This window comes from Lygodium microphyllum, chromosome 24 (assembly GCF_053477565.2).
Source record: "Lygodium microphyllum isolate KBCC chromosome 24, Lygodium_microphyllum_v1.1.10, whole genome shotgun sequence".
NCBI lineage: Eukaryota > Viridiplantae > Streptophyta > Polypodiopsida > Schizaeales > Lygodiaceae > Lygodium > Lygodium microphyllum.
The window spans coordinates 132996352-133284709 of record NC_141158.1 but is presented as its reverse complement, the minus strand read 5'-3'; the positions used below and the strand labels follow the sequence as shown (position 1 = coordinate 133284709).

Genomic DNA, 288358 nt, shown 5'->3' with positions numbered 1-288358 from the left:
TATTCACGGATCAAACTATAGACACAGAAGTCATCCAAATATATTTCAATGAAATCGTGCAGATGATTTTAAAATGCGGCCATCATGACTCGCTGAAAAGTAGCAGGGGCATTGCAGAGTCCAAATGGCATCACTCGGTAAGCATAGGTCCCCCATTCTGTGGGGAAGGTTGTTTTAGACTGGTCTTCTTCTACGATCTGCACTTGGTTGTATCCGCTGAATCCATCCAAAAGGGAATAAAGCTCATGTCCTGCCACTGTGTCCAACAGTTGGTCTGTGAAAGGGATAGGAAAGTGATCCTTCTTCGTCTTGGAATTAAGCTTTCGGAAATCCACACATATTCGCAATTTGCCATTCTTCTTGGGTACAACCACGATGGGTGAAACCCATTCACTATTTGCCACTGGATAGATGAACTCGGCTTCCAGAAGCTTCAGCAGCTCTGCTTTCACCAATGTGGAATAATTCGGGTTCATTCGCCTCTGTCGTTGCCGTACTGGCTTGGCATCAGGCTCCAAGTCAATATGATGTTGACATATTGTGGGATCAATCCCCTTTAGGTCTTTGTAGGACCATGCAAACACGTCCAAATTTTCTTTCAACAAGTTGTACAAGGTTGACAACTCCTCTTCTGGGAGACTGCTACCCACCTTCAAATGGCGTTCAGTGCCATCTGCATCCACAAAGGTTAACTACCTTTCACCTTCTACTTTACGGATGAAGGTCCCACGGACTGCTTCTGGGTACAGATCCGACTCCTTCAAGGGAGTGGTGTCCTCTTCTGATGTCCCACTAGAACCAACTTCTTCTTTTGGTGGAGACTTAGGTTGCTCCTTAAGATGTTGAAATGGGATTAGAGCTGTTTCGGGTTTGGTTTCAAGATTAATTACCTCTTGGCTTGAAGGCTCATCTTCTGATGACACATCCAAGAACGTCACATAACAGGGACCCTCTGATGCCTGTTGGGTTTGTGGGACTGGCGCTCGTTGGCACAGTGCATTATCATCATCTTTCTTTGGCAAGGATGGGTTAGGACGGCATGAGCCATTGCTGAAAGACGGCTTGTTCTTCTTAAACCATGTCTTATAAGAATTTTGCATATGAGAAGATCCATTTACCAGACCAAATGGTATCATCACCATTCTGTCCCATAGCATGAGCTCATCTGCTTCTGAAACTTCTTCTCCATATATATCCTCTTCAGGTGGGATAGGTTCTTCTGTTTTACTTTCATAATCTTCTTCGTCCATATCATATCCATCCTCTTCTGTCTCTGTCTCTGCTTCTGCTTCTGTCTCTGTTTCTACTTCTATTTCTGTCTCTGCTTCTGTCTCTGTAGGCGCTTTGTAACAGAAGAACAGATTCTCTGTTTCATCTTCTACCTCTGTCTCTGCCTCTGCTATGGCCATGTAACAGGGAGAGCAGTACATCCATGCTTCTATCTCACTGTCAGAAGTGATTTCAGAAGTCATTCCCAGTTCAGGCAGGAAGTATTCACCCATTGATAATGGCTTTGCATCTTTTGGAAGTCGGCTTACAGTATCCACTGTTAAGGAATGTGCCACTGTTTTCTTGGGAAGGATCTGTTTGACAGCATCTTCGTCTGCTGATGTTCCATCTATAGCCTCATTAGGGGAGTCAGAAGATAATTCCAAGGAGGTGGATCCATGTCCTTTTTGAGAACCATACAGTTTCAGCACCACTTTGTTGGGTCCTCTACCCAAGGTCAATGTTCCTTTGAACCAATCCGTCCTTGCTCTGGCTTCAAAAAGCCATGGTCTGCCCAGTAACAGAGGGTAGGATGTACCATAAGAGTTTGGCTTCACCACCAGATAGGTCAGCCAATAATCTTTTCCAGCCACTGTCGTCTTCACATATGGGAGAATGCCCAAAGGCTTGATTCTACTCTGATCCGCCAGTCTGATGAGCCATTGGGTGGGTTGCACACCTTGTAGGCCTAGATCCTTCATTGTCACATCCGTCATAATGTTCACTGATGAACCACCATCAATCAGTGCATTTGCAATGAAGCAGCCTTCTATCCACACGCCAATCTCTGGAGTACCCGATCTAGGAAGGCGTTAGCTACATCCACTTCTTTCACAGGCTCTGGAGCCTTGTTGGACTTTGTCACTGTTGAGGGAGCAATCCTTAAACCACGTCTTCTTGTCAGTATACTTTTGAACCGTTTTCGGCAACTGGGAGACAACATCAATAATTGTCGGAATGTGAGGTTTGGTTTAAAGGTATCTAGATCTCTGACGAGATCGTATTCCTTAATAGGATCCACTGGCTTCTCTAACCGGTTAGGGAATGGGGCAACACCCATTTTCATCTTCCCTCTTTCTTCCAACAGAGGAATTACAGGAACTTCTTCTGCCACTTGTGGCACGTCCTCCTCTTCTGTATCCTGGACCTCTGGTCCTATCTCTGTAACTGTCTCTGTAACTCTCTGTGGCACTGTAGGGCTTTGTACGGCACTGTCAGGCTCTGTTCTGTTCTGTTCTTCTGGTGGAAGATTGAACTTCACTGTTCTAGCATGAGGGTTATTTTCTTTCTGGACAGGTGGTTCCTTTTGCTTTGCATGAGTGATGGCAGCAACTTCCAATTCCACTAAATTGGAGGTAGGCTCTTGAGCCTTGGCCGGACTGTCAGTAGCACTGTTTTTCACTGGGGCTGGGCTTGGACAGTCTTTTGCAATGTGGCCTTCTCCTTTGCATCGACTCTATAAGGGCTTGTAATCCACTGACCTTCTGGGATTTTGACAATTTGGTGAGATGTGTCTCTTTTCTCCACATCTATAACACTCCACTTCTGTCCTCTGACCACCGCCAGACTGTCTTCCTCTGTAACTTTGGGAAGGAAATCTTCTGGGTCCGAAATTAGGACCAAACTCTCTAGGCTTGGGTCCAATATCCTGTGTTGTCATTTTGGATTCCAGCAAGTTGAATCTTGCGTCTTCTTCCTTCCTTCTCCTATCATGCATCTCCTTCAGAGAGCAAATGTCCTCTTTATGGTTCTTCCGCAAACAATAGGAACATAAAGCTCCAGGAATGGTTGGTTTGCGTATACATTCAGTGGCTAAAAGGCCTGCTTGATAACACTTACCACACCAAGTATTTGACCGCATCACATCTCTTCTTGCTCCTGCAACATTGGATATGCTCGCGGTATTCACTTTCAGCGTCTGTAGCTGCTCTGTAATCACATCCATCAACTCCTTTTTGATGTTTGCAACTGAGTTGGATAAGTAGTCCTTCAAGCTTTCACCTCCTGAGCCACTGACAATAGGGTTTTGAGGAGTCTCTGTAATCACTGCATAAACCGGTTGGGCTGGTACAGAGGGATCTCTGTTCTGGTTCTAATTCAGAGCTCCTGTTTGAACTGTTGGCTATTGGTTCCAGTTGGTAGAGTTCCACTGTTGCTGCTGACTTGGCATTGAGGAAATTGGTTGGGACCATTGTTGTTGTGGTTGAACCATCATTTGAGGCATGGATTGTGGCCACTGTGGATTTGGTGCATTGTACTGTGATACCGGGGGCATCTGTTGGTAGGGATAGGGAACAGTCCTTGGAACTACATTTGGTGGATACATCATTCTTGGCATCAGAGGAGGTAGGACTCCTCTTCCTGTATTCATCGCTAATCTAGCTTCCACCTCATCGTACAGTCTTGCACCTTCCGTTGCAGCTTGCAAGGTGGCTGGTCTTTGCAGCCCCACAAACTTATGGACTTCTGGTTGTAATCCTCTGAGAAACACCTCCTTCTGAATGCCATCATCTAGATTATGGTTAGTCCATCTCTTCAGGATGGATTCCATTCGTGAGACATAAGCTTCTACTCTTTCTCCAGAGGACTGACTTAGGTTCATGAATTCCTCTCTCATCCGCTCTTCAAAACCTTCACACGTGAATTTAGTGAGGAAGGCCAACTTCAGGTCATCCCATGTGCCAAAAGTTCCTGCTGCTTGTCTCTCATACCACTGAAACGCCGCGCCCTTAAAAGTGGCGGGGAATATTGCCAACCAATCCTCAGGGGTTCTGGCATTGTTAGCCACACATGCTACCATAAACTCTGCTACATGAAGATTAGGGTCTTCATTGTACTCTCCCTTAAAAACTGGCAATGGGACTACATTCGCTGGCCTGTCATCAATATTTCCAGGACGGATCTGGACCTCCAGCAAGAGGAGGAAGGGCTTGATGTGCCATTGGGACTTCTGTAAACAGTTTCGTAAGGGCGTCAAAGGCAGCTTCTGCTGCGAGCTCGTTCTCAGCCTTGATTTTTGCTTTCTCTCTTTTCACGTACCTCTGGACTCGTTCTAACGCTTGCCTCTTTATTGCGTCATTCATCAGGGGGTTGGCTCCACTATGTTGTTAGTGCTCCACAGAGGGTTAACAGAAGGCTTCAGTCTCTGGAGGACTCTCTCGCCAACATTTCTTCTACTTCTTTCTTTTCAACGTCCCTGAATTCTGCTTTCATGCCACTGCTCAGAGGAAGGTATTCGATTCTGAAGGTGTCAAAATGCATCCGTCTAAGCATTGTGGTGGTGCCATCATCATAGTAATGCCAGCTTCTGATGGTTTCAACAGTGTATGTTGTGAAAAACACTCTGTCTACCAACTTCCAGTGGGTTTCTAATTGAACAAACAGAAGATTATCAGTACACCAAGCATCCCATGTATCTTGCTGTTGAGCATCCACGAACAAATTCCAACTCTTTTCCTTCTTGTCTTTGTGAACCTCTACAGACCAATACTCCTGAAGTTTCTTCACAATCTCCCACTTGATGTTGTCTGGAAACTTCTCAATGAATGCCAAATCTTCCATGGATGGTCATTCTCTCTGTTTCTGCTCTTCAGTTTATTCCCAAACAGTTTGCCACCAAGATGCAAGTTTCTGCTGCTTCAACAGGAAGAGGAAACTGTCCACCACATAGAGCATGCATCATGATGGTGATGTGTTTCCACCATTGTGGGATGAACTTCTTGTGGAAAGTGGCTTTGATTATGAGAAATTCCAACTCTTCAGTGGAAGAAGGAGCTTTACAAACATCCATTGAATTCTTCTCTTCTTGGCAATGCCATTTTCTTCATTTTCAGCCTCTTATGGTGCTTGTTGATGGCAAGTTTCCCCGGCTGCACACCAAAAACATGGAGCCCCAACAGGAACACCAAGGAAAAGGGAATTCTCTTGCAAGAAAATCTATCTTGTAACATCAACAAGCTTGTTTATCATGTTTCATATGATCACAATGAAGAAAAGAACACCAGGTACAACAAATCTTCATGCAGCATCATGTAGATCTCCCACGGATTTGATAGAATCAACCATATTCTTCAATATCTTCACAAAATCCATCAATGGAACAAAGAAAGCAAAGGAATACACCATCTTTGAATGGAAATACATCACATAGTATTCATCTTCAATATCTTCATAGTCTTCTCTCTCAATCTCTCATATACAATCACTCTGTTTCAGTAGAATTGACTATCTCTGACTCTCTCTCTCTCTCTCCATCAGTAATACATCATATCCTCACTACAATCTCTCAAAATCACACTCAATAATCCTTCTTAGGTCGTGGATATCCCTCCCAAGAGGTATGTCTGATATGAAGAGTCACCAGAGCCACTACAGTGTCTTTTCATAGCTCACTACTGTCACTTCACTCTAGTCTTCACTTGAATCTTCAGCAGCTACTTCTTTCACTTCTTTCAGCTCTTTTGCACTTGTATTCACCTCTTTCCAAGGCTAGAAAACTTTTCCAAGCTACACTCTCATCTATCAGAACACATACAGAAGCATACAGAACAGTCACAGAACAGTACCAGAACAGCTACAGTACAGAACAGAACAGAACAGAATAGAAACAGAGGCTCTACAGAAGACCTACAGAAGGTTACAGAAGGTCATCAAAACCACATAACTCACTCTCAAACCATTCCAAACTTTCACAAACCATTCAATAAGCTTTCACAATATCTCATTCTTCATCAATCAATACTCCATCCCTCCTTACAGAAGTCAATCAGAACAAAACAGACCAAAATAGAGCAAAACAAAACAAAACAGAAGGTATACAGAACCAATCAGAACCTATCAAAACATCAAGAACCACCAATAAACATCATGAACTTCCAAAACACTATCAATATCATCCAAAACACTCTCAAACCACTTCCAAATCAATCAATCATCTCATAAAATCAACCATTCAGCTCTCAAAAACAACAAAAAACAGCCAAAAAACAAGTCATTTCAACACTCAACAACTTGACATAGAAAAACAATGTCAAACAAGTTCCTTGTTCAGAGGTTATCATATTTATCTTTGAAATATATAAAATTCAGCCCGTAGGCTTATCCACAATCCGCTCGAAGGCTATCCAGCAATCCACAGGGATCACTAATCCAAGTTTTCTCCCATAGACTAGTATGCGGGCCTCGAGATCAAATCCCGAGTCACGTTAGCCTCTTGTGTAGGGCCCGGAAGGCGAGGGATTTACGGCCAGAGCCCCCCTGGCACCCAAGCATTCTCCTGCTCCAAGTAGCACTTAACAGAGAGACCTCTCGCGATGGGTTCGGTCCACCTTCCCGGCGCGGTAAACAACCCCCTTGGTTAGGGTCAGGCAGGCAGTCGAGGATAACTGAAGCTGCCTCTCCCTTCAAGCCTTCAACCTGAAGCATTAGATATCCGTTTATCCTTTAATTCTTTGATCAAACAAAGCAAAACAATGCTCTTAAATTTGTAACAAGCACAATCATTTCCATTGGTCGTATTGTTGGCCAACTACTAAGGAGTGAATCCTTCTTTTCGAATGCATCCAACACTCGATCCAGGATGACTTGCGACTTGGCAAGATCCCCTATATCCTGGGTTAGGGCCGTACCCTATTAACTCGACTTGGTCAATACCTTAAGTTCATATGTTATTCCAATTTATTGGTTTGTCCTTTGCTCCAAGCAATTATCTTTACCCCAGAAAGATACTATATTAGGACGATTATTCATCCTCTTGCAAGATAACTTGCGTAAGAATCTGCCAACCTCATTCTGAGAATTGGCCATTCCCTTGTGATCCAATCACAAGATCATACGACTCTGCACTTGTTGCACAAGTGTCGCATCGAACTATGGGACTATTCTACCCATCAAATGGAGTCACGAAACAATCTGTTCCTGATTACATTAGGCTGACGTTGTGAGTCCTAGGGTTCCAAGTTCCATCTTTTTAGCGTAAGATTCTTAGGGACAAACCCTAGATCACTTCTCAAGTATGTTCCGTTGTCCCTACATTCGGTGAATGTGGGCAAGTATTTAGGGTATAGGAGTTTCAGTTTTAGCAATACGTGCGACTAGGTCACGTATTAAATCCTAGTGAGTTCTTTGGAATTGAATTAACTCTTTCTAAAATGAGTACTCCACGGGTTTAAGTGTTTAGGTTTATGCCAATTTAATCTATCTATTTTTGGCGATAGTTACGCTATCGTTTCCGTAACCACATGACTCATTGTCTATGCGTAAGTTGATTTTCAACCCTAACTTTTCGATTTAATATCAAGCATAGGTTAGGTTATAACCTATTTCTAATTAATCATCCTATAACTTGCGAACAAGATTCATGCTAAGACAAGCAGTCTTTTACTAATAATTATGTAGTTGAAAAACGATAATTGACTAGAGTTATGCAATGTAAGAATCATTTCATGATGCCTTGCAACTTCCTATGGGTTATTAGCACTTTCCATAATGACTCATTTGCGAAGAAGGTATGTCCTAATAATGTGACATGCAAATTATACTCCCATGCCTAAACAGAGTGCACTATCTTAATTCCATTTTGTAAATTAGTCTAAGTTCAATTCGTTGAAATGCACAAAACTTCTTGCTAGAAACGCATATCAATTTTCTACTTACTTTATTTGTTCGTTTTATTAAAAATACTAATGACCGAATTTTTTGTCTCGCAAGCTAATTCTCTCAGAGTTAACCTAAGTATTTAAGACGAAAAATGCACCCTGCCTCCAACAATTATCCTCGCACGATTGAATTATAACAATACCCAATAAAACTTAGGAAGGAAAACCTGGACTTGGGGTGAGGTGTCCACGTGGATGTTAGGAGACGATCCTCCTGCGGCGACTACGCCTTGGGCTTTTTTAGGAGCCATCGCGAATGTAGCCTTTCTATCTTGGATGCGGCTTTGCGAACTCCTTTTTGAAATTCCACCGTAGCTCCCTTTGTGATAACTTGCACCGTCCGTCGGAAACGGTGCTAGAAGGCTTCCTCCTTGAAGTAAGGATTTTACGAAAAAGGGGGTGCTTAAACCTCGGGGGGGTTTTAAACAGTCTTAGTGGATCGGAAAAGGAAGGAAGGAGAATGTATAACCCGCTAGTGAGGGGTTAAATCACGGAGTAACTGGGTTTTCAACCCACTTGAAAGGTATTACGAATGGGCACGAGAAGGGGCTTGAATCTCAGGGGGGAAGAAAAGGAAAATAACTCTTGGCTGAAAGGAAAAAGAGGGGAAACAAAGGTATAAAAGGGCTAAGAAGGAATCTTTTCCATGGGGGGGAAAGGGCTTAAGGACCACTTAAAGGTCCTTCAATGGCAAATCCAGGGGGAAAGGGCCTAAGGGGCCCTTAGGAGGGATTTTTTTTTTTTGGGGGGGGGGGGGGGGGGGGGGGGGGGGGGGGTTTATATGAAAGGGTTAATAGGCCACATGAAGGGGGGCTTAGGAAGGGCTTTAGAAGCTTCCCCAAGAAGCTTCCAAAGCTTCTAGGGAGTACTATGGAGCCACGTGGAGGGAGCCCAAGGCAACTCAATCGACAGCAACGATGACGTGTCGAATGGTTGGTGGCAGGGCGGCTCCCCCTCGACAATAGCTCACTGGGGCACCCCTTCTTGCTCTACAGCAGCACATGGCATTGCAATGGCAGCGTGGCAACGTCTTCAATCTCTCCCTCCCTCACGATTTTTGCACACAGAGCCTCCTTACTCAGCCTGCACACCTTGAATTTTTATAGGTGAGGGGAGGGGGATCCTCCCTCCCCTGCGTGGCATCACGCATGAGCCTCCTCCCTCCAGAGCATCCAACAAGGATGCTTAGTCATCCACCCTTCCCTCCCTCTCCCCCAACACTATAGTCGGCTGGGGGAAGGAGGAAATTAAAAAAAATTGCCTAATTCAAAAAATATTATCCCTAATAATTATCCTAACCTAAGACGGCATTCATATGCGAAATGCATATTTTTATTTCGGAGTTGTTACACCTAGAAGGAGACTTAACACTGAGCGAGATTCTCATGAAGCGACTACTAGACAACACCGCAGCAAAGCAAAGTGCCGCAGCATTGGCGACATCACTGTTGGCAGGATTAGGAGCAACCCAAGGCTCTAAGAGCCACTCTAAAATCCCAATAGTCGCTAAGCAGCTCGACAGGTACCAACCCCATGATGATCCATACAGCTTTGTAGAGCAGTTCAAGCAAGTTTGCAAAGCCAACGGCCTCAGTGACGTGACTCAGCACTCTCAAGAGTTCGGACTCTGCTTAGGTTACAAGGGTAGGACTTGGTATGCGAGCTTAGATGCTGCAGAGCGAGCCAACTTCAATGGCCTCAAGATTCTCTTCATCAAGAGATTTGCCGAGCCTGGATACTTCGACAATCTACTAGTACGACTGATGAATGTCAAGCAGAAAGAGAAGGAGGACATTCGTGATTACGTATCCCACGTGAGGAGTCTCTTCTAGAGAATCCCTACGGACTAAAAGAGCAGTTTCAACTGTATTCATCATCGGAATTTTAAACGAGGAACTGTATAAGGCTTTGTCAAGCAACTCGAGCTTGCAACGAGACATGCTAGCTAGGGTTTTTTAGGAAGCCATCAGAGTTTACAATTAGTTGAAAGAGCAGAGATCCAAGAGCTCAAACTTAGAAGAAACCAACTCGCAAAGTTCAGAGAGAGCGTCATCCTCTAGTGAACGATCAATTCAATCATCCCAAGATAAGGGGAGCCATGCTAGTGACTACCCCTGTGATGTTAAGCCTGGAAGACCTGCTTAAGCAGCATCCCACCATATGGCAAGACCTAAAGCAGTGGGTTGAGGGGTCACGAGAACAAGCTACTAATCTGCACGACCATGATGCAGAAATACAAATACTGAGTCTAACGCTGCACTCTATGCCAAAATCCTTGCATGTTAATGCTTTTTGGGAAGGCACCAAGATGCATGCAATATTACCGGTCCTAGCCCTAGGAGACACGACGAGAAAGGGGATCATAGACACGGGAGCTGGGATTAGTGTGCTGAGCCATGCAATACTTCAAACTTGGAAAAACCCACTTGTCAAGACCACTTGGTTTAATGTCACATTAGGAAATGGCATGAGAGTGAAGCCATTCAGGGTACTTAAAAATTGGCCAGTGAAAATCGCAGGTGTCCAATTCTCTGTGGACTTTATAGTCATGAAGGAAGTAGACTGCAATATCCTATTAGACCGACCCTGGATGCGCAATGCTAGAGTTATCAAAGATTGGGGTAACGGCTTGATCTTCCTAGGTAACAAAATGAAAGCTGTGAGGGTAGAGATTGACACTTGGAAGACCTCACCTGGAGCCTCGAGAGGAACACCAAGGAAAAGGGAATTCTCTTGCAAGAAAATCTATCTTGTAACATCAACACGCTTGTTTATCATATTTCATATGATCACAATGAAGAAAAGAACACCAGGCACAACAAATCTTCATACAGCATCATGTAGATCTCCCACGGATTTTAATAGAATCAACCATATTCTTCAACATCTTCACAAAATCCATCAATGGAACAAAGAAAGCAAAGAAATACACCATCTTTGAATGGAAATACATCACATAGTATTCATCTTCAATATCTTCATAGTCTTTTCTCTCAATCTCTCATATACAATCACTCTGTTTGAGTAGAATTGGCTATCTCTGACTCTCTCTCTCTCTCTCCATCAATAATACATCATATCCTCACTACAATCTCTCAAAATCACACTCAATAATCACTCTTAGGTCGTGGATACCCCTCCCAAGAGGTATGTCTGATATGAAGGGTCACCAGAGCCACTACAGTGTCTCTTCATAGCTCACTACTATCACTTCACTCTAGCCTTCTCTTGAGTCTTCAGCAGCTACTTCTTCCACTTCCTCCAGCTCTTTTGCACTTGTATTCACCTCTTTCCAAGGCTAGAAAACTTTCCCAAAGTCACACATACATTCCACAGAACACTTATAGAAGTATACAGAACAGTCTACAGAACAGTACCAGAACAGAACAGAATAGAAGCAGAACAGAAGCAGAAGCTCTACAGAAGACCTACAGAAGGTTACAGAAGGTCATCAAAACCTCATAACTCACTCTCAAACCATTTCAAACTCTCACAAAACATTCAATAAGCTTTCACAATATCTCATTCTTCATCAATCAATACTTCATCCCTCCTTACAGAAGACAATCAGAACAAAACAGACCAAAATAGAGCAAAACAGAAGGTATACAGAACCAATCAGAACCTATCAGAACATCACAGAACCATTAACAAACATCATGAACTTCCAAAACACAATCAATATCATCCAAAACACTCTCAATCCACTTCCAAATCAACCAATCATCCCATAAAATCAACCATTCAGCTCTCAAAAACAACAAAAATCAGCCAAAAAACAAGTCATTTCAACACTCAACATATCCTCACACTTAATAAGGAAGCGTCCTCGCGACCCAGGAAAAAGGGAATACAAGTTCAGGGAAAAGCTCAACTTTGATCTTCAATATCTTTTCACAAAGAATCCATCCAACACGACCCCAACTTATAACCTGTTTCTGATATAAAAATACAAAGAAAGGAAAACTCTTTATACATTAACACCCCTTAGCAAACTAAAAATCATCACAAATTTGTAAAGGATATAAGAGTTTGCTTCTTCTTCTTCAGCATCAGCTTCAACTCTCCAACCACGACCCCATCTTTACAAATCTCCAAAACATAGCTCGTACACGAAATCCAATAGGAAACCACCACGTTCGTTTGACATAAAGGAACTCACAACACAAACACTAATACACAACACAACCATCTGAATGACTCCTTCAAAAAGAAAGTTGTTCATTAAAAGCTTCCACCATACATTGGAAAGGTATCAATGAAGATGATCCCTCTTAAAAGATTGATGTTGTCGGAATCGATCCATAGATAAGGATTCATCTACAAAGTTTTTGGGAGGATTTTGGAAAAATTGGAGACAGCACATCCTTTCCAACAGGACCAAGTATCTGCTAGGCAAACAGAGGGCATGAAAATACAATATCTCCAACTGCTGGGAATCAATGCTAACATTGACATTCATGCACAGCTTTGGAATAGGCTTTGAATCAGTATGAGAGTGCCTATGCATATACTCCAGGTACCAAGCAAAGTGAGTAGTAATCTCACTGAGGGATCTGCAGACTGTGAATACTGCTGGGCAAAATGAACATAGTTTTGATAAGCTTGACTGGAAGCTGTCCATTCTCCTGGAATTACTGGCCAATTAATCTGCGGTCCTGTAAGGCAATCATCCGAACTCCATCCCCTTCTTCTGGAAATATGATTATCAAAACTGTCACAGTCACTAACCAACTGAGGTGGTTGAGATATGGAAGTGTTAGGAGAGGATAATGGAATAAGAGAAAGTGGATGTAGGGAAGGATAGGAAAAATCATAAAATGAAGAAAAGGTTAAAGAAGGAGTGGCAGAAATTTGTAAGGAATCACTAAGGAACGGTGTTAACTGATAAATAGGAAATGTGGAGGGTACATTTATGAGGGGTGAAGGACAAGGTGGAGAAGGGGAAAATACCCTATCCTCAATAAAGGAACAGTAAGTGAAAATAGGAATTTGAGGAAAATTTGAAGGTTGGAAAAGAAGGGGTAAAATTATTGTGGAATTAGATTGACAAAGGGAAATATATATAGCATAGCGGTGAGCCAATTGTTGATAATAGAGGAGGGTAGGAACAGAAGGTCCCAAGAGAGATCGTCTATGATAGGCATCAAAGAAGGTAGCATCAAATGGATTATGTTTGGAAAGATAGGTTAAGAGATCCATCCTCAGTTGGTTAGTACTCTGTACAAAGGTAGGAGCTGTGTTTTGTCTTTGATTGAGGACCACCGAATCAATCATGGGATGCCACGAATTATCCTGACAATCAGCTACTTTGGAGGAATAACTTTGAAACATGTCAGCTATGCGCAACTCCAAATGATTGACATATAAAACAGCCTGTAAGACCACATCCCCCACATACCATGCCATATCTACCTCATCTGGAATAAACAAATCTCCTCGTAGATACATGTATGACATCAACATGGTGTCTGGCGTGACAGAATCTTCAAAGACCATCCTGACTACCTCTGTCAACAACTCAGCAGACCAAACCCCACTCCAACCATCCTCTGGAAAAGGTAAATCCATCATGGAAAGCTTCATATAGAAGACCAACTTCTGTAAGTGGTAGTGGACAAAGAAAGAATGGTCTGGTAGGACAAAGTCCTGAAACTGTTCAAAGGTAGACCATAACAAGTCCATTCTGGACTGCAATCTTTCCACTTTATCTTGGAATAGAGGGCACAAAGTAGCCTGTCTCTGAAGAGCAGCCAAGTCCTGCTGTGAAAGAGAAGGAATTAATGGAACAGGAGGGCTTGGAGGAACAGAGCGGGACTTTGCAAGCTGATCTTGCAACTGCTGGATTTGGGAGGCTTGGTTGGCCACTGTGTCATTAGCCATCTGTAAAGCTGAAAGCTTGTCATCTAAAAGAACTTGGAATTCTTTCGCTTCGCTGGACATCCTCTCCTTCTCTGCTGAAAGGCTAGTAACATGTGACTGAGCCTCGAATAACTGGGTCTTCAATGAAGAAATCTCATCGCTTTGGGTGGCAACCAGTTGGGTTTGTTGTTCCATTTGCTTAAATAGATCTGCTAGGGTATCCTTAGCAGAAGCTAACTCAGATGTTGCCTTATGCAACTGGTCTTTGGACTGCATGAGCTCTTCATAGAAAGATGCGTACAGCTGTTGAACACAAGCTGTCACTGACAACTCAATGGAACTTTGAATATCCTTGCAGAGGAAAGGAATGGCATCTCCTGAAACGAGACTGTTCAGGGAGGGAACTGAGATCTCCAAAGATCCTTCTCTATGTGCTCGGAACAGGTTATTGCAAGTGAGATACCCAGGGAGTTCACTGCCAGAAGTAGCAGGGATAGGCACTGAGGGAAGTACAGCAGGGGCTTTATCCGCTACCCTCTTCAAGCGTTTGCGCTGTATGACCAAGGGAGGCGGAGAATCATCATCCTCAATGTCAATAGGTGCTGACTCTTCTGAAGGTGGAGGAGGAGGTACTGGATCTGATGGAGGAGGTGGAGGTACAGTCTTCTGTAAACCTGAATAGGTCAAGAAGGCAGACAAATATGATCCGTAGGTAACATTGGTAACATTACCCCTGGTGACTTTAACAAAATGCTGATCCATTTTAGTAAGGAGGTAAGTGATCCAATCAATAGCAACTCCTTTCAGCACCATCCTAGAAGCTGTGAAAAGCTCTTTTGACAAATAGTGGGATGGCGTTTTGGCAGGCATAAACCTGTCCTGAAGGAACTGACACATCGTCTTCCATACGGGATCAGTAATCATAGAAAACGAAACTCCTGAAGAGTTTATCACTTTCTTAACATCAAGGACTTCCCTTGTCTGCTTCTGCAACAGCTTGAGAATCTCTTCATTAGAAAAGAGCTGACGAGTGGTCACAAAAGGTTCTCCTTTGAAGGGTAAAGATAGAGCCTTCCCTAAGCCTCGAGATGTCAAAGTCATAGACATGCCTTGGACTACACCTGTCTTCTTGCTGTAAGAGGCCAGGAACTCATCACATAACGACGGATCCTCTGGAAGCAATGGAAAAGGAGTGGCCACAAAAGCAGCAAGTCCCACCTTCGTGAGGGGCTCAAAAGTAAGTAGGGACGAGTAATCCCTACTAACTAATGGGACGTACTGGATAGGGGGAGGAGCATGAGAAGGCGCCATTCAGATGGTTACACACACACCACAAACACAGACAATCAAGGAGAATGTCTGCAAAGCAACAGACAAAAAACCAAGGATAAGAGAATTACCAATCAAACGTGACACGACCTACTAACCCCAAGCAAACCACATCCTAGAAAAAAATTGACATGACCTTGAGACAAATGCGACCGAAAGCTTCATGCGATGCATCAGACAAACACCCTGAACCCCATATCAGGTAACAAAAGAAAAAAAAACTACATACCGCACCCGTAACCGTAACTAAGACATGAAACCAAAACCATACCATATCCGACACATATCAATACGACATCTGTGATAGAACCAAGACTGGACCATGGAAAATAATACTAATGACTGCGCATACCCATCCCACGAAACGGTTCATTAAAAAGGGGAATTAAGTGTAGTGAGGGGGGAATTAATTTAATGAAGGGTTGATTTTAATCAATTATTAAAAATGGGTAAATTTTTATTAGGTGATAAATCTTAGCAAGAAAACGACGGTTCCTTATTATAAATTAAATTACCAATTATTAGGTGAAAACGGTGCAGTTATTCGATTCCCGGACTTCGATTCCCGACTGGGTCTCTAAATGCAATTCATTGATTACAAATTAAGGTGATGTGGAGCGCTTTTTTGCCAGCGCGTGCTCATGTGACGGCTGGTTCATTTTAATTTAAAAAGTATGTGTGTTTTAGCACGAATGCGCGTGGAAACTGTGGGTGAATTAAAGGATTCATTTTATAAATTAATTTGTGATTAAGGGAAAAAATAAAAATAAATAAAGCATATAAAATAAATACCTGGAAGGGGTGTGTATGTAATGCAGGAATGCGCACGGAAGAGTTCCAGTAAAGGAAAAGTAAAGATCACTGATGAAACAACAATGACAACACCTTAGCAGATGTGTTGATTTGGTTTGTGTTGGTTTTTTATTTTTATTTATGTTTTTTTATTTTTAGTTGTGATTATTTATGGTTGAATAAATGGAAAATGAGCAAGGGAGGTGAGGGGAATTTTTTAGAATTTTTTTAGAAATTTTTACAATTTTTTAAATGAATTTTCTACATTTATTTGCAATTTAGGGGTAAATTTAGGAAATGTGGAATTTTCAGAAATTATAGGGTAGGCAATTTCCAGCAGACAAATTCCCAAAAATTGGCAAAAGGCAAAAGGAATTTTTAAAAAAAATTTCTGAAAATTTTTTTATGGAAAAATTAATGTAGTGATTAATTAAGTCACCTAAATCACATTAATCAAATAAGTCAGTTAGGCATAAGTCAATTAAGTTTGGTTAGTGGGATAAGTCATGTTAGTCTACCTAAAGCAAGGCAGGTTAGTCTAGGTTGCTTAGGTTAGTCAACTAGGCTAGGTTAGTCAACTAGGTAGGTTAATCAACTAAGTTAGGTTAATTAGGTAGGGGTTAGTAAAGTAAGTTGACTATGGTTAGGTTAGTCTAGGTTAACTATAGTTAGGTTAGTGTAGGGTAACTATAGTTAGATTAATCTAGGGTAACTATAGTTAGGTTAGTCTAGGTTAACTATAGTTAGGTTAGTGTAGGGTAACTATAGTTAGATTAATCTAGGGTAACTATAGTTAGGTTAGTCTAGGTTAACTATAGTTAGGTTAGTCAACTAACTAGGGGAGGGTTAGTAAACTAACTAGGGTTAGTGGAGAGTAGGTTAGGTTAGAGTGACTAGGGGGTTAGGTCAACCTAGGGGGTTAATGGAACCTAACTAGGGTTAGTAGGTGAGTAAATTAGAGTTAGTTGAACTGCATTAGGGTTAGTGTAAGTAAATTAGAGTTAGTTGAACTAACCTAGGGTTAGAGAGGGGTTAGAGAGAAGGAGGTGGTGGTGGCAAATTTGGCGGTGGCGAGTCGGTCCTGTGGCGGCGGCGAGTCGGTCCTGTGGCAGCGGGCGTCTGGTGCGGCTTCGACGGCGGCGACGAGAGGCGGATGACGGGCAGCCAGGGCAGGGGATGGGGGAGGGAGAGAATGGGGAGGGAGAGGCGGGGGGAGAGGCGGGCGGAGGTTGGGGGGAGGTGCAGGAGCACGGCGGGAGGGCTGGCGGCAGACGGGGGGCTGGGGGAAGGCGCTGGAGGGAAGGGGAGAAGCAGGCGGCGGGCGGGAGTAGGAGAGGCGGACGGGGGGCGAAGGGCAGAAGGGCGGGGGGGAGTACGGGGAGGAGCGGAATGGCGGGGGGGGCGCTGCCGTGGGAGGAGGTGCCGTGGGAGAAGGCGAGGAGGCGAGGGAGGCGCTGGGGGGGCAAGGGAGGCGCTGGGGGGGGGAGGCGCTGGGGGAGGGGGCGAAGAGGCGCTGGGGGAGGCGACGAAGGAGTGGGGAAGGGAGGCGCTGGGGGAGGGAGCGAAGGACAGAAGGGCGGGGGAAGAAAGCACACACTGCCGGGGGGGCGCTGGCAGGTGGAGGAGGGGAAAAATAGAGAAGAAAGGAGGGAAAAGGTGGAGAAAGAGGGGGCACGCAGGAGGAGAGAGAGAAAGAAAGGAAGAGAGAAAGAAAGAAAGAGAGAGAGAGAAAGAGAGGGAGAGAGACGGGCGGTTGGGGGGAAGGGGTAGGCAGTTAGGGGAAAGGGGTGGGGGCCCATGGGGGGGCCATGGGGTGGGCAGGTGGGGGGAAGGGGTGGGGGGCAAGGGCGCGTACCCCCGTCCCGCGCGCGTGCGCGGGGCGGGGTAAAAAAATTTGCCGTGACGGGATTGAAATGGCGCGGGGAAGACGATACGGGTTACGCGGACACGACCGGGGCGAGTGGAGACGCGTAAAATCGAAAAAAGGCGCGTTCACGCGCAAAACGGGCGTGAGAAAAAACGTAAAAATAAAGAAAAATTAATAACTCCCAATCCGGACGTCTAAACGAAATAGCGTAAAGACGAAAAGTGGGCAGGACGACAGGGGGAAAACAAGGGAAATACGGGACGGGGGTTCCGGGAGGGGTAAAGGGTGGTCACGTGCAAAAAACACAAAAAACGAACCAAAAACGCAATTTAAAAATTAATATCAAAAGATCCGTGCATCGGAATGAGGTGCAGAAAAAAGGAAAACTGTGCAGAAAGATGTGCCCGACAATCCTATCACATCAAAACATAATTCCGACTGAGATAAGACGCGTTCACATGGGAAAAAAACCCAAAAAGTAAACCCGAAAATGGGATCGGAAATTAATATCGAACAAACCATTCACCGGAATGACATGCAATAAGAAGGAAAAATGTCCGCAGTAAGGGTTGGCAGAGGGTTATCACGTTAAACCGCAGTTCCGGCGGAAATAGGAGGGTTGCACATGTGAAAAACTCCAAAAATACTCCCAAAAACTCATTTAAAATTTAATAAGTAAAAATCCGGAAGTCGAAAAAGGGTGGAGAAAAAAGGAAAAAGGTGGGGGAAGGCACAGGGGACACGGCTATCAAATCAAATTGGAATTCTGATGCAAATAGGGCAGGTTCACATGGAAAAATGTCAAAAATACACACGAAAAAGTCTTAAAAAACCGGAAAATTAATAACGGGCAAACCATGTATCGAAATGATGTGGAACAAAAAGGAAAAATGTCAGGGGAAAAGTGGTGGTCAGGGCTATGACATCAGATCACGGTTCCGAAGCAAGAAAAGCGCATTCACATGGAAAACCGTCTAAATTGCGTAAAATGCTTCAAAAATTAATAACTCAAAAACCGTGCACCGGAACAGGGGTAGGTAAAAGGGAAAAATGGACCGTTCAATGGGAGGAATAGGGCTATAAGGTTGGATGGGGACTTTGGTGAACGTAGGGTGCATTCACATGGAAAGACCTCAAAATCAAAGAATGAAGGAAAACTGCAAGGAAACAGCCCCAAGGGTGGGTGAAACATAACCGGATGGGTGGAAAGGGATCCCATTAGGGTAAAAGCAAGGCAAGGCATTCATGCATGAACAAGTTAAGGCATATGCAAAAAAGTATGCACGGGAGACGCGCAGGGACGCGTCCCCACACTTAAGACCTTAACGGATAGGGTTAACCGAACAACAGGGACCTAGGACCACGCCACAGATCATCCACTAACTTCCCCACACTTAAAACATGACCATCACTAAGAAACAGAAGTTGTAGGATTAGAAAAACTTGGCCCGTTTCGTCAAGAATCAAGGTTGAGTATCGATGGCACGTCCAGTGTTGTTGTCGGCGCTGGAGGGACCAAGGCATCTTTACAGCACACGTTCGTCATGGCAGGGACCACGTGGCAGCACCCAGGGAGGTAGCTGATGGAAGGAATCGCAGGAAATTCGTCGATGATGAAGGATATTGCACTCAACTCACAGTCACTCAATTGGAATGAAAGAACAGTCATTCGCCCCATGACTAATATCACTCGAGGAAGAATGATTAAAACCCATATCTCATACCCGGTTGAGGAATCGACAAGGGGGAATGGTGCACAAGGAGTATGCCAGGGTGCACAGTTGATGGTGCAGTAGTGCGTCCAACCCGTCTGGCATAGGTGCAAGGAGGAAGGCAAGGGAGCCTTACAGTGCAGTGTACAGAACAGGGTGACGTGTCTTGTGATGACGGCAAAGACCCATCTCGTGGGTACACAGGGAAACAGGAACATACCTGACTCCAAGTGTCGTAACGTCCCTCAATCTCACCTCTCGGTAAATGATTGAAGAAACTCCAGTCACACTCAACCCACCCTCTGTCTCACGCTCTGTGGATAGATACAGGAGGGCAGCCTTTTCCTGAAACCCATTGATGTAATCCTCACAGTCACTTGTGCAAAGGGTGTATGCCTTGTGCACATTTGATGGTGCAACTGTGCATCCCGCCCTGTGCCGGCATACGGTGCAAGAAGGAAGGCAAGGGAGCCTTATAGTGTAGTGCACAGAAACAAATTGTGCTTTGTGCTTTGAGAGGCCCATCCCGTGCATGCAACACTTCATTCACACTTCTCACCTCTCATTCGATTTAAAAGGAAAAGACTGGTCTCTCACCCCACCCTCTGTCTCACTCTTTGTTGATAGATACAGAGGGCAACCATACTCACTTCCCCATCCGGTTAGGATGAAAGCTCACAGCACTCTGTTGTTTGTCGATGAAGATCGCGTCATCAGTTGTTGAAGAGGCGCACCCCGGGAGATAGCCATCAAATCGAACGTTGTATTGGACAGGAACATAGCGTCTGCTATAGGACAGGTAGTCGCTTTGCAGAGAGACCCAGGACACAGCGTACCAAGGGAGGTAGCGTCGGAATTGGATCCTAGGGATATCAATTAATGAATCCACTTTCTGGAGTGCTGGGTGTTACCACCTTTTCCACAGCCAGCTTCTCGCCCAAGGGTGTTTATCACCTTTTCTTGGAACGAGGCCTGTTATGACAGGGAATTGCTTCATTTTCTCTCATAACACATTTGTTTTGTTTTCTTTTTCTTTTTCTTCTTTTTTTTTTTTTCTCTTATTTTCCCCTATTCCCGAGGGTGTTTCCACCTTTTCTCGAAGAAGAGGTCGGCATGACAGGGACCTAAGTCCTTTTCTCCCATAACCGATATATTTTGTTTTGTTTTGTTGTTCTCTCTTTTTTTTTCTCTCTTCCAGTTGAGCAAGGGAATGGTAGAAAAACCATGTCTCAAGACCAACCTCGCCACTGTCGCTGGTGGAAAATAGAGGATAAGAAATCAAGACTGGAAGGGGGTTTGGAGGGGACAGAGGGTTGCACCCTCTTCATCAGAAGTGATTGAAGAACGGCTATCAAAAGTAGCATCATAAGAAGTACAGTGCCGTGCCAACGAGGGGAAGGATCAAGTGTCCGTAATTGTCAAGATCCCCAAGGAGGGAAGTACTTCTTCAGGCGATATCCATTGATCAGAAAGGGATCATCAGAGGCATCAACGGTCTGCACTTGAACAGAACCATTAGGGTCGATTGCAAGTACCTTATAGGGGCCCATCCACCGCTGCTGGAGCTTGCCAGGAAACTTGCCAAAGCGTGAATCATAAGCTAGGACCAAATCACCTTCTTTGAACTCTTTGTGCTTGATGAAACTGTCATGGTAAGCCTTGTGTCGAGCTTGCGTGGCTTCCATGCACTGTAGAGCCATCCGACGAATTTCGTCCAAACATTCCAAGTGCAGGAGATGGCATTGCAGTGAATCATCATCCCCCAAACGCTCTTTGATAGCCACTCTCAGAGAGGGTAGTTCCAGTTCAACAGGAAAAACAGCTTCTGTACCATACACCAACTGGAAAGGTGTCTGTCCCGTTGCTGCTTTATGGGAGGTTCTGTACGCCCAGAGGGCCTCTGTAAGTCGATTGTCCCAATCACGACGATGTGCGGCAATTGTTCTTGTCAGAATCGAGCAGAGGATGCGATTGGTGACTTCGACTTGGCCGTTGGCTCTGGGGTAATAAGGAGTGGACTTGCAATGGCGGATCTTATACAACTCTGTCAAATCTTCCATGACTTTGTTAAGGAAATGAGTGCCTCTGTCACTTACCAGCTCTAAGGTACTGCCAAAACGGGTGATGATATTCTCATACATGAACAGGGCCACGCTGTTACCATCGTCCCGCTTTAGGGCTTTAGCTTCACACCACTTTGTGACATAATCCGTACATACGAGGATGTATCTGTTCTGTTTCCTTCTGGTGGGAGGGTCGATCGGACCTACGAAGTCGATACCCCACTTCTCAAACGGCTTCAAAGGAAGGATAGGTTGCAATGGCATGGCACTTGTCTTCGTGGGTTTCCCCATTCTTTGACAAGCATCACATCTTTTACAGTAATCATAGGAATCTTTGTGGATGGTAGGCCACCAATATCCCGCTAGCAGAGCCTTCCTGGCTGTAGCTTCTCCTGCAAAGTGACCTCCACATGGCTCGTCATGGCAAGCCTTCAGAACAATCCCAATCTCATCCCCTGCAACACATCTTCTGAGCATTTCATCTTTGCCTTTCTTGTACAGTGCACCGCGTAGCAGGGTGTATGGGGCTGATTCTAGCATGAGCTTCTTCCTTTCTCTACTAGAGATACCAGGAGGGTACTGTTGGGTTGCCAGCAGATTGGCAATGTCCGCATACCAGGGAGTGACAGTTTCTACCAAGAATAGGGAAGCATCAGGGAGGTCTGGATCATCTCGTTCCTCGTCTGCAGTTTGTGGGATACGCGACAGATGATCAGCCAGAACATGGGAACGACCAGGCTTAGTAATCACCTCAAAGTCGAACTCCTGGAATAAAAGGAGCCATCTCATCATTCGTCCTTTCACATCTGCTTTGTTCATCAAGAAGGACAGGTCCTCATGATCCACATAAAATTTAAAGTGGATAGATAGGAGGTAATGGCGAAACTTCTCCAGGGCAAACACCATTGCCAAGCACTCCAGCTCGGTCACTGTATAGTTCCGTTCCCTATCAATGACTTTTCGGCTTGCATAATAGATCGGTTGATCCAACTTCGAGGAGCCCTTCTGGCAGAGGACAGCACCTAAGCCTTCAATTGATGCATCAGTGTGTACATGGAACTCTTTCGTCCAATCAGGAGGTTGCAGAATGGGTGCCTCTATCAGACACTGCTTCAGAGTGTGGAAGGCTTTGTCACATTCTTCTGTCGAAGTAAACTCTGCATCTTTCCTCAGAAGCTTGTGCAAGGAAGTTGCCTTTGTTGCAAAATGAGCTATGAACCTTCTGTAGTAACCCACATGGCCTAGGAATCCCCTCAATTGTTTGAGGTTGGTGGGTGCTGCCAGAGCTGCGATCTTTTCGATCTTTGCAGGGTCTGTTGATATCCCTTGTGCAGAGACAATGTGGCCTAACAGAACTCCAGAAGAAACCCCAAAGATGCATTTGTCGGGGTTGAGGGAAATCCCATACTCCCGGCATCGGTCAAAGCATTGTTCCAGGTGTTCCTAATGTTCACGGATCAAACTATAGACACAGAAGTCATCCAAATATACCTCAATAAAGTCGTGCAGATGATTTTGAAATGCGGCCATCATGACTCGTTGGAAAGTAGCAGGGGCATTGCAGAGCCCAAATGGCATCACTCGGTAAGCGTAGGTCCCCCATTCTGTGGTGAAGGTTGTTTTGGATTGGTCTTCTTCTGCGATTTGGACTTGGTTGTATCCGCTGAATCCATCCAGAAGAGAATAAAGTTCATGTCCTGCCACTGTGTCCAACAGTTGGTCTGTGAAAGGGATAGGAAAGTGATCCTTCTTTGTCTTGGAATTAAGCTTTCGGAAATCCACACATATTCGCAATTTGCCATTCTTCTTGGGTACAAGCACGATGGGTGAAACCCATTCACTATTTGCCACTGGATAGATGAACTCGGCTTCCAGAAGCTTCAGCAGCTCTGCTTTCACCAATGTGGAATAATTCGGGTTCATTCGCCTCTGTCGTTGCCGTACTAGCTTGGCATCAGGCTCCAAGTCAATATGATGTTGACATATTGTGGGATCAATCCCCTTTAGGTCTTTGTAAGACCATGCAAACACGTCCAAATTTTCTTTCAACAAGTTGTACAAGGTTAACAACTCTCTTCTGGGAGACTGCTACCCACCTTCAAGTGGCGTTCAGTGCCATCTGCATCCACAAAGGTTAACTGCCTTTCACCTTCTACTTCCCGGATGAAGGTCCCGCGGACTGCTTCTGGGTAGAGATCCGACTCCTTCAAGGGAGTGGTGTCCTCTTCTGATGTCCCACTAGAACCCACTTCTTCTTTTGGTAGAGACTTAGGTTGCTCCTTAAGACATTGGAATGGGATTAGAGCTGTTTCGGGTTTGGTTTCAAAATTAATTACCTCTTGGCTTGAAGACTCATCTTCTGATGATACATCCAGGAACGTCACATAACAGGGACCCTCTGATGCCTGTTGGGTTGGTGGGACTGGTGCTTGTTGGCACGGTGCATCATCATCATCTTTCTTTGGCAAGGATGGGTTAGGACGGCAGGAGCCACACTTAAAAGACGGCTTGCTCTTCTTAATCCATTTCTTATAAAGGTTTTGCATATGAGAAGATCCATTTACCAGACCAAATGGTATCATCACCATTCTGTCCCATAGCATGAGCTCATCGGTTTCTAATGCTTCTGGAACTTCTTCCTCAAATGTATCCTCTTCAGGTGGAATAGATTCTTCCGGATCACTTTCATAACCTTCTTCGTCCATATCATATCCATCCTCTTCTGTCTCTGTCTCCGTCTCTGGGTCTGCTTCTGTCTCTGCTTCTGCTTCTGCTTCTGCTTCTATAGGAGCTCTGTAATAGAAGAACAGATTCTCTGTTTCCTCTCCTGCCTCTGTCTCTACTTCTGCTTCTGCTTCTGCTTCTGCTGTGACCATATAACAGGGAGAGTAGTACATCCATGCTTCTATCTCACTGTCAGAAGTGATTTCCGAAGTCATTTCTGATTTAGGCAGGAAGTATTCACCCATTGATAATGGCTTTGCATCTTTTGGAAGTCGGCTTACAGTATCCACTGTTAAGGAATGTGCCACTGTTTTCTTGGGAAGGATCTGTTTGACAGCATCTTCGTCTGCTGACGTTCCATCTGTAGCCTCGTTAGGGGAATCAGAAGATAATTCCAAGGAGGTGGATCCATGTCCTTTTTGAGAACCATACAGTTTCAGCACCACTTTATTGGGTCCTCTACCCAAGGTCAAAGTTCCTTTGAACCAATCCGTCCTTGCTCGGGCTTCAAAAAGCCATGGTCTGCCCAGTAACAGAGGATAGGATGTACCATAAGAGTTTGGCTTCACCACCAAATAGGTCAACCAATAATCTTTTCCAGCCACTGTAGACTTCACATATGGGAGAATGCCCAAAGGCTTGATTCTACTCTGATCCGCCAGTCTGATGAGCCATTGGGTTGGTTGCACACCTTGTAAGCCTAGATCCTTCATCGTCACATCCGTCATAATGTTTATTGATGAACCTCCATCAATCAGTGCATTTGCAATGAAGCAGCCTTCTATCCACACACCAGTCTCTGGAGTACCCGGATCTAGAAAAGCATTAGCCACATCCACTTCTTTTACAGGCTCTGGAGCCTTGTTGGACTTTGTCACTGTTGAGGGAGCAATCCTTAAACCACGTCTTTTTGTCAGTATACTTTTGAATCTTTTCCGGCAACTGGGAGACAACATCAATAATTGTCGGAATGTGAGGTTTGGTCTAAAGGTATCTAGATCTCTGACCAGATCGTATTCCTTAATAGGATCCACTGGCTTCTCTAACCGATTAGGGAATGGGATAACACCCATTTTCATTTTCCCTCTTTCTTCCATCAGAGGAATTACAGGAGCTTCTTCTGCCACTTGTAGCACTTCCTCCTCTTCTGTATCCTGGACCTCTGGTCGTGTCTCTGTAACTATCTCTGTAACTCTCTGTGGCACTGTAGGCCTCTGTACGGCACTGTTAGGCTCTATTCTGATCTGTTCTTCTGATGGAAGATTGAACTTCACTGTTCTGGCAGGGGGGTTATTTTCTTTCTGGATAGGTGGTTCCTTCTGCTTTACACGCGTGATGGCAGCAACTTCCAATTCCACCAAATTAGAGGTAGACTCTTGGGCCTTGGCTGGACTATCAGTAGCACTGTTTTTCACTGGGGCTGGGCTTGGACAGTCTTTTGCAGTGTGGCCTTCTCCTTTGCATCGACTGCATAAGGGCTTGTAATCCACTAACCTTCTGGGATTTGGACAATTTGGTGAGATGTGTCCCTTTTCTCCGCATCTGTAACACTCCACTTCTGATCTCTGACCACTGCCAGACAGTCTTCCTCTGTAACTTTGAGAGGGAAATTTTCTGGGTCCGAAATTAGGACCAAACTCTCTAGGCTTGGGTCCAATATCTTGTGTTGTCATTTTGGATTCCAACAAGTTGAATCTTGCGTCTTCTTCCTTCCTTCTCCTATCATGCATCTCTTTCAAAGAGCAAATGTCCTCTGTATGATTCTTCCGCAAACAATAGGAACAGAAGGCTCCAGGGATGGTTGGTTTCCGTGTACATTCAGTGGCTAAATGGCCTGCTTGATGACACTTACCACACCAAGTATTTGACCGCATCACATCTCTTCCTGCTCCTGCAACGTTGGATATGCTAGCGGTATTCACTTTCAACGTCTGTAGTTGTTCTGTAATCACATCCATCAACTCCTTTTTTATATTTGCAACTGAGTTGGATAAGTAGTCCTTCAAGCTTTCACCTCCTGAGGCACTGGCAGGAGGATTTTGAGGAGTCTCTGCAATCACTGCATAAACGGGTTGGGCTGGTACAGAGGGATCTCTGTTCTGGTTCTGATTCAGTGCTCCTGTTTGAACGGTTGGCTGTTGACTCCAGTTGGTAGGGTTCCACTGTTGCTACTGATTTGGCATTGAGGAAATTGGTTGAGACCATGGTTGTTGTGGTTGAACCACCATTTGAGGCATGGATTGTGGCCACTGTGGATTTGGTGCACTGTACTGTGATACCGAGGGCATCTGTTGGTAGGGGTAGGGAACAGTCCCAGGGACTGCATTAGGTGGGTACATCATTCCTGGCATCAGAGGAGGTAGGACTCCTCTTCCTGTATTCATCGCTAATCGAGCTTCCACTTCATCGTACAGTCTTGCTCCTTCTGTTGCAGCTTGCAGGGTGGTTGGTCTTTGCAGCTCCACAAACTTACGGACTTCTGGTTGTAATCCTCTGAGAAACACCCCCTTCTGAATGCCACCATCTAGATTATGGTTAGTCCATCTCTTCAGGATGGATTCCATTCGTGAGACATAGGCTTCCACTCTTTCTCCAGAGGACTGACTTAGGTTCATAAATTCCTCTCTCATCTGCTCTTCAAAACCTTCACGCCTGAATTTAGTGAGGAAGGCCAACTTCAGGTCGTCCCATGTGCCAAAAGTCCCTGCTGCTTGTCTCTCATACCACTGAAACGCCGCGCCCTTGAAAGTGGCGGGGAATATTGCTAACCAATGCTCAGGGGTTCTGGCATTGTTAGCCACACATGCTACCATAAACTCTGCTACATGAAGATCGGGGTCTTCATTGTACTCTCCCTTAAAAATTGGCAATGGGACTACATTCGCTGGCCTGTCATCAATATTTCCAGGACGGATCTGGCTTGGAAGTGGACCTCCAACAGGAGGAGGAAGGGCTTGATGTGCCATTGGGACTTCTGTAAAGAGTTCCGCAAGGGCGTCAAAGGTGGCTTCTGCTGCTAGCTCGTTCTCAGCCTTGATTTTTACTTTCTCTCTTCTCACGTACCTCTGGACTCGTTCTAACGCTTGCCTCTTTATTGCGTCATTCATCAGGGGGTTGGCTCCACTATGTTGTTAGTGCTCCACAGAGGGTTAACAGAAGGCTTCAGTCTCTGGAGGACTCTCTGGCCAACATTTCTTCTACTTCTTTCTTTTCAACGTCCCTAAATTCTGCTTTCATGCCACGGCTCAGAGGAAGGTATTCGGTTCTGAAGGTGTCAAAATGCATACGTCTGAGCATTGTGGTGGTGCCATCATCATAGTAATGCCAACTTCTGATGGTTTCAATAGTGTATGTTGTGAAAAACACTCTGTCTACCAACTTCCAGTGGGTTGCTAATTGAACAAACAGAAGATTATCAGTACACCAAGCATCCCATGTATCTTGCTGTTGAGCATCCACGAACAAATTCCAACTCTTTTCCTTCTTGTCCCTGTGAACCTCTACAGACCAAGACTCCTGAAGCTTCTTCACAATCTCCCACTTGATGTTGTCTGGAAACTTCTCAATGAATGCCAAATCTTCCATGGATGGTCATTCTCTCTGTTTCTGCTCTTCAGTTTTTTCCCAAACAGTTTGCTACCAAGATGCAAGTTTCTGCTGCTTCAATAGGAAGAGGAAGCTGTCCACCACATAAAGCATGCATCATGATGGTGATGTGTTTCTTCCATTGTGGGATGAACTTCTTGTGGAAAGTGGCTTTGATTATGAGGAATTCCAACTCTTCAGTGGAAGAAGGAACTTTACAAACATCCATTGAATTCTTCTCTTCTTGGCAATGCCATTTCCTTCATTTTCAGCCTCTTCTGGTGCTTGTTGATGGCAAGTTTCCCCGGCTGCGCACCAAAAACATGGAGCCCCGAGAGGAACACCAAGGAAAAGGGAATTCTCTTGCAAGAAAATCTATCTTGTAACATCAACACGCTTGTTTATCATATTTCATATGATCACAATGAAGAAAAGAACACCAGGCACAACAAATCTTCATACAGCATCATGTAGATCTCCCATGGATTTTAATAGAATCAACCATATTCTTCAACATCTTCACAAAATCCATCAATGGAACAAAGAAAGCAAAGAAATACACCATCTTTGAATGGAAATACATCACATAGTATTCATCTTCAATATCTTCATAGTCTTTTCTCTCAATCTCTCATATACAATCACTCTGTTTGAGTAGAATTGGCTATCTCTGACTCTCTCTCTCTCTCTCCATCAATAATACATCATATCCTCACTACAATCTCTCAAAATCACACTCAATAATCACTCTTAGGTCGTGGATACCCCTCCCAAGAGGTATGTCTGATATGAAGGGTCACCAGAGCCACTACAGTGTCTCTTCATAGCTCACTACTATCACTTCACTCTAGCCTTCTCTTGAGTCTTCAGCAGCTACTTCTTCCACTTCCTCCAGCTCTTTTGCACTTGTATTCACCTCTTTCCAAGGCTAGAAAACTTTCCCAAAGTCACACATACATTCCACAGAACACTTACAGAAGTATACAGAACAGTCTACAGAACAGTACCAGAACAGAACAGAACAGAAGCAGAACAGAAGCAGAAGCTCTACAGAAGACCTACAGAAGGTTACAGAAGGTCATCAAAACCTCATAACTCACTCTCAAACCATTTCAAACTCTCACAAAACATTCAATAAGCTTTCACAATATCTCATTCTTCATCAATCAATACTTCATCCCTCCTTACAGAAGACAATCAGAACAAAACAGACCAAAATAGAGCAAAACAGAAGGTATACAAAACCAATCAGAACCTATCAGAACATCACAGAACCATTAACAAACATCATGAACTTCCAAAACACAATCAATATCATCCAAAACACTCTCAATCCACTTCCAAATCAACCAATCATCCCATAAAATCAACCATTCAGCTCTCAAAAACAACAAAAATCAGCCAAAAAACAAGTCATTTCAACACTCAACATCACCAGTCAACTTGGATGCCATCTCCGCAATGCTCAAAGGTAACGCTCAAGTCAAGAAGTCTTATGGGTCCTTGACCAAGTATATCCCATGCCCAGAGGATGAGCGAGATTGAATGCATGTCCTTGCTACAATCAGACTGCTATTCTTGGATCATGAGGCATATGACCAAGCCATCAAGGTGATGGGCAAGTCTAACGGCATGCCCTCCGTACCAGTTTGCATGATGGCAGGAACCCTTCGTGGGAGACCTAAGCATGTCACCTTCCAAGTGCCAAACAACAAAAGAGAACTCGAGGAGTTTCTGGAATACTTAATGGACAAGCTAGCTGACAATCCAGCAGCATACTTCAAACCACTCCAGGATCTCTTAGAAGAATCCAAGTGGCAATGGAACAAGGTGCATGACTTAAACCTCATGTACATATGGGCCCTACTCTCCAATCAATGATAAGAGATATACCAAGCCCTAAGAGACAACGAGCAGTCTAACACAGAGGACTCTAATGACGAGTATGAAAACTGCCAATCCTTCAATGACAAAAGTGAGGGTGAGATAGATACCGTAGAATAGACACTGAGGGACATGAAATAGAACAAATATGGGCAGACTCCAAGCCACAAAAAAAGAGTGTCTTCAGGATAGAGTGAGGGGTCATGCGCATGGATTGTGATCACGCCTAGTTAGAACACATAGGAGCCATAGACTTTGAGCAAGCAGGCCTAGCCCAACCAGGAATGACACCAATGCTTAGGACAGAATCACCATCTGAAATGCGACCACCAGGAGAGACTACCTCTTCTAGCGAAGACAGGGAGTTCGACTCCAAGTCAGAGGTAAGTTCGGATAGCGACCCAGAAATACCTAGGCCGCCCAAGACCCAATGCACCAAGGGGGACTACCCATCCACCTAAGGTGCAGACGATTGAAGCAGGAAAGGGGGAAACAATCCAGGGACACATGAATAGACGAACAGCAAAAACCGTGGAACCTCCCTAAAAGATTTACAAAATTCAAGAAATGAGATAGGGTAGTGATCTTGTTGGGTGCCAAACGGCAAGGGCAAACAAGCGAACCAATCGAGGGACTAGCCAAGGTCAAGTAGGTGAACCTAGCCTAAGAAAAGGAGACACCCCGACTAGCCTTCATTGCCGATGACTTGACTAAGGAAGAAGAAAGGAGTTTTGTCGCTCTCTTACGAGAGTAGGTAGACATATTCACTTGGTCCTTGGAAGAGCTCAAAGGGGTAGATCTGAGTGTAGTGACTCATAATATACCCATGACACCAGACACAATGCCAGTGAAGCAGCAACCGTACCCTATGAATCCAAAACACGCTCATGCTATCAAGGAAGATATTGATAAGCTGATGAGAGTGGGATTCATTTACGAAATTGAGCACATGGACTGGGTATCACCCATAGTCATCGTGATGAAGAAAAACAGAAAAATCAAAGTGTCTGTCAATTACAAGAAGGTGAACGCTGCTACTAAGAGGGAAAATTACCATTCCCATACACCAAGCACATACTTGAAAGAGTGGTGGGCAAGGAGGCCTACAGTTTTGTGGATGGCTTCTCAGGATACAATCAGGTGCAAGTGCATCTTGCCGACATGCATAAGATTGCATTCGCCACTGAGTGGGGCGTCTTTGCTTACATGGTCATGCCTTTCGGGTTGACTAATGCCCCTGCCACTTTCCAACGCCTCATATGCACCATATTTAAAGACATGCTTCACAAAGAGTTGGAAGTCTTTGTCAATGACCTCTGCGTTCACTCGACCTAGATGGAACACTTTAAAATGCAACTTTTGGGTGAAGCATGGATGCATCGTAGGTACTATCGGTGGTTTGTGCTGAATTACGCGTTGATGGTCAAACCTTTATACAAGTTGCTGATTGTCTTTGAATGGACTGAAGCATGCCAACAAGCATATGAAGAGTTGAAGAAGGCTCTAACCACAGCACCAATCCTACGAGCCCCAGATTGGACCATTACCTTCCATGTGCATATCGATGCTTCTAAATTTGCTGTGGGGGTAGTGTTGTGCCAACCTGGTGAACACAACCTAGACTATCCAGTGAGCTTTGCTAGCAAACAACTCACTGAGATGGAAATAAACTACTCGACGACAGAAAGAGAGGGCTTGGCCGTGGTGTTTGCTGTGAAGAAGTTCCGGCATTATCTATTGGCTACACCCTTTACCTTTTTCGTGGACCATCAAGCCTTGCTATATCTAGTGAATAAACCTTGCGCTACAAGATGCATTGCTCGGTGGCTCCTTTTGCTTTTGGAGTTTGACTTCTCCGTGGTTGTACGGAAGGGAAAACAACACTACATGGCTAACCATATGTCACGCATCCCCACAGGAGAAGCCACTGGAGAAGGCATTGCCGATGAATTGCCAGACGCCCATCTCTTTAACCTTTCCAGTGAGAGAGATTTATTCAAGGCCGATCTAACGCCATATTGGGCAGATGACATAGTCCAAGTTTGCTTGAGCATAGACTACTTGAGCGACCGATAGAGAAGGCAAGACTTAGGTGACTCATTCTCAAGATCCAACCCTACCAGTTGATAGCAGACCAGCTGTATCGCCTAGGGCAAGATGGATTGATGCGCAGATGTGTGTGCGAGCATGAGATGCACGGCATTCTCTCAGAGGCACACAACAGAATTACTGGTGGACACTTTAGCGGAGACACGACGGCCCGCAAGGTGCTGCAGTCTCAACTATGGTGGCCAATGTTGTTTCGTGATGCAGCATGATTTGTTAAGCATTGTGATGAGTATCAGCAGGACAAAGGTCACGATTCGCAAGGATCAAATGGATTTGACATGAATCATTGCACGACAACCCTTAGAAAAATGGAAAATCGACTTCATAGGACCCATCAGCCCCACTGCATAGTATTCGCAGGCCAAATACATCATTGTGGCCACAGACTACCTGACGAAATGGACAGAGGCGAGAGCAACACAAAAGAACGATGCTCGAACGATTGCCAAGTTCTTGTGGGAGCAGGTAATCTCACAATTCGGCTGCCCCATCGAACTAGTCAATGACCAGGGCACACACTTCATCAATGAAGTGATAGCGCATCTCCTATCCACCTTCCTAATTATCCATCGGAAATCCTCTCCATACTACCCTCAAGAAAATGGCCAAGCAAAATCCACGAATAAGATTCTTGTCAATGTCCTAACCAAGGTAGTCTTTGCCTCGCGCAAGCGACTGGGATAACAAGCTGATGGTAGCCTTGTGGGCTTACCGCACAGCTTATAAAACGGCTGTCAGCTAGACCCCCTTTAGGTTGACCTACAAAACAGAAGCAATTCTCCCTGTAGAATTCTTCATGCCTAGCCTGAGAATAGCACTTCAAGAACGATGGGAAAGAAATGAGGCATGGATGCAATGCCTAGTTGAACTCGAATGCCTCTCGGAGACTCACCTTCTAGCCACTCATGCGCTCATATGTGAGAAGGCACGACGCAAGAGCTAGTTTGACAAGCACGTCAAGCAGCGTGACTTCGAACAGGGCGACTTAGTGCTCCTATACTCAATTAAGGGGCATAAGCAAAAAATGAAGTTTAGATGTCTTGGACCTTTCAAAGTTCGTGTAATCAACCAAACGGGCAATGTCGAGCTCGAGACTCTAGACGGCAAGGGAATAGGCTTCTTCAATGGCAGTCACGTCAAGAAGTACTACCCTCCCACGCATCCTTTGCATGAGCCACCAATGTTGGAACCGCCTGACAAAGTATGAGTAGCCACAATCACTAAAATCGATGATAAGGATGAGGAAGCCGTAGAGCCCGCATACCTACACATCACGGTCACTGCCAAGCGAACATGCACCTTCAATGCCTTGATCGATGAGGAAGCAGACTTTAATGTCTTGACTCACGATCATTGGACCCAACTTGGCAAACCACCATTATAACCCACTAATGCCAAATTAAACCCATATGGGGGCCACTCATATACACTTCTCGGCAAGTGTAGAGCCGCATTTCTATCGAATCTAAGACTGTACCAATGATCTTCTACGTGTTGCAAAATGCCAAAGATGCAGGTACGGAGTCGCTGCTAGAGCAAACCTTCAAAAAGTAGACTCATTGCAATGTTGATTATGAGTTGCAGTGCATCCACCTCGCCATAGGCAACGTTCGCATTGTTAGAGCTTTCAGCAAGGGCTGCGTGACCTCATCACAGTCTGCAAGGCCACCGATAGAAGTATTAGCAGCCAAATCTAAGGAGGGGATAGTGCTCGGCCACCACCCACCAATTCTCAAGAACCGCTACTCATAGTAGCAAAAGCTAAGGCCCCACAGTCTAGGTTTCAATGGAAGCCTAAACAACCACAACTGCCGCCTAGGAGTTGACGCACACATCCTCATTAGACCCGAAACTCTAAACCTAGGAAACCAAGGTGCGATCACAGAAATTGACACATGATCAGACAAAGATGGATCCCTAAATCCCTCTTGCACGTACAAGGCTACTATGAGGGAAATGCTTGGATATGGATCCCTAAAGCCCACATGGCCAAAGGCACCACTCGTATGCTGCCCTCAAGCTGTCCCATAGAACCTCAAAACCATAAGCCCCAGCACTTTCCAGACCCACATCCATCAAGCTCATCTATGCACATGCCCAAGAGAGTTGAACAAGCCTATCGGCCCAAACGACAGACATCATCACATGAGTCATCACCCGCTAGAGCCAATCCGACTACCCTAATCCATTCTGAAGGCAGTAGTCCACTAGACGTCACTACTACTTCCCTATCCCTAATCCAAGAGGTCCAACCACAATCTCAAGAACACCCGCAATGGCAACTATTCATTGTCAAAGGCTCTAGTGCTATCAAATCCCAACCATCAGCACGTCTTAAACCCTCCTATGAGTAAAAATCATTTTTGACATTCGCCTCAGATCTAGCCGAAGATACGGGGGATGATGTGTTGATTGCATTAGACAACTAGATGCCACTTTCAGAGAGCTAGCTCTGAGCTATGACCACTTGGACTTAGGCCTGTTGCTCAAACCCTTTGCAACCGAAGTTCGTACGATGCCTTGTTCTTGGGAGACGTTTGAACTTTCCTTCGCAAAAGCAGCTAACTCCGCTACTGAATTGCTCAACAGCAAGATCTCCAAAGAGCAAGCCCTCAAACAGTGCCTCATCATGTCATATGATCAGCGAACCACTTCTGCCATCACTGACCAAGAAATTGCAGAATTATCAAAACTTGTTGATACTGAATTCTCGTTCTTGAGGCACTGGTATACTCTTAGGTTGCAATGGGAAGTTGAAGGGTGCCAAGTCATGACAAACGCTAAGCAACGCCACGCAATCAAAACAGCGGAGTACGACCCCACTTACGTCGTGCCAACCTCGTATAGAGTGTTAACCACTCTTTGTGGCCGACCCATGGAAGAGCACATCAAAGGACACCCTTACCTCGATCACCTATTGACTAAGGAAGAGTTACATATTGCTAGCCACGTCGCTTCCAGTGAGTTTCTAATAGATGTTCTCACTTACATCACACACGTGGGCATTCAACCTTTTGATCTAGATCGCGAAGCTCAGTTAGAGTACAACCCCGATTTTTACACTTGGTTCCTACGTCAGTAACTCCTAGACCCATTGTAGAATGCCCTTGACCTCCTAACCTTCAATCCTAGGAAGGATTCTTCTCGAGTTGGAAGGGGAGGGAGGTGAGGTGAATCAAATTAAAACCAAGGAAAATCAAGCAAAACACATAAACACGTAAATAATGAGCGAGGTAGGAAAAATGACACGAGAACTTTGAAATAAAGGGCAAAAAGTTAAAGTTTGAAGAGAAGATTCTATATTGGATTGGATTTCAATGCTTTCATTCAATAAACATATAGAGTCTTTCTTTTCTAGTAAATTATGACTTTTCTAACAAATTATTATTTTGAAAGCACTAATGGAAACTTGGGATCATGACAGGAACAAAAGATATCGCAGCAAGACCGTGCCCACTGACTTCCGTTCACGAAGGAGGAAAGAATGCAATACCGCATCGCCCTTGAAAACCGCGCCTACAATGAGCTCAAGTTCCAAACCATTCATAACATAGAGGGTGTGGTGGCCAAGGAGAAAGCGGCCAAGAGAGTCATCGAGCAGTGCAACCTCACCAAGTACCTTGAGAAATTTGCACAAGAGCCTGACCGCACGAAGTGTGTGGAGTTTCTCAGGACATACGACCCTGACCAGGAGTGCGGCACCGTGACGGTGGGAAGAGGAGAAAATGCTACACAAGTGCAGGTTCACTTAAACCCATCCTTGGTGGAGAAGGCATTGGGATTGGAGCCGAAGATAGAGAAAAAGCATAAGAGGGATGTTTATGCCGCCATGCTGAAAATGAAAACGGAGGATGTGCTAACTAATGACAGCATCAGCATCCAGGACATTCCTGATGTGGAAGCCAGACTACAAGCGAAGCTAGTGCACGCGCTCTTCTCCAGCCAGCGCTACAACTCCTTAATGCATCGAATCAGCATGCCTATACTAGAGAATGTAGCTGCTCACACCTTGCATGAAGTCGACTGGAACGGATATGTACGCAAAACCATTGACCATGTGGCTAAAGTACTAGCTTTAGGAAGTACACCAGCAGGTGGGGAGTCCCCAGCTTCCAAGGCCACAGAAAGAAAGAAGGCCTCGTCCAAGGCCTCACTCATTAGCTATGGAAGCATTTTAACTGCGCTCATCTGGGAGGCAGTGAAGGAGACACAAGGTGTAGAAGAAGGAGAAGGAGAAACGCCTGACAAATCACCCCCTCACCAGGACCAAGAGAGGTCCAGTGACAGGACCGAGAATGATGAGGAAGGGCAAGAACAAGAAGAACAATCGAGCAAAAAGCAGGCCAAGAAACCCAAGAAGAAGACGTCACAAAAGAAAAAGAAGCAGGATGAAGGCCGCAAGAAGGAGAAAGAAGGAGAAAGCAGGATGAAGGCCACAAGAAGGAGAAAGAGAATTTGGAGATGGCAAAAAGAGAATCCCTCAAGAAGGCAAAGGAGAGGGAGAAGAAGAAGAAACAGGAAGAAGAAAAGGCAAAGGAAGAAGTCAACAAGGCTAAAAAGGTGTCAAAACAGGAGGTCGAGGAGAGAAAAAGGAAAGAAAAGGAAGAAAAAGAGAAATTGGAGGAAGAGTGCAAGAAAACTGAAGAAGAAAGGCAAAGAAGAGCTACTGAGGAAGAAGAGGAACTGAGAAGGGAGGAGGAGGAGGACTTGGCCGAAGCTACATGCCAGTCAATCGAGCAGCAGATTAGGGCCAATGATCTGGGAGCCTTGAGCCCGTTGAGGGAAGAAGGGCCTGGTTCCAGCACGCAAGTACAAGAAATCACACCGCCCGATGTCCTTGAAGGCAAAGGCAAGGCCCTTATCCACCCTATCCCTACCCTCATGGTGCCTCCCACCGAACCAACCACCCTCACCCCTAGCATCCCCACCAGCGCAGATGTCTCCAACTTCGTGGCATGGATGCAGTATTTTACCAATAAAGAAATGGCCCAGGGAAAGAGCACGGAGACCACGGCCACGGGGCAAAAGAGACCAGCCACCACAGATGCTGAGTCGAGACAGGACCAAAAACGTCAGAAAGTGGAGGCTTTGACCACTCCAATCCACACAATAGTGACGCCACCAACCAATTATGACAAGTACGCTGCTGAGCTGCTCTCCCAACTAGAGAAGGCTAAGGAGGAAAAGAAGATAGTTGTGGCTGAGTTGGTGGCGAAAAAGGAGTCGGTAGCTGCATTCTAGCTCGAAAAGACCCTCATAATCCATACAGCAAAGAGAGATCTCTGATCTCAAAGAGGGATTGAAGGCCAAGGAGGACATGGAGGAGAGCTATAAGCAGCGGCTGGAGGATGAAAATCAGGAATTGGTGCAGATGTAAAGGGAGTATAAGCTCCTCCTGATGCAACATGGGGAATTGGAGGCGAAAACTGTCAACATCGAGCAAATGATGGAGGAATTGAATGCCAAAGAAGAAGAGAGAAAGTAAGAGATGGAGCAGCAGCAAAAGAAGATCGAGTCTATGACCGCGATCAGCTATACTTGGGAAAGAAAGAGCAAGAGAACATGAGCAGGGAACTGAAAGACCAAGAGCAGAAGCTCGTAACCCTGGTACACAGGCAGGGAGAGAGCATGGAAGAGATGAACAAGAGAGCAGAGAAATAGGCAGTGCAGAATGAAAAAAGGGTGAAGACATTGGCAGGGCGCCTCGCTCTGGTAGAGAAAGAAAAGATCCTCACAGAGAGCAAAGCAAAAGCCGCCCAGACAGCATTCAGTGCCCAGCAAAAGGCCTTCATTAACACACTAATGGACACCACCCACCTAGAAGAAGGAAAGTCATTGGAGGTGGTACAGAAAAAACTCAATATCGGTAGGGCTGCAAATGCCACCCCAACCTGTGGAGATTAGGTTGAGCCTAGAAGAGCAACGAAAGTATCTGCTATTAGTTGGCCTAACCCCCTAGGAAATTGATGCAATGGGCTTTGAAGAAGGAGAACAACAAGGAGACCGGTAGGGGGAGGAGGCTGAGCTTGAATTCGACATGGGGAGATTCAGAGAAGAGGTGATCCCACAAACCCCCTCACCGCATTCCCAAGAGCAACAACAGGTTGATCCATCTGTGGAGAGACAAGTTGCGCTCAAGGAAAGACGGAGAAAGTTAGTCGAAGAAACCAAGAAGCAATTAAGGGCCAAGCCAGTTATGCAGCCGTCTACACCCCTCCCACCATGCCCTGATGACATTCCCGCTGGATTCCATGTAGAGCTAGTAGTTTGGAAGCGGCAAGAAAGAGAAAAAGACCCATTCAGCTTCAGCTTTCTCATGCCCAACAGCCTGCGGAGGGTTTTACCACTCAAGATGATGGAGGAGGTGATCGCGATTAGTAGCTGAAGTAGTTGGAGGAAAGAGAGAAGACCCCCACTCTTTGGGGAAATGAAGAAGCTGAGTTTTGGCAAAACAAAGTGTTTGAAGTACCACATACCGTACATGAATATAATTGCCAACCCCTATGGAGGAGGTGGGTGTGCGACATCAGCATGCTCGCCTGGATGGCTTTTTGCAACACCCTGTCCTATGAGAGGAACAACCCCACGTTCATGGCATACCCTTGTAAGGTAGGTGTGGATTTTGATGCCACCCTCCATGGGCGTTATGATTTTCCTATCATCTACAACTCTAATGTTGTCTCCTTTGAGCATGCCCTTCTCTTCAACTCGAAATGCTTGGATGACTCCATGACGCATTTCCTCGCTGATTTCTCTTCATGTCCCGATCTAGCTTTCGTAACTACATGCAATTATCTTAGGTTACTTAAATTATTACTTAAGCAGAACCTGGCTCCACAAGAATGTGGCCTACCTCCCCTCTTCTTTGACCCTAACGCCATCGATAGTAGTTGTGCCATGGCGCATCTAATGATGAGGGCTACCTCCTCCCCTCTTTTTGCCTAGCTCTCCTAGAAGACATGAACGATAGCCAGTTCACTAGATGCAATCATCCTTTCCTCTCCACCGCCTCCCTCCACGTCCGCATGAATTTGAAAGGAAACATGCAAAGCTATCAAATTTTGAGCAAATCCATCCGATCCCCTTCTCTGCCTAATTCAAACGATGAGAATTAGGCACTAGTTGTCATTCTACTAGTGTAATACTTTTTTTTTAAAGAAAGAAAAAGAAAAGCATGAAAGGAAAAGCAAGAAGAACATTACATACGGAATGGATAAAACAACTCACTTGCAGAAGCACTTAGCACCACATAAAGCACGATCACTGTATCTAGGGGTCCTCAAGTTAGGCATGCCCGATGGCTTCAGTCAGTTGGCTCCGCTCCTAACCCCCTAGCCCTTTTTGCTCCCCCCACTTCACGCTTAGGATCCATCAAGGGTAGGACATACCTAGGGAGATAACACTCACCTATGGTTAGACCTATCACCCTAAGCTACTTGCACCGCACCTCCCTTTGCACGAATGGGGTCCTCAAGTGTGGGACATCACCCAAGCTAGCATGTGGTTAGACCCAATTCCCCATTCCACCAACACAAGCACAATGCACTACCCCATAAGGTAGACACCCCCCTTAGGTAGAGCACCGCACCTTTTTCTTTCAGGCATCACAAAGGCGACAAACCACCGACTTCGAAGGCCCCCGTCATCCACTTACTATCCATTTGGCTTCTCCAACAAACATCATTACCAAGCTTCCACAAGCACCCAAGTTTACATGTGGCCCTACCCTCGCACGACTACTTTGCCAACTGCCTATTAAACCCCAATGGCCATGTAAAAAAGGGATGGGTGCCTATGGGATTTTAGGGCTTATATATAAAGTTCAAAAAGTGAATGGAAGCTCATTCTTTGGTGTGTGGCTAACAAGAGTTCTCTTCTTCTTCTCTTCTCCTTGCTTGTGTGTGCTCTTGAGAGAGGGAGTGTGAGAGAGTGAGTGTGTGGGAGTGAGGGATCAAGAGGGTGAAGCTCTTCACCATCTCCTCTTCTCTTCTTCTCTTCTCTTCTCTTCTCTTTTCTCGTGCGCATGGCTATGGTGGATGGAGCTTGGAGATGGAGGAGGCTTGAGGATGCTTGAGCTAGCATCTAGGATCATGGAGCTACCGATATGTGCGAGAGAGGAGGCAACTCATAGCGGCATCAAGGTAAGCTCACTACACTCGTAGGATCGACTAGGTGAGAGATAGCCATTAGAGCTTGCTTGAAACGCTTGAAACAATAAGTGGTCCGTGGGTCTTGGTGGTTGAGCATGAGCTCCCTCTACATCTTCACTTGTAATGCTACAATGATGCATCTTTCTTTCTTATAGTTAGGAAGATATACTTATATTAGGAAAAATGAGCATTAAGATCTAGATTTCTCTCTTCATTAGATACTATGTTGTTGTCCAAACAATCCTAGAAAAGGAGGAGGAGGGATCAATACCCTTCGATAAATGATTGAAAGAAAGCTCAATCAAACTCAACTTTGTAAATAACTTGACAACTTCATCCACATTAAAACTATCATCTTCTTCTTAAGAAGGTATTGTTGCTAAAGGAAGAAGCTCGAGTGGAAGCATGAGCAAATGGAAGCAAGAGAGATGTGAGCTTTGGAGGATGGAGCAAGAAAACAATAGATAAAGACATAAGATGTGGGAACTCCAATAGTCACAATGTGTGACCAACCTTCCCTTATTCAATAGTCACTGAAAGAATAAAGAATAAAGTGTGTGGTCACGATGTGCATTATTTAGGCTGTCATATACAGGGTGAAGTAAATGAAAATCTTCATTTGTTGATACTCAAGTTGAAACAGAAGAAATGGAGGTGGACTTATCAAGATCAATAGTGTCTTGAACATCATAATCAGATTTTACAATGTTATCATCAAAAGTTGGATGATGAAAATAAAAATAAGCATATAAGTATACAATATGGATTTAAGGATCGGCAGTTATCCATGGGGGACCATTATATGGTTGAGATTATTGAGTTTTCACAATGGGAAGAGTCTTCCAAAGCACTAGTGTGTATCAAACATCTTTTAAACCTCCATCTCAGAACTTATCATGTGATATTAATGATGGAAAACCTATAGTAGTGAGTAATTGATTAGGTCATGTATCTATGAAGAAATCCATTGAGGTACCACTCATTAAACCTAACAAGTTTCAAACAGCTTGTGTGCGCAATTCTGAAATTGAAACAACCCGTTTTGAAGTGGCACCAAAATAAGTTTCTCTTATTGGGTAGTCAGTTGCAAGGTGCTTCTTTGGAGAAATTACCGAATGTTCTTAAGAAATATGCACATGTGTTTACTTGGAGCTACGCGGATTTGAAAGGTATGAAACCTGAATTGTGTCAACATTATATTGATATTGAACTAGGTGTCAGACCTATACATCAACATCAACGGTGCACAAATCCTAACTATGCAGATAAGGTGAATACTGAAATTTCTAAATTATTAGATGTGGGTTTTATCTATCCTATTGCATACAGTGATTGGGTTTCATCTATAGTCATTGTTCCCAAAAACAATTCTAATAAAAATGGCATCTGTGTGGATTATCGTGCATTGAATAAGCACACTTGTACGGATCATTTTCCTTTACCTTTCTCTGATCAATTATTAGATAGAGTATCAACTATATTCTTTTATGGATGGGTTTAGTGGTTATAATCAAATTTTGATTAACCTTGAAGATTAGCCCAAAACTACTTTTACTACTAAATGAGAGACTTTTGCATATAAAGTAATGCCATTTGGGTTGTGTAATGCACCTGCTGCTTTTCAGAGAGCAATGATGGCAATTTTTCAAGATTTTCTAATTAAGTGGATGGAAGTCTTTTTGGATGAATTTTGTATGCATGGCAATGACAAAAATATGGCTGATCGATTGGAAGGGGTATTCCAACATTGTAAAAGTACAAGAGTTTCCATAAATCCAAAAAATTGTGTTTTTGGAGTATCACGGGGTATATTATTAGGTCATAGTTTTGAGTGATGGTATTGCAATGGATATGGCTAAAGTACAAAAAATTATTGATTTACCTGCACCCCAAAATTTGGAACAATTACGTGGGTTTCTGGGTCATTTAAATTTATATCAGCACTTTATTAAATCATTTGCAGCGGTGGCTTCTCCCTCGACTGCTTTACTTAAGAAAAATCAACCTTATGATTGGGATTCAGTATACCAAGCTGCATTTGAGAAATTAAAATTTCGGTTGGTGGAAGGACCAATTTTGGTTTCACCAGATTGGTCTAAAGAGTTTTATATTCATGCCAATGCTTCTATGGATACAGTGGAAGTGGTTCTATGATAAGAACATTGATCATCCAATTTGTAATGCTAGTCATAATTTAAGTGACATCAAGAAAAACTATACCACAATTGAGAAAGAGTGTTTATCGATGGTGTTTGTTATTACCAAGTTTAGGCATTATTTGTTGGGCAATAAGTTTATTTTTTATGTGGATCATGAGGCACTAAAATACTTATTGAATAAAGCCAAGCTTAGTGGTTGAGTTACTCAGTGGTATGTTGCTTTTTTAAGAATTTGATTTTGAAGTTATTACTCGTGCAAGCCAATCCCATGTTCTTGCAGACCATATGTCTTGATTAATTACAGATGATACAGAGAAAGGTATAGATGATAACTTGCTTAATGCTCAATTATTTGACATCTCTACTACATTACCTTGGTATGCGGATATTGCTAATTTTGTTAGTACGGCTAAGTATCCACCAACTGCACCTAAGCATGAACGCCATTGTATTTTTTTGCAGTCACACTCCTATGTTTTAATGTCAGGTTATTTATATAAATATTTTCCTCATAAGGAGATTTATCAAAGGTGTGTTCATAAAGATGAGGTACCACGAATTTTAACTACATTACATGATGAACCTTGTGGGGGTCATTTTGCAAGAGATATGACAACATGGAAAGTCTTATTTGCTAGTTATTGGTGGCCTACCTTATACAAAGATGCATATGAACATTGTCGCACATGTGATTAATGCCAACATACTGGGTGAATGATTAAGCGCTCTGCCATGCCATTGACTCTTGTATTGACCTTGGCACCTTTTGAAAAATGGGGTATAGATTTTGTTGGTCCCATTGATCCACCTACATGATATTGTTCTAATCATTATATTTTGGTGTGTACGGACTATGTCACCAAATAGGTGGAGGCGAAATCACTCAAAACTAATCGAGGCAAGGATATTGCTCTCTTCCTTTATGAGAACATTATTACTCGTTTTGGCTGCCCACTAGAATTAGTCAATGATCGTGGATCTCATTTTTTGAATAATTTAACTTTGAAATTGATGGATCTTTATAAGATTAAGCATCGTAAGTCTACCCCGTATTATCTACGTACTAATGGTGCTATAGAGGTTACCAATCATGTTGTGATGGCAATTTTAACCAAAACAGTCACCGAGAATAGACGGGATTGGGACGAGGGATTGGGACGAGTGCTTACCAGAAGCACTTTGGGTGTATCGGACTGCTTATGAAGTCACAATTAATAACACACATTTTAGTTTGGTTTGCGAGATTGAAGCTGTATTTCCTATCGAATTGGAGGTTCCTACTTTACGCCTAGCATTGTCTAATCATCTTGGTGAGCGAGAAACTCTTACTAATTGTCTGTGCAAGTTAGTTAAATTGGATGAGGATCCTATGTTCACTTTACAACGTATTGAAGCTTGTTATAAACAAAGGAAACCTTTGCATGATAGACGTTTAAAGCTTAAGGATTTTGAGCAGAATGATTTAGTTCTATTGTATGATAGTCGTTATTATAAATTTCCATGTAAACTTCGCATACTAGATCCCTTTCAAGTCAAAGAAGTGTATGATAATGGTTCAGTGTGGATATTCAAGATTTAAAGGCAGTTCATGCACCTTTTCATGTTAATGGTCTTCATTTGAAACCTTTTCTAACTTAGTTGAATCGTTTGACTATGGGTAGATGGTTTCTTAAATTTCTTTCTTGCTTATTTTGTTTTGTTTGGATGGGGGAAATAATTTTTTATGGCATGCAAGTATGGATATTTTATGGATGGATGCTCTGTGTCCTCGTCTTGGTGATGATAGTCCTGACCCTGCTCATGCAGGCCCTTATAGTATTCCACGATTTCAGATGCATGACATGTTCTTATATGCTTCCCGAGGTGAGGCCTGTTGTGGTACATCTTTTGTAGTTGTCTTTTGCTTGCAGCATCACTTGCCATTTGGTTGTAGATCTTGTTAGAGGCATATGTTTCTGCGCGCTCAGTTACTGTGTTGGTAGTGTCGCACATATTTTCAACACTATGGTACCACTGCAATGCAAGATATGATAGGTTACACTTACTAGCGTCATGATTTTACTAGTGTCTTTTCTCCTAAGCGTGGTGTTGGTCAGTCTAGGGTGGGTAGAGAGCACTAGGAATTTGCTCGATATCAATCTACTGTCTACCACCTTACTCCATCTTACCATGATCTGCAAACTAGTGTTCCATGTCCATGTTGGGATTATATTTGTTGGTATATGGATGCGACCGAGGGGCATTCATTAGATGCTTTACCAGTGGCACTTATGCCTTACTATGATGATGATGCCTTAGTTCCACTCCATGACATATTGGAGACTTCTAGTGATGCGCCTGACAGTGATTCTATGATCTCTGATGTTCCTATATTAGAGGCCATTTAAGAGCATCCTATAGATGGTAGTTTAGGTGATGTGTTTGGTTTTGATAGTGTTACTGGTTTTGGATTAGGGCTCTTGTTTACATTAGAGGATCTTAGGGAGTTTGACGATTTTAGTTTAGGGTTGTTGTTTTCTTAGATTTTTTTGTGTTTTTATCTTTTTTCCCTTTCGAAAATTTTTTATAAAAAAAACTAAAAATATCCACATTTGAAAAAAGCAGGCTTTCTGATGTTTTTGGCGTTTTAATTCTTAGCACACTTTAGGTTAGTTAGTCTTCACAACGTTGGGTAGTTAGTTACACGCACGGTTGGGGACATTCCTTCAGTGCTTCAAGTTTATGTTTTGGTTATTTGGCTAAGTGCTTGGTCTGAAATGCACGGGCTTTCTTTATTTTTTTGATTGAGCTAATTTGTTAACGAGTTAGTTGTTAGTGCTGGAGTTTTGGGCAGCTTGCGTATGTATTTCGCTTCGAAGACCACTACCTACTTATGTTAGATCTCTTTTGGCGCTTCATTGTTTGATTGTTATGCTAGGTGGTTTCATTAATTTTTTCTTTATTTATCCTCTTCTATAACACAGTGCTTTATGGAGTTATATCGTTTGAATGGCATGATTTCTTGTTTTGAACTAATTAATTTAGGACTAGGAAATTAAAAACTAGGGTATTTGTATTCATAGTGTTTTAATAAGGGGAGTGATGTTTGTGCATTACTGAGTTAATTTCATAATATATGGTGGACTGATTAGGAATCTACTAGAGTATGTTCCCTTTCTTTATCGCTCTCTGTAGCGATGTAGAGTAGCTAAGTAACAAGGTTCTCTCCACGAAATTTTGACTAGGAGTAGTGTGGAAGAGAGATGTTGAGCTGATGAGTCTCTTTGCTTATCATTTGCCCCAGCAATGTGACTAGTATTATGCGCTAGATTAGATTCCTCAAGTAAAGTTGTTGAGCTGAATTGTTTGACCATTCAATTGAATGATGTAGTCCTAGTTTTCTAGTTGATCCTTACTACAAAAAAAAAACCCTATGATTTGATTAGTGGGCGTTTGGGAGAGTCTGTATATTTATTCTTCTGAAAAGAAAAGGAAAATTTAAAAAAAACACACCCTGAGACTATAGGGTTCACGAAAAAAAAAACACCAAAAGAAGATAACCATCACCTCTGGGGTCGTGGTAGGCTGTAGGGATTTCCTTGATGGGTGCCCTGTGTCTGATGCCTTGCATCTCTTTGGGGTGGGACCTTTTGGGCTGTCGGAAAATCAATCTATATACTCTTCTAACTTTGAGAGAGAGAAAAAAAAAACATTTAAAAAAAAACCAAAAACCACACCCACTTAGGACACTTGAAAGTTAGGGACCATTGGTTGGTTGTTCTAGTAAATCATGGAGGACTAGCAACTAAACCCTAGGAGTCCTATTTGTTGTTGTAGTGTTAGTTTTCCTTGTTTGGGTTCTTTGTTGGGCCTAGACCTTATCTGTAAGGCTATTTCTGAAGCCATATTTTTAGTAGGAAAGTAGTGTTTCGAGGGATTATTGTTGCTCAATGGCTCTAGCCTGTTTCTTAGTTGGTTTGGTATATGTTTTGGATGCAACTCAGTTATACACTTTAATGAGATACGTGAGTTAGCGAGGGCCGGTTCCATTATTTGTCATCTTTATCTTTTTAACGAGCATATTTTATTCTCTTTTCGATGTCTACTAGTCTTTTGTGTCTATTTTGCAGAGTTTGTAGCAGTGTTCATGGTCGCCAATGTTCGTGATCCTTGTTGTAGCTGTGCTCGTGGGAACGCTTACGGCTTGGAGGGGGAGAGTATCAATTGGAAGATCAACGCCAAGGTCATCATCACCAATAATAGGTGATGGTTGTGAATCCTGATATGTTGAGTCAATATTATCTCGTGAAGGAGGTTCATTATCATTTATAAAAGAAAAAGAAGTGAATAATGACTTTGTATCATCAACGTCCTCTATTGACCATGTCTCTTCTCTCTAAAGGTACATGGGTTCTAATTGAGTTACCATGCGAACGTATTGCTATTAGATGCAAGTGGGTTTATAAAACTAAAACAAACGTAGATGGAACATTTAAAAAAGTCAAAGCAAGGCATCTCTGGATATAAATTTTTAAAATAACCACAATTTTTTAGTAATCATGGCTCCCATCTTTCTAGACCAAGGTCTTTCTTAAACTAGAGGAAGCGTTTCCAACCTAAATAGCATTGTACATGACAAGTGAATTTCATTAACATTCTATATACTTCTCCCTCCATTTCTTGCATAATTCGTAACGATTATACTTTGGTGTGGTTTGTTAGTAGAAACTGGACCTAGTGATTATTCTAAGGGGGTGCACCTTATAGAACATGGTGAGAAACAAAATGGAAAAGGTAGATCTATGAGAGGCATGTGACCCCAAGCAATCCCATGCATACACTAAGGATAAATTTCAGAGAGAATTAGGGCATTCACTTACTATGCACTCTTAGAAAAAATACATGTTTAACGGTGTGATTAGTAAAAGCTACCATTACATAAAGATCAAGAAATGCTCCAATATGAGGAATAATAGAGACGATGGAATAGGAATGATAACTCCTTATTTTGTGCCATTTTTACACTATTTTTTGGCAAAACTAAAGAGTTTCAACTATGTATTGTGTATTATTTTTCATAAATTTCAATTAAAAATAGGGATGTAAAGCCGTATTTGAGCAGTGCTGGGGGAGGATTTAGAAGTTGAGAGTTAAAATATTTTTTAGTGGAAATTTTAGGGAATGGAAAAAAATTAAGTGGTAGAAGACGAATGCGGGAAATTTTTAAGTGAAAAGCGTAGACAAATTGGAGACAGGTAGAAAGACGAGTATAATTTAGCATATACACAAATATCGGGTTAAGAAGCTATGGGCGAGGATAAATTAGGTCCAGAGATGTGAAGAGATGCAAAAAGAAACCGGTTCAAGTGGGGTCAATTTTTGAAAAGAGGTTAATCAAGAAGTTATGTGGAGAGTGTCTTGTGAAGAGAGAGGTTGAAGGAAGGGAGAAGAAGACACAAAAAAATGAGTGCCATCATGCAAGAGTATATTGATGATTTCTCTGATTTCTCTACCTCATTTCTAGCAATGGAAGGCTGCATTTGATCCCCTCTTGTATCTCCTTCAGCCTCATTCCATTCTTGGCAACCATTCTTGGGTATTGAGAGAGAGAATTTCTACAAGATTTAGAGAGGATTAGTGAATATTAGTGAGAGGAGTGGAAGATTAAGAAGTTTGTTGATTTCTAGAAGTGAAGGGAGTGGAGGAGCAAGTAGCAACACTCTCGAATACGGTGGAACGACTCTAATTACTTAGTTAATCAGGTATGTTGATTTTCATTGAAATTTGATCAAGAAATGGAAAGAATTGATGTTTTGTGATCATATGCATTCAGTTTCTGATTTTTGAAGGTGAAATGGAACAAAAGAAACAAAGTTCTTGCATTGAATGCATTAAAATGATAAACAAATGGCCAAAATTAGAGTAAAACTGTATTTTTTTACCATAATTAGTGAAAATTAAGGATTCTGCATGATGTTACAAGAGAGATGAGTAAAAATAGAGTAAGAAAACATTAAGAAGGACCTAAAGAGAAAATTTCATAACCTGAAAATGATCTTAATGAGAGATATATGCATTTTAGTGTTAAAAATGGTTGTTTTTTACCCTAATTAGTGATACTTAAGAGTATTAATGGAATATTGGGGTTAAGAACTTTAAAAAAAGTTGATTTATGTGGTAATGCATTCATTCATGAAATATTAGGTGGAATGGATGTCTATAATTTAAGTTGTTGAAATTTTAAGTGTGGAAATGGCAACTTTTTTGTATTTTTTAGTAATGATTAGTGAATATTAAGAGGAAATGGAGAAATTTATGGTTGTAAACTGGTATATCAACTACATGTATCATGTTGGATGTATGGTTAATTGGGTTTGATGATTTATGGTTAGATATAATTTTTAAGAGTATTTTTATTTTTTTAGATTGTAATAATAGAAAATTAATAACTCTTGATCATGAAGAAATTAAGAGATGAAGTGAAAAGAGACTACAGTTTATTTTTTGTGTAGAACGTGCTCTTAGACTTTTATTAAGAATGGATTCTGTTTGTAGGTACCTCTTTTGTAAAATGATGTTCATAGTTGAAATGATAATTAATGGATATTAAGGTTTATATTAAAATATTAATAGAGATTATGGATGAAATAATATTTTTAAAGTAATATCTTTCTCTTATTTAATTCTTGAGTTTATTGAAGTTTATAATCTATGAGTTGTAGTTCAAATTGAGAGGTTAGATGGTAATGATAAAAGGATAGTAAATAAGTAAATAAAGTTTTTATTGGTTGATAGTTGGACTATAGAGATAAATGAAATGATAATTTTATGTGGATAATTTAGAAGTAAAGAAAACATAGTTGTCCATCCTAAAACCTTAATTAATACAATGGCTTCACACATAGTCATTTTGCCCACGTATCTGGGGTCTTCTTAGGGGGCCATCAAAGTTCTAGGCATTATCCTCAGGTGCAACAACATTGAAATAAACCTATTTATACAATGACAAGATAAGGGTGGATTTACATAGCTCATCCAACTCATCCTAATCATATTGACCCATGCCTTTTGGCTTCACACTCTTTATTTTCAATAGTCTAATCTGCTTATTTTGAACCAATACTTGCTATATTTGCATCTTCCAATAGGTGAAACTTGTGCCATTAAGCTTTTCAATATTGAAAATAACATTAACATTTGAAAAACCAATCATAATGACAATATACCGTGGAAAAATCAAGAGAATGGCTTGCTTTAAATAACTACAAAGCAGCCCCAAAACTCAACAAAAACAAGGAAAAAACATGAGGGAATGCCAAAGTATAGAGTTATCCACCAATTGCAAGCAATAGATCATTAAAGTGTAATGTTTGCTCTCTAAGATAATCCTAAAAGTTGTAATTACAACATTGTTATATTTATTGTAGCAATATGACCAAGATCCCTATGAGCAAAGAATCAGGAAATACCAAGCTTCCACTACCAAGAATATCCAAGTAATAACCAGGATATGTAAAAGCAACTAGTGAATAGGCATATAACCAATACTAAAGTTTGTTATAAACTCAAGGGATTCAATAACCAATATATCACATAGGCATAGACATCGTGTATGTAAGAGATCTCAAGATTAGAGATAGAGATCTATCAAATATACAACTAACTGAGCAAAGAGTAATGAAGCTCAATATATAATCAAGAAGCATGTACATATCATTGAATCTTGTTGGCAAAGGTAAGTGTCAATGTCCAAAGCATATAATTTAAATTAGCCCATTAGTAGATATAACTGCATCCAACAATATCCAAAATAGCATGTATATAAGGCAATAATTCCATTATCTTAGTAAACCAAGTTCAACTGCATAGAAAATTCAAAATTCTAATGCAATATATCCAAGTAAATGCAAATATCTGAAAAATTCATCCATTGAAGCTTATCCAGAATGTAAAAGAGAAATACGAGGCTTAATACATCAAGTACATAGCATACAGGTGTCCATAGACATCAATTGATACATTCAGGAGTATAATGCCCAAATAAAGCTTCAAACACGTAATGTCAATCACTAAAGTAACTTGAGTATATAGGCCAAGACATCAAGTGTAGCTTAAAATGGAGTGCTAAAACATTCCATGTTCATATCCAAGCTCATACATCAATATTAGACGTCATCAAGCTAGCATCCCAAAGCATAACCATAACATTCGAGTATCAAAATAGCATCATTGAAGTATTAAACTTACTTTATAAAGCTCACTATTTATTGTCCACATGGTAGCAAGTCTGTACTAAATTGTGAGTCAATAGCAAGAAATATTCAAGCAATAACAAGGGCAAAGCCAAAGGATGCCAAAAGGACCCCAAACAATAGGCAAAGCATCGAGTAAGAGGAGAGAAACAAAAGGCAGGAAGGGGAGCAGGGGGGTAGCCCTCCAAAAATGCACCAAAAAATGTGGGGGGCTATCTTGGGGCTCTAACTATTGTGATTGCGCACAAGGCTCACTTCTTTGGAGCTCAAATGATTGGGAAGAAGGCCAATAATACTACTAGAATAAGCTTGAATAAGCTAAAGATCAATAAGATCAAAACTCAGGGTGTGGCTCCCATGAAAGCTTGAAGTTGAAGCTTTGAATCTAGGTTGAAGTAAATGGTAAAGAAGCTCCTCAAATGGTTAGCTTTGATACCAATTGAAGCGAGAAGTCCAAGTGGAAGCAGAAGCAAGCGAAAGCAAGAGATATGCAAGCTATGGAGGACACAGAGAGAGAGAGAGAGAGAGAGAGAGAGAGAGAGAGAGAGAGAGAGAGAGAGAGAGAGAGAGAGAGAGAGAGAGAGAGAGAGAGAGAGAGAGAGAGAGAGAGAGAGAGAGAGAGGACATGAGAACTCCCACAATCATAATGTGTGACCGGCCTTCCCTTATTCAATAGTTATTGAAAGAATAAAAAATAAAGTGACAGTGATGGGTTCCCGTCACCTGCATGTACAAGTGTGCGGTCATGGTATGTGTAGTAAATATAGAGTGGCTTAGGCAGAGGCACCTTTACCCCTAACATTTTCTCATTCAAAATAATACTTAGATAAAGTATTGAAAGCAAGCTCTACCAAACTCGATTTTGTAATCAACTTGACAACTTCATCCACACCAAAAGCTCATCTTCTTTTCAACAAGGTGTTGTTGGTGATTTAAAATAATACTTGGACAAAGCATTGAAAGGAAGCTCAATCAAACTTAAATTTTGAAACAACTTGACAACTTCATATGCACCTAAAAGCTTATATTTTCAACAAGGTATTGTTGCCTATTTAAAATAATATACATCAATGCTAAAATTTCCATATAGTTCAAGTACTAGATTGAATTGAAGGGTATCTCATTAGAGAAAAGAAAAAGGATATTGGTGGCATGCCTCCCCAAGAAGATAACTTGGACATGTGGTTCTATTTATAATGTTTGAGAGTCATTTGACCTCTTAGCATCATTGATAATGAGAACACCCCCGTACAGGAACTCAACTCATCATGTGGAATAAACCTTAATATGATTTCAAGATTATTAACATTGAATTTTTGTTTGTAATTTTCACCAACATGTGATGATGCAAATATGTGGAATCGAACAAAAGTTGATTGGATATATCTATTGTATACAAATACATCCAACCATCAATTCATGGGATTGTGAGACTTAACCACTACTATATAGGACTCTTGTAGTGTAGAAACTTTTAATGACACATGCCTCTAAAGGTACCTAGAAAATTATGTGTCCTAGGAGTTTCTATAATAGATAGAACTTAAACAGTATTCAATAACTTTTCAATTTTCCTATTACTTGTATCTAAAACGTATATATACTACACTATGCCACACTAAAAGGGTGAGTAGGAATGAGAAAGAGAAGAGCACAACCAAAAGCAAGAGCAAGAGCTATGGAGGTTTGAACAAGAGAGAGAAAGACTAATGTGTGGGAAATCCAATAGTTACAAAGTGTGACTTGCCTTCCCTTTATTACATTCTATCATAGTAAAGAATAAGGAATAAAGATAACAATGATGGCAAGCCACCACTTATAGTGTATAGGTGTATGGGCACTAATGACTACAAGGTAAATATAAGCACCTAGGCACAGATGGCCTTTAACCTCCCAACAACCTCCCACTTAAACGAAAAAGTGCTTAGAGTGAGGAGAAAAGTAGAATATATTCACATTAGTACAATAGGTATCATCTCATCCTACGTCCATCAACTTCATGAGGAAGGCATAAGGTTCTCAACTGGGAGACTCTTAGTGGATAAATCAATAAGATATTCATCTATAGATATCTTGACAAGCTTTATATGCTTATCCTTAATCCCCTCTTTGATGAAGCTATAACACACCTCAATGTGCTTGGTTTGTGCATGAAAGATCGGATTATAGGCCATCTAGATGGCACTCTTAGAATTTGAATACAAGGTAGGAGTCATAGAAGTAATAGCAAGGTCTGCAAACTAGACGAACTAACCATAGGGCCTCCTTGTAAGCCTCATTGACTGTAATCTACTTAGCCTTTGTAGTAGACAAGGCAACACATTTCTACACCCTAGACATCCAAGAAATATCCCCTCTAGCAAAGGTGAAGACATGACCAGAGTTGGGGGACTTCGTACTATTTGTATATTCTACATAATTTGAGTTAGTGTAACCCATGACTCTAATATCTTGTCTTCCATAGCAAAGGCCCTTGAGGTATCATATGATACCTTCATATTGTTCCAATGTTGTCAGCGAGGTGTTACCATGTAACAAGCTACAACTTCCACTACAAATGTTATGTCAAGTCTAGTGGCTATCATGGCATAATCAAACTAACTACTATAAATATATATATCAGTCATTTTGACATTCTTATCATCTGATTAGTAACAATGTGCTTGACTAACCTTCGTATGAGAAGTTAAAGGGGTGATAATGATCTTACCACCCTACATATGTAATCGCTCAAGTATCATACAAATATACTCCTTCTATGACAAGTATAGTCCCTTAGAGGAATTGCATATAATATGCATATCATGTATTTGAGAAACATGCCCTATTTCTTCACCTCAAAGCTCTTGTTGAGCCAAGTCTTTAAAGCATCCATATCATCATGAGCACTCCCAACAATCAGCATATCATCAACATAGAGTATTAGAATAATAAGACAACCATCATAGGTCTTCTTCATGTAGAGACATGAATTCATAGTACTGCAGGAGTAAGATTGTGAATGCATAAAAGCATCAAACTTATGATACCATTCCCTAGGTGTTTACTTAAGTCCATAGAGACCCTTCACTAATTTGCACACTAGATATTCCCAAACCCTTTTTCACAAAATCCACAAGCTACTATGTATAAATGTCCTCATGCAAGTCTCTATGTAGAAATGTCATATTAACATCCCTTTAATACAAATCTAGATCTAACTATGTAATCAAGGCCAAAACCAAGCAACGGGTAGTCGTTTTGACCATGGGAGAGAATATCTCATCAAAATTAACTCCCTTTTCATGTTTATAACCCTTTGCAACTAAATGTGCTTTACATGTTAACTTAGGATAACCGAGGGTTCTCTTTAGCTTATGCATCCTTGCATGGCGATGCATATTTTTCACTAGGCAAGGGAACAAATCCCATGAATGGTTTTTCTCTTACTTGCATCACCATATTCAATAAAGATGCATTTGATAGACTTCAAATGTAACTTATTACACTTGTCTTTGGGAATATGGCAACATACCTATATCAAAACTCTAGAGTGTACATATGAACTAGGTTTACCAGACCATACCTCCTCTACAACTCTACCACTAAGAATAGTGTATGGGGAACTACTAATCAAATGAACTATGGTATTGTCTGCCTCAATCTAAAACATATGGGGTAAGTCTATATGACTGAGCATATTGTAGACCATATCATGAATGGTATTATTCATGTGCCCAATACCATTCTATAGTGGGATATAGGGAGAAATAAATTGTCACTTAATACCCTAATCATCACAAAGCTACTCAAAAGCACATGATGTATACTCACCCCCATTATTTGATCTTAGGCATTTCATCCTATGTCGAGGTTGTTTCCCAACCAAATAAATAAAGTTTTGAAACATAGCTCAAACATTTGAATTCTACTTTATAGGATAGGCCCAGACCTTATGTAAAAAATCATCAATGAATTTAACAAAATACTTAGCATTACCCAAATATTAACAAGCAATGGGACCACAAACATCAATATAAACAATAACCAATAGTCTCCATGAGTGGAAGATACTACAAAAACGAGTTCTACTAGGAGCCTACCCATGAGACTAACGGCTACCTCTCACATAGCCGATGCGCTATCCCTCTCTACGAGCGTAGTGAGCTTACCTTGATGCCCGATTGAGTTGCTTCCTCTCTCAAGCACTCCGATAGCTTCACGATTTGTGATGCAAGCTCAAGCATCCTCAAGCCTCTTCCTCCAAGCTCCATCCACCATAGCAATGTGCGAGACAAGAGAAGAGAAGAGAAGAAGAAGAGAGGAGATGGTGGAGGGCTTCACCTCCAAGATCCCTCACACTCACTCCCTCACTCACTCACACTCCCTCCCTCAAGCACTCACAAGCAAGCAAGCAAGAAAAGAGAAGAAGATAAGAAGAAGAGTCCACTTTGCCACACACCAAAGAATGAGGTCTCATTCACTTTTTGAACTTTATATACATGCCCTAAAATTCCATGGGCATCCATCCCCTTTTTACATGGCCTAGGTCATTTTTTTCATTGTCCTCCTATCTTTCTAGCTTCCTTCCTACCACCCATCTACCTTTACAATTTGCAACACTCTTTAAAATAAATCATGATGCGCCTTGTGCTCTTTTACAAAAGTATTGACTTGTGCTTTTTCTTGTGTGCCTTTCTCCTTGATTTAGGACTTTTCTACGCTTCTTGTGTTTTCATATTTTTCTTGGTGTGCATTTGTCTTATGTTTCACTTTTGCTTGGCCTTGTCTTCTGCTTTAGATTTTCTAGATTTTTCACCTTGTTCGTCTGAGGGATTAACATTATTCCCCTCCTAGATGAGTGCCAGTCCCATGGCACTAATGTGGAGTGGTTGGAAGGGGTGATGGGTATAGCCAAATGGCTTTTTAAAGTTTGTATACAAGCCTTGGTTGAGGATGTATTGGAGGGATTCATGCCTTTGAAATTGAATATCATGTTGGATGGATCCCTATGTAGAGAGAGGTGGATGTGCAGATCCATCTTTGAAATCGATGTTAAAGTTGGACAGATCCTTGCATGGAGAGAGGCGGACATGCGGATCCATCTTTGAAATTGAAGATAAAGTTGGACGGATCCTCCGTTTGACCCTCCATGACTGCCTTCTCCTATGTTGTTCCAAATGGGCTTCTTCATTCACTTTTTGACTGGGGCTGCCTCGATCTGCTTCTACCTTGGTTTGGGGAATGTTGTCACATAAAATGGCCCCTCTTGCAGGTGGTTGCTGGTCCCGAGACATTGCGGTTTTGAGCCGATGAGGATTCATTGAGAAAGGGCAGACATGTGAATCAATGATGACAAGACTGCAAAGGAATTAAGCTTGGGAAGAAACAAATCACCTGGTTAAGCTGGTGGGGGCCAAGGGTGTATTGCATGGATGATGGGGCCACCGAAGTTGGTGGTTGAGGCCTTTGTTTGTACCTAGAAAGAAAAGAAGGTGCACTACCTCGAGGTGTTTCTGCCTTACTATGGAGTGGATGGTGCACATGCTTGTGAAACGGGGAGGTGGGTCTTAACCTTGGGTAGCCCTCATTGGTGTTCCACACTTAAGGACCCAATTTATGCATAAGGGAGGTGCGATGCAGGGGGCTTAGGGTGACGAGTCTAATCATAGGCAAGAATTACCTTCCTAGGTATGTCTTACCCTTGATGTGCCCTAAGCATGTGTAGTGGGGAATCAAAAAGGGCTAGGGGGTTAGACAAAGGCTAGTGGTTGGCCGACCAAGGCCACCAAATGCACCTAACTTGAGAATCCCTAGGTGCAATGACTGTGACCCTTGTACATCTTGTTGTGTCCACGTGTGATATCTCTTTTCGTTTCCATGTTCTATGATTACCTTCTTCGCTTTGTACCTCTTTGTCTTTCTTCTTCTTCTTCTTCTTTTCTTTCTCTTTCTCTTTTTCTTTTTCTTTTCTTTTTTTTTCTCTCTTTTTTTTAATCCAAGTTACATGGTCTTGACAGAAGTTAGTCTTTGTCATCAAAGTGGGGTAGAGAAGGGGGCCTAATGGATTTGTTAAGTAATTGGCGGCTTTGGAGGTACCCCTTGAGGTTTAGGTGGACCCAAAGAGTGGTGGTGGAGAGGAATGGATGATTGCAGCGAGTGAAGTGGCTATCATTCATATCCTCTAGAAGAGCTAAGCAAAATGAAGGTAATAGAGCAGCTTGCATCATTAGTCGAGCCATCGCACAACTATCTATAGCGTTCGGATCAAAATGGAGTACTAGGAGGCCATGCTCTTGCGGGGTGGGATCTTGCCTAAGGAGTACCCTAAGTAATCTAAGGTAATTACAAGTAGTAATAAAGGCAGGATCAGAGCATGAAGATAATTCGTTGGTGAAGTGGATTAGGGTATCATACAAGTTCTTTGATGTGAAGATGAGGGCATCTTCATATGTAGTACAATGAGGATTATAAATTATAGAGAAATCATAGCGGCCTTGGACATTGGAGTCAAAATCCACTCCTAGCCTTCAAGGGTAGGGCATAAAGGTTGGGTCATTCCGCTCAAAGGGTTGGGTATTCCAAAAGGCCATCCAAGTGTCCATGTTGGTGTTGCAGACCCTTCTTCTCCATGTAGGTTGGCATTCGTAGCCAAGTACAGACCTTGGCACTTTAAAAACTTTATTCTACCAAAATTCAGCATCTTCAGTGGCCCATAATATGGGGTTCTACTCTCTCTCCTCCAACCATTTCTATTCAAGCTTGCCTCAGATGTTAATCACCTCCTCCACAACCTTAATGGGCAAAACCCTATGCAAGGTAGTGGGGAATCGGAAGTAAAAGTCGAAGGGGCTCCTGGACATTTTTTGCCTCTCCCAGATTACAAGGTTGGGGTGAAAGCTTGCTAGGGCATCGTCCTCACATGGTGGGATAGGTTCTGGGGGTGCCCTCACTCCCTTGGTATTCCATTTTCTTATTGTTTCCTCCGCCATTTTTTTCTTCCTTTCATCAATGCTGCCTTTCTTTCTACGAAGCTGTCTGTGTGTTGTTGCTCTTCAGGCTATGGGAAAGGAGGTGGTGAGACAAGCTCTTTCTCGTATGGTCCCATTTCAAAGTTCATATCCACCTCCCTCTCCTGCCTTGGCTCCTACTCTTCTTCTTTGATGAATCCAAGTGTGTCCACTTCCTGTGGTTTTAGGCCTACAATAGGAGATAGTGGCATTGCTCTTTCAGCAGGCTTGGGGACCAAAGGCTTGGGCCAACTCCCCTAGGTTGAAACGACATTTGCAGGCCTGCTCTCAAGGCTCTATGACCCATTCCTAGTTTCTTCTTCATGGCCTCTATGGACTCTCCCTCCTCTACCTAAGTGATGTCTAGTAGGGTATTCAAGAAGGCGCGTTGCTGCGTTTGGAAGCTCACTCGGGCAGCCTCTGCTCTGCTTTCCGCAAGTATTTTGTATTTCTCTACTTTAGTATCTCTTATTTGCAAGCTTGAATACTTATGCTATTTACATGGTCTCAAATGTATTATTCGGTATCTTTGGGCTTTCAGATTTTTTTGGCATACATGTATTGAGCTTGCTTTGCTCTTAGATACTTTAGTTTGCTTCTAATGGGAGAACTTTTAGATTTTATTGCAAAGCTTGGCTTTTAGAGACAGTAAGAGTCTCTCATATATGCTCATTGGTTTATGCAGATATTGTCTCTGCAGTTACTTATCCCTATGTGCTTATTTTCATTTGATTTTTGGATACCCAATACTTTCTCTTATCAAATGGATTGTCAATTATGAATACATACATTTGTTATGAACTTAGCTTTACTATTCATGAGCAGTGAGTTGTCTGTAACTTGGTATATCTCATTATTTATTAGAGACCTTTTATGCATAGATAGCTTATGTACTTGGCTACCCCTTGGTTTGAGATGCATCCATGTATTTGACACTCTTGGTTCTCTAACAATATTTGGTACTTGGAGTTGTATGCTCTTCATTAGTCATTTTTTAGTTGCCCTATAAGTTTAGTTGTTGAGATCTAGATTTCCCTCACAGTGCAAGTATTTTATCTTGGACATTTTCCTGCAATTGAGTTCTCATTTACTACGGCTTTATGGATAGCATTGTTATACTTCATCTTTGAGCTATTTTGTGGACAATATTATATTGATTTATACTTCTCCTTTTGAATATACCTTTGGCTTAGTTTTGAGGCTTTTTTTTAAAATTACAATAGTCTCTACTCTTTTTATTTTGCAATCATCATGGCAAATACTAGTGCTTCTAAAAATAGTGCTATCTTTAAAATTAACAAATTGGATGGCAATAATTTTAACTATTGGAAGACATGGATTTGGTAAGTCTTCGTTCAAAAGAAGTAGGTTAAGCCATTGAAATGCAAAGGTATAAATCTATAATATCTTGGCATTGAAACTTGGGAGAAGGTTGATGAGCTACATAAGTCTACAATTATTTTGTCTTTGTCCAAGCAAGTATATTTTAATGTCATTGAGACTATTGATAGTGTATGGTAATTATGGGAAACAATATATGATCTTTATAATAAGCAAAGCTTGGATTCATAGTTATACTAGCTCAAGAAGCTTGTGGATCTTTGTATGAAGGAAGGCACTCCTATGCCTACTAATTTAAATGAGTTCCATTCTATTCCCAATCAACTTACATTGTAGATGATTGTCTTTGATAACAATATTAAGCCTATGTTCTTGCTTATCATTCTCCCTGAGTCATGGGGCACATTTCATATTACCATTAGTAGGAATGCTCCTAAGTAAGGTTTTACTCACTAAAGAGGTTAACAAGAAAAATGTCGATGCAACGCGCCTACCTCTCATGCTCTCACAATTTGAGCCAATAATGAGCTAGAGACACTTATGACTATTATGGTAGAGATTGTTAACCTCTCAGACGAACAAGGTGGAAAATCTAAAGCAGAAGACAAGGCCAAAGAAAAAGTGAAACGGAAGACAAAGGCAGGCCAAGAAAAATATGGAAACACAGAAAGTGCAGAAAAGTCCTAAATCAAGGAGAAAGGTGCACAAGAAAAAGTGCAAGTCAATACTTTTGTAAAAGAGCGCAAGGTGCATCATGATTTATTTTAAAGAGCACCGACATGCAAATTGTAAAGGTAGATGGACGATAGGAAGAAAGCTAGGAAGATAGGAGGACAATGGAAAAAAGGGCCTAGGCCATGGCCAGCCATTTAAAAAGGGGATGGATGTACATGGAATTTTAGGGCATGTATATAAAGTTCAAAAAGTGAATGAAAGCTCATTCTTTGGTGTGTGGCAAAGTGGACTCTTCTTCTTCTCTTCTTCTCTTCTCTTGCTTGCTTGCTTGTGAGTGTTTGAGGGAGGGAGTGTGAGTGAGTGAGGGAGTGTGTGAGGGTGAGGGATCTTGGAGGTGAAGCCCTCCACCATCTCCTCTCTTCTTCTTCTTCTCTTCGCTTCTCTCATCCCGCGCATGGCTATGAATGATGGAGCTTGGAGGAAGAGGCTTGAGGATGCTTGAGCTTGCATCATGAATCGTGGAGCTATCGGAGTGCTTGAGAGAGGAATCAACTCAATTGGGCATCAAGGTAAGCTCACTACACTCGTAGAGAGGGATAGCGCGTCGGCTATGTGAGAGGTAGCCATTAGTGCTTGCTTGAAACACACGAACAATAAGCGGCGTGTGGGTCTTGGCCGTTGAGCTTGAGCTCGCTTCTACATTTTGGTTCCATTGCCGAGACCAAAAAATTCAAGCTTGAGTACTTGCACGCTTCAAATTGAGCATCGAAGTAAGGGTTTTATCCCTGAACTAGAGCTTGAGATAGATAGGAGGTTTTGGGTTTTTAATATGTCCTACAAGTAAGTATTTTTGGTTTTTGATGATTAGTTGAGTAGGAGAAATCATTTCAGTACTTTTCTTTTGGTTTTTGTTGCATTTAGAGTAGAATAGGAGGGAGAAATCAAAGTGGAAAGCTTAGGGTTCGATGTTGTGAAACAAGCCAAATAGAGCACAAATCAGGGAAAAATGGAAAGAAGGAGTGCTTAAGAGGGTTGAGGTTGACGAGTGAGGGGGTAGGAGTGGCAAGAACCTTGTGGGAAAGGGGTTTAATATCCAAGAGGCCAAGGAAGAGCTCATTTGAAACCCTCATTGAGAGAGAGAGAGAGAGAGAGCGCTCCAATACGTGGATCCGCTTCAATTGTGCCACCGACAAGTTTGTTGCCCACTACAAGTCCTTCTCCTTCATGCATGGGTAGGATCTAAAAGTGCTTAGCACGTGTGAAGCCACAATCACTCGGCCCGACGAATTTTTTTTCGTTTTGAAAAAAACGCGCTGCGTTCGGCCCCCGTCCGAGTGACGACTATTTTGGGCCGAGCGCATCTTACATGGACACACATGAAAATTCAGCCTTCGGCCCGACTCGGCCCACTCGGGCAACCGAATTCACCATTCGAATACTCAGCACTCGGTGCACCCAGACTCAACCTGTCCGAGTCATCTACTCGACTAGATTAGATACTTGGCCTTCAACCGCTCGACCTATCTGAATTTCATATTTGGCCTCGCCATCGGCCTCGGCCCATCAAGCCTTGTGCTACTCACCCAGCCCAATTCGGCCCAGTTTCACTCAGTCGCTTAGCACGTTTGAGTCAGTCACTTGACCCTTGCAATTTGGACCTATTGGGCCGAGTTTGATTTTTTCCAACATTTTTAAAATTTGGACCAAAACCACCTAGACACCGGCCGTACAAACACTTGAAGACCATACAGACGATGGCCCATTCAAGTCTTATGCTACTCGCTCGACCCAATTCATCCCAGTTTCACTCGATCGCTTGGCCCACTCAAGCCTTATGCTACTGGCCCAATTCGGCCCAGTTTCACTCAATCGCTCAGCCCATTCAAGTCAGTCAATCGACCCTTGCAATTTGAACCTGTTGGACAGAGTTTGATTTTTTCCATAATTTTTAAAATTTGGACCAGACCCACCTAAATACCAGCCGTACGAACACCGAAAGACCATACAGACACTTAAGATGCCTTTCTGGCACAAGGAACAAAGAAATCAGTGAGATACGGACATAGAGGCGACACTAGTCGACCATTTAGTGATCCGGTCCATTAGCAACATCAAGCGGAGTCGTAGAGACTAAACAAATCTTGACTAAGCGAAGGGCATAGTGGAGAACCCTATGAACCAGCGAGGACAGCCAAAAGCCGAGAGCATACAAGCCTATCAGGCTAAACCCATTACGAGAGTGCTAGAATTGCTTAGACACTTTGTTTTCTCACTCACTTTTATTTCTGGCCCTCGAAACACACTTAAGAAGAGCTAAAAGCCTGATTTTGCATAATGCACATAAAAGAATACACACACACACATGCGCGCATAGAGTGAGGGTAAATTGAGGACTAGTTGTAATTAACAAGGAACTCACCCAGACATAAGAACTTAAAGGAACCCACCAGTAAGAGAAGATCCCAAGACATAGACGGGTAATCGAATCCCCAAAAGTAGAACCAGGCGAAGAGCGCGGTCGAAGAGTCAGGACACAACAAGGACCTTCCCCGACATTGTCACGGAATTGGATCTACGCGACCTCATCAACTGATCAATAAGTTGGTACAACAGGAAGTCTTAGACATGGAAGAGGGTAGCTTAGGCCGTAGAAGCAATGAGGAACTTGACCTAGGAGACTTTCCTGAGGCGATCCAACAATTAGTGAGTGAATATGATGCCCAAACTCGGCTAGAACACTGCGATAGACTTGCAGAGGACATTATAGTAGATCTTGAGGAGGAGAGGAAGCTAGCACACAAGGCCCTACAAGACCTAGCCGCATAAAACTATGACCAACAAACTAGGAGTTTACGCCAGAGTATAGAAATGCAAGAGATCCAAAGAGGGCTAGCCCTAACAGGCAGAAATCGGACAGAGGACGAGAGAGCATTAGAAGGAGACATCATGCTGAGCGAGCTTCTGATGAATCGATTGCTAGATAACACCGTAGCATAACAGAGCACTGTAGCATTGGCAACATTGCTACTGGTAGGATTGGGAGTTAACCAAGGCTTTAAGAGCCAATAAAAAATCCCCATGGTAGCAAAGCAGTTGGACAAATACCAAGCAACCGACGACCCATACAGCTTTGTGGAGCAGTTTGAGCAGGTCTGTGAGACCAACGGCCTCACTGATCCTACTCAACGCTTCCAAGCTTTGGGACTGTGCTTAGGCAACAAGGGCCAAACCTGGTACACAAGTCTAGATATTGTGGAGGAGCCAATTTCAATGGCCTAAAAAATCTCTTCATTAAGAGATTTTTCGAACATGGGTACTCCGATAACTTGCTAGTATGACTCATGAACGTTAAGCAGAGAGAGAAAGAGGATATCCAGGATTACGTGACCCATGTGAGGATCCTATTCAAGAGAATCCCTATGAGCGAGAGACTAATCGAAAGAGTAGTGTCCACGGTATTTATTAACAGAATACAAAGTGAAGAGCTCTACAAAGCCTTGGCTGGTAACTTGAGCTTGCAGTGAGACGCACTGGCGAGGGTCTTTGAAGAAGCTATTTGAGAGGAGAGAAGCTCCAGGAGCTTGAGTCGAGAAGAGTCCAATGCTAGGGATTCTGAGAGGGCTTCAACGTCAAGTGAGAGATCAGGTCCAAGCGCTCAAGACAAAGAGAAGAGCACTGACTCAGGACAAGAGCTAGCAAAGATGAAGATGGAAAGATCATGGAAATAGCTAAACTACGGGAGATGATGAGATGACCAACTCACCCATGTGTCCAATGCGTGCATGGCGGCGGGAACCAATTGCCAACCAAGTGTTAGGACTCTAGGTCACGACCTTGCGCTAATTGCAGTAGGTTGGCCATGATGCTATGCATTGTCGGAGACTCCCATACCCACAGCCCTATGGTCAACCCTACCTTGCGAACAGGCCACCAAACCTCTTGGGAAGGGGAGCCCCATTTGCCCTCCCAATGCCTAATGATGCTAAGCCGTCCATCCCTAGAATGGAGATAAATCCTACAAGTATCCCTAGACTACCTGGACCCTAAGTGACCCATCCACCGAGTGATACTCCAGTCCACTATGTGGACGAGCCTAGCGGCGATGAGCCTTATGTAAACCTATACGTATCATATGATGAAGGAGGCAGCATAGTCCTTATGGACTATTGACTAGTACCGGTGATGGCGTTAGGTAAAGGGAGAGGTAGAGGCCTAGGAGCACATGCCCAAGAGCCAATCGTGTATTGGACTTGCAGCCACCCAGGACACATTTCATTGGTTCCATCAGATCCATTGGGGTTGTTTGGAAAATGAGCCATTGGTTCCATTGGGGTTGTTCGGTGTCGAGACACTCAATGGGGAGGCCATGCCTATCCCATTGCATGTCATGACTGGCACGCAGAAAAAGCAGGCTAGCATATCTTGGGGAGGAAAAAGGAAAAAGTGGGGGAAAGGCCGGCAGGACATGGCTGTCAAGTTAAACTGAAAAGCATAAGCACGCTAGTCTCTCTTTCACGACCAAAATCAAGGGAGGAGATGGCACCACAAGCAGGGCCGTCTAGACAAAGTCTAAATGCTTCAGACTTGCAAACCAGTCAAGGCCATTGGCCAAGAATTGCAGAGTTGGGAGAAAGGCAAGGGGCTAGCAACCTCCTTAATACACTGGTGACCACCCCTATGACTCTAAGCTTAGGCGACCTACTTAGACAACATCCAACGCTATGTCAGGAATTGAAACAGTGGGTCGAGGAATCAAGTGAGCTTGTTACCACAGACTTGCTTGAGCATGATGCAAAAACGCAAATACCGAGTCTGACGTTGTACTACATGCCTAAATCCTTGCATATCAATGTTTTTGGGGAAGGCATGGAAATGCATGCAATCTTGCCGGTCTTAGCTTTGGGGGATGTCACAAGAAAGGGGATCATAAACACAGGGGCAAGAGTAAGTGTGTTAAGCCATGTGGTACTCCAAACTTGGGATAACCCACCAGTCGAGACTACTAGGTTTAACGTCACACTGGCTAACGAAATGAAGGTGAGACCCTTCTGAGTGTTGAAAAATTGGCCACTTAAGGATCGCAGGAATCCAATTCTCTGTCGACTTTATGGTCATGAAGGGAGTGGACTACGACATCTTGCTAGGCCGACCCTAGATGCATAATGCGAGAGTCATAGAAGATTGGGACAATGGTCTTATCTTCTTTGGAAATCGAACAGAGGCTATAAGAGTAGAGATGGACACTTGGAAGACTATGCCAGTTAACCTAGATACCATCTCCACCATGTTGAAGGGTGATGGACAGATTAGGAGATCCTATGGGGCCCTTACCAAGTATATCCCATGCCCGGAGGACGAGTAAGACTGGATGCATGTTTTTTCTATCATTGACCTGCCGTTCTCGGACAATGAGGAGTACGAGCAAGCCATCAAGGCAACTGGCAAGCCCAAGGACACACTCTTAGTACCAGTTTGCATGATGGATGGAAGCCGACTCAAAAGACCCAACCCCTTCACATTCCGAGTCCCGAACAATAGACGAGAGCTCTTGGAGATCCTAGGATATCTGACAGACAAGTTGGATGGCAATCCAACAATGAATCTCAAGCCTCTCCAAGATCTCTTAGGCGAGCCTGAATAGCAATGGTCCAAGGTGCACGATTTAAACTTGAGGTACAATTGGACTTTAATCCTCGACTAGCAAGAGGAGATATATCAAGACTTGGAGAATGATGAGCAATCGGACAAAGATAGCTCTGACGATGAATACGAGGACTGCTATTCCTTCAATGATGAGAGCGAAAGGAAAATCAATACTATATAATATGACACTAGGGGGGCGTATAATCAAACAAATACGAGTAGACACTAAACCACGCAAGCAGAGCACCCTTAGAGTAGAGAAAGGAGTCAAACACAAGAATTGTGATCGAACTTGGTTGGAGCACACATGTGCAATTGACTACGAGCAGGCAAGCCTAACCCAACCGAGTGATGCACCACTGTTATGAACTGACTCACCTTCTAAGCTACAACCACTAGGAGATATCCCCTCTTCTAGTAAAGATGGAGAGTTAGATTATGAGTTAGAATTCAGTAGATAGTGATCCTGAGATACCTTGACCTTCCAAGACTAGACGCACTAAGGGGGACATACCTGCCCACCTAAGACACCGACGGTTAAGGAAGCAATTATGGAAGCTGCCTAAAGAAATACAAACAAAAGAGCAGCGAAAATTGGAAGACCTGCCAAATCGATTCACAAAGTTTAAAAAGGGAGATAGGGTGGTGATCTTGCTGGGAGCCAAATGACAGGGGCAAGCAAGCAAACCAATCGAAGAATCCACCAAGGTTAAAGAGGTCAATTTAGCCAGGGAAGGGGACACCCCACGACCTATATTTATAGCCAAGATGAAGCAAGTCTTGTTACTCTCTTGCAAGAGTATATAGACGTCTTTGCTTGGTCCTTAGAAGAGCTCAAAGGGGTAGACCCGAGTGTAGTGACTCACAACATACCCATGACACCCCAACACTGGTCAAGCAGTGATTGTATCCCATGAATCCAAAGCACACCCACATCATCAAGGAATAAATTGATAATCTAATGAGAGCAAGATTCATCTATGAAATTGAACACATGGACTAGGTTTCACCCATAGTCATCTTGTTAAAGAAGAATGGAAAGATTAGAGTGTGTGTCAATTACAAGAAGGTAAACGTGACAAGAAAGAGAGAACTATTCAATGCCGTACACCGAGCATATTCTTGAGAGAGTAGCTGGCAAAGAGGCCTACAATTTCATGGATGGCTTCTCTGGATACAATTAGGTGCAAGTGCATCCTAATGATAGGCATAAGACCGCATTCGCCATTGAATGGGGCACCTTTGCCTACATAGTCATGCCCTTTGGGTTGATTAAAGCACCAATTACCTTCCAACGATTGATGTGCACTATATTCAAGGACATGCTTAGGAAGGAGCTAGAGGTCTTCGTGGATGACTTGTGTGTTCACTCTACTAGGAGAGAACATTTAGATAGAATTCGAGCGGTATTTGAATGGTGTCCACTGTATCACCTCTCATTGAATCCCTTGAAGTGCTAGTTTTGGGTGAAGCATGGATGTACCCTAGGACATGTGGTATCAAAGAACAGTATTGCCATAGATTTCTCGAAGATCAGGGTCATCGTCGACCTTCCACCCCCAACTAATTACAAGGGCATTCAATGCTTCTTGGGACATACAGGATATTACCAACAATTCCTATTGAACTATGCATTGATTGCTAGACCTCTATACAAGCTGTTAATCATATTCGAATGGACCGAGGAATGTCAACACATGTATGAGGAATTGAAAAAGGCTCTGACCATGGCACCAATTCTATGAGCTCAGATTGGACACTCATGTTTTATGTAGTGCACATTGACGCTTCGAAATTTGTTGTAGGAGCTGTGTTGTGCCAACCTCGTGAACACAACCTAGACTACTCAATGAGCTTTGCTAGCAAACAACTCACTAAGACCGAAATGAATTACTCAACAATGGAGAGAGAGAGGTTGGCCATGGTATTTGACGTAAAGAAATTTCGGCATTATCTTTTGGCTACACCATTTACCTTCTTTGTTGACTATCAAGCCATGTTATATCTTGTTAATAAACCCTGTGCTACAAGATGAATCGCTCAATGGCTACTTCTCCTTTTAGAATTTGACTTCTCCATGGTAGTACATAAATGGAAGCAGCATTACATGGCTGACCATCAGTCTCATATCCCCATAGGAGAAGCTGCTGGACAAGGCATTGTGGATGAACTGCCAAACATGCATCTATTCCACTTATCTAGTGAATAAGATTTGTTTAAAGCTGACATGACGCCGTATTGGGCAGGCGACATAGTTCAAGTGCTTGAGCACGGACTGTTGGAACAACCAATAGAAAAGGCCCAACTTAGGTGGCTCGTTCTGAAGATCCAACCCTATTAGTTGATAGTAGGCAACTTTACAGGTTGGGGCAAGATGGGTTACTACACAAATGGGTATGTGAACATGAGATGCATGACATGTTAACAAAGGCACATGGTGGAATCGCAGGAGGATATTTCAGCGGAGATGCGACAGCCCGTAAAGTGCTGCAATCCCAACTGTGGTGGCCTACTCTCTTTCGAGATGTAGCATGATTTGTGAAGCATTGTAATGAGTGCCAATGAACTAAAGTCCATATTCATAAAGATCTCATGGAGCTAACCCTAATTATCTCACGACAACCCTTTGAGAAAAGGGAGATTGACTTCATCGGGCCTATTACTCTCGCGGCACAGTATTCACAAGCCAAATACATCATTGTGGCCACCGACTATTTAAAAAAATGGGCAGAAGCACGAGCTATGAGAAAAAATGACGCTAGAACTACTGCCAAGTTCCTACGGGAGCAGATGATCTCACAGTTTGACTACCCCATCAAACTAGTCAGTGACCAAGGCACTACTTTATCAATGAAGTGATAGCTCACCTCCTGTCCTTCCTAATCATCCATCGAAAATCTTCGCCCTATTACCCCAGGTAGATGGTCAAACTGAATCCACAAATAAAATCTTAGTAAATGTTTTAAACGTCTTGATCAAGGTCATCTCTGCTTTGTGTAGTGATTGGGATAACAAGTTGATGGTGGCCTTGTGAGCCTATCGCACAACTTACAAGATGGCAGACCCCCTTTAGGTTAACCTATGGTACAGAGGCAATTCTACCCTTGGAGTTCTTCATACCTAGCCTCAAGATAGCCCTTCAAGAGAGATGGAATGGGAAAGAGGCATTGACGGAATGCTTAATTGAGCTCGAACACTTATCAAAAACTTGACTTCTAGCCATCCATGCGCTAATATGTGAGAAGGCAAGATGCAAACGCAGGTTTGACAAGTATGTCAAGTAGTGCAACTTTGAACAAGGTGACTTAGTGTTGCTATACTCAAACAAAGGACATAAGCAGAAACTGAAGTTTCGAGGGCTAGGCCCCTTTAGGGTTCAAACCATTAGCCGAACTGGTAGCGTAGAACTCAAAACCCTAGAAGTTGAGGTCATAGGCTTCTTCAATGGTAGTTGCATAAAGAAGTACTTCCCTCCCATGCACCCATTACATGAGCCTCCAATGCTGGCACCCCCTATCCACGTACAAGTAGCCACTATCACTGAGATGGATGATGAGGATGAGAAGCTGTAGAACCAGCTTACTTAAGCATACCACTCATTGCCAAACACACATGCACCATCAATGCATTGATCGACGAGGGAGCTGATTTTAATGTCTTAATCTATGACCATTGGACCCAAATTGGCAAACCCCAATTGTAGCCCACTAATGCTAAACTCAGCCCTTATGGAGGCCAACCTTATACACTTTTGGGAAAGTGCCAGGTTGCAGTTTCTATCGAGTCTGAAAGCGTGTCAATGATCTTCTATGTGCTAGCCAACACTAAATATGCATTCACAGAATCGCTGTTAGGATGAACCTTTAAGAACTGAGCTCATTGTATTGTCGATATGAGTCGCAATGTATCCACCTAGCCATAGGCAATGTCCAAATAGTTACATCTTTCAGCAAGGGCGGCGTGACTCTTTCCAAGTCCGCAAAGCCAGCGATAGAGAACCCCACCATCAAGTCTAAGGAGGGGGGTCGTGACTCATCACAACCTGCCAAACCTCAATGCCAACAAACCCCTAAACCCAACGCTGAAGCCCATGAACCCCAGTTCAAATGGATACCTAAACATCAAGGACTACCACCTAGAACTAGGAACCCATGGCCGTGCAAGGCTAATGACTTACACTCGAAGCTTGGGAGGCCAAGACAAAACTATAAAAAACAATGCTCGGTCAAGTTGCGATGGGTCCCCAAGATCTTATTGCAAGCACAAGGCTACTATGAGGGTAACACGTGGATTTGGCTACCTAAAGCCAACACAACTAGAGGTCCTACTTAAATGCCACCCTCAAACTTGACCACACGAAATATTAAGCTAGAGACACTCGGGCCACAAGAGAATCGGGCCACTACATCCATAGAACCTCCAAAATCTAGATTAGCAAGACCCAAACCAATTTATCACCCAAAATCGCAGCCTGCTACTAACAAACTGCCTAGTAGCGTGACAATCGCAGCTACATCCAAACCCATCAAACATGAGGCCAAGCTACACCCTCAAGTGCAAACCAAACAACAATTAGTAGTTGCTGAACTCCCTATTACCGTCAAACCTCAACCACTTGCTGGCCTTAAACCCTCTTAAAATAAGTGGTGATCAATTCTAACCTTGACTGCAAAGCTAGTTGAAAATACGGGGGACGACTTGGTTGCTTGCCTAGACACTTGGACGCTACCTTCATGACACTGGCTAAAAGCTACGATCGACTAGACCTAGGTCTCTTGGAAGAGCCTGTAGCAACGGAAGTATGCACGCTCCCTTGTTCCTGGAAAGAGTCAGAATTCATATTTGTAAAGGCTTTCGAAGCAGCCGAGGAGTTAATTGTAATTGAGATATCCAAAGAGACAGGAAACCATACAGCATCTCATTACATCATATAACAAAACCGCAGTCATGGTCATAGACCAAGAAATCGCACAGTTGCAATAGCTTGCCGACAACAAATCCTCATTGCGAAAATGGTACACTCTTCGATTGCAATGGGAACTAGAAGGATGCCAAATCATGACCAACACTAAGTAGCGATGCGCAATCAAGTCATCGAAATATGACCCAACATATGTAGCCCCAACTTCCTATAGGGTGTTGACTACCATTCCTAATTGGCCCCTAGAAGAATACATTAAGGGACATCCTTATTTAGATCTCATCCTCACTGATGAGGAAGAGTTGCACATTGCTAGCCGAGTGGACTCTGATGACTTCTTGCTTGATGTCCTTACCTATATTACACATGTGGGCATACGCCCTTTGGACATGGACAGCTATGCTACTTTAGAATATAACCCAAATTTCTATGCTTGGCTCATGCAACAGTAAAACACTAAGATTATGTGCGTTGCAAGTCCTTCATCCTTTAAATCCTTAATCTTAGGAATGATTCTTATCAATTCAAAGGGGGGGGAGTAAGGTGAATCAAACCAAACACATAAGGAAAACAATAAAGGAAAAGCACACATGAGGGACCTCAATGGTAGGATGAAACAACTTGTGATTGAGGAAATGTCAATAAAATTTGAAATCAATAGACTACTTGGAGGAAAAAGTCTAATTTTGTACCAAAAACATTTTAATCTGCCAAGCATGAAGTGTTTTCTTCTAGCAAGTGGCTGTTTGGAAAAGCACTAATGACAAACCATGGCTTATGACAGAAACTGAAGATATCGCAGCAAGAAGGAGCCCATCGCCTCTCCTTCGCAGAAGAGGAAAAAGCAATGTATCGCCTCTCCTCCCTTGAGAACCGGGCATACATCCAACTCAAATTCAAGAGCATTTACAACATCAAAGAGGTAGTGACCGGTGAGGAGGCCATCAAGAGGATCGTAGACCAGTGCAACCTTGCCAAGTACATCAAAAAGTTTGGACAAGATCATGATCACACTAAGTGCATGGAATTCCTGAGGACATATTGATAAGGAGTGTGGGAAAATATCCTAGTCAAGCATAGAAGGAATCAAGCAGATGCAGGTCTCACTCGACAAGGCCTTGGTAGAAAAAGCATTGGGATTGAACCAAAGGTGGAGAAGAGGCAGAAAAGAGATGTCTATGCCGTGTTGGGGATGAGGAAGGAGAGCATCTTGATGAACAATGGCATAAGCATCCATGACATTCCCAATGCAGAGGTCAGGTTGCAAGCCAAGGTGATCCACTCTCTCCAGGAGTCTTGATCACCCTTATCCAAGAGGCGATAAAAGAGGCACAAGATGGAGAAGAGGGAGCAGACGAAACACCTAATAGGTCACATCCTTGGCAGGAGAAAGAACAATCAAGTGAGAGGATGGTTATCGAGGAGGAGGGAGAGCAAGAAGCTCAATCCAACAAGAGGAGAGCAATGACGCCTAAAAAGAAGACAACGCAGAAAAAACAGGAGGAAGAGAGAAAGAAAAATGGAGGAGCAGGGTGAACAGGGCAAGATGGACACTTTAAGCCCACAGGGAGAGAGGAGGGCCCAAGATCAAGCATTCAGGTACCTAAAGGCATGATGACAATGGCATAGGAGGGCAAGGGCAAAGCCCCCGTCAATTTCATCCCACCCCTCATGGTGAAATAAGAAGATTTGCGATATTTTAATATTTTAATCAAGTAGATTGAATTCTAAATGAAAGGTTAACAAAAGAGTGATAATGAGAGACCAATAGGGTAAAAGTCAAGGATGTATTCGTTTAAGGTTTTATAGAACCCCAAATTTGGAAGAGTTTACATGGCTGAATTGTTCGATTAAAGGTAGATGCAATATCTCCAAATTTTATGTAATAGCTCTAGTCTGCTTAAAAGATGCATCTTTTGTGCAGCATAGGCACTAAATACAGGGTGCACTTGTTGGGAGGCGTCATGACTCACCTTATTACTGACCCCCCTTTCCCACGGCTAAGAAAGGGGCAGGTCGATAAAATGGGCGGTAGGGACGGTTGTCGCATCTGATTAAAAAGGTGGAGGGCAGGGCCATCTGCTTGGGCGGACCGCCCGTCGAGGCACGCGGTAGGACATCAGAATGTAAGAAAGGGCAATTTCCTTCTATTTCATGGCGACGGGACATGCAACGAACAGCCTGCGAAAGTCTTCGGTGACAGAATCCGCCATGATAATACAGGTAAGAAGGAGATCTTGTACATCTGACTTTCGGCACGCTCCCCTCCTCCCTCCCATTCACGGCTTCGGTGCACGTCTTTAGGTCGAGTTGAAGGAGACCAGGGATATCGATCCATTCGACTTCCGCACTTGGCAGGTTGCAATTCCATGCGGAGATGGCTCCCAACAGCTAGGATGGCTGGCCTTTGCTGCCTGTCTCCGTATGGCCCTCACCACCGGTAATCTGCAAAATCAGTCCTTCCTTTCTCACGCTAGTCACTTATTTCATAGAGGTTTATTATCTTCAGCCTTTTCTTAGGGGAAAGGTTTCGGTATATTCTTGTAAGCCAGGTCATAATGGACAGAGTTGCATGAAAGATGTGAATCTTTATTTTTCAAAAATCAAATGGCTTGTTTTGTAGCTTTCAATACATGGAGTTTTGAACAGTTTGTTCAAAAGCTCATACGCCTGCAGTATTTTCAAAATGTTTTCAAAAAATGAAGCAATGTGCAACACGAGCATGGCTTTTCATCTCATCCATTTCTCCTACATTCCTTGGCAGGTGATGTGCCCTCAAAATTCGTTCCCCAAGTTGTAATGTTATCGGTACGCTCTCTTTAGTGCTATGGCTCTGATATCTTATTTTAATTCACATGCTACCAATTCTCTTTCCGGTCTCAGAGTTGACGATTATGAAATCTTCCTAACCATGATATACATGAAGTTATGAACCACTATCTAGCACCATCGCTGAGTACGATCAAGACCCACCAACGCCCACTGCACAGCTTTGTATCTGGCTTCCTCTTGCCTCGAACTTCAAGTTCTATCTCCGATTTCCTTAGAAGTTAGCACGCGATCACCCTCCTCTTCCCGAGGTTGGCCTAGAATTCCTATACCTAGAACATCCCTACGGCTATTGAATTGGAGCAGGAGGCACAAACGTGTGGCAAGTCACTAGATAGCCCAACCAATGCATGTGCTGAGCCATCATGCACCGGAATGCACCGGGTTTGGGTGGGAGCCCCCTTTGCAAGATGTCACTAGATAGCCCAACCAAATGCATGTGCTGGCCATCATGCACTCGAATGCACCCAGTCTAGGTGAGAGTCCCCCTCTCCAAGACATCACTTGGCAAATGAAGTCCACCCTTGTGAGACAATAGATTCATTGAAGTTCAATGTTGTTGGGGTAAGGATATGTTGACTAGTCACACCCAGTAGGCCCAACCATGAGGTTTTTTTTTTTTAAAAACCCTTTTCTCTAAATCATCATGGCAAGAGGCACAATTATTTGGCACGTAATTGTCGTTGGGAAACCCGATACTAGTAATTTAGCCACAAGGCAACAAAGTGTGTGTAATTTGGGTGGAAGGCTACCTAGAAGAAGCTCACCTTATAGATGGAGGCTATTGGAAAAGCGGTCACATACTAGTTATCATTGCAAATACTCAGCCCTAATGTAGTCAATTGACTATAAGTACTTTATGGATTGATTTTAGACTAAGCTCTAATAATGGCTATTTGATTTTAGTTGAATTGAACTGATACAAATACATTAAAGCCAATGAATACAAGAGAATGTTGAAACACGGAGATTGAGTAAAGAAAGCTTGTTTTAGTCAAATTGATTGAATACTTGATATTAAACTAATGAGAATCTTACCAACTCTCTCCTAGCTCACTCAATTTGCTCTTTTTGCAAATTCATTAGTTGGATACAAAGGTTCATATAGAAGTTGGTGGTAATAGGAAGTCTGCTTGAAATTCGTACATGGGGATGATTGCAAGGATAATATCATTTAGGTAGAAATTAGTTTGGGGATTATATTTTATAGGGATACCAACCTCATCATGGTCCTTTCATGCCTTTACACCATTTGAGATATGGAAGGGAGCAACATGTCCACAAAGTTCTCTGAGGTAGTACATTGGCCCAATAGTCCCATAATCTACACGACTAGTACAAGAGAGTGCAAACTTGCCTAGAGGAGGTGGTGACGCTAGCCATAGATTTCTAGAATAGATTTTTTAGTAGAACTTGACTTGAGTAAAAGTGCTTTGATTTGAGGAGGTCTAAGAATGCATCTAAAACTTAGGGATATGGAGATGGATTGCTCCTCGTGGCATTCTTCATGGAGCAAAAGCTACTTCATGCTCATGCCTAGTTGAAATTGTGATGGTGGATGGTGTCGCTAGGGGAGGTAGTGATGCTACCCTTAGATTTCTACATGATATTTTTTAGTAGGACTTGATTTCAATATAAGTGCTTTGATTCGAGGAGGTCTAAGAATGCATCTAAAACTTAGGGATATAGAGATGGATTGCTCCTCATGGCACTCTTCATGGAGCAAAGGCTACTTCATGCTCATGCCTAGTTGAAAGTGTGTATGGACAGTAGGCAAAGGAGAGAGAAAATTGCAAACGTAGCAAGTTGACGATAGCAAAAATGCAAGTATAATGATGTCCCAAACTAACGGTAGCAAAAACACGGGCATGATGACGTGGTTATCTGAACATTATTTGTAGATCACAAGTGCAGTAATTCAACATGTTTCAGTTGTATATGATGTGGCCAATCAAAAAACACAATAGAAATTGATGTAGACTGCATAATGGAGGTTGGAAACATGTGCCTTTGATGGAGATGCCCTCCACAAACGAGGTAGGGTCAGTGAAACTAGAGGGCTGGAACACCTACAATAATGAGATTTAACTAAATGGAGGGCAATATACCTATTTATAGAAAGTTTAGAACCTCATAACATGCACCATTTTAAAACTCTCTTGAACCATGCATCATTTTAGAATTTTCATTGATTAAGCTTTTTCAGGGCCGTTTAAGTGGCTACTTTAGTATATAATGCTTATGTTAGCTCAACACCCCCTCTCAAGTCCAAAAAACTAAGCTAGAAAGGAAGGCTAACCCAAAGTTTTGAGTGTTTTTATTTTTATATGTGTTTATCCCAAGGCATCCCATCCCAAAGTAGCTAAGGCATTGGATAAAGGCTGCATGGTGGCTACCCAATGGCCTACCAAGACTACAAAGGTGATGGTTATCTTACCAAGGGAGTCCAAGTGGTCACCCTAGAGAGGCTAAGTCATCTAACAAAGGGTGCACATCAGCTGCCCAATGGCCTACCAAGTCCTGCAAAGGTGGATGGAACCAAAACGAACTTTTCTTTTGGTTTTATTTTTATTGTTGTTGTTTTTCTTTTTGAATTAATAATTATTTTAAAAGATAATAGTTGATCAAGTAACATATGGGAGACAAGTAGCGAGTCCCAAAGGCTTTCACAAAACAAGCAAGTTATTCCTACCACTATTAGATGTCGACTATGAAGAAAGAGAATAAGGGTGTGTAAAGTAGACATAATGGATATATGGAGAGGTAAAAAATATATGGGAAAAGCAAGCTAGCAAGGGAGACTACCTTGGAGATTGCCATATGCAGTGTTGCGAATATGGTGGATCCAAACTCAACCACTCAGAAAGATTGACAAGGGATAACTACGCACAGATGCATGTCTACTAGAAAAAAATGCCAATGCATTGGAGTGATGCAAGAGGCAATGTAGGCATGATCATGTTCATGCAAAATGCTATGCAATGATGCTACTTAAATAGTGCCCTCACACAAAAATTATTCATTTGCCTAAGCACCCTTCTACAATCATATCATCTTGATGATACGGATAAAGACACAAAGTATAATACACAAAAATATTTGAAAAAAAAAAGTAAACAATATCATATCAAAAGCCACCTCCTCTCAAACTAGAAGGGAAAGCTAGAGGGAATCACCCTCTCTGTGGCAATCTAAAGAAGTAGGGGAGGATATACCCAAGTCAATCTTGGGTAGAATATACTGCAACACCAGTTGATTGACCGCCTTGGTCAATATATCTACAAAATTGTCAGAGGAACGTGCAAACTCTATGTCACGAGGACGTGAAAATTTGATGCTTTGCTTATGTTTAATTGACATTTGATTAAAGGATTAATCAAATGTGCAATTAAAAGATGCACATGTGAGGTGCAAGCTACTTTCTTACAATTGAAGACCGAAGGATCTTGTGAAAAAGATGGGTGTCAAAGGCAAAAGTTGTAACAAGTTACACTTGTTAGATTCTAGGTGAATTTTGGTGTCAGTTTGCCCCTAGGATCATTAATTAGCCATTAAGTGTCAGTGGTGAGACTAGGGACTAGGCATTAATTAATGGATTAATGCTTGTCCAAGGGTCAATTAATGCATGGGACCACTTTGGGTTACAAATGGCCTAGCCAATTAAGTTTTGGATGGGCAAGGTCCATTTTCTGGGCATGGATTAAGGGCTGAATTAATTTTCAGAATTAATTGATTTTGAAAATCAATTAAATGGCTGGAAATTACTGAAAATGGATTAGAAAAGCTGCCACTTGACAAAACTTTCCCATGCAAGTGGGGGAAAGGCTAAATAGGATTGAAGGGAGAGGGAAATCTCGTTTTTTAATTTTTGGAGCTGTTGGAAAGAGGTGTTGGACTGTTGCTGCCAACTTTTGGGGCCAATTCCCAGCCATTGGAGACCATTTTGGTGATGGAGATTGCATATTCTTGACCTTGGGAAGCTGACAACTGCTGTTGATGCACTTTCTCCTGAAGATCACAGTCTCTGATGCTCCTATTGTTGTTGGTGTATCCGTTTGGGCTAGTATAGCAGGGTAGGAGCTGATTTTGATCAGTTCTTTACGACAAATCTTAAAATTTTCTCTCTCTATAGCATTCTCTCATCTCCTTTAGCTTATGCTCAGCCATTCTCAGCAATTCTAAGCCATTCGGAGGAGGTCTCAGCCATTTTTGGTGGGCTGATCTGTAATTTCTGCAATAAACCCTAATTCACAGCAGAAATTAGGGTTTAGCAACCACCTTGGGATCCGTGCCAGAGATTGAAGGCTCAAGGGACTGAAATCAGCAGAGCTGATATTTGAAGGTTATCAAGGGATTTCAGGAGCCAGCCCATCCCGAATTGATTTGGGGCAGCATTTGGCCAGCCAAGGGTCAAATTGGAGAAGAAGTCTTGGGTAAAACAAGGGGCAAATGACCTAAAAGGCTTGCTGGACATTTATGACAGCAAGAGCAATTGGTTAGTAGGAGGAGATTGAAGAATCTCAAGTTGTACTCCTTCCAGTTGAATAAAAGCTAAAGAAATACCGCAAGGGGCACCAATTTTGGGGCCAACAGGGTGTCTACTGTCCAAAAATGTTATGGTAAAGTGTGTATTTCATTTTATGTGCATTTATTTATTACTGTAATTAGCTCTTAAATCAGGTTATCACCACCCATTCCAAGAAGGAAGGCTGGTTTCACTCTAGGTGTATGGTACCTAGCTCAATCTACTCTCTAGTGAAGTGGAAGTGGATCTCCACATGTCGTATCTATGGAATAATGATCGGATTGTGCGAAGGGGCAATGGCACTTTGGTTATCACAATAGACAACCGTGGGAGAGTCACATGGAAACTAAAGTGTTGCTAGTAAGCTCCTCAAGTAGATAGCATCTATGGTACCATAAAAAAGAGCCTGATACTCAATCTTGGCAATGGAAGCCACCATTGTCTTCTTCTTGCAATAGTTAGCCCAAGAGATGGGTGTCCTACCCAAGGTAAGCAGATAGTTACCATGGAAACACAAAGTGTCAGGATGCCTTGCCCAATCAGAATCAATGTACGCTTACACACATAAACCAAATCCATAAGTTAGACCATAAGGCTAAGTACATTGCAAATATTTCAAAACACAAAGACATGCAATCTAATGTGACAGCCTAGGTGCAATGATAAACTCAAAAGAACACAATTAGTAGGGTAACTCAAAGACAATGAACACATTGAAAATCTAAATCAATGATTGAATGGTGAATATAGAATGCTCATGTAGCAAATAAAACGTATAGGAATGAAAATTGTATCCCGAACCGATGCATAGGTACTTAGAAAGAGAGTGTGTCGTACTCTGAATGGATCCTGGAAATGCAACAAGGCAATCTCTTGATGTGGACAGCAGTAAAGGCAATAGTGTGTAGTGTTGGATCATTATAATAGGAAAAAGAGAGAAAACTGCAAACACAATAAGTTGATGATGATGTGGGAAGCTAACGGGAGTAAAAACGCAAGTGTGATGACGTGGTAGACCGAGGTAGCATAAATGCAAGTATGATGATATGCCAATTCAAACAATAGTTGGAGAGCATAAACGCAAGAGTTCAACAGTAGAATTCAATGTAGATTGCATGATGGAGGTTGAAAATAGGCGCATGATTGATGTAGATAGCAATGGGTAGCTTCGACCGAGATATCCTCCACAAATAGGGTGGTATGGGTAGTGAGAGTAGAGGGTTTGAAACCTACAAAAATGAGATTTGAATGAATTGGGAACAACATGCCTATTTATAGAAAGTTTCAAGACCTTGTACAACACATGGGTAGCTTCGACTAAGATACCTACAAAAATGAGATTTGAATGAATGGGGGACAACATGCCTATTTATAGAAAGTTTTAGGACCTCGTACCACACACTATTTTAAAACTCTCTCGAAGTACACATCATTTTAGGATTTTCATTAATTAAGTTGTTTTGGGGCCGTTTAAGTGGCTAATTCAACATGTAATGCTTATCTTAGCTCAACAGTGAGGCATCCTTTGCTTGCAATCTTCAAGGAGATATTCAACTAAAAGCATCTCCTAGCTTGTTGGTTTGGCTTAGTTTATATTGTCCATAAAGGGAGATTGACAACTCGTGACACCACTCCTCTTTTGTTAGTGGCATGCAACATCCATGACATTTGTTTTTTATTGAAGATTGGACGATATCATTACCTTCTTTCAAGGCCAAAAAGTAGATCTGACAAAGTGGCCAAGGGATAGCATTACTACTTTTGGACTATGAGAAATCCTACGCAAGGTTTAGGACTTCGTTAAGCATACCATGCCTGACTAAAAGTATGTTTACACTTTACAAGTTATCTAGCACCAAGGTTATCATAAGTAGATAGAAGGGAGAGGATTTCCACCAAGAGAGATCAATTAGGCAAGGCTACTCCCTAACCCCCCACCACTTGCTAATCATTGCAAATGTGATGCTCTACATCCTCTGCTTGAGAGCTACTAGACTGAGAGACCACAAGTGATAGTGAGGGCTGATGAGACCAAGTTGATGCACTTAATCTAAATACCATAGTCTTATACATTATGGTAGCGTGATATCAGAGAGGGTACAGTCAGTCTTGGAGGTTTTTTATATAGCAACATGATGTGCCAAAATTAATTGGCTCAACTTGGTTATTTTTCTTCCAAATCTTGATTCTATGATGTTCTGATCCATGCACATAACCCCCCCTTTCAAAATGTTATAAGATTTAATAAAATGCTAATAAAGAATAAAAGTAAATGTAAAGTGATCAATCGTTATTATAATCAACTTGATCTTTGATTTGTAAAAGCAAGGTATTGAAGATGAGGATGCTCAATATAAGGTTGGGTGGATGTTGTGCAAGGATGAAGATACTAATGTAAGACGTGAGGATAAGGGTAGAGAAGATGAGAATGATGAAGCAAGGGGGTACATTAAAAAATAAGTCCCCCTTTCCTTACCTCCCATCCCCTCCCTAGTTAAATTGCTATACATCAAGGATTCCTTGCAAGTTGCTAAAATAATTGGAAAGTTTGTGATGGATTCTACAATTTGATGGCAACAAGAGCATAAAACAAGCATTCAAAAACACACATATGTGCAACTGAAGGCATTGTACCATAACAAGCCCCATAAGGCATCATTATTTGCAAAGCCTTAGTTAGCACTTGTTTCATATATTATTAGTACATATAATAGCTTCCAACCAAAAAGTATAAGACAAAATTTGGGCTTTCACCATGCATAATGCCATCTCTATAACAGTCCTATTTTTCCTCTCAACCAATCCATTTTGTTGTAGAGCATAAGGCATTGTGTATTGATGTTTGATGCATTTTCAACTATAAATCATGTGAAACTCATTTTACTACATCAAGCCTTTTGCAAAGCCTTATCTAAAATATTATTCAATATGCAATTAGTAAGATAATAATTTCTAATAAAAATATGAGGCAAAAGTTTGCACTTTCACCATGCAACATGCCATCTCTATTAGATATATTTTTCCTTTCAACCACTCCATGATATTGGGAGTATAAGGCATTGCACATTGATGCTTGATGCTTGATATTGTGCTTATAGATATTTTCTATCAACGAGAGCAATCAATCTTTTATTAGAGAGATGTATCAATGGATTGTAAAAAGTTATGCCCCTTATAGATATAGTGACAATAATAACGAATGGCTTACATTGGTTGTTTGAACAACCATCCAATGTACTTGTACATCCATAAGAAGACACAAAATCAAATGCTTGGTGTTTTAGATGCATCTCCAACTCTCTCTTAATTCTATTCAAAATCAAATACTTGGTGATTTAGATTCATCTCCAACTCTCTTTTAATTCTATCCAAATATTCAATTGGTATAATATATTTTGGCAAAGTGAATCCAAATTTAGCTATGGATTTTAAAGCATCCTGAAATATTGGATTTTGGATCAAATGAAAGGAATATCACATGCTACAAAACCTTGTGTCCACTTTAGATGGAATCTTAAGTGATTTTTCTTTTCAATGCTATCTTCAATCCTTCTTGATGCGATCTTTGTCCTACACAATAGAATCTTATACCACCTCTATATGTCAAAGATTGGATTGCTAGGCTTGTTGCATGAGATGAACTTGCCCCACTATCAACTTGAATTTATGCCCAATTTGTGGAGCATCTTTTATCTCAACAAACTCCTCAAGTTAGATGTAGCCAATGATAATACTTTGAGGTTGTCAATTAATGGTTTTTTGGCCTTTTTAGTTATATGGTTATTATTCTCCCAGAACTTCCAAAACATAACACTTTTACATTTGCTAGTGGATTTGTGCAAGTAGCTACATTCCCTAATATCTTTAAAAGATGCTCCTTAGTGCACAGAGCTTGAAAGTGCCACATACTCCATTTGTAAGTCAAATGGACCACTATATGTCACTCTTACAAATTTCCATTTAGGTCCATGTATTGTCATTTTAGGATTTGTTTGATTTTTAACTTCACTCTTGCTTTCTCTTTACCTACTCAATATTACCTACAGGTTGCATAATCGTCTAATGCTAGTTTCATGTGTAAAGTTATTGACTATTTAAATTAAAACAATCAAATATTTTCTTCACAAGTATAGAAACAAACCATATGATTTCAAATTTCATTGCTTCCCTTATGCATGATTGCACCTTCTAACGTAATATGTAATATTTATATCTTTATCTTTCTAATTAACCAATACTTTTTTCCCATGTTTCTTCATCATTCTAACTAGACTTTTCTCCTACATTTTTGTAATTTTTGCATGTATACTTGAAGAATAAATCATCAAGTAGAGGTGCTAAAGTTCATCCTATCTTGAACATGCCTGAAAGATAAATTCATCTAGTAAAGACCTTAAAATCCTCTAAGTCCCCTTTTCTCCTAAATAGGTCCACGTGAAGAATGATTTCATAAAGAAAAGCTATTAAAAAACTCTACATTCTTTGTTCTCTTAAACGAGTTGATTTGAATGAAAAAACAGTAAGTGAAGCTATTAAAAACATCTAAGTCCCCCTTTTTTTCTAAATAGGCCTACTCAAATAATAAATTCATTAACTAAAAATATTAAAATAATTTAATTCTCCCATTTTTTCTATTCTCTATTGTTACTTAAAATATATCTTTAACTTTATAATTACTTTAATATAATTTAAAATAAAATAAAAAATTAAATATATTTTTTGTGTGTGTATGATTTTTAAACCAATTAAATGTTTTGTTAATAGTTTAAAACTCCTTAAGAGATCATTGTCTTATAAAATAATCAATTAAAAGTATTTTTTACATTTTATTTACCTTTGTCCTCACATTTACTCAACTTAGACACCACTCAAGTATATGACGCGGTAGTGTACAATCCCAATACTTATAAGAGAATATTCTTTTGTACAAAAGAATGATTTTTAAAATACAAAAGAATTGTTGTTGTAATCCATTTTTAAATCCAATATGGTAATCAACATCATTGATAATGTGATTGTACCTTGTACTTTTAAGGGCTATTGTATGTTTTCATATTATATGAATCTCATATTTATATTAATATAACCTAGATATGAGTGTCTCTCTCTTCCTTGGAACTTCTAATAGTCCTTGAAAATGTAATCTTCATGTTTGCAATTGCAATAGAAGAGTTTCTTCTTTTTATCATGGTAGTTACCATTTTCACCAAAGTTTCCATAGAATAGGATGTTAACTCTAACCTATGAATAAAAATAAGCCATTCCTTTCCCCTTTTCATGACTATAGCACATGCATGTCAAAAGGATATTATATGGAATGTTCTTTTTGTTATAACACTTAGGTTACTCATTAAACGTGAGGGCAACTTGGTCATGAGTCAAAGTTTAGATGAAAAACCCTAATAAAAGTCTAGTAAAACATTTAAAACATTGGCAAACAAGATGCCATTTGAAGTGGTTTCTATTCATCGATATCCTTTATTGATTAACAAGCATATGCCAAGCCTGATTGGAAGCTTTACATGATCAAATTGTAGTGAAAGATAGAGCCAATAATGAGTGAGTTTGTGTATCCTTTGCATCCCATCTAATTGTTGTTGAATGGGATGTACTTCTAGCATGTGAATACTAGGACTTCCCTCATCCTCCACTATGCCAGTAGAAGTAGTGATAGTAGCAAGAGATTCATGCCACTTCTAAATACATGCAGTAACATTTCATAGCCCTTTAATAACTAGCATATGTCACATCATTTAATACTACAATGGATAATCGGTCCCATCAATCTTATTGTCAACTTGCTAGATGTTGAATAGATCATTGCTCATGGACATTTTGATATCTCAAATGCACAACTAAATTTCTCAAACTAGAATTGCAAAGTGTTTTGGAATCAAAGAAGCAATGTATTTGCTTTTAATCTAGGAACACTAGATTTATTTTATGGTATTTGTGATGAAAAATGAAAACGTGGTGTGAGGTATAGAAAAAATCGTATCGAAAACAAAAAGAGCGAGTTTGCTAAAGTTGGAGACTATAGATGTGACTTGATGTAAGAGTTGGTTACCACAAAATAGAAAAACGGTCCAAAAACAACAAAATTGGTCGTTCTAAGGATTGTGGAAAACACTTAAATCTTCTTGCAAAGTCTAAAACTTGATTGAAAGGTGCATTTTTCACAAACTAGGTAGCGAAGATGTTACTTATTTTGTTGATAGTATACCTCTTTGAGAGCTAAGTTTAACTCGGATGGCTAGCAATGTGATATTGTTGATATTATATCTCTTTGAGAGCTAAGTCCACCTTGGATGGCTAGCAATGTGATATCATTTGCACTTATAGAGAAGAAGCTTGTAGAGATGAGTGGAATACAAGCTTTTTGATAAACAATGGCAAAAGGGCAAAGCAAGAGCATGAACAACAATGGAGGAATGATGGAAGATAAAGATGGAGCTCACAATTGGATGATGAAAAAGAAAAGAAACAAAATATGAGGACACAACCTTAAAGGAATGATGAAAGAATGAGAGTAGTGTAGATACAAGGCTGAGGTAAAAACCTTTGAGATAACCTAGACAAGTCCTATGGTAAGGGGGCCAATTGTTGAATGGCTGCTAGTAATGGCACTAAACCTTGACCCTGCTGAGGCCCAGCGGTAGCTCATTTTCAGCCTATTTAAAAAAGAAAAGCTTATCTTCTTCAACACAATTTGTTACATAGTCAAAATGTTCTATTTTTTATGGAAGATAAAGATGGAGCTCGCAGACAAGTCCTATGGTAAGAAGCTCAGAAACAACACGCCACCGAAGAGCCAACAATTGATAAAATGTGGCTTCCTAGATAGCCTGTAGCATTGCATATAGGTAGCATCCATGAAACTACTTCCCTCTTTTTGGATTGACTATCCTATCCTATAGTACACTAGCTGCCAACTCCCCCAATTTGTATCTACAATCCAATTAGTGCTAATACAACACCTCTCTTATGTGTCAATAGATCAATTTTGGATCAATTATTAAGTTCAATTTTGTCTCACCACTTGTACTATGTACTTGTTTGCACATCACAACAAGCTATTCCAATGTTCATAAACTATAGTTGTTTGTTTTTTTGGAAGCTTCACACAATAGCCACAAAACGAGGGAGAGGGTATTGGTGAGAAGAGCCTCACCTTCGTCTATCTCTCTGTATTGCTTGATCTTTGCATAGCTCTACTTCCAATGCTTTCCTATCTACGAACAACAAAAAGAGAATGCCATGAGATGGGTGCTTACTAAAAAGGCATGGGATGGATTGTCCAAACTGCCCCATTTGCAAGTAAACCTTGCTAGCTCCCCTCTTGAAAACAATTGTCTTTCCTAATTAAAGGGCCACATGATAAAGAGGTAGCATGTACCTGACTCAAGTTCACAAACATTAAAGCTCTTTCCTGTGCAGTTGTCCTTAGGAGTTAGATGCCCCTTATCATATCCAAATTGTGCTAGCAACCCATGTAATTCAAAACCTTGAGAACTTCCTACTCGACAATTTATAGTGTCAAGCATAGTGCATGATGGTGGTACGTGTCCATGCAATAGTCTTGTCAGGTCTTGCTTGTTATTCATTTCTTCCACATTTTTATTAGATGCAACAATTGGATGACATGGTCCACCATCTGCTTAATTGCTTCATACTTCATATACTTCATACTTCAATGAATTCACCACATGCAAAAGTATAGAATATGAGCCACTTCAAATTCCATAACATTTTCACACTCTGCAACACATCAAGCTCTGAACACTATAATGTAGGAATGGATGGGCATGTTTCACACAAAAATCCCCCTTGGTTATCACATAATTGCTTTCAATTCCCAACGACCCAATTCATAGTTAAAAGACATGAGCACAAATCACAACAAAGACACCAAATTGGGTATGTCAAACCAAAGTAGATCTACAGATGATCAATTTTGGACGAAGAGCCATAACTATGTGTGACATCTGGCACATATTGAGTCATCTCACATGAACCATTATTGGCAAGCAATGCTAATAACACACCCATACAAACCACCTTCACCCCTTCATAGTGGTTAGGTTAGGCTTGTTCCAAAGTCACACTTCACTTTTTAATTGATTAGGACCAACATAAAGTAAACATAGCTGGAGATCTTAACCATCAAAGAACAAAAAACCAACAACAATACAATAGACTCCAACATAATGAAAAGAAATACATGGTCTCTTTGAAATTTTGAAATTTAGATATGGCACATATCAGAATTCACCAAGCCAAAAATCTAGCAACAAGCTCTCGATTGGTAAGAACTCTCCCTTTGCTTTGTGCAATGTACCTATGAAGAGGAGTACAACACCACACAAATAGAAACACTGCAAAGTTAGCATGAACATTAAGGCATGTATGGAAAAATTTTGAACACACTTGCAAACAAGAGAATCAATCAGTCTAGGTTGAGGGGCATTTCTGAAAATGGATGGCATTCCTTCTTGCTTAGAGTCATGTTGCCAATCCAAGGGGATCATTCTACAAATTGGGGGAAGCCTCATATTGCTAATCGAAATGAGCAATCTATTAGTAGGGCGACATGCCCTACTGCTCAAGGCTCAATTCTCCCTATCTTTGCAAGACAATTCTCATCACAAATGGTTTCAAACTCGATCCCTCCATGCATGTGACATTGCCTGTGCTATCAGTGTTGAGCCCCATTGCAACACCCTTCACATTACCAAGCCAAGATTTTCATAGTGTTGCTTGAAGATGGCACTTTAGAGCTCCCCTCTCGATTCCTCGCATGTGAATCATCCACATCCTAGCAACTTCTCCTCAAAACTGCACATGGAACATTCCTTTGTGGCACCTTCTTCCAACATTGATGCCACTCAAGTGCGAGACAAGGAAGTGTCAGTACATGGAAAGTGGAGAAATCGAGGGCGACTGTATGTGGGGGCTTTCCAATGGCACATTTCAGTACACGCACACACACACGGAGAGAGAGAGAGAGAGAGAGAGAGAGAGAGAGAGAGAGAGAGAGAGAGAGAGAGAGAGAGAGAGAGAGAGAGAGAGAGAGAGAGAGAGAGAGAGAGAGAGAGAGAGAGAGAGAGAGAGAGAGAGAGAGATGTCTCACCATGCAGTGTTCCACCAATGGAGCTACATGGAGTAGCAACCATGTAGGATTGGCTCCTAACTAGTTGTTGCCCATGCTTGGTTTGGGGCAATTGGGGAAGGAGTGTTTGCAATCGTGCCCCCCAAAAATTTACACCAAATTTTTAAATTAAAATTCCTAGTCAATTCCACTTGTTCTATTTTCATTCAACAAGAAATTGATGTGGCACATCTGCAATAAGGTTGGGACACCAAAATTTTTAATGTAGAGGGGCAAATGGTGTGTGAAAAGTTAAGAATTCCACCATTGGCCCCTTTATCCTAAGTGTGTTTACATGTATGCCACAATTCGTTCCTCAAAAGAAGTCTTTGGAAATTTTCTCTATTTGTGAACAAACTTCATTATGTGCGAATACATTTTTAGCGTGTGTGCTACATACAGGTACCTAAACATGGCCATGTATGTCGTTGATTTATTCTCTTTTGTCCGCTCACTTATAAGAAATGCTATTTGATCAAACAAGAGAGTGTTTTCCTTTTTCCAACACATGAAACAATGTCTCACTATTTAATGACAATAAGTTGCCTCAAAATGTAGGTCGCATGATACAAATACTTGCTTCGAGTTCTACAAAATTCAAGTGACCTTCATAATATAATGCTAGCGCACACGGAATGCTATGCAACGTCCTTGCCTTGAAGCAACAAGTGAAATTGTCATGCTATTGCACAACTTCGCTCAACAATCCATTTCTCATCTTTTTCTCTTCTCTTTTCCCTCTCTGTTTCTAATTTTTTCTTTACCCTCTCTCTCTCTCTCTCTTCCCCCCTAAATTCCCTATGTTTAATTTTTTTTCTCTCTCTACCTTTTGTTTTAGTTTATTTTTTATTCTCTTTTGGTTCTCTATGTCTCTCTCCTTTTTTTCTCTCCCCGCTTTTATTCTCTCTCTCTCTCTCTCTTTCTCTCCCCCTTTTATTCTCCCCCCTCTCTCCTCTCTTTTCCTTCTCTCTCCCTCTCCTCTTTTTTCCATTTTTTTCTTCTTTTCTCTCTCTCTCTTCATTCTCTCTCTTTCTCTCTCTCTCCTTTTCTTCTCTCTATGCTTTTTTCTCTCTCTCTCCTCTCTTTTTCTTTTCACATTCTCTCCTCTGTTTTTTATTCTCTCTCTCTTAAAATTTTATCTTTCCTCTCTCTATAATTCTCTCTCTATGTTTTCCCCCTCTCCCTCTCTCTTCTTTTTCTTTCACTTTCTCTCCCCCCCTCAATCTCTCTTAAAGTATATAAATGTTATCTTTTTCTTATATATAATTCTCTCTTTATGTTTATATTCTCTCTCCTCTCTCTCTCTCTCCTTTTATTGTCTCTCTCCACCCCCTTTTCTTCTCCTCTCCTTTCCTACTAATTTTCATTTTTTTCTTCTCTTCCTCTCTCTCTTTTAAATTTTATATTTCCTCTCCATGTTCTCTCTCTCTCTCTCTCTCTACTACTACTACTACTACTGCTGCTGCTGCTGCTGCTGCTGCTTTCACTTTCTTTCCCCCCTTGAGTCTTTCTTAAAATATGTAAATTTTATCTAATTCTCTCTTTATGTTTATATTCTCTCTCTTCTCCTCTCTCTCTCTCCTTTTATTCTCTCTCTCTCTCCTTTTATTCTCTCTCTCTCTCTCTCTCCATCCCTTTTCTTCTCCTCTTTCTCCTAATTTTCCTTTTTCCTTCTCTCCCTCCCTCTCTTTCTCTCTTTCTCTCTCTTCCCTCATCTCTCTAATCCACTTTTTATATTTCTCTCTCCTCTTTTCCCTCTCTGTTTTTAATTTTTTTCTTTATCCTCTCTCTCTCTTCCCCTAAATTGTCTATGTTTAATTCTCTCTCTCTCTCTGCCTTCTGTTCTAGTTTATTTTTTCTCCTCTCTTGGTTCTCTATGTCTCTCTTCTTTTTTTCTCTCTCCACTTTTCTTCTCTCTCTCTCTCTCCTTTTATTCTTCCCCCTCTGTCCTCTCTTTTCCTTCTCTCTGCCTCTCCTCTTATTTCCTTTTTTCTTCTTCTTTCTCTCTCTCTCTCTCTCTCTCTTCATTCTCTTTTTAATTTTTTTATTTTATTTTCTTTTCTCTCTCTCTCTCTCTCCTTTTATTCTCTCTGCGCTTTTATTCTCTCTCTCCTCTCTTTTCCTTCTCATTCTCTCTCCTCTATTTTTATTCTCTCTCTCTTTCTCTTTTTAAATTTTATCTTTCCTCTCTCTATAATTCTCTCTCATATTTTCCCCCTCTCCCTCCTCCTCCTTCTTCTTATTCTTCTCTCCCCCCCTCAGTCTTTCTTAAAGCATGTAAATTTTATCTTTTCCCTATATATAATTCTCTTTCTTCTCCTCTCTCTCTCCTTTTATTCTCTCTCTTTACCCCCTTTTCTTCTCCTTCTCTTTCTACTAATTTTCATTTTTTTCTTCTCTCTCTCTCTCTCATTTAAATTTTATCTTTCCTCTCTTTATAATTCTCTCTCCATGTTCTCTCTCTCTCTCTCTCTCTCTCTCTTTCTCTCTTTCTCTCTCCTACTACTACTACTACTTTCACTTTCATTTCCCCCTTGAGCCTCTCTTAAAATATATAAATTTTATATTTTCTATATATGTAATTCTCTCTCTCTCTCTCTCTCTCTCTCTTTTTCTCTTCGCTCCTTTTTCTTCTCCTCCCCTTTCTCCTAATTTTTTTTTTCTCTCTCCCTCTCTCTCCCTCTCTCTCTTTTAAATTTTATCTTCTCTTTCTCTTTTTCTTTCCCCCTCTTCTTCTCTCTCCCTTACCCCATCTCTTGAAAAATATTTAAATTAAAAAAAGACTGTTCTCTTTTATCTTTTTCCCCGTCTCTCTTCCTCTTTTCCTCTTTTCCTCTTTCTTATTCTTCTCTCTCTCCCCCCTCTCCGCTATTTTTCTTATCTCTCCTCTTTTTTCATCATCTTCTTCTCCTCTTTTTTCTTTTATCTTTCTTTTAAATTTTATATTTCCTTTCTCTATAATTCTCTTTCTCTGTATTCAAACTCTCTCTTCTTCTTCTTCTTCTTTTCTTCTCTGTGTCTCTTTCCCCCCTTTTTCTTTTCCCCCTTCTCCTCTCTTTTCCTTTTTTCTTTCGCTCTCTCTCTCTCTCTCTCTTAAATTTTATATTTCATCTCTCTATAATTCTCTTTCTCTTTGTTCCGCCCTCTCTCCCTCCCTCTCATCTTCTTTCTTTTTTGCTCTTTGTATTTTTTTTTCAGTTTCCCTCTCTCTCTCTCTCTCCCATTATTTTTATTTTACTCTCTCTTTTTCTTTCAAGTTTTTTTCTCTTGCTCTCTTTTCTCTCTATATATTTTTTCTTCTCTCTTTTAATTTCTCTCTCGTTATTTTCTCTCTTTCTTTTAAATTATATATTTCCTCTCAATCTCTCTCTTTAAGTCAAAAACTATATTAAAAATGTTTAATTAAAAAAATTATTCTCTTTTCTCTTTTCCCTCTTTTTGTCTTTCTTCTTCTTTTTTTAAAAATCCTTATCCTCCTTCTTCTTCTATTTGCCTCTCAAAGTGTTGAATTAAAAAGAAAGTTTAAATTAAAAATTTTAATTTAAGAAAGAGAGAGAGAGAGAGGAGGGGAAAAGAGAGAGGAATTTAATTAAAAAAAAAGGGGAAAAAAGAAGAGAGAGATTATAAGTGTGAGAAAGGGGAAGGGGTTTTAAATTTAAAAAAAAGGTGAGAGAAAGAGAGGGTAAGAAAAGAGGGGAGGAATTTAATTAAAAAAGAGAGGGAAAAAATAAAGAGAGAGATTATAAGTGAGAGAGATTAGAGGGGGTTTTAATTTTAAAAAAAAGGTGAGAGAGAGAGGAGGATGAGAAATGGTTTTTAATTAAAAAGGGAGGGGTAGAGAAAAGGAAAGATTACATGTGAGATAGAGGGAAAAGGAAGAGGTTGTGATTGAAAAAATGAAGTTTGAAAGGGTAAGTTGGAGAAGCCCTCTAGAAGTTCAAGGCTTTCCAAACCTATAACAAAAATGATATCCTACTAAGACTAAGACTAGAAGTTCGTTTTTCTTTTGAAAGTGGGTCCGTCTCATGTTTCCCTAGGATGGGAGGAGGCTGGATCCAAGGAAGAGGATCAAGGATTGTTTTCAAGATGGATCCGAAGCTGTTATAGAGTGCTCAAGTTACGCTCATTTTTTACTATTGAACCACAAAGCTTCAACAAATGGAAGACCATTTTTCTGGCATAATGTCTGATTGGTTTTCATTTGGATCATGGAGTTTCTTGCAGGTGGTCCTACGTCTTTCACCTTGAACTGCGAGAGCAACGATTTGGATGCAAGAAACCATGCAGTTGATTTCAATGGTAAAATTTTAGTTTTTGCTATGTCACGACTGATTTCTGATTGTAACTCTTGGAGGGAAGATTACGTAACCTAGCTTTATCATTGGGTGCTTGTGAGAGATAGAAGAGTGGTAGCCGTTGAGTATGGTAGACATATCACGCGAGAGGTAAGCACATTAGAGCTATCAAGGGAATGCTCACCAATCCCCAAGTATCTTAGACACCATTGTCTAACCATTCTTATCTTTTCATTTGTGGGAGTTGCAAGCATATTGACCGCTTCCCCTTTTATGGTTTGTCCGTAATCCCGTTACTTTGCTGTAATGCTTCTAATTTTGGAAAGGGTCCAACTCCTCTAGCACGGTGCAAAACTAAAACCCAAGAAGCAAATTACGTGCCAAGAGAGATATAAGTCTTGTGTGTATATGTGTATCTCAACAGTCTATAGCTTGAGCTTCATGAAAAACAAATTATATCAATACAAGGCCTCTCAGACTGGTCTAGGCGGAATGGGGGAGGGAAGCCAAGGTGGGGGTGTGACGACCAAGCGATAGCCCTAGGTATGAAGGAACAACAATAGAGCTCTTGTCGATGTTGAATGTTAAAATTGCTCCAAACACCCATGAAGGGTGTGGATGATGGAATACCTGATCTTTGCCAAGGGTGCATAAATAGAGGCTCTTCCCATTGAAGGTTAGCAAGCATTGACCCATCCAATTGTGCCGCACCAAGGGTTCTATCACCCGTTGGTTGGGCAAGTCATCCCATTCCACCATAGTACATACTAGAAACTGGTCTCAACGATGAAGATCATGTCATGCATCTCCACCTTATGGAGAAAATGGTGCCCCTGATTGACTACTAGCAAAAGCTTTTGAGGTGATATACTCAGAGCTAGGCACTACTCGGTGGAGGGTCTTGCGCATCTCTCTCCACACCTATTGTGTAGCCTCACATGAATCCATAGAGGTTCTTTCCATTGAAGGTTAGCAAGCATTGATCCTTCCAATTGTGCCACCACACCAACCAATCTCAATGATGAAGATAATGTCATGGCACTTGCATTGGGAGACCTTATGGTGAGAACACGCTAGCCGGGGGGGGGGGGGGGGGGGCGGTGACTCATTCCTAAGGAATCATTGCATCAATATTGAGCCTTCAAGTCCCCACTCTTGTCTAGCCCCTCAACGCACCTATAAATCTCCACTTTTGCAATGTGACTATCACACATGGAGTGTTGTTATGAAAGCTTGGTTTGTGCAAATGAGAGTATGGTAAATCGGCTCTGGTTCAACTCTTTCACCTCAATATCCGATCCTATAGCTATCCATTTTGCTGAAGAGGACTTTTAAGAGAATTCCTTCTATCGGACCATAATGATGCTTTGGCATATGTAGTGCTTCCTTAGTGCGTCTCCAAAGAAAATGTACTGGAAGTTACTTTGTGTGGGACATCTCCAAAGGTGTGGATTGAGCTCTGGCTCATGTACGAGGCTTCGTCCACTATGGGGGACTGTCACTTTCTATAGTCAGCTCCAGACCATTGGCTTTGAGGTGGTCAATGCAATATTTCCTTCTATGAGTGATGACAATAGAGGATCGTCCTCGTAACATGTGAGTTGATCTTCTAGAAGCTCATTTGGTGAGGACTACTCTTTACAAGCTTCCTCCCGAGTGTGATGGTGTAGCAGATGCCTAAGGGTCGAGACCTCATCTCAGATGATAAGCTTTCAGCATATGACCTCAATGTTGCAGGGAAATGAGTCAGCTCTCAAGTTACAAAGGAGATAGCTATCTTATGCCAAAATTGGCTATCCAAGAGCACTTATGACTAGAGAGAGGGAAGACTAGTAGATTCCAAGGAGGCAAAGGGCAAGAGGTGGCTCAGATGCTTCATTCTTGTACAGCTTCGACTTTAATTCTAGGCAGACAGATAAGGCTGACGTGACCATAGAATTTGATATCTAGTTTTAGCGAGTTGTCACCCCTCGTGTGTTCCTGGGCCAAAGGGGGACTGTGAGAGTTTGGAGGTCGTGGAGTATCCATGCCTCAATCATACCTATGATGTGGTGGTTCTTTGAGCATGGGTTTCTACAAGCATTTACTTATTTGGCGGTTTTGAAACCTTGAAGTTGGTGTGTCTTTAGGTCTATGATGGTATTCTTTGACAGTGAGTAGGCTTTGCTCCTAGTTGTTCTCACATGGAGGGTTGCTTTGGCAGGATGGCTAAAGGTAAGGAATCCTGATCATTATGTACTTCTGCAAGGCTCTTAGTGATAGGCAAAGAGATTCTGCTATTTCTACATTCTTTGATTAGGGTGCGACTATGATCAACATTGACATTAATGTCTTCTGTGAGGTTCCCTCAGCATTGGCATTAGCACCCAAGGTTGGGGTATTCATCGTTCTACTAGCGATGCACTTCCTAGCTGGATGAACTCATCAGTCCAACCCTATTCAGCTAGCTGACCTGCTGTGGCTTTTCACATGGGCTTTATACAGCCTAGTCCCTTCTCATTGTATCATTCGAGTTGCTGAAATTGGAGGGGGATATTGGTAGTGCTACTGCTAGTCACGTGTGAAGCCTTGTACCCATTATTGTATACTTGCCCGTGTGCTTTATATGATGGATTCCATTGCCAGTTCTTATCATCCATGGGTTCTCTGTTTTCTGCTTTTACTGTTCAATGTATTTAGAGTTAGTGTCTTTATGTTTTATGCTTCCATTTCCATTTTAAACTCTCACATAAACATTACATGGATGCCCGAATTCACAACTCTGAAAACAAGTACAGCATCAAACTGATCCAATCTCTTCCCAATACGATCTTCACCCACAAACAGGGGCGTTTATTGCAGTGTGCAGCCCTGAGCATCCCAAATTCAGCATGTTCCTTGCCACATAGGGGAGGAGAGATAAATAGGTAAATAAATTGTATTAATGTCCCTAAAGAGACCAAAGTGGCACTTGAGATCCAACAGATACAATGTCGTGATTCTCTCTGTGAGAGAGAGAGAGAGAGAGAGAGAGAGAGAGAGAGAGAGAGAGAGATGTTCAGCGGACCTGGTCCTCCTTGATGTGGCTGCTTCTTGGCTGGATATTGTTCACTCTGCTCCTATTGTGCCGTTGGCATGATGTTTGTGTGCTAGACTTTGATAGCCTTTTGGCTTGACTTGTGCATTGTTAGGACTTTTTATGGTTGGCCAAAAGGCCTAATGTATATACTTTTACTCATTTAAGTTAAGCTTCACACACACACACACACACACACACACACACACACACACAGATTTTGACGTCACTGCAGCCTAGAGAGCCCTTCCCTGCTCTCCTTCCTAATTGACCTTGGCAAGATTGGGACCTTGCTTCATGGTGGCATATGGTCCCAATCCTACCAAGTGCTGAATGGAAGGATTGGGACCTTGTTTCATGGTGGCACATGGTTAATGTTGAACAACCTCTTCATCTTAAGTCTTCCATGCTTTTGAATTATTTGGTACACTCCTAGAGATCTATCCTTATGAAATCTTCTTGGCACCCACCTTTGGATCCGGAGACGGCAAACTCCCTAAGAGCAAAGTGCAGGCTATTGTGAAACTTCTCACTTGGCAATGTAAATAGAAACAAAGGCTGATGGTGAATAGCATGACGCCCCTAGTATAGATCATTGTTATTGATGCTCTTCAACCTACAAGTGGGGCTTCCATGTCTTTCAAATCAATTTGATGCTACTTTCGTATTCCTAGAGGCTATTGTCATTTGTGGGACTCCATCTTAACCTTTTTACATGCCATGTAGCCTCTCCACCCTTTGGACCAAGAGGACCCTTGGCAGGATTGGATGATTAATGGTCGGTTGCATTTGGGCCGTGCTTTAGTCAATTAGATATGCCACTTGCTTATGTGCAATAAGGATTGGCTTGCTAAGAAGGGCAACACCAATTGGGGGCTTTAGAAAGGTCAAGTGTGGTGGAAATCTATGGTGATGATAGGCTTTTTGATACAAGGTTTTCATTTGGCAAATGTTGATTGGTGCTCTTCCACTTGCCTTTGCACTCTCCAAGTGGTGGATTTCTAGTGGTGGTTGTTTCTTTTGTTGGATATCTGTAGAAACCACCCGCCATTAGTTCCTTTCTGGCCCGGTGTCAAAGAAGGTTTGGTCGCTACTATTGGCCATTTGTCATGAGTTGTTGGGCTATCAATGCATGTGAAACTAGTCTTCCTTCTTGGAGAGGGTGGTAAAACCCTATTAAGCACTTAATTACAACAATGAATAAATGGACGTAAATCGAAATGCACACTTTACAACAACATTCTTGAACATTTGACACCCCATTGGTCCCAAAACTGGTGTCCCTTGCGGTATTTCTTCAACTTGAATTACTAATGGATGGAGTACAAGTTGAGATTTCACATTCTCCTTTGTTGATCCAAAAGCCCCTTGTTCAACTGATCAACAAGCAATTCGGGCCAATTGCCCCCTTGATCTTCACCCAAGACTTGTACAAATGGAATCACAAACTGGCCAAATACTGTCCCAGGTCAATTGGGATGGGTTGGCATCTAAAATCTCTAATAATTTATTGAATTTCAGCTAATGATTTCCCCGTTTGATGCCTATGAAAAATGGCACATGTCCCAAGGTGGCTGCTAAAACCTAATATCTGTTGTAAATTAGGGTTTATAGGTGAAATTCCTTTGCTGTCCACTAAATTTGACTGAGGTCTGCTATACAAATGGCTGAGATTTACTGAGAATGGTTGAGCACAAGCTGGAGAAGGTGAGAGAATGTTGAGATGAGAGAGAAATCTGAGATTCTTCGTGGGAAATGACTCAAAACTGATTGCTGCCTTGTCTAATCTGCATTTAATGCAGCTGCTTGCTGCGTTGAGCCTAGAGAATGCAGTTGCTAGCCTCCTGAGGCTGTCACTAGCCCTTGACGGGTGTCTCCCTGCTGTCGGCTGCCTCTAGAAGGCCTCTTGCTGTTGTTGCTTGCATCCAATGGTTGTTTCTCGCTCCAGAATTAGACCAGTAGCACTTGCTTTCTCTCTTTCACAACTTCGATGCATTGAATGGCTCTCCCCTCTCCCTTATCCCCAAACAGCCTTTTCTTCCATTGCATGGATATTTTTTCTAAGTGGTAGCCTTCTAATCCAATTTTCTAGCAAATTCCATGCAATTAATTAAATTTCAGAATTAGTTAATTCTAAAAATTTATTTCAGTCCTTCTTACCTTGCCCAAAATTAATTGTGCCCATCCACAATTTGATTCGCTAGGCCATTTGCAACCTTAAATCGTCTCTTGCCTCAATAAATCCTTAGACCAACATTAATTGATTAATTAATACCTAGTCCCTAGTGTCACCATTGACACTAAATGGCAATTAACTGTCCTAGGGTCAAAAGTAACACCAATTGACATCCAAAATCCAGCTCACATAACTTGTCATAACTTTTGCCTTTGGAATCCACTACTTCCTCAGGGTCCTTGGCTTGTTACCATGAAATAACTGCCATGTGTGTCATAGGTGTCTTACAATCTTTTGCACTCTATTGTGCCAAAGCAAAAGTGTATTGTAATGGAATTTTTATAAGGCATCATAGTCACAACATTGGTCACTATTGTCTAACCATGCCATATGCCCAACACTTGCTGAAAATTCCTAGCCAGCAAAAACATGACATAAAACTACAAAATATCCAAAGTTGTTGCTAGAAACTCATCGGATGCATCCATAACTCATGTTTCTCAATTGTCTTGACCACACAACCACAGTAAAGCATATACTCAGCATAAATCATGGCTGAAACTATTAATGGCATTCACTAACATGTTTGTGTCCATGGAAGCAGCTGATAACCATTGAAAACTGAGCATAAATTGATCAGTAACTGATCTGAAAATTGGTTACTAACCGATGCAAATGTGATCTCAAATTGAGTGCAAAAAATTGATCAAAACTGATGCACAACTAATCCAAGAGTGACAATAAACTAATCTCTAACTGATCATAAATTGAGGTCAAAACTGATGCCCAACTGATCAGATTTTGATCCCCAAATTGATGTCAAATTGATGCAAATGGGTAGCCGTAGAGCTGTGGTAACAATCATACTCATCTGCAAACATTTCACAGTGACTAGTACACTAAGTAGTGACCTCATAGTATACATATTCTTAACACAATACCTTAGATGCATGCTGAATACATCCGAGATCCACTACATATGAGAGCTGTCTATAACTGGTAGAGTGGAAGTGCTATCTTCTCCTTGAGCATTAGGTGTACTAAGTAGTGACCTCATAGTACACATATTCTTAACACAATACCTTAGATGCATGCTGAATACATCCGAGATCCACTACATATGAGAGCTGTCTATAACTGGTAGAGTGGAAGTGCTACCTTCTCCTTGAGCATTAGGCATTGCTTTGGACCCCCGCTCTGTTGAACCTAATAGCCCGAGCCAAAGTCAGCTCTAACTGAAAGTCATCTAGGTAAAGTTGCGACAATTGAGGATGGTTTGCCAAGTAATCCTCTTCCATCCACTTTGCATCCATTGGTGAATAGTTATGAAACCGGCCTTCCTTCTTGATGAAGGTGGTAAAATCTGTCTAAGTACTTAATCACAACAATGAATAAATGAATATAAATTAAAATGCACACTTTACCATAGCATTCTTGGACATTGGACAACCTATTAGCCCCAAAACTGGCACCTCTTATGATATTTCTTTAACTTGAATTGCTAATGAATGTAGTACAATTTGAGATTTCACTATCTCCTTTGCTAATCCAAAAGCCCCTTGCTGTCCAACCGATCAGTAAGCAATTCGGGCCAATTGCCCCCTTGATCTTTACCCAAGACTTGTACAAATGGAACCACAAATTGGCCAAATGTTGCCCCAAATCAATTGGGATGGGCTAGCATCTAAAATCTTTGATAATTCTTGGAATTTCAGCTACTAATAAGGTACGTGCACTTATCTTCAACATGTGATACATAGAGGCAAGAGGCTTTCCGAGAGAATTATTCAATGTGCAAATATTATAAGGTGTCATGTGCAAATAGCTTTTTCTTAGCTTCTCACCCTTTCGTGCACTCTCTCCCTTCTCAGTAGGGTGAGTCATTGTGGGATTTGAGGGTGTGAAGATATGCTAGGGTTTGCACTGAGGAAACACATGTACGACCAAGATTGAAATACAAAGACTCAAACAAAGATAAGAAAAACTTAAACCCTAAATTCAAAACACAAAAACTTAAACTCAAACATGGAGACAAACATAGAGAAAAGAAACTCTAAAGTGAATGAATGCTGTAAATGAATGTAAAAGTGTACAGAATGCCCAAGGGCATAGCAATGTAGTGTTAGAGAGTGACGTCCATTGGAGATGGATCCCAAGTGTAGTAACCACTAGTTGGAGATGAGAGTGTGTTGAATAACGAAGGGCAGCAGGCTGATTACCAAAACATAGTAGTTGGAGGCTAAAATCTCATAAAGGCACCAGTGTACCAGTAGAGAAGGCTGAAAACTGGTCACCTGAGGCAGAGAACTATCAAGCGGCAAACAGAAGAGGTGTTTGTTGATGTAGATGGCCTACTGGATAGCAAAAACGTAGATACTACAGTAGTCGCTTGTTGGGAGAGATGGCAGTAGCTTATCGCCTGGCACTAGATATTGAAAACGCAGGCTGATCAGGTGCTATGATGACACATTAGATGGAGACCTCCAAATAGTAGAGCGATGGTTGAAAATAGGCCCCTCAGGGTTGAATAGTGATAGACTATAGTCGGTGATGGCTAGCCAACATATGGTAGGTGGTTGATGGCTGAAATCTGCATGGTAGAGTGAGAAACCTGCACCAAAGGATACGGCTGAATGGTGGGTAGGCCGTCTATTTATAGATATTGAAGGGTGCCCAAAAAAATTAGAGTTTTGGGAGACCACTGAAGCTCTCTCAGATCGTGCACCAAATTGGCATTTTTCATTAATTAAGTGTGTTTTGGAGCTATTTGAAAATGCTGATCAACTGTAAAACATATTTTAGCTTAATACTCCATCTCATGCCCAAAATAGAGCTTAAAAGGGAATGCTTGATATGTTTACCCTAAGGTGTCCCACTCCAAAGCGACTAGGGCATCGGATAAAGGGTATACAACAGCTGTCCAATGGCCTACCGACATTGCAAAGGTGATGCTTATCTTACCAAGAGAGTCCAAGTAGTCACCCTAGAGAGGATAGGGCATTGGACAAAGGGTGCTCATCGGCTACCTAGTGGCCTGCCAAGCTCTACAAAGGGGGATGGAATCACATTGATTTTTTTTTTCTTTTGGTTTGGTTGGAAAGTTAATTTGATAGGTGGTTGCCAATTGAGTAATAGTGACCCAAAAGACCGAAATGGGGATGGTACATCTAACACATCATAGAACAGTATAAGCGTACGTAACTACTTGAGGATGTCGATGATGAGGGAAAGGTGATGAAGAATCACATGAAGAAAGATGGTGGTGTAATCCGCTAGTGGAAACAGCTTAGGATTTGTCCAATGGTGCTCTACACAATGGGATGCATAGTATGCTACATGCTAAAGAATACTCATGCAATATGTACCACTTGGACAGTGTCCCTCATTGGAAAATTGTTCACTTGTCCAAGTGCTCTAGTACAAAGATGATGAAATCATGCAATGCATAGTGAAAGGTATAACAAGGGGGAGGTCTGATGTTGAAGGCAAGTGCTGACACTTGTAGAATACCAAGAAGGGTAGGAATTCCCTCTCAACTTGGATGTGGATGCCAAAGAAAGAAGAAGAGCTTGAGGGTGTCGGTCTTTGTATGGTGCCGAGAAACAATGTGGATGAAGATGATGAAGCATTTCTACTAGAAGAGCAAGGATAGAAGTCACCACCATAATAGCATTAAGAGAGATGCTGCATGATCCATCGTGGAAGGGAAAACCCCCATGCTAGTAGAAGAACAAAGCTCCAAGATGGAACCATGAAAGGAACAACATGCATCTCTTGTCTCCAGCTCAGGAAGGACTGGTGCAAGCTTGCATGTTAGCCCTACACTAAAATACATAAACTTATAAAAGAGATCAAAATTTGCAAGCATAAAGGTGAGCTAAAAATAAATGAAAGCAAAGCTAAGTGCAATGCAATGAGTATGTAAGTATGCAATGGAAGTTTAAAAAAAAGGGAAAGGCTAAGTGTGTGGTCACCATCGCATATGGCGAGGTGGAAAAGGGATTTTAGAACGTGCAGTGGATGTCCTAGGAATGGATGCGTAAAGTGCAGTAAGTGAGTCACTAGTAGACCAATCAACTAACACTTCAGCAGTAGTAAAGGAGACCACCCTCTTCACCCACTTGAGCTTCCCAATGTCCTTCCTGAGGAAATCCAAACAATGACTTGCACATGGAGTCCGCATGATCATGGGAAACTTGGCCTCAAGTAAACAACCCATGCACTGACAATTCAATGCATTTTCGGTAACAACTTGTGCCGCATTCGAGGAGCCCACCTACAACCACAAATTATGAGTAACAATTCTTGGAGGTTAGAGAGAAAAAGAGAGAGTTAAGCCTTTCAAGTTTCAACTTTGAAGATTCAAGAATGAAGAGAGATGGGGGTTGGGGGGAAAGAGGAAAGAGGGAATCAAGATAGATATTAGAGAGAATAGGGAGATAGATAGTTATGCATAAATTATAATGAAAGAAAGGAAAACAAATTTAAAAGGCAATGTATACCTCAACAATAGCTTGCCGAATGTGGCGGTAGATGAATGCACCTGTTGTTTTCCTCTCCCTCTTGCCGGTATCTACGGCCTGCAACAAGTAAGTGCTGAGTGGACACGAGACGAGTATGTTGATGATGCCCCATTTCTTACGATCACTCCATCCACTCCACGTATGGCCCTTGAGAGCACGTCTCCATGGTGAGAATAAAGCAACCATGGTTTATCCATACGGCCCGAATAGGACCAAGAGCTCCATCAATCCTCTCCTCTTCATCAATCTTTTTCGTCCTCATGCCGTTGTATATGACATCGGTCCATCCTTTACATGGACCCACATTGGCAATGGTTTTTACCATCTTCTTCCATTGCTCTTGCTTTAGGACATTGAATGCAAGATTGCACTCAATCACCGTGTATGCAATTTCAACGTCCCCAAGCTGTTACCTTTCCCTAAGAAAAGAAACCGATCCACACACGATTGGGAACCTCAGAGAGAGAGGATTGTCTCTCCGGTATTGCATGAGCCTCCACTCTTTGTCTTTTATTGGAGTCGGATTCGGATGTGGAGCTCCCACCACCAATAGTAGAGGCCTCTCTTGCAATCATTGAAGATATGCCCACATTTGATGTTTTCTTATTAATAGGCATAGGAATTGGTGCCAATACGCCACTTCCTTCTCCTCTTGTGGACCCCCCTCTCATCTTGGTAAGAATCTCATCCGTGATGTTTTAAGGGATTTCCTTGCATGGAACAACTTGCTGCCCCATTTTGGAAGGATGTTGGAGACCTTGGTTTGCACCACTTGTATAGCGCTTCCCCCAATACTTGCACGTCCGATGGTGGGAGTTGGACTTTGTGTGCCTCTCCACATGGATTGTGTGCAAATTGAAGGCCTCATGCTTCTCACGAGTCATGATGGTGCTGGTGACAAATGGAGAGGCTCGAGGGAGAGTGAGAGAGAGACGAAGAGAGATGCTCGAGCCTCGACTCTTGAAACTTGAAAGTTGAAACTTGAAAGAGAGAGAGAGGGTTGGGGTAAACTTTAAAGTTGAAAGAGCAAGAGTGAGAGAGAGGGGATGGGAGAGGCTTGAGCCTTGAGCCTTAAGCCTTGAAAGGGTGCAGGAAAGAGGAGAGAGTGAGAGGCTAGAGCTTCACGAATCACAAATCAATTCAAGATCCAAGAGAGGTAGATGAGAATGGCAAATGCTTGTTGAATTGGTGTGGAAGCATGGAGGAGAGGAGCACCTTTTGTAGATGAGAAGGGTCAAACAATCAAAGAGGGGTCAAGATTCAAACATGGCTCCTAGTTGGATGAAATCCAAGGGGGCTGGTGGAGGAGTGTATAGCTGGCAAAGGGGGTGATCTGAGGTATCCAAGGCTTTCCACCCCCCTAAAAGTGCCACGCAAGGCACACGTGCAAGCGGAATGCGGGGAGATGTGGTAGTTAAACAAGGCCAGTTTTTTGTACGGTATCGTTTGGATACGTACGGTATGATCAATACCATATAATGTACAAGTGCAACTATAGCATGGGCATTTCTGTCAAGTGGCAGCCTTCTTCACCCATTTTTCAGCATTATCCATCCCTTAAATTAATTTTCAAAATTAAGTAATCTTGAAAGTTAATTTCGGCCCTTTTGACCTTGCCCAAAATTAAATGTATCCATCCATAATTAAATTGGCTAGGCCATTTGCAACTTGAAGTGGTTCTCAACCTCTATTGATCCTTAGATTGGCATTAATTAATTAATTAATGCTAGTCCCTAGTGTCACCACCGATACTTATTGACCAAACCATTGTCCTAGCATCCAATCTGATACCAAACTGACCAACAAAACCCAGTCGGCATAACTTATCATAGCTTTTTTCTTTGACACCCACTGCATCCTCAAGGTCCTTGGCCTGTTACTATGGATTATCTACCATGTGTATCACATGTGGTTAAACAACCTTGAACATTTGATTAATAACTTAATCAAATGTTATCAACAAGATTAAAGCATCTCAAAATTTCATGTCCTCGTGACACAATTGTTAGAGTGAAGCAATGCAGAAGTTGATTACCTGCAATAATCAAGTCATCAACATACAAAACAAACAACACACGACCTCCCTTGGAAGTGTGTACATAAAGCTGCAGATCGGCCCTAAAGCACCGATATCCCAACTTGGCCTGGAGAAACGAATCTATCTTCTTGTTCCAAGCACGTGGAGCCTGCATCAGGCCATACAAGGCCTTCTTTAACCTGTAAACCTGCCCATCTGAGGAATCAAAGCCAAGAGGCTGCTCTACATAGATCTCCTCCTTCAAAGCACCATTCAAGAAGGCCAACTTCATATCCAACTGAAAAACATGCCGTATTCTATGACCAGCCAAGAGGCAAGAATAGCACGAATAGTCGCCATGCGAGTTGTAGGGGCAAAAGTATCATGGACGTCAACACCTGGGCACTGTGCAAAACCTTTAGCCATAAGGCGAGCCTTGTGCTGGTCTAAAGAGCCATCACTATGGTACTTGGTCTTGAAGACCCATTTGACACCAATTACCTTCTTATGAGAGGGATGAGGCACAAGGAACCAAGTGCCATTCCGCTCAATAGCCTTCAACTCGGCTTCCATCGCCTTCCACCAATGATCAGATTGTAAAGCCTCCTTCATTGATGTAGGCTCTCTATTCTGCATAACACGGGACATCAAACAATAGTTAGAGCAAACAAGCTCCGTAGTATGTGCCTGGTCGGTTCCCACTCCTCAGGGACCCCCTCGATCCCTGAATCACGGAGGGTGTCACGGGCCCAACGAGGAGAAGGCCGGATCTCTCCTCAGCACTCTCCATCTACTGAAGACTCGGGTATATCTACGGGCGGGAACTCCACTGAGGTGGCCTGTGGAAGAGAGGACTCAGAATCTGAAGAAGAATCTCCATCAAGCGGCTCTGGCTCCAAAGGAACTATCTGAGGAGGCCAATTGTGTGGGAGATCGATTTAGGAGCTGCCTGCCCAAAACTTATTACACAATAATCTGAAATCCTAACCGTGTGGCATGTAGTAGTCTAGCGAATCCACTGTAGTAGGTCATGATGGTATCAACAGATGGGTTAGAAGTTCAAGTTGGTAGGTTTGGTGCCATCGTCATCTCTCTCTCTCTCTCTTTCTCTCTCACATGTGTACACACACAACTCACTTTGAACTATTTTTTTTTCCGTAAGTGTATATTAATGTTGGAATATTTACATCCGACCTTTAGGCCACCCAAATAGAAAATATACAAATCTCACATCAGGCCTTCTTGCCAGCCATGAAAACTCGTGTCAAGCATAGGTCAAAGCCAAAAGGATGCTATAAAATAATACACAAATATCATGCTAGCTGTAGAATGGAGTTGAGTGAACAATATCCAACCAAGGAGCAGCCGTATTAGGGAGGACCACATCTACTAAAATCATGGAAGAACTTTGCTATAAGAGTAATCCTCGAATACAATCCACATGACCATGAATACTTAAGGCCGAGTTGAAAATAAAGGCATACGGGTACACCAAATGTGCCAGAGGCAAGAGATGAAGAGGTAAATCGGTGTCTCATCACAAGTAGTGTAAAAGACACAATGGCCTCGCAAGATCTTGCGAGCACATAGGACATCCCTAGTAGGAAGACCATTGATAAGCATCCTCCACACAAAAACTTTTCCTTGGTAAGGAATCTTGGATCTCCACAATTAAAGAAATCTATCCCATAACTTTTGTCTACTATCTTGAGCATGCCAAACTTTATCAACGAACCCATTGCTTATCCTCTACCATCTTGTGGTAGATTTGAGTAGCCGACTTTTTTTGAAAATCATTTGGTTTCACAAACATCCAAATCTTGCCATGGTGAAGCAGGTCAAAAAGCAGACAATGGATTATACCACTGAAGTTGGTCTTGCAAGGTCAACTAGATTTGGTTATAGCCTTCAGATGCTCGAAAGTACTGGCGTATCCTTTGAACTCTCTCTCTCTTTGAGATTATTTTGATCCTATTAAGTATTTGTGTCCTTGGGGAAAACAAAAGGGATGGAAAGATTAAACAAACCACAAAATAGGCAAGCTATCCTAATGACCTGTGGGTATCGATGAGAAAGAAAAGGTATAGGAAGGATGGGTGTAGTGCTATATAGGGAATGCCTAGGCATACTACCATGCGAGCTACCACAAATATGGTGGATCCAAATTGACTACTCTCTAATTGAAAAGGGATAAATAGGCACAGATACATGTTTGTAAGAATAGAATCCCAATGCATGGAGTAATGCAAAGGGCAATGCAATATATCATGCTCAAACAAAATGCTATGCAATGGTGCTACTTGGATAGTGTCCTCACACGGGAAGTGCTCACTTGGCCAAGAATCCTTTTAGAATCATAATTATCTTGATGATTTGGATAGTGATACAAAGTACAATTATAAGAGTAGAAAGAGATTGAAGCTTAGCTGAGAGTGGAGTAGATAGCGTAGAGTGTGAGAGTACGACACCCAATGCAATAATTTGAGGTATAAGGTGCAAGTACAAAGAATACCCCACCACACCTCAATAGGACCTCCAACTATAATCTCTACATGAGCTTCGCTTATGGCAATGTGCACGGTTTAGAGTCCTCATGCATAGCTCAAACAGAAGGTGATAGCACCTAAGAAAGGTGGAAGAGATCCTTAGACCTTAATTACAACAATCAATAGAGATTTCTACAAGTATTGACTTCAAGAGCCCAAGCTTGATCCAATGCTTCAAAATCCATGAAATCGCTTGACTGTCCTATCTTGGACAGCTCTTCACTTTGTCTCAGTTTGCCTCAATCAGTCTTCACCCCAATCAAGCCACAAATACTCTAGCTTGCCTCAATCCACGCGCACTGCATTACATGGGTAGACTTGCTCTATGTTGCTCCTAGCAACTCAGCATGAATAGAAGGAGGAGAAGAAGAAGATGCATTTGCTGATCTGCACTAGGTAGATCACTAGGATGATCTCTTCACAAGTGCCATCAGCTCATTCTTATTGCCTTGGAAAATCCCACATGTCAACAAGCCAAATACACATATGTGATGCCATTGCCATCAGCCCATTCTTATTGCCTTGGAAAATCCCGCATGCCAAAAAACCAAAGATGCATATGTGATACCATTGGCTTTTGGCCATTCCAAGCCCCATAAAACATACATGCTGCCGACGCTTTTGTGGGGCAGCAATTGAGAATGTATATGCTTAGCATATTACAATATGTAACCAAAATTTCGGGAGCAGCTTATTGTGCATACAATGAGCCATCTCTATAAGACATCGAATTTTCCTCTCAGCCATGCCATTTTGCTGAGGTGTATAAGGTGTAATACATTGATGAACACTACCCCTCTCAACCATAATAGCATCATACTCTTGTGACAGCAAATTGCCATAATTAAGATGACCAAATCGAGCATGCCACAATGTAGTATTATCCCTGATTTGAGCATCAATTGCTAATGCATCCTCTTGTGCTCTCCTCTCATACAAATCAAGTTGTTAAGAGGCCATTATACAATGTGCCTATGACAATGAGGTCATCCCCATCACTACACGTCATGCACATTGCATCTATCCATACGTAATCTGAGTTCTAACCATGAATCTACACAATGGCTGAAATTGAAAGCAAATTCTTTTTAATGCAAGACCCATAAAGACATCTCTGAGTCTACTGGTAGCCCAATTCACTACATTGATTGCTCATGAAGCATTGTTGGCACAAATGATTAAACTTACCAACACCCTTGATTGGTTAGGAAGCATTGTTGGCACAAATGATTGTTCTCCCCTTTGGTGCATCCCAAAGTGAGACAAACAGCTCACTAAAAGAGGTGATGTGCTTTTAAGCACCCTTGTCAAAATACCAAGTATCTTCCGCCATAGATAGGCATTGTGTTATGTGATGAAGGATTATAAGAGTATCATGCAATAAATTCATCAGATGACGTATGCCCAAGCTAGCCATGGATGCCTCTGCATCCTTCACATTAGTTGAATTCTCAGCCATAGTCATACCCAATTGATTCCTTTTCTCACCAGCCATACACTTTTCTGCATCAACGACATGCCCATTTTTTATACAATAGTTGCATCGTTTCTCCTCCTTACCCTCATCTTTGTTGCCTTGATAGTCAGAAGTAGGAGCTCTTTTGCCCTTTGACTTAGAACCAAATGGTTGCCATGATTTGCCCTTGCCTGCTGCAAATGGCTGATTATACATAACCATGCTCAAGTACAAATTTGCTTTGTGAGAAAACAAAGAATAGTGGCAAAAATTTTGGTCAGACTTTGGCAAATCAGCCAAGACAATGGATACCACACCCTCTATTTCTAAATAATAAATAGGTTTATTTGTGTGCCACAGAACACAACTTATTCAATTTCCCTTGTCAAAGGTGGTATTATCTCTATTATGCATTGGAAGCCCAAAGTTTCTGCATGGGTGTGGAAAGCAAGAGCATGTCCATTCGTGTCGACTGCATCTTTGGTTGTTTTAGGCTACAAGGTTTAGTTTCAACCAAAGGCCACTGAAATAATTTACTAGTTTCCAATCTCCTCTGGGTCTTGCGTACAGATCCGTGTTACATTCCTCAATGGTTCCTTGCAGTCTAGCAAGAAGTAGGTTCTGTTATTTCATTGGTGATTGACCAAAAGCATCAAAGCAAAATGCAGTTCCAGGACAGAAATACACTTAAGCTCACTTCTCTCTTTCTGATCTTGTTCTACATGGGTTACATGATGCCTATAAGTCAAGTGCATGCATTGATAGGGCCACCAGTAGTTGCCTTATTCTAGCTGGGTCACATGATGCCTACAAATCAGGTTCATGCATTAATTGCATCATCATTAGGGACTAGAGTCAGGTGCCTGTGCAAGAGGGCCAAGAAGGAAAATGGGACTTCGGAATTACGCTCAAGGGAAGCTCCATAAATCCGATCATTGTTACCATAATAATATTTGTGAATTGGCTAGTGGGCATAGCTCCAAGGGGTACTTCTGTGTGCTGCAGGATGGAACCTGGCTTCTAGTGTTTTAGGGTTAGATGGGCATGGAAAATCTGTCATGCTAGCAGGAGCAGCATGCTTTCACATTGTAGTATATCTTGGCTGAACAGCAAGGGAATGCAAACAATATTGTACACCTGGTCAGCCGTTTTTGCAGAATTTTGCAATTAACAGTGAGGTGTTGCTCTCATAACTGTTGGTGCATATTTATTATGGCAATGTTGGTGAAAAATGAACATGAATAATGGAAAATTTCATCCAAGTCAGTTAATGCTCTAAAGCAATGCATTGTAAGACTTTAAAATTGTCAAGTATTTTTGGCATAGTTACCAAATTTAATTGCTGTGTCTTCATTTCAGTGGTGCTGAAGAATTTCTGTCTTGTAGGTGAGTATTATCCTTGTTTGACTGAGATGGATCAAAGAAAAATGGATTCAGATGGTGCAAAGGGAGTTCTGGACATGATTGGTAATGTCTTGCATTGCTTCTCATAAAAGGCTTGTACTTGCCTTTGTGTCTACATCTACTGTTTTATAAATTCTACAGAGATGTTTAAACTAAATTTCTCGTATGTAATTGGATTATTTTCTCTTTTATCCTTCTCTTTTGTCTTGTCCATTTGCCCAAGACACTATCTTTTCAAAACAAAACTGCTTTCTCAAAGATGGTTTCTTTTTCATACTATTCAGTGTGGCATGTGGGCAGACATGGATTCATCAAGTTTTTCTGATCAAAGGAATATCTATAAGTGTGAAAAAGAAATGTGAATTGGTGCTTCAATTGTCTGACCATCGTATGCAACATGTTTTTGCTGTTGCCACAACACTTTCTGGTAGTCGATGTCCCATTTTACATGCCTTAATGAAGTGGAAATATCAATTACATGCTTGTTAGTAACTCTGCACTTTGAGGACCTGGTCTTGTTTAAAAAGAACCTTAAGGGGTCAGGATGCCTTAAGCAAGCCGTTGATGGAAAAGGCTGAAGTCTTATAGTTTCAGACATTTTTAAGTACCACCCCTTTCATATACGTGTAGGATATTGAATTTCTTGAAGGAGCATCCCTATGGGCATCTTGACACACTTGTCCATGATGCTTTTTGGATTTGGTATGTCTTTGGAATGGGGGTTCCCTTCCTTTTTATTACCACCTCTTCTAGGCCACTGACTTATGCAGGCTCTATTGAGTCTCAATTCTTGTCATTGCTTTGCTTTATCATTTAGGTTTTGCATCATGTTCATCTCCCTTTAGTGTTGCTACCACATTTGAGGTTCATTCATGATGGCTCTCAAGTTCATTCTGCTTTCCTTTGTGCACTCAAATTCTTAACCATGAGAGGGTGAGGGAGGGAGGATCAATTAATGTGAGGGAGGGAGGATCCTTTTTGACTATCTTTTTAAATTTATGGCCACAGATTGGTCATCTTATGGTATTAAAGATGGACCGGGCGCAAAAGCAGTGCTGAGTCCATATGTTGGTGAGTCTAATTATTTTCCATGTGTAACAATTAGTGTAATAGCTTGCGATACAAAATTTTAGATTCCTTATTTTTTGGGAGAAGCTTGTGACAATGTTCCCCTTTAGATTATGTAGAATCTTTAGATGCACAATAATTTTGAGAGACAATTGTAGACGAAGGCTTGTCAATAATATCATTTATGTCTATTTGGATTGTTCCTACACTAAGTACCAATTAACTGGTTTTTTGAAGCATGATTTGCAGTGATATGTAGATATGTAGTACGTAGTAATAGTACTAATGTGATATGTGAAAGAATTTGTGTGTATGGTATGTGTTAATTTGCAAACTTAGAACAAGCTATTGGTGGGGTTGGAGTATTTGTTGTTATGATCAGTAATATTATACTGACTCTTTCATAATCTCTTGTTAATCCTTCTTCACAAATAGGGCATTTCTGCAACATTCTAGTAGATTGTTTTTATACCCCCTTGCCATCATTGATATTTTTCACAGGTGGAGGACATTCATTTTGATCATCCATCCTGCATGATGGAATTGTCTTAGCCATCCTATTTCACCAACTCATATAGAGCCCTTTGTTTATGCTTTCTCCTAGTCAGATGCTCAGCTCTTACACTTGTTCTACATTGGATCATTTCATATCATGTCAAAATACAATAGAAAAGCACAAAAACTTAGGGCAAGGTCACCGAAGAGACTGCCTAATGCCAATAAACTAGATCATCTCTGGTCGAGATATTGGCATGCTGTATAAGATCAAGCTACCACTGAAGAAGTCTTTTTAAGCTTCACCATGTGGCGCTGGGTGCCTGAAGTGGCTCAAAAAATGGACGCATTGCGATTGACCCAAATATGCCACCAACCCCAGAATCCGAGAAAGTGAAACAGAATCTTGATAGTGGTTCTCGGGTAGGTATCTCTTCCTCCAATACTCCATTGTCTTCATCAACACCTGGCCTTGGAATGGTTGAAGATCACTCCTCTTTCTGCAACCAGTAACAATATGCCTTTTCTCTATTTGTAGGCGCTTCATCAGGTGAACATCCTGTCTTATGTATGAATTAGGCCAATTGTCTTTTGCCTTTCCAAGGACCTCTATCATCCCACTACATTGCTTTTGTCTGAAAACCTGCACAACCTCATCAGCGGTGAGTAGTCTACGCTGGGCCTCATACCAAACATCCTTCCACTTCTGCAAGCCTTTCACATGCATACTCTTCAAGAGTCTGGGATTAGCTAGAATTGGAACAAATGGAGCTTCAAAGGCCTTTTCACAGAACCAAATTGATTGCTCTAGAGATGTATCACCTCTCGAATTCTTGTCCTCCACCCATGTGGGGTCTTGGATTATACTCTTCCACAGCTTGTGTAGGGTACCAACAGTTGCTGAGTTCTTGACATAATTTTTATCAAATGTGTCTGATTGCCCAATGTATGAAAAACGTAAGAAAACAGGAGTATGAAATCCTATTTCATACTAGACATACTTTTGAGGAAAAAAAGACTGGAAAAAGCAATAAACATCATGATTTTTCCAAAAAGACTGTTGCCTGGCATATAACATAAAAAAACACTTGACAATTTCACATTGGAAGGTGTCACTTGCTGTTGCTTGTTTTCTCCTTGCCCCAAAACATGGAAAACCTGCTTGTGAACTGTGCAACAGGTCGATTCAACCTTCAGCCTCGATATTGACTGCCCTGGAGTTGAATGCTTTTTCTTACTGTTTTATCTCTCTCTCTCTCTCATGTGTGCTGTCTTTGTCTGTCTGAAATTTCAGACTGCATCTCTTTCTTTTATCGTGAATGAGTGTATATTAATATTGGAATATTTACATCCGGCCTTTAGGCCAACCAAACAGGATGGATACAAGTCTCACATTTTTTACATCAAACCATCAGGTCAGCAAAGAAAACACACACACACACACACACACACACACACACACACACACACACACACACACACACAACTAAAAGTCTATCACAACTCTAACTCAGAAATGTCACTCAGAAAGGACAGCTGGAGTGGAGTGAACAATATCTAGCCAGGGAGCAGCGATGTTAGGAAGAACCAGATCAGCTGAGACCATAGAGGAGATTTTCCATAATACTAAACCACGAACACGGCCACATGACCATGGATACCCGATACTGAATCAAAAATGAAGGCATTCCAAGTATGCCAAATATTGCATAGGGCTGTCCATCTATAGAAATGGAAAAGGCAGGAGTAATTTGAATGCAAAGAAGATGAGGAAATCATCTTTCCCATAATCCATGAACCAATTGATATCTGGTGCTCAATTGCTGTGGACCACACACCGGAAACAAAAACTCCAAATTTGTCTAGCAACAGGGCAAGAGACAAAAAGATGAAGCACTGTTTCATCGCATGTAGTACAGAACACACAATGACCAGCAAAGATCTTGCGGGCTCGCAGCACATCGCCAATTGGAAGACCCCCAATTAGTAGCCTCCACATGAACACTTTACCCTGATACGAAACCTTAGACTTCCAAAGGTGAATGAATCTTTCCTGCCACTTCTTTTTGCTATCTTGAGTTTACCATACTTTATTAGCCTTTTCCGTGACCCATCTCTTGGCCTTGAAGGAAAAGCCCTGGTTGGGCTTCCTAACTGTTTTTGGCCCATGTGGAGCAACTTAAGGACCCATTATCACGTCTGTGTCAGCAAGTGTGGAATTATGGTGAGATGCCTTTAGACTGGAAGATTGTTGTCATTCGGTTATTGCCCAAGGTTCCCTCTCCATCCTCCTTGAAACAATGGAGACCCATCTTTGTTATGGATTCTTTATATAAAATCTTTTCTAACATCATTGCCAACAGGTTGTAGAAAGTATTTCCGTAGTTGATTCATCCACGCCAATACGGTTTCATTAAGGGCCGGAATATAATGCACAATATTTTGGAAATCTACACTGCTTTCTTGTGCAAAGAGTGATTTGCAAGCCCTAGGCTAGCATGAAATTGTGATTTCTAGGGGAAACATAACTAGACATTTGGGCTATCCCATTGGTGTGGATGTAGCTCCTCGTTCATTGCTAGATTGGATGTCATTCCCGTATTCATGATCGGTTCATGTACTAGAAGTCTCAAGGTTGGCCTCTTCATGTGCGACTTAAGGTTGCTCAATGCATCATGATCAACATGATCTTGTATTTCTTGCCTCTTCTTCCTTGGACTAAGAAGTCTCTTCTGGATTTGGTTCAACCTATCCGATTCATGTTGTGGAAAAAGAAAGGGAATCACTTGGGCCAGGTGTGGATTTCATGGCAGCATATTACTACTTCTAAAAGGATGAGGGGAGCAGCTTTGTTGGATGGTAACTTGCATATGGCAGCCTTGAGGCTGGCACTTTTGCAGGCATTATGTACAAACAGTCGTCCCTAGTCAGATATTGCAAAATTTTTCATAGAAAAGACTAGAATCTCTCATGGCAGCACGGTTATTCATGCTTCTTGGTGGCATGTGCTTAATTCCACAAGACCTGTAAAGATCTCTCAATCTTTTCTTCTTTCTCATTTGATTACCTCTTGGCAGGCGATGTTACGTTTAGCAGTTTGGCGCCCTCCTGATTCTCGTGAGGAGAATTCATTGCAAGGATAAGTGTTGGCTACTTCTAGGTTGTTGGATTAGCCTCATAAAGATTTGCACAGAGATAAGTTTAATTGCATGGCTCGTTTGGGGTTGCAGATAGTTCTTGATGGTGTCATTCCTGGACAGGCTCGTCTTTATTATTTTCGGCGTATCCGCCAGTACTTCCGGGTACCTCGCGGTTATCATGACATTTGTCGTCTATATAGGACAGGCTTTTGAGGTTCTGCCCTTTGCCAGTATTACAACAATCCTCTCCATGGCGTGATTGGAAGTTTGTGATTCCTGATGATTTTGAAAAAAGGTCAGCTAACCAGATTTATCATCAAATTTGAGTAGCTGATTACTATTGCAAATGTCTTGGACTGAAGTCTGAAATTTTTAGAAATTTCAGACATTAACAGCCATTTAACTCTCAAAATTTTAAGCAACAATCCTTTTCCCCTTAGTATTAGCTTAAGGATCTCTGAAATCTATGATTAGAAATCTGAAATTTTCAGAAATTTTTGACATTAACAGCCATTAAACTCTATCAAATTCTTGAGTAACACTCTTTTTGCCTTTAGTATTGGCTTTAAAATTTTTCAAATTCCTGATTTTACAGCTGAAATTGACATTTCAGCAAACTAAATTAGTTGTCATGTCTTCATTTGATGGAGCCTCATGAGTCATGAGTCATCCCCATTCTTTGCTTCAGGCTGACACAAATGGGAAGAAATAAAAAAGTGGAATGGGAATTTGTAACAACTGTGAAGCAATGGAAGGGGGCAATTTACATGCCAGTGCAAGTGGTGTTAGCAAAATTGGCATTCTAGTCTTCATTCAGCTTGTTAGCTTGCTGGCTCGATTTAGTATAAAATACTAGATTTAGATACATTTTTACAGTTTTTTAAAATTAAAACTAGGGCAACATATGATTCAGCCCTAGGGTGTGAATCATACTCCAATCATGCTTTCACACCCGTCTGCGTATGATGTATGATTGCCGTATGAAAAAACTATGGTTCTTGATTTTACCCCCTTGAATAGGGTTATGAGTGAGAAGGTGCCTACAAATTCTTACCCATGGTTGTGTAGTGTGGAGTTTTCCCATGAGCCTCAGAAGCAGCCTATTGGCTTTTCTTATAGAGGCTCAACTCCAAGGCCTCCCTCCTTTTTGTCTGTGGTAATGATATCCCAAGATATAGGGTGCCAGGCATGTCCATCCTATTTGTCCCAGACAAACTTTCTATTTCATTCCAACCTGATTTACTGAAAGCAAACAAGCTAGCTATAAAGATAACTACTGGCACAATCATTGAGTTAAGCACAATGATCTGGTCACTCACCATCATAGTCTCAAAGCTCCATTTATGAATTTGGCCCTCAATTTTAGCATTTATCTGTAAGGGTCTCTGATTCTGAGTTAAACCTAGGCCGAGTGGGCAACCCAAATTCCTGAAAACTTCACCCTTATTGATAATCTTCATCCTATAGGTATTCATCCAGTTTGGTGCATCTCCTATTCCCTCACGGAGCATATGGATGATCTCTATCCCAATCCCAGAGATAATCTATATGGCAGATATGTTTGTCCTTCAAATGTTTGGCATGACTATATCTTACTAACCAAACAAACCAAATTGCAATACTATTATAATCAGCTCTCATTCGTTACAATGCCCCTCATTCCACTATGTTTGCAAAAGTTTGAAATGGGAATGAGGCTTAAACGTCGTCCAAAAATGACAAAGCAGTAACTTCCACGAAATCTTCATCTCCACATGCTGGGCCTTTGTCCATAACCCAAGCTACTTCCCCTTAAGTCCTATCATAGCCTGAGATGTGCTATATTTATCTGTGGTGGAAGCAAAGGATACATGGTACTTTAATGGTGATGCCTTAAACCACCACCTCCTTTAGTGAGCTGATTGTCTCACTTCAGGATGCATTGAAAGGAGGTCAGTCATACGTGCAAATAATGCTTCCTTTATGATAAAACGCATTAGGAAGATTCCTATAATTGCATTGAATGGAGCTACCATCATGCTTAGAGATGTATTATATGTGCTTGGCATACGAACTTGCTTTCAGTTTCAGCCATTGCATGTGGTGGATAGCTTGGATTCATGGCCAAATTCCACATGGACAAATGCAATGTGCATGAATGTAGTTATGATGCCCTGATGGTCATGAGTACATTATGCAATGTTTTCTATCAGCTTGACATGTATGAGAGAACAACATTAGACAATGCATCAATTGTGGATGTTAACACCATGGATGACACCAAGTTATGGCATGCTCAATGTGGTCTCCTTAATGGCAGCTTGCTTCATCTTAGAAGCAAGGAAATGGTGCTAGATCCCCCTCCATTAAAAGCACTAGTAAATGATGTATACATAAGAGTTGCATTTTGGGGAAAATGCATCATGCCTCTCTTCCTAAAAATGGATCTATATGTTGAAGGATATAATGATTAATTAATTGGTTGGAAATTTTTGGAAAATGGGATTAGAAGGCTACAACTTGTCAAAAATATCCATGCAATGGGGGAGAAGGCTGTTTGGGGGATAGAGAGGCTCATTCAATGTGTATGCTGGCTAGGAGAGAGAAGGAGGTGCTGCGGATCTGACTTTGGAGCAGAAAATAGCTATTGGAGGCAGGCAACAGGTGCTACGAGGCCCCAAGAACCACATGACTGCATTTAATGCAACAAGGACATCAGGCGACAGCATTTCTGATGAGATGACAGCATTTTGGTGACCGCAAGATAGTAGGTGATAGCTCCATTTGCTGATCTGACAGGGCAGCAACCAGTTTGGGGGTTTCTCATGTGGAAACTCTGATTCCTGTCACATATACTACAGTTTCAGTCTAAAATAGACTGATTTTGTGCATTTTGAACAACAAAATTTTGAGGCTTTTGCATTTTTTGTGCTGTTGAGCATTGTTTTGCATTGGATAGCGTGTACATTGGACAATTTTGATAGTATGTGACACAGATTGTCAATTACAACGTGGTGCATTTTTTACTATGGCCAATTAAGGATAGAGTGATATATTCACATATGTATCCAAGGAGCATAGATTGGACGGCAATAATTATTCTCTATGGTCTTTCATGATGAAGAATGCGCTGATTGCAAAAAATCTTTGGGATTATGTTAGCGGTGAAGAAGTTCGTCCTAGAGTTGTGGCTCCTGCAACACCTTCTCCTGGAGGACGTGTCAAAGGCCCACTCTAGCTTAGCCACTCCCCCAAAGATCAGTAGCATAAAAGGCTTGGGGCACATAGGATGCTCAAGCATTGTCACTGATTGCATTGGTAGTTCAATGGTTTATAATCCTGCACATACGATCTGCAGCTTCTTCATTTGAAGCATGGCTTACACTTGAGTACATGTTTGTTGGAAAAAATGAGACACGCATCTCTTTCTTGAAGAAAGAGCTTGAGAATGTAAAGATGGATAGAGGCGATTCCATGCAAGATCATCTTAACAAAATTTAGGACTTACGTGAGTAGTTAATAAATGTAAATGAGCATTATTCGGATGCATAGTTGATCTCTACTACTTTGAATTCTTTGCCGCTCTCTTCTTTGGCCTTTCATATAGCCCTAAATCTCACCATGAGAATTTCTCCGCAGCCACTTACCTTTCTTCAGTTGATTAGTTTACTCCTAGAAGAAAAGCAAACAAGAAAGGACAGTGGGGTGGATGTAATAGCCTCTGAATGAGTTTTTATGGAGAGGCAAATGGGCAAGGAAATCTAGTCAAAAAATGCTCCGTAGAGTTGTGGAAGTACAGGTACTTCGCAGAGCAACAAGAAACAGGGTGACACGTAAGCTGAGAAGGGAAAGTGCCACTATTGTAAGAACCTAGGTCATTATATTAGGGAATGTAAGAAGCACATTGCCAAGGAGGAGCGAGGGATGTTTGTTTCTGATGCACCTTCTATTACTACAGAGTCCATATCTTTTGTTGTAGATTGTGACTAGTGTTTCTATACTTGCATTTATGACTCTTCTTGGGCTGATAGAGAATTTATCTCTACTGAGGATGCTAGCACTTGGTTCTTTGACAGTGATGCATCTAAGCACATTACATCCCGCAAGGATTTGTTCTTCTATGTTATTGCAGCTCTTGTTGGCAAGCCTGTGCAGTGTGCCAAAAATAAATCTTACCTTGTTAGAGGTGTTGGGGAGAATGTCTTGAAAGCCATTGATGGCTTTACTCTCCGTCTACAGGATGCATTATTTGTCCTAGGTGTAACCAACCTTCCTTCAATGGATGGGTGGTAAATCCTTGATTACAACTTAATTACAACAACAAACAATTAGTGCAAATCTGAACATACAAATTTATCTATTGATCTTGGACAATGCACATCCGATTGGCCTCAAAATTAGTGCCCCTTTCGGTATTTCTTTAGCTTTATTGAAGAAAAAGTTGATTTACAATGGAATTCTCCCAATCCCCTTTGCAATCCAAACTCCCCTTGTTGTCCAAAGTGACCAACAAGTCTTCAATCTGATTTGCCCCTTGATTTAAGCACTTAATTGGCCTTTACCCACTTCAGAGACGATGGAAATGCCCCAAATTCAATGGCTGGCTAGTCCTCCATCTGAATTTTGCTGAAACTTATCTTCAACCTTGTTGAATCCAAGTCTTGGAGCTTCCAATTTCTGGCACGCTTCCCAAGGCTACTGCTAAACCCTACTTTCTGCTGTAAATTAGGGTTTACAATAGAGAAACTTGCAAATTTTTAGCATCTAAGGGTTCAAATGTTGAGATCTTTGGAGCAAGGCTTTGAAATGGTTGGGAGATGAGAGGGAAAGCTGTAGAGAGATAAAATTCAAAGTTTTGTCGCAAAGAATGATTTAAAATTAGTCAAATGCAGCTAATGTTCTGCTACAACAGCTTGTAGATGCAAAGAACTGAAGAAAATCAGTCATTTACTGCTGCTGCCCTATCTCAACAACCTGTAGATATTGTCACCTACTGTTGATTGGTTTTCTCCTATCGCTGGTGGCCTCAGAAGGTCCTCCAATGGCTGCAAACCATACCAGCAACATCTCCTCTCTCTCTCTCTCTCTTGCAAGCTGAATCCACTAAAAATGCCTCTCTCCAACCTCTAAAGACGTTTTTCAGTCTTACATGGGTATTTTTGACAAGTGGCAATCTTTCCAAATGGTTTTTCTAGTATTATTGATAATTAAATATTAATTTACAGTCTTTAAATACTGAAAATTAATCTAATAATTATTTCGGTGCCTTGAAAAATAATCTAATTGGCCAATAATTAAATTGGTTAGGCATCTTCCATTCCTGAGTATCCTTGTGCCATCTTTGACTATCAAATTGACGTTAGGTATCATTAAATGCCACTTCTCTAGTGTCACCGACACTTATGGTCAAATGAATGACCTAGGCCAACAACTGGTCTCATGACAAAAAAGTTAAGTGAGGTTTCAAAAATACATGTCCTCATGACAACAAAGTGAGTCTATAAGTTGAAAAAAAATTCGGATGAATCCATTGATGAGTATAAAGCCAGGCTTGTGGCCAAAGACTACGTGCATGCATTGACTATAAGGAGACATTTGCTCCTACATTCCGTATGACTACCATTCGGTCTATGGTTGCTTTGGTGCCCATCATGGTTGGATTGTGCACCAACTTGATATTAAGATTGCATTTTTACATGGGAACTTCAAGAAGAAGTGTATGCTCAGCAACCCCCATTGATATTGCAATTGAGGGATCTGAACACTTGGTATGTAAGTTGAAAAAGGCTTTGTATAGTTTAAAACAAGCTCCACGAGCTTGGTATGCTAAAAATTGATGCCTTTTTACTCAGCCAAGGATTCATTAACAGCCCATCAGAGTCTCTATTCTCTACGTATGCAAAGAGGGGGATCCTTGTTGATCATATGTATTTATGTAGATGATCTTCTGCTCAAAGGGACATGTGCTGATCAGATTTCAGCATTCAAGAAAAATTTGCAGCAAACTTTTGAAATTACACATTTGGGGTCTTTGCATTACTACTTGGGTATTCAGTTAATTCATGATACTAGAGGCCTTGGATTATCACAATCTAGATATATCAGTAGACTCCTTGAGAGGTTTGGCTTACAGGATTACAAGCTAGTTAGCACATTGATGGAGACTGGACTCAAAGCTCTCCTTGCATGATGACAGTGATTTGTTAGTGATTTGTTTGACATCCATACTATTGAGCCTAACACACCAACAATTGGGACTTTCGACACACTTCTATAGTTTCAGAAGTTGCAACTCACTTTGGCAACAATCTCTCACCTTGTCTTTCAACACCCCACTCTAACTAACCAAGCATCCTCCTCTCCAACCAAGAAAGAAAGGATACAAGACTAGCTTCGAGTTGAAGCGAACTCACCTAACTTACCCTTTGAAGGCTCGAAGATGGTTCCATGACCATCATCAACACAATCATCAACACGATCGAATGCCGTTGCTCCTTTATATTCACCACTGAGCACACCAATGAGTTGAAGAGCTAGTAGAGACGATGAGAAAAGAAAGACGATGGCGAAGAGCTTCACCTTCCCTCAGTCACTCTCTCCCTCTCAGTCACTCTCAACACAATGGAAGCAAGATGATAGAATAGAAAGATTGAATAAAAAGCTTGAGTAATCACAATGATAGAGCTTCCATAGCATGGATGTGCCAAAAGGGGTGAATACAACTGAGACTTCCCAACCTTATATAGACCAAGAATCAAGGTTAGGGTTAGGGGGTGCCCCTTTTGTGTTTAGGGTTTGCCCCCCTTTTGCATTTTGCATTTAGGGTTTCCACAACTGTGAAATAGGGTTTGCACTCTCTCTTGGGCGTCCTACCCACTTAGTGGAATCTAGGCTTGAAGCATGCTCAACCTTAGCCTAAATAGACCAAGCGTATGGTAATCTAATCACAAATCCATGTGCGTAACCGGCGCAACACTTGCGGGTGCGACAAATACAACTATGGGCGATAAATACAATGTGCACGAGTGACCTCGGCTCTCACAAAATAATACATCCATGATAATATGATGATGGCCATGAGTACAAAATAGTAGCCGACACTTGTGCTTTCTACAACCTTCTCAAAATACTGTTAACATTATTTCCCACCTAGACGAGTGCCAGTCCCATGGCACTCACGTCGGAGGTGGCATGTTGGAGCTTGCACCAAAGACGCAAAATGTTGGAAACAGTCGATATAGTAGTGGTGGTCATGATGGTGGAGAAATGAATGCTGCTCATGAAGATTATATTCTTTCTGCCGTGGTTGGTATTGATGATATTGTTGGTACTGGGATAGATGGTGACTTAGGTGGTTGTTGGTGACAAATCCTATAGAAGTTGATGTTGTTGAAGATACAAGATTGTTGGTCATTGTGATGGAGACATCTTGAATGGTCATTTGCAAAGGATGGGCAATGTGGTGTTGATATAGGAATGATGACGCTCGATCCTCATGAATTGTTGTACCTGCAAAGGAAAACCTCACGTGTAGTCACTTCCTAGGAGACAATGCTAGTTTTTTTTTTGTGCATAGGACATGAAGATATTGGTTTGGGAGATGGGTCGAACTCCAAGCAAGCCTGAAGTGTATCCCACACTTGAGGACCCAAAATTGTGAATAGGTTATGGTGCAAATGCTGATAGTGAGTGCGCGTGTATACATAGTCTAATACATAGTTAGAAGGCTGCTTTAAGGGTGCTTTTGATGGTGTTGGCACATGAAGTAAGGAACCTTGAAGCTGATGAGGATAGAAAGAACAATTGTTGCTAAGGAAAAAGTAATTGTTGATGAAGAGTATGGAAAAACACTAATGAGAGTGGGATAGGAGCTAGAGGGTCTAATCCAATATGCTCTTGAAGCACATGGTTCTCCATTGGACCAACCACTCATGGTAGTTGATGCAATTGTGATCTCTAGATTGAAGAACATTTTCCACCTTGCATTGGAGTTGAGTTGCGGGTACTATGATGAAATGGAGTGGAAAGGGAAAAAGTGCAAGTGACTCAGGGAGACTGGTCTAACCAAGGCAAGCCGAGACTCCCTAGGTATGTGCTGATCTTAATGTGCCCTAAGTAAATGTATAGAAAAATGGAAAAAGGGCTAGGGGATTAGAGACAGATCCAGTTGACTAGGGTTATTGGATGCATCCAACTTGAGGACCCCTAGGTATGGTGCAGTGCATGTGAGTACTTTTTTTTTGTAGTAACAACAGTGATATACAATAAGACATGCTGCCTTACAAGGAGAAATGGAAGTATAAGAGCAAAAGACCGACTGCAAATAATAAAACTTGGCACACAAGATGATTGGTGCATTGAGGTGCAAACAATGAAGATTTGAACATTGAGCTTGGACATGGAAGCACATTGCTACATTGTTGATGAAGCTGTTGTTGAAGAAGAACAAACTTGTGGATGAAGACTGGTATGCTCATTGATGAAGCAATTTGCAACTACTCCCAAGGAAGTAGATGACCATTAGATGTTGTAGTAAAGGTATGGTATCATTGAAAAAAGCGGAATCTCATTGTTAATGGTTCTTGAAGTTTTGTGTTTCTTCATAGAGGCTCCAAGATAAACTTGTCGTTTTGATTGGCCTTAGATGTCTTGATGTGATGCCTCTCGAGCTTGAGATCGTCAAGAAGGTTCTGATGCTTGTGTTAGCTTCAAGTCTTTAATGTTGTTGCAATGTAGGATATTCATAGAAAGCTTCTATTGCTTATGATATTGTCTTCAAGCCTTGAGGTTCATTGCATTGCTTTGTCACCTATTGTTTTTCTTCATTCACTTGGTGAAACTTTGAGAGTACCATGCAATGGATTCAAGGAAAAAAGATAGAAAGAATTACGAACAACTTTCTTCTTTGAATTTCACCATTACACGACTAAAAGGGTTGTAGCTTGTACCGCTTGTTTTTATTTTTTGTCCTTGCATAAGATGTAGCATTATTTCGAAAGGGACTTTTGCTCTTGTCAGTGTAACAAATTGAGCTAAAGAAAAATATGTACAAAGAAACTACTACTAAAAAGGAAAAAGAGTTAGTATTTTGCAATTTTTGGAATCCACCAGTTAGAAATTTGGATTGTACTCCGATTCGGCAAATACATCCAAGTCAGGTGGTTTGGTAACTAGTCCAAAAATGTAGGTAATTAGATCACCAAGTAAAGAGGGTCCTGCAAAGTAACTAGCAATGTGTAGTTTCTCTTCGATCAGAATCTTGTCAAGCAATGGGCGATATATCAACTTTCGTGGCAAGGCAAGATTCTGAGCTAGGATGATAGAGCGCAATGAAGGGGTCTTACAGTAAGTTGGGTCAGCTTGAAGTATATTGACTATATGACGTTGCTCAGCTATGGTCATAAGACGACTACCATCGCAAGCAATCTCAAGTCGATGAGGAAACCACTTTTGCAAGAACAGACTTGAGGAATGACATTTTTGCTCAAGCTCATCAAGTACTAATTGGTCTTGGATTTTGTTCACAAAAGCAAAAGAAGGGATAAACCGGCATGATAGCAAGTGCTCCCAAGGGAGAGTCCTAACATATTCCTCCGAAATCAAGAGGCTTTTATCAAAAAGATGTTCATTGTCCTCCTGAGAGGAATGCCATTTAGAAGCAACCTGAACTATCTCATCATCAGCAAGGCCTAGATCGATCATCACAAACAACTTGGCATAAGTAGTGTATATGGCCTCAAATTGGAGTAGGCATTCTGTTTCAGAGGAATTGAATTGCTTTGCCAAATGAGTAGCCATGATACTCAATGGTTGACATACTAGCAAAGGCTTGATGCCAAAAGGAGGGTTAGGTTTAGTAGGGCTGATCTGAAGCTGTGTCTCAGCAACCTCCTCGGAAGCATCTCGAGATTTAACCAACTCAATTGGAACTAATTGGTGGGGTGAGTCAATAGGGACATTAGTGGTGTTGGGCCGAGGATCTGGAGTCGCAAGCATACCTCTTCTAGCCACTGTGTCTAGGTTAGTAGAAGATTTATATACATCACTCTGCGTCATATCATTTGATGAAGATTCAATCATTGTAGTATTAGAAGTAGAGGTAAGATTTGGTGTTGTGTCATGCAGCCTTGGAATAAACCATTCATAGAAATTAGGATTGTATTCTAGTGAAGCATGCTCATCAAGAAGTTGTGGGTCATGGGTGAGAGAAAAGATATATCTAGTGACATCAATCATCATGTCTCATTGTCCTACTAGAAGCAAAGGTAAGATTTGGTGTTATGTCATGCAACCTTGGAATAAACCATTCATAGAAATTAGGATTGTATTCTAATGAAGCATGCTCATCAAGAAGTTGTGGGTCATGGGTGAGACAAAAGATATATCTAGTGACATCAATCATTGTGTCTCGTTGTCCTAATCGACTTGCAATGTGTAGCTCTTCCTCTGAAAGAAGTTTGTCACACAAGGGATTGAGTTTAGCCAATTTAGAAGTGTTGACACCACGGACAAGTGCAAGCACTCGAAGAGATGTAGGAGCAACATATGTAGAATCATGCATTGAAGTCCAAAGTGCCTTTCTTTGCTCGGCAATTGTCATTAGGCGACTATTCCTTCTGGATCCTTTTCCTTAGATTGAGCAGCTACACTAGGCTATTGTTGCCAAATTTTCTGTTTTGGTTTGGGTGACAAAGATTCTTGGTTTCGAGGAGACTTTGGTTGTTTGAAAGAACCAGCAACAACCTGGGGTTGTTGCTTATCAACACTTCAGGGCTTTATCTCATCTATCCTTGGACTTTCAATTTCAACTTGAGCAGCCTCACATGGAAGTGACTGCTTTGGCTCTAGCTTTTCCTCCTTGCTCGATGACTTTTTGGACACTACAAGTTCCTCTTGTGGAGTACCAACAACTTCAAGTGGTTGGTCTTTTGGAATTGTGGGTTCAAGTGTTACAGGAACTAGCTCGTCAGTCACTAACTTGTCTAGTGTTGTCTCCTCAAGTATCTTGGTTCATGAGCTAGATCTGTGTGTGGGTCTCTTTTGCTTTCTCTTGGATTTGGATGGGACTTGGTTTGTGGTCACTGGAGATGGCTTTGCGAGTGGTTTTGGTAACCAAATCCAACAATTTCCCGCATAAAACCCTTGAGCACAGAGCACCGCTTTAGGCACCCATCACAACCTTGTTAGCTCTCCATCGATGCTTCCGATTACTTGCCCTAAATCTCTTTCCTCTTCTAGATGAAATTCTATTCCCAACAACTTGACAAGCTACCACAGTGTTTCTAGTAGCAGTGGTCTTTCCTTTGGTTCTAGGAGGGTTCCTACTGTGAGCAGTTCTCTCTTGTTCTCGTGGGTCTTGAGTACTGCATTAAGAACTCTCATCTGTCCTCTCTAGGCATTTGATCTGACTCTAAGACAAGCTTCTTGCCCTTTTCTAGAGAAGAGACAAGGTCCCCTTTGCTAAAAGTAGTGACTATCTCCATGTCTCGTAAGCTTAGGTGTATATGGTGTGCTTTATAGTCCACAATGCATGTAGTTGCACGCTTGAAAGGTCTTCCAAGCAACACTTTCTTTCCCATATCTTCTCGATTTAGAAGCACATAAAACACCATGGGCATGCTTTCAATCCCAACAGTCAAGAGAATTTTACATCGTCCTAAGAGGGAATAGGCTGATCCTCCATACGACTTGATAGCTGCATTGGTTGGGATGAGTTCAAGTTGTCCGATCTCAGTCTGTACCTCATAGGCCAAGATGTTGTAATCTGAACCTTCGTCTATGAGAGCATCAATGATGAGCTCTCACTTGGTAGTTAGTTTGACCCAAAGATATGTAGGAGGGATTAGCTCTTCATCTTTTGGGTCAGTGGACCTTTCGTATATTAGGCATGGTAGACCTAGTTAGGGTGCTACACAAAACCTTGCATGTTGGACAGTCATGACACATGTGAGTGATGCTGCACTCAATGCATCTAAGGTCAACCCTTGGAAATTTATCTATCACCATCCAGTCTACTAGCTTTGGCTTAGGCTCTTGTGTTGCTAGCTCAGGCAACATGTGAATGGATAGATGGATGGGAATGTTCACTCGTTTGTGTTGACTCATCAAACCTAAGGTGAAGTCCACTATGAGGCATGTCAACAGTGTGTAAGGCTCTTAATAGCCATATGACAAACTCTTCAACTCTTCTTACAGTGGTCTTGTGTGATTCTTGGTATGGGTGTTCTCATTCAACTCTCTAGGCTTGTCAGTTCTTCTTGGATTTTGCAACTTTGTTTCTTGGAGTTTCTATCCTTCAAATTTATAAAGGACTTATGGTAGCTTGGTCGATAATATTTTACTCATCGAGCCCTTGTAATGATTGGAATGAAGCACATGATGATGGCGGCTTGGTTGGATGATTTCCCCCCTAATGACTTCCAGTGTGTCCTATAAGTAGATGTGAAAGTGACTGTTATGGTTGTGTACTATGATCCTAAATGATCTAAGGTAAGGTCAGCCCAATGTTTGTTGCCAAGGTTGCCTAGGTGCTAAGTACAATGTGTGCCAAGTCCTTGCATATGATGAGGTGGTTACTTAGTTTAACAAGCTCCTTGTTGAGTTCTTAAGTCATTAAGATATTTACTTCAAATGCTTAACTTTAAAACCTACAAGTTATCAAGGCACTATGCAACACTTTGATTCAAAAACTCGCAAGAGTGAGGTGTGTAAAATCAGGCTTTCTTCCCCTCAAAATTCAAAGTGCACTTGTGCAAGCAATTCCACAAAGCCACACTTTCATGACAAAGATAGAAAAATATCAAGACCAACCTAATGCAAGAGGCAAAGACAGGACTCCTAGAGGTGATTTTGCAAAGGTAAAATAAACAAGACATCTAGATGCACCTAGATACAATGAGAAGGAATGGAGGTTGTGCGAGGATAGACAAGTGCATGTATGGAATTGTGTGTATTTGGAGGAGTATTGTGCATGTGTACAGAGGAGTGTGCGAGTAATCTATGTGTATGAGTGAACTCCTATAGAAGTGCCTTAGTGTGGGAGTGAGGTTTTAGGGTTTGATGTTTGGAAATCAGCTCTCATGTGTGGGAGTGAGATGGATGGATGTGTGGGAGTTAAGGTTTGGATGTGAAAGAAAAATAGGAGTGTGTGAGTTAGGATATGGGTATGAGTGAGAGTGAACTGGTTAGGGTTTAGTGTGTGTTAAGGTGAGTGACGTGTGAAAAGGGGGTGGGTAAAGAGTGTGGTGGTTGTGCGTGTGTTTGGGGTAGTGGGAATGGGGTGTGGGGTATTCTACTTCTTTCCTCCCCTCTTCCTTCACTACCTCCTCTTGCCTATATCCCTTCTTCTACATTGCCTTCTTCATTCGTCTCCTTCCTTTGCACGTTGATGGCACAAAGGCTTCAAGAGATAACCACAAGAGTGAGCTATGCGTTTGGTTAGTTGTCAATCATGAATACATATGCAACCGATCACAAGGGCAAGCAAAATAAACCATCATTCGCAATGTTGCCACACGGATCGTCCAAGCAAGAAGGGTTTGAGTTTTGCGTTTTGTGTTTGAGATTTGAGTTTTGAGTTTTTTGTGTGTGTGTGTGTGTGTGTGTTTTTTTTTTTAAAGTTTGTGTTTTGTGTTTTTTCCTACCCTAACAATGCTTATCTTCACAATCTCAATCCAACAAACTAGTTCCTTCCGATTCGGCCTTCCTAACCTAGCCGCACGGGTTTCAAAATGCTAGCTACAAATGCGGATGATCGGAAGCCCATCAATCCCATCCATGTCCATGCACAGGCCTCCTATTCCACCATACGGTAGGAGTGTGAGAACCTTGACGGTTGACGGACTTCTATTGTTTCAGTAGCTGCAACTCACTTCGGTGACAATCTCTCACCTTGTCTCTCAGCACCCCACTCTAACTAAGCAAGCATCCTTCTCTCCAACCCAAGAAAGTAAGGACACAAGACTAGCTTTGAGTTGTAATGAACTCACCTAACTTACCTTTCAAAGGCTCGAAGATGGTTCCATGACCATGATCAACACGATCCAATGTTGCTCCTTCGCATCCACCACCGAGCACACCAACGAGTCGAAGAGCTAGTAGGGACAACGAGAAAAGCAAGACGATGGCGAAGAGCTTCACCTTCCCTCAGTCCCTTGCTCAACACACCTCTCACTCTCTCCCTCTCAGTCACTCTCAACACAATGGAAGCAAGACGATAGAATAGAAAGCTTGAGTAGTCACACTCATAGAGCTTCTGCAGCATGGATGTGCCAAAAGGGGCGAATATAACAAAGACCTCCCACTCTTATATAGACCAAGAATTAGGGTAAGGGTTAGGGTTCGTGTTTTGCGTTTAGGGTTGGCGTCCCTTTTTGCATTTAGGGTTTACGCCCCTTTTTTTTGCGTTTTGCATTTAGGGTTTCCACAACTGTGAATTAGAGTTTGCATCCTCTCTTGGGCCTCCTACCCACTTACTCGACTCTAGCCGGTCAATCCTTGAAGGATGCTTCAACCTTAGCCTAAATAGACCAAGCGTATGCTAATTTAATCACAAATCCATGAGCGCAACACCTAGGCAACACTTGTAGGTGTAAAAAATACAACTACGGGAGATAAATACAATGTGTACGGGAGTGAGCTCCGCTCTCACAAAATAATATATCCATGATAATATGATGATGCCATGAGTACAAAATAGTAGCCGACACTTGCACTTTTGCAGCCTTCTCAAAATACTGTTGACACATACATATGCTCCAACAATTGGATGTCTCATTTATTTATGTAACACATGGCCAAATATTCAATTTGCAGTTTCAATCCTAAGCAGATATATGCACAGCCCACACATGTCACATTGGCAAGCTATGAAGCATGTTTTTTGTTACTTGTAAGGTACTAGGACTCTTGGATTGCTTTATTGCAAGGGGGGACCACTACAACTACATGCTTATAGTGATTTAGATTGGCCTGGTGATTTTGATTCACGTCACTCTACGAGTGGAAAAAGCTTTTTCTTGGCTCATCTTGCATCTCTTGGCTTAGCAAGAAACAATCCACTATTGGCACATCATCTTGTAAGGCTATTCACAAGGCAACTTTCACTACCATAGCTGAAATGTGTATGGTTGAGACGTTTGTTGGCTGATCTGGATGTATTTGTCACGAAGCCTACTCCTTTGTTTACTCATAGTCAGAGTGCCATTGCAATGGCATGGAACCCAATGTTTCATGCACACACGAAATACACAAAGATCCACTATCACTTTGTCATAGAGAGACTACACACAAGAGATATTAGGCTTGTCTACTATCCTACCACCACTAATGTGGCAAACATCTTCACCAAAGCTCTTTCTCCTCACGATAAATTTGAAGCATTTCGCAATGCTTTAAATTTGATCTCTTTTGGTTGATTCCTTATATGCTAATCACTTTCTGCTCCAAGGGGGTTTGTGGGGTTAGACTCACGCCTACACTTACAGAGGAGTGTCAATGATCGTCAGTAGGACACTAGGACACTTTTTACTCTGCTTATACGAGGGTTTTTTCCCCTGTTATACTATCTTCTATTTTATGTGCTTATGTTACACACAGTTCGGTCACTTAACGTGTTTTACACCTTTCAAGTGTGAATGCACATTAACCCCCCTAAGGTTAAGGGTTGTACTTTTGTACTTTTGTACTTTTAGATACTCTTGGTAATTGCATTGGGAGTCGTGCTATGTCTTCTCTCTCTCTCTCTCTTCACTGTCAATTGTGTACTCCCAGTTGAGCTTTGATTCTTCATCTCCATACTACTCTTTGAGTATCTCAACATTTCTCAGCCAATTGAAGATGTTTTCAATCACATTTGATGGACAGCAATGAGAATTATGCTGTAAACCCTAATTCTTTGCAAGAATTAGGGTTTAGCAGCCACATCAAGACTCTTGCCACTAGATGAAGGCATCGTGCATTGAAATTAGTAGTTGAATCCAAGGAATTGTCAAGGATTTCAAATGCCAACCCATCCCATTTGATTTGGGGCAGCATTTGGCTAATTTGTGGTCAAAATTGTGTAAGTCTTGGGTGAAGATCAAGGGGCAATTGGCCTGAATCGCTTGCTGATCAGTTGTGAAAGCAAGGGGCTTTTGGATCAGCCAAGGAGATTGTGAAATCTTGGTTGTATTCCATCCAATAACAATAGAAATTAAAGAAATACCACAAGGGGCATAAGTTTTGGTGCCAATAGGCTGTCCAATGTCCAAGATTATTATGGTAATGTATGCATTTCAGTTTATATTCATTTCTTAATTGCTCTAATTAAGTGCTTGAACAAGTTTTACCACCCTCTTTGAGAAGGTATCCGGTTTCACAAGTTAGGGTGCACAACCAATCATTTCTCGTGCACACACTCATGCCCTCCTGCCCCCTCCCCTCAAGATTGAAGTGAGATTCAATGAAACTCATGTTGAATCGCTTAGGGCTGCATCTAATGATTCAGAGGCCAATGTTTTAGACCTTGATCTCATTGCACCAGACTTGCAAAAACACCCTCATGATTATGCCTTGAATCAACGGTTATCCATGCACTTTGTTGTACTTGGGTTAGAGAAGTGATATCCATAGTGTAAACTTGAGCTTGATTATTCAATCCCTGTGCCTCTACACCACACTTGTGAGATGCTAGGATGGAACTACATTGACCCTTGTCATCGCCCACCTTAGAATTCATTCCACTCAACAAGAGAAGTTGCCAGCAGAATCATTTAGGGCATGATACATCGCATAAACAATAGGCTCTCACTACCCTCAATGCACTAGAGTCATCAAGTCCTAGGCTTTGATTTTGGAGTAGTCCAATCTTAATGAAAATTAGCCAAGACTAAGGCTAGAACTAGTGACCCATGAGATAGCCAACCAAGTCTAGTTCTTGAGAGTTGCTACTACAAGAACCGTACTTGCACGGCCCTCATGACAGTAACAAAATATCCATCAGCTGCAGCTGTCCAAGGACTCCATGCCAATGAACTTGCAAAAAGACACATTAAAAGTTGTCATGTGACACACAGAATGCTTGAGGACTCCTAGTATTTGCACAAAACAAGAGCTCTAGGGAGACCCAAGGACACAAAAAGACTATTTTGCCACTGAAATTTTGCTAAAAAAATACTTGAAAACTCTTATTGATCACCAAGGTAAAAATTGGAATAAAGGTTTGGGACTTCCTCTCTCACTCTATATTGCGAGCATTTCAAAGAGAGTGGATTGCGCATTCATCTCTAGTAATCCTTGAGGCACTCCATGCAGCCTCTTCAGTGTCATATCCATAACTAGGACAACACACTCTTAGGACTCCACGAGACTAGATCACTTGCCTTGGTTGCGCATGGGGGCTTGTTGAAGAACCTATTAAACTTTACAAGGCTATAGCCTAGGCAAATTGATCCAACATAACTCTTGAGGAGAGGCCAGATTGAAAGGAAAAGAGAACCTACATTATCATTAGCAAAGAAAAGCCCATTAAGCAAAGGTTGGAATGGTGATTGAAGAGAAGCTGTGAAAAGTGTCGTAAAGGGGTTATAATGAAAGCAAACAACTTGTTTAAACATGACTAGCACAAGGAGAGTCATGTGACATTAACATGTTGCTGATTGGAAAGTCCAAAGTTTGATTCAGCACGAGAAGCACATTAGTCATAGGAGTTGTAGCTTAACACATTGTCTAGAGAAGGTGAACATAGTTTTGTATATACACTCATCTCAAATTCTTGGAAAGAGAAGTACATACATTGCTAATTCAGAAAGATTTTCCAATCCTATTAAGATCTATTTCTAAGGAACACACTTAGGCAAGAGCTCAAAAAGAAACACGTGAGAGAAAAACAAACTGTGACTACACTTGGCAAGCAAACAAGAAAACAAGAATTGCACGTGCAAAACCGTATGAGAAAACAACAAACCACATCAAGATCAACATATGCAAAAAAGGGACTAGTACACTACTAACAACAATCAAAGGAAGACAAATCGATTTGAGAACCTGTAGAAGATAAGAATAAGGAGCGACTGGTCACTCTACCCAATCAATAGATCTCTGCAAGGAATCACAAGGATCAAACCAAGGAAGCCCACATTGGGACAACGAAAAAACAGAGACCGTAAAAACTCACACTGCATTCAGATGCACTCACTCTAAATAAAACACAACACCATCGGAAGACTAACACGAAGATGAATCAACTCAACAATCTTGACCTTGAGTGGGATAATAGTAGCATGACACAAAGAAGCCATAATTCTAATACGCAAATGGCATCCAATAGTGTAGCTAGGAGTATTGGCATTAGAAAGGTCGGGGTTTATAGACTTGGACCTGAAAGACAATGAGATACTACCTCCTACCTATCTCAAGGTCAAATTTATCGCAAAAGCGAGTATGTGGCTGACGCTCTCATCAATGAAGAAGTGGACTTCAATATTCTAACCTATGAAATATGGAGTGGAATAGGCCAACCAGAGCTTACACCAACCAATGCCATCCTCAATCCCTATAGGGAAAAACCATATTCTCTCCTAGGTAAGTGCACAATCCTCTCAAGTATCGAAACCAAAAGCTTGCCCATGTACTCTCGATCCATGAAGACATGGGAAAGAAAATAGTTCTCGGTAGAGCTTTCAAGCAAGCAACAAAATGTGAGGTTGATTATGTAATTCAATGAATACATTTGATGCTCTTGAATGGGAGGATAATTATTACTTTTATCTTGTCAGTCCTCAAGGGAAAGGCAAGGAGCAAATCCCTGACTCAAATGAGACATCAACTAGTGAGAGAAGCAAGGAGATGCTTGAGCAGTTGCTTCATGCACATAATGAAGAAAGAGAATCTATTAGCACAACCATTCTTTAAATGAACCTAGGGAGTGATGCCAAGGACAAAAGATGGACCTACAAAGCTTGTATGAAACTGCAAAAAATGCCAAAATCTCATAGGAGAGAGAGTATGCAATGATGGGTTTTACAATCCCTTCTATTCACTCTAGGATACTATGCAAGAGATTGTCAGTTGTGGCTGCCCAAACCACCTTCGTCGCACCACACACAAACACCTCCTCCATGGAAGAAAAACGATCTAAACATAAAACAAAGCCTAAAAAGGGACAGGTAGGGAAGGCAATGTAGTTAATACACCGAATGAAGAGAGTTGAAAGGCTCGACTATTCAAAACAAGAGGCAATTGAATCACCAATGCCTAGCAATATCGCTCAGCATGACCTGGGGAAGCCCTTGGAGGAGACGAAAGGAAAAGAGATTCCTAATGTGTAGTCCAATGGCATAGTTGCCAAACCAAGCGAAGGCACAAAATCTCCTAAGTTTGCATCTTCATTATCCAAGAGAAAGAAAAAGAAACAATAGTAGAAATAAGCAACTCCAAAAGCTGCAACATTGGAGCCTAAGGAGAAGAAAGAGAAGTTGATCCTCTTGATACACAACCAATCCATGGACATCCCTCTTCTTGCTTCTCTCAAAAGCGCTAGGCCAATGAATGGTTTGGAAAGTTCCAAGGACTCCAAGCAATTAGTGTTTCCAATTGTTGCAAATAAACTCGATCCATTGATAACAAAGTGCATGATGTCCAATCAAGTGTGGAAACAAAACAGTCACACCTATTAGTTGTGACTATACTTATCACATTTGACAAAGAACAAAACATGGTAGCCACGTAGCCTTAGGATAAATAGAAGAATCTCGAAGGCACAAGTAATCCTACACTCCTTTAATCTTACCTGTCACCCTGACCATGTAAAGCCCAAGGAAACGGTCAAAACCCTAGAAGAAATGGTAGTAGAGTAAGCTTACTTAGAAAATAGAGATGCCATTGAATGTCTCATAGACTTGGATACTAGGTTAAATTTTCTTTGCTTCTCAGACAATCTTAGTGTATCTCAGACAAGGAAACCGAAGAGCACCGCTTAACGATCACATTTAATGAAGCACTTTGTTGGCATGACTTGTTTGAGACAAATCCAATTCAAGAAACATTGGTTTAATAATTGAGCTTTGATGGTTGAACTCAAAGGCCAGCTAATGATCATCATGGAGGGGCGACCAGCCATATGGTGATCTCAAAGAGGTGCATGCAAACAAACTAGCACTTCGCTAGGAAGAGAGCACAAGAGGTTTTCCCTTGCAAGTATAAGTGAATCTGGCGGCTTGCAAGTTCTACCTTGACCTAACATCCTCTATGGTGTCTAGCTTCAACTAGTCCATTTGATCCCAAACAACCTTCACTAGAAGATCCGAATCTCTTAAGTTGCATCCCCTCCCTATTACCACTTCTTGCTTGGTATCCAATGTGCAAAACAACTTCAATTCCCACAATGAGCTACCAACAACTTCAACATCCAAATTGAGCTCCAACGACAACCACCACTCTCCTCACAATGATCCCGAAATTGTCCCTGACATTCCTCATCTTCCGAGCAAGCTAAAGCATGCTATCTCTAATGAAGAGTGCCATGGGACTGGCACTTGGCTAGGAGGTGTTGAGCTCCGAGGGAGCGCGAGCATCGAGACACGTAGTGCTTGCTAGCAGCAGAGAGAGTGTAGAGTAGTGAGGAGAGTGAGCACTTGTGGGTACAATGACGAGTCTACCTCTTTAGGTTTTTAGATAGATATATACATGAAAGTACAAGAGTACTAAGGGTGTGTTCACAGCCGAGAACATATAAAAGGCACGAGGGCCCTTTATTCCCAACAACCTCCCACCTAAAGGCAATGTGCCTTAAGAGGAGAAAAGAATCAGCTAAGTCTAGATATGTAACAAGCTAAAATACATATATCTATCCAACTCCCATCATCTGTCGACAATGAGCAAACCACTCTGCTAGAAGACCCTTCATAAGAAGGTTTGCAAGATTATCATCTGTATGCACTTTCACAAGCTCAATGCTCTTGCTATCGAGTAGATCTCTAATGAAGTGGTACTTCACTTGTATGTGTCTCATCTTTGCATAAAAGACAGGATTCCATGCTAGCATGATACGACTCTAACTATCACAATGGAGAACAAGTAACTTTGTAATGCCAATCTCTCCCACCAGACGTGAAAGCCATAAAGCCTCCTTGCATGCCTCAGTGTGGCAACCTCATACTCTACCTCTGTACTAGACAATGCAACACACTTTTGTAGCCTGGAGATCCAAGAGATTGCTCCTACTGTGAAGATAAATACATACCCAGAAGTGGACTTTTTGCAATCCGCATGACCAGTATAGTCTACATCCATAAAGCCAACGACAGATGCCTTTCTGCTTTCCAAAGCAGATGCACAAATCCTTTGTGCCTTTAAGGTATCTCATAATACCTTTCACTGCTTCCCAATGCTTTTTACTAGGGTTTTCCATGTATCTGCTAACCACTTCCACTGCAAAGACAATATTAAGAAGTGTAGCAACCATAGCATACATCAAACTACCAACAGCTGAAACATATGGTATCTTGGCCATTTCAGCCTTCTCATCATCAAATGTAGGGCTGTCCTCTGCACTGAGTTTCACATATGGAGGCAATGGAATCCCAATTGTTTTCTCCCCCTCCATATTGAAACGCTGCAAAACCTTGGAAATATACTCCTGCTGAGATAGATAGAGTAATCCTTTTGACCTATCTTTGAGTATTCGCATGCCAAGAATGTGATTTGCATCACCAAGATCCTTCATGTCAAAGCTACCATGAAGACTTTGCTTCAATGAGTCCAAGGCATGAGTATCCCTGCCAGCAATCAACATGTCATCAACATACAGAACCAAGATAATCAGGCTGTCATCTACTACCTTCTTGGTGTACAAGCAGTGATCCACTTGACCTTTATGAAAACCTTGAGACTACATAAATGTATCAAACTTATGATACCATTCTCTTGGTGCTTATTTCAGCCCATACAAACTCTTTTTGAGTTTACATACCATTTTCTCTTTTCCTTTTTTCACAAACCCTTCAGGCTGCTGCATATATATGTCTTCATGCACATCACCATATAAGAATGCGGTGTTTACATCCATCTGTATGAGCTCCATATCTTCAGCTACAACCAAGCCCAAAATGGTTCTCAATGTAGTGATCTTGACTACAAGAGAGAAGATCTCATTGAAGTCAACCCCATGTTCTTGCTTCTACCCCTTCGCAACCGATCTTGCTTTGTAATTTCGTAAGGAACCAGAAGTGACCTTCATCTTGTAAACCCATTTGCATGGAAGGATTTTCTGCCCTTTAGGCAACTACACCAAGTCCCAAGTGCCGTTTTTTCTCAAGAGATTCCATTTTTGACAACATGGCTTTATACCATTTCTTGCTGTCCTGTCTGTCTATTGCTTCCTTGAAGCAAGACGATTCACCACAGTCTATCAACATGACATAATTAGCCACATTGTTTGCACCAGAAACAAATCTATCAGGTTGTCTAGTAGCCATAGACGATCTCCTAACCCAATTATCATTGTTTCCTGGCTGTTGAGCATTTTCAGCTTACTGTCCTGGCATTTTAGCCTGCAAATCAGCATTAACGGCTTATTTTCCTGGCTGTTCCTGCACATCTAGTGGCTCATTATTATGGGCAATAGTTGGATGATCATTTTCAGTACTATTTTTTGCATTTGCAGGTACATTTACAGCAGGTATTTGCTGCTGTACAATGGGCACATTTTGCTGTCCAAAAGGTATTTCTTCCCAGAATGCAATCCTACGGACCTCCTCAGTCTTTTCGGGCTGTTTATGCATGCGATCTTCCCGGAAGATAACATCATTGTTGCATACTACTTTCCTTTTCTCGTGATCCCTTAATCTATACCCCATTTCACCCTCGTCACCATATCCTAGGAAAATGTATTTACAGGACTTTGGCTCAAGTTTGCTACGTTTTTCTTTACAAATGTGTACATGCTTCGTAGCCAAACACTTTCAAGTGTGCATATAAAGGTGGATTGCTGGACCACGCTTCTTAGGCAACTCCTCTCCCCAAAGACCTGTTTGGTGACCGATTAATCAAGTGAACCGCTATCATAACTGCCTCTGCCCAAAAACCATGGGATAATGCAGCATGAGACAGCATCGTACGGACCTTATCCTGTATGGTCCGATTCATACGCTCTTCAACTCCATTTTGGGGTGGATTATGAGGGGTAGTGAGCTCTCCCTTTATCCCTTTGCTATCACAAAATGCCTGAAAGGCCTTGGACACATATTTCTCACCATTGTCAGAGCGAAGACACTTAAAGTGTCTTATCAGTTTGATTCTCAACCAATGCCAAGAATTTTTTAAACTTGTCAAGCACATCATCCTTGCTACGAATAGGATAAACCCATACCTTCCATGTAGCATCATCAACAAAGGTGACAAAATATTTCTTTCCCCCTAAAGATAACCTTGGCATCTGACATACATCGGAATGTACTAGCTCTAGAGGAGAAGATTTCAGCGAAAGAGACTTTTTATGAGACGTTTGTGCATGTTTACCATAAACACAATGGTCACAATGCTCAAAATCAACATAACAAAGACAAGACAAGTAACCCAAACGAGAAAGCACTTTCATTCTAGTTTGACTTATGTGTCCCAACAGGCCATGCCACAAAGAAACACTTGGCTGCTCAGTCACAGCAACAACATGATCACTCACACTAGATACACGGAGAGAATACAAGGTATCACTTTTACAACCTTTGGTAATCACTCTAAATCCCTTACAAATCTTCCATTTTCCATCACCAAAGGTGGTATGAAATCCATCATCATCTAGCTACCCTATGCTAACTAGGCTCTTCTTGAGCTGAGGTACATGCCGTACATGCTGAAGTATGAAGACAAAACCATGCTGAAACTGCAAGTGCACACTGCCAATACCTGCAATGTCACATGCATAGTTGTTCCCAAGATGAACAACACCATGTCAACCCCCTATATAGTCAGAAAACCACTCACGATGAGCGATGACATGAAAAGAAGCACCTAAATCTAGAATACAGGTATGCATGTCATCATCCGTATCTGCAAGTAAAGCATGCGTACTAAAGTGTGAAGAGACCAAGAGTACGTCATTCCCACTATCACTGTCATGAGTGGCTACATTCACCTCTTCAATTTTGACATTGCTCTTCTTAGGCTGACTCTCTTTTTTCTCTTCCTTGCTATCATCTGTCTTCTTGCCCTTTCCTTCTTTTTTTTTTCCATTTGTAGCAATCACGTTTAAAGTAACTCTTTTTATCACAATGATGGCATTCAATATCCTTGCCACATGATTTACTGCATCCCTTGCTATCAGATTTTCCTCTCTGCTATGATCTGCCTCTAGTATGCAAAGCACTAGAAGACTTACTGGATGCATTGTTCTACCGATTCATTTCTTCCATGAGTAGAGCACTCTCTACATCAACATACAAAAGAATTGCATTAGAATTGCTCATAGCAATCCTAAATGTATTCCAACTCTTTGGTAGAGTGCAAAGCAAGAATGTAGTCTTAAATTCTTCATCAATCAAGAACTTTAGGGCAACCAACTGGCTGAAAATGGAGTTAAACTCACTCAATGAGTAGACATTGCTGTATCCTCTTTCATATGCAAATCCATAACCTTTTTCAACCAATACACTTTGCTTGTGGCACTCGTCTGTGTATACAGTTCTTCCAGTCGAGTCCAAATAGCATATGCAGAATCCAAACCTTCAATGTTAAACAACAAGGCATACGAAATTGATAGCTCGATGGTTGAGCGTGCAAGCTCATTTAACTCATCCCAGTCTTCCTATTCAATATCTACGGGCTTTGCCCCTTTGGTCTTAATCAACTTTGCTTGCTTCTTCTACAACAAGATATTGTAGCACTATTTTTGCCAGACTGCAAAGTTATGTGTTCCTTCAAGCTTCTTAATGTGCATGAAATTATTGCTGTCATTGCTGCCAACCATGATTTTCAGCCCAAATGTGACCAAAAATTTCAGCAAATGCAGGCCCAAACTGTCACACAAGTGACCAAGGTACAAACAAGTTCCAACCAGCAATAAATAACCATGTAGAAGCAGGAATTTCAGATCTGCAGATAAATTTTCAAAAGCGCTAAACCTTGTGCTACAGCACTCCACAACTGATTATAGTTGTTTCAGGGAGAAATACATCACATTGCATGAGAAGTCCCAAATTTTAGCTGCAATTTCTGTTGAACATGCACCCGCTGGCACAAAATTTGACACACACGGTCAAAAGCCCCAAAATTCTTGTGCTCAAAGCATCAACCATACATTTGCACTGTCTCTGACATGCATAGAATAGGTCAATTTTGCCAAAATAGTTTCAGCAAAACCCCCAAAATTTTCCAAGTGCTAGATGTCCAAATTGCATGGAATTAAACTCGCATGTACATAAAATGACCAAATGGCGCACAAAATTTACCCAAACAGCAAAAGCCCCAAATTGCACAAGGTCCAATGTGCATCAATGTTGAGAAATTGGGTAAATTTCAATCGAATTTTTGCATGTATATGAAAACCCCAAATGTCGAAGGCAAAATATCACAAATTCTTGCAATTTCTGAGACAAATGGTCTTGCTCTGCATCACATTCCCCAGATCCGGAAAAAGCCCCAAATTTCCGGGCCAATATTGCACAAACTGCACTGTGCTTCCATGCGTGAAACCCCGTCAGAGGGAAAAGAGGATACAATAGATTTTTTTTAAAAAAAAACTTGACTTCTAAAAAAATGTGATGGGGAGGGGGGTGCATTGACCCGCCGGCCGCCTGGGTCGCACTGGCGTCTCCAGCCCTTCGCATGGCTCCTGTCCCATCCGTCAACGCCCCGTTGGTCGCCGTGCAGGTTCCCATACAGTTGCCATGCAGGTTTACATACAGTTGCCGCATTGGTCCCACCGTCAGCACAGTCGTCTAGCAGTCCATCGTGACTGCACGCCTCCGCCAATCCTGTCGCCCACGCCTACAGCCTGGTTGCGTGTCTGCTTGGCTTGATTCTCGTTTGTAGTTCAATTCACCAACTGTCCGCTTGTCCAACCTTCTGACGCTTGCAACTCAACCTGCAACTCTGGCTCTGCCGTTTGACTCTTGCACGAGTGTTGGAGCATTCAACACCTGTGCTTTGATACCTGTTTGTTGAGCTCCGAGGGATGTGCGAGGATCGAGACACGCAATGCTTGCTAGCAACAAAGAGAGAGAGAGAGTGTAGAGTAGTGAGGAGAGTGAGCAAGACTTGTGGGTACAATGACGAGTGTACCTCTTTAGGTTTTTAGATATATATATATATATATATATATATATATATATATATATATATATATATATATATATATATATATATGAAAGTACAAGTGTGCTAAGGGTGTGTTCACACCCGAGCACATATAAAAGGCATGAGGGCCCTTTATTCCCAACAAGAGGGGGATACAACGAAAAGGAGATAGAATGGCATAGTAAATTAGCAAAGGCAAACAAAGACAAAAAAAACAAAGAGAAGTGCAAGTTAAGCGGAAGGTGCAAGGCACATAATAATTTTTTTTCAATGTTCCCAATCATATGACTACTTGTAATATTATTTTGAGAGCCGAGTAGCACCCATGTGAATTGTAATATTTTCTACAGGGAAGAAAGACCCACAACTCGGTAAGGGTACAAGTACTAGCTTTCATTCACTTTCGTGATGATCGGTGTAATTTAAATGCATGTGCATAAATCGAGAAAGACTAGCCAAGAGCTGAATAGGAACGGGTGCTTGCTAATCGGATCGGGAGCCATGGAGTACAGGAGACTGATTGAGTGCCACTACATGGATCGCGGAGCCACCATCGAGCCTTGGCTTCACAATATTGAGGAGAAGGTAAGGGGATGAGTTTAGTACACCCTTGTCGATTCATTTGTTCTTGCTTATGTGGTTTCGAAAAAGAATGGATAGATCAATGAATGTGAGAGATGTACCGTCTATGTGAGAACTAGCCATTGCCGAATCAAATGAAAGTGCTTGAAACAATAAGCATTCCATCAAGTCCGATGGTCAAGCTTGCAAAAGCTACAACAGCTTTTAATCTATCTTGCGTACTGTTTAAAGTCTCAAACTTCATCCCTTGACCACCCTCATCATAGTTCTTTTCGGGGCCCTTTGCAGTTAAGTTATCAATACCAATGGTTGCAAAAAGGGTCCATTTGTTGTATTGGCATTATGACCAACACCATATGAAGCATTTGCATAACCATCGTTCATTCCTTTAAGTCCCATACACACTAGGAGGTGTAGATGCATTACAATGCATACCTCTTTGTACCTCATGTATCATGCGAATATTACCATATATGGGGTTTTGCATACCACTCTCATACCCGGATACATTGGTCATTGCATTCCATGCATTGGTTGTTGCATACCATAAAAATTTGTATGATACATTTCCATGTGCGGTTCTTGACTACAGCTATTGCATGGGAGTAGATCCACCATCAAAGTACCCTCATCGACCCATATTAGCATAAGGATTTGCATACCATAAGGATTTGTACCATACATTCCAATGTGTGATTCTTGACCAACCATTGCATGGGAAATAGATCCACCATCAAAGTACCCCAGATGACTCATATTAGCATGTATGCCTTGCTGTCCAAAATCCACTAGATTGGCACTACCAACCCCCAATGGCATACGTTTCTTTTGGTCATCAGCAACATTTGGAGCATCTTGAGGGTGCAGTGGCTCTCCTTTGGTAGCTTCTTGCTGCTCAGAAGCTCTAGAGGATGACATGTTCTTTTTGCCCTTGTTGTCCTTCTTCCAAGAGTTCAAGAATCGCGTAAATTGAGGATCATTTGAGCAAAGATATTAGTCACTATCCTCAATTGAGCCTTAAAACGGTCATCATATTCTTTAGCTTTTTGCTTGTCACCAGCATTTTGTAGCCTTGGGGGACCCACTTTTTGTTCTAAACCCACATTTTCTCCTTGCTGCCCATGTTGCATGCCTCTTCCAAGATTAGGCATTGCATTTCCCCTATTGCTTTGTGTACCTTCATATTATGAGGCATCATCATAACTCAAACCACTAAATGATAACATGCTTTCTATAGGTACCCCTTGTGGCATTTCTTTATCTTGTATTGCTTTAGGTTGAAGTACATTGAGATATGGGCTCATCTCTTTTAATCTTCAATACAAATAGCTGTATAAATGACCAGCGGCACTAAGAATCAATTTGCCCCATGATTAGATTACAATTTGGGCACAAATTGGTCTTCAAGCTCTTACTTGCAGGCTAAATTAAATGGAAATGGGCTCATTCCTCAAATCAACTTTAAATTCTCAATTCACGATTGCTATTTTGAGTATGCGGTCTTCAATAAGTGGGCATGGATCTTGAGGTGGTTGAGAAACCCTAATTGCCACTATAAATTAGAGCAGCAAAAATCACTGCTCCTTTTCACCAATGGCTCAAATCTGCTAATAATTGTAGAGGGATTGTTGGAGAATGAGAGAGAAAATTAGATGGAGAGAGAAACGTTTGGATAGTTTGATGGCAATTGTGATAGCATCAACAACTTTGAAAAGGGGTCAAACTCTCGTGTGATTGGGGAGCCCTCTTCTTTTGTCACTAGCTCTCACTAAGGCAAAGAAGAAAACTTGTTGCTTTTGTCCTACTATGCTGTGCAATCAACTATCGCCTGATTTTGGGTGTTCTCTGTTATGGGAGCACTAGATTGTGCTTGAGAGATTACACTAGATGCAAGATTTGTTAGAAGAATTCTCATTACCAAATAATCCCACGTAGGGGCACAAGGTACAATGATAACAAGATACGGAAAATACCACAACCAAGGACCGTAGATATAGACAACAAGACTCGATAGGACATGAAGGGTCCCACAACCCAAGACCGTAGGTATGGATACAAGATATCAAAATTACATAATCTCCCTCGATGGGGATGAACAAGATACAAGACAATACTAGACAAGATCTTGTACTATGAGATTACAAAATGACAAGACAAAGACGAAACAAGACTGGATGCTATGACTAGACAATAACTAGAACTAGAACTCCAAGTTACTTGAAGGTCTCAACTCCTTGAGGTCCCAATGCTGGCATTGGCAAGACTGAGGAGCTCTATGGCAAGCCCCTCCCTTTGTAGGTGTTGGAGGGCGGCTAAAGATCTTCTAGAATGTTTTACGATGACATCATCGATAATGTAGGCGATCACATGGCATATCTTCTAGAAGGTTCTATGATGACATGGCAAAGGTGGGTTCACATGGTTGGCCCAAGGATGTCCTGTTAAGAGTGTATTTGCATGGGGTGTGGATTCGTATGGCATGAGTAAGAATTAATCAGTACACTTGATCATGGCATGTTTGTGACATCACTCCCTCCTCTAGCGACGAATCCCACGAGAAGCGCCTCAATGGGTTGGTCCAAGTTTCGTTGGATTGTGAAATTCTTTAACTTTGAGAGGTGCTCTTTGGAGGTATTTTGTAGGTTCTCAAGTGCGATTATTGATGTCATATCCTTTCCAATGAACAAGGTATTTCAATCAATCTCAAGTCTAAGACATGCTTGACCTCAAATTCTTCATGATTTCAATCTGGATAGGTGGTGGGGGATTAGATCTCTTCCCCCTCAGTGGTGAGCTATGGTATGGCTCGAGCAAGGAAACATGGAATATTGGGTGGATCTTCATGGTGCTGGGGAGTTGGAGTTGGTAAGCAATTGGGTTGATTTGGGCTACGATAGTGAAGGCCCCATATCTTTGGTGGTCTAGCTTGGCAAAGGGCCCAAATCTTTGGTGGTCTAGCTTGGTGAAGGGCCTTGTTATTTGGAGGTTATGCCTAAGTATACTTTATCACCAACTTTGTATGTTGGATGTTGGAGACGATGCTCATCCGCATATTGCTTGTACTAACTCTAAGCGTTTTGGATTTTTTGCTTGAGTTCTTGGTGTATATCTCCTAGGTGTTGAGCTTTATCTCGGGCGACGAGGTTCTTTACTTGATTGAAGCGGTGTACATCCATGCTTGGATATTGACCATAGTTTGCAAAGAAAGGAGTTTACTTGGTAGATGCATGGATACTATTATTGTAAGCAGACTTTGCAAAGAGCAAGAGCTCAAACCAATCATTCTGATGATAGTGATACACCGGAGATATTGTTCCAAGACTTGATTTACCCGTTTTGTTTGACCATCAGTCTATGAATGATTGGCCGTGGATAACTTAACTTGGAATCCAAGGAGGTTGCAAAGGCTCTTTTAAAAACTAGATATGAATTGGGGACCCCGATTGCTGATGATGTCATTTGGGAGTCCATGTAATCTAAAAATGTATCTAAGGAAGAGTCTAGCGGTAGCTGCGTCTGTGATGGTCTTGGTGGTAGGGATGAAATGTGCCATTTTTGTGAACCTATCTACCCTAACAAGAATAGAGTCATATTGGTTTGATTTGGGAAGATCTATTATGAAATCCATGGACAGAGAAGAACAGGGTCATACTTGAACGGGCAAGGGTTGTAGCAAACCATGTGGTTTGTGACGAGGTAGCTTGGCCTTGTTGCAGGTATCATATGATTTTATATTTTCCTTAGCTTTTCTCCATATCTGAGGCCACCAAAAGTCTCTTGAAATAAGCTCTAAGGTCTTATTAAGTTCAAAGTGCCTTGCTGCTTGGGTGTCGTGGGGTTGTTGGAGTACCCAAGTCTCTGCTTTCCTAGAGGAATGTAAAGTAGATCCTTATAGTATGACAATCCATTAGTTTCTTGAAACTCACAAGCTTCATTTTCTTTTTTCACTTGATTTTTTCTCTTGACATTGTTGGCCAAATTATCATGCAACAGGGCTTCATGGATTAATTGGATCAAGTAGGGTCGTCTTGGTGACAACTAGAGATGGCTGCTAGCTAAAGATGCTCTGGCTTGAGTAGTATTGCTCATTATCAATCAAAATGCTTCTTCTCCCTTCTGAGGTGCCAAGTAGGATATTCTTGATAAGCATTTAATTGGTATTGTTGGCGTCCTGGGCAATAGGTGATGACAAAGTCAAACCTAGATAAGTTCAATGGGATTGCCTTTGATTGAGGATGCCAGTTATCATGAAGTATTCTAGATTTTTATGATCTGTATAGAATATAGCTTTATGGGATGCACCCTCTAGATGATGACGTCAAGTATCAAAGGCATCTACAATGGCAAGGAGTTCTTTGTCATGGATCTTATAGTTTATCTCTAGAGGGGAAAACTTCCTTGAGTGGAATGCCACCGGATGCATATGACCATCATCTCCATGTTGGAACAAGATGGCTCCTAAGGCATATGGTAGGATCTAGGTGGAGTAGGATTGGGGCAGTGGTCAAAGCGATCTTCAGGGTCTAGAAGTCCTCGGTTTTTGGGGTCCATGAGAACTTTGAGTTTCCTGTAAGTCTGGTGAGTGGTGTGACTATCTTTGAGTAATCCTTGATAAATATCATGTAGAAGTTGGCAAAGCCAAGGAAAAATTGGACATCGCAGACATATGTGGGTGTCTACCAGTCAAGAATAGTCTTGATCTTCCTAGGGTCCATGAACATTCCTGTCTGGGAGACATTGTACCCCAAGAATTCCACTTCTGCCTGATGAAAAAAACACTTCTCAAGTTTTGTATATAGTCCTTTTTCTCTGAGCTTTTTCAAAACTAATTTTACATAGTGTTCACGCTTCTCTGGATCTTTTGAGAGTATCAAGATATCATCCAAGTATATAACTACAAAATCATCTAGATGCTCTCAAAATATATCATTCGTCACATGTTGAAATAGTGATGGAGCATTTCTGACCGAATGGCATAACACCGTACTTGAAGTGACCATAACTTGTGCAGAAGTCTATTTTCCATTCGTCTCTTTCTCTGATCCATACAAGATTGTAAGCTCCTCATAGATCAATCTTTGTGAAGATCTTGGCTTTTTCAACGTGTTCCAAGAGCTCTCATATCAATGGCAAAGGGTATTGATTCTTAACTGTTATCTTGTTGAGTCCTCAATAATCCACACACATTCAAAGTGACCCATCTTTCTTCATCACGAATAGAATTGGGGCTTTAGCAAGAGACTTCGATCTTGAGCTAAAATATGCATTACTTGCTGATTAGCCTCTTAAACAGCCCCAAAACACACTAAAAATGCTCTTTTAGAGTAAAACCCTAAAACGGGGAGCAGTTTGAGAGAGTTCAGTGGAAACCCTAAAATGGGGAGCGGTTCGAGAAAGTTTAGTGGAAACCCTAATTTTTGGGGTGCCCTTCCACATCTATAAATAGACAAGCTGCTCCCATTCAGCAATCATCCTTGTTTTGCAGGTTACACCAGCCCATACACCCTCTGCTTGCTGTTGGCGTCCAGTTTCCAGCCTGCAGCCCGCCTCCATCTGCTGTCCAGCCATCATTGACTGCAGCCACATCATCTTCAGCCTGTCCATTGCTGTAGGCGACAGCTCTCAGCTGCTGGCGACTGCTCCAAACTGTCCCAGACTGCTGTTCAGCTTGCTGTCCATCATCTCCAAGGTCAACCAGCCTGCGTTTTCAGCATTGCAGGCCCTGACACTCTAAGACACTGTTTCAGCCTGCTGTTTACAGCAGACTATGCACAATTTCCATCCCCCGATCGGTGGTACACTGCTGCGTTTTGGTGACCAGCCTGCTGCCATTCACTATTTAGCACTCTTACACTCCGACTGGCGGTCACAGACTTGGGATCCGTCTTCGCTAGACGTCACACTTCGACATTGCTCTGCCCTTGAGCACACTATACACTCTTACATTCATTTACAGCATTCATTCACTTCAGAGTTGTGTTCTCTCTCTCCCTTCTTCTGTTTGTGTTTGAGTTTTGAGTTTTACATTTAGGGTTTGAGTTTTGAGTTTTGCGTTTAGGGTTTGAGTTTTGCCCTCTGTGTCTGTCTGTGTCTTTGTGTTTTTGTCGTGGTCGTACACTCTGCGTGTTCTTAGTGCAAACCCTAGCACTCTTCTTAACATTCGAGTGCCTAATGAACCCTTGGGCTAAGTTCTCATCAATGTTCTTACATAGTTCAACTAGTTCATCAGGGAATAGCCTGTAGATGGGTCTAAAAGGTGGTTAGGCCCCCTCATGGAGTTTTACAGCACAATCATATGGTCTATATTCCAGCAAGAGATTTGCATTCTTTTTTTCAAAGACATCTTGGAATTCTTGATACTATCTTGGTAGCTTGACTGACTCATCCTTACTAGATTCTTGAGCTGGTATATGATATATCACGTAGGTCTGTTCTTGCCTTGCTGTGTGCATAAAGGCTTTGGCTCCTAGATATACTGACTTTCCTTGATTTTCACGACATCATCAATGAAATATGCAGAGGCCCCGAAGTCAACCAAGTCTTTAAGGGAAAGGGTCTTTCTCAGCAGGATCATTTGGAGTGTGACAAGGAATGTTTCCATAGATGTGGCTAGGATCAAGAGATTCTTTCTTTTCTCAAGGTCAGATTATACAGTCGATGATGGTTGTAGCAACTCTTGGAGTTCTTGCCCTCTTATTTGGGCAATTTAGGGCAATGTGTCTAGGGTTTCCACAATATAGACATAGATGATTCTCTCTTCGTCTTTGCTTTTGTTGTGAGGTTAAGGGCTAAAATTTTGTATTATCTATTTGCATCGGTTTGGGCTTGGTTTCTTCTCTAATTGGGTCTCTAATTAGGGCTGGGTTCCATTGGCGAGACCTTAATTCTTCTCACTTTTCTTGCTTCCTCTCAAACAATCTATTATCACATTGGATGGCTTGTATAATATAATTATTGAGTGTTTTTGCCTCAAGCATAGTGAGCATGAGGTCCTTGATGTCATCTCGAAGTCCCCATTTGAATTGGCTGATAAAATATTCCTCATGCCAAGTGAGGTCACAGATTAATTGCCTATATTTAGATGTATAAGTAGAGGCAGGGTGGTTAGATTGTCATAGCTTTTGAAGTTTTGTTTCTGCTACTCGACCAGTATCTGCATCTCCAAATGTGGAAGTGAGCTCTCAGCTCACAAAGAAATGCCTTATAGTTATGAAGTACTTGCATATTTTTTTTAAAGATTGGCATGAACCATGATAAAGCTTGACCATAAAGCAAAGTCCCAATGAATCCTACCTTGGAAGCATCATCTGGATACCTATCTTGTTGCATGTGAATATAGAGTTTTACTTGTTGCAGGAATCCCTTAAACTTCCAATGGTCACCATTGAACTTCTCTGGCATGCTGATCTTGGGTTCTCTTGTTGGGGCTTGATAAACACTTGGAATCATCTGATCACTTCCTCTGTTATTCTACAAGTCTCAGATCTAGTCTTGCATCTTTTGAAGCGTAGGGCCTAGATGCATAGGGTTTTCTATTTGAAGTTGCGCTTGTCGTTCATTCAAGTCTTGAATTTGTTTTTGGAGATTTTGAAGGGAGGCCACGATTCTTTCAAGGGTCACCTCCATGGTGCTTAGTAGGGCTAGAAGGTAGTCTTGCCAAACTGTTATGGAAGCACTAGACTATGCTCGAGAGACTAGACTATATGCAAGATTTGATTACCAGATAATCCCACGTAGGGGCACAAGGTACAATGATAACAAGATACGAAAAATCCCACAACCTGAGACCATAGGTATAGACAACAAGACTCAAAAGGATATGAAGGGTTCCACAACCCGGGACCGTAGGTATAGATACAAGATATTAGAAGTACAAAATCTCGTACTACGAGATTACAAAGTGACAACACAACAGGAGTATAATGAAAGACAAGACAATACTAGATACCATGACTAGACAAGAACTAGAACTCGAACTCGAAGTTACTTACTTGGAGATCTTGACTCCTTGAGCTCCCAAGGCTGACATTAGCAAGACTAGCTCTTTGGCGAGCCCCTCCTTTTATAGGTGTTAGAGGGCAGCTAAAGATGTTCTAGAATGTTTTATGATGATATCATCGATGATGCATGCAATAACATGGCATATTTTCTAGAAGGTTCTATAACAACAATATTGTAGGTTTGAATCCTGCTAAGCCCACGGCAAGGGTGGATTCGCATGGTTGGCCCGAGGATGTCCTGTTAAGGGGGCGTTCGCATGGGGTGTGGATTCATATGGCATGAGCAAGAATTAATCCGTACACTTGATCATGGCATGTCCGTGACATTCCCTTTGATGGACTGGTTCCTCTCTCTAAGCCACTCTCCACCCTCTCTAAGTCTCCAAAATGATTACCACCACCCTCAACAGGCCCCAATAGTCTTTTCCTAGCTTGCATGTGCAATTTTGCCAGTTGGCCATCTTCTTCCAAAAGAAAATTTCAATATTAATTAACTTAATTTTAGAATTAAAATTTTGAAAACTAATTGATTATCAGTTTTATCCTGCCCATTAATTGGTTGGTTCCCATTACATTTACTGTACTAACCCCTTTGGAACATCGAGTGGTCCCAAGCATTAATTGACCTAAGATTAGCATCAGTTAATTAATTAATGCCTAGTCCCTAATGTCAGAACTTGATGTCCTGAACACACCAAGCACCCACAAGTACCTATCCAATATAACTTTACACAACTTTTGCCAATGTTACCAATTGCTCACTTTGGGTACTTAGGCTGTCACCGTGCATTAATTGACTTGCACTTCACATGTGCGCCTCATATGTGTACAATTCAATAATGCCAAAGCTAAGCATTAAAAACACGTGTCCCCATGAAACCTTCACTCAATTGTAGAAGACTAGTTTCCATTGCACTTGCCACTGAAGTTTGGGATGGTGAGCCTTTGAGTAATTGCTGCTTACTCCTCTATAAGGGTAATATAGGGGCTCACTGATTTTGCAGGCTTCTCAGATTTCTGTAGCACTGAATTAGTGCATAGCAAGCTGGTGTTGTGCACAGTTTGAGAGATCTTGGGTATCGATGATGCAAGGTAAAATGTGACACTATCTATGGTCTAACTTAACTATCAAAAGCATTAGCTCAACCACCTTGAATTAAGACTGCACCCACATGGTTATTTTGACCATGAATAGCTTATTGGGATCTTAACCCATCATCTGCAATGCAGTTCCTACCTTTGATTGGCTGAAGCCCCTCTTATAGGCTTTGATAATCTGAAGGTTAGGGTATGCTGATATAGGTGTCAAATATTCTCTGAACTTTAAATTTGCAGATACCTCTAGAAGTAATTTCTAACACATCAAATATTTGGACATTGTTTCAGTGTTCGGCATCGAAAACATACATAAGAGAAATAACACATGTATATGTGAAAAAAGAAAAATATTTAAATAATCTAAAACTACCTGTATGTTTGGTGTTATCATATACAAAATTGTTGTTTTCTAGGATTTTTCCAAGCATTACTTATCTGGTATAGTTGCCAAGGAAAAGAGTTAGAAGACAAGGACTTTGGATTGCTGAATGAGGTAATGATTGAGAATAAAAGATAACAGTTGAGAATAAAAGTTATCTCTAATCTTACTAGAGAGCCATATGCCTCCTTTGATTCCATAGAAAATGTTTCAAAACACTTTACAGTTAACAAATGGTGAATTGCTATTCAAAATAGAGTGAATTTTCTGTCCAGATGCATGTGCATGCAGACATACTAAAGCAATGGAAATCTTTATTTTGTCTTCAATATGCACTCTCATGGGAGAGATTTACATGTAAGGGAAATCCGGAATAACATGTTAATAATGGTTGTGCCAAAGCAGCCTAGTTGCAGCAAAGTACTAAAGGAGGAAGGGCTCATAGAGCTTTTTGTGGGAATTTTTGTAAAGGATCCAAGATAGTGGTATGTCCCAAAATCCTGTTTGCATGCATGACAGATGGCCTCTTGCTTCTAAGCATTTGGCCATCGTAATGCCATCATTCATTAGATTGTTGGACATGTAGCTATAGCTAAGAAACTTGAGTACATTGCACGTGCGGTCACCCCATTGCTTAGAGCAGGATGCTTTCACCCCATTGCTTAGAGCAGGATGCTTTTTGGGGTTTGAGACGAGAAAATCAAGACAATTGTGCCACATCCGTTTGAGGGCTAGCCTTGGTTATGAGAACCATCCCATGGTAGAGTGGCTCCTATAGTTGAGGCATGCTATGACACCTCCACAAATAGGTTGCGGAGTGGCCAGACACTGGAGATCATCAGCATCATAGTTGTTTGGCATGTCTAAGATGTCTGGATCATCCGCATCATAGTCACTTGGCATATCTAGAAGGCAAGGCATCATAGCTTCTTGGCATATCGGATGCAAGATATAGGCAAGTGATAGAGCAGCAGGACTCCTCTAACAGAAGGATCTCCAGCCATTTTGTATAAGAGTGCTCTCTGCTTGAGGGCCTTCTAGGAAAACTCCGGGAAATTCAAAGATGATGAGGAAAAGGCGAGGAGCCTTTCTTTGTCTTTGGCACCCATGTTGTTTCCTGGTGGAAAGATTCAGTGGCTGTGTGGGACACCAGTGTGGCTCCCCCACATCTTTGAGTATGCTACCCAATTAGAGTGGTTAACCTGGAAATTCAAGATTTCCTTTTCTATACTGTAGCCATTTAGGGTAGTCATTTAGCCCTTTGGGTATTTCTAACCAACAGAAGAATATATATCAGAACAAAAGCCTAAAGGGCCCCTCGCTGGGAAGAGTCAAAGTGCAAATGCATGTGAACATTTACTGTATATATCCTTAAAATGACAAGTGTAAAACTCTTGTAAACTTTATGAGTGAAATACAAATCAGTGATAATGCCATTAAATGCTCATGCTGTATCTTGTATGTTGTTACTCAGAATCAATTTCTCCAGATTTTTCAGCCAACCAGAAACAAAATTGATGGTAAGTTGAGCACAGGAGAGGTACAATTAAATGATGCACTCAAATCACCTAGTTGCATGAGAAACTTCGGTGTTGGCATTGCAATCCTTTTTACTGATTGAAAAACTATCAAATGTCTCTGGCATGCTATGCATGTTGGTTTCTGGTGGAACATAATCATATCAATATCGTAAACTGTGCCTTGCATGCAAGTCCTATTTTCTAGGCATGTGCTTTTGAATGGCAGAAAACTGTTTAGTGCAAATATTTTGGAGCTTGATAAAAGGAAAAGGGAAAGGGAAGTATCAACTTACAATGTTGGAATTTTTCCCAGCTGTCATTCATGTAGCTTCAGGTAAAATCTTGATGATACTGATCTATTATTTGAATTTGCATGAAGAGCACATTAACTAGCACAGAAGAAGTAGCAATCATTGAGCTTCCTGGTTGTACTGAGCTTTCAAATCCTCTAACACTATGCAGAAAATAATTATTTTCTCTGATTCTTTTTTTTAACCCAAGAAAAGAAAACTCCATGAATAACACTTCCGAGATCACCCAGTTGCCATAAAGTACACGGTAGAAGGAATTGTGTAGAGAGTAGAGTAGTACATCACAGATACAATGTTTGTGAAAATACCCAATCTGGCAGGCTACAATGCCAGACCATGCAAGGGGTACTATGGAAAAACCTTACTGAGTCCCAGATGCCGACGAAGGCCTCTCTCCTCCTCATCCTCTCAGATCTGCCCTACATCCTCTCCCATCTCCCCTGAAGAGTATGGATGATCACTGTCCAAATCCTTGAAAGAGCGTCTGCTGTGGATACATCCTGAAGGTCTATAGCGCGACTGCACCTCGAGGTACAGATGTACCAGGACATAACAGTAGTGATTGGCTTCAAACTGTGACAGTGTCCCTGGGTCCACTGCATCTGCGAGTAATCTGAGGTGGGGATCCTGCTCAGATGTTGTCCTATAATGAGAAAAGATAGGCTCACCTGAAGGCCTCTGTCTATGACCCAAGCTGCAGCCCCTCTCTGCTGTACCATGAAATAGGGCTCTCCTCCACACCTCCTGGGCTTTGGGAAAGTCCCATAGGCAATGCCTCTTGTCTGCCCTCTAGCCCACCACATCTCATGCATGCCACTGGATCTCTGCCATATACAAAAGCCAACTGCCAACTGCTAAGCTCCTATCAGCTGATAGCCATAGGAAGAGATCTTCCTAAGCCTAAAGTTGTCATGTAGCCTCCTCCCAAAACATGATAAGAAATGGTCGTAGATGGCCCCTCTGTGCCAATGGGAGGTGGCTGCTGGCCGTGCTGTGATCTTGCTCGTTTGAATCTTTCTCACCAGCCTAGTAGTGCATCCAAAGAAGGCCATGTCGCATGGCAACAAGGAATGGATCCCTCCAGACCCACTCTTGTGGATCCCACTGCAATCTTTGAAGAAGTCTCGTCATATGAGCCCAATATCTTTGTCCATCTTAGAGGTAGGTGGCTAGGTTTGAGTTAATGTGCCACTTTCTCTCACAATGTGCCACCACTCTTATCCTCAAAGCTTCCCTTGGAGCATCCTATGAACTCTGTTTGATCCAAATCCTCTTGCTAGAAGCGGCCATCCTTCTCAAGCATAAAAGTGAATGACTTGTCTCTACTAGTTGCAATGGCTGCTAGAAGGATGTTCCCTCTAGAGAAGAGACTAACCTAGGTCTAAGAAGTGTCTATGTCCTTGTGCCAACCCCCTCTGTCATGGCCCCAATCTTAGTTCTTGGAATGCCAACCGGTCTGCCATTGAGGCAAAAACGTGAAAAAAGAACCTCCCCTAGGATAGGTAAGTCCTCCCAAGAGTATGGCCAAAGCTTTGATCTCAAATAGTAAATGAAGAGAAACAGCTGCCTCCTATTATCTTCAATTGTAGTGAGTGGTAGCTTATGCATGCTAGATAAAACATATCTCCAAGGTCGGATAATAGCAACTCAAATCTAACCTTAAAGTTCCTCCCTAATTCTTTGATCCTGATATCCTAAAAAATATAGTGAATGCCAAGTTGCCATGGTCCATGTGTGGGTGTGATAGACTGAAGCCTCCTTATCAGAAGCTTCTTTCAAGGTTCCTCACTTGGAAGAAGATCCGTGATAGCAAGCTTATCCAATAAGGATTTTCTCTTGCTCTCTCGGTCTGTGATCTCCAAGCCTCATCTAGATCTTGGTCGTATGATGACATCCCAAGCCACCTTCACTTTAGCCAAGCTCTCATCCACTCCTGACCAAAGGAAGTTCTTGATGAGATGCTTAACTTGTCCAATAGAGAATGCCCAACACAAGGTGATGTTCCACATGGTTTTGAGAACCTGGTTGGCTACCACCACTCTCCCTACTAATGAAAGCCTCATTGAGCTCCCATAAAGGAGCTTTTGTCTGATGCTAAGAAGAATAGGTGGCAAAGGTGGATGAGAAGGTGTGTGACAAATGAGATTTGAAGCTTTGGGCAATACTTGCATTGCCACTTGCAAGTGTTGGATTTCTCCTTCACTCGTTTGAAGTAGGCACAATGCAAGCGAAAGACCTCATGGAGAGGGGGTGCCATTGATGATGTATAGAGAGAGCCTAGAGGGTCATGGGTGGAGGGTGAGATGATTGAAGAAAGGAGTGGAAAGGGTAGAGAGTTTGAGGGAGTTTAGAGAGGCTAGAGCTTGATGGAGGATGTTGGAAGTTTTGAGAGATTAAGGGAGAAGAGAGCTTGAGAGAGTAAGAAGGATGCAGAGCTTGAAAGGAGTAGGAGGCATGGAAAACTTGAAAGAATAAATGAGATTTTTTTTTGGGTGTGGTGGGGGAGGGTAGGAGGAAAGATTTTTATAGAAAAGGAGAGTGCTTTGGGATTTAGGGTTGAGAGAGAGAGAGAGAGAGATTTCAAATTCTGAAATTTTAATGGTGGCCCATCATCCATGGGAGAGGATGGTTGCATTGTGCAATTGTGTGTATGTATATATGAGAGAGAGATGGATGAATCATGAGAGAGGGAGACAGAAGGAGAGAGATTTTTTAAACTTTTCTCTTGAGTTTTTGTGTGAGAGAAAGAAAAGAATAGAGAAGAGCGAAAGAATAAAGAAGATTCAAGAGAGAAAGAAGAAAGAAAAGAAGAAAAGAAAGCCTAGAAAAAAAGGAGAAAAACTATGAATAAAGTGACCATTTGGCCACTGGCGTACGAGAGGACAGGGTGCAATCGGGTAGGGATCGGATAACATGATCGTTAAAGGACGCTTGGGCAAGTGAACAATTCCCTTGCGAGGACACTATCCAAGTGGCACCATTGCATAGCATTCTACATAAGCATGAATATTTGCATCCTCCTTTGCATTACCCCATGCATCAACATTTTGTTCATGTAAATATACATGTGTGTGTATTTATCCCTTTTCGGTTCACCTTGGAGTGGTCGACTTTGGATCCACTATGATCGTAGCATTGCGCATGGCAGTCTCCAAAGGCAATCTTCACTTATGCTTGCATGCTAGCTTTCCTTGCCTTCCTTGCTTACTCGTCTTGCCTTTCTTTCCACATATTCTCCATATAATTGGTGCACGTACACACACACACACACAGTTAGGAATCCTTTCAGGAGAAGGAAACCCATAGTGACAGGAAACGGCCGGAACGGCCCCCCGGCACGTGGAATCGCCATCCCCGGCACGTATCCGTCGTGGACCGCGTTTCCAATTGATGGAACGTTCCTTGTCCTGTTTCAGACAGGGAACGCAGCACGGAACGTTCCCTGCTGCGTTCCCTGTCTGAAACGAGACAAGGAACGCCACATGGCACAACTTACCTACGGCCGGCCGCCTGCTTATCCCGCCTGGACAATCTGCAACCGCGTCCTGATCCCGCCTGTGCCCAGTTCGCCTACTCCCGCCTGCCCCCATTTTGCTTGCGTCCTACTCCCAGCCGCCTTCTTTCTCTTCCTTCTTCTTTCTTCTCTTCCTTCTCTTCTCTTCCTTCTTTTTCTTTCTCTTCTTTCTCCTCCCACCTCCAACCTCCTCCTTCTTCTTCCTTCTCTTTCTTCTCTTCCTTCTCTTCTTCCTTCTACCTTCTCTTCACTTCTCCCTTCTCTTCTTCCTTCTTCCTTGAACCCTCTCCCTTCTCTTCCTTCTTCTCCAAGTTCAAAGTTCTCCTATTTTCTTCTTCTTCTCCCTTCTCTCCTTTTCCCTTCTCTCTCAACTCTTGAGTGAGTCTTAAGTCTTGAGCCTTCTCCCTTCTCTCGAGCCTTCAATTTTTCCTTCTCTCGACTCTTGAGTCTTCAATTTTCAGTGTAAAATCATAAATGGCTTCATCTTCCCACCCCGCTCGTCGGGTTGATGGTCGAGAAAGAAGGTCTGATGATTGGTCATGGTGGGAAGAAGTAAATGCTGACCGCCCTTTGAGTGGTGGAGGATCTCGACCATGGACATGCAAGCTTTGCCCATACAAGCGAACTAGTGGAGCAAACAAGGTAATCCATCGAGCCGAGCATTTGTATTTCAAAATTTTATTGATTTTAATTTTTCAAAGTTACTTAAATATTAGAATATGGAATACCAATTGCCACTTTTTCCATTTTAATATTTATGCATAATCAGGTCCGAGCTCATCTCCTACATGAGCCAAATTCAGAGGTACAGTTTTGTCCGAATGTGACCTTGGAGAAGGGAGCTTTGTGACCGTGTAGCAGATCAACAAGCTTATCTTGCATCTAAACCACGACGTGTTGCAATTGACCCTGCAACTTTTGTGACACCATCCCCATCAGATGTATCTAGAGCAGGGTCAGTATCAGGAAGTGCTACCTCCACACCTATTACAGGCATTGCATCGGCCATGGCATCATTAACGCCACATGTTGCACATAGACAAAGCACACTTAATGCTAGTTGGGATCCCAAGAGAAGGAAGAGGTAGACACATCAGTGACACACTTTTTTTATCATGACCACATTCAATTTCGTGTAGCCAGGTCAGAGTATTTTAAATTGATGTGCAAGAAGATTGGTGAGTATGGCCCTTCGTATGTACCTCCATCATTAGAGACATTACGCACCACTTTGCTCGACAAGGAAAAAGCGCCTTGTTGAGCAAGCAGCAGTGACTAGAAAGAGCATGTGGGCTAAAAATGGAGTTTCCTTGATTGCTAATGGTTGGAGTGATACACGCAAGTAATCCATTCATGGTATGGTTGCTTATTCTCGTGGGAAAATGTATTTCATATCTTCACATGATGCATCGGGGACAAGAAAGTCAGTAGATGTACTTGCAGCAGAGTGGGTTACAAGTGTTGAGCTTATTGGCCCAGAGCATGTTGTGGGATTTGTTGCAGATGGAGAGCCCGCAAATAGGACAGCAGGTGCTATTATTCAGGGATATTATCCGCATATCACAGTTTCATATTGTATGGCTCATTGCTTAAACAACCTACTAAAGGATATTGGTAACCTGTCATGGATTGCACCTGCCATAGAGCAAGGAGCTCAAATGGTTAGCTTTGTTTTGAATCACCAGTTTCTTCTCCATCACTTCTCTTTGCGATCGAAGAAGACACTTTTAAAATACTCTAATACCACATTTGCCTTTAACTTCTTGATGCTAGGCAGGTTAAGAGAATGTAGTGGTGCCTTGAGGCAGTTATTTCTTAGTGATGAGTTTACCTCATCAACATTAGCAGATACTCCTACAGGTATCTTATGCTTGGAGAAAGCAAATAACTCCACTTTTTGGGATGATGTCAAGCGGATAGATGCTATGGTATCACCTATTGTACATTTATTGAGGGTTATGAATGCTATGCAACCTTACATTGACAAGGTATATGAGGCTATGGATAGGCTGAATGAAAAGTTGCAGGAGTTGGCACCAAATGATGAGGCGTATGAGGAGATACACCATTTAGTTGTGACGAGGTGGAATTCCTATAGCTCACCCATGCATGCAGTTGCATTTGTTGTGGATCCTGAGTTCCGGGGCAAGGGTCAGGAGAATGACACTGAGGTTATGGATACATGGAGACTTATATTGTCTCATCTAGTGCCTGATCATGGCACTAGACGAAAGATTAGAGATCAGCTTTCATGTTATAGGACCTTTCAGGGTTCTTTTGGTTGTGGGGATGCACAGGAGGATCGCTCTAAGATTGGGGCAGCTTTGTGGTGGGAGGATTAGGGTTCGGATGGTCCTGAGTTGCAGCAACTAGCCATCCGTATTTTGGGTCAGCCAATTAGCTCCTCTTGTTTGGAGCAATTGTGGAGTACATACGCTCACATTGCTTCAAAGAAGAGGAATCGTCTTGGTGTGGAGAGGGCAAACGATCTAGTATTCATTAGTGCTAATTTAAGGATGTTATGTAACAGTATGACAACAAAGCCCGATCCATTCACAGAGTGGGAGATGCAACAAAAAGAGGAGACATATGCTGATGTTGAGGGAGATGCAGCAATTCATGGTACACATGATGATGAGGCTGGCACTTTAGGAGTGGCTAGAGCAGCCTCAGATCATGATCATGATCTTTGATTTAGTTTACTTATCACGAGTCTCATGATACATGACACATTTACATTATATATGATATTATGATCATTGATGACAGTGTGACACTTGGGCTGTTGACAGTTGTGCCATGCCGATATTATATTTGTACTTGAGTCTTGCAGGCTTGCAGTTGCCCTTTGGGCTATTTTGGCATGCCGCATTTTACTTTAGTCTAGAGATTAGACTTTATATTTGTAGTCTTTTTTGGGGCAATGAACATGTTCTTTCAAAGATTAGACTTCAATTTCATATTTGTAATCTTTTAAGTTTTTTGGCAATGGTATCATAGGCATGTTCTTTTAGCTTAGACTTTAGAGTTTAGTTCATTATTCATTGTTTTATCATTTCTGGCATATGTATTATGGATTTTATTATTTATAATTGAATAGCTTACCTCTTGAGCCTTGTAAGTTGCAATTCAATTTCTAATGAGTAGTTTTAGAATGATGCATGATATCTTAAAGTTAAAACTTAAAATGATTTGTCCTTGTGGATTATATACCTTGGTTTTAAGTTTTAACACTTCAGAGTCCACATGGCTTATGAGTGAAATATTAAATTTTTTTCATGAATTTTAATTTTTTAAATGCCGTTTCCGTTCCCACGTCCCCGTTCCCTAGGTTTGGCGTTCTCGTCTCCATCCCCGTCCCCGTTCCCCATTCCTGTTCCCCATTTCATGTTTCTATGAGGAAACCGCTCTCTCTAAAACTAGACGAGAAGTAAGAGAAAGTACTTTCCCCCTGTTAATCGAAAGAAGTAGAGAATGCTATACCCAAGCCGATCCACGGTAGAATATATTGTGGAACCCACTAGTTGATCACCTTGGTCAAAAGATCTACAAAATTGTCACTTGACAGCATAAAGTCGAGGCAAATGGTACCTAGCTCAACCTACTCTTTGGTGAAATGGTTATGAACTACCACATACCGTATTCGAGGGGTGATAATAGGATTACCCACAAGGGCAATGGCACTCTGATTGTCGCAATAGACAACTGTTAGGCGACTCGCAAGAAAACTGTAATACGGCCAATAAGTTCCTTAGATAGATGGCCTCTGTAGTGCCATCAAAGAGAGTCCAATACTCTGCCTTGATCATAGAAGCCACCACCGTCTCTTGCTTACACATGGTCCAAGAATGGATATCGTGCCCAAGGTATAGCCGTAGCGGCCATGGGAATGCCAGGTGTCAGGATCACCCGCATAGTTAGGATCAGTGTACTCCTGCAAGCATAAATCATAACCATAAGTTAGTCCAAAATTATAGATACATCTTAAAAATCTTAATATACAAAGATAAGTAATTCAATGAGACATTCTAGGTGTATTAAAATACTCACTAAGCAAACTAACTGAGAATGCAAAATTTGGCCTAGTATGAATCAACCAAAGTAATTACCTTACAACAAAAGGATAGGTATGAGCATCAAAAGGCTAAGCCAAGGTATCCTTGTACAGATGAATAGTCGGATATAGAGACATCACCATTGGCCATGTTTGATCAGTGCATTATTGTTCCACTAGCTATAGGACGTACTTCTACTGTGACAGAAAGATATTTCCCTAGGATTTAACAATCTCCATCCCCAAGAAGTCTGTCATCTCAAAGGTACCACAAAGTTGTGCCTTAATTTCTGCTAAAGCCCTAGAAACTGTATAACATACCTGCCTTTATTACGTAACAAGTAACGTTTTAGTAATCGCCCAAAGTTTCTCTCCAGCCGTCGCCATCGGTACTCTAACCAGAATGATCGAATTTTGTCCAGCTCTATAACCCTAGGTCTACCCTGCAAGGGAAGCATCCTCCTCTTATCCACGGAGAACCGTGAAGGTTCCTAATTCACCTAACAGTCACCTATCAACAACTAGCTCACATCCGGAGGTGTCCTTCGAGAGGCTTCTTGTCCGGAAGTAGCGACTGCCATTACCCTTGGTTCATGGAATACAACACTTTTTTCCAGTAGCAGACTAAGGATTTATGAAATCCCTCGTAGTGCTCTGGCACAACCGTCGTACCTTTTCCCTAAGATAATTTACAGTTCCAGTTATGAGACCAAACCCTAGGTAAGTGAGCAAATCGGCCCTTCCTAGAGTTTCTTCCTAGCATTTGTTTTTGGGGAAACCTCTTACCTAACCAAGACCACCCTGCCATAGGACTAGATTCGTCCGAAATCCATCCACCCGCTTCTTTCTATGGAAGTTCTTATTTATCTAATTACCTACCACATTAAGTGAAATATATAAAAAAAGCTTCATTAATTAAAAAGAATCCTTTTATGCACAGTGTTTCGTTTGCGTAATTTACTCACGGACATACAATCAGAATAAAACCAATTCATTGATTATGTTGTATAATGTGTGTTCTCCCGTCCACACAAGAGAAACATTACAATTTCACATACTGCCTTATCCGGCGCATCTGCACGTCATCAAGATCAAATCCACCTATAACTAGCGTTTTTGGGTGTCCCAAGTAGAACTTGGGCCGTACAGGGGATCAAGTAGTTCCTAGATGCGTAAAGGATTTACTAGCCAAAGCCCCCCTGGCACCCTGTCCACCTCCTACTTAATACAATCCTTACTAGGAGACCTCTCACCATCGGAGCCAGGTCCATATTGCCGCGGCGGTAAAAACATCCCCTCTTGGTATAGGGAATTTAGCACCTATCCTTGGGGGAGATATACGGCTCCTCAATTTTTTTCTGTTCCAATATCTAATTCAATCAAGATCTAATCTAGAAAACCACAAACAAGATTAATGTCTTCAAGTAGTTATAACTTCAATCAATCATGCAACTTTCAAGGGATGATTAATCTAGTAGCAATAGATACTTGAATTTCACATAATAAACTCTTCCCCTTGGAATTTAACTAAGGGCATCTAGATTTTGGGGTCTCTAACTTTCCACTTTAAGGTTTATTCTTGTAACCAAGTTTCTTGGCCTTGAGTTAATTTCTTTGACTTAGAGTTATTTTCGGTTTTTTTTTTCCCTAAATCTTCTATCAGAGCTTCTAGATTAAAACTATATCCTTGGCTAGTTTCTTCAGGGTTTCCTTCTTAGTAAATTCGTCTTGAATTCACTAGTCTTCTTTTCTATGGGATTAACATTAAAATTCCTCATGATTTCTCTTGAGTTTTAGGTTTTCATAGTTTCCCTAACAATTTCTAGTCTATAAGATATTCTAATAATTTACCAAGTGAATATTCTAAGATCGCAGTATTTCTCAAGAGACTTATCTTATTTCTATTGAATTCGGATAGAAATTTTTAGAAAAACCTATGGTATCGCGATTGGTAAAGAGTTGTAATCCGCGCCCGTGACTCCGTTAGTGACTCCCGTGCTCACAACTCCAACTGTTGCCTCCACATTAGTAAGGTCATTTGTGATTTCCGCTTTTGAATTCTTTTTCTTCGAGGCCATGACGGAAATATGATTCGTAGAAGAAGAAGAATACGGAACTAATACCGGTTGGCAAGGGTATAAGACTCTCGATGATGATGATGGTTATTGCAGGATTCAATGATGTAGGCCTCGTGGATGGTTCTTGTTGTCTCATAGAGAGCAATACTTCTCTCTCTATAGTAGACGAAATAGGGTCGAGAGTAGAGGTATGACTTCTAACTGGATTGATAGAATAGGATAAAGTTCTTCAGTGTCTTTCTTCTCAGATTAGAGTAGAAGAGGATGAGAGACCTTGTGCGTATCCCCTTCCTTAAGTTGAATGGAATGATGTCTCTTCATCTCGTAGAATAGAGTCTCCTCCTTCTCGATCAGCATCTCGTCCTCGTCAAGATTGCTCTTCTTCCCCTTCTTGGTTATCCCCGAGGACTCAATTTATAGTTTTGCACGGGGGAGGGGGTAAAAGAGAGGACACTTTCTTTTTTAGCGTTTTTCAATGACATCATCGATGACAAAGAGAGAACACTTTCTTTTAGCGCTTCTAATGACATAATTGATAACGTCAGAGAGGGAGCTCCATTTTTATACTGTGAAGATAAAAATTTACAAATCTACTGTCAAGCAACGTGTGGTGCGTAGTCGAGCAGGGCCGTTACTCCAAGGCTAGCGACTTAAGGCGGCGACCAAGGCATAGACCTTGGCATCTTGGCATTGGCATACTTAGCAACGGGCTACGAAGGCTTTGTTGGGGCCGTTGGCTACGTGCCATAAGCTCCCACTATCTTGTAGGAAAATCTTCTCGAGAGATCACCCATCCTGGCAGTGTTGTCATCCAACTGCACTTAACTGCCAAGTGACTATCCACTAGGCTAGTTCTTTTTGTTATTCTATACTATAAACATAGTTTTAATACGCTAGTCTTGGGAGGGTCTCCCAAGTCTTTCTTCCATAAACTAACATATAATGCCTCATTATTAATAATAATAATTATCTTCATAATTCATATATCAAATTTCTTTAGAATGTATACGTACATAAAATAAACTAAGTAATGGAGACATTACAATCTGAGCCAATGAGTAGTATATCATCAATATATAGCAAGGTATAGCTGACACCTATGCTAGTGGTGCAAATGTATAGATTTGGATCATAGGGGATATAACAGTATCCATGAGTCCGTAAAAACTCGTCTATATTGTGGTACCAATACCTCGGCACTTGCTTCAGCCCATAAAGAACTTTTCGCAAACAAAATATCTTGTCAGCCTAGTCAATGGAAGAAAAGCTAGGAGGTTGCTCCACATAGACTTCCTTCTCCAAATAACCATTCAGAAAGACGCTTTTGATATTCATTTGATAGATTGGCTAACCGTGGTGAGTAGCGAGCCCAACCAACAAATGAAATAATATGAGCCGAGCAGTGGATGCAAAGGTTTCTTTATAGTCAATGTTATGCTTTTGCCTAAAATCTTATACTACAAGGCAAGCCTTATATTTGTCTAAAGTACCATCAACCTTTAGGTTGGTTCTAAAAATTCACTTTATCCCCGATGACCGGCTTGTGATGAGGAGGATCCACCAATGTCCAAGTCCCATTTGGATCAATACTATTTAGGTACTTCTCCATAGCCTCATGCCACAAAGGGTCCTGGAGCCAACTGTTCGAGTCAAAATGGGCAATGTAATCAATTGTAAACAACGATGCATATGAAGCATGAGAGGTGAGCCGAACAAATCTTCTAGGGCCCCTCCAAAGTGAAATTTGGTGGAAGAATCCCCGAATCCCACATGGTTAGGAGTAGGCAGTAGACCTGGCTCAGTAGACACAATCTCAAATGATGTGAGCGAAGGTGAGGACAGAGAGTCTAGTATAGAAAACTGCACACTGTCTCTCTCATCGAAGACGACATCCCTCCAAACAATCACCTTGTTCATTTGAGGGTCGAACAAACAATAGGCTTTCGCTTCAAAAGAATAGCCCACAAAAATCAAGGATCAACTTCAGGGGTGAGCTTTGCTATCTTGTCATTAGGAGTGTACATATAAGCACAACTACCAAAAACTCTAAAGTGAGAAATAACATGCCGAGAGCCAAACAATGCCTCGTATGGAATCTTTTTAGGAACCGCCGCAATCGCACATGGGTTGAGGATGTACATGGAAGTGTTAACCGTCTCAACCCAAAGGCGCTCAAGAAGCTCTCCTGCAAACAACATAGTGTGCCATATTCAAGATAGTCCAGCTCTATCCTAGGGAGTTAGTAGAGATGAGCTGGCAGGCAATGCCCTATTCTTGTAGAAACTGAGAAAACTCGTGGAAGATAAACTCACCACTAAAATCACTCATAGTACCCACACGATGACCAGTCTGGTTATGAAGCAGCAACACCTAAGCAACGAAATAAGTGAAAGCATCGGACTTATGCTTGAGACATTTATAATCAAAAAGTACAGCACACCATTCAAGGCGGCAGTGGATGTGGGACCACAAAGATTGACATCAATGAGCCTTAGAGATTCCACAACACAAGTGATAAGACTGCAGAGGAAAGGGTGTATGATGTTGCTTACCTAGGTGACGTGCTTTATGGACCTCTCAAGAGAGATTTAGCCATGGAAGGCCCTCAACCATCCCGTGACGCGACAACTCGTAAAGAGAGTTGTAGCCAAGATGTCCTAAGTGAAAATACCAAAGACGCTCTGAGTCCGTGGGCTTCTGTGTAGTGATCATAGCCTGGAAGCAATGGAAATCCAAATCATCGACAATCGGCTTCAATAAGAAAGTGTGTCATGTAGTAAAGGTCATTAGGTTGTGGCATGCCGTGACCAATCAGTAAACTAATCTAAGAGTCTAGAACCTCCATTGTGGTCACAGTGAAGAAAACTACTCGCTCCAACTAGCAAAATTGCTAAATGGACAATAAGTTGACTCCAAGCTGGGGAAACATAATAGACATCATCCAGCGAAGCGAGATCAGGACCTAGGTCGGTGCAAAAACTAGCATGACCTTGGGCCTGAATCTTAATCAAGGAGTTGTTTTCTACACAGACACTCCTGGCTGTAGGGGCTTGGAAAACAAAAATGTCCTCTAGGAGTCGTGTGATAGGTAGCTCCATTGTCCACAAGCCAAACGGGTACTAACGTGCTCATCTGTGGCAAGTAGGCCCCCCTGCAAGCACCTCATCAGTATACAACACAGATGTGAACGAGAGTCGCATCCAATGTCTCTAAGGAGATGATGTGGGTCTCTGTACACCAGTCAGACACTCTCTGAAGTTGAGTAGTTTGCTGACTGTGATAGCCAACTGATGGCAGTGTGGGTTTGGCCTCACCATTGCCCCTTTAAAGGGTTGCCACCACCCTCTTCCCTTGTTGGGGGCTACCCGACTAGGGTGTGGGGGTCTGATTCTTCAATTTTGGATGTGTGCCTCTTCCCTTAGATTAACACTCGTCATCATAATGGCCAACCTTTTGACAATGTTGACAATACCTATTCTTTTTAGAAACATTCTACCATCCACGTTTAAGTGTAGATTGATTGGTTCCTTGGGATTCACTAGCCATGGTGTGATTTTGATTTGAGTTTTGTGTGCCCTTGCCCTATTGCCCCCTCTATCGAGGACATGTTATGAAATTGATTGAACAATCATGTGTGACGCAATAGCTGACACTCAAACTTACAAAATGTCGGCATCAAGGCTATGAAATCACTTCTTGTACAAAATGGAAATATTTGCTTAGCAACTTGTTAAGGAATAGAATAACTCGATCATTAGAGAACTTAAGGGTTCCAGTGGTTGAAAACTCGGCAAGGAGACATTGATACTCAGCCAACTTGACTTTCAAGTCATCATTGTCTGTGATTTTGAAATTTTGGAGCTCATGATTCAAATTGATGTAACGGATTCTATGTCGAGGTCCTATCCCGAGCCGCATAGTGATAAATTAAGTGTACCCAACACTCGGATGCTAAGTCTAAATGTTGAAGCTGAGAGTAAAACTCAAGGAACAAGCCCTACATAAGCTCAACAGTAGTAGAGGCATTACAAATCTTTCATGAGCAGAAGACCTCATATGGAACAAGAGTGAGATCGGGTTGGGGTTTCAACCCCTGCACTAAATCCCATAGGTTTCTGAGAGTCTAAGACATACCTCATCAAATTTGACCAAGCAGTGTAGTTTGACCTATTGAAACAAGTTTTATCATTAAATATATGCTTGGCGCAAGAGAAACTAAAACTATCAGGTGTCTCGGAAGATGGATAGATAGGATAAGATGGTGGTGGTAGATAAGTAGGAGGAGATAAAGGTGGTTAGGCAAAAATAGGTTGTTGATGTCTAACAAGTGTCGATTGTTGCAAAGGTACCACAATGGACATAGCTCCATATGATACCGTAGGTGTAGGTGGAGCCACGAGGACACGATAGCCTTGTCCAAATGTTGGCTCGGCTCCACAAAATGATCGGATGGTTCACTAGGTAGTGCCATAGAGGCAAACTACAGTACCAAACGATCCACACTATACACACTCAAGTTTGAAATGCACTCCCAAAGGGATAGCTTGAAAGTGTATGTGTGGAAGGTCGAGCTTCCATCACAGGTACACCATTTGAAAATGGGTAGGTAGAGGTCCTTAACGCTATGCCTAAATAAGCTAAACCCCCCAGTGTGGTGTGTAGTGGTGGATAATGTGGTGCACTTAATGAAAGCGGGAAGGAAGGTGCAATGGAAGATGAGAGAGAGAGGGATGGGAGCCCAAATGAATTTGTGATGGATGTTATGGGAAATATCATAGGTTCATTTTGTTGGGAATAAAGGCTCACCGTGTCTTTTACCATGTTTGAGTGTGAATGCACCCTTTCATTTTGTACTTTATATCTGTTCAAAACCTAAAATGTAGTACATAAGTCTTTGTATCAAACATCAAGTGTCGTGCTCTCTCTCTCACTCTATTGCTCTCAACTCTCTACACCTTCACTCTCAGCTCAGCTCGCGAACAGACCTGGACAACAAATTGGTATCAGAGCTCACAGGCTGTGCGCACTTCCCAAAGCTAGTGACGGTCGTTAGGCCACGTGACAAGCAAGCAGGAGCTTCAAACACCAGTCGTTAGTGTTCGGCAGGTGCAAGAGAGGCAGTTGACAAACGACAGGTTAGCGCAGGCTAAAAACGGAACTTGCACGCAACCAACTGGATCACACGTGACTAAGCTCAGTGTCTGTGACGCGACCAAAGGCCCAAGCAACAAGGCGACATGCTCAGCGTGGACGAGCAATGCTAACGAGACATGTTGCAGGCACACGGCGAACGGGACGCGATCGGACAAGACAGGCTTCAACAGTACTCCAATGGGACAAGCGATGACCTATCCGACAAGTCACCCGTGAGGGCCATGACCAGGCAGGACACGAACCATACTTAACATTCAACATTGTCATTTTTTTTAACTTCATTTCAATTTCATCCCTCTCCACAACTCAATGTTTGCACACACATGCATAGTGTGCAAACCTAACCGAAAAAAAATTCAAACTTCTCCTGGATTTGGGAACTTTAATGTAGACATGGACAATCTGAATCAAAAATTGCAAAATCAGTGCACATTTGCTTGTGAAATTTTGGGGCTTTTCACATTTTAGTGAAATTTCTTCAATTGCAGTGAAACTTGTGCACATTGGGCCTGAAAAAATTGGGGCTTTTGCAAAATTTCATCAATTTCTGCAAGAATTGCTTGGTATATGCACTTGGGTACTTGAATTGATGCAATTTGATAGATTGTCCTCTAAAAATTTGAGGCTTTTGACCCAAATTGTCAAATATGTGTTCGCGAATGCCTTTGGAGCAGAAATTGCAGTGAAATTTTGGGGGTTTCACATGTAACTGTTGGCTTGGTCTCTAATTGTGTCAGAAATTGCTTGATGAGTGCAGCAAACAACATTTTTAAATTCTGAAAATTCATTTGCAGATCTGAAATTTCTGCAATCTTGGGATTTTCATTGCTGGTTGGTACTTTTGTGCACTATGGTCACTTGTGTCATATTTGGGCTTGCCTTTGGTGACTGGTTAGTCAATTTGGGACTGCAAATCATGGCTGGAAACAGTGACATCAGTAATCTTTTACACATTAAGAAGCTTCAAGGTGCCCATAATTTTGCAATTTGGCAGAAACAATGCTATAATGTCTTGGAGCAGAAGAAACATGTAAAGCCCATCAAAACAAAGGGAATCAAACCAACAAACATGGAACAAGACGAGTGGGATGACTTGGACAAGCTTGCTCACTCTACCATTGAGCTCTCAACGTCAGAAAACTTGCTCTTCAACATTGAGAAGCTGAATTCAACATATGCAATGTGGCAAAGGCTTGAAGAATTGTATGCTTAGAAAAGTGCAGCCAGCAAGGTTTATTGGCTGAAAAAACTGATGGACTTTTGCATGAAAGAGGGTACAATCATGTCTGTACATTTAAATGAGTTTAACTCAATTTTCAGTCAACTGATTGCTTTGGATTTTCATATTGATGAAGAGTTCAAAGCTAGCTTCTTGCTATGCACTCTACCTGAAAGTTGGGATACTTTCAGGACAACTTTGAGTAATTCGAATGCTCAACTATTATACTCTGATGTGGAGAGTTCTTAGCTAATGGAGAACTCAATAGGCAGCATAACTCAGCAAACAAGGCTTCAAATGCATTACACACTATAGGTAGATTTCAACATAAGAGCAATTTTGAAAGAAGAGCATGCAGCAAATCTCATGGAAAGAATGTGGAGTGCCATCATTGTGGCAAAAAGGGGCACTACAAAAGGGATTGCTTTCAACTAAAGGAAGAGAAGGGCAAAAACAAAAACAATGAAGCCAACAAGGCTGAAAACAAGGGCAGCCAGCTTGTCAAAAAGAGCAATGTGAAAATAGAAGAGGTTAATGTAGTCACTCATGATAATGACAGTGATGGTGATGTACTTCTAGCTTCTTCTTTGGATGCACATGCATTGATTGCAGATTCTAAGGATGATATTCACACTTGGATACTTGATTTAGGTGCATCCTTTCATGTCACACCACATCATGAGTGGTTCTTTGACTACAATGGTGTTGTACGTGGTGTTGTCCACTTGGAGGATAACTATGCATGCAAAATTGCAAATATTCACACTTGGATACTTGATTTAGGTGCGTCCTTTCATGTCACACCACATCATGAGTGGTTCTCCCACTACACTGGTGTTGTACATGGTGTTGTCCACTTGGGGGATAACTATGCATGTAAAATTGCAAGCATTGGTAGTGTGAAACTCGAATTTCAACATGGCTCCGTGTTTGTTTTGCATAATGTGAGACATGTAACTCAGCTCAAGAAGAGCTTCATAAGCACTGGGCAACTAGATGATGAAGGCTATCAATCTGTCGCAAAGAAGAGGCCTTGGATAAATTTAAAAGATTCCTGGCACTTGCTGAAAATCAAACCAACAAGACTTTCGCTCTGACAATGGTGGGGAATATGTGTCTAAAGCCTCTCAAAACTTTTGTGACAGCAAAAGGATTAAAAGGGAGCTTATTGCCTCATAATCCGCCCCAAAATGGTGTTGCATAACGTATGGATAGGACCATTCAAGACAAGGTCCGTACAATGCTGTCACATGTTGCTTTACCCCATGGTTTTTGGGCAGAGGATGTTATGACAGCCATACACTTGATTAATCGGTCACCAAACAGGTCTTTTCGGGTTTGGGGGGGGGGGTTCCCCAAGAAGTGTGGTCGGGCAAGCCACAAGCCACCTTCGTATACACACCTTAAAAGTATTTGGCTACGAGGCATTTATGCACATACCTTTAAAGTGTTTGGTTGCGAGGCATTTGTGCACATACATAAGGAAGAACGCAACAAACTTGAGCCAAAGTCCTGTAAATGTATTTTCCTAGGATATGGTGATCAAGGTCAAATGGGGTATAGATTATGGGATCCTGAGAAAATAAAAGTAGTATGCAGCAATGATGTCATCTTTCGAGAAGATCGCATGTACAAACAGCCCGAAAGAACAGAGGAGGACCGAAGGGTTGTATTCTAGGAGGATGTACCAACAAGACAACAAAGAATGCCCATTAGACAACAGCAAATACCTACTAAAAATGTCCCTAAAATTGCAGGGAATGATGCTATAAATGATCAGTAGGATCTTGCCCATGATGTCCCACAGATTCAACAAGAACATGTGCACCTGGAACAACCTAAACCCAACTATACCTGCAGAACAACAAATTGTTAATGCAGATTTACAGGCTGAACAGCCAGCAAATATTGACTACTAGGTCTATAGGTCGACCAGAGTACAAAAACAGCCAAATAGATTTGTTCATGGAGTAAACTATGTGGCTGATTATGTCATGTTAACAGATTTTGGTGAACCATCATGCTTTTAGGAAGCAGTGGATAGACACAATAGTAAGAAATGGCAAAAGCAACACTATCAAAGATGGAATCTCTCACGAAGAATGGCACTTGGGATTTGGTACATTTGCCAAAAGGACAAAAAGTGCTACCCTGCAAATGGGTTTACAAAATGAAAGTCACTTCTGATTCTTTGTCCAAGTACAAGGCATGCTTCGTTGCTAAAGGATACAAGCAAGAACATGGAATTGATTTTGATGAAATCTTTTCTCTTGTAGTCAAAATGACTACTTTGCGAACCATCTTGGGCTCGGTTGCATCTAAGGACATGGAACTCATACAAATGGATGTGAAAACCGCCTTCTTACATAGTGATCTGCATGAGGAGATCTATATGTAGCAGCCTGATGGTTTTGTTGCAAAGGGAAAAGAGCATATGGTATGTAAACTCAACAAAAGTCTGTATGGGCTGAAGCAGGCACCACCTGAATGGTATAAAAATTTTGATACATTCATGCAATCTCAGGGATTTCATCGTTCTCAAGTTGATCACTACTTATATATCAAGAAGGCATCAGATGGCAGCCTTATTCTCTCGGTATTGTATGTGGATGACATGCTAATTGCAGGCAAGGATGTTCATGCCTTGGACTCCTTGAAGCAAAGTCTACACAATAGCTTTGATATGAAGGATCTTGGTGAGGCAAATCACATTCTTGGCATGCATATACTCAGAGACAGATCAAAGGGTCTTCTTTGTCTGTCACAGCAGGAGTATATTACCAAAGTTCTGCAACATTTCAATATGGGGGGGGGAGGGGGAAAAGGGAAAACTATCAATGTACCATTGCCTCGATATGTGAAACTTAGTGTAGACGACAACCCCACATCAGATGATGGAAAGGCTGAAATGGCCAAGATACCCTATGCTTCAACGGTTGGTAGCTTGATATATGCTATGGTTGCTACACGTCCTGATATTGCATTTGCGGTGGGAGTGGTTAGCAGATACATGGCATATCCTAGCAAAAAGCATTGGGATACATTAAAGGGCATTATGAGATACCTTAAGGGCACAAAGGATTTGTGTATCTGCTTTGGCAAGCAGAAGTAATCTGTTGTCGATTTCACGGATGCAGACTATGCTGGCCATCCTGACTGCAGGAAGTCTACTTCAAGATATGTGTTTATGTTCACAAGAGGAGCAATCTCTTGGATATCTAGGCTACAAAAGTGTGTTGCACTATCTACTACAGAGGCAGAATATGTGGCTGTCACAGAGGCATGCAAAGAAGCTTTATGGCTTTCACATCTGGTGACAGAGCTTGGGATTACAGAGGTTCCCATTCTCCACTGTGACAGTAAGAGTGCTATCATGCTAGCACAGAATCTCGTCTTTCACGCAAAGACAAAGCACATTCAGGTAAAGTATCACTTCATCAGGGATGTACTTGACAACAAAGGCATTGAGCTTGTCAAGCTACATATAGATGATAATCCTGCAGACCTTACGAAGAGTCTTCCAGTCGAGCGGTTTGCTCATTGCCGCCAGATGATGGGGGTTGGATAGTATGTGTCTTTCAACTTTGTACATACATACACTTAGTTGATTCTTTCATCTACCTTCAAGCACGTTACCTTTAGGTGGGAGGTTGTTGGGAATAAAGGCTCACCGTGCCTTTTACCGTGTTCGGGTGGAACACACCATTGTACTTTGTACTTTACATATATTCAAAACCTAAAATGTGGTACACAAGTCTTTGTACCAAACATCAAGTGTCCTACTCAATCTTTCACTCTACTACTCTCAACTCTATGCACCTTCACTCTCAGCTCAGCTCACGAACAGACCTGGACAACACCTTTTGTCCATTAAAAGCATTAGATAAAGATGCGTCTACTCCATATTGACCATAAGAAATAAAATCATTTGAAGCAAAAGGAAGAGTAGGAATACTTACAGGTTCTCCTATAGCTTCTTACCTAGTTTTGAGTTCATGAAGAAATACCCTTCTTCCTCATTACTCACAAATCAAAGCTTGTTTTGAAGAGTCAGTGAGTCACTTGAGGTGCTTGTTGCCTGCAGTCAGTCAGCGAGGGATGCCACTTACTATTCTATGAAGCGGAGATGCATGATACAATCTTCATCATTGGGGCTGGTTGGTGTGCAGTTGTGGACCTCAGGCCTTGCCCAGCCAATTGGTACTGTAGCCTATTGCATCTCGATAAAAGATGGAGATTATCAGCAGCATCACGAGGCAACACGTTTGGAAGGCCCACCGCCAGCTGATATTCAGCAGCTACCTCACACCTAGAGTTGCCATAGCCTGTCTTTCACCCACCATGACCTCTTTCTCCCATCCCCCTCAGACCACCCTGAGAGGCCTTCTATATATTTGATCTGATTGGTATTCAGATCTAGCTAGATTGTTGAGCACTTGTACTGCACTCTTTTTTTTTTTCAAGAAAAGAGAATTCTATTAATAACACCTAGGAGAAAAACCCCCTGAGGTAAATACAACGTACAAGGAACTCTGTGAAGAGTAACTAAGTAGAATATAGAGTGCACTTGTTCTGCACTCCATATTCTACGAAGTGACAAAATAAGCCACACCTCTTTTTGTAATATTCTAAAGAGATGTATCTCCCAACTTGGCCACCAAAGTACCTCACTGAAGTCCTAGTTTTCACAATTTGATGAGAGAGGTGTCACAAATTTCACTTTTTGTGGCAAAGATGCATCCAGACCCTTGTGATGTAGTTGGAGTATGAAAGGTATATAGACAGCTTGACAATTGGGTCATGGTTACAATGAAACAAATAACTATAGATCCATAAATGCATGTAAGACCACTGTGTACTTTACGGCTTGGTTTTTGGATTAGACTATAAAACATGAACTCTCTTACAGTATACACAATTGGCTATTCAGGTATAGCCTGTCAGATGGCCTTTTGTGCATGTCTTGCACATCCTTTAACACCAATGCTTAGATATTACAAAAAGCCGCTTTGTTGGATCTTCATAAAGATGGGCATTTTTTGTAGAGCTAGTTTCCTTCTTGCCTTCTTTTGACCCTGCTAGTGTTACTTGTTACTTGAATGGCAATTGAGAATATCAGTCTAAAACTTTCTTAGGGTAGGATTCACCATGGCATCATTCAATACATCACTTTCATCTCCAATAATTACAGGATACCCAAAGAAATAAACACGCAACTAATATAGTAGAGTCAAAGCTTTGCTGCTGATAATGAAAAAGATTACCTCTAACTTGATTACACATCCTAGACTACAGCTAATCTAACCAGACACTATCTCCTTCATCAGTTTGCTCAAAATACAGGTAACAATCATGGTTAAAGAAACCTGTGAGCTACATTTTTACTCCTACTGGTCAACCCTACATTCATTGTTAAAATTTGATAAAGCTCTTTGAAGTGTTGGATGCTCAATTAAAAAACACACAAGAGTCAATGATTACAATGTAATAGAGATGCTTAGAAGTATGTGCTCTATCCATAAACTCATCATCACAGTGTAAGGCTTGAGCCACTCAGAAGTCAATTCTAGGTGCTTGTATCCCTGTACGCAGAATTGTTCAAATGCATGGATGCTCAAGTGAGTGACAACAACAGTCAGTTTTCTCAGGTGTTTTACAGGCTAGTTGATATGAGAGTTTATTGTTCAAACTGAATTCCCAGGTACATTAATTTGTGATTTAAGTAAACAGAAGGGTGTTTGTTCATGCCACCTTGGGACTTCACAGTTGCTTTAGAGAGAATATAGAAAAAACTGCAGAAAATACAAAGGTTGGTTCTTCATCAGTTGTCTGGGAGATATCAAAATCTCTGAAACATTGTGACAAGAGTGCAGTGATAGTCTCTCAAGTAGGAGATTTCTTCACATGATTCTAAACTATTTCTGGAGACACAGACATTCACAAAAAACTCTTAAGGAAGAGATATAGTGGCTTACAGAAATAATCATCAGCTGATGAGAGTCTTGACCTCCAAAGCTCAGTATGTTTTCTTCTCTTCTTGAGTGGACAATATATCCGCAATGTTCCAGATACTCAATGCTTTCCTGTGCTCTGGGAAGTTGTCACTTAAAACCCCACCATAGGATCCCTCACTTGATGGTGACCCACATGGGCTTCACAACACATGAAGGTCACTATTAGAGGCAATATGGGATCTCTTCACAAGAGGAAGGGGACTCACTTGCTTGATGGTGAGGTCCAGCCACCTCTCTTTATTGTTCTTTCATTCATTACCTCACCTTACCAGGCACCTAAATTCTCAAATGCTTTTGCAAATCGGATACACTAGATGCCTCCATGGCCATTCCTCTCAAAGAGGCTCTTAGAATAAGTTTCTCCTTCTAAAACTTTCTTGAAGAGAGAAGAAATTTCAATTCTTGTTGCAAGGAGATGCTGCTGTAATAGTTTCTTTAAGGGATTAATAAAGAAGGAGAATAAAGACAATCAGGAATTAGGCCACTTACACACAAGGGTTGCGCCCAGTTTTCAAAAAAATCAAAGTGTCCATTGGCTGACGTGTGGTGATTTGATTCAGTTTGCCTTTTTCGGTTCACGGACACTTTTCGGCAGGGGATCTCCCCCACCCAATATTTTTTCCGCGCCCACTAACTAGATGACAAGACCTTCAATATTTAAAAATTTCCTTGCACCTAACAGGATTTGAGCCCTCACCAATGGGGAAGGGGCTAGGCTTTAACTACCACTACGACATGGCACTTTTGGTGTTAGCAAGGGTTGCATTTGGTGTGTAAACAATTACACAGACTGTTTTACAGGCGGGCGGGGGATTTAGCCCTGTGTGTAACAACCCTTATTGTTCTAAACACCAATAAACCTTTTTGACTATAACTTCTTAGCCCATTCTGTGATCATTGCTTAGGGCATGCATTTGTGAAGATATGCTAGCATTTCCACTGACAAAACACAAAATGTACGAGCACAACTAAAACACAATAACACAAGAAACGCAAATCTTAAATGCAAAATGTAAAACACAAAACTCAAAACGCAAAACGCAAGAACACAAACACAAACAAAGAAAAAGAGAACTTTGAAGAAAATGCATCAATGTTGTGAATGAATGAGAGAATGTACAAAATGCTTAAGGGCAAAGCTGTCCGGCAGCTCTCGTAGGAGTGGGCTGAGGGAGGTGTCAATGTGTGTCATCCACTAGTCGGAGGAAAGGCTGATGAATAAAAGTCTTGAAAACACAAAAAAGACCTATTGAAGATGATGGCAGCTGATCATCAGCAACAGTGGGAGGCTAGGTGACAGCATAGACCATGTAGCGACAGTCATTAGGGGCTGGACAACCAATGCAAGGAGAGCTGATGGCCAAAACCTGCAAGACAAGGATAGGCTGAATGGTAGGCAGCCTACCTATTTATTGATGGAGAAGGATCCTCCCAAATCAGGGTTTTGCATGTGGTACACAGAAACTCTCTAAAACTTCTCCCTGTTTAATGATAGAGTACCAAGAAGGGTAAGAATCCCCTCTCAACCTTGGATGTCGATGCTAAAAAAGGAAGAGGAGCTTGATGTTGGTCTTCACATGGTGCCGAGAACCATGATGATAGATGAAGATGAGGATAAAGCACCCCAATTGGAAGAGCAAGGAAGAAGTCACAGCCATGATAGCATCAAGAGAGAGATTGCACAATCCACCTCGGAGGGCTTTGCCCTCCATGTTGGTAGAGAGATGTTGCATAATCCACCTCGAACAGGAAAGCCTCCATGTTGGTAGAAGAGCAAATCTCCTAGGAAGATGAGCCATGAAAGGAATGGTGCACATTTCAAGTCTCCAAGGCAAGAAGGACTAGTGCAAAACTGCATATTAGCCCTACACTGAAATACAAAACCTTGCAAAACAGATCAAAATCTACAAAGCAGAGGTCAGTATTAAGATGCTCCAAAGTAAAATAAATAGAAAATGAGAGCTAAATGAAAAAACAATGCACTAAGTTTGTATGTATGAGTGAATGTAGTGGAAGACTGAAGAAGAAAAGACTAAGGATGTGACCACCATCCCATACATCCATTAGCAAGTTGCTACCAATGAAACACCTAACAAGTTGGAGAAGAGGTCCTAGATGGAACTACAGAGGGTGACCTAGGAATGGATGTAAAGAGTGCAATGAGTAAGGAACTAGAAGACCAATCAGCTAATCCTTCACGAGTACTAAAAGATACATGCTACTGAGGGGGTCCATGTGCCATATATTCAATGGCGAGGCAGGAGCAAATGAGGTAACAACATAAGGCATTGCTCCATTGGACTGTCTACCAACAGTGGAGACACTCGTAGTGGTTTGCTAATGTTTCTTAGGAGGAAGACCTTGGGACTTGGTACAATACTCCTCTCCACATGGCCTAATCTCTGACAATGTGTACAAACCTATTTTTTCTTAGGAAGTTGCTGCCGGATGTGTTTTGTTTCTTTGGTTCCGTTTGAGAAAGGGGTGTCACCCTTGTTTTGAGGTGCCTTCACATCTTAAGAGTTCTTGCCACTTTCGATTTTCCCTTACGAAAAAGAGGTAACCAAATTCCTCTCTAAAGAAGATTATGTGGAGGACTCCTTGTGGACTTGATCATGTTGTTAGCTTGCCTATGTTAGTCATGTTAGTTTGTCATCTCCTAGTTGTGAGCTCCTATCAGAGTCTGACAGAGATATGGGAGCTTTGGCAGTTTAGGTGCATTTTTTTTATTTGTAAGCAAACACTCTTCTGAGTAGAGACGCCATTATCATGATTATACTCAGCAAGAGGAGTCCCCCGTTCGCACCCATCCCCCTTCTATTCATCTATCACAAAAGGCTTTGTCTGACGTGAAGATGCCGTCCTTGATACCCTCGATACATGTGCCTGACTTACCTTCATTACCCAAAGAAGACAAACTCAATAGTTCGAACTATTCGTTGTGGTCATATAAGGTGGAATGCATCCTAGGCACCTTCGATCTATGGGCTCTTGTTTTAGATTCCATCCCCCATCCTAAGGAGAATCCATCAAATGGGACTTCTATGGATGGAGCAACCTTGTGGGATCGGCTAAACTCTCGAGCCCAATCCTTACTTTTTATGAGTTTGCAGAATTCTCTCCTTGTGTATGTTCACAAATTGAAGACCGCGGCGGAAGTGTGGACAAAGCTTGCATCTTTGTATTAACAAAAGATGTTTGTCCACAAGATTTCCCTTGAGAAGAAGTTGCAAATGCTTGGTTTTGATGATTCCTCCTCTATGAAGAAGTACATCACAAAGATGGAGGACATGAGAGGTTAGCTTGCCTCTCTTGGTCGGATGATATCCTTTGAAGACATGGCTATGATCCTTCTAACTTGGCTGTCATCTCCTCAATTCAATATCTTCTACACCAGTCTTATCACATTGAGGACTAGCAAGACACTCTTATGGGAGGAGCTTTCACCACTTTTCTTGGAGCACGATGAGCGACTCGAAGAGGTTGTGGCAAGTGGTTCTGGCTCCACCAAGGCATTTATTGCAAGTACAAGTGGAGGGAAGAAGAAGAAGGCACAAGCCAAGGACCAACAATAGCAGGACAAGAGAGATAAGGAGGAAAATAAGCTCAAGTGTTGGCAAAGGTACCCCCATTTGAAGCCAAAGAAGAAGGATTCAAAGGATACAAAGGCTCCTACAACAACAACAATCTCTCTCTTCGTGTATCTATTTGCCGAGAAGGATACAACTCTTCCTTCTTTCGCTCAGGAAAAGCCTTGTCTCGTTGATAATGGGACCTCTTCTCACATGACCTATAGATGGGATTGGCTTTAGGATCTAAGTACCAAAGGAGGCACAGACACCATTGGTGACAACTCTATCATCCCGTTCGAGGAGTGGGGACTATTTCTTTGTTGCCAAACAAGTAGTCTTCCTCAGCCCAAGTTCTCTATTAACCAGATTTAGGTTTTAACCTATTGTCTATTTATGGTCTTACACGGCTTGGTACCCGCATGGTATTTACACAAGATGCAGTGACAATGGATGATGCTTCTACAAGTGTCATTCATTGGACATGATTCTAGGAGGGTCAGGTTGCATTGGTATGCTCGTTATGGCCATCTCACTTTTGACGCTATACAACAAGCTTCTCAAAAGAAGATGGTAGAGGGACTTTCTAATTTCCTCCTATTCACACTTTGTGCCCTAGTTGTTTGAGGGGCAAGCAGCATCGACAACCTCATTTCCAAGTTGCCACTAGGAGGGCTTACACCTCGCTTGAGTTGGTTCACACAGACCTTTGCAGACCTATGGGCACGGCCTCCCTTGGGAAGGCCAAGTATTTGATATTGATTATTGATGACTTCAATCGCTATGTGTGGCCTTATTTTTTGAAGTACAAGAGCGAGGCGTACTCCCATTTCTACGAGTGGAAGGTGTTTGTGGAGACACAAACCACCTCCAAAGTTCGTGGCATACGAGCAAATCATGGTGGAGTGTTTACTTCTAACCTCTTTTCTCAGTTTTGCAAGGATCATGGCATTCGGGTGGAGTATACCCATCCGAACACGCCTTTAGATAATAGTGTGGTGGAGCATGCGAATCGAACCATACTAGAGATGGCTTGAGCAATGTTGGAGCACAACAGTCTTTCTTGTTCCCTTTGGGGTGAGACAATGGCTGTTGCAGTTCATATCTGCAACTGTTCCCTGACTTCTACGTTACAAGACAAGACTCCCTATGAGGCTTTCTTTGGTCAAAAGCCCTTTATGCTCACTTTCGCATCTTTGGCTGTGATGCATCTATCCATGTGGACAAGAAAGAGAGGAAGATGAAGCTTGACTCGCTGTCCAAGAAGCTCATCTTCATGAGCTACACCACTATCACAAAGGGCTATTGACTCTAGGACCCAAAGTTATGGTGATTCTTCGTCATCGACGAACCCTCCCCCACCCTCAATTCCTCTCCTTGCTTCCAAGTTGCCCATTAGCACCCCTTCCTCATCTTCAGCTCTCCCTCCTCCTTCACCCTCTACTCTGGCTTCCCTACCACCTTTGACAGACGTGACTGCTACTTCTTCTTTGTCAGATACTTTCACCCCTTCACCCTACCCTTCAGAGTCTTCTAGGGCTGATCCACCATCAAGGGGGGAGCCTTCTTCAAATGTGGAGGATTTACCTTCCCTTGGTAAGGGGGATTCCCTTTCATACATAGGTGCATTGCAGGTATCGGTAGCTACTTAGTCTCCCTTCCAATAGGATGGGCCTATTCAAATTCCTCATTGGTACTAACAACTCATGCAAGATTAAGGTGTTTCTCACTTTTCTGCTTCTCCTTCAGGTGCACGCAGTTCAGCTTGCTTGCATGCCTAGCAACATAGTTCACTTTGTGTAAACTATGCTCTTATGTAGCAAATTCTTCATGCCAATGAGCCTACTATAATTAAGGAGGCTCTTGCAATGGATATTTGGCATCACGCCATGCAAGAGAAGCTCAATTCTATCGAGCATAATCAGACTTGGGACTTGGTTCTCTGTCTCCCGAAGCGGAAGGTAATAGGTGTGAAGTGGGTCTATAAGACCAAGTACCTTGCCGATGGCTCCTTGAACAAGCACAAAGCTAGGCTCGTAGCCAAGGGTTTTGCTCAGAGGGCACATTTGGACTATTTTAAGACTTTTGCACCTACAGCTCGGATGTCTACTATTTGCCTTAATTTGGCTCTTGCAGCCCACCACTACTAGCTAGTTTATCAGATGGACGTCAAATTCTGCCTTTTAGAATGGTGTCCTTCAGGAGGAGATTAATGTTTCACAACCTCCAAGTTTTCTTGTGCAGGGGAAGGAGGACCATGTCTAGAGATTGCAGAAGGCCCTCTATGGCTTGAAGCAAGCTCCTTCTACTTGGTACCAAAGGATTGATCGCTTCTTTCTATAGAATGTCTTTGATCAATCAGCTCATGACCCCAACCTCTACTTCAAGGTTGAGGGTGAAACGTGTGTTTTGTTCATCTTGTACATGGATGATCTTATCATTACAGGGAGCTCTACTCAAGAGGCTGATCGTACTCGGGAGATTTTGCGACAAAAGTTTGACATGACAGATCTTGGGATCCTACATTTCTTCGTTGGCTTGGAGATCTATCATATGGCATAGGCCATTTTTATTTCACAACATAGGTACATTTGCAAGCTTCTCTCAGAGTTTGGTATGGCCGATTGTCGGGCTATTTCTTGCCCCATGGACCCTGAGTCCAAGCTTTTGGCAACCAGAGCTCCCCTTATAGATGCCACCCGTTATAGGTATCTTGTTGGCTCCCTCATTTGGCTTATTCACACTCGGATGGATGTTTCTTTTGTTGTGGTGTTGTCTTCTTTCATGAAACTCCCACTCATGAGCATTGGAGAGGGACCTTGCACATTCTTCGTTATTTACAAGGAACTCGATCCTACAGAATCATGTATGGAGAGGGGTTACTCTCTTTAGTTCAAGTAATTCTAATTGGGCAGGTGATGTGGATTCATGACGGTCCCCTACAAGTTATGCCTTCTCCCTTGGATCAGAAGTTATCTCATCAAGCAACAAGAAGCAACCTACTACGGCCCTTTCTTCTATAGAGGCAGAGTATCGTGCATCATGTTCTACAACTATGGGGGCAGTTTGGCTTCGCCACATGTTAGCAAAGATTGGTTTTCCTCAGCTTGGACCTACGAAGCTGCATATAAACAACCAAAGTACATTGGCTCTGGCAAAGAACTGTGCGTTTCATTCTCGCATGGAGCACATCGTGGTTCAATATCACTATGTTCGAGAGCGGATCATGAATTCGGAGTTAGTGATGGCCTATTGTCCCACAGAGGACAACGGAGCTGATCTCTTCATGAAGCCTTTGCCCCAGGCTTCTATGCTTCATCATGTGAGGATGTTGGATCTTCAAACACTCCCAAGATTTGAGGGGGGTTGCTAGCCAGCCTATGTTGGTTATGTTAGTCTCTCATCTCTTGGTTGTGAGCTCTTGTCAAAAGTCTAACAGGACACAAGGAGCTCTGGCACTTTAGGTGCATTTTCTTTATTTGTCAACTTTCTGTGTGCATTCCTAGGCCAGTTATTGCTTTCCACACTCTACCTACTACACCAGCCGGACATTGTCATTGTCATCTGGGATTTTTCCGGGACCAATCTTTATTTTTCTACTATTTTTCTTCAATGACTAGTATTAATGCTCATTCGCCAACTTTTCTTAGTACCTGCTAGTGCAAGTCGGCCAAATTTGAGTATTAATGGCTATCTATAGCTAGTGCTCCCACTTGGCAGACACACACTCTTCAATCTTTAGTCTTCCCTTTGCAGATGCACACTCCGATGCTTGATCTCTCCGTGCTTGGTACTACCATCATCATCAACCTAATCTGGTTCCCTCACTGATGCTTTGCGTTGCATGCAAGGAGTGATCAATCCATCATCATTGTGTTAACATTCTTCTTCAATCAGTGGAATATTCTTTCTTCATCTTCTACTCTCTTTTTTTTTCGTAAAAGATAATTGTATTAATTACGAAAAAAAGGTACAAGCTTACATGATTACAAGATACACGATGGCTCTAAGCCAACATGTGAAAACTGTCAGTACAAAACCGGGAAAGAGTTACACAAGTCATGGTAAAGACGCAGAGGAAATTACCATATGCCAGGGAAGTAAGTCTTCCCAAGGGAGCAAGTCAGAGTGCCGAATGAGATCTATCTGCCAAAGCAAGAGGCCTTTAAGCCTGGCAATGTGTCCCGGAACATTAGAGGCTGAATCAAAAAGAAAGGCATTCCGAGTGGTCCAATTGTGCCAACATCCCCAATATCTAAGCAAGTGGAACAAGATCTTCATATGCAACTGAGCCGGTGTGGGGTATTTTGGGCGTACAAAAACCCAATCGAAAGGGCTTAGTGAGAAACCAACCACAGCTCGCCAAACCGCTGACAAAAGCAACCAGATCTTCTTTGCGAGAGGGCAAGAAATAAATCGATGACGGGCCGATTCCACAATAGTGGTGCAGAAGAAACAATTGCCGTTAGAGATTCGACGCTTGGAAAGGGCCGAGGCAAGGGGAAGACCACCAATCATTACCCTCCAAAGAAAGACCTTGCATTTGAAAGGTGTCTTGTTCATCTTCTACTCTCTCACTCTCTCTCTCTCTCACTCTCTCTCTCTCTCTCTCTCTCTCTCTCTTTTTTTCGTAAAAGGTAATTGTATTAATTACGAAAAAAAGTACAAGATGACTTGATTACAAGATACATGACCACAATCTAAGCCATCATGTGAAGAGGTTCTAAGTACTACAAGTTACAACGTTATGGCAAAGATGCAGATGAAATTGCCATATGCCAGGGACGTAAGTCCTCCCTAGAGAGCAAATCAGAATGCTGGAGAAGATCCAACTGCCAATACAAGAGGCCCTTAAGCCTCGCAATATGCCGCTGAACATTATAGGCGGAGTCAAAAAGAAAAGCATTCCGAATGGTCCAGTTATGCCAACAGCCCCAATATCGAAGAAAATGATACATGAGCTTCATATGTGGCTGTGCAGGAGTGGGGTATTTGGGCTGCCCGAAAACCCAATCAAAGGGGCGCAGGGTGAATCCAACCACTCCTTGCCAAACAACCGACAAAAATAACCAGACTTTCTTTGCGATGGGGCAAGAAATAAATCGGTGGCGGGCTGATTCCACAGCAGTGGTGCAAAAGAAACAGTTGCCATTGGAGATTCGTCTCTTGGAAAGAGCCGACGCAAGCGGAAGACCACCAATCATCACTCTCCAAAGAAAGACTTTACATTTGAAGGGTGTCTTGTTCAACCAGCCCTCCATCACAGTTGCCCTCCACCATGACCGGGATTTACGTAATCCCCATAAAGCATTCGCTTTGGTAACTAGCCATTGATGATCTTTAATCAGAATATGATAAACTTGGTTAGCAGAAGCTTTGCTTAAAGTCAGCCGGCCTTGTAGGTCCCAATCCTGCCAGGGATGATCTGAAGCAAGGGCAGGAAAGGGTTGTCTGCTCTGGAGCATCCGCAAAAACTGTTCCCATAAAGGCCTATATCCCCGAGGGATCCTGAAAAGCCTCCTAGCTGTACGAAAAGATATAAGCACATTGCGACTGGCAAGGGTGGCATCCGCAACTGAAGACAAGCCCAAACGGGCCATCCGGTTGAATTGTGGTCTAAGCTCATGTTTACCTTCCCATGCAAGTAAACGCGAGACTGCCAGCAATTCCAATTGAAAAGAGTTAGTAGCCAAGCGATCCTCCGCTGGATGCCACTGAGCCTTCTGAAGGACTTGTTTCCATGAACATACCAAATGAGTAAGCAGCGACGAAGAAGAACTGGAGAACCGCGAATCAGTATTAAGAACATGCCACCAAGAACTCCGGATTTTGGTATTGCCATGTAGAAGCCCATGGCTCTCAAGGAAATAACAGGCTATATCGACCCATGGATGATGATCCGAGCACATGGCGCGGAAAAGAGACCAACGGAGTGCCTGCATGTGAGTTTGGGCATCTAAAATAGCTCCGCCACCCATGCGTTTGGGGGTGCACGCATGCGACCAAGAGATCCAGGAAATACCTGCATGCGATCCATCTTCCATAGCATGAAGCGAATAGACTGAGTAAGAGCATTCAGAGTCGTAGTAGTCCAGGGCAACAATGGCAAGAAATATGTGAGCATTGGCAACATAATTGTCTGGGCCACTTTGAGGCGAATATGGAAGGGCCAGGCTTGAGATTTCCAATACATAAACTTAGCCACCATTTTCTGAGAAATCCACTGCAGAAGCTGCTTTGGGGGAACATCAACACCCAAAGGGTACCCAAGGTGCTTGACAATGGAGCCACGAGGAACAACCAGACCCTGCCAGTCCAAGGACTGCAAGTCTGACTCCGTGCAGCTGAGAATGGCTGATTTGAGCGCATTGATACGAAGGCCGGACGCCTGACCAAAGAGGCCCCAAACATCCAATGCTCGTCGAAGGTTATCCTTGTCTGCACGCAAAATCATAAAAGTATCATCCGCCAGGGATTGGCTAATGAAGTGCTGTCCTGTAGGAAGCGATAGTCCGGCCAACTGAGAAAAGGCTGCCATATGGGATAACATGGAAAGAACTGGATGTGTCGCAAGGGCAAAGAATAGAGGGCTCAAAGGGCACCCTTGTCTGACAGAGCGGGCAAGTACAAATGGCTCAGTAACACCTCCGTTCAGCATGACTCGCGAAGACGCTGCAGCGCTAATGGTGTAGATTAGACGAGACATCCGGGGACCAAAGCCCATAGCAGACATAAGTTCAGCACCGAAAGACCAATCCAGATAGTCAAAAGCCTTTTCCAGGTCCAGTTGAATCAGTACTACCTCCTGATTAGAATGCCTTGCATAATCAATAGCCAGTTGAGCATTCAATACATTGTGCAGAATATTTCGGCCCTTAATGAAACCATACTGTAGAGGGTGCACAATGGTCGGGAGATGCTTATGGAGCCGATTCGCCATTACTTTGGAAAAGATTTTGTACATTGAACCCATCAAAGAAATGGGGCGCCACTGTGTCAACTTAGATGGCGAAGGAACTTTTGGAAGCAGTTTAATAAGGCCTTCTTTCCATGAGGAAGGCATGATCCCCGTTTTCCACACCTGCTGAAACAAAGCCTGCAATGGTTTCGCCAGTTGGGTAGCAAAAGCTTCAAAGAACTCATTGGTGAGACTATCCCAACCCGGACTTTTATCCTTGGGCAAGTGTAACAAGACGTCCATAACCTCTGCCTCACAAATATCAGACTCCATAGTAGCTTGCATGTCCTGCGGAAGCTGATTGCGGACCAGGTCATAAAAACCCGAACGGGCCTGAGTGATTTGGTCTGAAGGTGGAGAAGTGGAGCCGAGAAGGTCACGGAAATAATTCCTGCACATATGCACAATAGTCTGCGGATCCAAGATAAGGTGGCCTTCTGCATCCTCGAGTCTGGTCATATTCTCCCTAGCAGGAGAGGCATGGAGAGCTCGAAAGAACTTATGGGTCTGACATGCACTATCTTGCAAAGTCTCTGTCAGATGTTGCAGTTTGGCCTGCTGATATGATTTCAAGTGGAATTCTTTAATAAGATCAGCCACTCGCATGGCCAGTGCGAGCAGAAATGCATCATCCAGAGTGTCCACCAGCAGAGAACGAACCAAAGCCAGCATGTCCTCGGCTGCCTTGCGACGCTGCCGACAAAGAGAGGCATGATAGATCCCATACTGCCGAGCAACCCGCTGCACATTAGAGAGCAATCTTTCAAATGACGCAGTGCCCTGAGAAGAGAAGTCCAAGAGGAATCTGTCAATCAATTGCTGCATATAGCCCTGAAAGATTGCATGCTTCAAGTAAGACGAATTGAAACGCAAAGGGAGTCTCTCCAGAAATTTCTTGAAAGGTGCAATGGGTTGTGCAAGCAGCTCAAGCTGCAGAGGGAAATGGTCCGACAAGGCATATTGCTGCAGCACTTTTATTTCGAGCATCTTGGGAAGAAAATCATCATTCTGCATGATATATATACGGTCCAATCGCGACCATGTTGTTGCATACTGGGCAGAATGGAAAGTAAACCCTGTAGAAGACAGGTGTAGCTAGGACCAGAGATCTTGCTTAAGAACAGCAAGAGCCAACGCATGCCACATACGACTTTCCGGCGCATCCATTACCGAATGCTCCGATGTGGACTGGGAAGAATCAACACACATATTGAAATCCCCCATGAAGAAGCCCCGTCTGCCAAGTGACAAGGAGGTATGCAAAGTCTGCCAAAGCGCCCGACGAGATAAGGAATCATTCGGAGCATAGAGGCCAAGTAGCCATAAGATTTCCCCTTCGAATAAAATTTCAATCACCAAAAAACGGCCATGAACATCATGTTTAATAAGAACAGGCTGATATTTGTCATGTACAATCATGAACACACCCGAATAATGCATGGCCTGTGTCCCTGCATAAAACAATCGAAAGCCATGGCAATCTACCACTTTTCCGGCTTCACCGTGACTCTTGTGCTCAACAGCGCACAGGACATCCCACTGATTTTCATGCAATACAGTCCACATGGCATGTTGCTTATGTCGAGAACAAATTCCTCGCACATTCCACGTGGCTATTTTCATGTATATTCAAAACAAAATCAGGTACGAGGCACAGCTTGCCTCGATTTGACTTTGTCAGCGAGAATGTCCAGGACTCCCTCATCCAAGAAATCCGCCAACACCGCAAAAGAGTTCTGAGGACTAGATTTGGAAGTAGACGGCATATCTGCTGGCTTGGGGGTGGAACGGGGATAACGACGGTCCCACGGGGTAATGACATTACCTCTGGTATCAAATTTCAGCTTAGCAGGGGGACCCTTTGGACGATCCGAATACATTTTCTTGGCGGGCTGATGAAGGGGGGCAGAGGAAACCATAGCAGGAGCAGAGCGCTCGGAAGACAACATTTCCTTCCTGCGCATATATGTACGCATGGAATCTTGTGAGGTAGTAGGCACAGTGTTCTCCATGCCAGGAACAACCCTGTTGCCTTTTTTTGCACGTACTTCAACCCAATTAGTGGCACAGGAATCCAGACCCGAAACCTGTTGTTTACCTTTGGCCAGAGCTTGGGGCTGATGGGTAGCATCCAGCGACGGGGCATCACACACCATATCTTCCATGGGCGGCGCAGCATGGCCAACATCGGAAGTGTGTTGCTGTTCCGGGCATTCGGCCATAAAATGCCCCAACTGTCCACAGGAAAAGCAATGCCCTGCAAAATTGCCCCATTTCAAATGAAAGTGTAACGGGTGCATGCCAGAGCAATTGAGGCGTAACCAGGCAGGCCTTTTTCTTGCAGTGTCCCATAGCATACACAAGCGGTTGCGATTCACAACCCTGAGACTGGGAGGGACCAGAACAGCGCCCACAGCGGCCATAGCATCCTTCAATAGTGGCCAATAAACAGCCGGACAATTTTCCACCTCTACCCACACAGGGCATTCACGTTGCAGCAGACGCTGAAAATCTGCCATTGGACGCCATGGAACCACATGAACCAACCGGCGTTCAAAAAACAAAGGCAGTTTAGACATGAGAGCAGCACGGTGTGTCTCCGATTTCAACAGGACCTCAAAAAAACCCCGGGAGCCAACAAAAATCTCTTCAACACATTCCCCTTGTAGCAGACTGTGCAACCACTGGCGAATACAGGAAAGCAACGGGATTCGACCAGTGAAGAAGAGTATCACAGCGCGATCATAAAATACCGAAAAGGAGCGTAGGACAGTTTTTGGGTCCACGGTGGCGTCCAGAACATCGTCAGGTGCAGAGTCAGAAAAGACTTCCTGATTATGTTGAACATAATCGCCAAGCAAAGTGTTTGCAAATTCCAGCAAATGAGTCAACTTCCTGAGAGTCCACAGAATCCGAAGCAACCTGAGCATAGGAACGATCCTGAGGAACACCTATCTCTTCCGAAGTATGCTTGGTACGTTTACCCGCAGGCTGGATGTCGGGACCAGGGGGCATCTCTTTGTTGCACGGAACCATATCCTCAGGTTCCTCAGCATCAGAATCCGGGCCAAGTGCTGCCACTGTTTGATCTATGAAATCCAGATCCAAACCAGCCATCATGTATGATGATTTAATCTCGAAGGAGGACTGACCCCCTCTCTTGCCCGCTCTCTCGCTCTCCCTCTTTTCTGGACAGAGGCGCTGTCCAGGGGTGTACTCTGCAAGGACAGCTAATGAAAACGGAGCTTTACCTGTCACCGTGCAGGGGCAGAAGGGCGAAACAAAGGCCTGGCGATCTCCACGGCAGGACGGGACAGGCTGGGGTGCCGGGCAGGGATCCGTCAGCAGCGTCCGGGGACAGGGCGTCAGTGGCAGGCGACCGTGGACAGGGCGTCAGGGACAGGGCGTCCAGCCGTGGACAGGGCACCAGGAGCAGGACGCGCTGGCGGCTCCAGGAGCAGGGCGTCTGCTCCTGATGGCTCCAGGAGCAGGGCGTCAGGAAGAGGGCGCTAGGGATTCCGCTGGCGGCGCAGGGACCAGACGCGAATGGCAAAAACAGGCAGAGGTGTAGGCGTCGACGATGCTGACAAGACACGAACGACAGACGAGCAGAAGCGACGACGGTGCTGATGCGAACAGGGGGTAACGACAGGCAGGTCTTCAGGCTGCGACAACGCAGATCGAGGCGACAGCAGAGCGTGCGGGACCAGGCGATTACAGGGCGGCACGAAGCAGGGGCACCATCGCTACTCTCTTCTCTCTCTCTCTCTCTCTCTCTCTCTCCTCGTGTTCGTATTTCTCTTTCATTGCGCACTCTCACACGTGCAACCTCGTGTAACACAAGAACTAATACTCAAACTAATAGAAGGTCAGCAATTAGGGCAAGGAGATAATGCGCTAAATAAAGTGGAAGTATTTTTCAAAAAGCTTGTTTTAAAAAAACGTAATCTAATCCTCGTCTAACTTCAAAGAGCCAGTAGTGGCGAACTTAACTAGTACCACCTATATTCCGCCAACTTGACTTTCGGATCATCCCCTTACTTATGGAAAACTCTTGAAGCTCAAAGTCGATATTGATATGCAGAGTGCGATCCGGTGCCACAAAGTGGTCAATGAGATGATTTCAACACTCAGATGCGAGGGAAAAATGATGTAACTAAGAGTGGAACTCAGGAAGCAACCCCAACATAAGCTCAACATTAGCTGTGGCATTGCAAGCTCTCCATTGATTGATGTGCTCTGGGTGAGCCAATCGAGGGTCCAACATAAGCTCAAGACCAACTACTAGGTCCCAAAGTCCTTGAGATTCAAGCGCTTACTAGTGAATGTCTACTTCGAGAGATCCATCTATTAAAGTCTACATACTGAAATCATATGAATCCTGCACACCAAAAGGAGAAACAAGAGAGGGTTTTCATTCATATGACTCAAAGGGGTTGTATGAACCTATGAATAAGGTGTGTAATGGGGTAGGATGGATAGAGTGAGGAAGTGGAGTACACTTGGAAATGAATCCCAAAGTGCCCACCGTGCATACAGGAAGTGTGCACAGTGGATCCAAAGGTGACACTAGGCCTAGCTGAGATGATGATGGGTTGCTAATCATCCCAAATGTCGTATATCCTCCATGATTGGAGAGGTGATCAATCTGACCAACCAATGCAGATGTAATAACAAAGCCGGTGGGAGGAGTGTAAGCTCAACTATATGTGATGTGCAAGTACTCTTCAAATTCCTCTATCTTGAGACTAAAATCTCGATCAGGAGAAGAAAAAGAAGATCAAGGTTAAGGTGGAGTGTCGCCTTGCTCGTCAAGTCCATTATGCCTCCTCAAGGACCTCCAATGATGGAGAAGCCTGATAAGATATTGTGGGATTCCAAGAAGGAGGTATCTAAGATATTATGAATCAGTTACGTGCCATTTGTATACCTCACACAAAACTAGGCCTCCACAATATCCACAAGATACTCTTTACAAGAGCACCAGCTGTGATACCATGTAAAGATATGCTAGGGTTTGCACTAAGAAAACACAAAATGTACAAATACGACTAAAACACAATAACTTGTACAATAATGCAATGAACACAAACCCTAAATGCAAAACACAAAATGCAAAATGCAAATACAAAAATACAAACACAAAAAAAGACGAAAAAGAACTTTGAAGTGGATGTATCAATGGTAGAAATGAATGAGAGAATTTATAGAATGCTCAAGGACACAACTCTCGAATAGCTCGTGGCTCTTGTGGGAGCACGCTAAGGAAGGTTTCGATGTGTCATCCATTGGAGTCAAATCTGGAGTGCAGTAACCACTAGTTGTAGCAAAGGTTGATGAAGAAAAGTGCTGAAAACACAAAAACAACCTCCTGAAGATGATGGCAGTTGATTACTAGTAACAATGGGGGGCTAGCCATAGCATAGACCACGTATTAGCAATGGATAGGGGCTGGACAACTAGTGGAAGAGGACTGATGGAGAAAACCTACGAGAGAAGGATGGGCCAAATGGTGGGCAGTCTGTCTATTCATAGATGTGGAAGGATCCTCCCAAATTAGGGTTTTGCATGTTGGACATAGAAATTCTCTAGAACTGCTCCCCATTTAATGGTACTTCTGGTAAATTTGCTATCTTGGGGCTGTTTTAAGTAGCTAAATAGCATGTAATGAATTTTTAGCCAACAACATTCAACATGTGTTTATTATCGGTCTTACATATGATTTTTTGAACCATAGATATTATAAACCTTTTCATAAAATGTTTTGTCGAGTTCTTTCATATTCTTTTTTCTTTTCCCAAGAACTTGAAAGTCTACTACTAACACCTTGGAAGATACCCTTGAGGTAAAATGCAATGTACAAAAAGGCCTTGTAAGGGGCTACCGAGTATATCATAATTACAGTTGATTAAGTGAACAACCAATACGGTGGACTTTAATGCCAAACCATAAATCACGCTAAAAAAAGGAGGAAAGTACCATGTTTGTATAAAACATAAAAGCATCTCCCCTCATCATTTGCTCAAAGTCACCTTGAATCTCTCCGAATCTCCAACAAAGTATATGAAGTCTTTGTCTAGATCCTAGAGAGAGTCTTTCTAGTACAAACATCCCAAAGGTCAATGGCATAGCTACACCTTACAGTCTTAATGGACCAAGCAATGGTACTAGTAATTAGCTCCCGTTTTTGACAATGTCCCTTAGTCCATTGTGTCAGCATGTAATCTAGTGCAAGGAACCTATTCAAGTATTGGCCAATGATGAGAATCGAGTTCCTTTCCTAAAAATCCTTGTAAACAGATATGGGCCCTCTACTTGTCGTCCAAGCTACAACCCCCCAAGTCACTATCATAATCTTAGTTGTGTCATGAAAGACCATATCATAATCTTCATTGTGTCATGAAAGGCCATCTTGAGAGCTCTTCTCCACACCTCTTAGGCTTTGAGGGAATCTTATAGGTAGTGCCTCTAGGCCTCCTCTATCTCCCAAATCTCATAAATGCTACAAGAGCCTTACCATAATTGAGCAAGTGCAAGGTGCTAGATTCCTATAGGCTAGAAGTCGCAAGAAGAGAGATCTTCTTGTTGTGAAACTATCATCTAATCTTCTTAAAAAAGTTGTCGAGGCATTTGGATGCCTTGTCTATGCCAATGTTACTACCTAGGTTTGCTTTGATCTTGTTGATTTATATCCTTCTTCCCAACTTGGTGGTGTGGCCAAAGAAGCGCTACATGGCATGTTGTATCAAGTAATGTGTGTCTTCATACCTACTCTCTTGGATTCCTGCAATCATTTTACAAGCCTACTTAGGCAAGCCCAATGTATTTGTCCATCCATCATGCAAGTAGTAGGGCCCATATCAATGTACCATTGCCTATCACAAAGTGTCAATACTTTAATCCTCTTCCTAGAGAAGCTTGTAACCTTAGGTTGATCCAACCTCTTTTCCTTAAGTTGGCCATCCGCTTCTGTAGAGGGGTCTATCTAAGTCTAATAGTACCTATCTATCCTCCACCCGTAAGAAACTTCCTTTCTCTACTACCTATCATAGCTCTAGCGCATCTAAGGCTTTGCAATCTTTGTCTTTGAATATCCTATGGTAAAACTTGAAAAGTAAACCACTCTCCCATTGAGAAGGCAACTTGCATGAAGAATCTTCCCCAAGAAGTATGAATCATGTGTCTAGCAGTATGGCCTTACTCTAGTGTCAAGTGATGATTGAAGAGACAAAGCTGCCTTATCTTTTCTTCGATTGTGGTCATTGCAAGCTAGTGAAGGTGAGAGGACAAATATCTCCAAATTTTGATGATAGCACCCATGATATTGATCTAAAAATTCTCCCTAGATCTTTGGCCTTGATCTCCTAAAAAATGTAGAGAATGCTAGGCTGCCATGATCCTCCAAGCTAGTGAAGGTGAGAGGACACATATCTCCAAATTTTGATGATAGCACCCAGGATATTGATCTAAAAATTCTCCCTAGATCTTTGGCCTTGATCTCCTAAAAAATCTAGGAAATGCTAGGCTGCCATGATCCTCCCAAGTGTAGGGTGCAATGGACAATAATCTCCTTCGTAGTATGGGAATAGTGTTTCCTTCGACTCCTACATCAAAAGATACATTTTACCTTTAAAAGAAAAGTTTAATTTGTTTTGATTCCAAACAATGGTTGGATCTACCTTTTATGCAAAGGTATTCCTAATACAACATCACTAGTGGCTCAAATCTCCCATGACAAAATTCTCACAATCTACATAGTCTTCTATGTCAATATATAGTTTCCCAAGGATTGGAGTAACTTGTGATTCCATCCCTTGGAAAGCAACACCTGACATTTCTAGTATCCCAAACCTCTCCTTTGAAAGACATAGAGCTTTGACAATCCAAGGATGGATATAATGATATGTAGCCCTTGTATCAAAATGAATGAGAATAAGCTGATTAGCAATCTTACCTCAAGCCATAGAAAGCTTTCTTTTCTTTGTGGATTTTCATCCTGTTGTAAAGGTTTTTTAGGTATAGCATTTGCTTGAGGTGGCTTTTTGGATGCAAACCATATTGGAAGGAACTTCATTAAGAGATGTAAATTCAAGAGAAAGAGGTGCAAACCTGTTGATATATCTCTATATTTTCTCCTCGACTTTGCCTTAGCTCATCTCATTCTTGTTGCACATTGGCTTCAAACAAATAAGGCAAAAACTTCTTGTTGAACATCTCCTTAAAATCCTTCCAAGGCTTTACATTCATTTTCTTCTTGGACAACTTTAAGCCAACAATTCAAAGCAACATCCTTCCAATGCATTTTGGGAATCCTAATCTTTCATTTTTCTAGAAAAATCTTCACCACCCAAAACAACATCAAATTGTCTAGTAAAAGACATATCTACTTGAGAATCTCGCTTATTACATCAAACTTGACACTCTTCTCTCTAAGATTAAAGTCTTTCAATTGTTTTATATTGGGAGTGTTGCACTTCACTATTTTGGCGTCCTCGTGATTGTTCATGAGAGATCAAAATCAGTTCTTGTGAAAAATAACATGTTTGGCCCTTTTCTGGTGATTGAAATCACGGTTGATGGCGAGGTTCTATGGCTGGTGGATCTCTATGTGCAAACTGATTCCTTGCATTGTCACAATTTATGGGCTCATTTGAAAGCACACATGTTCGTTGTCAGACCATGCTTGATGATTTCTTTTCTTCCTTATTTGTGTGATTCGCTGATCTTGCTGAGCACTTTTAGCGAATTCTTATCAACGAGCCAAGAAGAAAGCCTCCACTGAGGGTCTCTAGAATAACTCGTGCCACTTCCATAAATTCTTTCGTGGCTTAAATGCATCCCCCAACTTGGGAAAACATGGTTAGATTGCAAAGTGCTCATGGCCAAATGGTTATAGACCCTCACTCCATTGTTCATATGTGTAGACAATATTTCCAAGATCATCTCGGTTTAAGATAGGTCCATTCTAATCAGATTGCATGTACTCATTCGGTATTTTATTATTTGACCAAGGATCAGGTTACCCCGAACATTCATGCTACTTCAAAGGCTGACATTCACAAAAATGAAGTTATGGATGTCTTATTAAACCTACCCAAAGATAAAAGTTTTGGTTGGGATGGCCTCACGAATGAAATTTTTAAGATTTATATTGCTCCTTTAGCAGAGCCTTTAACAACCATGTGTCAAAAGGTGTGGGCTACCAAACTAATGCCTATATTCTAGAAAGAAGGGATTATCAAGTTGATCCCCAAAGTCCCTTTCCCTTCATTGCTCAAACATTGACAACCAATTCCCTTGATGGGTACTATGTACAAGATACTTTCAAAAGTTTTGGCTAATTGTCTTCCTAAGCACCTCCCTTCCATTGTGCATCCCCATCAGTATGGGTTTATTAAGGGAAGGAATATTTTGCATAGTATACTAAATGTGCATATGGGTATTGATTATGTGCAACACTCCAATCAAGAGGTTGGTCTGGTCCAATTAGATTTGGACAAGCACTTTGATTACTTGAAATGGTCTTTTCTCACGGAACGTATGCAAACCATGGGTTTTCCTCCACGTATATCTTAGCTAATATACACCATTAGTAGCAATGCCTCTTTATGTGGAGTGCTAAATGGTGGCATTACTCAGCCCTCTACTCCAACAAGTTCAGTTTGACAAGGATGTTGTCATGGGGACGTGAAATTTTAAGATGCTTGAATCTTGCCGATAACGTTTGATTAAGATATCTATCACACAGACATGAAATTTTCAAATGCTCATCTTGTCGATAACATTTGATTAAGATATTAATCAAATGTGCAAGGTTGTTTAGTACGTGTAATGCACATGGTAGTTATTTCATGGTAACAAACCAAAGACCCCAAGGATACAGTGTGTGTCAAAGGCAAAAGTTGTAATAAGTTATGTCTGACAAGTACAAGGTAACTAGTGTCAGATTTGGGCCTAGACCAATTTCTTGGCCACTAATGTCAGTGATGACATCAGAGATCAAGCATTGATTACTTAACTAATGCTAGTCTAAGGCTCAATGATCGCTAAAGGATACTTGGAAGACAATTGGCCTAGCCAATCTAATTATTGGCCGGTGAAATTAATTTTTTTAGTAGAATAATTATTAAATTAACTTTCATAATTCATATTCTAAAAATTAATTTAATAAACTAGATAATTCTGGATAATCTACTTAGCAAAACTTGCCCATGCAAGTGGGAAAAACGTTTTTAAGGACAAGTGAAAGTCTATTCCAACCATTGCGAGAGAGAGAGAGAATAAGGCTGTTAGAGAGCAAGAAGAGGTGGTTGATATGATTTACAGTCACCAGGGGTCAGTGCTACAACATGTGACAGCAGTTTGGAGCCCTCCATGAGCAGGTGACAGCAGCCCAAGGTCCTTTTGGTGCAAATGACAACATATAGGAGAGGGCAGCAGTCTTTCTGGTAGTCCTAAGCTATAGATGACTGCTTCCATGGCTATTTGAGTAGGGCAACAATAGTTTTTTAATGTTTCTCACAATGAAACTCTGAATTTTCTCTCTCTACAACAATCCCCCATTAGAGGAAGAGATTTCATTCAATCTCTACTATAAACCCAAATTTACAGCAAAAATTAGGGTTTTGACAACCGCCTTAAGATGCGTGCTCAAAATTGAGGGCTAGTACTTGAATTCCAACAGCTCAAATTGAAGAATCTCAAGGAGATTTAGGAGACCAACTAGCCAATATCAAATTTGGGGCTGAATTTGTCTCTGAAAGAGCAAGGGGAAGGCCAATCCCCAAGCAAATCAAGGGGCAAATTGGTTTGGAGGCTTACTGGTCAATTTTGACAGCAAGAGTCACTTGGATTAGTAGACGAGATTGGATTAGTAGACGAGATCAAAGAATCTCATTTGTACTCATTCCACTTGCAATATAAGATAAATAAATACCGTAAGGGGCACAAATTTTGGGGCCAACTGGGTGTACAATGTCCAAGATTAAAGTGATAAAGAGTGCATTTTTAATTTATGTGAATTTTATGCTTATTGTATTAGTGCTTAATCAAGTAATTTACGACCCTATCCAAGGAGGAAGGCTAGTTTCATTGTTCCATCACCTGAACACTATCAATTCTCTCCAATTGATGGGCCCAAGGCACTTGATTGAAAGTCAGAAGCTTTGCACTAGTGCTGAAACTATATTCAGCTGAGTATTTACAACAAGAATGTCTTCAGATAGTGAGATGGGATCAAGGAAGGATGATGCCTCTGAATTCAAAAATTCGCAAAGTGTTGGAAAAAATGCAATGCGTAATCAGAAGCATTGTTTCACCAATAGATGTAAAGTGGATGGAAGAGGATGACTTGGCAGACCATCCTCAGTTGCTGCAACTTTACCTAAATGCCTTTTAGTAACAACCAGGCTTAGTCAAGTTCAGCAGAGCAAGGGCCCGAAGTATTGCCTAATGCTGAAGGGGGAGGTGGCACTTTCACTCGACCAGTTGTGGACAACTCTTGTATGTAGTGAATCTTGGATGTATTCAACATGCATCCAAGGTATTGTGCTGACAATATGTTTACCATGAGATCACTAGTCAATGTACTAGTCACTGTGAGATGTATGCAAATGAGTGAGTTTCACCCGGGCACTGAAACTATACTTTTGCATTAGTTTATTATTGGTTTTGGCATCAATTTTCACCTTAGTTTTGAGAGAAAAATTCTAATTGGTTTCAACTTAATTTTTTATTAGTCTAAAAACCGTTTATGGTCACTTTTGGGATCAGTTTTACATCAGATTTTGCAATCAGTTTGGGGGTCACATTTGCAGCAATTTGTGATTAGCTCTCAGATCAGCAAGTGATCAGTTTATTATCAGATTATTCTCAGTTTTCAATGGTTTACAGCAAGCTCCACGGATAGCAACCTGCTTTACTATGGTTCTCAAGTTAGATTAGTTGAGAAACATGAGTTATGCATGTATCCAATAGGTTTTTAGTAATAGCTCTGAATTGTTTTTCAGATTTATGTGATGTTTATGCTCGCTGGAAATTTTCAGCAAGATTTGCGACATGTGGCATAGTTAGACAATAGTGGTCAATGTTGTGGCTATGATGCCTTGTGAAAATTTCAATGCAATATGGTTTTTCTTTGGCACAATGTAGTGCAATCGAGGACGATTACAGGGATTTCGAGAGGAAGATCTGTTCACAGAGACGTGAAATTCTGAGATACTTAAATCTTATCGATAACATTTGATTAACATATCTGTCATGAGGACGTGAAATTTTAAAATGTTCTAATCTTGCCGATAACATTTAATTTAGATATCAATCAAATGTACAAGGTCATTTAGCACATGTGATGCACTTGGTAGTTATTTTATGGTAACAGCTAAGGACCCCGAGGATGCAATGGGTGTCAAAGGCAAAAGTTATAATAAGTTATATCTGACAAGTACTAGTGGTACCTGGTGTCAAATTTCGGGCCTCAACCAATTTATTGGCTACTAATGTCAATGGTGACATCAAAGACCACGCATTAATTAATTAATTAATGCTAGTCTAAGAGTCAATAATTGCACAAGATACTTCGAAAACATTGGCCTAGCCAATATAACTATTGGTTAGTAAATTTAATTTTTTGAGCAATTGAATAATTATTAAATTAATTTTCATAATTAATATTTTGAAAATTAATTTAATAAGATGCATAATGCTAGATAATGGGATTAGAAGACTGCTACTTGAAAAAACTTGCCCATGTAAGTGGGAAAAATGTTTTTGGGGGATGGTGGAACTCTATTACAGCCATTGTGAGAGAGGAGAAGGCTGTTAAAGAGCAAGGAGAGACTGGTAATGTAATTTGTAGCCACCAAGGGATCAATCCTACAGCATGTGACAACAATTTGGAGCCCTCTAGGAGCAGATGATAACACCCCAAGGTCCTTTTGGTGCAAATGACAGCATAGAAGAGGGGGCAGCAGTCTTTCTGTAGTCCTAAGCTTTAGGTGAAAACTTCCATGGTTATTTGAGCAAGGCAGCAACAAATTTCCAATGTTTCTCACGATGAAACTCTAAAATTTCTCTCTCTACACCATTTTCTCTCATCCCCTAGCTATCTCTCAAGTTATCTCAAATTTTCTAGCAATTTGAGCCATCAAAGGAAGAGATTTCAATCAATCTTTGCAGTAAACCCTAATTTACAATAGAAATTAGGGGTTTGACAACTGCATCGGGATGCATGCTCAAAATTAAGGCCCTAGGACTTGAATTCCAACAGCTCAAATTGAGGAATTTCAAGGAGACTCAAGGGGCCAACTAGCCAATATCAGATTTGGGATTGAATTTGTCTTTTAAGGAGCAAAGGTGAAGACCGATCCCCAAGCAAATTAAGGGGAAAATTGGTTTGGGGACTTGCTGGTCAATTTTGACAGGAAGAGGCACTTGGATTAATGGAGGAGATCAGAGGATCTTAGTTGTACTCATTTCATTTGCAATATAAGATAAAGAAATACCTCAATGGGCACAAATTTTGGGGCCAATGGGATGTATGATGTCTAAGATTAAAGTCGTAAGGTGTGAAATCTCAGTTTATGTGAATTTTATGCTTGCTGTAATTACTGCTTAATCAGGTTATTTACCACCCTATCTGAGGAGAAATACTAGTTTCAAATGTCCTCTCATCCGTCTATTTTTTGCCCTCACTACCCATCTGATTCTCACTATGTTGTCTCATCTTGTTTTTAGCAATTGGCTGGTTTGTCCCTTTCTTTCAATTGACATTTTACTATGCAAGCACTAGCTGATAACACATTTATGATATTGAAAGCAAATAGGACAACCTCCATAAAGCATTGGACCTTTGGGATTTGTTTGACCATGCTTTTGGCCTTCATATTAATTCTACGAAGTCATCACTAATCATCTGCATAGAATGAAATTTACAAGCATTGGGGCGGTAGGGTGAAGTAGTTCCATGTGGTCATATTGCCCGGCATTTGGGCTACCCTTTGGGTGTTGATGTACAACCTAAACAATTGCTGCAATGGATTTCTCACAAGTTGGATGTGAAGTTTCCTTATCAGAAATCTCAGGTCTGGTCTTTTCATGTCCACCTTAAAGTGGCACAAGCTATTATGCTATCCACGCTTACTTATTATTTGCTCCTTTTACTTTGGCCCAAGAGTAGCCTACATAAACTTACCAAGCATATTTGTTCCATGCCATAGAAAGAAAATTCGATGCATCTTAGTATTTTTTGATTTCTTGGATTAGATATTCCAAAGAGCATGGGTGAAGGGGTTGTCTTGGAGGTTGAGACTCATATGGTTGCCCTCCACTAGTCATCATTTCAAGCCGTGCAAGCCATCAACCTTGGGTCTCTGTTGCTTACTTTTTACTGGAAGACGCAACAATTATGAATGGTAATACTAGTAAATCGGCATCAGTCAAAGGATAAATTGTATACTAATTCCTTGTAGATGGAGTTATTGGTTGTGTCTCGCTTGCTCTCATGGGAAGGGAAACAAGATGACCGCTCAATCGAGTGGCACGTCACAGCCTTGTTTCTATTGCATATGCAACCCTATCAATGTGTAGCATGTTCATATCTTTTTGCACAACCAAACGGTTTTTTTGGATCCCTCACAAATACCATGATCTGTGGGACATGATCTCCATGCATTTATAGGATCACTACCCCTTTTCCACTCTTCATTGGGATCATCCTTGGTAGGATTGGTGCCTTGCACGTATGTTACATTAGATCTTGTTTTGGTCAATAAAATTTGTCATATCTTGATTAAAGATCGTTCTTGGTTGGTGGAAATTCATCTTGCTAGGTTGAAAGGCCTTCTTTATTAGTAGCTAGATCTTATTCAACCATGAGGAGCATTTAGTCCCTTGGTATAGAGCACGATGACCTAGAACCACCCTCTCTCTTGTAAACTTGTACTTTTTTCATAATTAATACAATTACCTTTTGAGAGAGAGAGAGAAAGAGAGAGAGGTATTAGCTCTACAAAAGGCCAATGTGACCTATGAGACAAAGCCAATACAGCTAGTATCTAAAGATTAATATTAGGTCTAAGAACTGTGTACAAGCTATCTAGATACTGTAGTTTTCTCTCTAAATCTCAAAGTTAGCACATGATCTTGGCTGTAATGGGTCGAAGGCCAATGTATTGAGGAAAGCTAATATTCTACAAATCTAAGAAATTAGGATTTTTTAAACCTAATTTTTGCATGCTCCAAGCAATGAGGTAATTTTCTTCTTTTGTGCTTTAATTTGATCAAGCTGAGTAGAAAGAGTGTACATAGCATGTGATTGAAATTTCAATGATAGGGCTTGTGAAATTGAAGACAAATATCTCCAATATATAGGTGTGAGACTTGGATGCTCAAAAGTGAAAAGAAGAAGCTACAAAAAATAGTTGTCAATTGAAAATGAAAATTGTTAAAGAAAAATAATAAGTGTACGGACATTGGTCAAATTCAAATGATACATCCCCTATTCTAGATGCCACATGTCATTTTTCTAGAGAAAGAAGCTTCTAAGTCTTCTACTTTAAAAATATCTCAATTGGTTGAAAAGTTGATATAGTTGCTAAAGGTAAAATCGCTCCTTGCAAAAATTCACAAGAACCAAATCTCCATTGAAGTAACTTTCAAAAATAGCAACCTCCTAAAATTTAGGAGTCCCCAAATTTGGATTAAGGAGAGCTTCATTGTAAAGGTTCACCAATTCATTGAAGTAACTTTCGAAAATAGCAACCTCCTAAAATTTTGGAGTCCCAAAATTTGGATTAAGGAGAGCTTCATTGTAAAGGTTCACCAAATCATGATTTGTTTCTCTAAACTTTAATACCACATATTATGTGGGTCTCTAGTAGCTGATATCTCATTGCATAAGAGCTCTCCTGCCCGTTATATCCTTGTGCCCCTGCCTACCTCTCAGCGTGCCCCCACCCGCCTATTCGTTGTGCCCTGGCCCACCCCTGACCTGTCGCTTCGTCGTGCGCCAACGCCATCGACAGCCACCAGCGCCCATCTCTCTCACCCCGCCAGGGCCCGTTGCCATCTCCCTGCGCGCCGCCTGCGTCCGCCCTGCCCCCCCCCCCCCACCTATCTTTGTTTCCCCCTCCCAACTCCCCGCCCCCCGAGTGCTGCCTTGCCGGGAGGCCTGGCCCGCTATCAAGCTGCAACACCGCCGCCATCGAAAATAGAACCCCACCCCCCCTTCGCCATCAACACCCCCCTCTCCTTCCTCCTCCAGTTGCTCCCTCCCCCTGCAGAACTCCCCATCCAGTAGCACAGTAGCGCGATGGGTAGGTTCTCCCAAAAGGGACACGCAATGGAAACCTATGGTTAGACGCCAACGCACTCACTGAGTACCCCCCAGTCGAACACCTTGCGCGTAGTTCTCTCTAAGGAGCAGCTCTTAGCCGTCCGAGATAAAGAGCTAGAGCTAATGGAAACAACAATTTATGGTCAGGTAGTAGGACATTCCCCAGCCAGGGCCCAGCTTCGGGACTGGCTTCACTCCACACTGCGCATCGGCACAGTGCAGATCATGGAGGCGGTCCTATTGGGCCAAGGGATCTTCATGGTCAGCCTTAGCTCGGCAGACGCAGCTCGCGAGCCACTCGCCAGTTCACTATATGCATCCACGAAGGGGGTCATATACATGGTCCCTTGATACAGTGGCTTTACTGTGGAGGCGTTTGCACTCCACAACAAGTTTCTTCGGCACCCGGTCACCCTTCTTTTCCCCGGCCTGGCGATTGAGTAGCGCCAGTTGGTGGAAGACTTTGGGCGGCTCTTCAGCACTGTCCTTCCCGCGTCCTTCGCGGATGCAGTGACAGCTGCAAGGGTCCCAAAGGTATGGGTGGCAGTGAAAGAGGTCAAGAATATCCCACAGTTCCTAGAGATTGAGGCAGGCAGGCACTCCTTTAGGCAGCAGGTCATTGTGACTGGGCAACCAGGGCAGTGCCTGCGCTGCCACGACTTTGGGCATCAGGCAACAACTTGTATACGTTTCGGAGCCAAGGCGGCTCTGCCCACAGGTCCGCACGTGGACGCTAATGGTTTCACACGGGTCCAAAGGCGACAGAGAGGGAGACGGCAAGGGGGGGCGCAACTAGCCCCTCAAACCCAGTCTCGTCAGCAGAGTGATGGCCGGCGAGCGGTCCCCTCTCGGCAGAGCACTCCACACCCCCCCCCCCCTGTCCGCCCCACCCAACAGGACCGCACCCCCCCACTTCTCCACATGCGCCACAGACTGCCTCGCTTGAGTTCCCACAGGCCCCTCATGCCCCCCCCAACATCCCATGCCCCCCCCCTCCCTCCACTGACCTTGGCCCACAGTCCCCCCTTGCCAAGGCCACTACCCCCTCCCCCCACACCCGTCATGCATCTCCAGCCATCCCACCATATCTTGATCCTCTTCACCCCCATCACCTCCCTACCGAGCAGCCCCCCTGATCCGCACCCAAGTCAGGTGAGCCCCCCCAAAACCACCCCTCTCCTCCCACAGGTTGTGATGAGCCATACACACCTATCTCCTCTACACACCAGCAGTCTCCCCCCGTCCACACAGCCACCAGCTCATCTGCCCCTGCCACCCACCATACTTTCCCGAGACAGGCACAGTTGCTGCCACAAGAGTTTTTCCACAATGGCCCATGGTCCTACCTACGAGTTGCGGAGCACGGAGAGTTCCCACTACCTCTAGAGGTGGGGATCTTCGTGGTTCGTAAGTCCAGGAGGGGCAAGGTCCACCTACTAGCACCATCGAATGGACCAAACTATGCCTTTTTTCTTCAGTCATCTTACTCAGAGAAGTGGACGACTACACAGATTGAGGAGTTGAAGAGTCAGGTGGCGGATCACATCTCCCAGTGGATGGGAGATGAAGGATCAGCACTATTCGCACAACAATGGCCCGGTTGCATGATGGACATTAACTGGTGGGCTAGCGCCGACGTCCCGCATTTGAGCATTATCTTTCGAGCCCCCCCACAGTGGAGAGCGCCGAGGGACGTGATCAAGTGGCCCCTGGCACAGGCAGCCCGCTTCTACCAGTGTACAAAGTCGCGTTTTTCAGCATGGCTGATAGATGCATTGATAGTACCACCTGGAGCATCTATCATCCCTATGGTCCGGCCGAGGGCCACCATGGGGGACTGGAGCTCACCATCCAGACCAGCGGCAAAACACACTTGCATGCCTCACAGTCTCTCTTCCACATCTGCAGCATCCACACCGAACAGATGCCTCTTCGGTCAGTCACAGATTGCCCCATGAGCTTACATCTTGGATCCTGGAATGTGAACAGTCTCCACTACAGTGGGGCATGTGGCTCAAGGAAGCTGATTGTCCAGCAGGAGTTGCAACCTACCCTTGCCGGACGGATAGACATCTTGCTTCTGCAGGAGCACAAGCTCACCCTCGCCCAGGCTCAACGGGTTGGGAAGGTACTTCCGGGCAGCTCGCATACTGACTGGGAGCAAGCCATAGGTGCCCACAGCAGGAGTGGAGGCGTATGCACCTCTATTGGCCCGAGTCTCACCACTTGTGTACGAGACCATGGGACGAAAGTGGCAGGAAGGGTTCTATGGATCAGAATGGATATTGGGGACTCGTGTATTGGAGTCCTCAATGTCTATGTCCCTACGGAGGTTAGGGCACGCAGCAAGTTCTGGGTGGAGATTGCAGCTGGACTCTCAGAGGTGGACTCCTGGATTGTTGGAGGAGATTTCAACAACCTGGAGGCTTTGGAGGACCAGCAGGGCAAAGAAAGAAACTACCAGGGCATGGCTGGGGAGGAGCAGGAGGCATGGGAGGTTTTTTTGCTTGCAGTCGGAGCACGGGATGCCTGGAAAGACCCAGCCTTCCACAGGAGGGAGAGGTCGTTGGACTTCTCCTGGGGATACAGGCGATTAGGTGGAGCCTTGCTGGAGCGGTTGGACAGGTTTTATGTGGGAGAGTGGGGAGGCTCTCGTGGAGGCCAGATTGAGCAATTGGCAGGCACCACGTTATCCGATACTGCCTGGTTCTCCTGGCACTTGATCCCCCAGCATCCGCCCTAGATACACGATCCTGTCGAATCCTTAACTCGATCTATAGGAGGGTGGAGGTGTCAAGATAGATAGAGCACATTTGGACCAGAGAGTGGGTCAGGAGGGACAGGATAGCAGAGGAGGTTGCAGAGGTCCTAGCCGAGTCAAGCAGAATTTGCCAAGAGGCAGCCCTACAGGCCAGGTAGCAGTGTTGGGAGGAGGAGAGAGCACTCCGGCGGGACCTTGCAGCCACGCAAAGATTATTGCAGGGGGCACCACGGGACCCCACCCTCCACGCACAGGAGGTGCACACGCGTGCAGCCATTGCTGGCCTAGAGGACAGGTGCTCGGAGTTCTCTTTCCGCACTTCAGCAGCCTTTTGGGCGCGGAAGGGGGACATGATGTGCAGGGAGTTCTTCCAGGTGTACCAGCCTCGCACCGCGGGAGAGCACATATGCAGCCTTAGGGATCAATATGGAAGGACCCGTTCTAGCCCTCATGAGGTGATGGAGATTGCCACCGACTATTACACGCGCCTCTTCTAGCAAGAGACAGCTTCAGCTAGAGGAGAGAGATGCAAATAGCAGGTATGGGATCACACCCCGTCCCTCGTCAAAGAGGAGATAGGACACGCCCTCCTAGCCCCCTTCACAGAGAAGGAACTAGAGAAGGCTTTCCATACACAGGATGGGCAAAAATGCCCGAGGAAGGATGACCTCTCTAAGGCTTTCTTCACTACCTACTGGGAGGTGGTGAAGGACCCCCTACTGAGGGCTTTCCAGGAGATCTTCACCTCAGGATAGATCCCAGGGAGGCTCTCGGCAAGCCTTATCAATCTTCTCCCCAAAGGGGGAGACCGGTTGGAGCTATCCCAGTGGAGACTGATCACCTTATTGTCAATGGCCTATAAGGCTCTGGCAAAGATGATTGGTAGACGATTATGACATGTGCTTCCAATTATCATTCATGACACACAGACAGGCGTTGTCCAGGATAGGAGCATCCTAGACAATGTATTTACATTCTTTGAGGCGATAAAGTGGGCTCAACACAGTGGGCAAAGACTGGTTGTACTACTCTTGGACTTCGAGAAAGCTTATGACAGGGTGGACTGGGATTTCCTAGAGGGTATCATGGTGAAGTTGGGATTCCCCCACGCTTGGATTCGCGGGGTCTCCAGCCTGTACAGATCAGCCACCAGCAAGGTTCTCATAGGCGGAAGGCGAGGGGAGGAGTTCCGGCTGGAGAGATTGGTCCGACAGGGCTGTCCCCTGGCCCCATACCTATTCCTACTCTTCGCAGAGGCGATGTCTCACTTCCTTAGGTCACATATGAGCGGACTACGCGGCCTCCGACTTCCAGTGAGAGAGGAGACTGAGTTGTTAGACTCAGAGTACGCAGACGACACAGGCCTCTACATAGAGGATGATGAGGTGATGCTGGAGAGAACGAGGCTGGCTCTTGATGTGTTCTGATTTGCAATGGGTGCGAAAATCAACTGGTAAAAGTCGGTTGGTTTCCTCATAGACCCGGACTCCAGCATGGAGTGGGGTGTCCACTTGGGATTTAAATGGGTGAGCAGAGGGCAGACCGTCCGATACCTAGGGTTCCAGGTGGGACTAGACATCACTCCTGCCCAGCAATTTCTTCCTGTCCTAGATTCTATTCGGAGGAAACTGACCTACTGGAGCACGGTTTGCCTCTCACTAGCCGGTCAAGCCCTGGTGGTTAACCACGTCCTCCTAGCGACGGCTTGATACATCGGCTCATGTTGGTGCTTTTCCTCATCATGCGTAGGGCAGCTTCGTCGCCTAGTGCAGAATTTCCTTTGGTCTAGATCTGATGGCTCCAGGGACTCCAAGGCCAAGGTGGCGTGGGCGACCATCATACGACATCGATCAAAGGGAGGGCTTGGGATCATAGACCCAGAATATCAGAGTATGGCCCTCTTGGGCAAGCTAGTTGTCTGCGGTGTCACACCACGCAGGTAGATCTGGAAGGTCTTACTGCAGGAGGGCCTTCAGGACTGTAAACCGAGGCTTGGCGGTGAGTGGAGGCCGTCCCTGAGATGGATCTTCACTTCAGCCCAGATCACCCCCCCCCCCCCAGATCACCTTTCCTGCGGGGCCTACTCCGCGTGTGGCAGGGCCTCCACAAGGCCCTAATCCAGAGCTCCGCAGATTGCCAAGAGGAAATAGACCGTCAGTCAGTGATCTGGAACCTCCAGGTCAAAGATAGGGAAGGGGCGTAGATAGGTGAGCGCCCCCACATCCAGTGGGCTGGGTGGGAGGCCAGCCGAGCTCGTTCCATCAGGACATGGCGGGAGGTGTACAGGATGGCAGACGAGGAGGTGCTACAGCGAGTATCAGGGTGCACGAGAGGAGTGGAGTTTAGGAGAAGAGAGATAGGCGCAACAATACCTCCGGAGTGGCTTGCCCCCCGATACAAGAGCCGACAGAGGGCGGGGAGGTATGGGCAGCCAGGTTCTCTCCAGCAAGCACCCCTCTTCGGGTGGCAGGTAGAGTGGGTGGCGCCCCCCAAGGGACCTTCGCCGTTCAGGAGGGGGGACGTCTGGCCCTTGACAGAGGGCAACAGGATGAGGGGATTGCCACCCTTTCATGGAGGAGGATTTGGGTGGTGGGTCTTCAGGGAAAGACTTGGCGACTGGATCCCTATGTTTTCTTGAAGGAGCTCAAGGAGTGGCGCCTTTGGATTTGGGAGAATAGACCACTTAATGAGCTGGAGTGGGATCCAGGAGAGTGGCTATGGCCGGCCTCTGCGGTTGCCAAAAAGCCACCCAGGTTCCTAGAGTATACTGCGAGGATTGGCAGACATGTACTGATGCAGGAGGATATGGACTGGGCGTAGTCACGCAGCAGGCACTGAGCGGAGCACAGCATCACAGAGCCCTTCCGACGGACCTTCTGGCGCCGCCTATGGGATAGCTAGAGGCCAAGGAGGGTGTCGTATTTTTTATGGCTCGTGGCACATGGAGGCTTGGCGGTGGGAAGGTAGCTTGCCCAAATGCAAAAGGAGAGACATTGTAAGCGCTACACACAGCAGTCTCTGGAAACCCCAAAGCACTGCCTTTGGTCTTGTGAGGAGGCGCAGCTTGTGTGGAGAGGAGCATGCCGTATCCTTCGACGTATAGCCCCTAGCCTTGGGTGTATTTCATGGGGAGCTTTCTGTTGGCAGGCAGTCAGCAAGGGCTATCACCTTTTGTATGAGGCCAGGATGCAAGACACGATATTCATGATCGAGGTAGGGTCATGTGCAGTGGTCGGTCTAGAGACTTTACCCATCCGCCATGTACTGGAGTCCACAGCAGACCGCTCGAAGATATGGGAGATCATAGGGAGTCTTACTGGATGGCATATCTGAAAGGCGCAATGCCATGTGGCTTTCGGCGGAGAGAGACTTTCAGCACTTGCGACCTTAGCAGAGCTATGAACCTCCATCATCCATTCCCTCCGCCGCCAATGGGATCAGGTGCAGGGCGAGTCCAGGGCTCGCCAGGAGCTCCATGGTCACTTCATTCGTACCTGGGGCGGCCAAGGCCTGTTCTTTGTGATACAGGCAGGCAGCCCCATTTGGCGATATACCCCTCCCCCCGCCCCCCCGCCCCCTCATGGCTTCTTGCCCCCATCCCCCCTAGACCGCCTTGAGAGGCTTGTATACATGATGTATTGGTGACTTTGCATCAACTCCAATTAGTCTGTTGAGCATGAGCACTCTGTTGTAATCAGTTTTTTTTAGTAATATAATCAACCACATTTTACTTGCAAAGAAAAAAAGTGGGTCTCTAGTCAATGTGACTACTTGAGTGAAAAAGTCTTAGTTATTAGGGCCTTCTAGTCAATTTGCTGGCCTAACTAAACTTTTAGTTCTTTTGGGCATCTAGTTTATTGACAATATGACAACCCAAAAAATCACATGCCTTCACTAGATGGCAATGTGATACTTCCAAGTAAATATAGTATCCACTTGACATGGTGGTCGCATACAATTGTCTAACTACGATAGATGCAAATGATATGCCTATGTGATACTTTCATGAAAAAAACTGCAGCCAAGTGACAAAATTGTCAATTTTGAAAACTTAAGTCAACAACGACATTGAACTAAAAAACAATAGCAAAAACAAGATTTTTTAATTTAACAAACAAAGTTTTTTCTTTATTTTTTAAAGTTCTCAAAAGTCAAAATCAAAAAAATTGCATTGTCTTGTCCAAAAATAGAAATTTATATGAATAGCCATGTGCTCCCACAAATTTTAAAATTTCACAGTACTACAAATTTAAATTGCTTGCAAACATTAAATTTCATTGGTATCATTTGCACTATCCACCATGCCAAAATGCTCATTCTTCTCATCTTACACCTTAATCTACTTGGGTTTCAATTTGGGTTTATAGGTAGAGAGCCTAAAATAACTTGCCAAAATTATAGAGGGTGGTAACAATTGCAACATCTTTGTAGCCTATATGTTCACATAAGGAAATGATAATATGGTCTAGATTTGTAGCCTATATGTTCACATATGGAAATGATAATATGGTCTAGATTTGTAGGGGCTCTATAGGATTCCTAACAAAATTATCAATCGCTTCCTTTCAGACCTTAATACAACTAATCAAGGTGTATCTAGTTCCATCACTTGAATCCCACCTGATGCCTTATTTGAAGGACCTACAAACAATTGCACGCAAGGAATGTCTGGTATTTGTTGAAGTCCATATGTAGCATTTGGATTTTGTCTACTTGACTATTATGTCATATATTTTTATAAATTGTAACATGTTGACTTTTCTACATATTTTGAACAAACTATGTGTATTGTATTTTATAGAACATACTGAAAGACTCAAGGGAATCCTTGATCTTATGCTTGAAGGCTTGCAAACCGAATAGTATGATCGAGACTCCCTCTAAACTCCCATTCCAACTATTGCTGCCATTCTTAAGGGTAAGCTTAATATTTGCAATCACAAAACATAATTGATGGAATCTAAGCTACTTGGTATTCAGCATTCATGTTCTCCTAAATCATATTATGTCTCCTTTTCTCTTAGAAATGGCTTGTTCTTGGGAAGAGCTGGAATCCCCAACTTGTTGCAGTTTTGGTTATCAATGCATTCCAAAAGAACATCAAGGTTTGTTTCCAATTCTGTATTTAAATTTTGTCCCTTCATAGGAGATTATTTTTGGTCTGCCAAAAGGCCATATTGATGAGGGAGGATCAACATTTTCTCTCATAATAAGAAATAGAATATTTACAAATGGAAAAGAGGAAAGTATTGATCAATCTACTTGTATACTCTTCTTGAACTTCCTAATTAACAAGACTTGATGGTAGGACCATGGTTTTGTATGTATATCAGAGAGAGAGAGAGAGACTTGAAGTGATCACAGTTGCTAATGCTCTTCTACCTACAAGTGCTAATGTCATGTCTTTCAGATCAATTCGACGCTTGTATCTTGTTTCTAAAGGCTATCATCATTATGGGACTCTATTTGAACCCAAGCCGAATGGGAGCCGAGTGCCCCTGATCATTACATTTGGTACACAAGAGGGTTTTGGTTGTGGCTTTCCAAGCGTCCTCTGAGGATTCACAGCCCTTGTGCTTCTTCTAAGACTTTGCATGCTTCCTCCCATCCTTCTCGAAGTCCTCTTTGTCGTTGTTGCTTACACCTTCCTTCTCTAATAGGGTGGTAAATAACCAAATTAAGCATTAATTATAGCAAGCATAAATTTCACATAGACTGAAAATGCACATTTTATCACTCTAATCTTGGACATTGGACATCTTGTTTGCTTCAAAACTCGTGCCCCTTTCGGTATTTCTTTATCTCATATTGCAAATGAAAGGAGTAAATGAAAGGAGTACAACTGAGATTCTCTGATCTCCCCCGCTAATCCAAGTGCCTCTTGCTGTCAAAACTTACCAAGCAACCCTCCAAACCAATTTTCCCCTTGGTTTGCTCGAGGATTCGCCTTCACCCTCCTCCTTGAAAGAGGAATTCAACCCCAAATTTGATATCTCCTTGAAATTCTTCAATTTCAACTAGCTGTAATTCAAGTCCTAGGCCCTTAATTCTAAGCATGCATCTCGAGGTGACTATCCAAACCCTAACTTCTATTGTAACTTAGGGTTTGCAACAAAGATTGACTAGAATCTCTTCCTCTGATGGCTCAAATTGCTAGAGAATGATAAGATAACTTGAGAGATGGCTGGGGGATGAGAGAGAATGATGTAGAAAGAGAGATTTTAGAGTTTCATTGCAAGAAATGTCGAAAAACTATTATTGCTCTACTCAAACAACCATAGAAGTTGTCAGTCACCTACAAGTTAGGACCAAGAAAAAGACCTTTGCCCCCTCCTGTATGCTATCACGTGTACTAGAAGGACCCTTGGCTGCTGTCGCCTGCTCTTGGAGAGCTCCAAATTGCTGTCACTTGCTGTAGGGCTGATCCCTAGTGGCTGCAAATCACATGAGTAGCATCTCCTTACTCTCTAACAGCCTCCTCTCTCACAATGGCTTGACTAGACTTCCACCAACCCCTAAAAAACTCTTTTTCCACTTGCATGGGTAAGTTTTGCCAAGTATCAGTCTTCTAATCCCATTTTCTAGCATTAATTTTCAAAATATCAATTTTAAAAATTAATTTAATAATTATTCTAGTACTCAAAAAAATCAATTTCGCCAACCAGTAATTAAATTAGCTAGGCCAATTTGTCTTTCAAGTATCCCTGAGTAGTTATTAACTCTTAGACCGACAGTAATTAATTAATTAATGCATCTTTTTTAATGTCACCATTGACATTAGTGGCCAATAAATTGATGTAGGCCCAAATTGGACACCCGGTACCACCTCGTACCTGTCAGGCATACCTTATTTCAAATCTTGCCTTTAGCACCCACTGCATTCTTAGGGTCCTTGGCCTATTACCATAAAATAACTACCATGTGCATTACATGTGCTAAACAACCTTGTACATTTGATTTATAACTCAATCAAATGTTATCGGCAAGATTAAAGCATCTCAAAATTTCACATCCCCATGACAAACCTTTCCCTTGAAACCCTTGCAATCGTTCTCAATTGCTCTGCATTGTGCCAAAGAAAAAGTACAGTGCACTGGAATTTCCATAAGGCATCACAATCACAACATTGGCCACTATTGTCCAACCATGCCATATACGCTAAACTTGCTGAAAATTTCCAACCAACATATACAAATGGGTGAAGAGGGTGGTACACAAGGCTACATCTATTGTCACCTTCTTCACGGTGAAGGTAAAGATGCTTGCGATGTATGGCGAGCATAGCAAACTTCCGTTGAAGAAGCCTTCTTCAACTCAGTTTGCTTATATGTGGTTATTGTTGGAGCAGCTTTATGAGGTGCGGTCTGCCCTATACCAAACAATGGTGTGCACTCTATGGAATGAGTGGGATGAGCATGAGACGAAGGAGGCGAAAGCCATGCAGCAGCTGTGCCTTAATGAGCAGTTTTGGCAGAAAGTCTGTGCCATTGTGATTGCTATGACTCCCTTTTATAGGATGTTGCGCATGATTGATTGCGAGGGGTCCACCATGGGCCTTCTCGTTCACTTCTTCAGAGTGGCATTGGTTTGGTACAGGCTTGCACAACGATCACAGATTCTCACCGTGCACACATCATAGAGATAGCAGAGAGGAGATGGGCATGGATGCATAGACCCATCCATGGTTTTGCAGCATTGGTGCATCCAGCCTACAAGTCGCCGGCCATCATGGATGATAGAGAGCTCCGGTCAGATCAGCTTGCATATTTGACTCGTGTGGTTCCTATAGATGACCACAACACAGTCCTAGAGGAGCTTGGATGCTATGCATATCAAAGAGGACATGTGGCATTTTCTTCTCCCACTTGTTGGAGAAAGGAGTCACTTGTAAAGCCTCTATTTTGGTGGCAAAATTTTGGATATGCGCTGGAGACTCTTCAGCCCTTGGCCATGAGAGTCCTTGCACAGGATTGCTCTTCGGGTGCATGTGAGAGAAACTGGAGTGCATATTCTCTCATTCACACGAAGATTCGCAATCGTCTTAGCACACAACAGTTAGAGCGGCTAGTCTATTGCCGCACTAACTTGCGCATGATAAAGGCCATGATAAGTATGGGTAGTCTAAAGCAGGTAAACACCTAATCATAAAATGATAAGTCAAGTTTAATTTTTAAATTTGTTGGTTTCAACTTGTTACTTTATAGTATTATACTCAACAATTTAGTATTTATAATCTATTATCTTATGTGCATTGTGTAGGTGAATGTTGATACATTCAAGTTGATGGGTGACACTCTTGCAAGTGTACATCAGGAGGTCGATGAGGAGGAGGAGCAGATCTTTGCAGAGCTCTGTAGAGAGCTCATAGCAACAAACACCCGTGACACTCGTAGTCAACGTGCTCATGGGTGAGGAGTTCGAGTTGCCAGCAGGGGCATGGTCATTTGGTGCCCTCCGAGATCGACGAGGGGTGGTTCAAGTGGTTTGCAGACATATATGAGGAGAGGCTCTAGTAGCTCTCGTTCAATCCCTAATGATTACATTCCCCCCTTGCCTACAGTTAGACCGTCATTGCCTAGGGAGCCATCATTTGATGATGATGGTAACCTTATCAGTGAGGATAAGTATGAGAGTGCCTCATCATTTGATGACGAGGAGTCATCTTCAAACTCTCTTGATGAGCACGATGATGATGATGATGATAGTGATGCCTCATGAGTCATCCTAGCCTCTAGGCCTCAGCTCTCTCGAGTCTCACCTTTTTGTATCTACTTTGTACTATCACTGATGATTGTATCCAGTTTCACTCATTGATGATTGTATGATGTATCCAATGCACTATACCATTGCCCGCATGTTTGCTGCTCGCATGTGACTGCGAGGGCTTTTTACCTCATATATTCAACATATTTTGTAATGGCACTGCTAGTTTCACTTTAAACATGTGTTCTATTATTTATAGTTTTAAAAAAAATGAAGTTAATTTATTTTTTTCATACTAATATCGTACCGCATCTTATAAAATCTTAAGGTATCATTTAGTACCGTATTTTATCGTACCGTACCGTATCGTACCTTTCATATCTGACAACTATGCTTGCATACCATGCATTGGTTGCTCCATACCATAACTAGTTGTGCCGTACATCCATACGGTCCCTATCCAATTATAGCATGGAAACTAGTGCCACCATGAAAGTAGCCTAGCTGCCCCATAATTGCGTGCATGCCCTGCTCTCCAAAAAGCATTGGCTTGGCACTTCCAAGTTGGCCTTGCATACGCATTAATTGCCCCACTGGCATCATTTACTTATGCGCACTGCCCACGTTTGGAACATCATGCTACTGTATTGGCTCTTCCTTTAGTGTATCTTGCTATCCAAAAGCTCTTGAAGTTTATTTCCTCTTCTTGCCTTTGCTACCCTCCTTCAAGGGTTCAAAAAGTGCATGAACTAAGGATTCATTTCACAATTGCACAAACATTTAAACTATTGTCATCAGATAATCTTTAAAACGGCCATCAAATTCCTCTTGCTCTTGTTGGTCATCAACTTCTAAAGGAAAATAACGGGCTATAATGGTCCACAGGTGATGATCCACGCACATAGCGCGAAAAAGAGACCAACGAAGAGCCAGCATATGAGTTTCAGCATCCAAAATAGCCCCACCACCCAGTTGTTTGGGGGACACGAATGTGACCACGAAATCCACGAAATACCTGCGTGCAATGAATCCTTCTTCCATAACATGAAACGAATAGGGCGAGTGAGAGCCTTCAAAGTAATAGGGGTCTAGGGCAACAATGGCAAGAAATATGTGAGCATTGGTAGCATAATTGTCTGCGCAAGTTTGAGGTGGACATGAAAGGGCCACGCTTACGACTTCCAATACATAAACTTAGCTGCCAGTTTCTGTGAAATCCACTCCAATAGTTGCTTTGGCCGAACATCAACACCCAACGGGTACCCAAGATGCCTGACAATGGAGCCACGGAGAACCACCTGACCCTGCCAGCCCAATGATTGTAAATCCGACTCCCTGTAGCTGAGAATGGCTGATTTGAAGGTATTGATGCGAAGACCCGAAGCCTGACCAAAGAGTGTCCAAACATCTAATGCCTTGCGAATGTTGTCCTTGTCTGCACGCAAAATCATAACGCTATCATCAGCCAAAGATTGGCTAATGAAGTGCTGCCCCAAAGGAAGAGACAATCTGGCCAGTTGATCCGAAGCTGCCATCGAAGATAACATTGAAAGAACCGGGTGGGTCGCCAGGGCAAAGAAGAGAGGACTCAAAGGGCAACCCTGTCTCACCGAGCGTGCAAGGACAAATGGCTCTGTAACCCCACCATTGAGCATAACATGCGAAGAAGCCTCGGCACTAATGGTGTAGATCAATCGGGACATCCGCGTACCAAAACCCATAGCAGACATAAGTTCAACAATGAAAGACCAATCTAAATAGTCAAAGGCCTTTTCTAGATCCAATTGAAGCAATACCACTTCCTAACTAGAGTGCCTTGCATAGTCAATGGCCATTTGCACATTTAAGATATTATCCAGAATGTTGCAACCCTTAATGAAACCATATTGAAGAGGATGCACAATAGCTGGAAGGTGCTTGTGAAGCCTATTCGCCAGGACTTTGGAAAAGATTTTATACATCGAGCCCATCAATGAAATTGGAAACCAGTGTTGCAACATTGACGGCGAATGAACTTTTGGAAGCAGTTTGATAAGGCCTTTCCACGAGGAAGGCATGACCCCTATTTCCCAAACCTGCTGAAACATAGCCACCAATGGCTGCACCAGTAGGGTAGCCAAGCTCTCAAAGAATTCATTGGTGAGACCATCCCAGCCAGGGCTTTTATCCTTAGGCAGATGTAACAAAACATCCATAACCTCCTCCTCACAAATATCTTCCTCCAAAGTAGCTCGCATATCAAGTGGAACCTGATGGCCGACCAGATCATAGAAGACTGAACGTGCATACATAACCTGGTCAGAAGGCGATGGAGAAGAACCAAGAAGATCCTGAAAATAATTCCTGCACATATCGACAATGGTGTGCGGATCAGTGACCATGCGACCTCCAAATCTTGAAGTTTGGTCATATTTTCCCGAGCAGGAGAAGCATGCAAGGCGCGAAAGAACTTATGAGTCTGACAAGCATTATCTTGCAAATTGTCAGTCAAATTGTGCAATTTGGCCTGCTGATAGGGATTTCAATTGAAATTCTTTAATAAGATCAGCCAAACGCTGCACCAGAGATAACATAAAATCAACATCTGGGGTATCCACCAGTAGCGAACGAACCAAAGCCAGTAAGACTTCCGCTGCATGTCAACGCCGCCGACAAAGAGAGGCATGATGTATCCCATACTGGCGAGCGACCCGTTGCACATTAGAGAGCAGTCGTTCAAAAGAAACTGTGCCCTCAGAGGCAAAGTCCAATAAAAATCTCTCAATCAATTGAAACGTAATGGGATGTCTATAGCCATATAGCCCTGAAAGATAGAATGCTTCAAATAAGAGGAGTTGAAACGTAATGGGAGTCTATCCAACAACTACATAAAAGGTGCAATGGGATGTGCCAGTATCTCAAGCTGGAGAGGGAAATGGTCGGACAAGGCATATTGCTGCAAGACTTTCATTTCTAGCATCTCAGGAAGAAAATCATCATTCTGCATGATGTACATTCGGTCCAGCCGCGACCATGTAGAAGCATACTGTGCGGAATGGAACGTAAACCCTGGAGATGAAGGTTGTAGCCAAGACCATAGATCTTGCTTAAGTGCCACAAGAGCAAAGGCATTCCATGTCCGACTTTCCGGAGCATCCATCACCGAATGTCCTGAAGTGGACTGTGAAGAGTCAACACACATATTGAAATCTCCCATCAAGAAACCCCTTCTGCCAAGTGACATGGAGCTCTGCAAAGTCTTCCAAAGATCCCGGCGCGATAAAGGATCGTTCGGAGCATAGAGGCCCAGCAACCATAAGATCTCTCCTTCAAATAAAATTTCAATTACCACAAAGCGGCCCTGTACATCGTTTTTAATAAGAACAGGCTGATATTTCTCATGGACAATCATAAGCACACCAGAATAATGCACAGCATGTGTCCCTGCATAAAACAAGCGAAAACCATGGCAATCCACCACTTTTCCTGCTTCACCGTGACTCTTGTGTTCCACCGCACACAAGGCATCCCACTGATTCTCATGCAAGACAGTCCACATGGCATGTTGCTTATGGCAAGAACAAATGCCTCGCACATTCCACGTGGCTATCTTCATATATCTGAAAAAAGAAAAATCAGGAAGGAGGCACCGCTTGCCTCGATTTCACCTTGTCTGCTAGAATGTCAAGGACACCGTCATCCAGAAAATCAGCTAAGACTGCAAAAGAATTTGGCCAGCCAGCTTTAGAGGTAGATGGAAGATCCACTGTCTTGGGGATGGAGCGGGGATAACGACGATCCCAAGGTGTAATCACATTGCCTCTAGAATCAAATGCCAACTTAGCAGGCGGGCCCTTGGGACCATCTGTATATTATACTTTCCTTGTAGACTGATTACGGGGAGCAGAAGGAGCCATAGTACGCGCAGCATGCTGTGAAGAGAACATTTCTTTCCTGCGCATATACGTGCGCATTGAATCCTGTGACACAGTAGGCCCAGGGTCCGGCAGAGCAGCATCCAAGTGTTTACCTTTTTTGGAACGTGCCTCTATCCAGTCATTGCTACGAGAATCCAAACCCAAAACCTGTTGTTTACCTTTATCCAAAACACTAGATGGTTGGGTTTCCTCCTGTGAGGGAGCATCAAGTACCATGTCATCCCTGGGCGGCACAACATGCACATTTTCTGAAGACGGTTGCCTCTCTAGGCATTCGGCCATAAAGTGCCCCAATTTACCACACGAAAAGCAGTGTCCCGCAAAGTTGCCCCATTTCAAGCGAAAATGCAAAGGATGCATGCCAAAGCAATTAAGGCGCAGCCACGCAGGCCTCTTCCTGGAAGTATCCCATAGCATACACAAACGGTTTCTATTCATTGCCCTTAGGCTTGGGGGGACTAGCACTGTTCCCACAACGGCCATGGCATCCTTTAACAATGGCCAATAGACAGCCAGGCAATTTTCCACCTCAATCCACACCGGGCATTCACGTTGAAGCAAGCGCTGAAAGTCTGCCATAGGGCGCCAGGGCACAACATGGACCAAACGGCAATCAAAGAACAATGGTAGTTTGGACAGGAGCTCAGCCCGATGCTTCTCCGAGTTCAGCAGCACCTCATAGAAGCCTCGAGGCCCAACAAAAATCTCCTCAACACACTCCCCTTGCAGTAAATGGTGCAGCCACTGGCGAATATGGGAAACCACTGGGATCCTGCCGGTGAAGAAGAGTATAACCGCACGATCATAAAACACTGAAAAAGAGCGCAGGACAGTTTTCGGATCCACCGTTGCCTCCAGAACCTCTTCCGTTCCCGCGTCAGAAAAAGCTTCATGATTATGCTGGACATAGTCGCCAAGCAACGTATTGGCAAACTCCAGCAAATGCTCCCAGTCAATCTCCTAGGAATCCACAGCATTAGAGACCACCTAAGCATAAGAACGATCCTGATGACTGATGGTCTCTTCCGGCGTAGGCTTGGAGCGTTTACCCGCAGGCTGCAAGTCAGGGGCAGGCGGCATCTCCTCTGTACACGGCACCATATCTTCTAGTTCGTCTGCATCAGAATCCGGACCAAGAGCAGCCACTGTTTGTTCAATAAAAGCCATGTCCAGGCCAGCCATACTTCTCTTGCTCTCTCTCTCTCTCTCTCTCTCTCTCTCTCTCTCTCTCTCTCTCTCTCTCTCTCTCTCTCTCTCTCTCTCTCTCTCTCTCTCTCTCGCGCTCTGCAGTTCCCGCAAACCTGCAAAATCAGGGAACCACCCAGCTGCAGCAACAGGACTGCCACGGGGCTCTTGTGGAGAACCGGACAAACACGCACAAATGAACTAGGGCGCAAGGGAACAGGTCAGACACAGATGAGGCCTCCACGCGGTTGCATCAGCCCTGCACGCTGACGCAGAGCAATCGACCACAGGCGGAGCTCTCTCCACAAGTCAGACGTCGACAAGGCAGGTGTCACGGGGTCAGGCACAAGGAGGCGTCGAGGGGGCAGATTTAAAGGGCGCTGCACGCTGGCGCAGAACCAGCGACCAGCGGCAACTCTGGCGAGCAGACGACGGGCGTCAAGGGAGCCTTTCGACAGAGGGCACAGATTAGGGCGACGGCAAGGGCCGCGATCCACAGGCCAAACGGGCGACGGTAGCAGGTCACGCAGGACTGGGCAACGTCAGGGGCCGTGGTGCAAAGGTCAGACGGGCGGCAGTAGGGCAAGACGCACAGGCGACGAACCGGCTACACGCACGCTCGCCATCTCTCTCTCTCTCTCTCTCTCTCTCTCTCTCTCTCTCTCTCTCTCTCGCGTGAATAAGTGTATATTAATGTTGAAATATTTACATCTAGCCTTCAAGCCATCCAAACAAAAAGGATACAAGTCTCACAACAAGCCTTTTGGTCGGCCATGAAAATCCTGCCAAGCACAAGTCAAAGCCAAAACGCTACTATAAAATGACACATAAATATCATGCTAGCTACAGAATTAGAGTAGAGTGAACAATATCCAAGCAAGGACCAGCCATGTTAGGGAAGGACCACATTTGCTGAAATCATGGGAGAAATCTACCACAAGAGTCATCCTCGAACACAAGCCACATGACCACGAATACCCAATGCCAAGTCGAAAATAAAGGCATTACCGGTATACCAAATGTGCCAAAGAGCTGTCCATTTCCCAAGACCCAAGAATGGATGGGTGTCCGCTATTGACGAGTTACCAAGGTCCACACATGGGAAACAAAGCTCCAAATATCTCTCACCAGAGAGCAAAAGATGAAGAGGTAAAATTGTATCTCATCACAAGTAGTGCAAGAGACACAATGGCCCCACGAGATCTTGCAGGTATATAGGACATTCCCAGTAGGAAGACCATCGATAAGCATCCTCCACACAAAAACTTTTCCCTAATAAGGAATCTTCACCCTCGAGTAAAGAGCTTGCGTTTCCATCATTTGCATGTGCGTAATCGTGCATGAGGTTATTTGCGCTAGCAAGCATATACTAGAGAGATTGATCTGTCTATGAGGAAGGGGTACACACAGGCTACTGAGACATGTCCCCTTGGTACTTGTCCCCTTGGTCCTGCAAAGGAGGGAAACCGCCCTGCTGCGGGGGTTCCAAAACAGTCATATTTCTAAATTCCTTCACTATCTTACAACATTTACTTGCTTCATCACCTTCAGCATCTTTAAGGATGTCCTCAGTTTGAGCTTCCTCATCTGGATGCTAATCCAAATCATCTTTACCTTCTACCCCAACCAAGTGCGGATCCACAAAATCCATATTCATCCTACATTGTGTTTTCCTCTGAAGGTGCTCCCTCTCTCTCATTATTTGTTGCTTCTCTCTATATCTTTGCAATTTCTACACAACTGCAAATCCAGGTAACAGCAGGGCTACAATGTGGGAGCTCTCGCTCAACCGCCAAGACCCACAGACCGCTTATTGCTTCAAGTGTTCCAAGCCAAGCACTAATGGCTACCTCTCACATAGCCGACGCGCTACCTATCCATGAGTGTAGTGAGCTTACCTTCATGCTGATCGAGTTATCCCCTCTCCCACGCACTCCGGTAGCTCCACGATCCAAGTGCAAGCTTCAAGCTAGCTCCATCCTCAAGCTCCACGCTCCAAGCTTCATTGCTGCAAGCAAGACAAGAGAAGAGAAGAGAAGAGAAGAGAAGAGAAGAAGAGAAGAGATGGAGAGCTTCTCCTCCCCGGTCCCTCACCCTCACACACTCACTTCCTCACACTCACACTCCCTCTCTCAAGCACAAGTTCAAGCAAGCAAGAACAAGAAGAAGAAGAGAAAGAGGAGAGCCACTTTTGGCCACACACAAGAATGAGCTTCTCATTCACTTTTCAACTTTATATACAAAACCCTAAATCCCTTTTGGGCCGCCATCCCCTTATCCCCTTTTTTACATGGCTGGCCGTGGCCTAGGCCCTTTTTCCCATTGTCCTTCTATCTTCCTAGCTTCCTTTCCACCGCCCGTCTACATTTACAAATTGCACGGGTAAGAGCCCGGCACACTTTAAAATAAATCATGGTGCGCCTTGCACTTTTTTACAACAATATAGACTCGAGCTTTTTCTCATACGTCTTTTTCCTTGATTTAGGACTTTTCTGCACTTCTTGTATTTTTAGATTCTTCTTGGCGCACCTTCGTCTTTTGTTTCACTTTTGCCTTGGCCTTGTCTTCTGCTTTAGATTTTCCAGCTTTTTCACCTTGTTCGTTTGAGGGTTAACATTACTCCCCTCCTAGACAAGTACCAGTCCCATGGCACTCACTGTCGTAGGTAGCAGGCTTTAACATGCACTGAAGACGTGGGTGGCAAGGACGTCTGTGGTTGCCTTGGAGGATTTCTGATGGTGGATAGATGAAGGTCATTGGGGATTTCTGATGGTGGGCAGATGAAGGTCGTTGGGGCCACATTGTTGGTGTGGATGGCTGGTGGTAGGGTGGTTGGAGTTGGGGATAGGGTTGTTCGTTGTTGGAAATTGCGCTGGGAGCTAGCACAAGTGGTGATTTGTGGGGATTCTGCACATGCCGATTGTTTGGTGGGCTTGCATGATAGGAATGGTCAAGAGGTCAGAATTGAGTAATGATGAAGAGCTAACGATGCATTTGATGGAGCCTTCAGTACCTGCGATTGAAAACCTCGCATATGTGGTCTCTCATGTGAATGAAGCAAAGTTGTCCATGTTGAGAAGTACACAGGAAGGTATATGAGACATCATTTGCGTTGTGACAGCACGATGTAGCATAATTGAACACAAGGACACTGCACTTTCGATAGCTGTAGCTATTGGACTTGCTCGACGAGTACGGTGTACTTTTCATAATCAGTCGTGCGGTGCTTACCACAATCGATTGCTCTCTAGGTATGGCAAAGTGCAAAAAGGAATCATGCAATTGGGTCAGGGTGACAGGTCTAACCATAGGCGAGACAAGCTCTCTAGGTATGTCCTGCCCTTGATGTGCCCTGGACAATTGTGGGGGATGTATAGAGGACTAGGGGACTAGAGACGGAGCCAGCCGACCAAGGTCACTGGGCGTACCGAATTTGAGGACCCCTAGGTGTCGTGCTATGATTGTAAGGCTTTTTTTTATTATTCTTCTTTTATTTTTATTTTATTTTCTTTTCTTTTCTTCTTCTTCTTTTTTTTAAAAAGAGAATAATCTGAGTACAACCATTGCAATACGTTGAGGCTATCAGCCTTTCAATGGGTTGGAAAATGTCGAGATTCGAAGGCTCTGGAAATGGATATTACAGTGATGATTGTACCCTAGCCTCATTGCTAGAGAAACAGTTGTTGAGATAAGGAGATACACTGAAGTTTGTACCATGCGATGTTGGTACAATTGAGATAACAGCTGCCGTGAATGCCAGGTATCCAGAGAGAGTGGCCACTGATCATGCTTTAGGCCATGCGATGTGGGCGATCGATAGGGGTGATTTTCACTTTCAGCAGTGAGGCTTCCGTCATGGCTCTTTGTGAGGTTGGTGGTCTTGCAGTGACTTGGACATTAAACACTTTCGTACAAAGACCTGTGTCGTCCTGCATCCACTTGATACTTCGTGAGAGTATATGCAAGTCACATGCGTCAATTATAATGAACAAATGCAACACAATAAGATATTACTTTATCTAAGGCGTTGATTGCGATGCATATCATCGGTTCTTATTAAAGACGTGACATGTATTAGTAGTCGGTAAGGGAGGTTTGTACAGTTGGGGAGCCTGCTCCTTTAACCAAATGTGGGACTCCCATCAGGCCGGGCAGGGAAGATATCGGCTGGGACCTGTATGGTGTAGTCCCTGGCCGCAGTTGTTTCAAGAATGCTTTTAAATAATTCATCAAATTCCCTCTTGTTTCTAGCTACCTTCTCCTCTTTCGAGCGCCTGGTGTCCGAGCATCTGGTGAGGGCTTACACGGCCGGGGTTGCCACCCCCCGGGAATTCCCTTGAGCCTTTGTTTTCTTGGCCTGGGAAGTTTTTGGCCTGCATCCGGGGCGATGTCGCTTAGGGCCTGTTTTTGGTGCGTACCTCTTAAGGGTAAGCACATATCACTCTGGTGAAGATGCTTGTGCCTTGTGCTCCCTTCTACGGAGGAGAGCTTCCTTGCATGCCAGTTGCATCGTGTGCTCCATGACGGCTACTGTGGAGAAATCTGCAAAATGTGAACCAAGGTTAGGCTTTGAGGCATAATAGAATTATTTGCATGAAAGAGATTAAACAATGGATTATCAAGCGCATATGAGGAGGCGTGAGGTGAGGCATGCGGTGTTTGTTGTAGAGGGACAGCCCCCGTGATGATATTCGTCTTGCTTCGACTGCGGAGCGTATTCCAACCATTAGCAGATCTTGGCTTATGCTAAGTTACGTGGACTGGTTGTGATGGAGTGAATAAGGGCTCGTCCCCGGAAGGATAGACCGAAAAGGGAAAATGTGTATAGAAGGGGACAGCGCCCCATCTACGCTGTCAGAGATGTTGGTCAAGGCTTTCTATGGCAGTAATGAGGGTTGCATGCCCTCCACCTGGAGGCGGGAATGGTCACACAACTTCTAGACGTATGGTGAGAGGAGGACCTGAGGAGCTCAGCCTGTCAAACCCAACTCTTCTCCCTGCGCTTAACTATCATTGCTTGTGTGTATTGATATTATCTATACAGGGTCACAAAATTCATTGTTTATTTATGTACATATTTACGAATCCATGACACTTCGTGAGGATAAAAACCAATTGTAGAACTCAGGATTGTACAGGAGTGTGGCAAACGCATCCAGTACTCCTGGCAACTTACTCAATAACAATAGATATTTTACAACATCGAGTAGCATGGTACCTTGTCCAAGTCTACTGGCAACATATAACTCCTTAGTGAGAACCTTATCAGTCAAAGAGTGCTCTTGGCTAGTTCCGGCTAAGTCCATACCCCAAATGGCAGTCAAAACTCGAAAGGAAGTCGGCGCCACATAGGTTGGGTCTCTTTGAGACCGCCATTTTGCCAATCGCACCTCTAAAACCGTCATAATTTGGACTCCCAGTTCGGCCATTATAACGCGGTTTTCAAACCAACATTTTTCGAATTGACTTCGACCCTCTGATTGTCGCTTTAGTTGCTTTATCTGCAAGAGATTTGGTTGGCAAAGCACATCATTGAATGTCACAGTTAAGCGTAGTTTGTCGGCTTTCTCATCAGAGATGAGTCGCATGCGTTCATGCAAGAGCCTATCATAGTGCTCGTCAAGATGTTCTTGCTATTCCCACGATAGGAGAAATTACAAGTATTCTTCAAGCTGCTCTCTAGGGAATGCGCCCGTGTCTGCCAGGACGTAGACACGTGCGAACACTTTGAGCTTAGCATCCAACTCAGTTAAGCATTCTGCGACACTTCTATGTTCAATGAGGGCTTGCTCAGTTGCTATCTTATGCAAGGTTCTAGGAGTTTCCCTAGGCTTTAGCATAGCTGGGGGCTCAAGCCTAGATGAGCAAGATTGGTTGACTCTAGAATTGCTTATGTCCTCAGGGTTTTCATGTTTCTCCTGAGGCTTTGTTGTTATTGCGTCATGGTTCTCCTTGGATGCAACTAGTATAGATTTGTTACCCTGTTGTGACAGTGTTGTATCCACTCTTGATTAGTCATTGCAAATTATGTTGTCGATGGATTGAGTATTGCAAGCAACCATTTATGGTAATGGTTGCTTTGACTTATCCGAACACATGGATGTGTCTAAGGTTTCACCACTGTTAGAAGAGATGGCAATGGATATTTTCGTAGGTAGACTCGATGCTTTATTCGTTAGCTCTTCGGCACTCTTGATCTCAATCTTCTTGGGGTCTACAACCACTTGCAACTGCCGTTGCTTTCGTTCTTTTCTCTTCTCTTTCTTAGACAATCGAGGTGCCCTAGAAGACTCAAGACCTTGATCTAGGTCAGTCGTTGATGTGCTTGGTTGGGCCTCAGCATTCTCTTTCTCTAATGTGTCCTCATGGGACATAGCTGCGGCCTGCTAATCAACCTTGCTAGGTTGTGAGGGTACAACTGCCTCTCTTTTTGGAGACTCTAGCTCTTCAGCTAGTTCCCCTCTGTTTAGCTCCTCAAGCCTAGACTTTAGGTGCTTTGGAAGTACTGGAGTTGTCAAGGATGTTAGTTGTGACACCTCCTCCACAGGTGAATGGCTAAGGACACATTCCGCGAGGGGCATTGTCACGGCCAAGGGCTCTGACTATTGTGATCCCTAATTGGAAGTAGTAGCAGCTAGTTCAATGGACTGGCTACTATTGGTGGATTGCGGTGTCAAGTCCTTAGGCCGATCGAAAGTGGTCGTGTCTTTTGTTACCCTTTGAGCATTCACTTGTGTAGATCGAGCATCAGTTGATCTAGTCACATTAGGTTGCACAGGCCTATCCTTGGGCCGAGAGCTACGAGTGGTGTCATGTCCCACCTTTTGGACATCTAGAAGCTTAGATGGAGATAGAGATTGGGATTGAGCAGCTGCACTTGACGACTGCTGTTGTGCTTCCTGTGTTTATTTAGGAAAAGAGGGTGTAGGAGATCTGGGACTCTTAGGTGGACTTGGCACTGGCTGAAAGATTTGCTCATGGCCGTTAGACGATTGTGCCATTTGCTTTGTTGAGCAATCAGCCTTCTTATGAGCAGCGTTGTGCCTGTGGTGCTCATGATCCTCTTGGGAAGTCAAAAGCCCCTTGAGTACTAGTGGTCTTTGTACACGCTCAATGGTTACATCTGACATCTGCTTATTAAGCATGCTAGGCTGAGGCTCTTCCTTTCTAATACTCATATTTGGTTTCTTGCCTCGAGACCTGAATTTTCTCTTAGATTTCCTCCTGTGCTTCTTTGCTTTTGATACAATCTGGCCTTCAGCTAATAGAGGCGGTTTAGCAGGGGGCTTTGGTACCCAAATCCATCGATTACCTGCGTAATACCCTTGAGCACGTAGCACCGCTTTGCATATCCATCACGGTGTTGTGCTAGCTCTCCATCAGTGCCTTCGTCTATAAGGCTTGGGCTTCTTTCGTGGCCTTCTACGATGTTTGTAAGTCCAAAGCCTACCCTTTGCATTGTCTCCTGACCTTCTTGTTTCAAGCATGGCCTCGCTCACTGATTCTCTTTGTTCGACATGCATTTGTATCAGTCCTTTCAACAAGTCCTTGCTCTCGTAAGTAGGCTTGACTGTTATGTCAGCACCTTGCCTTTCCCTAGAGGTTCGATGAGGTCACCCTTACTAAAGGTTGTGATTATCCTTACATCCGGTAGTGTCAAGTGTATCCTTTGTGCTACATAATCAACCTCACACTTTGTCGCCCTTTTGAAGGGTTGGTTTCCTTTCCGCAATTAGCACTATTTGGAGGAACATGAAATAGGATAGGCAAGCTTTCAGTTTCAATTGTCGCAAGGATTTTGCACTTCCCTATAAGTGCTTTTGGGTGTCCCCTATAAGGACCAAGAGTTGCATTAGTCGGTGTGAGCTCTGGTTGGCCTAGTAAGGTCAATGCTTCATAGGTCAAGATATTCAAATCTGCTCCTTCATCAATCAGAGCATCGACAGTGTGCTCTCTTTTCGTGGTGAGTTTGACCCTAAGATAAGTAGGCGGTACTATGTCTTCATCTTCCGGGTCTTGGCTTATAAATTTAAGCCTTCTGACAAATGCCCTTGAGTCCCCAACTGCACAACTTGATGTGGATTCTCCACTGATTTCTTGGATCGTCTGTGCAGTGCTATTCAAGGTGCATCTATCGTCAGGACTGTCATATCTAGTCATCCTCATAGCTGTAGCTTGATGTTGTTGCTTTCCGCTTTGACTAGATGCAGTCCGAATGCAACACATACGTGTTTTTGCGGTGTGGCCTTTTTGCCCTTGTTGGCTAGATTGGCCCATTGAGATTCTAAAGTCTCTATTTGTCTTTGTTCGGGCATGAGCTTTTGGTTGCTATTTTGCAAGTGAGAATCTATGCTTGTGCAGAGCCCTTACTACACTAGGATCTAATTTGGAGAACCTGTTGCCGCGCGTGTTTTCTTTCCAACCTATTTCGAGGAAGTGTAGAGAGGGCCCTTACGGTAAACACCATGTGCGATTGGAAGGACTGTTTATAGCCAAGTTTTGAACTACTTGCTCTAGATTTCAGTCTAGTAATAGATTTATGATGTACTTTCAGCTCTATGGGGTCTTTGATTGGTTTCAAAATCTACAAGTTAGAATTTTGAAAAAATTCAAATTCGGCCCAACAGGTCCGAATTGCAAGGGCCAAATGCCCGATTCAGCCCGCCGTCTGAGGGCCGAGGGCCGAGTTCGGTGGGCCGAATGCAAGCGGTCCGAGGAGTGAATTCGGCCAGTCCAAGGGCCGAGTGGGCCGAGTGCCAAGTTGGACCGAGCGTCAAATTCGGGCAGTCTGAATGCTAGTGAGCCGAATCGACAAGGCCGAGGGCCAAATGGTTGATTCGGCAACCGAGGGCCGAGTGCCAAGTTGGGCCAAATATTAAGTTCATCCGAGCAGTCGATTCGGACGAGCCGAGCGGTGGGTATCCGAGTAAGATGGGCCAAATCCAGGACAGGGCCAAGGGCCGATTCTGGGACTCAGCCTAGAATCGCCGTTACTCCAACAGCCGAGCACAATGCATTTTTCGCCGAACTCCACAAAATTCGTCGCGCTGAGCGATCGAGGCCTTCCTACTGGTCGAGCACCTTCAGATCCAACCTACTCATGTAGAGAAAGGTGTGGAATTACCTGTGGTGGGCAAAGAACTCCTCGATGGCAAGATGGAAGCAAATCCATGCAATGAAGCTCTCTCTCCCTCTCTCCAGCTCTCTTGAAACCCTACAATGCAAAATGTGGTCTTCCTTGCCAATCCTAGCCCCTTATCACCCTGCCCAGGCCTATACTCACCTTAGTCTTGCTCCCTTCACCAATATTTAACCCAAATTTTCACTTTTTACCCTTTTTTTCCATGTTTCAGCCTATTATACAGCAACGGAAAACCCTACTGCGTGCTCCAATGTTTTTCTCCTATCCTACCTAAATGCAAGAAAAAATCACAAGGGAAATACCTACACTACTCCAACATGCTTTTCCAAGTCCAAAAACCAAAAATCTACTTGCTAAGAAGATCGAATACCTCTTCAAACTCCCTCGCTTCCTACCTATCTACCTCAAGCATCGGTTTGGAAAAAATCCTACTTCGATGCTCGATTCGAAGCGCGCAAGCGCTTAAGGCTTGAATCCGTTGGTCCCGGCGACGGAACCAAAATGTGGGAGCTTTTGCTCAACCGCCAAGACCCACGGACCGCTTATTGCTTCAAGCGTTCCAAGCCGAGCATTAATGGCTACCTCTCACATAGCCGACGCGCTACCTATCCATGAGTATAGTGAGCTTATCTCCATACCGATCGAGTTACCTCCTCTCCCGCGCACTCCTGTAGCTCCACGATCCAATTGCAAGCTTCAAGCTAGCTCCATCCTCAAGCTCCATGCTCCAAGCTCCATTGCTACGAGCAAGACAAGAGAAGAAGATAAGATAAGAAGAGAGGAGAAGATGGAGAGATTCTCCTCCCCGGTCCCTCACCCTCACACACTCACTCCCTCACACTCTCACACTCCCTCTCTCAAGCACAAGCTCAAGCAAGTAAGAACGAGAAGAAGAAGAGGAAGAGGAGAGCCACTTTTGGCCACACACAAGAATGAGCTTCTCATTCACTTTTCAACTTTATATACAAAACCCTAAATCCCTTTTGGGCCATCATCCCCTTATCCCCTTTTTTACATGGCTGGCCATGGTCTAGGCCTTTTTTCCCATTGTCCTCCTATCTTCCTAGCTTCCTTTCCACTGCTCATCTACATTTACAAATTGCACGGGTAAAAGCCCGGCACTCTTTAAAATAAATCATGGTGCGCCTTGCGCTTTTTTACAACAGGATAGACTCGCGTTTTTTCTCATGCACATTTTTCCTTGATTTAGGACTTTTCTGCACTTCTTGTGTTTTCAAATTCTTCTTGGCGCGCCTTCGTCTTCTGTTTCACTTTTGCCTTTGCCTTGTCTTCTGCTTTAGATTTTCCCGCTTTTCCACCTTGTTCATTTGAGGTTTAACATGCAGCATCAATAGGGATTCCAGAACACGCAACAAACAAGCATGCTCCTACAGCAATCTCTGTCTCAAAACTCTAGACAGTGGTCTGTACTGTTTTGTGTGTGTGTGTGTGTGTGTGCGCGCGCGCGCGCAGGGGCTGGCCAGCGGAAAGCCGCAATTAGATCGCAGGTATTAGGGCACAGGTACAGCAGATGGGCCACAGAAATCGACCTGCAGGTCAAGGGTAGGAGCCCACCCAGTCGCAGCAGACAGGCTCCCTCTCTCTCTGTGCACACAGGGACAGGCCTTCCAAGGACAGCACACAGGGCACAGTATTAAGCGCACAGGTCAGGGCTGGACACCCCACAGGTGCAATCTGCAAATGCTCCCTCTCTCTCTCTGTTTCTCTGTCGCTCTGTGTGGGCTTCACTGCAGGGCAGCATGGCTGCAGATCTGGCTGAATGCAAGGCAAGCACAGGAAGGCAAGGCGAGTGCATGACCAGGAAGGCAAGGCGAGCACACAGTCTCTCTCTTTTTTTTTCGTAAAAGGTAATTGTATTAATTACGAAAAAAATACAAGATTACTTGATTACAAGATACATGATGACAATAAGCCATCATGTGAAGAGGTTCTCTCACTCTTTCTCTCTCTCTTTTTCTGATTACAAGAGACACGAGGGCCCTAGGCCAACGTGTGGGGAAACCCCGTAGTAATGCACTAAAAAGGTTACACCAATCATGGCAACGACCCAGAGGCAATTGCCATATGCCAAGGATGCAAATCCTCCCAAGGGAGCAAGTCGGAGTGTCGGATGAGATCTAGCTGCCAATGCAAGAGCCCTTTAAGCCTGGCAATGTGTCGCGGAACATTAGAGGCCGAATCAAAGAGAAAAGCATTGCGCATAGTCCAAATGTGCCAGCATCCCCAGTATCTGAAAAAGTGAAATAAGATCTTCACATGCAACTGTGGCGGTGTGGGATACTTCAGGCACACAAAAACCCAGTCGAAAGGAGTTAGTGAGGACCCCACCACCGCGCGCCAAATGTGCGACAAGAGTGACCACATATTCTTGGCGAGCGGGCAAGAAAGAAAACGATGTCGGGCCGATTCCGCCGGTGTGGTACAGAAGAAACAATTGCCAGTCGAGATGCGACACTTGGCAAGGGCCGAGGCAAGAGGAAGACCACCAATCATCACCCGCCAAAGAAAGACCTTGCATTTGAAAGGTGTCTTATTCAGCCAGCCCTCCATCAGCGTTGTCTGCCACCATGACAGCGATTTCCGCAGTCCCCAAACAGTATTAGCTTTCTCACCCAGCCATTGGTGATCTTGAATGAGAAGATGATACACCTGATTAGTAGAGGCCTTTTCCAGACTCAACCGGCCTGCAAGGTCCCAGTCCTGCCAAGGGCGATCCACAGCCAGGGCAGGAAAGGGTTGCCTACCCTGAAGCTCCGACGAAAGCTTTTGCCATAAATCACGGTATCCGCGCGGAATCTTGAAGAGTCGCCTAGCAGTCCGAAACGATACGAGGACATTGCGAGTGGCAAGGGTAGCATCCGCAACCGACGTCACACCTAAACGGGCCATGCGGTTAAATCTTGGTCTGAGCTGATGTTTATCTTCCCATGAAAGGAGTCTCGATACTGCCAACAATTCCAGCTGAAAGGAGTTAGTCTGCAAGCGGTCCCCTACTGGGTATCAACGGGCCTTTTGGAGCACCACTTTCCAAGAGCCGACCAAGTGCAGTAACAAAGAGGAAGAGGGACTGGAAAAACGAGAGTCAGCATTAAGGACATGCCACCAGGAGGCCCGAAGCCGTGTGTTACCATGGCGGAGCCCGCTGTCCTCAAGAAAATAACGGGCTATGATGGTCCACGGGTGATGATCCACACACATGGCACGAAAAAGGGACCAACGGAGAGCTAGCATATGAGTTTCTGCATCCAAAATAGCTCCACCACCCATGCGCTTAGGGGTACATATATGTGACCATGAAATCCACGAAATGCCTGCTTGCAGTGAATCCTTCTTCCATAGCATGAAACGGATGGGATGAGTGAGAGCCTTCAAAGTAGTAGGCGTCCATGGCAACAAAGGCAGGAAATACGTTAGCATTGGTAGCATGATTGTCTGGGCCACTTTGAGGCGGACATGGAATGGCCACGCTTGCGACTTCCAATACATAAACTTCGCCGCCAGTTTTTGTGAAATCCACTCCAGAAGGTCTTTTGGCCGTACATCCACCCCCAATGGGTATCCAAGATGCCTGACAATGGAGCCACGGGAAACCACCTGGCCTTGCAAGCCTAACGACTATAAATCAGGCTCCGTACAACTGAGAATGGCTGACTTAAAGGCATTGATGCGAAGCCCAGAGGCCTGACCAAAGAGTGTCCAAACATCTAAGGCCCTTCGAATGTTGTTCCTGTCCGCCTGCAAAATCATAAAGGTGTCATCAGCCAAAGATTGGCTAACGAAGTGCTGACCCAAAGGGAGAGACAGGCCTGCCAGCTGAGCAGAGGCTGCCATGGAGGATAACATTAAAAGGACCGGGTGAGTCGCCAGGGCAAAGAAGAGAGGGCTCAAAGGACAACCCTGTCTGACCGAGCGTGCAAGGACAAATGGCTCTGTAACCCCACCATTGAGCATAACTCTGGAGGAAGCCGCAGCACTAATGGTGTAGATCAATCGGGACATCCGGGTACCAAAGCCCATAGCAGACATGAGATCTGCAATGAAAGACCAGTCCACATAATCAAACGTCTTTTCCAAGTCCAATTGAATCAATACCACTTCCTGACCGGAGTGCCGCGCATAGTCAATAGCCATTTGCACATTTAAGATATTATGCAGGATGTTGCGGCCCTTAATGAAGCCATATTGGAGAGGATGCACAATAGCTGGAAGGTGCTTGTGTAGCCGATTCGCCAGCACTTTGGAGTAGATTTTATACATGGAGCCCATCAAAGAGATTGGTCTCCAGTGTTGCAGCTTTGACGGCGAAGGGACCTTTGGAATTAGTTTGATAAGGCCTTCTTTCCATGAGGAGGGCATGACCCTTGTTTCCCAAACCTGCTGAAATATGACCACCAATGGCTTCACCAACTGCGTGGCCGAGGTCTGAAAGAATTCATTAGTGAGACCATCCCAGCCAGGACTTTTATCCTTCGGCAGGTGCAACAAAACATCCATAACCTCCTCCTCGCAAATATCGGCCTCCAAAGTGGCTTGCATATCAACTGGAACCTGCTGGCGGACCAGATGATAGAAGACCGAGCGGGCATGCGTAACCTGGCTAGAAGGCGAGGGAGAAGAACCAAGAAGTTCCATAAAATAATTTCTGCACATAGTGACAATGGTCTACGGATCAGTGACCATGCGACCTTCCGAATCCTGGAGTCTGGTCATATTTTCGCGAGCCGGAGACGCATGCAAGGCACGAAAGAACTTATGAGACTGGCAGGCACTATCTTGCAATGTGTCAGTCAAGTTATGCAGCTTGGCCTGCTGATAAGATTTCAACTGAAACACTTGAATAAGATGGGCCAAACGCCTCTCCAGTGACAGCAGAAAATCATCATCTGGGGAATCCAGGAGCAAGGAACGGACCAAAGCCAGTAAGTCCTCTGCTGCATGTCGACGTCGGCGACAAAACGAGGCATGATGGATCCCGTACTGCCGAGCAACCCGCTGCACATTAGAGAGCAGCCGTGCAAATGAAGGCAAGCCCTCAGAGGCGAAGTGCAATAAGGACCTCTCAATCAACTGCTGCATGTAGCCTTGGAAAATTGAATGCTTCAAATAAGAGGAGTTGAAACGTAAAGGGAGCCTATCCAGCAATTGCACAAAAGGTGCAATAGATTGTGCCCGCATCTCAAGCTGGAGGGGGAAATGGTCCGACAACGCATATTGCTGCAAGACCTTCATTTCCAGCATCTCGGGAAGAAAATCATCCCCCTGCATGATATACATTCTGTCCAGCCGCGACCAAGTAGTTGCATATTGTGCGGAATGAAAAGTAAACCCCAAAAAAGAAGGGTGAAGCCACGACCAAAGATCTTGCTTGAGTACGTGCAAAGCAAAGGAACTCCACACCCGGCTTTCTGGCGTATCCATTACCGAATGCCCTGAAGTGGACTGAGAAGAGTCAACACACATATTGAAATCACCCATCAAAAACCCCCTTCGGCCGAGTGACATGGAGCCCTGCAAAGTGGACCAAAGATCCCGTCGGGATGCGGGATCATTCGGAGCATAGAGGCCCAACAACCATAAAATCTCTCCTTCAAATAAAACTTCGATTACCAGAAAGCGGCCCTTCACATCATTTTTAACAAGGACAGGCTGATATTTCTCATGGACAATCATCAGCATGCCCGAATAGTGCGTAGCATGGGTCCCTGCATAAAACAGACGGAATCCATGACAATCCACAACTTTTCCTGCTTCACCGTGACTTTTGTGCTCAACTGCACACAATACATCCCACTGGTTCTCATGCAAGACGGTCCACATGGCATGTTGCTTATGGCGAGAGCAAATGCCTCGCACATTCCACGTGGCTATCTTCATGTATCCTCAAAGAAGGAAGTCAAGAACGAGGCGCCTGCTGCCTTGATTTCACCTTTTCCGCGAGAGCATCCAGGACACCCTCATCCAGAAAATCAGGCAATACTGCAACGAATTCTGGCGACCTGCTTTAGAGGTAGAAGGGAAATCCACTGCCTTGGGAGAGGGGTAGGGATAACGCCGATCCCAGGGTGTAATAACATTACCTTTGGCATCAAACACCAGCTTAGCAGGTGGGCCTTTGGGGCCGTCGGTATAGACTCTCCTTGGAGACTGATTACGGGGGGCAGACAGGGCCGTAGGACGCGCAGCCTGCTGTGAAGTGACCATTTCTTTCCTGCGCGTATACGTGCGCACTGAATCCTGGGAAGCAGTAGGCCCAAGATCCGCCAGGCCTACATCCAACTTTTTACCTTTTTTGGGACGTGCCTCAATCCAGTCAGTGCGACGGGCATCCATACTCAGGACCTGTTGTTTGCCTTTATCCATGACATGAGGAGACTGAAGGGCTTCCTGTGGCGTGGCATCAAGCACCATGTCATCCTTGGGCAGCACAACCTGCGCATCCTCTGAAGACGGTTGCCTTTCAAGGCATTCGGCCATGAAATGCCCCAATTTACCACATGAAAAGCAGTGTCCTGCAAAGTTGCCCCATTTTAAGCGGAAATGCAAAGGATGCATGCCTGAACAATTGAGGCGAAGACACGCGGGCCTTTTCCTGGCCGTGTCCCATGGCATGCATAAACGGTTTCGGTTCATCGCCCTGAGGCTTGGGGGAACCAGCACTGTTCCCACAACCGCCATCGCATCCTTCAACATGGGCCAATAGACCGCCGGACAATTTTCCACCTCCACCCACACCGGGCATTCTCGTTGAAGCAGACGCTGGAAGTCGGCCATGGGGCGCCATGGCACAACATGGACCAAGCGACAATCAAAGAATAGTGGCAACTTGGACAAGAGCTCAGCTCGATGTGTTTCCGATTTCAACAACACCTCATAAAAGCCGCGAGGTCCAAGGAAGATCTCCTCAACACACTCCCCTTGCAATAAATGGTGCATCCACTGGCGAATATGCGAAAGCACTGGGATCCTGCCAGTGAAGAAAAGTATAACTGCACGGTCATAAAACACCGAGAAGGATCGCAAGACTGATTTGGGGTCCACTGTGGCTTCCAGCACATCATCCGTTGCCGCATCAGAAAAAGATTCATTATTATGCTGGACATAATCGCCAAGCAGAGTATTAGCAAAGTCCAGCAAATGCTCCCAGTCAATTTCCTGCGAATCCACAGGATCAGAGGCCACTTGTGCATAGGAACGTTCCGGAGGACCCATTGGCTCATCAGAAGTATGCTTGGAGCATTTGCCGGTAGGCGGCAGTTCAAAACCCGGAGGCAACTCCTCCGTGCATGGCACCATATCCTCCGGCTCCTCTGCATCTGAATCAGGGCCAAGGGCTGACACCGTCCGGTCGAGAAAATCCATATCCAGGCCAGCCATACTGTTGTCTTCGCGTTCGCGCCCGCTCTCTCTCTCTCTCTCTCTCTCTCTCTCTCTCTGTGCAAGTCCCGCAGACTTGGCGGCCTCAACCGTGGCCTATCCCGAGGGAGCTCTCTCTCTGTGTACAGAGCAACGAGCACACTGAACGGGACACTGCCTCTCTGACGTCTGTGGGGCTTAGGGTTGACCACAACTGGGCGCCTCTGCAGAAGGGAGCAAAACGACCAGGCGCACCCGCGAACAGAAGAGAGGTTGAAGGCAGAGGGGCGTCTTCTATAGGCTGTTGTGCTTCAGGTTCTCTGCGCAGATCCAGAATCCGAAAGAAGAATAGGACACCACGAACAGACCCTGCGCAGGTCGGATGGGGAGCCACGACCCACAAGTCAGACGACCTTCGAAGCCTGCCAACAGTGGCAGGGACACAGGCGGGCTCCCTGTGCAGAAGACGCAGGTACCCTTGTATGCTATGATGGTGCTGAGAACGACCTCTGCAAGGGTATAGAGCCTACGCCCAACAGGCAGCGCAGCGTAGGCAGAAGACGAAGCAAGGCGCAGGCTGACAATGGGCTGAGGACCAAGGACGAACAATCCGAAAGAGGCAGGGCGCAAAAACCCTACGACAAGTCCCGTCTCGCCATCGCTGGTCTCCTCTCTCTCTCTCTCTCTCTCTCTCTCTCTCTCTCTCTCTCTCTCTCTCTCTCTCTAGATTGTATGGAGTCTGTATACCATTTTGTACCTACTCACCTAGTTCACCATAACACTAGATAGTAGCTTTACTGGGACTTGGAAAACTTCCCAAAAATTTTGTATGTAACCTTTTGGTCTCTCTCTCTCTCTCTCTCTCTCTCTCTCTCTCTCTCTCTCTCTCTAGATTGTATGGAGTCTGTATACCATTTTGTACCTACTCACCTAGTTCACCATAACACTAGATAGTAGCTTTACTGGGACTTGGAAAACTTCCCAAACATTTTGTATGTAACCTTTTGGTCTCATAGGCCAACTTGGCCTTTTGTAGATGTTAATGTAACTTTCTCTCTCTTTTTTTTTTCGTAAAAGGTAATTGTATTAATTACGAAAAAAATACAAGATTACTTGATTACAAGATACATGATGACACTAAGCCATCATGTGAAGAGGTTCTCTCTCTCTCTCTCTCTCTCTCTCTCTCTCTCTCTCTCTCTCTCTCTCTCTCTCTCTCTCTCTCTCTCTCTCTAATTACAAGAGACACGAGGGCCCTAGGCCAACGTGTGGGAAATCCCCATAGTAATGCACTAAAAAGGTTACACGAATCATGGCAACGACCCAGAGGCAATTGCCATATGCCAAGGATGCAAATCCTCCCGAGGGAGCAAGTCGGAGTGTCGGATGAGATCTAGCTGCCAATGCAAGAGCCCTTTAAGCCTGGCAATATGTCGCGGTACATTAGAGGCCGAATCAAAGAGAAAAGCATTGCGCATGGTCCAAATGTGCCAGCATCCCCAGTATCTGAAAAAGGGAAATAAGATCTTCATATGCAACTGTGGCGGTGTGGGATACTTCGGGCGCACAAAAACCCAGTCGAAAGGAGTTAGGGAGGACCCCACCACAGCGCGCCAAATTTGTGACAAGAGTGACCAGATATTCTTGGCGAGCGGGCAAGAAAGAAAACGATGTCGGGCCGATTCCGCCGTTGTGGTACAGAAGAAACAATTGCCATTCGAGATGCGACACTTGGCAAGGGCCGAGGCAAGAGGAAGACCACCAATCATTACCCGCCAAAGAAAGACCTTGCATTTGAAAGGTGCCTTATTCAGCCAGCCCTCCATCAGCGTTGTCTGCCACCATGACAGCGATTTCCGCAGTCCCCAAACAGTATTAGCTTTCTCACCCAGCCATTGGTGATCTTGAATGAGAAGATGATACACCTGATTAGTAGAGGCCTTTTCCAGACTCAACCGGCCTACAAGGTCCCAGTCCTGCCAAGGGCGATCCACAGCCAGGGCAGGAAAGGGTTGCCTACCCTGAAGCTCCGACGAAAGCTTTCCCCATAAATCACGGTATCCGCGCGGGATCTTGAAAAGTCTCCTAGCAATCCGAAACGATACGAGGACATTGCGAGTGGCAAGGGTAGCATCCGCAACCGACGTCACACCTAAACGGGCCATGCGGTTAAATCTCGGTCTGAGCTGATGTTTATCTTCCCATGAAAGTAGTCTTGATACTGCCAACAATTCCAGCTGAAAGGAGTTAGCCTGCAAGCGGTCCCCTACTGGGTGCCAACGGGCCTTTTGGAGCACCACTTTCCAAGAGCCGACCAAGTGCAGTAACAAAGAGGAAGAGGGATTGGAAAAACGAGAGTCAGCATTAAGGACATGCCACCAGGAGGCCCGAAGCCGTGTGTTACCATGGCGGAGCCCGCTGTCCTCAAGAAAATAATGGGCTATGATGGTCCACGGGTGATGATCCACACACATGGCACGAAAAAGGGACCAACGGAGAGCTAGCATATGAGTTTCTGCATCCAAAATAGCTCCACCACCCATGCGCTTAGGGGTACATGTATGTGACCATGAAATCCACGAAATGCCTGCCTGCAGTGAATACTTCTTCCATAGCATGAAACGAATGGGATGAGTGAGAGCCTTCAAAGTAGTAGGCGTCCATGGCAACAATGGCAGGAAATACGTTAGCATTGGTAGCATAATTGTCTGAGCCACTTTGAGGCGGACATGGAATGGCCACGCTTGCGACTTCCAATACATAAACTTCGCCGCCAGTTTTTGTGAAATCCACTCCAGCAGGTCCTTTGGCCGTACATCCACCCCCAATGGGTATCCAAGATGCCTGACAATGGAGCCACGGGAAACCACCTGGCCTTCCCAGCCTAATGACTGTAAATCAGGCTCCGTGCAACTGAGAATGGCTGACTTAAAGGCATTGATGCGAAGCCCAGAGGCCTGACCAAAGAGCGTCCAAACATCTAATGCCTTTCGAATGTTGTCCCTGTCCGCCTGCAAAATCATAAAGGTGTCATCAGCCAAAGATTGGCTAATGAAGTGCTGGCCCAGAGGAAGAGACAACCCTGCCAGCTGAGCAGAAGCCGCCATGGAGGATAACATTGAAAGGACCGGGTAAGTCGCCAGGGCAAAGAAGAGAGGACTCAAAGGACAACCCTGTCTGACCGAGCGTGCAAGAACAAATGGCTCTGTAACCCCACCATTGAGCATAACTCTGGAGGAAGCCGCTACCACGTGCACGTCATGCATGTACGGAAAAAGGATATAGGATTGATGAGAGAGGTATGGAAGTCGAGGCTAATGCCAACTAGATAAAAAATGTACAAGTTGATTTGGAACCAATGTTTAAAGCATTTGCTGCCAACAAGCACAAACTCAATGAAGCGTAGAAAAGTTCTTTGCTACCTACATAGAAGAAGATTCACAAAGATGCTATGGCCCTTCCAATGGAGGTGTTGTGCACTTGGTACTATGATTTTGCTTCTTCAAGTCTATTCATGTTCTTCATGGGGAGACTATCAACAAAAGAGGAGTTTTATGCATGGTTTCAAGTTATTCTTATGAAAGTACACAACAGAAGAGGAACACAAACACAGAGAGAAAGGAAGAGAACGACAGTAGGAAAAGGAAGAAAGAAATTTGCACTAACTGAAGATGAATGCTGAATACAACAGTGTGGACTGATCAGTCCCTGCATGCAGCCCAAGGTGTCAGTTAGGGCACTAGATCAGGCTGACAATGACAACAGCAGCACCGGAGATGAAGGGGAATGTCGAAGAAAAAGTATGCTCCCAAAACCTGCAAAAGAATGAATGAATTTGCCACCAAGTGAGTTGTGTCCCCCCAAAACTGGCTGACTGCGGTCCACATGGCCCCCAAGGCTATCCAACCTGCAATAAATGCCGTTGGCAGCAATAAACAAAGTGAAAAAATGCTGTTGTGGTTGTTTGGGCAAAATTGTAGCGTTCTGGAGCAAGGGGGCCCACTAGTAGGGCAGCAATGACTATATCTAACTGGCAAACACAAGAAATGCATACTCAAATGTGCAGAAACTAACAAAATGCAAAGAAATACACACTAAACTGTCAGAGCTCCAGTGTCTCCGTCAAACTTTGACGGAGCTCACAACTAAGAGATGACAGAATGACAAACCCTAAAATAGGTAGGTTAACACCCCCTCTCAAATCCTAGGAGTGTCTAAAGACCCAACAATCTCATGTGATGAAGCATGGAAGCCTTGGGCAAAGGCTTCATGAAGAGATCTATTGCATTGTCCTCCATGAGACAATAGGCCACCCATAACCTGGAATCCACAATCCGCTCTCAAACATTATGGTACTGAACCTCGATGTGCTTCGTATGAGCATGAAACACAGTGTTCTTAGCCAAAGCTAGGGCACTCTAGTTGTCCACACGTAGTTGAGTGGGTCCTGTTTGGGGAAAGCCAATCTACCCAAACATACAACAGAGTCACATTGCCTCCATAGCAATCAAACAAAGGGTGCAATACTATACCTTTGTAGAAGAAAGTGCCACAATAGGCTGCTTCTTATTGCTCCACGAGATAGCTCCTGATTCAAGGGAGAAAGCAATCTTGTAGTGTACCATCTCAAATCCACATCACTTGCCCAATCAAAGTCACTCCATCTAGAAAGAGTGGCTCCCTTTCCATACATGATCTCGTAGGATTGAGTCCCTGTAAATAGTACAAAAAGCGCAAAGCAACTCTCCGATGAGCCTAAGTAGGAGCCTTCATGAAAGAAGACAACAATACCACCACAAAGGAAATATCCAACTAACTGTGAATAAGCCAGATCAATGAGCCAATAAGGCACCTGCACTAGGTAGCATCCGAAAGGGGATCACCTACTCCCAATAACTTGGACTCGAGGTCCATGGGGCAAGAAATAGGCCAACGCGTAGCCATGCCAAACTCCGAAAGTAACTCAGAGATGTACCTATGTTGGGAAATAAACATGCCCTATGGCATCTAATAATTCTCCAAGCCAAGGAAGGATTGGAGGATCCAAAGATTTGTCATGTCAAACTCGTCACAATAGCTCCAGAATCCGATCAACCCCCTATGAGTCACTCCCTATGATAATAAGGTCATCAACATACAAAATGACTAACACACATTTGTCACCCACAACCTTGTAATAAAGGTTGGGGTCATGATCTGAATGATGGAAGCCACCCTGTAAGAAGAAGTGATCAATCCTCTTGTACCAAGCTTGACGAGCTTGCTTGAGGCCATAAAGAGCCCTCCACAACCTGTAAACATGGTCCTTCCCCTACATAAGAAAACCATGAGGCTATGAGACATAAATCTCCTCCTCCTAGACACCATTCAAAAAGGCCAACTTCACATTCGTCTGATAAACCAACCAATGGTAATGAGCAACTAGAGCCAAGATAGCTCAAATAGTGGACATCCAAATTGTAGGCGCAAAGGTCTCAAAGTAATCCAAGCCGGCCCACTCAGAAAATCCCTTGGCAACAAGCTCAACTTGGTTGATTTGCCTAGAGGGGTGTCTTAGGGATCTTAGTAATCCCTGACTACTACATGAGCCTCTGATGCTACCTAGGGATGGTTATAAGCTCAAATTGCTATGAAGGAGATCGAGAGGCCTTTGGTACCTATAATGGGCCTGTTTGTGGAAGGAACTCCCCCTCATGAAGGAAAGGTAAATCTTCCTCATCCAATAAAGAAGGCTTTTGCTCTGACGGCTCAAGTCCCCCCACAAGAAATCTAAGGATATAGAAAAGGGGTAGAAACACTTGATGACAATGTAGTAGATGGAGTTGTCAAGGGTTGAAGGGGAGGAGAGAAGGAGAGGGAGATGGAGCAGAAGAGGAAGGAGGGGGAGGAGGGGGAGAAGTCGTAGACAAAGGCGGGGTGCTAATGGGTAACTTGAAAGGAAGGGAAGGGGATCACAGTTCCTGTGTGTGTTGGGTTTGGGGGGGACCCACATGCCATGATGAAGAACCACTTGCAACAAAGAACGATCAATCGCGTCTTTGGAGGCCATAGCCTCATTGAAGATCACATCCCTACTTACCTCGATCTCTGGAGTCTTTGGGTTGTACAGCCGATAGCCCTTCGTGATCATGTTGTAGCCCATGAAGATAAGCTTCTTCGACTAGGGTCGAGTTTGCTCCCTCTTTTCTTCTTGTCCACATGACATATGCCTTGCATCCAAAGATACAAAAGTGAGATACGAAAGCCTTCATCCCAAAGAAAAACTCAAAGGGAATCATCCTTCAATACCAAAATAGGGGACGTGTTGCAAATATGTGCCATGGTAGCCATGGCCTCTCCCCAAGGAAATGGGGGAGACTCTGATGCTCCAACATCGGCCATTTCAAGCATGGTCCGATTGGTCCACTTCACCACACCATTCTCGAATGGTGCGTTTAGATGGGAATACTCCACCCGAATACCATGATCCCTACAAAACTAAAAATATATATTAGAACAAAACTCACTGCTATGGTCTACACGTACACCACAAACTTTAAAAGAGATTTGTGTTTTCGCAAACACCTTCCACTCGCAGAAGTGGGAGTACGCCTCGCTCTTATACTTCAATAAGTAGGGCCACACATAATGGTTAAAGTTGTCAACAATCGCCAAAAGATACTTGGCTTTCCCAAGGGAGGCCATGCCCATAGGTCCACAAAGGTCGACGTAAACCAACTCGAGTAATGTTGAAGCCATTCGAGTGGCAACTTGTGAATGAGGCTATCTATGCTACTTGTCCCTCAAGTAGTTGGGGCACAAAGTGTGAACGGGAGGGAAATCTAAAAGTCCCTCCACCATCTTCTTCCGAGAAGCCCATCTAATAGCATCAACTTTCAAAAGCCCATAACGAGCATGCCAAAGCGATCCAAGCTCATGTGAAAACTGCGCAACAAGCCCTGTGAGTGTGTAAAGTCCACCGTCTCGTGTACCTACCTAAAGAGCAGCTCCAATAGATGCACTTCTCCACGGTGATTGCATCCTAGGTGAAAATGACTTGGGTACTGTTAAGAAGAGTGCTAGGGTTTGCGCTGAGGACACACAGAGTGTACGATCACAACAGAAACACAAAGACACAGACACAGACACAGAGGGCAAAACTCAAACCCTAAATGCAAAACTCAAAACTCAAACCCTAAACGCAAAACTCAAAACTCAAACACAAAAACTCAAACACAAACAGAAGAAGGGAGAGAGAGAACACAACTCTGAAGTGAATGAATGCTGTAAATGAATGTAAGAGTGTACAGCGTGCTCAAGGGCAGAGCAATGTCAGAGCTTGACCTCCACCGAAGACGGATCCCAAGTCTGTGACCACCAGTCGGAGTGTAGGAGTGCTGAATAGTGAATGGCAGCAGGCTGGTCACCAAAACGCAGCAGTTTGGAGGCTAGAAACTGGTAAACGCAGCAGTATACCACCGATCGGGGGCTGGAAACTGTGCACAGTCTGCTATAAACAGCAAGCTGAAACAGTGTCTGAGAGTGTCAGGGCCTGCAATGCTGAAAACGCAGGCTGGCTAACCCTGGAGATGATGGACAGCAGGCTGAACAGCAGTTTGGGACAGTTTGAGCAGTTGCCAGCAGCTGAGAGCTGTTGCCTACAGCAATGGACAGGCTCAAAATGATGTGGCTACAGTCGATGATGGTTGGACAGCAAATGGAGGCGAGCTACAGGTTGGAAACTGGGCACCAACAACAGCAGAGGATGTGTGGGCTGGTGTAACCTGCAAAACAAGGATGATGGCTGAATGGGGGCAGCCTGTCTATTTATAGATATGGAGGGGCGCCCCAAAAATTAGGGTTTCCACTAAACTTTCTCGAACCGCTCCCCGTTTTAGGGTTTCCACTGAACTCTCTCGAACCACTCCCCATTTTGGGGTTTTACTCTAAAAGAGCATTTTTAGTGTGTTTTGGGGCTGTTTAAGAGGCTAATCAGCAAGTAATGCATATTTTAGCTCAATAGGTACTTGGCTGTGTAAGACCATAAATAGATGAAGTAAAAGCCCAAATTTGGTACATAAAGGACTTTGAATGAATAAAGTATGTCAATCCGACAATAAGGAAATGGAACCCACTCCTCATACAAGGACGAAAGAGTTGTCACCAATGGTGACAGATGACCCTCTGGATCTCTATCCTGCAGCCAATCTTGATGGTAAGTCATGTGGGAAGAGGCCCAACTATCCACATGCCAAGGCTTTTCCGCGGAAAAAGAAGCACGAGCTACATCCTCCACTGCAAACAAGTGTAAAACAATGGACTCAATGATAGCAGATGTAGCCGTTTAATGCTTAGATCTCTCCTTGGGCTACTTCTGCTAGCAATTCTCCTCCAAATGAGTGCCCTTGCTGCAATGGGGTTACTTACACTTGAAATCCTTTGAATCATCCTTCTTGTCCTCCTGTTTCTTGACCTTAGGCTTCTCCTTCTTCTGTCCCCCCAAACCTGTTGTAAAAGCCTTCATGGAGCCGAATCCACATGCATCTATATCTCTAAGCCGCCCTTCATACTCCAAGACTAGTGGGGCAAGGTCCTCTCGAAGAAGAGCATCTCAAGGTTCTCAAAGTCAAAATACTGGTATAGAATATATCAAACTTCAAAGATGGTAGCTAAGTCAAAAGAATCATGGCCATGTCCTCAGAACATATAATCTGTTTGAGAGATGCAAGCTTGTCTCTCATGTCCTCCAATTTATTGATGTGATCCTTCATGGAAGGAGAATCATCGACACTAAGCATCCAAAGATCTTTCTCAAGGGATATGCGGTGGGCAAATGTCTTTTGATGGTACAAAGACGCTAGCTTCTACCACACCTATGTAGCAATCTTCAATCTACGAACGTGCATTAGGACAAAATAGAATCATTGACACTGAGCATCCAAAGCTCCTTCTCAAGGACTGTGCGGTGGACTCTACAACAATCTTCAATTTGTGAACCTACGCTAGGACAGAATCTTGTAAGCTCATAAAAAGAAAGGATCTAGCTCAGGAGTTGAGCCGATCCCAGAGGGCGACACAGTACATCATTGATCTCACTTTGGGATCCTCCATAGGATGGGGTATAAGATGGGAAAAACCTCCCAAAGGTCAAAGGTATTGAGAATGCATTCCATCTTGTTGAGCTAAGAAATGCATTCTATGCTGATTAGCTACCTAAACAGCCCCAAAACAAGCTTAATTTAATGAAAACCCTAAAATGGGAAGCACTTCGAGAGTGTTTAGTAAAACTTTATTTGGGAGGGTCCATCCTCATCTATAAATAAGCAGGCTGCTCCCATTCAGTCTTACTCCCATCTGTGCACGTTTCTCTCCCTTGAGTGCAGATTTCAACCATCAGTCCACACACACGTGGCTGTCCATCCCCAACAACTGCTGCTACACCTTCCTCTGCATCTAGCACTCCATCATCAGCATTGGCAACGAGTTTTTGACCCTCCTTTGCATGCGATTGAATCTACCTAACATTGCCCATTGCATCTACAACTTGTGTTTGGTCTTTTCACACTAGGCAACAGTTCCTACATCAAGCGACAACATCCTCAACATCAAATGACAGTTGCTAGCCCTCTTCTACACCTGTCCTGCTTGCGTTTGGTGCTCCAAGCCCTCCTAGCACTTACGTTTGTTGCATCCTCTTCGTCCTACACTCTGCCTAGTGGTCATAGACTTGGGATCTGTCTCTTGTAGACATCACTCTCCAACACACTGCTCTATCCTTGGGCACATTGTATACTCTTACATTCATTTACAGCATTCATTCACTTCAGAGTTGTGTTCTTTCTCTCCCCTCTCTTTTATTTGTGTTCGAGTTTCTGTGTTTGAGTTTTGAGTTTTGTGCTTAGGATTTGAGTTTTGCTTTCTCTGCATCTAGCGCTCCTCCATGAGCATTGGCACCAAGTTTCTAACCCTCCTCTACGAGTGATTGGAGCTACCTGGCATTGGCGACTGCATCTACAACTTGTGTTTGGTGCTTTCACAGTAGGCGACAGTTCCTACATCAAGCAACAGCATCCTCCACATCAGGCGACATCTACCAACCCTCTTCCACAGCTGTCCTACTTGCGTTTGGTGCTCCAGGCCCTCTTGACACTTGCGTTTGCGACATCTTCTTCATCCTACACTCTGACTAGTGGTCACAGACTTGGGATCCATCTTCAATGGATGTCACTCTCTCACACACTGCTTTGCCCTTGGGCACACTGTATACTCTTATATTCATTTACAACATTCATTCACTTCAAAGTTGGGTGCTCTCTCTTCCCTCTTCTCTTCGTGTTTGAGTTTCTGTGTTTGAGTTTTGAGTTTGAGTGTTGCTTTCTGTGTCTGTGTTTGTCTCATTGCATTTCTGTTCTGGTCATAGCATCTTAAGACTAGGGTGATGGGTTTTCTAGGAAACATGGAGGGAGTGGGGAGGAGAGGACTACCATACAAACTGACTTGGTGACCTTTGGTCTTCTTGGTCTTCATGAAAATCATCATAAAAATCTTGCCACACCTTTCAAAGGAATAATGGGAATGCTCATCCTTTGAATCATCAAAGCCTACAAACTGGTGATAAGACATCTTCTGTGACCAGCAAAATACCCAAGAAATCTGTATTTGCAATAGACAGCCCCTTCAGTAGTGGAAATCAGCTATAGGTTCACAAGGAGATCGATGTAGATGGTCCGTTTGGAGGAGATCAGCCTACACCAAAGATTGCTACATTTGCACAAAACACTGATGTAGACTTACCATGATGATTTGGACTGTCGGCTGCACCGAAAAACAGTTGTGTTTGCTAATGGGGACTGTCGCCTACAATAGATCAGCTGCGTTTCAGCAAAACACTGATGTGGATGGCTCCGACTGCAGTCTAGGGGGGTCGCCTCGGCTCCAAACAGCTCTGTGTCCTCTTGTTTGGCAATGATACCATGGGAGAGTACGCAGCAGAAGAGGAACACAAACACAGAAGAGAAAGGAAGAGAGAGAGAGTAGAAAAAGGAAGAAAGAAATCTGCACTGACTGAAGATGAACATTGAAACAAAAGTAATATGCACTGATCAGTCCCAGCACACAGCCTGAGGCATCAGTGAGGCCACCAGATCAGGCTGAGAATAACAGCATTAGCACCGGAGATGGAGGGGAATGTCGGAGACGAAGTGTGCTCTCAAAACCTGCAGAAGAATGAATGTATCTGCCACCAAGTGAGGGGGGCTATATATAGTTGTGTCCCCCCAAAACTTGCTGACTGCTGTTCACATGGCCCCAGAGGTTGTTCAACCTACAATAAATGCAGAGCAAAGAAAGGTTGTCGTGACTGTCTGGGAAAAGTCACAACATCATGGAGCAAGGGGGCAACTGGCAGGCCAGCACTGACTGACACTTGATTGTTAGACACAAGAAATGCACATTAAAATGTGGACAACCTGAGAAAATGCAAAGAAATACATACTAAATTGTTAGAGCTCCAATGTCTCTGTCAAACTCTGACAGGAGCTCACAACTAAGAGATGACAAACTAACAAACCCTAAAATAGGCAAGCTAACGATTCTTATCCTAGGTCTATCTATTGATCATGCCCTAACAGCATATGAAAAGCTTGTGCTCATAAACATTGATCTAGAAAAGGCCTATGATAGGGCTCTGTGGGAAATGGCATATGAAAAGTTTGTGATCATAAACATTGATCTAGAGAAGGCCTACAATAGGACTCCGTGCGACTTCATACCTTTAGTGTAATCTAAAATTGGTTTTAGTTCTAGCTTTTGCAGAGCTATGGGAGCTTAGTTATGTAGCACCTCAACCTGCATTTGCATTAATTGCTATCTTCAGGAAGTCTTCCCCTTAAAGGTGCTCAATTCGTCAAGGATGTCACCTTGATAGCTCAGTGTTCAGTGATCAAATGTTCGCAAATGACAATGCCAATAATATTGGGGAGGATGTTGCCAGCATTGCAGCCCTTTTCAACCTATATGAGGAGTTGTGAAGTATCTGGTTCAAAAGTCAGCATTGCTAGACAATTCAATGCTTGACAAATTTCAGCTGAAATACATTAGACATGGGAGGGTTCTCAGATATTTAGGCTGCCAAGTGGGCTTAGGAATCACAAGCTAACAAAAGTTAACTGGTTTGCTAGAGAAATTGAAGCAAAATTTCTTACTGGAGCTCCCTTCCCCTCTCTTTGCTTGGAAAAATCACGGTGCTTAGACACATGTTGCAGTCTATGACTGTTTTCGTGGCTTCTATTTTCCCTTTCTATTAGTCAATCTGGGAGAGAATAGAAAAGGTGTTCAGAGATTTTGTCTAGTTAAGAGATTATAAAAAAGCCTAGCATAGTATCAGTTGGGATCAAGAGGTATTACGGTGTGAAGCTGGAGGGCCCAGTCTTTCGCTTGTAAATGATTGACCAACTTGGAGTCGACCCAGCTATTGGCAATACTACTCTGCACCTAGGATAAGGGGTCCGGAAAGGTAGCAGCCCCCAAAAGAGTGTCAGGTTTAGGAGTCATTCGGACCCCATTTGAAAACCATAAACAAATTTTGTGAAATAAACATAGACATGTTTGTTAGAAAAAGCCACAGCACACAAAACAAAGAGGAGAGGATCAACTTCTTTCCTTCCTGGATATCTGCGCCTCTAATCATGATCTTCTTCTAGTCCTCCAAAGCTACCTTTCTTCCTTCCATTTGTCTTCTACCTTGTCCTGCACACACCATGAACACATCAAGGAAAGTGCACTCATAAGCAAATTTGCTATGAAAATCGGAAATATACTAATTTAATACCCTCTTCATAACTAATCCTTTCTATTTTGAACTCAAAAATCAACTAATTGAATATTAGCACGCATCAATCTGCCCATCTCCATCCCCTACCTATAAAATCCTTGCCTTTGCAATTCCATGCATACTGCTGAGTAACTTGCTAAGTCTTCATTGTGTTCATCTTTGCTGCTATTTACTGCTGTACGCTATGTACCTTGCTTAATACCTCCATGTCCTCAAAGCTGCTCCTTAGTTCAATCAAAGCTAAGTCTTCCCTATCCCCATTTTTACTGCTAAGTACCCTTCTATGCACAGAGCTGCCCAAGCAATCTGCAAAGAAGCCCAATTTCTTGATTATTATACTAAAAAAGAATCCCATCTTCATCATTGCCCTATCATGCTTTTCCTAGCATGCCAAAAATTCATACAATTACAGCTCCCCCACCCAAACCAACTCGTTTGCATTATAAAAGGACACATCCTCCTAAAGCTACAAATAAGAAAACTGGTCCATCCACTCCATCACATGGCATCCAATCCAATCAGGCTCCTGCATTGCCACTTCCACCTCCTCCCAAGTCCCCTAAAAGGATTTCTCACAAGAAAAGGAGGCAATCAACATGTACCAAAAGTGATACATTGAAGGCAATTGCAGCTCATGAGGATGGTATGTCAATGAGGAAGGCTAGCACACAATGTGGAATGAGCACAACATCATTGGGAAGTGGATAATAAGCTTTTTTAGTATAATAATCAAGAGAAAGAGAAAGGGTCCAACAAAGGTATTGTTTGTTGAAGAAGAAAAAGCCCTTGTAGATTGGTCATTTTGCATGAAAGATACCATGATATCTTTAAATACATTGAAGCTGAAGGCAACTAAGCTAGTTCAATCCTACAAATCCCTTTAGTATGAAACTATGAGCACATGCCATGTAAGAACATGAATATCCATGAGGTGGTTTTAGATGAGAAGCACCAATTGTTGATGATGATATAACAATCCAAGACCCCCTTGATTGTAGCCAAGTGCCCACACACCCCATGCATGAGGACTTCGAAGGGAGATGTGGCCTGAACTGTTGTCAAGCATGGCTGTGAACAGCCAACCACTAATGCCTCCTTATCAGCCTGCATGTGAGCAATCCGACTCAAGAATCAACCCTGATTTATTTGAGCTTCTACATGTACCAGGAGAGGATATTCTCATCAATAGGGTAACTGGAGAGGTATTTGTTTACTATTCTCACTCACTTATACTCACATTTGATCAATACATAGATAGCCTAGGGTATCAGCTGAACTAAATATATATTCTCTTGCTAGCGTATGGTAAGCATAGTGTATCAGCTGAACAATATACTAACTGAGATTTAGGCTGGATTTGAAAATGTTGCTTTCTCTTGATATTCTAAGTATTGCCCTCGTTGTGATTAACAATGATCATAGCCAGCACGTACATTTGTAATTTAAGGTAGCAAACTGGATAGAGAGCACCATTTCTTGAGTTGAGTACAGAGGCTCACCTCTTTTTTTCCCCAATTCTGATGCTGGTTTCTGATTTTGTCCTTTTACAACGCACTGCCTCATCCTTACATATTCTGGTAACAGCCTGCAGAAGTGCACCACACCTTGAGTTCTCTGTAAACTTTGCTTACATCCATACATAAAGAAATTTGGGAAAATACAAAAATGTCTAGGAATGTGACCCTGTCATTAGACAGACAAATGGAGATTGGGCTTTTATGCTTCATTACACCCCACAGCATCTCATATCCTCCGGGTGGCCTCTTGCGAGAGCAAAAGTGAAACCATAAACTTGGAGCTGAATACTTCAAGATAAGGATGTCAGGTATGCTAAGGGTATACGAAGCCAAGAAAGCCAATCCCTTTTGAGAACCCTTTCCCATTGATAAGCTTAAAGATTAGCAAAACTATAAATCCAACCATTGCTGACCAGCCGTTGAGGATCTTGTTCTCAGGAGTAAATCTGAATCCAACCTTACCTTCATCAACAACCATCTGAATCTGCATAGCAAAGTGGAATAGGTTGCAAATATGTCTGAGTTATCTCAAGATAAGTAAAGTGCCCTCTTATCAGTTATGAATTCAAAAACATTTCTGCATACTTCATCAACCTCAATGTTGGATGCAGTCTTGCCACCTTGCACCTGCCCACCAAAGGCAATCTCCACAGACTCCCCATCTACTCTGGAATCCAGCTGAGACTGTGTGTTAATGTACCCATACTCTGCATCTACTTGACTGGATAAGTGATCAGGTCTCGAAGCGGCGGCGTGAGCACGCATAGCACAGGATTCTTGGGGAACCACTCCTTGATCTCCCCAGTTTTGAGATCAGATGTTCTCTCTGTGGGGGAGTAAATGAAGCATCAATCCTGCCACACATACATGAGGTCTGTTTTGGTGTGTGTATCTGATGCCCAGCTGCAAAATGACATCAGTTGACTTGCAAAGCGGGAAGGTGGATTGCTACCTGTGTGAGCCTTGCATTGATGAAACCCTCATTGTACACTCCCTTTGCAGGAGACGTGTTCTCAATGGCATACACCTCGCAATTGTACCATAGCAGGAGCACATCCTCACCATCCTGAGGGATGAGGTGGCGCTTGCCCTTGGGCAGGGCAGAAACTGGAATCACAGGCAACCAACTACTGTCCATCTCTTCAAGCTCAGTTTCAGCCAAAACAGGCGTCTTGTGTGCTACGAAGTTGCATTTGCAGGTCTGCTGTGAGCTCCTTTTGGAAGTAAGCTTCTTCTTGAAGTGTTTTGATCAAATGTTTATTTTCATCCCATCTTCTGAACCCCAATTTAGACAGCGTACATCTCAATCTGAAGCCCTCAGCTTCAACAACGTGCATCTCACCTTGAAGCGCTGCCATATTCTTCTATTCTGCCACAAGCTGCTGCCACAATCTTAATCTGGCATTTCGTCAAGGGATACACAGCAGTTTGTCATAGCAGCCAAAGTAGGATGGTGACCGCCCACTGAAGTGTAGAAACGGGGCAACAAATGGCAGGAGGCGAACTTGCAAAGCTTCATTTACAACAAAACAATAGACCAGACTCAGAAGATCAACAAGAAAATGTGCCTTGCCTGAACAACCTGCTGTGTCTGCTGATTCACCTTGAATTCTTACGTATGCGATCTCTGCCTTGGGTTCTGCAGGCACCATGAAAAAAGCATGGAAGATGCACCTCGAGAAAGCACCTCTAGCAAGATGAAGACTACCACACGAAAGGGCAAGACGAAGATTGTTGCAGCTCAGGCGAGCGAAGGGCCAGTCGATTAATCCAGATGCAAGGCTTCAGCACTGCATGCATGCTGCAGTGACACTTCACTGGTCCTTCCAGGCACTCTGCCCAGTGCGCAGCGCACCCTCGTTTGGCCACGTGTCGGGTTTGAAGGGGGGAGTGTGCTACGTAGCAGGGGATCAAAATCCCCATACAATTTCTTGTCTTTTTTTAGAGTTTTGTTTAATTTTTTTAGGTTTGGGCTGTGCCCACAGTGCTCTTCTGTCTAAGAGAGGTTTCCATCCTGCAAAACAAACAACTGTAAGGTCAAAAATTGTTCTTCACTAAAACTTGTGTGATTCATTTTAATCTTGGAGAACAGCTTTATAAACGTGCAATTACTTTGCATGACTTAAACAGTGGGTTAAAAGACCCAAAGTAAGAGCACATTATAAAAAGAGGTTTTCTCTGGGAGTTTTGGGTTATCATATCAGGTTGGTAGGTCCAAATTTCAATCCAATATTGCTGAATGCTATAAAGCACGAGGACGATTAGTTCAAGGCTCCGGAATTTCTCACCTCATGTAAAGCTGCTGTTAGTGAACCTCTGTCTAGTGGTCTATTGTGCTGTGGTCTAGCAAACAGTCCTCTTAGAGCCGCAGATGGTATCAGCAATATTCCTCGTCGCAGACAGAATAGGTGCCTGCGAACAGAATTGATGGTGTATTGGCTCTATTAAATTCTTATTATGCTTTCATGCATGAGCAACCAAAACTGTGATTATATCCATGCATTGATGAGAGGGATGATTCTTTCCTAATTGCAAAAGGCTATTGACTTTATTTCATATTTGGTTTTCATAGTTCCTTTGTCCCCTATGTATACCATACTAATTGTGTCGAGTCTTAGAGTCCCCGAACATAGAAAGTGTCCACGATGTTCGAGTGATAACTGTTGAATGTGACTAAAGCATCGAAAGTTTCCCAGAGTTTTTTTCTTTTTCTTTTTCTTTTATTGAAACTTGTATTGTGATTGCTAAAAGACTTGGTTAGCTTTGTCAGGAGATACAAGATCTTGTGGAAATTCCAATGGACTTGGGTTTTGGTGCCCCAGAGCTGCAAGAGGTAGTTTTGTACACAGCCGGTTCAGCTTTCAGGAGGAAGGGATAGCTACTATCGTGGCTTGGTTGGTTAATAATGTTTTGGTTTGTGGTGCTGTTTACAGTTCCTTCTGGGAGCAGCCCATTTCTGTCATGCAGAATCAGTTTCACCAATCAGGATTTCGGACAAATCCTATTTGCAAGAATACTTGAAGCAACTATTTGCAAGGGCGTCTGTAGCCAGGCCTCTGTACACTACTTATGATGAGAAGAAGGACTATCTCCGATCCATCTTGCTTTCGAAAGAAGAAGTTAGAAGTGCGTGGGAGTACTCTTAGATGATATAATCATTGCTTGCCTTCTTCTTCGAGGGTTTTTTCTATTTTTTTTCAAATGCATTAGTCTCATTTCCACGTCATGATAGCAAATTAGCAATGATGTCATATTTGTTCAGCCATTAATGTCCTCCAGACATGACAGTCATGCATGCTATGATGACATATTAATAGTTCCGCCATTGCCATTGCCATTGTCCAAGCAATTTTGCAGGGGGGCATCAGCATTCCATCCAAGCATTTTAAATATGCAATTTGCCACATCAAAGAATGATGATAATGCATAATCAAATCTGTTGTCGCAATCTACTATCGATTTGGCACATTTGGAAATTTTGACTCGGGTTGCAATTTTACACAATTAACTTCGCAATCTGTTTATAAGCATTGTCCTCATTGCTATTGGCAACGGTAATGGTTGAGGTGTTCTAATTGTTTTTTAATAAATTCACGTTAAAGTGGAGTTTTGGATAATCCAAGGTTAACTTGTTTTTGAGTTTTTGGGTTTTTTTTTTTCCTTGTGCACTTTTCCTCGTATTATTTTATCGTGCTTTGGAAGGTTAACTTGTTTTTGAGTTTTTAGGATTTTGTTTTTCCTTGTGCACTTTTCCTCATATTATTTTATCATGCTTTGGAAGGCCTCGTTTGAAACCTATTGTCGGGAGTCTAAAGAATGGTGTCGTGACTCATGGACTTGGGGTGAGTATAAAGATGTTGGGCAACTTGCTATTACCACTGCGCTGAAGCCGAGAGAGGTTGAGGGACTGAGTGGATGGAGGTCAAAGAACTCGTGGACCTAGGTGATTATAAAGATACCAAACTAGTTGACATGTCGCTATGGTGAAGCCTAGAGAGGGCGAGGGACCGAGCCGATGGTCATGATAAACTTGTGGACCTAGGACAAGTATAAAGAAATTGGGCTAGTTGCCATGCCGCTGCGATGAAGCCAAGAGAGGGCAAGGCACCGGGCAAATGGTTGTCATAAACTCGTGGACTTGGGGCGAGTATAAAGATACGAAGGAGCTTGCCATGCTGTGAGGTGAAGCTGAGAGAGGGTAAGGGACTAATCAGATGGAGGTTGAAGACTTGTGGACCTAGGGCGAGGATAAAGAAACCGGGCGAATTGGGTTGAGAAGGGTGGAACCTCGCAAAGTCATGAGTATAAAGATGGGCTGAATGAAGAGAAGGGTGGAATTAAAAGCATAATATGGAAGACTGCAAAAGAGTGGCTACATAAGGTGGATCTAGACATTGGTAGCACTCTTAAGACACCCCTTTTTGGAGATCAAGGATGTGTAAATGAGGAACACTAAAGCTATGCCATGTACTCAAATTTGTGGTGATTACTGGAGTATGGCGGTTTAATACAATGACCTTTTTGGGGGAATGCATGTATTGGCCTCTCTTCTAAAGAAGAAGAGCAGGTGATAGAGGAGATTCTAGTAGTTTTGAAGGGTGCTAGAAAGCAGTGTGTCACCTTCAAGATAGCTAATGAGTGTCTTAGCAAGCTGTAGAGACATCATGGTCTCCTTTAAGATAGCTAATAAGTGTCTTAGCAAGCGATAGAGACATCATGGTCTCAAAGAATCACCTTTACATGGTTTGTAAACAACTTTCTTATTTAACATGTTCTAGCATCACTAAAAAGGAGCCAATGCGATTACTTATGACTTTGCATCAATGGAATGTAAGATTAGGGATTTAGTGGCAAGCCTTGGTCATTACAACCACCTTGTCTTTTAGCAAATCTAGATTTCATTTCTTGTAATAATCTCTCACTCTCCACACATCTCTTCTACACCTAGCTAATCCTTTATCCACATGGCCCAATGAGTTTTGCATCTCTCTACTCAGCATGGCCGTTCATTTATACTCGCGGCATCACAAGTCTTTTCCACCTCATCTCACCTCCTCAACTCCTTCTTCATCAACGTCATCTTGGAAAAAATTGTGGGGCTATAGCTTGCATCCATCGTTTCACACTCATTCCACTCCATCTCACCCCCATTTCTTCCACTCCACCTTCTTCTTCTTCTCCTCAATACAAAGGGCCCTCTTGCCCGAATCCTTATTTTCATCGCACACTTGATTCATTTATACTTCTAGGGTTAGGAGTTGCAAGATCGTCACCCATCGGCTCCTCTTCGTGTGACTTCAACACTGTAGCCTCATTTAAGCAGTCAACAAGTTGCCCTATAACTCCATGCATGCATAATCTCTTGTGCTTCGACTAATTCACCTACAGCTCTTCCATACACAGCTCTGTTTCACCTCTTGGATCATTCTTCAGCTCAAAACAATATCTTCATTCCGCATCCTCCAACTAGTGGTATCACCCTTTGCCCATTATCTTTGTACTCCTGCCAGGTTTGAGAGTTCTTTGGCGTTGACACACGAGGGTTTCAATTCACTGAGTGCAAATTCTCTCTCACCAGCCTTTGCCCGCTATCTTTATACTCTTGCTAGGTCAGGGAGTTCTTTGGCATTGATGCACAAGGGTTTCAATTCACAAACTGCAAATTCGCCCTTAGGCACTCATCCGCTCTATCAAATTTACCATGCAATCTCAACCATGCCTGTGTTCTTTATACTCCCGCCAAGTCCAGGAGTCTTCAAAGATGTCACCTTTACTCATCTTCATGACCTGCATTCTTTATACTATGCTCGGCCTACGAGTCTTCAAAGAGGCACTTGAGCCCACATGCTCCATCTTTAGCTCACATAATATCCTCTTCACAGACCACCCCTCATGAGATGAGGAAAGGGGCAAATGACTTTCTTATGCACACAAGTCTACCAATCCCATTTTGCCTTTGCTCACGGCCCCAAAAGATCCATTTTTAGCACAAATGAGCATTTCACTTCATGGCTTATGGATAGGCATAGATTTAGGTTCAAACCATTCAGCTATAGCATTCCCTTCACACCTCTTCACAAGTTGTGGATGGCAACGCACAGCCCTGAGCCTACCTCATTCTACATGACAACTCATTTTTCAACACATGCACTTGAACAAGCTCGACATCACGTCTTGACTTGCTAGACACTCTATGCTTGAAATCTTCGCCAACATGCCTCCACCCCAGTAGTTGGGTGAGAGGTAGCTCTGATACCAAGTTTCATGATGCCTACTTTTTCTCACCGGTTTGCAACACGGAAACCCACATAAGTAACATGGTCCGTGGGCACGCAGCAACACGTCGCATCTAGAACACACAACAGAAGCCAACTCGAAAGATATGTCAAGAAGGTGCCATTGCGTCGCAGCATGCACCCTTCGCATCGTGCTGCGTTAGAGAGGCCTTCATGCCTTATATATCCCTCCCACATCGTGGCTCACTCACAGCATGTGTAACGCATTGGTCTAACTCACACTTGGGTAACTTGGCGCTTGGAGTCACCTGATCATGCCACGAAAGAGTTCCAGGCTCACAAGGATCCACTTTTAGCTGTCTTGGACCACAGTGCCATGAGGGCATCCCACCTCTCCTCATGAGTCTCAACTCCTAAGTCATGTCGACTTGAATTCAAAGCAAGGGGCCTGGTTTCCTCGACTAAATAGAGAACCCTGCATGTTAAGAGGGAAAAACAATGGTTGTTGAATGTGGCATGGCCACCATGGAGGAGGGGGGGGAGACATGGGGTTGCCCAAGCCTCACACTCCCTTGCCTCATAAACTTGCATCCTCTTGAAGAAATCAATCTCCTTTTTGCACCTTGAAAAGACCAATCCAATTAGGAATTTCATATTTATCTTATCCTTGTGGATTTGGTGAGAGGTAGGCCAACCAACCCTCTTCCTCTCTAGTACTTGTTCAAGCCACCTCAGTTCATGGGGATCTAGGTTTTGTGCACATGTTATGCCATCATTGGAAAGCAACTTTGCCTATTGCTCATCCAAGAGCGCTATCCACCTCAAAATTCCTTCAGCAGTCATCCTGTGAACCAAGCCTAGGTTTTCTTTGATCAAGGTAAATGGGGGGCTATATGCATGTACAAAAGTCCAAATGATCTATAAGAGGGAGGGGTCTCCCTTTTTGCTATCACTTCCTACCCACACAGCTAAGTCAAAAAGACTCTTCCATAGGGTTTACTAGTGCTTGGGCCCCTTGGATTAGCATATTCAAATCCTTAGCCTGTGATGACTACATCAGACCATTCCAAATTGTTGAGAGCCTCTTTTCTTATTTTGTCTTTTGCAAGCCATTCCTAGCCCAAGGCTGCTTGATGTCAATTTGCTTGAGACAAGCAAATAAAAGCATTAGTGATTTTGTTGATGATTAGCCAAGCCTAATCCCCCTTCTTTTGGGAAGGCTTCAGCGGATGCTTCTCCATTTCTTACCTTCACCTTTGACCCATAGGAGATCCTCCATCTCCCTTTCTATTCATTGCCAAGTGGACACATTAAAGCAAAATACCATTGACAAATAAACAAGCATGGATATTAAGAGCATCTTCATTACAACCAGACACCCATCCAAAGCTTAGGAGGGCATTCTTCCATGTTTTAATTCTCTCCCTTACCTTATCTTCATCCAAGAGGATCTTTGTTTCATAGTAATGCCCACACCCCGCTGAATATCCTAAGTACCTAAGCAATTGATGAGGCCCAATCAACTTGAAGCCCAATTGCTCCCCCCATTGTTCTGTTTCATGCCAGCTCAAATGCACCAGTTTAATTTTTCTAAGGCTACCCATAGAGTTTGAAAATGTTGAAAACTAATCATATGCCTCAAGCAAGTTAGCCACTGACTATTTCTCTACTACTTGACTATGTTGGACGTATCGTTAGCAAAAACCTACATTGCAAATATTGTTCCTCGGGCCAATGTGACAAACCTTTGGTTCTTCCTTGTTGTAGTTTTCTATTAATACTCCTAGAAGGGGATCCATTACCATGATGAAAAAGAGAGAGGGGCAAAGGGGCTTGTAGACCACTACAGCTACTTTGTCAAAGCCCAATCTGCCCATGACTTTAGTAATTAAATGCCACCTTATCTTGCCATAGGCTTTGTCAAAGTCCATCTTTATCTTAGACTCGGAGTATGATCCATTGAAAAGATCAAGTCAAGCACTACATCGTGGATCCTTTTACCATGTATGAAGCCATGTTGCATCGGATGAATAATCTTGCCATCATGGATTTGGCATTTGTTGCCCATAGCCTTCGTCATAATATTATATAGGAACTTTAGCATTAATAGTGACCTCCCCCATTGTGAGAGCTTCCTCCTATCTAGAGACTCATGGATTAGCATAATCGAGCCTCGCTTAATTTCTTTAGGAAATCCATTCAACAAACGGCATCTGTCATGGAACACACCTTCCAAAGTGAATGGAAAACGTCAACTATGAATATTCCCTCTAGGTGAGTGGATTTCCTCTTTTTTATCTTGTTTATCACAAAGCTCGGTTCCTTTGCTGAGAAGGGTCTCTCAAGGATCACAACTTCCTCTCTACTTGTCATGGTAGTTTCTACTTCCAGAAAAGCATCCAGTTTCTAGCTGTAGTCGGGTGCAACTTCCTCGCTTCCTACCAATTATGTTGGATAAATGAACAGAAAATACTTCAAGTATATATCAACTTCCTCTCTGTGAATAATGCCCCCTAGCTATCCTCGACCATGGTGATCGGCTATCGCCAAGGCACGGCAGCGTGTAGCTTCTAGCTCTTGCGCTTCTGCTTTCCATCCCTCTTCGATTTGAGCTCGATTCTTACCATTCGTCTTGGTGATCTTTGGTATGGCATTGATACGCCTAAACCGATTATGAATGGGGTCCCCCTTCTTCAACTCTAGCCTTTCCCAAGCAATCCTTCAGCTCAGCAACTAAGCTTAAATCAGCCAGTAGAGATACATCAAAACAGAAGGGGGGCAAGCCATTATTTAAAGCCTCCCCGGTGATCAATGTGCATGTACAGAGACTGGGAGTATGCTTTTATGATGAGACACTTAGAGAGAAGCCTGATCTTGCACCAGCCTCCTCGGTTAATGTAGACTCGGTCAAGTCTGGCAGCTCTCCACACTTGGCTTGATTGCTCGACAAGCTCATGCATTCTGACAAGCTCATCCCATCGCTTTCTCTCCTAGAGCAACAGGTAATGCTTTCTATGTGACCTGTTTTCTTCATGGGCCATCATATTCCAGTCTCCCAAGAGCGTTGTGTTGTTGTGGCTAATCATGCTTTCCGATTTCGACCAAAGTTTTGCCTTGTCAAGAGATACATTTCAGGCATGTCCACAAAAGTTGCCATATATTCTATAGCCATCCAAATCCAGCTTCATCACCTCTTTCTTTTTCTAGCTCAATTTCTTGTAGAGCTTCTCAATAGGCTTTCTCTTCCGGAGCTCATTCTTACACTTGGACCCAAGGCCTCTTACGATCGTGTTACTCCTACTCATACACATTACCCACTTCACAAAGACTTCTTCACTTTTCAATGTAGCAAAGTATTTGTGTTCCGTTAGGAGTTTTCTTGCAAGTACTTTATGTGAGATCTTCTCGCCTTATTCTGGCCGGTTTGTTCTTTTGTGCCACATTCTTTGTTTATTTTCTGTTGATTGTTGTAACTTGTCACCCTTAACCATTTGAAGTCCTATCTTTTCACTATAGGACTCTTCTGTTGAGCATTTGCTTAAACTGCATTTGAGGTCTTGTGTTTTCTCTAGAACCGCATCCTTCTTGGGACAATCCCTTGCAAAGTGGCTCTCCTCCTTACATATGAAACAGGCATTGGGGAGGACTGAGCATTGAACTTCAAAGACTAGTTCAATTCCATTGGCACAAAATACCTCAAATGTATTCTGGCTATGGCTCCCTTCTATCCCATATGATGCAAGCATGTTTCCCTACCTCGAGTGCTCCAATGGAGGTTGTAACAATAGGGCCATAGAGAACTCTTCCCATTGTATCAAATATCATTAGGATGCCTTCATCAAACCAACGTGGAGCCCCAAAAACATAATCCATATACGACATGCATTCAATAAGACTTCTTTAGGTGACAGGCTAGAGGTCCATGGTAGTGAATACGCCAGATTGCCAGTATAGACAAAACCAGAGTTGACAATCCATATGCCACAAATCCTCGGAAGAAACCACTTTCTACAAATCTAAATTGCAGAAGGGCTACCTTCGGCCCAAAGGTATGCCAAGATCATTCGGTAAAATCCTCCTGCATTGGAGGACACCCATGAAATGTAGGTACAAGCCATAAACAACAAAGTCTGTGTACCTTTGCTTGATCCTAGATAGGGAGAATGCAATCAGAGCAGGAAAGACATGTCTCTTGTCATTAAGAGCAGCTTTTTTATCTTATTAAGCTTGTTCTACTCATCACACATGTACTTCTTCAAGTCTGTCAACTCTTCCTCTAATATTAAGGTACCCACATAATCTAGTTCTAATTACTCCCCCTATTATTGTTGCTTGGTTGTATATTGGTCCTCTCCCTCATTGCCATGAGGTGAGCACTTCAAGTTAAAACGACTCAATTAGAAGGAATTGGAACTGGCATGCCAAAATAGTTGTGAGGGAGTAAGTGAAGAATCATTGAGGTAATTGAGCACCACACTTGGTTCAATGAGAGTGAGAAACAAGGGGAAGATAAGCGTCAACCGCTTTGCCCATAAGGCCTAGTCTCATGCTTGCCCCCTAAAATGGTGCTTATTGGTTTGAGGACTAACTCTTAGAAAGTCGCGCTTATCAATCTTTATCATATATTTAGGGAAAGCCTCCCGGCTAAGTAGATCCACCCGATTGTAGGATGATTCCATTGCAAAATTGTTCGCTTGCTTTCCATGACATCAAGGCATATTTTAGTATTTTAAACATGCATGCTAGCAAGCTGTGATGGTATATCAAAACAGTGGCAATGCTTCAACTCATATATGTGTATTTATAGTCTAGTCTTTGTTGGTCATTTTGGTATTAAAGGTAAGGCAAACTTAAACATTAAAGGGTATATGCATGATAACGTGGGCATAGTACTTGTGGCTTTGACATTGCTAATATCTTGGTAGCTCCTTAGCATGGAGCACCAAAAAAGGTGGCTCTTTTTGTGGCTTCTTTTGATTTTAGACCCACCACACATGCGCACGCACACACATGCACACACACACACACACACACACACTCTCTCTCTCTCTCTCTCTCTCTCTCTCTCTCTCTCTCTCTCTCTCTCTCTCTCTCTCTCTCTCTCTCTCTCTCTCTCTCTCATTTATGCAAGCTTATGAGTTCGAGTCTTGAAGATTAAGAAGCATTCAAGAAAAAAAAGGGGAGGCCAACATAAACCTAATTAATCTCTCAAGAATGTTAAAAGTCACAATCCAATCCAATGATCTGTCAAATCAATTATAAGGGATTAGACATTGCCCCATGTTGGGTAAGTCCTTCCCAATTTAATCAAGTAAGGATTAAGCTAAGTGTACTTTGTCCAAATCATATTGGCATAAATCTATTTGTCTACACCCTAATGGCATTGCTTGAGCTAGAAGGCTTGTAGGCATTAAGGAGGGAAGCACACATCCTTTTTGACATAACTAAGAACAAGTGGCCTAGTTAGCATCGTGGTGGCAGCATGGGGGTAGAATATTAGTACTAGAGGCACATGTACTATCCCATAAGCAAAATGAGAGAGATGGACAAACACAACTTGATGGATGAGTCCACACAAAGGAAGATGTAAAGCCAAATGGAGCAAAAGGAATTGCTCAATCAAAGGAAAGAGCCATGTGCAATGAATCCCAAAAAGATGCCTTCTACCTTATCATGTATTAGCTAAAAGTGGTAGCATTTATATCTAAGTTAATATTGTAGCTTGCCTATATAAGGCTTGCTATGAATGGAAGGAGTGCATAGTTTTATTAAAGCTTGTGTTCTCTTATCTCTTTGTTCTCTTTGTTTTAAGCTCTCTTTGCAATGAAGTTAGTCATATTTTTTGAGCCAACCCTAGATCAATGATTGTTTTCATGAATAACTAGAGAGATTGGGGATATAGGAGAAGGCCTCTCCGCTCTCCAAATATTTATAATGGGACCCTTGGGAGTGGGGTTAACAAGATCCCTCGCTAGAGGTACCCAAAGATGTCCCCTTCTTTGGATTTACCACTAGATTGGAGAGGAGGATAGAAATGAGCAATATTATACTAATAATTGCGACTCAATATTTGATTATCATACAACCCTTGCTGACTTATGGAAAACATTGGAGAATAGATTTCCTATATTAATGTTTTTTGTGGCTTATATAGATCCCCAAAAATATCTTGCTCTTTTGTGGTTATCAATGAATAGGGTCATAGTAGTTGGCACTTGTCTCAATTATGGTAGAGATGTCACGTGTGTTAAATGTAGAGAGGCATAGGAGACACAAAGATATTGTACATTGGATACCCTAGTAGCTCTAGAGGTATGGAGAACATTCTTGAGGATGTGTTTCATGGCATAACAGGGCATATGATTGTAACATAGGGATGATTCCTCTATAAATTAAGGTCTCTTGGCATGAAACTCCACCTAAAACGTGTAGAATTAATGTCCAAATGATGGATGGACACTTCATACACTATATCTCTCGCATATGCTCTCAATAATAATAATAACTCTCAATAATCCTCTCTTGGTCGTGGATACCCCTCCCAAGAGATATGCTTGATATGAAGAGTCACCAAAGACACTATAGCGACCCTTGGAAGCTCATTAGTGTCATTTTTACTTCAATATTTAGTTCAAGTCTTCATCACCTACCTCTTTAGTTTCTTCGAGCTATTTCAAGCTTGTATTCTTCATTTTCTAAGATTGCAAAATATCCCCAAGCTAAACATCCATCCATCAAAACACATATCGAAGCAAATAGAGCCTTACATACTATGTATAGAAGCTCAACAATACACTACAAAATGTATAAAAACCATATAGCTCAAATCAAAATCAACTCAAACTATCAAAAGCATCCAACATACTCTCAATCATTCTTCAACTTACTCATTCACAATATCAACCTCACAAATAGAAATAAAATAGACTAAAACAAATCCTAACAAAACCTAATAGACACAATACATAACCAATCGGCACATCATATCTCAAATCAAAAACTATCACGAGCTTCTTAAACCTTCTTGATCTAATTCAAAACACTTCCAAACTCAACAAAAATCATATAGCTCAAATGGAAACCAACTCAAGCCATAAAAAATTATCCAACACGCTCTCAATCAATCTTCAACTCACTCATTCACAATCTCAATCTCACAAATAGAAAGAAAACAAACCAAAGATAGACCCTAATAGGACCAAACAAACACAATATAGAACCAATCAGCACATAATATCTCAATAAAAAACCATCACATGAGCTTCTTAAACCTACTCAATCTAATCCAAAATACTTTCAAGCTTAACAAAAACCAATCATTCCATCATAAAATCAACCATTCAACTTACAAAAATAACAAAAATCAACCCAAAAAACAAATCAATTTAGCCCTCAACATATCCTCACACTTAATTAGGGAGCATCCTTACAAGCTTGGAAAAAGAAAAAATACTAAGCCCAAAAACTCGATTGACACTGCTATCTTGAACATCAATCGATTAATATTCACGAACTAAACTCGATCATCCCATCAAGCTCCAAAATAACTTGTATTTATAAAAAACATTAGAAATATGAGTAACACCCCAATAAGGGAGAATAAAAAGAGATTCTGTTAAAGCTCAACCACCAATTACATCTAGAAAGAAACCATTAATGAATATTATCTCTTTTAAAAGGTTGATGATTTCTAAGCCTATCCATGGAAAGGGATTCATCCAAAACTGTCTTTGGAGGATTTTGAAAGAATTGCAAACAATACATCCTCTCCACAAGAACAAGATATCTTCTTGGAAGACAAAGAGCATGGAAATACAAGATATCCAATTGATGGGCATCAATATCCACATTGACATTAATGCACAACTTTGGGATTGGCTTCCCATCATTATGAGAATGACAATGCATGTATATTAAGTACCAAGTGAAATGAGCAGTTAATCTTACTGAAGGATCAAGAAACTAATAATGTGTTGAGTAAACTACAAATATTTCTGATAAGCTTGTATAGGAGTCTACCAATCCCTTGAAAGCACACGCCAATTAATTTTAGGACTTACAATGAATTAGTTTGACTCATGGGGGATTCACTAGTAGTAATAAGGATATGTCACTTGTGTGTAAGAAATATATGAAAATACCCCTTATCTACCCCCTATTTATGGAGCCTTACCTTATAAAATGTACATTCCTTCCCTTAAATAACCCCCCTCCCTTACACTCACGTGGTGCCATATGGTAAACCCTAATGGACCCCTCGAGTTTTGACTTCACCCTTTGCATCTAGGTATCTTTGAATCAAACCCAGAGTGGCTACTACTAACCAATTGAGGAGGACTAGAAATAAAATGTGTAGATGGAGCAAGAGAAACAAGCATCAAGGGATGAAGTGAGGGATATGCGAAATTATAAAAAGAAGAAGGGATTAAAGATGGAGACTCATGTAATTTAACTAAATCGAATAAGAGGGGAGTTAAGAAATACGTTGGAAAAGTAGAAAGCAGTGTAGTAGACTATGGAGGACAAGGAGGAGTAGGGGAGAAAACACAATCCACAATGAATGTTCAATGAATAAAAACAAGAATTTGGGAGCACCTTGCGATTGGAAAAGAAGAGGAGGAATGATATGTGGATTTGATTGAAACAAAAAATATAAGAATCATATCTATGGGCCATTTGATAATAAATAAGGGAAGGCACTGATGAACTTAAAGCAAATTGGCGATTGTAAGCTTCAAAGAAGGAGGTGTCAAAAGGGGATTATTTAGAAACATGGGCTAAAAGATCATTCCTTAGTTGGTTAGCATTTTGTAAACGTGCGGGGGCTTTCAATTGTTGTTGATAATATCATCCATCTACAACTCCAAATGTCGGACATAAAGAACAACTTGCAAAATAATGTCCCCCATATACCAAGATAGATCCTCATCATCTAGAATCAAAAGATTGCCTCTAAGATACATGTAAGACATCAACATGATGTCAGGTATAATTGAATCCGCAAAGACCATTTAGACAACCTCTTGTAGGATATCTGAGGACCAAGCACCATTCCATCCATCATATAGGGGATACAAATCAATGGTAGACAACTTGATATAAAAGGCTAGCTTTTGTTGTTGTGATAATGCATAAAGAAAGAATGATTTGGCAAGATGTATTCCATAAATTTCTCAAAACAATACCACAAAAGGTTCATTCTAAATTGAAACCTTTCCACCTCAGCTTGGAATAAGGGACACAAGGTTGCATTATGTTGGAGGGTAGCCAAGTTCGTAGCTAATAAAGATAGTATTGATGGTATATTAGGACTTGAAGGAATGGAGTGTGACTGAGCCAACTACTCTTTTAACTCCTCAATCTTGGTATTTTGATGCTCAATTGTGTCGTTTGCTGATTGTAACTTTACTGTTTAGGCAATAATTAAATATTTAAGCTCCTCGATTTCCTTAAAAAGACGATCTTTATCCTTAGTGATAGCAGTTACCTGAGAATGGCATGCGAATTTTATAAATTATTATCAATGGGGTTGAATTATTTTTTAGGTGATCAATCTTAAAAAAGAAAACATTAGTTTCTTTTATCCATTAAAGAAAATGATTATGTGTTCATGGTGCATTAAACGAATCTTAGACTTCAAAACCAACTTTGACGGTCTTTACATGTATATTCATTTTTATAAAATATTGCATGTGAAGCATCTTTTGCCAGTGCATGTAAGAGTGATGGCTAGTTTATTTTATTAGAAATTACGATGTGTGTGTTTAGTGCATGAATTGCATATAATGTGAATGACGGGTTTATTTTATTTTATTTAAATGGTGGATGTCGAGTGTGGATGTACATGAAAAAGGTGATTATTGAGCTCATTTTAGCAATTAAATGTGGGTTGTGGTGCACCAAAAAGAAAGAAAATAAAGTTTGATACCTATAGGGTGTGTGGATGCACCCTAATCTAAATTAACACAGGAAAAATCAATAAATGGAGAAAAAACCATGACCACAAAGCAATCCCAAAATGCAATCTAGACAAGCTAAAGATGGACAATATAAGGACAAAGAAAACAAAAATATGACATGTATTTTTTACAATTTATTTTGGAGTTTTATGGACTTTTTCTTAGTTTATGGAAATTTTTTTTTTTTTAAAAGCAATAAAACTAATGGGACAAAAGGGATTTTGGGGTGTGATCAATCAACTTAATTAGCATGTGTGTTATTTTTGTTAAATAAATAATATTGGTACATGCATGGATATGTGTTTGGATTGATTTAATTTGTATTGTTTTGTTTTGAGTTTTTTTAAAGGTATTTTTTAAAACTCAAATGTGAAAATAATGTATTGTGAAGCATTTTAAACTTTTTTGGGTAATTTTCTTTGGCTATATTTTTGTATTTTTATAAATTTTAGAGATTTTTTAATTTTTGAGTTGATTTTATTTTAGATTTTTTACTTTTTTAATACATTTTAATTGAAATTTGATATTTTAAAAATTTTAACCTTGTTCGTAATGATTTTCTTAAAAAAAGTATGTTTTTAAGGGTTTTTATTTTTATATTTATGTGGTTTTGTTTTTTGGGTGGTTTTTGGAAAAAAATTATTTTATTTAAAAGGATTTTTAGAAAATCTCTATTAATATCCCAAATATGTGTGTATTAATTATAGAAATGTGTATACTCGGACCTACTATGTTGCATGAATAGTAACTTAACTTCGTGGCACGAGCAAAACAACACATGCGTCCTCATGCGTGAATCGTAGCAAACCAATCAAGTATGCATGAATATGAAAATTTGAGTACGAAGAGTAGCTCAACACAAAACATGCAAGAATCAGGTTACAATCCCACGTGTGAGCAACAATGAGTATGGCACACATGCGCACATGAACCACAACGATTAGCCATAAAATCGTTGCACAAGAATCATGTCCATGAAAGAGGGGGGAGACACACACATGACTGTGGGAACATGGCCAATAAAAAACATAGGTTTTGTGGTGTCTTGTCGAGTTGGGGGGGAAGTGGGTGTGGGTGGGAAAAGGGGTTGTGGAGGGTATGCGGGTATTGAGGGGAAAGGGGTTTTAGAGGTTTGGTAAGAGGTGGGAATTTGGGGGGGGGGGGGGGGGGGGGGGGGGGGATAGAGGATGGCAGTGGGCAAGGAGCAGAGGTGGTGGAGAGAAGGGGAGGGATGAAGAGTAGGGCGGGGTGGATAGGCGGCCAGGGAGGTGTAGGCTGAGGAGACGGGAGGGTAGTGGGAAGGGAGGCAACGGAGACAAGGGGCAAGAAGGAGAGGTGGCAGGGGTGGGAGGTCGGGGGGCGGGAAAACAAGTAGTGAGGTTGGGGGGGTAGGGAGGGGCGGGGTTGGGGTTGGAGTAGGGGTAGGGGAGGGGAGGGAGGGATGGGGCTGGGGTAGGGCAAGGCAGGGTAGGGGGAGTAGGGAGGAAGAAAGTAGAAGAGGAGAAGGAGCAAAGAAGGGGTGGGGAGGAGGGAAGGGTGGAAGGAGAAGAAGGGAAGGGTTGAAGAGACAAGGAGAGAGAAAGAAGTAGGAGAGAGAGAGAGAGAGAGAGAGAGAGAGAGAGAGAGAGAGAGAGAGAGAGAGAGAGAGAGAGAGAGAGAGAGAGGAGAAGGAGAATATGGTTGGGAGGTAGTTAGGGTGTTCTTTTAAAATTAAAAATAAAAGAATGGGAAAAACCCCCATCTTGTGTACAAGTGCAGGGCGAGGTAAAAAAATTTGCAGTGCTGAGAGTGGATGGAAGAGGGAATAGCACGGGCGGGTTAGCCATGATACTTCAGAACAGATGGCATGCATTTTAAGGCGAAAATTAGGCCCTCATACAAACACGCAGTGGCAATGAGACCAAAAAGTCATGAAAAAATTAATTCCAAAAGATTTGGATTGACATGCGGCAAAAAGAAAAAGTAGTCAAGACGAGATGGAGAACAAGATGGACAACATAAATGATACATTTGGTATGAAAAATAGATATTCACATGGAAAAACATCAAAAAATGCATACACAAAGTGGAACTGAAATTATTTTGAGAAGATCCATCACACGAAATAGAGTACAATGAGAAGGCAAAGTGTCAGGGGAGAGGTGTTCGATAAGGTTGTTAGGTTTGAATGTAGTTCCAGTGACAAGAGAATGTATTCACATGGAGAAAACATAAAAAATATGCATGAAAACACGATTAAAATTTAATAATATGAAATGCATATGTCAAAACAAAGAGCAAAACAAAGAAAAATGTCTAGTTGATGTGCTACTCAAGGCTATCTAAGCAACACACCATTCTGATGAGAAGAAAGCATGTTTACATGGAAAAATAAAAATGTGTATGAAAACACAATAAAAAATTAATAACATGAAATGCACGTATTGGAATGGAAAAAGGAAAAATGTACAGTTGGATGCGCTACTCAAGGATATCCAAGCAACATACCATTTTGATGAGAAGAAAGCATGTTTACAAGGATAAATAGATAAGAATACGTAAGAAAATATCCAAAAACACACAAAAGTAAATAACAAACAATCCATACATTAAAAAGACAGGTTGTAAAAAGAAAAATGTTCGAGGAAAGGGAAGGATCATGGCTATAAGGTCAAACCATAGGTCTAGCATGAGAAAGGTATGCTCACATGGAAACATGTCCAATGCATGCAAAATTCTTCAAAAATTGATCTGAGGAACCATTACTCAAAACATATGGTAGTAAAAGGAAAAAGTGTCGAGTTCGAAGGAACGAATAGGTTTGTAAGGTCAAATTTCAATTCAAGGGAATGTCGGACGCATTCACATGAAAATACGATCGAAGAGTATAAAAGTGAGCAAAAATTAATAATGAAGAAACCATAAGTCAGAACATGAGAATGTAAAAAGGAAAAATTTCCAGCCCAATGGGACAAATAGGAGAGTAAGGTTAGATGTCAGTTTCGGTAAACGTAAGGTGTGTTCACATGGAAGAACGACAAAACAAGAGAAAGGGCTAAATGGGCAAGGAAAGACCCTAAGGATAGGGTGGAGCAAGATGGGTGGGTAGGAAGGGCCCCAACAGAATATAGAGAAGATATTACATCATTTAAAGATTATATAGTGGCAGATTCATGAGTGTATACAAATGAAACAAGTAGGGATGTGTCCCCATACTTAAAACTTTAATGGATCGGTTTGTCGACTCAACAAGGGCCTAGCACTTGACCATGAGCCGAACCCTTGTGTCCCCCATACTTAAGACATGACATATATATATAAATGCAAGAGGTGAGGTTAGAAACACTTGTCTCATTCAGACGGTCAAGGTGAATAGTTGTTGACACTGTGGGTATAGAAGTTATCCACAAGAGGTACCATAGCTCTCCACAGCATGTGTCCCAGCGTGCTAGGGACCATGCAATAGCACCTAAGGAGGTAGTATTGTTGATAAAGAGCTATTAAGTTATTGATGATGAAGAATATAGCACTTAGCTCAATAGGCGCTCATGTGAGAGTAATAGATAAGTCTCTTACCCCACAACTCACGTCACTTGGAGAGGAAGGAAGAGAATCTATATCTCACACCTGGTTGAGAAATTAATAGAATTGAGGGGCCCAGAGGGAGTATGCCAGTGTAACAATTGATGGTGTGTCAATATATCCCAATCCATTTGTCATAGGTACGAGAAGGCAGAGACCTGGGAGCCTTATAGTGTAGTGTATAGAGTAGAGTGATGTGTCCTATGGTGATGGTAGAGGCCCACCCCATATGTGCATAGGGAAATGAAAACATACCTAGCGCCAATGTTGTAACGTCCTTCAATCCTCAACTCTCTGTTAAATGGACTGGCTATGCTCTACCCCCTCCCCCTCTATTCGATAGATATAGGAGGGCAACCCAATTCCTTACATCCATTAATGTAATCCTTACTGCCACTTGTGTAAAGGTTTATATGCCTTTTGTGCAATTGTGCATCTCACCTTATACCAACATACAGTGCAAGAAGAAAGGCCAGGGAGCCTTATAGTACCTTGCACATGAATAGATCATTTTGTGCATTGAGAGGCTCAACCCATGTGTACAATGCTCCATCTCTACATCTTATCTCTAATTTGAATTAAAGGGAAAAAGGCTAGTCACTCATCCCCACCCTCTATCTCGTGCTCTGTTGATGAATACAGAAGGCAAGCCATACTCATATCCCTATTTAATTAGCATGAATGCATGTGTCACTTAAGGAGTTGTTAATGAAGATCGTGTCTTGTTGATGATGTCAAATAGTGTCAGTCAATAAGAAGACATGCCTAGGGAGACAACCAATGGATCAATAACTTGAATGGCATGTAGAAGAATTCATCTATTATAGGGGTTAGATGCACTAATGGAAGCACAAGACACAATGCATCAAGGAAGGTGGCTTTGGAACTGCATCTTGGAGATTGCAACTGATGAGTCGGTTGTTTTGGACTATTTGTTGTCACATTTTTCATAGAGAGCTTCCAGTCAAAGGGTGTTTGCCACATTTTCTTGAAGCGAGGCACTTATTATGACATGGAATTTTTTAAATTTTTAATAATAATTTTTTTAAAAAATATTTGTCTTTTTTTCCCCTTTTTTCCTTGCTCCCAAGGGTGTTTCTACCTTTTCTCGAAGAGTAGGTTAGCACGATAGGACCAAAGTTCTTTTTTCTCATGCCTTATTTTTTCTTTTTTTTTTCTATCTTTAGGTAAATGACAGAAACACTATTTATCATAACCATCCATGCCACATCTGCTAGATTGAAAATAAAGGTAATCGATTAGGGGTGGAAGGTGGAGGTGAGGGACAAAAAGACTGCTACCACATTGTGAGAATGAAAATAATAGTTATTAGTATTAGCAGCACGAGAAATAGCAATGAGCGATGCCCAAGAGAGAGAGAGATTGTTGACTATGATTGTCAGGATCCTCAGGGAGGGAAATACTTTTTTAGGCAATAAACATTAATCAGAAAGGGATCACTAGAGGCATCAATGGCATGTGCTTGGACAAATCCATTAGTGTTGACAGTGAGTATCTTGTAGAGGCCCATCCAACATTGTTAGAGCTTTCCTGGAAACTTGCCAAATCATGAATCGTAGGTAAAGATTAGATCACATTCCTTGAATTATTTGTGCTTCATGAAGCTATCATGGTAAACCTTTCGTTAAGCCTGTGTGGCTTCCATATACTATAAGATTGTCCAGCAAGTCTCGTTCAAACATTTGAAGTGTAGGATGTAGTGTTGCAAAGACTCAGCATCTCCTAGCCACTTTTTGATAGCTACTCACAAACAAGGTAGTCCTAGCTCAACAGGAAAGTTGGCTTCTATGCCATACATCAACTGGAAGGTGTATGTCTTGTAGCAGCCTTATGGGAGGTTCTATATATTTAGAGGGCCTCTATAAGGTGATCGTCCTAGTCGCGACAATGTGTAGCAATCGTCCTTGTCAAATAGATGATGTGATTGCTAACTTCGACTTGGCCATTGGCTTTGGGATAGTAGGGTGTAGACTTGCGATGGTAGTTCTTGTAAAGCTATGTTAGCTCTTCCATAATCTTATTCAAAAAGCGAGTGCCTCTGTCACTTACAAGCTCTAAGGGATTGACAAAGTGGGTGATAATATTCTCGTATAGGAACAGAGCCACTTCATTTTCCATCATCTCGTTTGAGAGCTTTGGCTTCACACCACTTTGTCTCATAATTAGTACATACCAAGATATATATGTTCTATTTTCTTCTAGTTGCAAGGTCGATTGGGCCCATGAAGTCAACGCCCCACTTCCTAAATGGCTTCAAGGAAAGGATGGGCTATAGAGGCATGGCACTCATTTTGTTAGGCTTTCCCATCCGTTGACAGGCATCATAGCATTTGCAATGGTCATCATAGGCATCTTTATGCAATGTAGGCCAATAATAACTTACAAGCAGAGTCTTTTTGGCTGTCCCTTGTCCTACAAGGTGTCCACTATATGGCTCATCATGGCATGCTTTCAGCATGACCCCAATCTCATCTCTCGCAACACATCTCCATAGCACTTCTTTGCCTCACTTGTATAATGCCTCACCTAGCAAGGTGTGGGGGGATAATTCCAATAGAAGCTTCTTCTTTTCTCTACTAGAGATACCAGGAGGATATTGCTGTGTAGCTAGGTGGTTGGCAATGTCTATATACCAAGGAGTTACAGATAGGGAGCATTAAGGAGGTTTGGATCATCCTACTAGTTTTCTTCAGTCTGAGGGATTTGCGATAGATGATCAACCAAAACATCGGAGCAACCATGCTCGATAACACTTCAAAGTCAAACTCCTAGAACAAGAGTAACCATCTCATTATTCTGCCTTCTACATCAACTTTATTCGTTAGAAAGAATGGCACCTCATGATCCACATAAAACTTAAAGTGTGTCAATAGCAAATAGTGTTGAAATTTCTCCAAGGCAAATACCATTACCAGCATGCACTCTAACTTGATCATTGTGTAGATGACATAAGACTGCAGTGCCTAAACCTTCTACACATGCATCAGTATACACATGAAACTCCTTTATCGAATCAAGAGGTTCTAGGATGAGTGTTCAATCAAACATTGCTTTAGAGTGCTAAAAGCTTCTTCACAATCATTTGTCCGAATGAACTCTACATCTTTCCTCAAAAGCTTATGCAGGGGGAACCACCTTTATTGCAAAATGTTCGATGAACCACCTATAATAGCTCACATGGCCAATAAATCCCCTCAACTGTTTGAGCTTGGATGGTGCAGTTAGAGCCATAATCTTCTCAATCTTGGCAAGTCTGTCACTATCCCTTGTGGAAAGTTAATTTGACCCAGAAGAAGTCCTGAAGAGACTCCAATGATTCATTTTTCAGGGTTGAGGGAGATCCCATACTCTTAGGATTGGTCAAAGCATTGCTCCAAGTGTCCCCAATGCTCACAGAATGGACTAAAGACATAGAAATCATCTAGATATACCTCAATGAAATCATGCAAGTGATTTTGGAATGTGGCCATCATCACTCTCTAGAATGTAGCAGGGGCATTGTAGAGCCTAAATGACATCATTTTGTATGCATAGATATCCCATTCTGTAGTGAAAGTTATCCTGGATTTGTCCTCTTTTGCTATCTAGACTTGGTTATACTTGATGAATCATCTAGTAGGAAATAATCTCATGTCCCATCATTGTATCCAATAATTGGTCTCTAAAAGGAATTGGGAAATGATCCTTCTTTGTCTTGGAATTCTGCTCGCAAAAGTCCACACATATTTGCATTTTCCATTATTCTTGGGTACTACCACGATGGGTGAGACCCATTCACTATTGGCCACTGGATAGATGAACTCAGCTTCTAATAGTTCAACAACTCAGCCTTTACCAGGGCTAACTAATTTGGATTCATGCATCTCTGCCTTTACATTACAAGCTTGGTATGAGGCTCTAGGTTGATATGATGCTGACACACTGTGGGATTGATCCCTTGCATATCTTTATACAACCATGCAAACATGTCCAAGTTCTCCTTCAGTAGTTTATGAAGGGTCAATTGTCCCTCTTCTAAAAGATTGGTATCCACCTTCAGGTGACATTCAATGCTCCTCTACTTCCACAAAAGTTAATTAGGGTGGCAATAGCCACTACTAAAAGAAGGCTTATTTTGCTTAATCCATTTCTTATAAATCATTTTCATATGATGAGATTCATTTACCAATCCGAAGGGTACCATAGTCATTATGTTGCACCTCATGGGATCTTTTGCTTATGTGGCCTCTCGGACTTCCTCCTCATTGGTATCCTCTTCTGGTTGGATAGCTTTTTCCATGTCACTTTTGTTATCTGCATGTTAACTTTTATCATCTGTGTCAACTTTTATCATTCTCTTTAAACTCTATCTTTGCCTCTCTAAGGAGAGAGAGAAGCACATGTTCTCTATTTTGTCTCTAGCTCTACTATGGCCATGTAATAAGGAGAGCAGTACATCCATGCCTTTATCTCACTATTAGAGGTAATTTCAAAATTCATATCTGGTTCCGGTAGAAGATATTCACCCATTAACAATGACTTTACTTCTTTTGGGAGTTGTTCTTGCCCACTGTTAGGGATAGTGCCTCTATTTTCTTAGGAAAGATTTGTTTGACACCTTCTTTATTTGTTGATATACCATCTATACTTCATTGGGGGAGTCTATTAAGACTTCGATAGAGGTGTATCCATTACATTTTTGTGATCCATACAACTTTACTTCCTTGTTGGATCCTCTATCTCTACGGTCTGGGTTCCCATGAATCAATCCATCCGTGCTCTTGCTTCAAAAAGCCATGGTCTTCCTAACAACAAAGGATATGAGGTCCTATAGAAATTTGGTTTCACCACTAGATAGGTCAAGCAATAGTCTCTTCCTACCAAGGATGTCTTCACATATGGGAGAATACCCAAATGCTTAATTTTGCTCCGATCTGCTAGTCTAATAAGGCACTATGTAGGTTGCACACCTTGCATTCTAGATACTTCATTGTCACATATGTCATTATGTTCACTAATGAGTCTCCATCAATCAATGAATTTGCAATAAAACTTTCTTCAATCCAAATGCCAATCTCTTGGGTGTCGAGATCCAAGAAGGTGTTAACCACATCTACTTCTTTTACTTGCTTTGGTATCTTATTGGACTTGGTCGCAGTTGTGTGAGCAATCCTTGGGCGATGTTTCTTGTTAGTATGATTTTAAATTTCTTTCGGCAAAAATTGGGGGATAGCATCAACAACAACTATCAGAATATTAGGTCTGGTTTGAAGGTATCTAGGTCTTTGACTAAGTCATACTCTCTGATAGGATCTACATGCTTCTCCAGTTGGCTAGGGAATGGGGCAAAATCCACTTTTATCTTTCCTCTTTCTTCAAGCAAGGGTTGTATCACCACTTCTTCTAACATAGGAGGTATATCCACCGCTTTGGTAGGGGGAACATTCTCTTTTGGAACTATTGGTTTTCTTTTCTTGGCATGCATTATTGTGGCAACTTCTAGTTCTACCAAGTTAGAGATAGGTTCTTGGGTCTTTTGTTGGTTATCAATGGTGTTGGTCTTCACAGGGACTAGAAGAATCTTTGGTAGTGTGGGCTTCTCCTTTACATCAACTGCATAAGGGCTTATAGTCCATTGACCTTCTAGGGTTTGGACAACTTGGGGAAATATAACCCTTCTTTCCACATCTATAACATTCCACTTCTTATCTCTATCCACTACCAAATTGTCTTCCTCTATCACTTTGGGCAGGGAACCTCCTTGGACCAAAATAAGGACCAAACTCTTCGGGATTTGGGCCGATACCTTGGGTTGTTATCTTGGATTCTAGTAAGTTGAACCTTGCTTCCTCATCTTTCTTTCTTCTTTTATGCATCTCCTTTTGAGAATAGATGTCTTTGGTATGATTCTTTCGCAGACAATATCAATAGAAGGCTCTTGGTATGGTTGGCTTTTAGGTACATTCAGTGGCTAGATGTCCCGCTTTATGACATTTTTCACACCATGTGTTTGATTGCATCACATCTCTTTCAGCTCTTGTAGTACTAGATATGCTCATAGTCCTCTACTTTAGTGTCTGTAGCTATTCTATAATAACATCCATCAACTCTTTCTTGATGCTTGTAAGCGAATTAGACAAATAGTCCTTCAAATTTTCTCCTCCTTGAGGGCTCAAATGCAAGAATGAGGGAAATGTTGCCAAAAGATGAATTATTGAAGGACTAGGAATGAGGACATGGGCCACTAGAGGATTCTCCAAAATAGAAGATAAATTGGGAAGAGGCAAGGGTGTTCAGTGAGATGAACTTGAGGAGGACCAAGAGGTTGGCACTTCGGGATGTGCTTCAATAAGAACTTGGCCTTAACCTCCAGCTTAGCATGATTACAAAGGATATCCTCTTGAAACACTTCAATCAACTCCTTTAGATTTAGATTTTGCTATTCTAGCATCCAAAGGAAAGAGATCTAGAATGAGTGGCACAAGGAAAGGAATTGGTGGCTTGATGCAAATACTAATTAGACAATAGGAGATAAAATGTAGAGGTATGATAGAAGTACAATTTGCCTAAGTAAGAGCTTCCAAACTCTCCAAAGCTACAAAATAGGACCTGAGCCTTTGAGAGCGATCCTTTGATAATAAATATTCAACATTAGAAGAGATGAAGTATGCATATCCATAGGTAGACTAGGTTGATGCTAAGACTAGGCATCCATATTTAGGTCCACATCATTTGTAGGTACATCTAAAAGTTGGAAGCATGGATTTTGCAAGGTATTGCAAAATCATTGGGAAGCCCCCTCCCATGCATCCTAGAGCTCTTGAATGAGTTATCCTTGAAGCTCCTCCAATTATTCTAGAGCATGATAGAGCCATTTTTATCCTCATGACACACAACATAAGCCTACACAGTTGGTGCCTCTAAGAAAATTGAAGCTAATCATAGTCCTAATTAGTGAGATCTAGTTGAGCTTGCTTCATAATAGCTATCTTTGGTTTGGAATAGCTACATTGACCCAAGGTGGATGGAGGATAGGCTTCAAAGGTGAAATTGGAGTGAGAGCATAAGTGGAAGTAAGAGGATGCAAAATCTATTGAGGTTCAAGGAAGAAAGAGAGTAAGACCATATGTGACAACATTTAATAGTCACAATGTGTGACCTACCTTCCATAATTTGATTGTTATAGAAAGAACTTCCATTATTCTATTTTTATAGAAAGAATAAAAAATGAAGTGATAGTGATGAGTGGTTTCCACCTACAGTGTACATGTGTGTGGGCAGTAAATATAGCTGGTGAGGCACACAATGACCTTTAACCCCAACAACTTCCCACTTAAAGGGGGATATGCTCAAGTGTGGAGAAAAATAAGGAAAAAAGTGACACAATACAAAGTGTACATAGAAGTATGATAGGATAAGGAATATACATCATCTCATCCTATGCTCATCATCTTCCTAAGGAAGGCATAATGCTCCAAATAGGAGACTTTCATGAGCAAATCTATAGGATTCTCGTTAATCGAGATATTGCCAAGATCTATCTACTTGTCCTCAATCATCTCTCTGTTGAAGTAATAATAATGGACCTCAATGTGCTTGGTCTTTGCATGAAAGACTAGATTTTATTCTAATTGAATGGCACTGATAAAGTCCAAATATAATTTAGGAGTAATAGTCATATCAAGGTCTGCAACCAAATGGTCTAATCCTAGGGCCTCATTGCAAGCCTCAATGGTTGCAATGTATTCAACCTCAGTAGTAGACAATGCCATGCATTTCTTCACCCTGGATCTCCAAGAAACAACACCTTTAGCAAAGGTGAAGACATAGCCAATGGTGGATTTCCTACTATCTCAATGTCCTATATAATCAAAGCCTATGTAGCGCACAACTCCAGTATCCCAACCATTGTAACAAATGCATGTATCTATAGTTCTCTTAAGGTATCTCATGATACCCTTCACGATGTGCCAATGTTGTCGGTCAAGTGTCACCATATAATGAGTCACAACTCCCATTACAAATGCTATGTTAGGTCTAATGGCTATTATGGTATACATCAAGCTGTCCACTATGGATACTTATGGGATCTTGGCCATCTTGGCATTCTCGTTATCTGATTAGGGACAATTTGTCAAACTAACCTTCACATAAGAAGGTATAGACTTACCACCTCACATATGGAATAGCTCAAGTACTTTGTATATGTAGCCTTTCTTAAACAAGTAGAGAAGTCTTGTAGAGTGGTTGTGTGTAATGTGTATACCAAATATGTGAGAGGCATGCCCCATGTCCTTCATATCAAAGTTCTCCTTGAGTTGTCTCTAAAGCATCCAACTTAGCATAAGTACTCCTAGAAACAATCAACATATCATCAACAAAGAGTACCAAAATGATAAGGCTACCATCACGAGCCATCTTTTGTAAAGTGATGAATTCATCACACTATGAGAATAACTCTATGAATATAAAAAAGTATAAGACTTGTGGTACCATTCCTTATGTGCCTGCTTAAGTTCATAGAGACTCTTTCTCAACTTTCACACTAGGTGCTTCCTCTCCTTTTTCATAAAGTCATTATACTATTGCATCTAAATGTCCTCATGCAAGTCCCCATTTAAAAAAGTTGTTTTCGTATCCATTTAATAAAGCTCCATATCTAACTATGCAATCAAGGCCTAAACCAAGCACACGGTAGTCATCATGACCACTAAAGAGAATATCTCACCAAAATCAACTCTATTTTTCTATTAAAAATCCTTTGCAACCAAGTGGTCCTTGGATACTAGCTTAGAACGACCAAGGGTGCTCTTCAATGATACACACACTTGTATGGCAATCCATATTTATAATCTAGCAAGGAAATCAAGTCCCACATATAATTTTTTTGCAATGAACCAATCTTAGACTGCATGGCCCTCTCCCAAGAGTGACTCACATCTGCCTAGAGTCTCCCCATAAGTAAGGGGTGCATCAGAATCTATCACCAAGACATAATGCATGAAAGGTGCAAAATGATCGCAGGATGTGAGGCTCTAGTAGAGCATCTCAAAACCGGTTGTGGGGCCTATAGTGCATGTCCTCTTTGTCTAACATCACGATCTTCTACAACATTAGACTAATACATCCAGCATCAATAGCTCTACAATATGCTATCTAATTGGGGCTTATTAACCTCAACACAAGAAAAAACAGAAAAAGTGGAAAAGCGTAAGCCAGGAGCCAAAAGAGACAGCCCATAAGGAAATCGGACATAACGGAAGAAACATGAAGAAAAATGGCCGAAAGCGCAAGGGCGGCCACAAAAGCTAAGGCAAAGGCAAAAGCGCATTTTTAAATGCAAGGTGCCCTTAAAACTTTTTGTAAAAGAGCACTAGGCTCCCTCCTGTGAAAATTGTAAAAGTAGATGGGTGGTAGGAAGGAAGCTACGAAGATAGGAGGACAATGGGAAAGAGGGCCTAGGCCATGGCTGGCCATGTAAAAAATATTCAAGATTCAAAGGGAGAGAGAAAGACAAAGACACGGAGTTGTAACAGAGAGTAGTGAATTCTCATTGTTCTCTTCTTCTCATTCTTCCATAATGCTTACTAAAGTCTAATCACACATAACTGATAAACACACAAGGTCACTAAAAAATGTTAAAGATTCAGAGGGAGAGAGAGAGACAAAGACATGGAGTTGTAACAGAGAGTAGTGAATTCTCATTGTTCTCTTCTTCTCGTTCTTCCATAATGCTTACTAAAGTCTAATCACACATAACTGATAAACACACTAGGTCACTAGCTAACCGTACCACTAACTGTGGTTGAGTATGATCGACTCAGTTATTACAGCACACATGTAGAGTGATAGCTAAGACGAGAGCTGTCTAGATAAGGTCGGTCATGTCGGTGATATTGATCATGAGCTTGATTCTCAACACTCCCCCTCAAGTTCAAGCTAACCGCTATACTCCAAGTAGCTCCCTGAAATGCACAAACTTCTCTTTACTAAGTGATTTGGTAAAAATATCTACTACCTCGTCTTCTGTCTTCACATAGAGTCGATCAATCTTTCCAGCAAGTACCATCTCCCTGATAAAATGGTAATGAACTTCTATGTGTCTAGATCTAGCATGATAGACGGGGTTGCTAGCCAACATCACACTAGTGAGATTGTCATAATGCAATGTGACCTTCGTGCCTAATTGTATACCCAAGTCATGTAGCAGTTTCACAAGCCAAATTGCTTCGCATGCTACTGAGGCTACACCCATGTATTCTGCCTATGTACTAGATAAAGAAACCATTAACTGCTTCTTACTACTCCAATTGATCATACTGTTTCCCAAACTGAAAGCATAACCACTGATTGACCTCTTGTCATAGAGACAACCAGTCCAATCAGCATTTGTATATCGTATTAAGTTGAATGATTTCCCATGCTCATAAAACAACCCATAATCAATAGTACCCTTCACATACCACATAATCCTCCTGATTGTATCTAAGTGTGGCTTATGAGGTTTTTGCATAAAATGGCTAATCAGCCCCATTGCATAACTCAAGTCAATATGGGTAATAGTAAGGTAAATCAAGCTGCCCACCATCTATCTGTACATAGTGACATTCTCGATCTCAGTCCCAACATCAACTGCAATTTTGACATTTTGTTCAAATGGTATTTCCACGGCTTTACACTCCATCATGCCATATTTCAGCAACATATCATGAGTATACTATTTTTGTAATAGCCAGATACCTTGAGGTGTAGACACAACCTCAATCCCGAGAAAACACTTTAGCTCACCAAGATCCTTAACTTTGAATTTAGCATGTAACATTGCTTTAATTTCAACAATCCATGATCATAATCTCCAGTGATGATCAAATCATCGACATAAATCACCAAAAAAACATAACCATGCTCTGTCTTCTTTGTAATTAGGCTGTGATTTGCATGACCTATCTGAAAACCAAGCTACTGCAAATAAGTGCTTATGTGAGCATTCCATGCTCTCGGTGCCTGTTTCAACCCATACAAGGTTTTTTTCAAGTTACACATATACGTTGAATAGTCAGGGTGTACATAATCCTTAGGCTGCTCCATATATACCTCTTCAAGCAAGTCACAATTCAAGAATACATTTTTGACATCCATCTACCATAATTTCTAGCCCTTAGAAGCTACTAATGCAATAAATGTTCTTACCGTTGCCATCTTGGCAATCGAGCTAAAAGTCTCCTTATAATCTAGGCCGTACTATTGTGCATATCCCTTTGCAACCAACAGCGCTTTATACCTTTCCAACAAACCATCTGACTTGCATTTCACTTTATAAACCCACTTGTAGCAAATAGGTACTTTTCCTTTAGGCAAATAGACCAATTCCTATGTCTCATTTTCAATCAATGCTGCATATTCTTCATCCATGGCAGCACACCAATTCTCATCCTGTAACTGCCTCATTGAACCTCCTAGGCTCTTTGTAGCCTGATACTTTAGTCACATATGCATAATGTGTGGTTGAAGACCCATGATATGTCAGTATATCAACTAGTTTGTGACTCTTTTAGGCCTCCTCAATTGCAGTGCACTCTAGGTTTGCCTCTCATGAGGCGGCACATACCTGTTTTGGCTTACACCAAGCATTAACTGATGGTATGCCCAATTCATTGTCAAGACTATCACTGTCAGGTGACTCATATCCAAATGTAAGTGGGCTAATCATATCATCAAACAGATTTTCTTTGCCTTTATTAAATCTCCCCCTCATTAACATATTTGTGTTAGTGGATGCAGCAATACGACTGTGGAGTCATCCTGTCCAAGGACTAATAGTAGATAAACTATCACCTGTTAGTCCACTCGTAGACATACTAGCTGAAGGATAATTTTTAGCATAAGGAGGGCTAGCTAGTCCATCAGAGACCACTGCATTCGGATCGTCATACCATGAGGCCATCTCATAAAAAACTACATCCCTGCTTATCAGGATTTCCTGAGTGGATGGATTACAGCATTTGTATGCCTTTCTCTCCTATGAATAGCTAAGAAAAACACTTTTGATAGCCTCCGGGTCTAACTTCTTCCTCTTTTCATCAAGCACATGTACGTAGGCAATATAGCCAAATACTTTTAGGTGACTAATGTCATGTTTGTATCCATATAGCTTCTCATACAGAGTCAAATCATGAACCCCAGCTCTGTAGATGTTCGGTTTAGCACATAAACTACAGTAACCACTACTTCAGCCCAATAAGCATTTGGCAAATCCTTTTCATCAAGCATTGCCCTAGCAACTTCCATAAGCACCCGAGTTTTTCTCTTTGCCACACCGTCCTGTTGAAGTGTGTAACTGTATGTGAGCTGCCTTTTTATGCTATATTTAGCAAGGTACCTATCAAACTCTCTGGATACATATTCTCCACCTCCATAGATCTCAAACATCAGATATAACAGCCAAGTTCTTTTTCAGCATGCTTCTTAAAGTCCTTAAAGACATCTAGCACCTCATCCTTGCGCTTCAAAATTTATAGCCATGTGTATCCACTGAAATCATCAATGAAGGATACATAATACATGGCACAGCCAAAAGATGCATTATGGACAGGACCCCATACATCTGAAAGTATCAACTGCAAAGGCTGAGAAGTGTTTCTGAAATGTCTCATGAACACGAATCTCACTTGTTTTCCAAACTGACACAAGCAGAGCATACATGTCCAAGATTAGTATACTTAAACTTCGATAAGCCAAGTACAACCTCTTTTTGTTGCATATTTTTCAACTTTTGTACATTAACATGACCGATGTGTTTGTACTAGATTTCTACATCCCAAACTACTCCATTATCATGGGTAAACATGGTTGCCTTCAATTTTGGGATAGATGCATCCAAAGTAAACATTCTGCCATCTCTCTTGCCTTTAGCAATCAATTTACAACCATTGCCATATTCTTCAATAAAACAACCATCCCTATTGAATTTGACTCGCAAATTTCGTTTTGCTATCTATCCAACCGACATTAAATTCTTGGTAATAGAATGTACATGTAGTACATCACATAGACTCTTCTTTTTGCCATCTGGCATGAGCAACAGAACCACACCTGTATGCTGAATATTATGATGTGTATCATCACCAGTACATACAAATCCATGAGACCTTGCTACTAACTCATTAAACCATTTGCCATGAGAAGTCATATGATTGGATGCTCTTGAGTCTATATACTATTTCTCATCTTTGCCTTTCTTAGGCGTATTCTTTGATACATGTTGTATAGCAAATAGTCATCTCCTTGGTCATCCTGAGTACCACTAGAAGATGCATAATGCCCATGTTGTTGCCTTTTTCCTTCATATCATCTTGCTTTTTATAGCAATCATTTGCAATATGCCCATATCTTTTGCAATAATGATAGTCTTTATCCCTGTTAGACTGCTCATGTGACTCTAGGTGATCTCCCCCTGCCTCTAAAGGCTCCAAATCCTCGCTATCCTTGCATGTTTGAGCTAAGCCAAGCATTTTGCTACTGCTGTTCATATGTGTTTCAAGTGTCTCCTCGACCCAGAAAAGCTCCACGAGCTTTAGCACCTCTAGCTTGCTGACTAGAGTAAAAGACAGTATCTCTGCCTCCCTGAGATGTGCTTGAACATGTATTTAAGCCAAGCTTTACTTCTTCATGTAGCAGCAGTGCAAGTAACTCATCCCAATTAGGGGGTTCTGCTCTCACAAAATGGACATATCAAATGCCTTACACTCCTTGCCTAACCAATTCAATGTCACTACAATCATATCATCCTCTAAAACAGAGATCCAATAGTAGCGAGTTGGTCAGCTATGGTCTTTATTTTTGTCGTGTATGCTTGAATGCTCCTGCCATTCTTAGACATGTTGTTGAGCTGTTGCTTTAGATGTATCTTTCTTGCATGTGTGACATTACCATAATTCTTCATGAGTGCACCCCAAGCATCCTTTGGGGGATAGCAACTGGTAATTTGCATAGCCATCACATCAGAAATACACAAAGAAAACCAATGTAGTACTTTACTAGCTCTTTCTGACCACTGTCGGTGAGCTCTCTATTGTTTTTGTGTAGGATTCTATTCAAGCAATTTAGGTTCAGCTTCAGTCCCTGTACATGAATCCCAATAACCTCTGCCAAAATTAAAAAAATTTGCATCCTGAACTTCCATAGAGCAAAGTTTTTGTTATCAAGCTTCTCTTCCACAATTTGAGTGATATTGTTAGTGCCTTAAGAATTTTCCATATTTGCAACCAAGGTATTCAATGCTATATGCAATCTATAAGTTCTTGACTCCCTGTAGTTCAGGAATAGACTTTCTGTAGTTCATGAATAGTCTTCCTGCAGTTCAGGAATAGTTTAATGCAGTTTAGGACCAGTTTTCCTATAGTTCTCGAGGTAGAGTTTCTTGACAACTTGCTTACTATAAGCTATATCTTAGCAATGAAAAAACACAATCAATTGAGCATAAACCAAGCTTAAATTAGCTCAAAACATTCTATGGTAGTGGCAAAATATCCCGGCAACAAGCTATGTCCATACAAGCATCAATAGATGCATATAATTGATATTGACATTCACTAGACTTTTCCACAGTTTATGATAGGCAAGTAGCCTATTATGACCAATAGTATAAACTCTGCAATAATCAGAGTATTCTCAGCTCAAAAACATCCTTAAACCACCATAGACATGTCCCAGTACATTGAGAATTCAATATGTGACCAAACAAGCATCAATATTTGTACTATATGCAAGTAGCAATACCAAATACTCTAACCACAAGTTGTGTCCACTGCTATAACCAACAATATTTTCTCTGCTAAAACAAGAGTATTTAGACCTCAAAACAGCCCCAAAACATCTCATTCACTTTCCACTCTATGCAAGAGTTGATACATGTCCAACCAGTCATAATATATTGCATGTATGTCAAGTGAAGATGATAGGTATCCTTCCTGCAGACAATAACCAATCAATACCCTAGTATAAATAGCAAAAAATGAGTTCAAACATTGGACTTTTGGCACTCACAGTATCCCAAAAAAATCTACCACTCAAGTGGTATGATCCAAGCATTTGTCAATAGCAAATAAGCGTGACAGATACTTCAACCATGTATGTATACTATTTTCAAATTTAGGACAGCAACTAGTTCACTATTTCTAGCCTGCAAATAAGCTCCAAAACTGAGCATTTAACACTCCAAAACCATGCTCAAACGCATAAGAATAAGGACATACACATTGTTAGGATGAAAGCCACCGGTGCCTTAGAACCACCTACTGTTTAGTCTGCACAGGTCTATGTTGAATATCTTAAAATCTATGAATAATTTGAAAAAACTTTCTTCTACAAACCTGTAGATCACGTCAAAATGGTCAAGTCTTGTGGGACATTTCTCCAAAATTCATTTTTTGTATCAAGATATGGCTTCTGCAAAAAAGCGGGTTGCAGGCACAGTCTCCTTTGATGATGTTTTTTCCAGATATGATGTCTTTGATGTCAAATGGCCATTGCCAAGCCTTCAAGCTTCAGGCTTTGATACCATGTTCAAGATTTATAGGGAGAGAGAGAGACAAAGACATGGAGCTGTAACACAGATTAATGAACTCTCATTGTTCTCTTCTTCTCATTCTTCCATAATGCTTACTAAAGTCTAATCACACATAACCGATAAACACACTAGATCACTAATTAACCGTACCACTAATTGTAGTTGAATCTAATTGACTCAATTATTACAACACACATGTAGAGTGATCGCTAAGATGACAGTTGTCTAGATGAGGTCGGTCATGTCGGTGATACTGATCACAAGCTTGATTCTCAACAAAAAAGGGGATAAGGGAATGACCACCCAAAAGGGATTTAGGGTTTTTTATATAAACTCAAAAAGTGAATGAGGAGCTCATTCTTTGGTGTGAGGCAAAGTGGACTCATCTTCTTTTTTTCTTCTCTTCCCTTCTTGCTTGCTTGTGTGTACTTGAGAGAGGGAGTGTGAGAGTGTGAGGGAGTGAGTGTGTGAGGGTCAGGGATCTTGGATGTGAACCTCTCCATTATCTTCTATCTTCTTCTCTTCTCTTGTCTCACGCGTGACTATGGAAGATGGAGCTTGGAGGTGGAGGCTTGAGGATGCTTGAGCTCGCATCTCGAATCCTGGAGCTACCGATGTGCTTGAGGGAAGAGGCAACTTGTTTGGGCATCAAGGTAAGCTCACTACACCCTAGTAGGATAAAAGGTGTGTCAGCTAGGTTAGAGATAGCCATAGATGTTCGCTTGAAACGCTTGAACAATAAGTGGTCCATGGGTCTTGACGGTTGAGTGTAAGCTTGCCTCTACATTTGGGTTCCATTGCCAAGACCAATGGATTCAAGCTTGAGCACTTGCGCACCTCAAATCAAGTGAGGTTGGTTTTTGGATGATTAGGCAAGTAGGAGGAACCATTTCAATGTTTTGCTTTGGATTTTTGTTGCATTTAGAGTAGAATAGGACTAAGAAATCAAAGGAAAAAACTTTAGGGTTTCTATTGTGAAATAGGCCCAAATAGGGCACAAACAAGAAAAAAAAAAGGGAAAAAAGAGTGATTAGAGGTGTTAGAATCGCATGGGGAGTGATCGGAAGGATTAAGATTAAGTCCAACAAGGGTTTAAGACCTTGGAAAGCAAAGGGAGACCTCATTTTCACGTTCTGCAATATATATATATATATAGAGAGAGAGAGAGAGAGAGAGGGAGCTTGAGAGTTTGTGAAAGACTTGGAGCTTTTAGTGAATTAATCAATAGCCATATGAGTTTTTTTGCATAGATCAGGTGTGTAGAAACCTTTATGTGTACCTACCCTTGGATTCTGGAGAATCTTGCTTGTGGGCGTGGCAAAAAATCATTGCCGCGAATGTGATTTTTGTTACCGTTGTTTGCGTGCTGACAGAATCGAACACGGTCCGTAGGGGTCTAATTCCCAGAATCAGATGCTTGGACATCCTACACCCATCCAATTCTGAGAATCGAACATCCCATACAACCTAACACGTCTAATCGAACTCAATAAAATCAGACTCGGACACTCACACATGCCAGACTTGGATATCCCAACAATCGGATCACCACCACGTGCCTGATCGTGAGGATCGAACACTCACACATGTGACCTCCTTTGATTTTGAAAATCAATTTCTTGAACTACCCTATTCAATTTTGGCAATCGGACACACTCAAATTGGACCAACCCACCCTATCCGATCGGATATACCCTGTCTGATTTCGAGAATCGGACATTCCATAATTGGACCATTCAAAATCGGAATCATACATCTGATTCTTGAAATCGGACACTGCAAAATCGAACTAGATTTTGACATATCAAAACTGACAAATCTAGCACATCTGGGACGACAAAGTACAACCCACAACTCGAGAATTGACCAAAAGCCTTACAGACAAATTTAACCCTGAAAGTCGCAACCAAATGAACAAGAACAGTGCTGACACTCATATCAGTATATTCAGCATAGTTCGAGATGTAGGCTAACCAGCAGAACCCATTTGACTATGAGCAAGCTGAACGACGTAGCATAGACCCTAGAGACCAGAGGAAGCGGACAGGATCAAGCCTAGAATCCCATTAAGCTAAGTATATAGACAAGAGTGCGAGAGCTACAATTGTCACTTTGTATTTGCACCCACATTGTTTTCCAACACTTGAAGTGCAATTAAGAAAAGTTGAAAGCCTGATTTCGCACAGTGCATGGAAGAGAGCATAGCACGCGCACACTCACCGAGTGAGTGTAAGTTGAGGACTGTTTGTAAATAATAAGGAACTCACTTAGACTTAACAATCAAAATGAACCCACCAATAGGAAAAGACCCTGAAACATAGTTGGGTGATTGAGAACCCTAAGTATAGGATCAAGCAAGGACGCGACATATGAGTTAAACGCAGCAAGGATCGACACCATTGGAGGAGTGGATCTACCCAACTTGATCAACCTCATCGACACCCTTGTAGAGACCAGGGATAGGGCAGAGTCAAGTACTAACCATAGACGTGGCAAAGAGCTTGACCTAGGCAGTTTCCCGACGAAAATCTAGCAGCTAGTCACCAGTTACGATTTACAGACCCGGACAGACAACCACAGTAGGATATCATAACGGACCTCGAAGAGGAGAAGAGACTATCGCGGGAAGCTTTGCAGGGCATAGTGGCCTACAATCAGGAACAACAAGCAGAATCTTGCGATAGAATATAGAAATGCGCGAGATTTAGCGAGTGAGTGCTAGCCCTAGCAAGCAAAAATAGGACAGGACCTGATGTAGAGAGGGAGAGAGCACTAGAAGGTGATCTCACATTGAGCAAACCTCTTACAAAGCGATTGCTAGACACCTCGTCAGTAGAGCAAAGCACCGCTGCAATGGCAACCTCATTGCTTACAGGATTAGGAGTTAACCAAGGCTCTAAGATCCAATCAACAATTCCTGACATGGCTAAGAAATTAGATAAGTACTAGTCAAACGATGACCCATACAACTTCGTAGAGCAGTTCGAGCAAGTTTGCGAGGCCAATGGCCTCACCGATCTTACTCAGCAATCACAAGCTTTCAGTCTATGCTTAGGAGATAAGGGTAGGACCTGGTACATGAGTCTGGACGTTGATGAGTGAGTTGACTTCAACAACCTCAAGAGTCTCTTTATTAAGAGATTATCTAAGCATGGTTACTCCAATAACCTTCTAGTGTGACTGATGAACGCCAAGCAAAAAGACAAGGAGGACATCAAAGACTATGTCACCCATGTGCAGAGTCTCTTCAAGAGAATCTCAATTAGTGAGCAACCCACCAAAAGAGCGGTCTCCACAGTCTTCATCAATGGGATACAAAGTGAGGAACTCTACAAGGCCTTGGCATGCAATTAAAGCTTGCACGGAGATGCGCTAGCTAGGGTCTTTGACAAGGCAATTAGAGTGGATGATCGGCTCAAAGATAGAAGCTCCAAGAGCTCAACTCGAGAGGAGACCAACGCTAGAAACTCTGAGATAGTTTTAACGTCAAGCAAAAAATATGGCCCAAGTTCTCAGGATAAAGGAAAGGACATAGATCCAAGTCAAGAGCTAGCGGAGATGAAGACAAAGCTCGCAAAATTACAAGAAATGATGAGATGATCAACACGCTCTCATGTCCAATGCGTGCATTGTGGCAAAAATCACATGCTAGCCAAGTGTAAGAACCCAAGGTCCCGACCTTGCGCCAATTACAGTAAGTTTGGCCATGATACCCTACATTGTAGGCTAAGGAGATTTCTGTACTTACAACCATACCGACAACTTTACCTAGTGAATAGGCCGCAAAACTTTTTCGGGAGGGGAGCCCCATTGGCTCTCCTAGCACCTAATGATGCCAAACTGGCCATTCCTAGGATGGAGATAAATCCCACAAGCATACTTAGACCACCTGGGCCTACGTATCCCATCCACCGAGTGACACTCCGGTCCACTATGTGGAGGAGCCAAACAACGAAGAGCCTTACATGCACCCCTACTACATATCATATGACGAAGAGGGCAATGCAATCCTTATGGATTTCCGACATGTATCAGTGATGGCATTAGGAAGGGATAGAGGTAGAGGCTTAGGGGACAGACCCAATAATCTATTTCTTGTTGGAATTATAGTCACCTAGGACACATCTCCTCACGCTGCCCCAAACGGGAGCAGGCTAATCGGGAAAAGGATTGTAGATACCCAAAGTGTGGAATCAATCACATGTTTTCCAAATGCCCTAGATGAAAGCCACCGTTTAGTATGGCAAACGAGCCATCTGTACCATTGGGGCTATTTGGAGTTGAGACATTTAACAAAGAGGACACACCCATCCCATTGCATGTCATGATCCGCGCGCAAACAAAGCAAGCCAACATATCATTGCTTAGACCTAGCAACATAAATGTAGCCTCAATCAGAAAGAAAAGCCATAGGCGAAGGAGAAAGAAAATTGACGCAAAGGTCACGCTAAAAATCGAGAGTTCCATGATGCTACCTACATGAAAAAAGGTGCCATTACGCTATAAATCGAGAGTTCCATGATGCTACCTACATGAAAAAATGTGCCTTTACACTAAAAATCGAGAGTGCCAAGAAGGGGAGTGCAAAGGTTAGGGAGTACCCCAACCAGAAGCGCCAACTTGAGACCATCAAAAAGGTCAAGGAGTGGGTCAAAGAAGTCCAAGAGCACCTGAAGGATATTGAACCCATATTGAAAGATGAGATTGATGATCTCTCAAGCATAAGCACACCAACCTCACCTCCATGACCAAAGTCGAGGGACGCCGTTGCACCACAAGTAGTGCCGCTTAAATAGAACCTGCATGCTATGGGCTAGGAAACCAATCAGGGCCATTAACCAAGAAACGCAGAGTTAGGAGAGAGGCAAGCAGCTAATGACCTCCTCACCATGCTAGTGACCACCTCGGTGACTCTAAGCCTAGGAGATTTGCTTAGGCAGCATCTGACACTATGGTAAGAACTGAAGCACTAGGTTGAAGGACCAATGGAGCAAGGGACATCTGATCTACATGATCATGACATGATAACTTAGATACCTAGTTTGACACTGAACTCTTTGCACAAGTCCTTAAACGTCAATGCTTTTTGGAAAAGCACCAAAATGCATGCAATCTTACTAGTCCTAGCTCTAGGAGACACCATGAGAAAGGGAATTGTGAACACGGGAGTAGGGTTAGTGTGCTAAGCCACGCAATACTCTAGGATTGGGGTAACCCACCTATTGAGAATTCTTGGTTCAATGTCACCCTAGCCAATGGAATGAAAGTGTGGCCCTTTGGAGTATTAAAGAACTAGCCATTGAATATCACAAGAATCCAATTCTTTGTTGACTTTATAGTCATGAAGGGAGTAGACTATGACATCTTGTTAGGTCGGCCCTGGATGCACAATGCACGGGTCATAGAAGACTAGGGTAATGGTCTAATCTTCTTAGGCAATCAAACAGAGACAGTAAAAGTAAAGATGGATACATGGAAGACCACACCAGTTGATTTGGATGCCATCTCCACCATGCTGAAGGGTGATGCGCAAGTTAATAAATCTTACGGGCCACTTCCCATGTCTCAAAGATGAGCGAGATTGAATGACGTGCTCACCACAATAGATTTGCCATTCTTGGACAATGAGAAGTATAAGCAAGCTACTAAGATAGTTGATAAGCCTAGAAACACACCCTTAGTGCCAATTTTCATGATGGCCAAAAGCTCGAATGGACGATCCAATCTTATCGAACTCCATGTCCCAAGTAACAAGCAAAAACTCCTGGAGATCTTAGAATATTTGACAAGCAAGCTAGCTGGCAATCTAGCCAGTAACCTTAAACCTCTCCAAGATCTCTTGGATAAGCCTAAGTGGGGATGGACCAAAGTGCATGACTTAAACTTAACATATAATTGGGCCTTAGTCACCAATGAGAATGAAAGCCCCTATCAAGACCTAGGAGATGGCGAG

At 42.5% G+C, this 288358-nt stretch overlaps 3 protein-coding genes and 1 pseudogene across 12 annotated transcripts; 3 read left to right on the top strand and 1 right to left on the bottom strand.

Annotated features, from left to right (window-relative positions):
* The first annotated feature begins 72055 nt into the window (after positions 1-72055).
* LOC148015672 (uncharacterized) lies at positions 72056-79997 on the top strand. The gene is made up of 4 exons (XM_087665050.1): positions 72056-72184; positions 72266-72401; positions 72726-72769; positions 79645-79997. The coding sequence occupies exons 1-4, from the start codon at positions 72116-72118 to the stop codon at positions 79711-79713; spliced, it is 318 nt and encodes a 105-aa protein (XP_087521176.1). The 5' UTR covers positions 72056-72115; the 3' UTR covers positions 79714-79997.
* A 10173-nt stretch (positions 79998-90170) lies between these two features.
* Positions 90171-250564, top strand: LOC148015669 (uncharacterized). Of its 8 annotated transcripts, none has more exons than XM_087665043.1 (13): positions 90171-90579; positions 90688-90762; positions 107918-107998; positions 108944-109006; positions 148982-149061; positions 150422-150467; positions 150694-150801; positions 172390-172445; positions 207002-207103; positions 207279-207350; positions 207457-207537; positions 249843-249914; positions 250015-250564. In XM_087665043.1, exons 3-13 carry the CDS (start codon positions 107944-107946, stop codon positions 250225-250227), a joined length of 948 nt encoding a protein of 315 aa, XP_087521169.1. In that variant the 5' UTR covers positions 90171-90579; positions 90688-90762; positions 107918-107943; the 3' UTR covers positions 250228-250564. The 8 variants fall into 8 exon arrangements, with proteins under 8 accessions (XP_087521169.1, XP_087521170.1, XP_087521172.1 ...); XM_087665040.1 differs by having other exon boundaries at positions 90174-90579; positions 207234-207350; XM_087665041.1 differs by having other exon boundaries at positions 90174-90579; positions 90678-90762; positions 207234-207350.
* On the top strand, positions 209685-211150 carry LOC148015671 (uncharacterized; annotated as a pseudogene).
* Positions 245672-248779, bottom strand: LOC148015670 (uncharacterized). Of its 3 annotated transcripts, XM_087665049.1 has the most exons (4): positions 247667-248779; positions 247544-247565; positions 247064-247149; positions 245672-245870 (listed from the first exon to the last, which is right to left on the bottom strand). In XM_087665049.1, the coding sequence occupies exons 1-4, from the start codon at positions 247741-247743 to the stop codon at positions 245846-245848; spliced, it is 210 nt and encodes a 69-aa protein (XP_087521175.1). In that variant the 5' UTR covers positions 247744-248779; the 3' UTR covers positions 245672-245845. The 3 variants fall into 3 exon arrangements, 2 of the variants coding, with proteins under 2 accessions (XP_087521175.1, XP_087521174.1); XR_015688310.1 differs by having other exon boundaries at positions 247064-247565; XM_087665048.1 differs by lacking the exon at positions 245672-245870 and having other exon boundaries at positions 246643-247565.
* Positions 250565-288358: the final 37794 nt, after the last annotated feature.

What these genes read in the sequence shown, in the direction of transcription:
- LOC148015670 (XM_087665048.1), bottom strand. Translation starts at nt 247,846, where the DNA reads ATGCGTGCTCACGCCGCCGCTTCGAGACCTGATCACTTATCCAGTCAA. An exon ending in CCAACATTGAGGTTGATGAA is followed by an intron (nt 247,566 to 247,666) that starts GTATGCAGAAAT and finishes TTTGCTATGCAG; the next exon opens with ATTCAGATGGTTGTTGATGA.
- LOC148015669 (XM_087665040.1), top strand. Translation starts at nt 107,944, where the DNA reads ATGGATCAAAGAAAAATGGATTCAGATGGTGCAAAGGGAGTTCTGGAC. An exon ending in ACTTTGGATTGCTGAATGAG is followed by an intron (nt 149,062 to 150,421) that starts GTAATGATTGAG and finishes GTTGTTACTCAG; the next exon opens with AATCAATTTCTCCAGATTTT. An exon ending in AACCAGAAACAAAATTGATG is followed by an intron (nt 150,468 to 150,693) that starts GTAAGTTGAGCA and finishes TTTGAATGGCAG; the next exon opens with AAAACTGTTTAGTGCAAATA.
- LOC148015672 (XM_087665050.1), top strand. Translation starts at nt 72,116, where the DNA reads ATGGCGACGGGACATGCAACGAACAGCCTGCGAAAGTCTTCGGTGACA. An exon ending in CCGTATGGCCCTCACCACCG is followed by an intron (nt 72,402 to 72,725) that starts GTAATCTGCAAA and finishes ATTCCTTGGCAG; the next exon opens with GTGATGTGCCCTCAAAATTC. An exon ending in CCCAAGTTGTAATGTTATCG is followed by an intron (nt 72,770 to 79,644) that starts GTACGCTCTCTT and finishes TGTAAAAGCAAG; the next exon opens with GTATTGAAGATGAGGATGCT.